This window comes from Pantherophis guttatus, chromosome 8, assembly GCF_059756535.1.
Source record: "Pantherophis guttatus breed Tessera chromosome 8, ASM5975653v1, whole genome shotgun sequence".
NCBI lineage: Eukaryota > Metazoa > Chordata > Lepidosauria > Squamata > Colubridae > Pantherophis > Pantherophis guttatus.
Window position 1 is genome coordinate 43,539,035 of NC_142070.1, and position 262,054 is coordinate 43,801,088.

At 38.9% G+C, this 262,054-nt stretch overlaps 2 protein-coding genes and 1 long non-coding RNA gene across 9 annotated transcripts; 2 read left to right on the top strand and 1 right to left on the bottom strand.

The window, feature by feature from the left end:
* Positions 1 to 36,331: 36,331 nt before the first annotated feature.
* FAT1 (FAT atypical cadherin 1) lies at positions 36,332 to 174,952 on the top strand. Of its 6 annotated transcripts, XR_015729110.1 has the most exons (30): positions 41,053 to 41,625; positions 49,375 to 52,667; positions 105,953 to 106,267; positions 116,787 to 116,848; positions 120,862 to 121,191; positions 121,758 to 121,968; positions 124,302 to 124,441; positions 128,275 to 128,550; positions 129,600 to 129,810; positions 131,730 to 135,803; positions 137,044 to 137,240; positions 138,172 to 138,325; positions 139,533 to 139,766; positions 140,782 to 141,171; positions 144,376 to 144,590; positions 145,158 to 145,295; positions 148,829 to 148,972; positions 151,442 to 151,639; positions 153,748 to 154,549; positions 155,345 to 155,476; positions 155,561 to 155,724; positions 158,264 to 158,726; positions 159,338 to 159,491; positions 160,333 to 160,443; positions 162,977 to 163,605; positions 164,789 to 164,926; positions 165,349 to 165,403; positions 167,488 to 167,547; positions 171,479 to 171,514; positions 173,297 to 174,952. XR_015729110.1 is itself a non-coding variant. In XM_087874681.1 (29 exons), the coding sequence occupies exons 2-29, from the start codon at positions 49,394 to 49,396 to the stop codon at positions 173,908 to 173,910; spliced, it is 13,866 nt and encodes a 4,621-aa protein (XP_087730807.1). In that variant the 5' UTR covers positions 41,053 to 41,625; positions 49,375 to 49,393; the 3' UTR covers positions 173,911 to 174,952. The 6 variants fall into 6 exon arrangements, 5 of the variants coding, with proteins under 5 accessions (XP_034257400.2, XP_034257403.2, XP_087730807.1 ...); XM_087874681.1 differs by lacking the exon at positions 165,349 to 165,403; XM_034401509.3 differs by lacking the exons at positions 41,053 to 41,625; positions 165,349 to 165,403; positions 167,488 to 167,547 and adding an exon at positions 36,332 to 37,501.
* Positions 174,953 to 181,547: 6,595 nt separating this feature from the next.
* MTNR1A (melatonin receptor 1A) lies at positions 181,548 to 211,962 on the top strand. Of its 2 annotated transcripts, none has more exons than XM_034442681.3 (2): positions 181,548 to 182,223; positions 205,965 to 211,962. In XM_034442681.3, the coding sequence occupies exons 1-2, from the start codon at positions 182,040 to 182,042 to the stop codon at positions 206,831 to 206,833; spliced, it is 1,053 nt and encodes a 350-aa protein (XP_034298572.2). In that variant the 5' UTR covers positions 181,548 to 182,039; the 3' UTR covers positions 206,834 to 211,962. The 2 variants fall into 2 exon arrangements, with proteins under 2 accessions (XP_034298572.2, XP_087730795.1); XM_087874669.1 differs by lacking the exon at positions 181,548 to 182,223 and adding an exon at positions 192,588 to 192,738.
* Positions 189,595 to 214,511, bottom strand: LOC117680135 (uncharacterized). Its single transcript, XR_004595538.1, has 3 exons — positions 214,492 to 214,511; positions 191,194 to 191,233; positions 189,595 to 189,635 (listed from the first exon to the last, which is right to left on the bottom strand). It is a non-coding gene; the product is annotated as an uncharacterized LOC117680135 (long non-coding RNA).
* Between the last annotated feature and the right edge of the window lie 47,543 nt (positions 214,512 to 262,054).

Here is a 262,054-nt window from a genome sequence, read left to right on the forward strand (position 1 = left end):
TATGTAGGACATAATTTCTATTGATGTTAATTGGTGAAACACAATGGATTTTGGTGTATTTTAGCAAATAAGCCAGTTTAGTATAGTGGTTAAAGCATTGGACTAGAAACCAGAAGACTGCATTGCTAGTCCTTCCTAGGCATAAAGTCATCTTGGACCAGTGATATTCTCTCAGCCCTATGAGCAGTGGTGGGATTCTGGGAGTTCTAGGGGGTTCGGCCGAACCCTTTGTTAATTGCTGGGTCACCCCGCCCCTTGCCCCGCCCCTCCGCACTACTATTTATTCCCAATAAATGGGGCGAGCGAGCCAGCAATTTAACAAACGGTTCGGTGTTTTTTTGTAATTTATTGGCCCCGCAGCACACCGAACCGTTTGTTAAATTGCTAGTTCGCCCGCCCCTCGCCTCCCACCCACGCGGCGCCAGCCTACCGTAGCCAGGGGTAGGCAATTGTGGCTCTTTTACAACCTGTGGACTTCAACTTCCAGAATTCCTGAGACAGCTTGGCTGTCTCAGGAATTCTGGGAGTTGAAGGCCACAGGTTGTAAAAGAGCCACAATTGCCCATCCCTTCCCTAGCCTGAGTTCCGCTGCCTGGGATCCACGTGGGCTGCCACGTGGTTCCCCACCAGCTCCGGACGCAAGAGAGCAGGATGGAGAAAGCAGCTTCCACGCCTTCACTCACCCTCACTCTCTGCTCTGTTGGATCGCCGGCTGTTCGCTTACTCCGCCCACTCCCAATCTATTGCTGCCTCCGGAGTCCCAGCTGATGGCTAGAGGAAGAAAAACTGTTCAAATTCTTACCACGGGGCTTCAAAGGGCTGCCCTATAGCCAGTGGTGCAGCCGAACCATTTGTTAAATTGCTGGCTTGCCCCGCCCCTCCGCACCACTATTTATTGCCACCACTATTTATTGTTTTTTTGTAATTTTATTGGCCCACGGAGCTTCAGCATAGGCTAATTAGCCCCTTGATTCTATCGGCCTCCTGACTCTCAGCTGATTTGTCTCAGCTGTTTTGCTCAGGGCTCTGCTGCTTCCTTGCAAAGAGTCCTGGAGCAATTTTTTTTTCCCCTAGCTATGCTGAAACACGAAAGTGAAACTGCTTTGCTGTTGCTGCAATGTTGGAAAATTAGGCAGGCAGAATTCTTTTCTTTTTCCTCACCAAAAAAGGTAAGTGCAAACAATGGGAAATTTAGGGAAAAAGAGGAGAGTTCAAGATTTTAAAACACAAAAGAAAAAAAGCTCTATTTAACTAGGGAATTGTAATAATTGAGATACTATTAATTGTATATTTCTGAAAGCAGAAATGGTTAAGTTGTGGTTTGGAGGAATATATGGGGGAAATTATTTGGTTTATTATTATTGGTAAATATAATTAATGGATTTGTAAGAAATTGGATTGCATGGAAATAATTGGAATATTCATGGTCATATTGATTAATATACAAAATAGGTAGTTATATAACTAATTGATTTATATTAAAATGTTGAATTTATATTAAACAACTAATATTACATAATTAACCAATGTGAGGATGGATATAAAAATAGATGACAATGGGAAGGGGTATAATATAGAATAGAAGGGGAAAATTGAATTTGATTTAGATTAGAGATGAGGATGAAGGGTAATATTGTTTTTTTACAAAAATAGATGAGGAATAAATATGGCAAAAAGGAAATATAGAAATTGTAAATTTAATTGAAATGACTAAACACTTTTAAATTTGTGAACTGGCCAAATACTCTGTTCAAAGAAAATACATTGTATGTTTGTATGTGTGTTTCTAATTATTGTTATTTATTCATATTTGTTCTCTTTTATTTTTTAAAGTTTAACAATTCATTCTTTATCTTAATATCTTTATATTTGTTTGGGGTTGGCTTTCTTCCCTTTCATCTTTTTTATTGTACAGCAATCTTTCTCGTCAAACCTACCACCTCTCTCTTTTCTTTCCTTCTTACTTCCTCTTCCTTCCCCTCTTCTTCTCCTCCCTACTTCCTCTTCCTTTCTCCTTCTCCTCCTCTCTTCCTCCCTCTCTTACCCTCCCTCCTACTCTAATTTCCCTTCCCTTCCTTCATCCCTCTCTATTGCTGTATCCTTTTATGCATATGGACTACTCAGAGGACTGAAAAAGTTATTTCTGACTGGTCCTCACACTTTTGACCAGTCCTCGAACTTATGACTGTCCTCACATTTTACGTTTTTGCCCTATCTTGTCACCATGGTGAAGAGAAGCAGTTGTGAAATGAGTGACATGGTTGTTAAGAAAGCTGCACGGGCATAAATGTGAGAATGGTTTCAGCCCTCTGAGTAGTCCCTATGCACATAGCCACGCCCACCCGGTCACATGACGAGCTAGCCATGCCTACACAGTCACGTGACCAGCTAGCCATGCCCACCCAGTCACATGATTGCCAAGCCACACCCCCAACTAAGCCACGCCCACAGAATCTGTTGTTAAAAAAATTGAATCCCACCACTGCCTATGAGGAGGTAATGGCAAAACACTTCTGAAAAAAAATGCCAACTAAATGGCAAAACTGAATGGACTTGTCCAGGAAGCCCCTGAGAATCTGACATGACTAAATGGAAGAGAAGAAAAGCAAATAAATTACCAAAAGCATTACAGAAACAAATGATAGCTCATTTCTAAGGATTCCATCTGGGAATGTGACAGACCACTGAAAGATATCAGATGGACATAAGTCAGTATGTTTGTTTCTTTCTTTGTTTGTTTGTTTATTCAATTCAAATCTTTATTGTCAGTGCACAACATATGTACAATGAAATTGGTTGAGCTCCCTCAGTGCACCCCCCAACACAATACAACTCACATTGAAGACAGAAAATCCCTAACCCAATAAATATATTAACAAAACACCCAGTCCTATTGCACCAGTGTGTGAACATGTTACACATTGCGCCGGCCCTGCAGTCCATCATACTACATAGTTATGATGTTATTTCTCATTCAGGAGTCTGTCAGCCCACGGATAAAAACTGTTCTTCAGCCTGTTTGTGCGGCTGGCTATACTTCTATATCTATTATTTAATATATGGCATGAAATACATGGATAGCAGCAGCAAAGATGTATGAAAAGAACACATATTGATAAAATACACATAAGACAAAGATGTGTGATCAGTTTTGTAAAATGTAAAGAAATTCAAGATATTATATACAGTATTAAGTTATAAGTTACATTTTAAAATATGTTTGTTCATAAATAATATCTATATTTAATCACTATATAATCAAAGTATAGACAAAAATACAAACACAATCATCTATAATGTCTATAGACCCTAACTTCAGTTAGCAGCTGCAGGCTCAGATATTACTACTAGCAATGTTTTATTTTTATGACTAATCTCCATTTTAGATATAATAATCATGCTTCAAGAATGAACAAAGAAAGGACACACCTGATTGATGGGAGGAGTCGATTTGATTACCAATGAAATTAAAGAATTTTTAAAATCAAAGCAGGATAACATTTCATAGGTATTTTCCAATAAATTCTTCTAATTTATGTAATTTCCTCTTGTGCTTTCTTGCTCATTACTATTTCATTCTCAAGATATGTATCTTGACGAATTGGTGATTAAAAGAGTCCACTGGTGAATAGAAGGAAAAGAGAAATTAAAGGACTGCAGGAAAATAATTTCTGCAAGTAGTGCTAGATTATCTTCATATACTATACTGTATATAAACTAAAAATTACAAAAAATGACATTATTTGATTCTTTGGTGGCTGTTCCACTCTCCAAAGCCTCAGTAAATTCAATTACTCATATAAGAGGGGGTATTTTTAAAAGACTCTACGGATTACTGTATATGCTATTGATTAGTAAAAATAATTGAAATTAAATATATAATAATGAAAACATGACCAAATATATGAGTTTTTACTGGTGATATATTAGAATAATTTAGTTAATAGAGCATGTTTAGTATGTTATTATTATTATTTGTATAGGATTTTGTATATTTGTTCTTTGTTTGAACTGCCCAGATGTGAAAGAAAGGAAGGAAGGAAGGAAGGAAGGAAGGAAGGAAGGAAGGAAGGAAGGAAGGAAGCTGAATAGTAGAGAGTGATATAAAGCTTATACTGTATATCCCTGTTACTTACCAAAAGCAACTTTCACATTTTAAAAAACTATATAATTCCCTATGTACTTGACACGTATATACACCATTGCAACATAATACACAAATCAGGTCTACGCATGGTATTCATATATTTGCCTTCAAGACGTAAAATTATTGTATCCATAATCTATATAAAAATCAGGGAATTGTTTAAAGTTAACTCACTCTATACAAATAGCAAATGTAAAAAATGGGCATGTATCTTTAAAACTTTAAACAATGGTGTCTTGATTCTGTATAATAAAAATTCCAGATGTGTTTTGACCTCTAGCCTGTCTCACTTATTTAATTTCAAGAGACTATCTGCCAAATCTGCAATGCACAGAAGTTTCCTTTCCAAGATAAGGCAGATATATTAGATTTAGACATTAATTGGTATGCCATATTTTCATAGATAAAACTTTTTTCAAGGCAACTCACAAAGTTCTTTAAATGCTTTACCCTAATGAACTTATAACCAGAGTAATCAGTTTCCTGGCTGGCCCAAGGCAAAAACCATAGTAGTAAAATGTTTACCTGAAACTGGAAAGGAACCCTTGGGTCTCTATGGTGTGTTGAAAAAGATGGAAATTGGAAACACCGTTGCCTGAGAATTATATATATGAGTTGGGCACAACCAGGTTTGTGTACTTTGATAGTAAATTCCATCACTGCTAACTGAAAGATGTAGCATGATTTACAGTATATTATAACTATGTGGAAGTTGGTTGTGTACTATATAAATTGATTAAGCAGTATAGAAACCTAGTAAATAACTTTTACAAAGGAGGAGAGATCTAAGGAACATAAAAATTTATCACTTAATATAAAAAGTGCTCATGTCATCTAAGAAGCACTTTTGGAGACCCTTTCAATAGTAAATTATGTTGAAGTGAATCAATTGTTTGAAAAACACAATTTCCAAACTTGTACCCTAATATTGTTCCTGATTAAGAACCATAAACACTTTGCACCTACAGAAAGGATCCATTAGTCTATTCTAGTTACATTCAGAAATTCTATTAAATATTATCTGTCCACTTCACATGAACCTCTTTGGGCTGAAGCATTTTATATTAATATCAATTAAAATATTAATAAATCCAGTTTAATATTTGAAAATATAAAGATATAAGGCCTTTTTTCTTTTCAATTAATATTTATCTCATGCCAAATGTTGGAAAAGGGTGAAATAAATCAGTGAAAGAATAACATGCAATAATTTTATGCGACTGATACATTGATATAGACATATTGATGCAAAAATCATGCATATTTGAATAGATTTTTATTTAGATCCTACTTGGATATATTCTTTTATTTTATACTCATTGACCTTCTATAAATGAGAGGTTTATATGTTAACGGAAAATTAAGTCATATTCTCTTAATGAAAATTTCTACAGAGTTGCCTATTTGTCTAATTTATGCTGTGGTGGGTTTATCTAGGCTGCTACAACATGCAAAGGATTGTGTAGAAAATAAACTTGCAAAATAAGACACCTAGAAGCATAAACCAATTCTGTTAGATTGAAAATCAAAATGCTTACTGAGATGCTAGAAAAGTTCAGGAGGAGAAATAACAATCTTTATAAATGCAGTCCCTAAGCACTTCCAAAATTTTGCTATGCTGTTTCCAAAAGTAACAGTTGTGTTTTCATTCATTTCTATAAATTGCTGCCTTAAAAACTAAAGGAAGATGCATATGAGCAAAATAAATTTCTGGAACATAAAATCAGAAGCCAGCATAAGGGAAATTTACATCTTTTCCATTATACTTTTTGTTTTTATTTTGTCATGGATATACTGTATGTTAACAGGACCTTCTGAATGCAGTAAAAATTCAGAATTAATTCCCTTAAAAGCCATTGTTTCATGCATTTTCCCCAACCATGTTTTTTAAAAAATGCAATGCTGCAATTGTTAAGCTGTGATGTAAAGTAAATTTCTCATTCTGTAAAACAAGGGATTGAATATGGATGATCAACAATAAGGATTTATTTAAGCATGAATTAGAAGAGTATGCGATGTAAGTATAGCATACTAAACAACTGACTTTGCTTTTCACAAGCTGGCTGGGAAAGTTGCAATTTGACCTTTCACATGAACACAGCACACCATCATAAATACATGCCGATTGCCAAGCACCTTGATTTTGAACACATGACCACGGGGGTTGCAATGGTTGTAAGTGCGAGGACCAATTGTAAGTCACTTTTTTCAGTACCATTGTAATTTTGAATAATTGCTAAATGAATGGCTCAGGATTACCTGGAAAAAAATAATAAGAAACCAGTTGTTCACATTGAAGCATGCACATTTTTAATACATTTTTTCTTCCATTTCAAGCATATTGAGAGAGATAAGGTGATTATCACCATTCAGTGATGCTGGCTGATCTAGTGCTCTAAAGTTCTAGTTCTAAAATATGGGGTATCCCCAAGCCAGGTGGAAATGCCTGGAAAGTGAAATCAGAAGCAGAATCTTTTACTTAAAAGATTACTTAAGTCGGGCTTGAAAACACATTGTGTGTGTTTTTGGGTGGGTGGTTTTGCGATAGACTTGTGTTTCTAATTTTCTGTCACTGTCTCTGCTAATGAGGATATCTAGGAAGGGTAGTGTGTTGATGTTTTCTTTTTCCCTAGTGAATTTTATCCCTTTGAACATTGGTGTTCAAAGGAACACCAGTGATGTTTTCATGTGTGTTTTGTCAGTTCTTTGGCATTTTTATTGCTTAGGGTCCCTGATAATTATACAATTGGACGGAGACCAGGGGTGGGCTGCTGGGGTTCGCAGGGGTTCGGGAGAACCTCTAGCTAAGATTCTGTGCAGTTTGGAGAACCCCCAAATCTCACTCCTGGCTGGCCCTGCCCCGCCCACCCCTCCCAGGAGTCCCCATATAGCCCATTTTGGATGCAGGTAAGTGCAGGGCACACGCGGAAGCTTGGGGAGGGCAAAAAATGGGCTAACGGAAGTTCAGGAAGGCCGGAAACAGGCCCATTTCCAGCCTCCAGAGATCCTCCGAAGCCTGGAAAGGCTGTTTTCACTCTCCCAGACACTCGAGGAAAGCCTCTGGAGCCCCGGGGATGGCAAAAATGCCCCCCCACCGTGGTGCAGGAGGCCGACTAGGCTATGCCCTCCATGGCCACGCTCACTCAGCAACTGGGAAGAGAACCCTTGCTAAAATTTTTGAAGCCCACCCCTGATGGAGAGGTATGTATGGCTTGGGTGTTTTAGAGTATCCATAGAAGCATGGGAGGACAGGGCCACTACCATCTACCACTGGTTTTCTTTGGTAATTTGGCCTTTCTTGGTGAAGTCGCTGATAGGGTTTTTTTTTTTTTTTTTTTTACCAGTTCCCTAGTTTTTGTCTGAGATTGGTGTTCACTGGAATGAAAATTTCTATGTCTCCTAATAATTCTTTCACTTTTTATATATATTCTGTTCCATTCATGATAACAGAGGTTCGGCCTTTGTCTGCATGTAGGATGATGGTAGTTCGGTCTTTCTTTAGATTTTTGAGGGCTGCTTTGTCCTCAGCTTTGAGTTTTGTTCTCATCTTGATTTGGTCTGTGGCATCATAGTTTGTCTGATGGGTCTCTGTGGGAAGTCCTATAGTTTAAAATAATCCTCCTAAGGCTGCAAAGAACTCTAATTGGTTAGCTTAGTGGCCAGCTGGCTATTTTGACCACCCAGTCAGGTTCTGGCGCCTCTTTGATTCTGGAGTTTAGCTTGTGTAGTTTGATTTGTAGCTTGTTTTTCCTTTTTCCAGCATATCTCTGGGCAGTTGTCTTGATGGTGGTTGTCAGCCTTTCCATGTGGTCTGGTGTGCTGGTCTGTTCTAATTGTTCCTTGAGGTTTTCCATCCTGATATTTGTTTTGTCTGAAATGTGTATCTGTGATCATGAGCTGTATCATTTTCCACCAACTTTCTTGAGTTATTTTCCATCCTGCTCTGCAGTTTATTGGAGATTTGTATCTGACACTAGTAGGCAGGGAATGCTGGCATAGGCATTCCACTAAGGAATGTTTGTTCCTTAGTGGAAGTATGCCTACATGCAAATTTTTCCCCTTTGGTTATTTTCTGAAGCAGTTGACACCCGTTTGTGATAGAATATTCCCTACTATCGGTACAATTGATGTCATTCAGTCTAGTTGCCCTTTTGTAGATGGCCATAGCTACCAGCTACAAATACTGTTGGCTACTTCAAATGAGCTTCCTTAGATTTCTCCTCACCATTGTCATTATCAAGCTTTATTCTTGAATATGTACAAGCTGGTGTTGAAAGTAATTCTTATAAATTCATTTTATGCTGTTAGAGAGAATTGTATTTACCTCCTCCCTCGCTTCCTGCCATAACAGATATGCTATCAGTCTATCAGTGAAATGACTGAGATAGGCCTCCCTAAATTTAAATATCTACCAATCACTGTCATGGTATTTACTGTAACAGACCTTTCTCTGTGGAAGTATTTTTATTATTATTATTTTCTCATAAATCACTTCCCTACTTTATCTGACAGAGTCGGGATACACTGAAAGTTTGTCTAGGCATTTACTTGAGATAGAATTGCATGAAAACTTATGTGCATAATAATGAAAGGGAAAACCATATCTGGTTGTGGATACTGTGGCTTTTTTTCCTTTTTCCTTATTTTTCTTTTCTTTTCAGAGTTACTGTAGCTGATTTTCAACAAGAATGAAAACAGGAAGCCTTGCTACCATATCTCAGGGGGAGAACATTTTCCTTAGTAGACTAATACGCTGTTACTTTTATTCATGATATAAGGAGTCTGCTTGACACAGGTTTTATGCTAGTCTTAAATCTGTGCAACGTGAACTTTGCAACTACAGGTAGTTCTCTACCTACAACAGTTTGTTTAGTGACCATTTGAACTTACAACAGCACTGAAAAAAGTTATTTATGACCATTTTTGTTGCAACATCCCCATGGTCATATTATCAAAATTCAGGTGCTTAGTAACTGATTCATATTTATGATGGTGGTTGTGTCCAGGAGTCCTATGATCACCTTTTGTGACCTTCTGACAAGCAAAGTCAATAGGAAAGCCAGATTCACTTAACAACCGTGCTACTAATTTAACCACTGCAGTGACTCGCTTAACAACTGTGGCAAGAAAGATCATAAAATGGGGCAAAAGTCACTCAACAACTGCCTCACTTATCAAAGGAAATAGGGGACTCAATTGTGGTCGTAAGTCAAGGACTACCTGTACAGGTTATGATTATAGGTAATGATGCTAAAACAAAATTATGTAGGATTAAGATGGCACAAATAATGCATCTGTGTGATGTAATGCAACTGATAATAGTGGCTGCTATGTTCTGTTCTGTTTTGTTTTATTATTTTATATACTTGTATGCAGTTTATTATGTGTAACATTGATTTCTTGCATATATTGTGTCTGGTTTTTCAGGCAGATCTTTTTTTCCAGAGCAGCAGTTCGTATTAGCTAAGAAAAGAGTGATGGACCTTGCCATTTGGCTCAGTATGTTTTTTAAAAAAAAATCAAACAAATATGGGGATGAAGGGAAAAGCAAGAAAATCTGTTTTTCAAGCAAAAAAGAATTAGTTGGCAATGGGTAGGCATTTATGTACCACTCAGCTGGACTTCTCTCTCCTTCTTGGCTTTCTTGCTCAAATAGCCAATTGTGGTTATTACTCCTTTGGCTGACAAAGGGTATGTTGAACATCAGTTCTTCAGTCTCCGGTCAATTGCCTTGTTCTGTTTGGCAGAAGGAACAAAGCAAACCTTCTGCAGATGCTTCTTCTCTGGCTGGTTTAAGCAACCAATATATTTTCCCTCTTGTCCTCTTCACGGAAGGCAGGAAGAACAGGCTTCCAACAGTCCTTAGGCCCCTCACCAAAGGATGCAGCCAGAGTGTGCTACTCTCTATATCTCTAATCCCAGAGCAACAATTAAAGTTCTTATTTTATTCTTACTCTTTAAAATATATATTCCCTTTTCTCCAATAAAATGGCACTTATTCCAAAGTAAATATACTTTTTGTCAGGGCTGCAGAAACAAACTCCTTTTATTCCCACAGGCATGATGGCAAGGACAAATAAGTCAATTTTAGTTTTCCCCATTTTCATTTTTCAAATTTATCAAGTTCAGGGTTCTTTGGTGTCCTAATTTTACAGGCCTGTCAGGTTTATTGCAGTTGAACTTTTTTTTTCGATAAATTTATACTAACATTTATATGCACTTTGGTGTCACTATCTCCTAAATGTTTATTTGTAATTGTTATTAATATATCCAATGTTCCTAGTTTCCCAAAAAGCATTGATACCTTAGGGGCAAAACATCAATCATGCACCTGCCATATTAATTGTTGTTGTTGTTTTACAATTTCTTTCACTGTGGACTCCTCCGGCTTTATTTTTGCCCATACTTTCCCAGAATACATTATTGCTAAACAGCTGAATTTCACAATGCTATTTTTTATCTGAAATTTAAACTAGATGAAATTATTTTCCTACTTAATAACGTATTATCATTTAAGTAAGTTGAACATGCCTCTCTGCATTACCCTCCATCCCCCCAAAAAACTACTACTTTTTGTCTAAAATCAGAAAAACAGTTCTAAAACTTCCAATTGGAGGAGAAACTTTCCAATCAACATCATAAACATGGTTCACTAAAGGAAACCTTCAATAAAGCCATTAAGTTCACAATATAAAATTATTTATTGCAGCTCTACCATTGAATGAGTCACTATTGGAGATTTGCTGCGTTGCAGTCAAGAAGTGCAGATAGATCAATGGTTCATGCAGAAACTTACAAGATGGAATCCTTCTGAGATATTTCATTATTACACCCACAGATGCACATGAAAATAAAAATTGCTTCCCCAAAAAATAAGATGCACCTGCTGTTTTAATGAGGAACAAAAATGTCTTCCAACACTGCAGCATTTATCATTTTCCCAATGCTGTTTATGATACATAAACAGGATTACTGCAATACCCTCTACATGGGGCTGCCCTTGGGGTGCACCCGGAGGCTCCAACTGGTCCAGAATGCAGCCGTGCGGGTTGTTACAGGAGCTTCCCGTTACTCCCGTGCAACACCTCTCCTGCGCGAGCTGCACTGGCTGCCGGTGGGCTTCCGGATCCACATCAAGGTGCTGGCACTTATCTATAAAGCCCTTCATGGCATGGGCCCGAGGTACTTGCAGGACCACCTCCTACCGGCCTCCCACCGCCCAGTGCGTTCTCATAGAGCTGACCTCCTCCGGGTGCTGTTGGCCAGACAATGTCGGCTGGCGACCCCCAGGATGAGGGCATTCTCTGTGGCCGCACCGACCCTCTGGAATGGGTTAGCCATCGAGCTCTGGATGGCTCCCGATCTCCGCACTTTCTGCACTGGCCTGAAGACATGGCTTTTTCAGCAAATTCCCTGACCGACTATGAGGCTTTTAACTTTAGGGATTTTAAATTTGGATTGGTTTTCAGTATTTTATTGTTGTGGTTTTTATTGTGTGAGCCACCCCGAGTCCTATGGGAGAAGGGCAGCATATAAATTTTAATAATAAATAAATAAATAATTAATTAATTAATAAATAAATAAATAAATAAATAAATAAATAAATAAATAAATAATACATAATCAGATTTGCAAATATCCGGAGAGGTGGCAGAAAGAAACACTTCTAATGTGTTCTGCTATGAGGATCTGACTTTATCCTCTATGGTATCTGTATCATGCAATATATTGAAATAGGCTGGCCTTGAGGAGTTTGTGTATTAAATCATGGATCATGTATTAAAGACCGCAGTATTTTGCAAGGGTCTGTATCAAAAAGCAAAGTTAGTTGGGATTCAAAGCCATACCTCTTTGATCATACATGTGACATTGACCCATGTACAAAAAGGAGCAAGGCCATCTTGATTTTGTTTGACCTCCTCATATCTGACATCTGCAGATGCCAGATATGAGAGAAAATTATAATAAATGGTTGAAATAAGTAAGGGAGCTTCTACTGCCTCCTTTGCTACCAGATCTCTGAGCTGAGTCAGCAGAACTATAATTTTGTGAATTCTACATAGCTGAAGGGTGTTGCTGTGCTTGTTGTTTTGGCTACTAGTTTAATGGTGCTAATAAAAATAAAGTATCGGATTTAGTTTGCCATTCCACTTTTATCCCATCATTGTGAAGATACTGATTTGCACTATAATATGGATGAAGAATCTGGGGACTTCCCTATGTTATTTAACTGTACCCCCATGACTATTTTCTTAACTTATGTGGTAATATTAAAGAAGGGAACACATAATTGGCACTGCTGGGGCAGAGAAAATGATGAAATGTTCATTGCAGTGTAAACATGAGACTTATGTATTTGCATCTGAGATCTTGTTGTAAGTATAAAAGTCTATTGTATGATATATTGCATGATGTTGCAATAGTATTTTGTCATTTTTTTCAGCATTATCGTTTGTAACAGACACTTCTGGAGCACAACCTTTTCAGCTTTGCCCCTACTGTTTATATTTTCCCAATATAATGTGTCATTTTGCTGGCTTTCAAAAGACACTGACACATAAGCTAAATTATCAGCAATAGTTTGGAAACAAGAAATGATAAATCATTGGGTACAATGTTTGGAGTATTTTTATCTATTTTATATTTCACTGAATCATACACCTTGTTGTTGCTGTTAGTTGTGAAGTCATGTCCAACCCATCACGACCCATGGACAACTTTCCTCCAGGTCTCCTCTACCATCCCCCTGAGACCATTTAAGCTCACACCGACTGCTTCAGTGACTCTATCCAGCCGCCTCATTCTCTGTCACTCCCTCCTTCTTTTGCCCTCAATCGTCCCCAGCATTAGGCACTTCTCCAGTCAGTCCTTCCTGTTCATTAAGTGGCCAAAGTATTTCAGTTTCATCTTCAGAATCTGGCTTTCTAAAGAGCAATCAGGGTTGATCTCCTCTAGGACTGACTGGTGTAATCGCCTTGGACTCGCAGGAGTCTTCTCCAGCACCATAGTTCAAAGGCCTTAATTCTTTGACACTCAGCCTTCCTTATGATATCATACACCTTAGATGTCACCTAATCCAATATCCTACTAACTGCAGGTTCCACAACAGCATCTTTGGGAGGTTGTTGTCCAGTCTCCAATGTAGAATAATATTCCTAGCTCAGAGTTAAAATTAGGAGTCCTTGGTACTGTCTGAGCATGGTTGTTTTCTTGCAGACTCTTCATTACTAAAACTAGGTTACATCATCAGTGCTAATAAATTTAAACTGAGAACAAACCCCACTCCTTACTAGCACCGATGATATTACCTAGTTTGGGTAATGAAATGTCTATAAGAAAACAACCAAACTCAGAGACCACCAAGCATCCCTCCTATCTAGCGTCCATTTGAAAGCTTTAATGAAGGAGAACTCACCACTTCACAGCCCTGTCTAGTTGACAATTCATATAGTCAGAAACTTTTTTCTGATATCTAGCCTGAACTTTCTTTTTTGTCATTTTTATTCACTGGTTTTGTTCTTGTTGTCTAAGGCAATAAAGACCCTCCTTCTTCTTTATGACAGCCTTTCAAACAATTGGATATGATATGATAGTTGCATTATATTTACATATCTCCTGGGACACTTAATATATGTATGTCCTTATTTAAATTAGTTGTTTTGAAATTACAAATTGAAAGAATAGGCAATGATTACAACAAATCTGAACATAATTTAGAATTGTTCCAGTAGTAGCTATCTATAGTGCTTCAAATTTGATTCTTAAATAGTTTTGGAGAGCATGCCAGGACATGAATATAGCACCTTTCTTCAACTTTTTTAAAATAGCTATATTCCTCCTAGAACATAGCATCTTTCTGGAATTGAAACTGAAGTTTTTAATAACCCCAAACTGTAGGAACACTTAAAAACAATTCAGAAGTGTTTTGGTCCACCCATTAGCCAGTCAGTAATTTTCTTCATTTTGATCAATGATCCGGTTATAAAGAAAATTAAACTTTAAACAATAAAGAGAAAGAACAGGAAATATATAGCAAAATTTTAAAAGAACATCATATATCAATAAACATATATCATTGGCTAGGTTTGTTCCCAGTTCATTATCATTTCTATATTTTAGTTTAAAAAGAGATGATTATAATTGCCAAATTTACCTTGCATGAACATTTTTCATTAACTTCTTAATTAACAACAACAATTTCATGTAAATGGAGGAGTGGACCAGACCCCACCAGAGACTAGATACAGAGTTGTTAATTTTAAAGGAGTAAAAGAATTGTAAAAAGTGTCACAATGGGAGAATTGTACATTTTTCTATTAAAAAGTATAAAACAGCCCACTGATCAAAAGCTCATCTCCCCTACTAACCCTTGGGCCTCATAAAGCATAACTTTAATGAACTCTGAAGTTGCCTCTTCATGTGCGTGAAACAAAAGCACTCAACTCTTCAGGTGTGGGATACAAAGCCTTTATTTAAAAAATTCAAAGCCCTAGTCTAAAATAGCTGTTTTAAAAAGCAGTTACATGTTTTCAAGCATTATAGCTCAGTCGAGTACAAAGGTTCCAGTTGAAAGGATTAAAAAAAAAAACTTACCTAACCATTAATAGTTAACTTCAGTGATTAGTTACTTATCGGTGAATCAAATGTTTTGACCTCTTTAATTAAGGTAATCATACACATATAATTGTTTGATCCAGTTATTAATCCAGGTTCAGTTTGACACCCAAGTCAAACCTGAACCTGATAAAGACCTTCATTTTTTATCCTGTTTTGACATTCCAAAGTAATGTTTCTCAGCTAGAGACAGAAAATAGATATAGAATAGTTTTGAGAAGGATCACTTTCACGCCAACGATAAGAGTTGCCTGATATATGAGTCTCTGAGATCAATAAAGGCAAGCAGGTACAGGTAGAGTGGATTAGAGGTGATAGATTTGGAGATCTTTCTCTTTTCCCAAGAGAAAAAGGATCTGGCAAGACAACCTGTTCTTCTGTGCATGCTTTTTCACTGCTGCATCGGATTCCTTATTGGAATGTTGCAATGAAAAATGACAGATGCAACAGTGTTGTGACCTTTGGTGATTGATTGGGGCAGAAGTAGAGCTACTTAGGGAAAAAAGGAATGATCCAGCAGGACATAAACATTTTTTTTTTGCATTAGGTTGATAGTAGGATTTTTATTCATTAGCGTCCACAGACATCATGTTCCTGGAATGTATGTTTATGTGTGTATGAATGTAGAAAGCTAAGTCAGAAAAAAATCAACATCTTTGTACACAGGCTCGGGGGAAGGGGCTGATTAATTTTATATTGAATCATCTCTCCCTGAATTCTCTTTTAAGGTGATAGTCTCAATAACATTTTTCTCTTTCCCCATATTAATCTGTATTGAAAGAGTGTTTTTAATTTTAAAAAATGTACACATTTCATCAGCCGCTACTGGAAATGCTTATTGTTTACTTTTTGTATGCTTTCTAATAAGTTATTCTCCTTCTTCCACTAGGATCTTAAAGTCAACAAATATCTAATAATGTTTCAAATAATGTTATTTAGAAATAAATAGTTTTGATGTGCTGCAGCACATCTCTGAGTTGAAACCCTCCAGATGTATTGAGACTGCTGGATGCCACCCTTCTACCAAGCCTCAAGTGCTTAGTTAGAAAACCAGCTGCTTGGTAATTCTATATACAGAGAGGAGAGCAATGGAGATTGAATGGGAAAACCCTCTTCCATTCGTAATTTATTCCTGTTGCAATATTTTCAGGATCAGACTCAATAAAGATAATAGAAGTTAAAGCTTTAAATATATTTCTTTTTAATTATGATAGGCATTCTATATTCACTGAATATTCAAGGTAGAAGCGACGAGAATGGTGAGGGTGGCTCCTTATATATACAAGGGGTGGAGCTAGGAATGGGAGTGGTAAGTTATGAATACATTAAAGTCCAAAGAATAAGTTAACCTCTGATGTTCCATATATACATTATTTACACATTGGAGAATAAGGCATTTACATCTGACAAATCCCCCTCTAAATGCCGGTTCGTTACACAACACCAATTACATTCTGATTCAGGACAATATAATACATATAATTTAGAAGTTAAATATTTGTGTTGTTTAGAAGGTAAGGGTTTTGTTAATATGTCAGCTAATTGTTCAGAAGTGTCGCAATGTATTGCTTTAATGAATCCGTCTTGAGACAGTTGTCTCACATGCTTAAACTTTATATCAATATGCCTGGACCTTTGTCCAATTGCATCGGATCTGGATATTTCAATGGCCGCTTTATTGTCTTCATGCATAATAAATGGTAAGGTGGGTTTCTTCCAAACATCAGTGATCAGATCATTGAACCATACAAGGTTATTTGCAGCTTTGGACAAACAAACATATTCCGCTTCTGTAGTAGAAGTGGCTACTAGTTCTTGTTTACCAGTATACCAGTAAACTGGACAATCATTCAATAGAAAAACATAACCAGAAGTACTCTTTCTGCATGATGTATCACCAGCCCAATCTGCATCAGCATAACAAGTAATTTTTGGTTCTCTGTCATTATTGGGTTCCAACATTAAACAAAAATCTAATGTACCCTTCAGATATCTTAGAATTCTTTTGACAGCTTCCCAATGATACAAGGTTGGTTTACTAACATATCTTGACAATAGATTGAGAGGTAATGCAATATCTGGCCTAGTCCAATTAGATATATAAAGGAGTGAACCTATAACTGATCTGTAAAATGTGTTGTCTTTAAACTCAGGGGAAGATTCATCAGTGTTTCTAAGAAAATCAGTTTGCATAGGGGTGTCACAGGTTTTAGCATTATTTAAGTTACATTTGTTTAGGAGTTCGATGATTTTATCTTTCTGTGTAAGTTTGAATCCCCTTTTAGTTTTGTTAATTTGCACACCAAGGTATTTATTCACTTTACCCAGAGATTTCAGTGAGAAGTGTTCATTTAACTTATTTACAAAGATTTCCCTGCTCTCTTTATGCTTTCCAATGTATAAAATATCGTCCACGTAAATTAATACAAATTCAATATGATCATTACTCTTTTTTACAAAGAAACAGTTATCAGCAGTGGTGGCGTTGAAATCCATGGTCTTAAGTACTTTTACCAAGCAATCGTACCATCTTTTGCCGGATTGCTTTAATCCGTACAGACTCTTATTTAATAACCAAATTTCGTTCTTATTAGTGTATTGACTGTGTGGTGCTCTTACATATATTTCCTTATCTAATTTTGCATGTAAGTATGCGGTCTGTATGTCATATTGGAATACGTCCAGATTGAGTGCAGATGCTACTACAAGGGCTGTTTTGACACTCTCTGTTCTCACTGTGGGTGAATATGTATCAGTATAGTCTTCTGGATATTTTTGTGCATAGCCTTGTGCAACTAGTCTAGCCTTGTATAAGGTATTGCCTCCTTCTAAGTTCTTAATTTTATAAATCCACCTGGTACCTATAATTGTTTTATCCTTAGGTGCGATCGCAGGTGTGAATACATTTAATCCTTGTAAACTTTCCATCTCTTTTTCCATAGCTAGTTCCCATTTTTCTCTTTCTTCATGTGGAAGTTTCAATACTTCTTCATATGTATTAGGTGTTATTTGTTCTCCATTCATATGCATTATGTAATCTTTGTATTTATTTGGTATTTGGTTTCTATTGTTTCTAATAGTTCTTTCAGGCTTGCTATGGTTATCATGCAAATATCTAGCTTCCTTTTTTGTTAATGTGTCTGTCTTTATTTTATGCTGACTATTAGTCCAAGTTTTGGTTTTGTTCTTACTTTTGTTAATATTTTGATTTTCTGTTGTTCCTTCCTCGCAAGATATCGTATCTTTACATTTATTAGGAAATATTTCATTAAGGTGCAATTTTGACCAATTGGCCTGTTCATGGAACACAGCTGTTCTGGATACTATAAATTTGTTATTACTATCAATAAATCTGTACCCTTTGGTTCCAGTTTCGTATCCCATGAATCTTAATCTCCTGGATACGTTTTCTCCCTTTCTCCTCAATTGTTTAGGTATGTGTACGTCTGCAGTGACTCCAAATATGTGCATGTGTGATAATTTGGGTTTTCTATTGTACATCACCTCATATGGTGTCTTATTCACAATACTGGACCAGGTTCTATTTTGAGTGTAATTCGAATAATGTAATGCCTCTGACCAAAATTGTTTGCCTAAACCAGCATCCTCTAATGTGCACCTAATCATGGTTTGTAGTGTGGAATTTTTCCTCTCTGCAACTCCATTTTGAAATGCAGAAAAAGGATTGGACGTGAAATGTAACATTCCTCTATCCTTTAACCATTGGGAGAATTCTTTAGACATGAACTCACATCCCCTATCTGTCATAATTTGCTTTATTCTGATATTATGTTGTGTTTCTATACGTTTGTAGAATTCCTTAAATTTCTGAAATGTTTCATCCTTGTGCTTTAATGTGTAAACAAAACCATATCGGCTGTAGTCATCCACTATTGTTAGGAAGTAACGTTTTCTATAGGTAATTGAGGGACTTAATGGACCAACTAAGTCCATATGTACCAAATCAAAAATATTGTTAGTTGATCTGTTAGATTTTTTTGGTCTGGGACTGGTTTTTAGTTTGGTGGACTTACATACTGAGCATTCCAAATAATTTTCACAATTTTTTATTTTGACACCTTCTGCGTGTTCAGTCATTTTTTGTACTACAGGAAAGCTTGCATGTCCTAACTTCCTGTGTAAGATGTGAGCACACTCATCATGAATTGGTTTACCTATTTTTGGTTTCTTTTCCTTGTATGTGTTTTTGTGATCATGAGTTATTCTACACTCATCATTGTCACTGTTACTGACATTTTCATCATCTGCTTCAATACAATCTTCCATATTTGAATCAATGTTATGTAAACATCTTTCTTTAGTTATCAGATAGGGTAGACCTCCTTTTATCATTACAGTACCTACATTTGTTTTGTTCTTTTCTATAGTTGCTTTCCCCTTTGAGAAAACTATATTGATATCAGATTCTCTGCTTAATTTTATGGCACTTAGTATGTTGTGAGGTATTTCTGGGATTAATAATACCCCCTCTATTTTCCCTAGACCAGGCAAGGTCACATTTCCTTTGCCTAGTACTTGAACCTTTTCTTGATTAGCTACCTTTATCACAAACTTATCTTCTATAAATGAAGATAATATACTTTTGTTGTTGGTGGTGTGATTTGTTGCACCAGAATCAATAAGCCAATTGTTATTCTCATCCTGCTGTGTTCTGGTGCTGTCTTGTTTATTTAGCCCATTCAGTGACCCAGATTTCCTCTCTTTTGAATTTTCTCTACCCCCTCTACCTTCTTTGTAATTTGGTGGGCTTCTATATTTGTGTCTATCTGTGGAAGATTGTCTGTAATTATATTTGCTCCTATATTCTGGTCTATGTCTCTCTCTTGAGACTTTGGGGCAGTCTCTTCTACTATGTTCCCTGGATCCACAATTGTAGCATCTAAAGGCCTCATTATGTTTATCTTGAAAGACTACTTTCCTAAAAGGTTTGTGGTCTGTTTGGTTACTGGATCGATTTTTTCTTGAATTGTCTTCTGCTATCAATTTGTTAGATAGACTTTCTATGGATAAATATCCCAAATTAATGGTATCTAAGTGTGACATAAAGCTATCCCATGATGGATCAAGTGAATTGATAATAACACTTTTCATTGTTTGATCTGAAATCACTTCCCCCCTCAATTGTAGCTCAGCTCTTATTTTGTTTAGATTTATCAAATGCTCACTTATAGAAACCCCTGGTTTTACTCTAGAGGAAAAGAAATCCTTAGACATTCTTGTGGTTGTAGCTACGCTATCGCTGTGAAATAGATTAAACATGCATTGAATTATTTCTGATACAGTTAGGTTTGGTTTGATGCTATGATACATTGCAGGAGACACGCTAGATATTATTATGAAAAATGCTCTATGATGTAAACAATCTATTTTTAAAGTCCAAGGTCTTCTTGGAGGGCTAGTTATAAAGAATAGTAAATTTTCTTTCATGAAAATAACCTGAAGCTGTTGATACCACTCTTGTAAATTAATGCCATCAATTCTAAGTTTTGGGAAGTCACTGGGTAAGTTACCTACATTATTCTGTCCATTACTTACAACCTGGGGCAGTCCGTGATCTCTCAAGTGCAGGAAATTACAGAACGGCATTGGGATGCTTGCAATGAGTCTGCGCGGTTCTCTGGCCAGTTCAAGTCCTTCTGGGTCGTCTACGTAGTTTCGCACATGCGCGTTGTTCATTTCTTCTTTGGTGGCGTCGTGGAAGGTTCTCTCCCTTTCAGCTCTCTCGATCCGCTCCTCCTCAGATGAGTCGGTCTCTGGCTCGGTTTTTGGGGTTCTGGTGGTGGTGACGGTTCTTTTCTTCTTTTTGTGTGCGTTGGTATTCGATTTTGTCTGTGGTGTAGGGCGAAATCGGCATGGCTCTCTGGGCTCGGGCGTCGTCGCTTTCGAAGTCAGGATGGGAGCGTGCAGGTCTTGAGTCGCCGGTTTGATTTCTTGCTTCTTCGTAGATGTCTTGGTAATTTTCAGTCTTGGCCCAAAAGCAGCAAAAAGCGTTTTCATTGCTGATTTTACTTGAGATTTTGTTAAATCGTCTTCACTTTCTGATTTTGGATCATCTGAAGAGTTTGAGACTTCTTTCTCACTTTCTTCGTCTGATAGTGTTTTTCGCGCCAGAAATTTTGAACTGAGCGTTTTGATTGGCTCTGCTCCATTCTCTTTTAAAGTTCGTTGAAACCAAGATGGCTGCCATTCAAAATTTCGCGCGGGATCACATCTTTTCTTTTTAACAACTATTTTCTCAGTAGTCATCTCACTTACGATTTTTTGATCTTTGGGTTTTTCTTTAATGACGTTTTTCTCTCTCGCTGCTCCGCTGTTCTTCAGCATCTCCTGGAGGTCCGCGATGAGACTTTCATCATTCTTTTGGCTTTTTAGTATCTTTAATATCTCTGGCCTGAGTTCGTTATTTTCTATTTCGATTTCTTTCTGGTCATTATTTTCACTCATTAGTTCTTCTTCTTCAGTGGTGTATTCTTCGGATTCTCTCGAAATCGCATTGGTGGATTCGTTGATCATCTCTTGATCAGTTTCTATTTCTTTGCTGTAGGCCCTGGTGTTGGGCCTATCTTTCTTGGACATTTTTAATTACTTATTGAGTCAATTAACCATCCTCTGCTACCAGCTTGTTGCAATATTTTCAGGATCAGACTCAATAAAGATAATAGAAGTTAAAGCTTTAAATATATTTCTTTTTAATTATGATAGGCATTCTATATTCACTGAATATTCAAGGTAGAAGCGACGAGAATGGTGAGGGTGGCTCCTTATATATACAAGGGGTGGAGCTAGGAATGGGAGTGGTAAGTTATGAATACATTAAAGTCCAAAGAATAAGTTAACCTCTGATGTTCCATATATACATTATTTACACATTGGAGAATAAGGCATTTACATCTGACAATTCCTTTGTACTGTGATATGTATCTGAAAGAAATGCAGCTGAAATGCATTGCCATATTGCTGTGAATATATAAATGCAAATGCAGTATATCAATAAAGACTCTGACTACCATTGGAAGGAATCAGGTTCAAGTCCACCTTCTTTTATGGAAGCTCACTGGCTTTGGGTTACTCTCTCCCAATCTAAACTTAATTAATTAATGCATAAAGACTGCCAGGTGTCAAAACACACTGTGACACTGACTTAGGCTATTTCTCCACTCCTTAGAAAATCTTCTAGAGTCACTCAGCCATTCCTGTGCCAATATAGTAGTAATGAGAGCAGCCTTTATATTACTGCATTAATGAATGGATGGCTCTAGAACCGTGATGGCAAACCTATGGCATGCGTGCCTGAAGTGGCACACAGAGCCATGTCGCCTGGCACGCGTGGTGTCACCCATTCCTCTTCCGAGTTTTTGGCGTGCATGCGCGTACGACGATCAGCTGGCCTTTTTGCATGCGGCAGTGCTGGAAACTAGAAGAGCTGGTCTTCCGTTTTCCAGCCAGCTGATCATCGCATGCACATGCATGCCAGAAACCCAGAAGAGTAGCTGGCTGAAACCGGAAGTTCAGTAGCTGAAACTGGAAGTTTATTTTTGGGCACGCACATGCGCCCTGGGCAGCTCTCTTCTGGGTTGCAGCCCAGACACTCACACACGCTCCCTTTTCGGTACTCAGTGCCGAAAAGATTCACCATCACTGCTCTAGAATATGTTCTAAAGCCCCTGCATGGAAAGAATGAAATAAGAAAGTTTACAGACTCTGAATTTTGTCCTTTTATCATAGCTTCAAGTAACAAACATTCAAACACACTGAAGTATGAAAACTAGGTGGCATGTAATATTAAAAGATTCATTTGTAGTTCAGAGGTTCTGGACATCTGATTAACTAAACTCTAATCACTTAGTCTCCAGCCAGGTACCCCTAGACATCAATTTCATTCTCTTGGTAACTGCCAGTCTATATTGACTCCTGAGTTTTAAAGTGTTCTTATTTATCAAGCAAACAAAATCCAGTTGTAATCCTAATTTTTTTTTCAAAAAAAATTTTTTTTGCTCCCCATCCCATATACCACTGAATCATTCTTTAAAAAATAAAAATTATAGGGGTGGGAGTACGGAAATATTTTTGCTTGCAAAATGTGACTATCTGTCTAAAAAAGGGAAATAGAATAGACAAATAAAAAATAGGGATTTTTTTTTCTTTCAAAATGTGACTGTCTCTCTAAAAGAGGCAAAAATATATGGAGTGACATCTATTCATTTGTTTGTATGATTGATCCTTCATCTTTCTCTGCTGGTGAGTTACTCGGGGAGTTGAGAAAATTAAAAACAAATTAAAAAAGACAAAAACATTAAAAGCTAAATTTAGAATTAACATCAACATGGGCATTCAAACCAATTAACAATTAAAAGCTTGGCAGAAGTGTGTCCTTATAGATTTTTTCTACAATGCAAAAAGTGTAGAGGCCAAATGCAACTCCCAAAACAATACCTTTATTTATTTATTTAGATTTAGAAGACCACCCAGCATTATACTGTTTCTGGGCAGCATATAAATTAAAAACAAGTTAAATGCCTACTATATAGATAAATAAATCAACAAATGTTTTTGAGACTCCCATTCCATGTCTCTCCCCTGGACCTTCTATATGGACCCCTAGGATATGGTTGCTCCCATCCTCTGTGGTCAAGATGTATTCCGCAGCGGAGCTTCTTGGTCTGCGAGACTCCCCCCTCTCGCAGGCTTGGCCCTCCACTCTATCGAGGGCCTACCTCGATGACGGGCTTTGGAACCCCGAGAGGTGGCATGCCGCAAAGAGGGGGTTGTGGGGTTTTTTAAAATTGTCTTTTTGTAATCTTTTAAGGGGCTTAGGGCGGGGGGTGGGGAGGGAGGGGCATAGGTCAGGCCCGTTACAGGGGCATGGAATGGAAGGCGGGGAGCGGGGTGTGGAGGAGCTCAGTGTGGATAGGGTGGAGGGCAGTTCTATCAGGACCGTGGTTGGGAGGGGCAGATATGGCGGGAGTAGGGGGCCACATCAGGTGGTGGGGGCACGCACCCGCTATCTCCAAGCGGTGGCATGCCTCGGCCCCCATGACTCTTCTCGTTTCCCCGGCTGTCCAGAGTCTCAGAGCCCAGGCCTTAGACTGATGTTGTGCAACGCCAGGTCCGTGGTTAATAAGGCCCCCCTCATTTGTGAGCTAATACAGGAGGGGGGTGCGGACCTGGCAGGTATTACGGAGACCTGGTTGGGCCAAGAGGGGGGGGTCCCCCTCATAGAGATGTGCCCACCAGGTTTCCGCGCATTCCATCAGCCAAGGGCCCAGGGCAGGGGTGGGGGGGTGGCGGTCGTTATAAAGGAAGGTCTTGATCCAAGGGAGGCCACTGTACCTCAGATAGCCGGATGTGAGTCTCTCCTGGTGAAGTGGGGCCATGGGATGCAGGTGGGCCTGCTGATCGCGTACCTGGCTCCCTGCCACGTGACAGCGGCCCTGCCCGAGCTTCTCAACGTTATTGCCGGGGTGGCGGTTGATACCCCAGGTCATGGGGGATTTCAACCTGCCATCTACCGGTGGGGCGTCTGGGATGGCTCGGGAGTTTATGGCTTCCATGACAGCCATGGACCTGACACAATTAATTCATGGCCCCACTCACGCGGGAGGACACACTCTGGACTTGGTTTTTATCTCTGGTCAGTGGCGGAGTGGTCTGGATATAGGGGATATAGTTATTGAACCCCTGTCATGGTCGGACCATTCTCTCCTGAGACTGGACCTTTCGACCGCTGCACCCCACTGCAGGGAGGCGGAACCGACCAGGTGGTTCCGCCCCAGGCGCCTGATGGATCCTGATAGGTTCCAGAGGGAGCTTGGGCCAGTTCCTGAAACTCTGGCACACGACTCGGCTGAAGATCTGGTGGCTGCCTGGGATAGGACAGCCGCCGGTGCTCTGGACCGAGTCGTGCCTTTGCGGCCTCTGACCCGACGCCGAACCTGCCCGGCCCCTTGGTTTTCCGAGGAGCTGAGGGAGATGAAGCGCCGGAAAAGATGCCTAGAGAGTGGTTGGAGGGCGAGTCGCTCCGAATCCGACCGAACACTAGTTAGGTCTCATATTAAGACCTATCTAGTGGCGATAAAAGCGGCAAAGCGTAACCACTTTTCCGCTCTTATTGCATCGGCAGATAACCGCCCAGCCGCCTTGTTTAGGGTGACCCGCTCCCTCCTACATCAGGGAGCACGGGAGGACCCCATGCAAGGGCAGGCTGAGGATTTTGCACAGTATCTGCACGATAAAATCGCTCAGATTCGGGAAGGCTTGGACTCTGACTGGGTAGATCCCGGCGGGGTGACTGAGGCTGGTCTTGAGAATGTTACCTGGGATGAGTTCGACCCTGTGACTCCTGAGGACGTGGACAGGACCCTGGGGAGATTAAACGCAACCACATGTTTATTGGACCCGTGCCCCTCCTGGCTGGTACTGGCCACCCGGGAGGTAACACGAGGCTGGCTCCAGAGGATCATAAATGCTTCTATGAGAGAGGGTTTCTTGCCTCCCGCCTTGAAAGAGGCGGTGGTGAGGCCCCTCCTCAAGAAGCCTTCTCTGGACCCGGCCGTTTTGGCAAACTATCGTCCGGTCTCCAACCTTCGCTTTGTTGCGAAGGTTGTGGAGAGTGTGGTTGCGCGCCAGCTCCCACAGTTCCTGGATGAAACCGTCTATCTAGATCCGTGCCAGTCCGGCTTCAGGCCTGGGTACAGCACGGAGACGGCATTGGTCGCATTGGTGGATGATCTCTGGAGGGCTCGGGACAGGGGTTGTTCCTCTGTTCTGGTCCTGTTAGACCTCTCAGCGGCTTTTGATACCATCGACCATGGTATCATGCTGCGCCGGCTGGAGGGACTGGGGGTGGGAGGCACCGTGTTGCGGTGGTTCTCCTCCTATCTCTCTGACCGGTCGCAGTCTGTGTTGGCAGGGGGGCAGAGGTCGACTTCGAGGCGCCTTGCTTGCGGGGTGCCGCAAGGGTCGGTCCTCTCGCCGCTCCTGTTCAACATTTATGTGAAGCCGCTGGGTGAGATCATCCGTGGTTTTGGGGTGCGATGCCATCTGTACGCTGATGACACTCAGCTGTACATTTCCACCCCAGACCACCCCAATGATGCCCTCGAAGTGATGTCCCAGTGTCTGGAGGCCGTGCGGGTCTGGATGGGGAGGAACAGGCTTCGGCTCAACCCTTCCAAGACCGAGTGGCTGTGGATGCCGGCGTCCCGGTATAGCCAGCTGGTGCCATCGCTGGCTATTGGGGGCGAGTCACTGACCCCCACAGAGGGGGCTCGCAACTTGGGCGTCCTCCTGGACACACGGCTGTCTTTAGAAGAGCATATGACGGCCGTGGCCAGGGGGGCTTTTTATCAGGTTCGCCTGATACACCAGTTGCGCCCCTTTCTGGATCGGGACTCCTTGTGCACAGTCACTCATGCCTTGGTTACGTCACGCCTGGACTACTGTAACGCTCTCTACATGGGGCTCCCCCTGAGGAGCACCCGGAGGCTCCAGCTGGTGCAGAATGCGGCTGCGCGGGTGATTATGGGAGCGACGTGGCGCTCCCACATAACACCTCTCCTGCGCGAGCTGCATTGGCTCCCGGTGGTCTTCCGGGTGCGCTTTAAGGTGTTGGTTCTCATCTTTAAAGCGCTCCATGGCTTAGGGCCAGGGTATTTGCGAGACCGCCTGCTGCTACCGATAACCTCCCACCGGCCAATACGCTCTCACAGAGAGGGCCTCCTCGGGGTGCCGTCGGTCAGGCAATGTCGGCTGGCGGCCCCCAGGGGGCGAGCCTTCTCTGTGGGGGCACCCGCCCTGTGGAATGAGCTGCCTCCTGGAATACGATTGATCCCGGACCTCCGGACCTTCCGTAAAGCCCTGAAGACGTTTTTATTTCATCAAGCCGGCCTAGCCTAAATGGTTTTTAATTGGGATTTTAAATTTTATGGATTTGGGGTTTTAAATTTGGGTAGCCAATGATTTAATTCTTTTAATTATCTTAACTTTTGCATTTGTATGTTTTTTAATTTTGGCTGTTCACCGCCCTGAGTCCCTTCTGGGAGAAGGGCGGTATACAAATTAAATTAATAAATAAATAAATAAATAAATAAATAAATCTCCCCAATCAAAAGAAATAATACACTCCAGATAAATACATCCAAATCTACTCTACAATTTGGAAGAACAAAAAAACAAGTTTTCAAGGATTGTTTAAAGGCCTCCAGTGCAATGCTTTCCCAAAAAGTAGGGACTGCAACAGAGGAGAATCTAGGGTTCTTTAGAAGATACTGCTCAATGGATAGACTACAAAGTCTACCTGCTCTATGGAATGAACACAAATGATGGAAGAGTCAGTTTATGAGACATTCTGTAGTCTGGGAATAACAGAAAAAATGCTGGAAGAAGCCCCCCAAATCCAAATGCTCAGAAACATTTGGAAGAAAAGGGTCTTTTTTCCTAGTCATAACTTAGCTTGCTGGGAGAATATGCACTTCTTCAAGGTTGTCTCTCCATCTTTGATTTACAGGTGGGAATCTGAGTGCCACTGAGCCGCTGTGGCGCAGTGGTTAGAATGCAGTATTGCAGGCTGATCACTGGCTGCCAGCAGTTTGGCAGTTTGATTCTCACCGGCTCAAGGTTGACTCAGCCTTCCATCCTTCCAAGGTTGGTAAATTGAGGAGCCAGATTGTTGGGAGCAATATGCTGACTCTGTAAAACCTCTTACAGCGAGGGCTGTAAAGCACTGTGAAGTGGTATATAAGCCTAAGTGCTATTGCTATTGCTATCATGCTAGCAGACTCTGAACTAGTAGCTGGCAAAATTGGCTCATATAATTGGGTTCATCTCCATGTTACATCCATTCCAGTGTACTAGGACAAGACTGCTAAATGTTTTAGTTGATGTTGTGTTGTCCTGAACTTACAGAAGTCAGAAGGTCAGAACAACAGTTTCCAGTCATTACAGATCTTGCTACTGAACGATACACTGTGATGTTAAGTTCTTTAGTCATACATTGATAACATAATAGGGACTTGAGGAGCTGTGTGCACTGCTGTGGAAGATTGAAGAAAAGAAACAGAATCAAATAAGATTTTGCATTCCCAAATAGTGTATATGTTTTATCAAGCCCTCAGATCTAATAACCACCATCATTTGTGGACTAGTTGCATTTAAATGGGTTTTGCCTTGTTCGGGACAATACAGAGAACCAAAAATTGTACATAAGATTAAATATTCTGTGCTGCTACAGTAAAATATGCCTTTGCAATACCATGTAACATTGAGATTCCTTAGTCTTACATATTTAATATCAAGAATCTATACATTTTCAGCAACATATATTAAGCAACTGATTTAGTTCCTAGGGCAGTGATGGCTAACCTTTTTGCCATCGCGTGCCAAAAGCAGGGGGAGCATGGGGGGGTCGTGTGCATGCGTGCCCACACTCATAATTCAATGTGCCTCGCCCCCACGCATGCGCGCACGACCCTCCCCATGTTCCCCATGCTTTTGGCACGCGATGGCACAGTGGGCCCAGTTGGCCCATTTTTCACCCTCCCCAGGCTCCAGAGGCTTTTTTGGAGCCTGGGAAGGGCAAAAACGGCCTTCCTCACCCCCCCGGAGGCCCTTTGGAGGCCGGAAACAGCCCGTTTGCTGACTTCCAGTGGGACCAGAAGGCCCGAAAATCAGCTGGCCAGTGCACATATGTGCACTGGAGCTGAGCTTGAGCAACGCTCGTGTGCCCACCAATATGGCTCCGCTTGCCACCTGTGGCACACGTGCCATAGGTTCGCCATCACGGTCCTAGGGATTAAGGCAACCATATTTTGGAGAAGGAATGTAATGGAAGACACTGCTAATTTCATTGCCTACTTTGCAGCCTATCTGAAAAATGGGCTCAAAGTAGAGATTATAGTTGCCTAACTACACTAACAATAATGGGTAGTAAAAAAAAAAATTTATTGGTATTCTAAATAATTTTTGTTTTCTATATGAAAGCACGGCATGCTTGTTGATAGTGAAGTGCTCCCATTTAATTTATATGAATATTGGATTCTCACAAGAGATTTTTGATATCTTTTTAATTTACAAAATATTTGTAGTTTATTTTTTATTAATTTTTCTTTTAATCTTGGATCAAAATATCCAGAAAACAATATCTCCTCCCCCCCTCCTTTTTTTTTACTCCAGTTTCTTTGTTCTCTGGTTAAGCTCCAGAGAGCAACAGTTCATTACATTACAGACAAACAGTGGATGAAAACTGAGTAAAGAACTTTTGACAACATGCAACTTTTAATCAAATACGTTTTTAAAAAGTTTGACGAGATGATAATGCTTGTGGAAAATAACAGAGGAATTTTGGAGGAATCTGACTCAGAGGTTGCAGATTCACAGAGATATTGACTGTACAGGAAGATATATGCCAATGTCTTTCTGACTGCTCTCAAAGGGGACTGGAATCTTCAAGAATCCCCTTCCCAAATGAGTCCATCGCATCCAAAAATCATTTTGTGTCAATCCGAAGCACCCCCATTCAAATCCAGGAGCAGCACTGCCAGAGAACCAGCCAGGCAGCAAAATCAGCAGATTGTTGGCTGAGAGAAAAATCATCTTATCCTTCAGCAGCAGCCATCTTGGGGAGCAAAACTAGAACATTCCTGAAGGAAAAGCAAGAGTTATTCAAAATAACTCTAGCCAAGAAGTACCTTAATGACAGATCTTGGGATCCCGAGAGGTGGCATAAGGGTCTTGGGGTTTTTAAAAGGAGTTCCTTACACTCTTTTTTAATTAGGTTTTTAAGGGGATTAGGGAGAGGGAAGGGATATGATACACGGCGGGTGGCTTGGGGGGCTCCCCCGGGTTGTTGTCAGTCCAGGTCAGGGGAGGGTCGTGGTGAGGTTGGAGCAGTGTTGGGGTCCCCGGGGACTCCGGGGGAAGGGGGAGAGGCATGGAGCCCTGTTGCGATGGGGAATGGCCCTCCCCGAATGGAGGGCCATATCGGAGATTGAGAGTGCCCCCCCGCTGTTGTCGAGCGGTGGCCGGCTCCGGCCCTCCTGGTTCTGTCTGCCTTCCTAGGGGTTCGAGAGATAGGGCCTCTGGGCTCAAGCTGGTTTACTTTAACGCCAAGTCTGTGGTTAACAACGCTCACTCATAAGTGAGCTGATCGAGGACGAAAATGCAGACCTGGCTTGCATTACAGAGACCTGACTGGGCTCGGAGGGAGATATCCCCGACTGAACTTTGCCTGCCAGGTTTTCGGGTGCTACACCAGCCGAGGACCCGGGGAGGAGTGGGGGGGTGGCGGTTGTTATTAGGGAGGCCCATAGTCTGCGGGACGTCACTGTCCCCAGATGTATGGGTGTGACTCATTACTCATGAGACGGGGTCCTCGAGGGCAGTGGGGCCTGTTGATTGCGTACCTATCTCCCAGCTGCATATCAACGGCCCTGCCCGGGCTGGACACCCTATTGGGGTTGGTGGTTGAGTTTCCCAGACTTATTGTTCTGGGGGACTTTAACCTGCCTTCCCTGAGTGGGGCGTCGGGGATGGCTGGGGAGTTCATGGCTTCCATGACAGCCATGGACCTGACTCAGGTAATTCAGGGCCCGACTCATGTGGGGGGATACATGCCTGATCTCGTTTTTATCTCGGAGCAGTGGCGTAGTGAGTTTTGTGGGGGTATACCAATTATGTACCCCCTGTCATGGACCGATCATTATCTCTTTCGGCTGGACTTCCATTATGCCACTCCCTGCTGCTGGGATGAGGGACCAACCACCTGGTTCTGCCCCAGGCACCTGATGGACCCTGAGCGGTTGCAGACGGAGCTTGGGACTATACCTATCTCTCTTTCCCATGCTCCAGTCGAGACTCTGGTGGATGCCTGAGAAAAGGCGGCTGCCGGGGCTCTCGACCGGGTCGTGCCTTTGTGGCCTCTGACCTGATGCAGATCCCGGTTGGCCCCTTGGTTTACTGAGGAGCTCCGGGAGATGAAGTGGCAGAGGACAGGCCTAGAGAGCTGTTGGAGATCCAGCCGTTCCGAGTCTGACTGAGCACAGTTAAGATCCTTTATGCGATCTTCTCTAGTGGAGATGGAGGCAGCAAAATGTCTTTACTTCTCTGTCCGCAGATAATCGCCTGGCCGCCCTGTTTAGGGTGTCCCGCTCCCTTTTGAATCAGGGAGCGGGGGATGACCCTATGTGGGGGAGGGCTGAGGAGTATAGCCAACATCTGCTGGACAAGATTGCTCAGATTCGGGATGGACTGGACTCTGACTGGGCAGGGTCAGTTGAGGGGGTGACAACGGGTCTGATTATCTGGGACGAGTTTGATCCTGTTACTCCCAAGGAAGTGGACAGGATCATGGGGAAGCTGAGTACCACCACGTGTTTGCTGGACCCGTGTCCCTCCTGGCTTGCTTATTCAGCTCGGGAGGTTACACGTGACTGGATCCAGGCAGTGATTACTGCTTCCTTGGATGAGGGGAGCTTCCCTGCCACCTTAAAGGAGGCGGTGGTGAGACCCATCCTCAAGAAACCTGCCTTGGATCCAGCTATCTTGAACAACTTTTGTCCTGTCTCCAACCTTCGCTTTATTGCGAAGGTTGTTGAGAGCGTGGTGGCACATCAGCTCCTGTTGGCCCTGGAGGAAGCAGTATACCTGGACCCGTACCAGTCAGGTTTCAGGCCCGGGTACAGCATGGAGATGGCATTGGTCACGTTGGTTGATGATCTTTGGAGGGCTCGGGACAGGGGACATTCCTCTGTCCTGGTCCTGTTAGAGCTCTTGGCTGCTTTTGATACCATCGACCATAGTATCCTACTGCGACGCATTGAGGGGTTAGGGGTGGGAGGCACTGTTTTATGGTGGTTCTCATCCTACCTCATGGGTTGTTCACAAGCAGTGTTGGCAGGGGGACAGAGGCCCCTTACTTGTGGGTGCCCCAGGGGTTGGTCCTCTCTCCCCTTTTGTTCAACATCTATATGAAGCCGCTGGGGGAGATTATCCGTGGTTTTGGGGTGGGGTATCATCAGTATGCTGATGATACCCAACTTTTTCTATCCACACAAATCAGCCCAGTGATGCCCTCGACGTGATGTCCTGGTGCCTGGAAGCGGTGCGCCTCTGGATGGGGAGGAACAGGCTTTGGCTCAACCCTGCCAAGACGGAGTGGCTGTGGGTACCGGCATCTCGGTTCCATGGAGATGCTCCACCGCTAGTTATAGGAGGTGAGGTGTTGCCCCGTTGACAGGGTGTGCAACTTAGGCGTCCTCCTGGATTCACGGTTGTCTCTGGAAGATCATGTTACGACCGTGACCAGGGGGGCATTTGCCCAGATTCATCTGGTGCGCCAGTTGCGCCCCTACCTGGACCGAGATTCCCTACGCACGGTCACTCATGCACTGGTCACCTCCCGGATTGACTACTGCAACGCTCTCTACATGGGGTTACCCCTGAAGACCACTCGGAGGCTTCAGCTGGTGCAGAATACGGCCGCGCGGGTAGTGATGGGAGTGTCCCAATGCTCTGTTACACCCCTCCTGCGTGACCTGCATTGGTTACCAGTTGCCCTCCATGTGAGATTCAAGGTGCTGGTGATTACCTATAAAGCCCTACATGGCTTAGGACCGGGGTATTTGGCGGACCTTCTGCGGCCAGCAACAGCTCCCCATCACCCGGTGCATTCCCACAGAGAGGGCCTACTTGGGGTGCCGTTGGCCAGACAGTGTTGGCTGGCGACTCCCTAGGGAGCGGGCCTTCTCTGTGGATGCACCTACCCTCTGGAATCAGCTCCCCCTGGAGCTCCGGATGGCCCCCGACCTTCGCTCTTTCTGCCGCGAACTAAAAACATGGCTATTTCGCCTGGCCGGCCTGGACTGATGGGGGTTTTTTAAATGGATTTTATTTGATTTTAGGGATTTTATGTGTAATTTTAACCTGGAGTTTTTGTTTTATTTTTCTGTTTTATTGTTGTGAGCCGCCCTGAGTCCTCTCGGAGAAAGGGCGGCATATAAATCTAAACAAACAAATAAATAAAATAACTAAATAGATGAAAACAAAGAGACAAAAAAAAAAAAAACCCAGGTAAAATCCAGCAGGGGGTTAAAATAAATCAGCATTCAAACAGTCAGTTAACTTTTAGAGACAAAAAGCAAAGTAAAATTAAAAATTCAAAAAGATGATTAAAACTCAGGCATGCTTAAGAGAATGATCTGCCAAGGGGAAAAGATGGATGCCCTTTTCTACTGCTCCCACTAGGAAGTGTAATTTTCAAGATTCCTTGTCCCAGATGGATCCAAGGTCACTCAAAACTCATCTTGGATCAGTCGTAAGTGCTCCCATTCAAATCCAGGAGCAGCGCTGCCAAAGAACCAGCTTTGGTAGCAAAATCAGATCAGCAGAAGAGAAAAAGGTCCCTACCATTCAGCAGTCATCTTGAGGGAGGACCCTATTCAAAGAATGTCAACAAAGAATCAAACTCCTGCGCTTCAGAATTATCAGGGCACTATCTATATACTTTCAAGATAATATATAGATATTTAGCACCCCATTAAAATCAGCACTGAATTTTGATTGGAACATGCTTTCATAATGTGCTTATGACAAAACATCCATCTAATTTTGCTCTACAGTTTTAGAAAAAGAAGAAAAAGAGTTCTACTCTTCTAAAGCAGTTCCACACCCCTGGGATCTCACAAGATTAGCGGAATCAAGAATGGATCTGATTTATTTCTGGTTCACCTGCTATTGATTTAAAACTGCAGTAAAAGTACTATTTTTTGTTGTTGTTGAAAATGTATGACTCTCTAGAGTTTCCAGACTCCCCATTAATTCCAGATTCCCTCTTGATTCATCCACCTCTGGGTTTCTGGGCCTCAATTCTTTCAATGAGCAAAGTGGCTTGATGCTTTTGTCAGCTCCCAGAACTGATGAATTTGAGGAGAATTTGCAAGACATTCATGTTACTTTCTTTTCTCAGAGAGACTTTTGCTATTTCAATTACAACAGTTCAGGAGATATCAATAATTTTTGCTTTCCCCCCCCCCAGCATTTTGAAAACAATCACAATGTGTTTTTAGTAATGGAGATTTTGTACCCATTCAGAAAGACTGGACCAATCTATTCATAAGCAAAGAAACTCCAAATAAGCAACATAGTAGGCAAGCCAAAGCTGACAAGATTAGCCCTAACAAACACCTATCATTTGCATTTCCTCTTTTGTCTGTACAGCCAGCCATGACCCCTACATGACCCCATAGGAATCTGGCAACAGCCATTAAAATATTGAAGGACATATTCTTGCACAGGAACATGCATCTCAATCACAAAGCCCAAAGAATGTATAAAGTCCACCTACTTTCAACCCATTTTGCCAGCCACCCCACATGCTATTGTGACTAGTTTCTGTCTACCAAACGGAGACTTTCTTTCTGGCAGCCTACCTCCATTTTATTTCCAGTGTCTTTCTCGCTACTTGGAACTGGACCACATTTTTCTCCCAATATTATGTGTTGCATAGAAAAAAAATAGGCAGTTCAGCATTACCATTGCAACCATAATCGATGTGACCTGATACTGGGTGAAGAGCATTTAGTTTCAATCCTATTTATGCTCTTATTTTTACATATGCTATATATCTGTGACCTATTTTATACCTATTTTATTTGCTGAGTGTTGAATGTTATATGACCATAATTAGTAATGCTTCTGACATGAATAAAGAAAGAACCATAATCCTGACTTTTCTGATCATACCTTGCCTTGAATGGAAATTTGTATATTACTTCATTAACTTGATTTCAGGAATAGTTCCCAACTCACATGCCTTCAACATGCATTATTAGAAAATGAAAACGGGATGGTTGCAGTGTTTTGTGCATGTGTTTTAAAGATGTTATAAATAAAAAGCAAAAAGGGGAGAGAAGAATCCACCCCCAGAATATAATCCTCTCGTTTAGTAATCAAAACTAATTTTACATCTCAATTCTTGCCATGCAATACAGTTAGTTTATTCTTATTTAAATAATTTTACATTACAATTTTAAAAAATGAGAAAGTAAACAGAAACAATGATATGTACATTTCCAAATGCTCTCCGTTCAAGGCTCCTGGCAATGAAGTGCTTGTTCAAGTAAGGAAAAAGAAATATGCCTTTTAGACCGTTATAATCCCAATATTCTTGTTTGGAAGAGAAGGGTATCCATATGCCCAGGAAAAAGAGAAACATAAACTGTGACAATAAGGTTCATCCAAGAAGAGTGATTTTCAATCAACAACATAACTAGGTCTGTACATATTTAAACAATGATTCATAAAGAGGCTTTTGGATGTTATCTAAGCACAACATTTCTCTGCTACTAATTAAAGGTGCCATTTCTTTTTTCAGACTTCTATGCAGGCCTTAAAACAATCAAAAGATACATCTGCTTTAAGGAATCAACTCATTAAAGCAGCCAAGCCATTAAAGTTTGGGCAGAAGCCTAAGAAAAGGTGGGTTGCTTTAACAAATAGCAGAGCTATTCATTTGAAATCCAAAGTTCTTATGAATAATTTTCAAAGCACGCACAGCTCTATCTGGAAATAATCTAGATGGGACATGGAACAAGTTAGTAAATATTTTAGTCTTACTGTAAATATAAATGTAATAAGAAAATATTTGTAAATATATAAATGTAAAACCTTGTGGTAAAGAGGTTTTCTGATACAGCGGACCTGTCAAAACTGGTGGCCTGCGGACCGAATACATCATGCACAGGCCACACCCATCCCAGCTAGGCAAAAGCGAAAAACATCACAATATGTCACGGTCTGGCCTGTGATGCAATTGTGTCTGACAGTCATGTGATAGAGTGATTAATGGGGCTTAAGATCAACATAGTTGAGAGCTGTTTGAGAATTCTAGAGAAGAAATAGCCATTCTAAGCTAGTCATGAAGGTTTGGAAGTAGCTGAGCCAAGTGGATTGGCTGCTAGTTTCCTTCGTTGCCACAATATTTTGTATGTCCTTCAATCTTCCCAGTCATGAAGGTTCAGAAGTAGCTTTTTCTTTTACTATATAGTTTTAGATGAACCATCAAGTCATATTTGCAAGGTGAAAGGTCCTATAAATCAATGAAAACAAATGAGTCTATGGTGGGTAAATGAATATTCTGTGGCTATAACCATCACTATTGCAATTACCAATAATAATAATAATATTGATTAATGCATTATTTATTAGATTTCTATTTAGACTTTCTACTCTTTCTACTGCAGCGTCCCTGGTGTGTCTCCCAAATTCCAATGCGTCCATCAGTCTGTGTGTATCTGATGATATTGTACATGATTTTAATTTCTGCAGAGCAGAAATGTCCCTGCATACCATTTGTGAATGTCAGTGTCAAAACCCTCTAGTACTGCTTGAATGGCCAGGGAAGGGGGTTTGTTGGAGTCTGCTGGAGATTATTTTTTCACTCATTTCTTTTGCATGACCCGTCTAAACAAAAACAGGATGTTTGGTGTCAGCTGCTGTATACCACAAACATCTCAAGAATCATGCTTGGCAATGGCTTGGCAAAGGAGGGGAGAAAATGTGCTCCCAAGACTATGGATTTCTGCTGACTGTTTTTGGCGATTCTTTTGAAAAGTGAAACCCATTATCTAAGATTGTGTAATTCTAATGTTTATCTTTTGAGAGGGTTGATTTTAAAAAAAAAACACAGAGAACAAAAGATCTTTTGTTTTGTTTTTTGCCCCCCAGCAACTTTCCTGCGGTGCTTGAAAGCTTATTGCAATTCCACTAAAACGGATCTGTCCTATGTCGAAATCATGCCCTAACATGATTAACGTGGGCAGATTAGCATCCGTACCACGGATCCAGGATTTCTGGGCAAATCGAAGTATGTGTATACGTAAGTGACTGCATCCAAACGCAAGAGCCGCGGGATGTGATGATGACACTGATGTGACAAACAGAATCCAACGATGTTTGGAGAAAGTCGGAGAGAACAGCCGTTGCTTCAGGATTTGGCAAAAGGATCTTTTTCGCCAGTGATGAGAAGCACTTGAGGCTTCTCCCTCTCTCTTCACCTGGCTCGCAGCCGCTCAAGCCCCGCGTCCTCTTCCCCCAGCGGCGAAGGCAAGGCTACCCACGCGGGCAGACAGGAGCGGGGAAGGAAAGTGGGGTGGCGTCCTTCGGCTCCCACCTCTCGCCGAGCAGCGGAGCCAAGGCGGAGTTCGCCCACCCGGGCCGCCGCCCTTTCCGCGGAGGGCGACAGAGGCCGGGCGAGAAAGCACCAAACTGCCGCCACCGGCGCCTGGCTGGAGAAGCCCCTCCAGAGCAGCCTCTGGAAGCGGGAGTAGGCGGCGCTCCAGCCGGCGAGTTCCAAGCAGGCGGGGAAGGGACCGGTTGCAGCCTGCGCTCTCCCCGGCGCTGAAACTCAGCAGCCGCGCGCTTTGCCTGGACATGCCTTGAAAAAACTTGGATCTTGTCCCGCCCCTCTCAACTTGCTGGGGCTTTTTTTTTTTTCCTTCCCCTTTCCCTCTCTCCTTTTGAACCGGATGGGTTCAATCCGGCAGGCAGCCACCTGGAGATGGCGAGAAGCGGGCGGTCTCTCGGGCGCTGGAAGAGACGGAGCCAAGTTGGCCTTTGATTTGGTTTATGCGAGTCCTTCGAACCCGGGGCTGTTGGAATGGACTGAAGCGAAAGGGATCTAGATGTAAAAGCAAGCAAAGCGAGGTGTGCACCCAGCTGGCCTGGTTGGTGAGTCCTTCCTTTCATCCACCCATCCCCCCCCCTTCCCAACCCTTCCAGTTGCGTTTCGGAAGCCCCGCGTCGCTTCACCTGAAAGGGGGGAATGTTCGGTAGACAAATGGACAGACACTTCGGTGGGGCGACCGGCCCTTTGCGTGCTCGCGCTCTCTTCGCCTCCTTTAGTTTCTATCTGTGTGACCCCTAGCAAAAAAAAAAAAAACAACCCTCCACCCATTCCATTCTACCCCCCTTTTTTTCTTACTGCACTTCACCAGTGATCCCAGTTGCAGCCTGCGTCTCTCAGATCCTTGTTTAAGGAACCTGGTTGTAAAGGGGCGCTCCTAGCTTTTTACGTATACGGTCGAGTGCAACTAGTTTTAGGAATTGTGCCTTTGGGAAGGAGAAACAAGTAGGCGATCCACGAGGAAGCATTATGGCGCAGCGCCCTCTAGCTACCAAAAAGGGACATGGTTGAGTTCCCGTCCTCTTTTCTGTGGCCCGAATCGCCCGCTTCCTGAGCCGGTAACCAGGCAGTCAAGTTCAGCATTGTCCGAAGCCACGAGGGGAGAGAGTTGAGCGCCTATCCCACCCCCCTCGCGTCCATTGCTGTCCCACCTTCTTTGGGGCCCCCTTCCGGTTTTCTCCAAAGGTGAGCCTCGAGGGCAAGCTTTGGCGTCTCGTTTCACGACCCCTTGTCAGTCACGGGGACGGGTGAATGAGAAGAAACGGGCTTCCTATAAGACGAAGCGTGGGGAGGGATGGATCACAGCGATTCGGTGCCCTTTAGCGCTAGTCGCGGGGTCCTTTTTTTAAAAACAAACAAACCCCCAAACCAAAGCAGGGCTGGTGAGCAAAGAGCGTGGCGCACCTTGAAGCTTTATTTTTAGCCCCTCCTTTTCGAGGGAGGTTTTAGTAAGGAAAAAGGCGATTCCTTCCTTCCAGGCAATTAAATTTCGGAGGGTGGGGAAGGTTGGAAACCGGAACTGACTAAACCACGCTGCGGCGGTCCCTTCGTCGGGGATGCCTCTTCTAAGTCGCGTCCCACAGCAATTTGTTTTACACGCTCCTAGTTGCAACCCGTTTCTGAAGCAGCCCGTGGGAGGAGAGATGCTCAGTTAAACGTGTCGCACTGTCGGTAATTCACACTCCGGGGGCTTTAAAAAGCGCTTCTTATCCCCAAAAAAGACCCGCCGTGGCGCAAAAATCGACGTGTGTATGTGTCACCTGCTGGTCCCAACACGAAGGTACAACCCAAGCTACTCCTATGATCCTAAGGCCACTTGAACCGGTACGCGCTGGGTTGTTCAAGTGATTTATAATCAGAGCGATAACTCCGTCCAACTCGGCGTCCCACCCGGAAGTAGGTCCATCCAGATCTACGGGGCATTATTCCCTGCAGACACCAGCAGGATCGTGACTCGACTGCCACCCTTCTGCAGGAGACTCTGCCCGGCCGTCGTTTACAAGGATGTAGCCCAAACGGGCGCGCCCCAACAATTTCTGCGCATCGAGATGAAATTCAATCTGACAAAAGTGGTTTTATCTAATGGAAACCAGAGCCAAGTATCAATTTTCTTACGAGTAGGATGGGTAGGATCGCGCAGCAAAGCCAACAGGAAGGTACTTCTAGGTAAGTACGTGTAGACTGTCGCTGCAAACCTAAGCATCCTACCCTAGGAGTAAGGCCCATGAACGACGAAAGGATTTACACCCGAGTAGAAGCCTGAAGTTGCCGCGGTGGACGTTCTGGAACTGCTGAGGCCTGGTTTTGCTTCTCTTCCATTCATTCGCCTACGCCTGTTTGCAGAAGGCGGGCGCGTTCTCCGCCTTCTGTACTCTGTAAACTGCTGATAGGCAGGTGAACTCCAGTTTTTATTGAGCTCTTCAAAGGATTTCAAACTACCCGTTCATGACATGGCAGTTTTTTAAAAATTCATTCATCAGAGGGAAGCCTCGCCTCTTTATCAATGGGGCAGGGGAGAAAAGTCGCCTGCCTTTCTATAAATTGTTCGGAGGGGTCCTGAAATTTAAGAGGTGGATTGCTGGTGTCGGGTTACATTTTAAATCAAAGCTCTGAAATGGAATCTGAAAACCCTCCCATTTTCCCTGAGTTTCCCCCTCCTCCAGGAGAAACTCCCCCCTCCCAGTTCCTATTGGAGAATCCCTTCCAGCGCCCAGTCTCTCAAAAATAATCCAGCAATGCATCTGCTGTGTGTGGAAATTCCTACTCCTTAAAGTAAGTAGCTCAGCTTTGAAATTCCCATAGTAAGGGCACCCCTTTTATTTCCTCTTCGAAGCGGGCGGAGGTGGTTACGGTACGGTAATTTTTTGTTGGGCAATAGAGGCTGCGGACACTCCTGAAAAGTTACCGACAGGGCGGTCCTTTGCCGAGTGGAGCTCCAGTAATCTTTACCGCTGCTGGGGAACGCGCTGTAATTAGATAATTCAAGTATTTAAGCGGTATTGCTTAACCGAGAGAGCATCCCACCGTCGATCAGAGCGATATTGAAGCCTCGGGCAATGTACTCGTGTTTAGAGTCGACCGTCAAATCGCGTGGAGGCGCCTGAATCCAAGGAGATAAAGTAGCTGATCTGATTCCAGGCAGCATCTGTTGTAGCTGGGAATAAGCCTGCTTACCCTCAGTGCTTTACTCATGAGTAAACATAGCTATTCCTAGGGGATTGCCTTTAGTAGGAAGGCAAGATGGCTTGTGGAGTGCTCTGACGGTTGTTGGGATCCAAACTGTTACGTGGGGGGGGGGGAGGCTTTCGCGTGTGCATTCCTTAGTTTAAATCGGGCAAGTTTGTCTTTAATTCAAATACGGGACTGTTTTTAGAACTGCTTGGGCCTCCCAAGTTGACGTAGCTGCCCTTTCCTGCCTGCCTTTAATTTCTGGTTGGGAATATGGTACTTTGCGGGATCCGCACGAAGGGCGTTGAGGTGCTTTGGGGTTCTGCAAGATTGAAAGGTTAGCGAATCCCCAGCTGTGAGCGCAACTGCAGGTTAATATGACGGTCGGTGTCGCTGAAGGTTTGGGGCGGTAGAGCCTTAAAAGTGCCAAAGGAGGCAAGTTTTTGGTTCGCGGAGTCTTCCTTTTAAGGGCTTGTAACAGAATGTGCACAGTATAAAGCAATTACAGGCTAGGAGACGGACTCGGAGCACAGCACGATCATGCTCGGCTGAAATCCGGGCGGGTGGAAAGTAGAAGCTCTCAGATCTGAGGCTTTAGTTCTTTTTTTTCTTTTTTTGGAAAGGAAAGGAAAGGACAAGATGCCTTGTTCACATTTCCTTGCTTTAGGACATTAACCCAATGATGGATTAAAGTCAAATCTTCGAGGGTTCAAAGAAGAGATTAACATACTGCTAGAGGCAAGCATTACTTTAAAAGTAGCTGCAAAGGAGCCTTAAATATATTTAAAGGTTCTTAAAAAGATTTAGCTGGATTTATCCTAAAGATCAACTGTGTGCATGTGCATTCAGGAAGGCTTACTCCCGGCCAGATTTTAAAAAAAAAATGTTTGCAATTTTTAAAGGAAGCTCCACCTAGCTTTACTTCCGAGTAAACAGATTTGTTCATGCTAAGACTGCTGCAGGCAGTCTTGTGAACCCGGTGAGATTTCCCCCTGAATAAACAGGGCTCTGACCCAACACACTTACCTCCTTAGCCTTAAGCCCTTTCTTCTCTCTCTCCCTCCCCCCCTCCCCTCCCCATTGTTCGTGTGATCACAACTGTTGCTCCCTTAAATGCGCTCTGCCCTTCAAGGGAAAAGGGGGTGAAGGAGGAGAACGATAGTGGCGCGTTTGATCTGCAGGGTTATTATCACTCCGGAGCCAGATGGTTGCGAGCCGTGCAGTCGCTGAAGAGTGGTTTAACTTTTCATGCCAGAGAAATTAGTTCCGGACGCGGTTTGTGGCGGCTGCCCCTGCTTTGGCGGAGGAATCCGGGGACCGGAGCGTGTCGCGACGAGCGGCCGCGGGAGCGAAGGAGGCGCCGCTGCAGGCAGCGAGGGGAGGAAGAAAGGCAGACTTGGGGACTCGGACCGGGCACCATGCGAGAGAACGGGGCTGGCGCTTCGCCTCTGTGGAAGCCGTCTCCCCCGACGCCTCCGCCTTTTCCGGGGAAACCTTAGAGGTGAGAAACGGAGCGGGATGGGAATCGCGGGGAGTTGGACTCGAGGAAAACGGAGTAGAAGAAAGTTCGGGATCGGAATGCCCCCGCGGTGCCTTCCCACGGGGGTTTTTCCCGCACGAAGGAGGGGGGGGCTTGTGTGGAGGATAAGAAGCAGCCAGCAAAGCGGCAGTGCAAAAAGTTGCTAACGGAGAAAGAGGGGCCGTGGCTACCGCACAAGGGGGAGGAGGTGGGAAAGTTAGTGCTGTATTGCGAAGTTAGGAGCTTTTCTGCCTGGCCGCCCTATTTGCATTTGGATGGGTGGCAGAGAATCTCTCTTCTACCCCCCCTCTTCGTTTCTGGGTGTCAGGACGTGAGGAGAATAGCAAGTGAGACACGAGGGGCTGCAGCCTGCCCGGGAGCTTTTGTCCTGCTGCTGCCATTAGCTGAGTAGGGCACGGCGAGCCACGTTGGGAATGAAAGAGAGGGGGGGAAGGGGGGAGAACCCCCTTTTCTTTCAAGAGTAATTGCTAAATCAAAATCTTCTATGGGAGGTACCTCTTAAAGTGAGATAAAGCCTCTAAAGACTTTTTTTTCTACTCTCTCTCCTCCCCAGCACAATTCCTGTTCTCGATTTCAGAGTGCTTAAAGTTTTATCTGCTGCTAAAATCCCTGCTAGTCTTTCATTATTTTTTCCCTTGGTCTGGGTTCATTATTTTTTATCAAGGTCGGCCTGTCTTTCCTAATTGGATCAGGATCCAGTTGTTGTGACCTAACTAAAGTGCTGGAGAAAAATTGAAGGAAGTAGGCAGTAATTATCTTTTCTTATTACTGGGCTTGGAAAGGAAGGAGCTGTTAACTATGGATTGAGGCTGTGATTTCTCTTGTTATGCTTGCCAGAGTTTGTTTTGAAGAGCAAAGGGTGATTAATATGTCTTAAAAGGGAAGGCATGCAGAATACTTGGCATCATATAGTCGAAGATTATAAACTTCATAATTTGAAGTAGTAAGCATTTAAAATGCCAAATAAATTGTTTATTGCAATTATGTTCCAATTTTTCTCTTTAAGGCTGGAGATGGCATACATAAGGATTTCTTATTTTGTCCCACCACATAAATCTATGAGATAAATTGGTTTGAGAGATGGTGGTAGACTCATGTGGAGTTGGTTAAACTTGGCTCGCCCTGGTCCAAGTGTAAGCCCTTCATTAAATATAGCCTTCTTTAAATCAAATTTGACTCTTGGTGACTTCATGGAGATATCCATATAGCTTTCTTGGCCGGAATCCAGAAGCAGCTTGTCCTTGCCATCTCCCTGTCTATCTTATAGGAATGCAATGTTTAGGACATAGTCTACAATTGAATATAATCCATTCATAGCAAAGTCCCACTTATTTCAAGCAACACTTAAGTTTGCTTGAATCCTATCCATATCTATTCAAAAGCAATTTCGGTTTAGTTAAATAGCAACAGGTTCTATATTACATCTGCCATATATGCAAACATGCCTATATAGATATACTAGGACATGCAGCAGTCTGAATTTTAAGAGGAGAAAGTGAGTAGGAGACTGATTGGACATGCATATTAAATTGATCTCCCTTAATCCAATATGTCTTAATGTATGGGTCTAGGAAGCAATGCAGTTCTTTGAGGAAGTTGCCCAATAGATGCAATGTGTGCAGCCACTAACTCCAAAATGCTTTTTCCCCTCTATATCCAGTTCACTGCACAGACTAATGTTTATTCACATATCACAATCTTATATTAATTTTAAAAAAGTTTTTAATGGAATAACATTGCCTTGGCAAATTCCTCTAGGATTTCAGATTTCACTTCAGAGTGCTTAACTTTGGGCAGACTTCATCCTTGATCTTTGTTTCTTTTCTGGCTTGTTGACAGACTCTACCACAGTTTGACCTTCACATTCTTTGGAAGGATAGAATTTAGAACATTCAGAGAGGAAGGTCTTAAAAATTAGGATTTTTTTCCCAATTTGTTGTTTTATATGATAACCTCAACAATCTGAGAAGCTTTCAACAAAAAACAAGTCATCTTCCCATTTTCAAAGTCAGTCCCATTTTAGTTTATTAGTTGTGGATCCTAAATGTGAGACCACTCATTGATTTTTCAATTCTGTTTTATATTTTAAGTGATGTGTGTATCATCTATATCAGCGGTGTCAAACGGTGTCACGGCATCACGTGACGTATACAGACTTTTTTGCCCTTTGCTAAATCAGGCATGGGCATGACCAGTGTATGATGCATATGGCCCGTGGGCCGGGAGTTTGACAGCCCTGATCTATATTGTATTTTTAGAATGATCTTTTCATATGTTAGACAGGAAAATTGTCAGCTAGTAAGACACTAAGATTAGCCTGCTTCAAAAAACAGTAACAAAGTATTGTATGTTAAAATAACTTATACTGGTTGTTAATAGGATGTGATCATAAATGTGTTTCCCTTAGGTACCAATCTTATTTCTTCTAATTGATTGTATTAGTAATCCTGTTATTGGCTGTTATGAATGAGGATGTTAGTGGTTGTAATCTACTACTTAGCAGCAGGTTGAAGAGAGCAAAACCAGAGAAAGGTCCATTGAACATGGCAACTGGATCCAAATTGTAGTTTAATTGTAGCTTATTGAATAAAACACAAGTGAATTGTCTGATACATTGTCTGACTCCAAGACAAAAGTCAGTGTTTCAATATGCATTAGTTGGAATTGCATAATATACTAAACAACCCATATTTAGTATGGGTTGTAGATTTGTTTTAGTATGTTGTGTTTGTTTAGTATGTTTAGTTTAGTATGATGTGTAGATTTGATAAGCAAATGGCTTATTTTCATATAGTCATGAATAATAATCTGGTAAATTAAAAGATAAAGGAACTGAGAGAAACTAAACTCTAGAATTGAGATATTATTCAATACGAGATACTCTTCAACAGTTACAATGATTTGGCTATTGGTAACTGAGGGCTAAATAAGCAGTTCTGCCTGTATGAAATATACAGAGTAATATTGTTTTAACAATTTTTTCCACAATGAAACTAAGAAAAGATTATTGTAGTGATTAAGGGGCAAGCATTACTGTATATGGCAAAAAGTTCATTTTAGAATGAATTTTGGATTAAGAATTTCTTTTTTAAAATGCTTCTTCAATCTGTATCTATTATCCACAATGACCAGCAATACTTTTATTGTATTATTTAAAATATATTATTATTGTATATTTTTCATAGAGTATTTTGTAGCATAAGACCAGATTATCTGAGGAACGGTCTTGTCTCACTTGATCTTGTCAAAGAGGTGCACTGTGGGTCCCATTGGTAAAGAGTTTTGGCTAGCAGGGTATAGAAGGAGAGCCTTTTCTGCTGTGGTCCCCACTCTTTGGAATATCTTGCTACCTGAGGTGAGGTCTGGCCCCACCCTTTTGGTTTTCCAAAATAGTACATTAAAACCTGGCTTTGCAGTTGGCCTGAGGAAGCTCTATGTTGGAGGTATAAGTGGACTTACAGAAGAGATGCAGCCACCTTACCAATCTTGCTTTTTGCTTCTTGTCTCTATATTTAATGTTTTGATATTTTTATGATTTTAATTGTGAGCTGCCCAAAGTCACTTTGCAGAGTGAGATGGGCAACATATAAATTTAATAAATATTTCCCCATTTTTAAGGGATAACCCTTATTGCAATGATCCTTTGCTTTTAAAGACAGAGAGAAAAGAAAGAAATTATTTTAAACTCAAGCTTTCATTTAAAAAAAAAAAGAGTACCTAGTTTAAAAAAACTATCGGTTGCCAGTTAACTACAAGCAACTTTTAATACTGTGTTTAGAACTTAATTAAAATATTTAATCTTGTAATATTTTTGAAATAAACATTTTAACAGGTTTAGTTAAATATTGACAGAATATATTCATTCAGCAAAAACTCAGGAAAAGTATATATATATATATATATTTTAAAATTTGATTTATATGCCGCCCTTCTCCGGAGACTCAGGGCGGCTTACAATGCGTTAAGCAATAGCCTTCATTCTTTTGTATGTTTTTATACAAAGTCAGCTTATTGCCCCCACAAACTGGGTCCTCATTTCACCTACCTTAGAAAGGATGGAAGGCTGAGTCAACCTTGAGCCTTGGAGAGATTCGAACCAGCAGAAATTGCAGGCAGCTGTGTTAATTACAGGGTGCACTAAACCCCTGTACTATCAAGGCATATGAATGTATTTTTGTTTTATTTCAATAACTAGAATTTGTTTAAAGCTGCAGTTTCTGAGTGTTGCCATCTAGTCAAATTTCATGTAAAATGAATGTCAATCCTGGGCTATGCATAAAAAAAAAGTGTGTCTTTGCTCAAGATCATCCAGTTTGTGCAAACCAGTTTTTTTGACTTGTTGCATATTTATATCACTCTACATGATATTGTCGGATGGGGGATAGAGTTAACCATCCATTATCTTAGAATTATTAGATTGCCACAAATGGTCCAAGTCCAACTTCTCTTGAATTCTGCTTGGTCTTGGATCATTTGTGGCAACATAACTATTCTAAACTGATGACATGCTTAACTCCTGCCCTCAGCTCTGCCTGTTGTTGTTGTTGTTGTTGTTGTTGTTGTTGTGTTCTTCTTCTTCTTCTTCTTCTTCTTCTTCTTCTCCTCCTCCTCCTCCTCCTCCTCCTCCTCCTCCTCCTCCTCTCTCTCTCTCTCTCCCTCCCTCCCTCCCTATATATATATATATATATATATATATATATATATATATATTTCATAAAATGCTCTTTTTATTCATTGCATACTTTACTGTTATATGGTATTGGGTTGTAGCTAATAATATTAGTATAGAAATCTATGTAGATAGCTGCTAAAATAAGTGAAAACTTAACATAGGCATTTAGCTATGTTCCACAATGAACAAATCATATTGACATCACTATTACTTATTCCCAAATGGAGAACACATCCATAGAGTAAAAGAATTCAGCCTTCACAATGTAGTGACACATTTTGGTAGTTTGGTAACTGGGCAGAAGTGAAAAACTATGGGAAAAACACTTTACAGTATACATGTAGTCCTCACTTACCTTATTCAGTAACCATTTGAAGTTATGACAGTTGGGGGGGAAAAACAGCTTTGTGACCAATCCTCTCATCTTGGACTACATCACCATTTGGGTGCTTCGCAATAGGCATGCATTTATGACCAGAACAGCATTCCTTGGCCATGTGATCACTATTTGTGAACTTCATAAACTTGCTTCTGACAAGCAGACTTAATGGAAAATGTGAAGTCAAAATTGCAAGTTACAGTTACCTGATGTCTCACTGAGCAGTGAGTTGCTGATCCCAGTTGTGGTTGATAAGCTTTGTTCCCCTACAGCTGATTAGCTCCTGATTCTTTTAATGATCAGTGGTGGTTGCAGTTGTTTTTACCTTTGTTATCTTTTAGCCATAGCTCTTTAAATAATTAGTATGTTAGATTATCTACAATTGAATTTTGCATATAAATGTTTACCTGTTGTTAAAAATAAGAACATTTTTGTATGAAGATTTCAGAGAAAGCAAACAAATTTATACATAACCCTAGGAGACATGAGATTGTTCAGCCTTTTTTCTGGTTCCAGACCAAGTATCATTTCACGTGATCACTGTAATGCTATTCAGCTCACCAAATGGATTTAGTGGCTAATCATTTGTTAACAAAAGGACAGTGTCAAATGTTGGTCTTTTATTGTGGCCTTTTCTTAGAAGTAAAACCTAAGCTTAAAGCTGATACTTCGTTTTGCAGCATGTTGGATTCCTCACCATTTGTTAATAAATAGAAATTTACAAAAGTGAATTAGCTGGGTTTTTAAAGTGCTAAGGGGATATGCTAAGAGATTCCAGATCATAAAATAATATCTATACTTGTGAAAAATCACAATTGCCTCTTGTGGGACAGAATGTCATATTGTGTAGTTAGAGATAATTGAAGGAATTGTTTATGGTTTAGAACTCTGCTCACAATTTTTGAGATTGCTCCACAAGGCTTTGGTTGCAAAACAGTGGTGCTTGAAATCAAATATTGGTTATCATATATTCTGTAGAGCAAAGGTGAGAGCTCATTATCTGTTATCTTTTTTCCAGGTGAGGCAAAGCAAATCTTAAGATCTGACAGTACTTGAGAGTATATGTCATTTCAGAAACACCAGGATCTTGTTGTGTCATGTATTAGCTGAGAGTATGCAATAAAAAGTAGTTCAGTGGAAAAAAGTAGTGTTTAAGGCAAACCACCTGCACTCTAAAACATGATTAAAAATATTTGAACTAAGTTGAATGGAGCAGAAATTGCATTTGTTAATAGAATAGTCACTGTGTAAACTACCTTACTAAGTAAAACTGTAATTGTTTTTACAGTGTTCTTAAAGGATAGAATTTCTTCTTGGGATGGTAGTCTCATTAAAAACTAATCTTCACTTAAAGCTGTTATGGCTAGGAATGCAGGGAAGATTATTTTTTTGTCCTTCTATTAATGTATATTTTATTCATGCCTGAAAGAATGAAAAGAAAGTTCTCTATCTGAGCTTCAGCAAATACGAAATGTTTGGCTTTGTTAACTGCAGTTTGGGGTAAAGTTCAACCCTTTATATATTAGTTAATACCAAGATTAGGGTCAAGAACAAGACTTTTATTTTAATATTTGTGTTTTGTCTCTTAAGTGAGATACTGCTTGGGTGCTTACAGATTGCATTGCTTAAGTGTAGAATCGTTCATCTTAATTCATTCTCGTCAATAAAATATGGAAAAGTATATATTAGGCATTTATGTTAGTATTAATGACACAAACAACATCATCACTTTATTACAGTGAAAAAACCATAGGCTTCCTCTTCTGAAGGAATCAATTTCACAGCTTCATTAGCCTCTTACGTATTAGAAGCTGAAGACCCTGTGCATTATCTCTATGAATTCCACTTTGAAAACTCACTTCCAAATTCCTGAAAGTTTTATTAATAAAAGAGGCATTTGTTGTTTCTGTCTTACTCTCAGAATGTTTTAGAATTTATTACTGGGCACTTTTACAGAATGCTAGTGTTGCTCTTCTCTCCCAGTTATATATTTGTCAAACTGCCTTTTCATTTCCTAACCATGAAAAAAGTCCCTGGGAACATTTCTTTTATATATTCCCTAGAGATTTAATGTCAGTTTGGAAAATGAGGAAATCTGAAGGCAAATAGGATAGTGAAGGAAAGGAATCTGGTGCATAACTGACTGCCCCTTAAAGTGCAAGAATTTGACATCCTACTCATGAGAATTTGGTCTTTCTTTCGGGGAAGAAATAAAGTTGATGGAAAATGGCTATGAAACATTGCAGAAGAAAAGATATATAATTATTGTTCAATAGCTTCTCAACTTCAAATAGACCCTTGAATTTATATGAAGAATCTTGAAATTCAACGATGTAAGATTGATACTTACGAATGTTATCCAGTATTCTGATTTATATCCATTTTTAAGCCTTGTAGAGGCTTGACACTTCAAAGCTAGCCAAAACCAAGGGACTCTTGGATATCACTAATATGGAAATTATTTTCCATTTCATTATTTTAATCCTTTGGTATGCTATGACCACTTAACTGAAAAAATATGTGTATAGGATAATGGAGCTATACATTATGTTTCCATGTACACTTTATAAGAGAACTCAAGTCATTTTATTCACAGAATAGTTATTTTAAAGGACCATGTTCAAAGACACTGATTCTCTTCTTGTCTTTTTTTCTCCAGATTTTTAGTGATTGCTTGCATGAAGAGCCATTTGATCATGATGCTGTTGCTGTCCCTACTGCTGCTTGTGCAGGATTTTGAACAATGTGAAGGAACCTTGAGACAATATCATGCACTGCCAATGCAATTCACACAAGTTCATTACAATGCCACAGTATATGAAAACTCTGCAGCTAAGACTTACGTTGGGCATCCAGTAAAAATGGGCATTTACATTACAAGCTCCCTGTGGGATATAAAATACAAAATTATTTCTGGGGATAGTGAGAACTTGTTTAAAGCCGAAGAATACGTTTTGGGGGATTTTTGCTTCTTACGAATTCGGACCAAGGGAGGGAACACCGCTATACTTAACAGAGAAGTAAAAGAGCACTATACATTGACTGTAAAAGCAATAGAGAAAAATACAAATGCAGAAGCTCTCACAAACGTCAGAGTGCAAGTATTGGATACAAATGACTTAAGGCCTTTGTTTTCTCCAACTTCTTACAGTGTTTCGTTGTCAGAAAATACAGCAATAAGGACCAGTATTGCCAAAGTTAGTGCAACTGATGCAGATATTGGAACCAATGGAGAATTTTATTACAGTTTTAAGGAGAGGACAGACATGTTTGCTATTCATCCTACAAGTGGGATGGTCATTCTGACTGGCAGACTTGACTATTCAGAAACAAAAGTTTATGAGTTGGAAGTCCTTGCTGTGGATCGTGGTATGAAATTATATGGCAGCAGTGGGATTAGTAGCATGGCAAGATTGACAATTCATATAGAACAAGCTAACGAACATGCTCCAGTCATCACAGCCCTTGCTTTCACTCCTTCAGAGTTGGACAAGGATCCAGCCTATGCAATTATAACTGTGGAAGACAAAGATCACGGTTTAAATGGAGAGGTAGCATCTCTAAGTATTGTAGCAGGTGACCCACTTCAGCAGTTCAAAGCTGTGAGAACCGTCCCAGGAGGAAAAGAGTATAAAATCAAAGCAGTTGGCACTGTTGAATGGGAGAGCCAACCTTTTGGCTTTAATCTTACATTGCAGGCTAAAGATAAAGGAAACCCTCCAAAGTTTTCATCTGTGAAAGCAATTTATCTGCCCTCCCCCCAGTTTAGGTCCGGAATAGTTCAGTTTGAAAGAGAAGTTTATAGAGCTGAAATAAGTGAATTTGCTCCACCGAACACACCTGTGGTTATGGTAAAAGCATTGCCTACTTATCCCTATATAAAGTATTTGTTTGTAAATGCACCAAGCAAAACTCAGTTCAGTTTGAATCCTGACACTGGCCTTATTACTACTCTAGATGCCATAAAAGCTCAAAGTGCGCCTCATTTTGAATTTGACATAATTACAAGCGATAGAAAAGCATCCACAAAAGTATTCATTAAGGTCATAGATGTGAATACTCATCCTCCAGAATTTACTCAGACATCTTATAAAGCTTCTTTTAATGAGAATGTCCCTATAGGGACAAGTGTTATGAGTGTGAGTGCAAAGGATCTTGATGAAGGTGAAAATGGCTATGTCACATATAGCATTGCAAATATAAACCCTGTTCCTTTTGAGATAAACCACTTCACTGGTGTGCTTACCACCTCTGAAACTATGGATTACGAATTGATGCCAAGAATTTATAAATTAAGAATTCGAGCATCTGATTGGGGCACCCCCTATCGCAGAGAGGTTGAAGTCCCTGTTACAATAGCTTTAAATAATTTGAATGATAACACTCCTCTCTTTGAGAAAATAAACTGCGAGGGAACAATTCCCAGGGAACTTGGTGTGGGAGAGCAAATAACTACAGTGTCTGCTATTGATGCTGATGAGCTCCAGTTAGTACAATATCAAATTGAATCTGGAAATGAATTAGATTTATTTAGTTTGAATCCAAACTCTGGGGTTCTTTTCCTGAAACAATCACTAGGAGATGGATTAAGTTCAAAAACATCTTTTCATAGTTTGAAAATAACCGCTACAGATGGAGAGAATTTTGCAGCTCCCATATTTATTAACATCACTGTAGTTGCCAGCCGCAAACCAGTGAGCTTACAATGTGAAGAGACTGGTGTGGCCAAAATGTTGGCAGAAAAACTCTTGCTAGCAAATAAGCTACATGGTCGTGTTGAAGTGGAGGATACTTTTTTGGATACACATACAATGAATCTGCATGCACCTCAGTTTGAAAGTAGTCTTCCCAGGACCATTGAAGTAAAAGAAGATCAGCCTGTAGATTCTACCATCATATTTTTGAACGCAACTGATCGTGACACTGGTTTCAATGGAAAGTTAATCTATTCTATTTCTGGAGGTAATAATGACAGCAGTTTTATCGTTGGAATGGAAACAGGAATGCTAAAAATCTTGTCTCCTCTTGACAGAGAAGTAAGAGATAAATATACTTTGAATGTTACTGTTTATGATCTTGGGATACCACAAAAGTCTAACTGGCGTCTTTTAAATATCAGAGTTCTTGATGCCAATGATAATCGTCCAGAATTTCTACAGGATAGTTATTTTGTTGATGTAAGTGAAAACAAAGAACTGAATACAGAAATAATACAGATAGAAGCCATAGATAAAGACTTAGGGACCAATGGTGAAGTAAGATACTCACTTCTTACAGATACAAATAAGTTTTCTATTGACAGTGTCACTGGAATTGTAAAAGTTTCAGGACTTTTAGATCGTGAAGTTCAAGCAGTGTATTTCTTAAAAATAGAAGCTAGGGACCAAGCTAAAGAGTCACCACAATTGACTTCAACAGTTCTACTAAAGATATCGTTAGAAGATGTTAATGATAATCCTCCAAAATTTGTTCCTGCAAATTATCGAGTGAAAATCCGAGAAGATCTTCCTGAAGGAACTATTGTCATGTGGCTAGAAACTTATGATCCTGACTTAGGCCAGGCAAGCCAAGTAAGATACAGCCTTTTGGATGGTGGAAATGGAAGTTTCGATGTAGATAAACTCAGTGGAGCGATCCGTATTGTCCAAGGACTGGATTTTGAGAGGAAACAAGTTTATAATCTAACAGTGCGGGCTAAGGATAAGGGAAAACCCATTTCATTGTCTTCTACCTGTTATGTTGAAATTGAAATAGTTGATGTAAATGAAAATCTGCAGCCACCACGTTTTCCTAATTTTGTGGATAAAAGTTTCGTAAGTGAAGATGTTCCCATTGGTACTTCAGTAATGACTGTGTCTGCTTATGATGAGGATACAGGAAGAGATGGTGAAATCAGATATTCAATAAGGGATGGATCTGGTATTGGAATCTTCAGAATAGATAAAGAAAAAGGTAAGAAATTGTCCTAAATGTTTTGAAAAAACTCATGAGTCATTTTTAAGTTTGTATTTATTGTTTCATTAAGAATTTGACTACTTTGCAAAAACTAAAGAATAAAGCCGAATTATCCATAGGAGATTTCAAGTATAGGAATAGTGAAATAGCACAAGTTATACTGAATATAGTTTCCGCTAAAAATGACTGGAATCGTTTAATAAAGGGATTGAAAAGTATAATCACTTCATCATTTCATCATGCTTACCATCTTTTTCTTCAATGTTTTATTCATATTTATTTTTATTTATATAAAAAAATATTATTGACAATTTATTCATTCTTTTTATTGATTGATTTTATTACAATTTCTTTGATTGTTTTGAGCTGCCCAAACTCATTGAGAGCAAAATTATTATGAATTTCTGCATTAATAAGAGTTCTAAGAAGTCTAATATGTTCATTATAATTTTAAAAAAGGGTGGGTATCTTTTTATTCTCATTAATGAAAAAGCATACAGACAATACTTCTTTGCCAGACCAGTTATGTGTATAGACAAAAACGGCAAGAGAGTTGTTTATCAAGTCTCCATAGAGATTTGAAGATGTAAAGATTAAATTATGGAGCGTCCTTATGAAATAATGAAGTACTCTTTATTCATTGTCAGGCCAGTATTATAACTCTGAATTGATTGCATAATACCTTTGCATGTGAGTAGTCTTAAATATAGTTTTTTTAGAATGTAACGGGGGGAAACCAGTTGTCATTAATTAATTTGCATCTCATTCAGGTATTTCCTAAGACATTTGTTGAAAATCTAATGCTATTATTAGAGCATTAAATAAAAATGTTTACACAGATAACAGGATAGAAATATATCCATGTTTGTATCTCTTGCTTTTCTTAAAAAGAACAAGAAGAGGCACATAAACTCATTACTGCATAATGAGCAGTAAGATTGAGAATATCTGGGGACCCAACATTTTTCTGCTGTATTTGTTACTTAGGCATATTTTAATATTCAACCCTTTCCTTGCAGTTTCTGTTTTCTCCCACTGTTAAAGATATAGGGATACTGTTTGCTTACCCTGCAAATATGATCTAATCTACTCTTGTTGTTACTGTTGTTTCTAATCTCTCATCTGTTCCTGATGCAAGGATTTTCCCCCCTTTCTTTTCCTCTTCTGAATGAGAACAGTGGAGAACTTTTCTACTTGACCTTTGTAACTATTGAACAAATGTCCTTGCTGGCTTGTGCTGGCTGACTGTCCTGCCCTCTTGTGAAGCAGTATGCATGCAAGGTTATCATGTTGCTTTCTTATGGAGACATTTGGCTTGCCTTCACTTGTCCTGTTCGACTAGTTTCTAATCTGAAATGAGAAACACATTTTACTCAGTAATACGCTAATATTCTGCTTGTTGCACATTAGAAATCTCTGGAATTCTTGCATGTCTTTGCACTCGAATCGTCAGCAAATTGGTTAAGGAGGAAATACCTATAGGAGATTCTCAAAGGGTATTAGGATTGGGTACTGAAAGATGCTCAAGGAAAGCAGCATGACATGTTGCTTCAGCGCATGCACCACAAAACTTCTTGTTAACAAGAAAAATTGAATTTTTGAAATACATTTTCTTAAAACTTAAAAGAGCACTTAAAAACCTGAACATAATCTGGTGATTATTATTGTTTCATACAGAATGCTTGGTAAGTGGATATACAAAAAAAATATCTTTTATACTAACTCCAGTATATTTTCAACATGTTCGAAGAGGACCTTGACATCTAACAGGTTTTGGACTGTCCGTGATGTGTCTGCAGGTGGCTGGTAAGGCCTATACGGGCACAAAATGTTCTGCCACATGTCGGGCAGACATGTGGGCACCATTGTTGCAGCATTTGCAGTTCTGGATTTGCGGAGTGCTCGCTTCTCTTGTGCTATACTGTAGTTCTTCTGTCCTCAGATGTCTGGCAGCCTTGGTGGAGCAGCATGTGCCATGTTGCTCGATCTTGTGCCAGGGTTTCCCAGGAAGTGGTGTCGATATCCAGGGACTTGAATGAGGCTTTCAACGTGTCTTTGTACCGCTTCCTTTGTCCCCCATGCGATCATTTTTCTTGAGACGGCTCACCATAGAGGAGCTGTTTAGGGATGCAATGGTCTGGTATCCTTTTGTAACATGGCCTGCCCAGCGTGTCTGGCCTTTCATCAGCAGGGTGTGAACCGATGGCAGGCCTGCTCTAGAGAGGATTTCTGTGTCTGGCACATTGTCCTGCCACCGGATCCTCAGAAGTCTGTGGAGGCAGGTCATGTGCAGTGGTTCAATTGCCTAGTGTGCCTCCTGTATACAGTCCAAGTCTCACTGGCATATAACAGAGTAGTTAGCACTACTGCTCAGTAGACTTTGAGCTTTGTAGCAAGGCTTATTCCGTGGCGGTCCCACACATTGGTCGGTAGTCTGCCAAATGCAAAGCTTGCCTTGGCGATTCTGCGGTTGACCTCAATGTCAATTGTCACTGCACAGTAGACGGTGCTGCCAAGGTATGCAAATTGGTCCACTGCTTGCAGCTTTTGTCCCTTCACTGTGATGGTGGGCTCTTGGTGTTGGGCTTTCGGAGCTGGCTGATGCATCACTTCGTCTTCTTTTATGTTGATGAGGAGGCCAAAGTTGTCGCATGCTGCTGCGAATTTGTCCACGCTGGCTTGCATTTCCTGCTCTGATCCAGCATTCAGGGCATAGTCATCAGCAAAGAGGAGGTCACATAGCACAGTCTCCTTTATCTTGGTGACAGCCTGGAGTCTTCGCAGGTTGAACAGTTTCCCATCGGTCCTGTATCTCAGACTAACTCCCAAGGAACTGTTCTGGCAGGTGTCTTACAGCATGGATGAAAACAACATGCTAAACAAGATTGGTACCAACACGCACCCTTGCTTGACACTGTTGTAACACAAAAAGGCTTCTGAAACTTCTCTGTCATCCAGAACACAAGCGGTCATACCATCATATAACACAAATATAGACTGGTTTTTTCTAGCGGTTAAGATACCAGATTAGAAAGCATGAGTTTTGTCTCACTTTAGGTATGAAACAGCTGGATGACTTTGGGCCAATCCTTCTCTTTTAGCCTAATTCACCCCATGGTTGCTGTTTGTGAAGAAAATGGGGGAGGGTGTCTATTACATGTGTTTGCTGCCTTGAGTTATTTATAAAAATAATAAATGTGAGATATAAATAAATAATAAACAATTTCCTGATAGAGAGATACACAACTTTTCTTAATGATATTTAGCACTATTTATGAAGTTGTGGGTCTGTGAAGTAAGCAATAGAGGTACTCGGTGCTGGAAGAGTTAATACTAGGAGTAAATTATAATGTCTATAAAATCTTTTGTATGCTATGTACTCTTGTAGTTCATGGTGATGACCAGAAGTAGGCTGGCATCATTTTGGTGGCTGGAAATTTAACTTAATGGAAGAGAGCAATGATGCAAAGTAGAGAGGGCAATATTACCCAAACGACTGTTTTATAGTGGTTTAGGCCTTACACTACACTTGTTTTATTTTTTCATTATAAAAATAGCAGAAATAATGTGGATTGCTCTCCACAGTATAAATGAAAATGGTTTTCAGTGGTCACAAGGGTGTGTTTGTGTGTGTGTGTGTGTGTGTGTGTGTGTGTCATGTTGTTCATTCCTGATCTGGAAAACTGTGATTTAAACATTTCTGTGCTGTAAACTGATTTCTTGAATGACAACCTTGTTCCTTTTCCAAAGTATGTGAACTTTTTCTCAACATAATTTTCTCATTTGTGCAGGTAAGTGGATGGGAGGTGAGGGGGGTCAAGACTAGAGAATTTAAAAGCTTGTAATATCTTTGTGTGCAGGGCACTTTAGAACAAAGAAACATAAATAACTCTGAGATGCACCTTATAAAGTGTAAAAAGGTTTATAATTTAAAAGGGTTTAGCTGTTTTTTAAAAAAATCTTTGAGAAAGAAAAAATTACTAGGTGTTTAAAATGTCTTTTTATTTTTTTAGGAAAGTATAACAAATCCTGTGCACATTTTCCTATATAAATTATGGGTAGGATTTGTTGTAATTAACCATGTTTGCTATATTTTTATATGGAACCTGAAACTACAGGTTGATAAATTTCAAATATTAGCATTCTGATACGACTGCAAAATGCAAGTTCTGTATTTGTGTGCTAGGTAAAAGCACCTGTTTGTAAAAAATAGCAGGTACTGTTTAAGCTTTTATTGAACCTATTTATGCTGACAAAGACACAACAATTGTAGTTACTAGCTTAGAATGTTATAGTGGATAGAAGGTATAATATTTAGCAGCTTTTTAGTATATCATCTGAAATTTTATTTAAAAGCATAAACAGAAATAGTTGATTTTCATGGAGAAAAATGGCCCATAATAATAAAACAGTTTTATTACTGTGGGGCTTTTTACATGTAACTTTACTGGTCTTTTGCTGTATTAGAGAATGTGCTGAGAAAGGAGAAAATGGTTTTTAAATAGCTAGTTAGATAAACTGTCCTGGAGCCTGGTTAATAAGGGCACTGACCATGAAAACACTGAGTTTTTCGGGGGGGGGGGTATTTCTCTGTTGAAAATAAGCATTGTTTAGCAGTGACCCCTATTGACCAGTTCATACCTTGGTCTGATGAAAACAGACTAGTTTTAGGAGAACTAATATAAGTGTGAAACACAGTCTCTGGAGTTTAAGATTGCCCTAGAAGTTCATTTGTTAAAGTACCCATGAAGGTGAATTGAATTTTCCATGTCTCAGAACTCTACAAGTAAAGGAACAGTGCAGGAAAACCATTTGTCAAAAACTTTTTAAAAAACATATAGTTATTTGGTTGCTGATACCACAATCATACTGGAAATTCTACTTAAAATTAAGATAAGAAAGAAAGGATAGAACTGGCAATATGTATACGTGTTTTTCTTTCATTTATTTAATCATAAATTATTTTGTATTCAGGAAAAGATTAATCCTACATAGTGAGTGGTAACCATTCTGCTTTTTACTGTATGATATGTATATATTCAGAATATGTTCATATTCTGGAATTTAATACTGCGCACGTTTCGTCGTGCTCTCAAAACTTTTTTATTTCAGCAGGCTGGCCTGACCTAACTCTCCTCTTTTAAATTTTTAATTCGTTTGATTTTATAAATTGGGTGTTTTAATCTGTGTTTCAGCCAAAATATTTAATAATTTTAAGGGATTTTTAATATTTGTATTATCTGTATTTTATCTTGGCTGTTCACCGCCCTAAGTCCTCCGGGAGTAGGGCGGTATAGAAATTTGATCGATCGATCGATCGATAAATAAATAAATAAATAAATAAATAAATACTTTATTGCTGAAAATTAAAGAAGGAACTCATTTCAGCAAGCACATATTTCTGAAGATGATCTAATATCTCTTTTTGTCAGGTGATATGTAATGGTATGTGGGAAAGACCTTGGGAGATGGGGCAGAGACATGTTGCCTAGGGAACAGTTAAATAAGAGATGGCATAGCCTGCACTGGAGAATGGGTGAAGCAAGAGGCTCGGGAGAGACCCTCCCTAGTTTCTTTGACAGTAAAAGAGATGGCAGGAGAGTTATACTTCAGACTTGCAAGATTCTGTTAATGTAACTTTACTATAAAGTTGAATTAGCTTATCTGGTTGTTTTTCTTACGCCGGTCTACCTGCTAAGACTGACAAGATACTTGTAAAGTCAAATTAAGAATCTTGTTCAAGGGAAGTATTTTTTTATTTGAATTTAAGACTAGCCTAGATGTACATTTTAAATTTCCTAGTACGCTTATCATTTGAAGGACAAAGTCTTGTGCTCATGCACTAACATACTGCAATGCTTATTTATTCTCATTAATTATTTTCATAATTCAAAGTTTCTTATATTTATCTTTCAAAATTAAGCTAAAGCTAATGGATTATTTTTAATACCATTTTAAATATAATCTTCAACTTCTTTTAAGAGTAAGTTGATAGAATAATAATGTTTGAGTTCATACACTGGGTGCCAAAACACAGAAGTCTCTGCTGGTGCTGCATAACCTTTTGTGATTGATGAGCAACTGATGATTTCAAGATATAGAAACACATCTGCAGACTGAAATTTTGGAATTTTTGCTTTCGGTATTAAGGGTATGTCACAACATTTACTATAAATGTAGAAAGAAACAGCAGTTAGTTATCCAATGAGATTTCTTTTATAAATCCAGTGATTGTCCAAGAGCCCTAATAGAAGGTGGCTGAATCATTTGTGTAAGTGTTAGCATTTCAGGTGCAAGTAATCAGTTGTCAGGCCTACAAAGTACACTGGATTAAGAAACTACCCTTAGAACGACGAGGATGGAATTAATTTTTTTTTGGCAATAGTCTACAACAGAGGTGCGCTACTGTGGCCCTTTTACAACCTGCGGACTTCAACTCCCAGAATTCTGGGAGTTGAACTCCACAGGTTGTAAAAGAGCCACAGTTGCCCACCCCTGGTTTACAATATCAGAATCTTGCGAGTCTGCTTGTGTTTTTAACTTTCATCCCTTCTATATCCTGTAGAATCAGAAAGAAGCCACCTTGAATCTCTTCTTAATACTATCTCTTTTCTTAGGATGTAAGAAATGGTTTTGCTTTTGTCATTTCCGTAACAACTGAATACTCCCTCCAAGCCCATCTCCGTGGCTTTCTACACCAGCATACAAAGAATCAGACAAGATGCATTTCACCTTACCAAATTAGAATTAATAGTGTAATATTTGGCATTTTTCACTTCAGGTGTAAATTTTTTCTGAGTAAACACAGATGTTTTCTGCACCAAATGTGTACTTTTAAATATTCTATTTATTCATCAATAGAATGGGTTCTGGATTGTGAAGGCGTACATTCACTGATATTACCCCCTAAACCTACTTATGTGGGAAAGGAGGCACTTCTCCATTGTACTTAATGCTTTCCTTGCATTAGCCAACTATTGTATAGGCTTCCACTGAGAGAGCATGAAAAGATAGGTGGTCAAATGGCAAATAAATTTATTTTAATATTATAATAAGTTAATTGTTGGGTCTTTCACCTAATTCTTTATGACTTACAATTATTTCATAAGACTTTTTTTTTCTCTGTTACAGCCTAGTCATTACATTGATTCACTTATCTTTCATTATGAATCACTGATTAAAGGATGGCAGTAAAGACTTTATCGTTCTGATATTGATATATATATAATAAAATATCCAATTTATGGGAATATATAGCTTTGTATGTGTTGGTCAAAGATCATTGAGAGTTCACTAAACGTTGCTTTAAATCATGAAGAAATTCTAGCTAAAAAAGATAGCCCAATGTACTGTAGTGTATTCTGTTGATTGCAATAGCAATTGCTCAGGTTTCTGGTGGATTGTGACCTTGAAGTCTGTTTATTATTAACATATTATGTATTTTCCTAGAATTTTCTATCTACTGTATTTTTCGGAATATAAAGCGCACCGGAGTATAAGACGCACCTACCTTTTTTGGTGAGGAAAAGAAGAAAAAGGAATATCCCTCTGTCTCTGCCTCTGAGCAATTTTGCCTCGTTGCAGCAAACAGCCTGCTTTACTTACATTTTCGATTTCAGCATAGCTTGATTAGCACAAGGAAAAAAGAAATCTACTCCAGCAATTTACCTCTTTGCAGCAAGCAGCAATGCCCTGTGCAAAACAGCTGAGAGCAAATCATCTGAGAGTCGGGAGGCCGATCTAATCAACTTGTGGTGAAGCTGAAAGGAACTGTTTTTTCTTGCTGTTTACTTGCAAGAAGGTAATTGCTGCGAGGCAGAGGCCAAAGGGTGGGGGCCAGTGGGTGGGTGGGGCTACATTCGGTATATAAGATGCACCTAAATTCTCACCCCCTTTTAGGGGGGAAAAGGTGCGTCTTAGACTCCGAAAAATATGGTAATTCTCACTGAACTATCTCTTAACATGAAGCCAATATAGAAGCATTCTCCTAACAAAGTAAATAATATTGTTTGATATTAAATCAAATAAGGAGAGCTTTATGTTTTTTTTTCCCAATTTTGCAAGATAAAATGTATTTTAAACATTTGCTATGTGCAGTATATAGTTTTTTTTAAATGTTAGTTAACATTAATACCTATGTGCTAATTCCAAAGTTAGGCTTAGAAAATACTACAGATAGCCAGCATATTTCATGAAACTGAAACATTGGACACTTTCTGCTGGGCTGAGACATTGGGCAAATTTTGACAAGCAGTTGAGGAAGAATAATTAGATCTAGATTACAGTTGTAGATTCACAAATAACAGTTAATAGTTTCTCCTCGGTGGGAACGGCAGTCAGGCATGGGATGACTCTATCTGTTAGCCAATCAGGACCGAGTCTGCAGATTTGCTAAGTCCCACCCTTCTTGCCATTCTCCAGTTTGTCGACTCGGTCTGCTTGGACTGTCATGTCTCTCTTTGCTAAATTCTCAACTGAATTTAATATTCAACTAAATCTAATACCACCTTGCTCCCTTCACTGATTGAGCTTTTCCAGCGTGAAGGATTTTGTCCAAACCCGCTGAAGACCATGTGGCGACTCCGGACTGCGGTCCAACGGGCAGCGCTCGTGAGTTTGTGGTGCTGACCCGTACTGGCTCTGCTTACTGTTTATCGGAGGGCACTCTCGCACCGTGAGCTACTGGGCTGCTTTTAGAGCCTTTGCTCAGCAGCGTTTTTGGCGCGAGGCTGTTATTCCGCCCCGGATTGATCACGGTTTTAGCCTCAGGGCTAGCGATCGAGACCCTTACCAGCAGTTTTTCCACCGCTTGTCTGATGGAACCAGAGGCATCAATAGCCACAGGTATCTGTGGCAGCGCAGTGAGTAGCGGTTTTCTTTGGGGAATTCCACCACTTAGGCCAGATTCTGGCACCTAAAACAATCCAAAATGACGGATGCTAATTTATCTAAATCAACCCGCATGGCTCCGGCCCGGGGGAGGAAGAGACACCATAATAGTGATCCAGGAGAAGGGACTTCTGGAACCCAGAACCAACCCAAACGAGCTAGGGGGAGGGCTCCTTCCCCTAAATAACATTCCAAGTGCCCCCAGGCTTATAAAGATGAACAAAGGCGGTACAGAGCCATTGAGTGTGCCATTCAGAAGGCACAACAGGATGTTCTAAAGGAGGCCAAGTCCCCTCCCTGATCGGAACCAGGCCCAGCACTGGCTACAGTATCCCGGGAGGCAGTTCGTCCTCTGGTTACTCAGCCTTCGCCTCTGGCTTCATTATCACCAGATGTCTCGCCTCATGGCACGCCCGCCTCATCAGCAACTGCGGCCATTTTGTTCGCAACCTTGCCAGTGGAGGTTTCTCCTCAGGCCGATTCTAGTCAAAGGGTCTTCCGACTTACTCCTCTGGCATCTGTAGTGGATCCTCCCCTATCTGGTCAATTGTCTAATCCACAGAATCCTGCCTTAGCCTCATTGATATCGGATGCAACCTTGGCAGTGGAGGTTTCTCCTCAGGCCGATTCTAGTCAAAGGGTCTCCTGCCTTACTCCTCCGGCATCTGTAGTGGATCCTCCCCTATCTGGTCAATTGTCTAATCCACAGAATCCTGCCTTAGCCTCATTGATATCGGATGCCATTAGACTTGGCATTGCTCAGGGTCTCCAACAAAGAGCCGCTTCTGAAATTTCTGACTATGTGAGCCAGGTCAACCAATCTCCCAGTTCCTGTCATCTGGAGGAATCGGGGTCGGAACAACATAGGCCTGATTCTCCTGGCTCTGCTAGTCAAGCCTCCTTATCGGGAGAAGAGATCAGGAATGGTCAGATGATGATGGCCTTGAGCCAGATTATCCTTCTTTCATTGGCGTATTCAGACCCCAGCTTTTTAGATTCCAGAGCCCACCAAGATATTAATAAGATCTTGGCTGCAATTGAATGCCACCCTCAATGCTGCCAGATTCGCAGCCAAATCGTGGAGGCTTCTTTGCCTCAGGCATTGGTAGGCCGACGCTAGAAATAAGTGGCGTTTGGCTTCTTCCACTTATTCTAGGGAAAAGCTCTTCGGCTCTTCCCTCAACTCATTCTGGTTGAGACCAGAGACCGGCACAAATTCTTGCCATCTGTCTCCCGGAGGACCAATTTTCGTCAACAAGGCTATTTATATTCACAGTCCTTTCGTGCTTCAGACAGTGGATTCTATCAACACTGCTCGCAAAGGGCCTTCCCAGCCAGAGGGGCTCAACATCAGGACAGCCAGGTTAGGAAACCTTCACAAATTTTCTCCAAAAGGTCCTTTCGGGAGGCAGGGGTAGACCCTTCCGTAGGTCCAGATTGATGTCCCCAGGATTCTCACATTGGAGGACATCTTTCCTTCTTCTCCAGTCGCTGGGAATCCACTACATCGGATTCTTGGGTGAGGGAAAATGTTCGGGCGGACCTTTCCCTTGAATTTTGCTCCACTCCCCCAAGGGTTTTTCTACCAAGCCCTTTGTCTAGTGATCCATCCAAATGCCAACATATGGCTGCGGCGATTATTCATCTTCTGGCTATCAAGGCCATCCAGGTGGTTCCGCAGATCCAGCACAGACAAGGGTTCTATTCTCCTTTATTTTTGGTACCCACATCCTCGGGGGGCTGGAGGGCTATTCTTGAACTTAAGTCCTTGAACCGGTACATTATTTACCGCCGGTTCAAAATGCACACCCTCCAGTCTATCCTAGAATCTATTCGGGTGGGGGATTTCCTTTTGTCAGTAGACCTGACAGAAACGTATCTTCACGTCCCCATCCTTCCTGCTCAACGTAAATTTCTCCATTTTTATTATGCTGGACACCATTATTAATATAGGGCTCTGCCCTTTGGCCTTTCCTCCGCTTCTCGGGTGTTCACTAAACTCATGGCTTCCCTCATTGCCCACATCCGTTCCCTCCCCATTCACATTCTTTTATTTAGATGATTTTCTCATCCTTTACACCTTAGAGTCCCTAGCTCAGCAGGACAGCTGCACCTCCCTCCAGGAGTTGCAAGCTCATGGGTTCTTAATCAATTGGTCCAAGAGCCATTTAGTCCCTTCTACCCATATCAAGCACCTAGGGGCCCTAATAGATACTATCAAATCTGAAGTTTCGCTATCACCAGACCGTCAGGCCAGTCTCTCTGAGATGGCTCTCCATTGCTATAGGGATCGTTTGGTCCCTCTCCTCGCTCATTCCCGTCTGTTGAGTAAAATGGTTTCCTCCTTCGGCATTGTTCCCTGGTCCCGTCTTCATAGCAGGGAATTGCAGAACTCCTTAATAAGAACTCCTCTTCCTCCCGTTGTCCTCAAATCTCTGACTTGGTGTAACTCTGCTGCAATTTGCAAGGGCAGTCAATTCCGGGAACCCCACTGCATAGTCCTTACAACAGACTCCAGCCTTTTCGGATGGAGAGCCCACCTGGGTCTCCACCTAGCACAAGGGCAGTGGTCTCAACAAGAGAGAAAATACAACATCAACTGGCTAGAACTCCAGGAACTCTGGCCCTTCGACATTTTCACCACCTGATCAGCGGTCAGCATGTCCTAGTGCTGACAGACAATGTCTTGGCCAAAGCACATGTAAACAGGCTGGGCGGCACCTGCTCAAAAGCCCTCATGCAGGAGGTGCTCCGCTTAGGCCTTTGGGCAGAGAGTCATCTAGCCCCTTGAAAGCGGCCCACATTTCAGGGTCAGCAAACGTTCGGGCCGACTCTCTCAGTCGCAACCCAATAGACCAGGCAGAATGGAGCCTCCATCCACTTCTAATCAAGGAACTGACCTCCCGATTTGGCCTCCCAGCGGTAGATCTCTTCGCCTCCTGAACCAGCCTTCAAGTTCCTCAGTTTCTTACCAGGTTCCCGACACCCGGAGCGGAGGCAGTGGATGCCTTACGCAGACCTTGGCCTCAAGGGCTGATTCTCTATGCATTCTCTCCTCTGCCTCTCATAGCCAGAGTAATCAGGAAACTCTTGGAGGAGCGTGCGGAGTTGATCCTTCTTGCCCTGCATTGGCCTCGCTGGCCTTGGTTTGCGGATTTAGTCTCCCTATTGGTGGCGCGCCCCTGGCGGATTCCCAACGACAAGATTGCCCTGCTTCAAGGAGCTCTGGTCCATCCAGAGCCCCAGTGGTTGCAGTTAACTGCCAGAGGGGCCTCTAATCTGCAACCTGCAGTTATTCACCAGTTCCCCACATGGGACCTGAACAAAGTGTCGACTGCCTTGACCAAAGCCCCCTTTGAACCCCTGTGTGAGGTGGCACTCGGGTTCTTTTCCTTCAAGGTGGCCTTTCTCGTCGCCATCACCTCTGACCGTCGCATCTCAAAACTAGCTGCCCTTTAGATATGTTGAGACCTCTGTGTAGTTCACCTAGACAGGGTCGTACTCCGTCTGGATCCCACCTTTGTACCAAAAGTCAATTCCATCTTTCATAGGGCTTAAGAACTGGTGTTGCCCAATTTTTGCCCGACTCCAGTACATTGTCTTGAGAGGGTATGGCATACCTTGGATGTTTGAAGGGCTTTGAAAATTTACATTCCACGCACGTCATTTCGCAGGATGGAAGCCTTATTTGTTTCGTTCCAGCCAGCTTCCATGGGCTCCAAAGTGTCTGCTCCGGCCTTGGACCACTGGATAAGGGCTACAATTTCCACTGCATATGAATCACAGTCCTTGCCGATTCCTTGTTGTATCACTGCCCACTCTACCAAGAGTGCGGCTACGATGGCAGCGTGGGCTACCTAGGCCTTTTTGGAGGAAGTCTGTAAAGCTGCAACTTGGGCTACCCCGACACCGTTCATCCGGCATTATCGCTTGGACTCCTATGCATCGGCTGACGCTGCCTTCGGCAGACAAATGTTGCAGAGAGTCCATTCAACCTAGGATGAGCAGAGCTGGCTTCATCTCCAACCCAGGACGACAACGAGCTTTGGTATGTCCCATGCCTGACTGCCGTTCCCACCGAGGAAGAGAATGGGCGTTGGGCTTACCTGTCACGCCCTTTCTCTCGTAGGGGGGGATGGCAGTCAGCCCCTCCCTGGTGATAGCCAGCTTGGCAAGGGGTGTCGGGATGGGCGGGCACCATTAATTATTTATCTTTACAGCTGGATACACGTCAGTCTGCATTGTGGTCCTCGCCGACAAACTGGAGAGCAGCAGGAAGGGCGGGACTTAGCAAATCTGCAGACTTGGTCCTGATTGGCTAACAGACAGAATCATCCCATGCCTGACTGCCATTCCTTCCTACAAGATAAAGGGTGTGACAGGTAAGCCCAACGCCCATTTTATTTTATTGAAAAGTTATTAGTTATTTTAAAAATTAACCTAGAATTCCAGGATTGTAATTGAACTGGCTCAACTAAAAATAGGTATTTCTGATTTCATTTGCATAGTTTAATACGCAGCAAAGTAAGATGCAGCCATTGCCAGTTACTCAAGATATTGTAATAAATTTTCATCATGTATTCCTCTTCGGTGTATTTACATGACATTCTTTTTGTCTGGGGTCTGCCATACATTTTATATTTCTCTCCTGTTTCTGCCTTTATGCTAGCTTTTGGGAATATCTTGGCAGTTCAGGATTGTATATTAATAAGCAGTCTAAGATCATTGACCCTAGAAAGAGTAGCGAGCTCAAGGGAGACCCTTTAATAGGATTGTTTCATTTTTAAGTAAAATACTGCAGCTTCTTAAAGAAGGCAGCAGTAGTTTTCTTCTTATTTGCGTTATATAATGTGCATTTTTGCTTGCCTTGTTCATGTCTGATTGGGGGTTTCTGTTTAATGCATATGTGTTGAGAAGACTTCTCACAATAAAAGGGGAAACCATTATGACAATTTTATATAGTTCTTATGTTTTTGCTATCCATGCAGGATAAAATATGCTTTTATTTCAGAATAAATTAAGAATTAAATTCAGTGAATTGCCTTTTTTTACACATTAATTTATTCAGAGGAATGAGTGAGCAGGAAGTTTTTATTTTTCCTCATGCTTACAAATCTCTAGGGATAAAAGAAATTGATATTGTGTTACTCCAGATTTCCGAGATAGAAATAGCAGCTCTCAATCCCTTATCTTTTTCCCAGAAGGCACCATACTTAGCTGCCATAGGGCATCATGCCTATGCGAGCAAAAAGTTCCATAGTAATAACCTCCAAGCTAAGACTGAAAAGAAAAGAACCTGTTAAGAAAGAGGTAAATTTGAACTACTGATTGAAAGTTACTGATTAACAGGATTCAAACATTCATCTTGACACTGTAGGTGGAAGACTTGTGTATGGTAGGAAAAAAATCAGGAGGATTTTGATAATAAAATGTGTTTGTCGGTGCCTGTTCTTTGAGTACTATTCAACCAGTGAGGTGGGGGAATAATGACAAATATACAAGTAGAGCAGAGGTGTCAAACTCAGTTTCATTGAGAGCTGCATCAGCATTATGCCCTCAAAGGGCCAGGTGGGTGTGGCCGGCTCGACATCCCTCATATCAAGGGGTGCCAGTGGAGGGCCAGGCAAGGCTGAGGTGGAGATACAGAGGTCTCCAGCAGAAGAAGGTGAGACTGGGGCGAGCGCCAAAGCCTCATCCACCAGAGGACCCTTGCTGGACGCAAGGCAGAAGTGGGGAGCCGGCCTGCCCATCAGGCGGCAGACCGAGAGACAGGAATGCGGAATGGCAAGAGCCAAGTATCAAGGCCCGACTCTGGGTGGTCCTTTCCACTACATAGCATGGCTGGAGAGGGTAACGCGGCACTCATGCCAGATGCAGAGCCGTGGCTTGAGATGGGTAGAATTCTAATAAATGAAAAATAATAAAAATAACATGTTACTACAATATTCTCAAACTGGCTTGCAATATAGTTTCTGATCCCAGTAAATTATCTAAATTTTTAGGTAAAAATTATGATTTATTACTAAGTTCTAAAGTCATAATAGTTCCCTTAATATCTATTCATTAGATGTGCAAAATATTTCAGAACTGAAATGTTCAAAATTCATAATGCTTACATTAAGTTTCAAGTTGGCTGCTCAGTAAGGCTGAAACTGGACACATCCTAGAATTGTTAAAAACAGTTGTTTCAAACTCAAAAACTGCTTCAAATTTAAGGGCAGAGATAGCAAATAAACATCAATCGTGGTGTCTGACCAACCTTACAATAAAAAAAGAGAAATGATTTAGTACAGAAATTTGTTCTGAAAAGAGATAAAAAAGACATACTACTTAAATTTTTTTTTGCAATTGTATGACTTTGATGAAGATACTTGGGCACCTGGTATGTGTTACATTTCAAACTCAGGCTATTTTAATTATATTTTGCACTATTGTTATTTGCATGGCTCATGTAATGTCATTTGTAACACTTTAAAGGTCTAAATTTATATTCATTTGAGCTATAGTAAGTTTTTTCTTCATCTAAAAATAATAGTATGGAAAGTGGCTGGACATTATTATGGAAGTGGTTGGACATTGTTTTCTTGGGAATTGTATTACACTTTGTGGCTAATTTCTTTCTATTAAACATTTTTAAAAGCCTTGTAATCTTATCCACCAGGCTAGATGTATGTAGCTCTCTTCAGAAGTTTGTTTCAGAGATGGAAATGTTACAGTTCACTCTGTTCCTTTTTCTGATGAGAACATGCTTTGCTAATAATAGGGAAAAATTAAGTCTAGAATGTCTGCTTCATCCAAATATGTGCCCTTAGAGTGCTCAGTGTGTTTTTCTAAAAAGGAAGAATGTATCAAAATGATGGTAGATAACAATGGAATGTCTTCACTGACTATACATTCTTGATTCAACAATGCCATTGCAGTTTCTTTTTCTTGCACACAAGATAAGTGCTCCTGCCTTGCTTTGAAGCACACTTTCACGATGACTCCTAGTTTGAAGAGTAATATTATGTGAACTGCAGGGCATATATAAAATTCTTTATTACTGCATTACAGCTGACAATCTATTGGGAAAGTTAAATCCATTGGCTGATTAAGTATGGGAGAAAATAAAAGGCAAATTATTGCTTTTAGATAACTTAAGGGAGGGTTGTGCTGCTTTTGTAATGACCTTGCAGTTAATGATCAACAAATGTTATGCCTGTTAGGTTCGGAATGTTGATTGCTTTGTGAAAGAAATGGGTAGAATTATAAACAAAAAATACAGTAGCACTGTGTGACATTAGATTTCATATTGCTAAAAGATTGACACCAAACATTTGTATTTATATTTCAGGCCAATTTAAAAATGTCTACAAAGGAATATGCATACAGGTTAATATTTAATTCTACTTTTAACAATTTACAGAGCAATAAATTTGTTTGCGTATTTTTATGCAAGGCAAGGAAGTTTCATTAGATTTTTAAAAACAGTAATGGCACTTATATACAACTTCACGGTGCTTTACAGCACTCTCTAAATGGTTACAGAGTCAGAATATTGCTTCCAACAATCTGGGTCCTCATTTTACCGAACTTGGAAGGATGGAAGGCTGAATCAACCTTGAGCTGGTAAGGATTGAACTCCTGGCAATGAGCTGAATTACCACAGCTCTTCTTCTTCTAAACATGTTTTTCATTATTTATTTAATCACTTCCAAAATTATATGACTTCTCAAAAAGACTTGATGTTTTTTATGCTAAAATAATCTCATTCTATGAATACAATACATGTATTAGCTTATATATCTTGAGGAGGAAAGCAGAACTATTTAAAATTTAGATGGAATGGCAGATTTAGACTTTCCATGCTAGTACAGGTGGTATTCACTTACTGTCTACTTGTTCAGTGACCATTCAGTTACTATTACAGTTACTTGAATAAGGAAACTTACGGCCAGTCTTCAAAGTTGCAGCCATCATAGCTTTTCTTTGGTCATGTGATTATACTCTTAAGAGCCTTTATTAGGACTTGTTTAGTGGCGATACGGGCGGCAAAATGTTCGCATTTTTCCGCACTTATTGCATCCACTGTTTTCCTGTGCGCTGCTCCCACTATCCATGCATGGGTTAATCCTTCAGTGCTTGGCAACAACTGAGTGAAAACAAAAGGCTTTTGTTCCCCCCTTTCCGGCTCCCAAGCCACGCCTCTGGTCCCATGATCCCCCAGTCTTCACTCAGTTGCTGGCAAACACTGTAGTGATTTTTGGAGCTCCACAGATTGCTAAGGTATTGTGAGTCTGTGGGGGTTTTCTTCTCTGTTTTTTCTCTTTAATTCTCTAAAGTATTGGCTTTCCCCTTTCCTTTGAGCCTTAGGTTTTTGTGTTATTTTTGAGTAGCTCCCCTTCACGTTTTTTCTTTCTTTTACTGCTGTGCAGGGCGATTTGAGCAGAGGAGGGGGAGTGGAGCAGAGCGCTCACACGCTCGCTCGCCAGCCTCTTCGCTCAGACCAGCGGGCTCGCTGCAAGCACTACCAGGCGATCCGCTCCCTCTTCAGCTAGCAAGGAGCTCATAGCTCATCGCCCCACGCCGGAGCCAGCAATTAGCAGCGGCGCGCTCCTCAGCTGGCCGGCGGAGCCGCAAGCGCTGACCGCCCACGCGGCGAAGTTCAAATGGCGGCGCGCTCATCAGCTGGCCGGCGGAGCCGGAAGCGCCGGCCGCCCACGCGGTGAAGATCCGAAGCTCGATTTTAAGGCTGAGTTTCGCAGGGCTGCTCTGGAGCGAGGGCGCGAGGCAGGACAAGCGCCGGAAGAAGGAGACAGCCCTCCCTGCACTACGGAATAACCCCTCGTTAAGGGGATTGCGCGGCGTCTGGTCGGACCCTCGGGCCGCCACTGTAAGTCCGCTGCCAGCTCTGCCCTCGTGGAGAAGAGCACCACGTGGCAGCGCCATATTGGCGGACCTTTGGGCCGCCATTTTGGGCAAGATCTTCAAGCTTGCGCCTCCCTTATCCATCAGGGAGCCAGCTGCAGACCTGCACCCCCCCCCACTGCTGGAAGGGGCATCAAACCACCCCCACCAACACCGTCTGAAGAGGTTTGGGGGAGGCCCCGGGGCGCTCACTTAACAGATCACCTGTGAGTCGCAGGGCAAGGTCCTAATTCAAGTTCCCAGCCACCTCAGCCATGTCTCATTCCCCCCCATCATCAGACATGGAGCTGGAACTAAGCCCCCCACGCATAAGCGAGAAAAGGGGGAAAAAGAAATAAAAAAAGAGGCACGTGAGCTCGGCCAGCAGGGCTGCCTCAGAAGGTTCCCTACCCTTCCAGGATAGGGACGCCCTGAGAAGGCACAACGCCCTAGAGCGACAGTGGGAGAGGGCGCACAAGGCGGTCTCAGGAATCCTGCCCAGGGATCCTGCACCTGGGGAGCCTACCCCCATCTCCCCAAGAGAGGCGGAAAGGGGACTTACATCTGTGGCTGACATCACAGTCACCCCCAGTACCCCTGAGGGGATTGGGCCCACTCACACAACACCTCGCATCGAGACAGCGTCAAGGCCCGGACTGGAAGCTCCAACTTCTCCTCCACCAAACCAGCATCGCCAGGCTAGGGAGGCAAGTGCCACACTCTCAAGGGTAGACCCACAGGGTCAGGGTGGACTGGGCTTGGCCCCCCCCAGTGGACTTCCAGGCCATGTTCTCCGCGGCCCTGTCATCTTTCTTCACGGCAACAATGCAGCAGGCGTCCCAGGCTCCCATACAAACCGCACCCGGCCAGGCGCGGCCGTTCCAACCCCAGCCCCACACCCTCCCAGAGCGAGGCCGGGATTCTTCATCAGACGAATCGGACCAAGCGGAGGACGCCCCAGAGGAGATGGAGCTATCGGAGGATGAAGGTCTAGCACCAGACACCCTGGCCTTTACAGGCCTCTTCCGCCCGGCCCTATTCAAGTCGCTCCTCCACAAGGCACGACTCACAACCAACCTTGGAGTGCCAGGAGATGTCGCAATGCCCTCCACGTCAACGGCGGGCCCTCACGACGCCCTTTTCAAGTTGTCAAAGCCGCAGAAGGACTACATCCCTTGCCTGCAGCTATTTACAGACGTGATTCAGAACCCCTGGGTGCAGCCGGCCTCCATGGCAACACCCAGCAACCTCGATAAGAAACTCTACTGCTCAGCCCCAGAGTTAGAGGACCTCCTGGTGCTCCCCTCAGTAGACCAGCCAGTGGCAACCTTATCTTCCAACTCCCTGATCTCTACTGACCCTCTAGACACGCTCAAGGCAGAAGAAAAGAGGATGGAATGGGCCTTCCGCAAAGTGCACCAGGCCGTGGGCTGGGCAATCAGATCCGCCACAACTTCGTCCTTCTTCAACAGAGCCTCGCTCATTTGGCTCCGTCACCTGCAGGACAGGCTCCCGCCTGAGGACACTAGACTGCATCAAGATCTAAATAAGATAATAGCTGCCACCGAATACACTGCCGACAGCTCCCTGAACTCAGCCAAGTTCGCCTCAAGGGCGCTGGCTTCTACTCTTACTGCTAGGAGGCTATTCTGGCTTCGGCCTTGGAAAGCCGACTTCAAGGCCAAATGGAAGTTGGCGGCTTCCCCATATAAAGCACCAGATCTGTTCGGCGCTTCGCTGGAACCCCTACTGATTGAAGGGAAGGACAAGAGGAAGATCCTCCCATCAACCTACAGGCGCCAGGAACGCAGGTACACGCCTTACCCGCTCCAGCAGCCCTTTCGTGCAGGCGCCGGACCCAGGGGGTCCTCCTCGCACCGCTCCCATTACCAGGGAGGAGACAGATTTAACGACAGACAACAGTTCCAAGACCGAGGAAGACACCAGCAGCCTAAACGCAATTTCCGAGGAGCTGGCCCTAAGCCCGCCAGAAGGGGGAAATGACTCCAGGCCCATAGGGCCCATAGGGGGACGCCTCATCCTCTTCCATCAACAATGGGCCAGATCGACCTCGGACTCCTGGGTAAGGCGTACGACCTCTTCCGGTCTGTCTATCAAATTCTCCGGCCAGCCGCCCCACCGGTTTGTCCGTTGTCCAACCCCTCGATCCTCGGAACTTCAGGACCTGATGTCGCAGGAGATTGCCCACCTCCTGGAGGTCGAGGCCATAGAGCCGGTCCCGCACAGCCAGCGGGGCTCAGGATTCTACTCGACCCTTTTCTTGGTTCCCAAGAATTCCGGGGGCTGGAGGGGCATACTGAATCTAAAGCGCCTGAACCTGTCGGTACAATACCGCAGGTTCAAGATGCACTCCCTCAAGTCCATCTTAGCGGGAGTGAGACAGGGCGACTTCCTTCAATCAGTCGACCTCCAGGAGGCTTATCTGCACGTGCCGATTCACCCGCATCACCGTCAGTACCTGAGGTTCGAATACGCGGGCCGTCACTACCAATATCGCGCGATGCCATTCGGACTTTCCTCGGCTCCCCGCACGTTTACCAAGCTGGTAGCGGTGGTGGCGGCCAGGCTCCGGGCCGTCCCGATCCGGGTGCTATGTTATCTGGACGACATTCTGGTCCTGTCGTCCACGCCCGACCAAGTTTACAGAGACATGAAGATGGTGATCAAGGTCTTCCAGGAGCACGGCTTCACCATAAACTTCGCAAAGAGTCAGCTCCTGCCCACCACCAGGCTTCTTCACCTGGGGGCACTGATAGATTCGGCCAGCGGCCAGGTATTTCTGTCTCCGGACAGAGTCCAAAGCATCCGAACTTCAACTCTGCAGACCTTGACGAGGAGGAGAGTCGCCCTGATCCACCTCTCAACCCTCCTCGGGAAGATGGTATCCTGCTTCGGCATCGTACCGTGGGCACGCAGACATTCGAGACCTCTGCAGTGGTTCCTCCTCCCCTTCCAGCGAACGGGAAGGGCCAACTCCAAGAATGAGGTACGCCTCACCTTGCAGGTCCGCAGGTCCCTCAGGTGGTGGACATCGCCGTCGCTCCTAAAGGGTTCCAGCTTTCTAGAGCCAGACCGCCTGATACCACCGACGCCAGTCTTCGGGGGTGGGGAGCCCATCTCCACAACCTAGTCACGCAGTGGTCGCAAGAAGAACAGCAATGCAGCATCAACCTCCTAGAGCTTCGGGCGATCAGACTGGCACTGCGCAATTTCCAGCTGACGGTGCAGGGGCATCATATCTTAATCCTGACCGACAACATCTCGGCCAAAGCGCATGTCAACAGGGAGGGGGGCACGAGGTCCCGTACACTGATGAAGGAGGCCGCGGAGCTATTCAGCTGGGCAGAGAGACACCTGCTCTCGATCAGAGCAGATCACATCTCCGGGGCAACCAATGTGAGGGCGGACTGGCTCAGCCGCGAAACGATAGATCAAGCGGAATGGCAGCTCCACCCACAGCTGTTTCAAGAACTCGCTTCACGCTTCGGAAACCCGGTCGTAGATCTCTTCGCAACCCCGACCAACGCTCAGCTTCCCCACTTCGTGTCCCGCTACCCGACACCACAAGCGGAGGACCACGATGCGCTGCGTTGCAGGTGGCCCGAAGGTCTCCTGTACGCATTCCCACCAGTCCTGCTGCTCCCGCGACTCATTCGGAAGCTACTGGCAGAAAAAGCCGACCTACTCCTGGTAGCCCCGAACTGGCCCCGGAGACCATGGTTCGCCGACCTAGTAGCGCTGTCTGTAGAACAGCCATGGGTGATCCCACCGCAGCAGCTCATCCTGTGCCAAGGAGCAGTCACGCACCCAGAGCCCCAGTGGCTGCAATTAGCCGTCTGGCACTTGAACGGGTCATCCTGAAGAAGGATAGCCTACCAGACGAGGTGGTTGCCACTATCCAGGCGGCCAGACGTCCGGCTACGACCCGCATCTACGAGTCATCATGGCAGGCATTCTGTCGCTGGAGCACCCACCAGCACATCGACCCCACGTCAGCCGCCATTTGGGACATTCTGCGGTTCCTACAAGCTGGCCTAGACAAGGGCCTGGCTCCCGCAACCCTAAGGAGACAGACAGCGGCGTTGTCAGCAGTCATCGCGTGCTCGCCGTACCAATCCCTCACGCATCACCCGTGCATCAAGGGGTTTCTCCATGGGGCCACCAACCTGCGACCCCCCACAGTTCACCGCTACCCCTCATGGGATCTACCCCTGGTGTTGCGGGCACTGACCGGACCCCCTTTCGAGCCCCTAGACTCGACATCTCTTAAGTACCTATCGTTTAAGGTGACCTTCCTGCTGGCAATCACCTCAGCAAGGAGGGTCTCAGAGCTAGCGGCTCTGTCAGTCCGCAAAGATTTGTGTATCTTCCACGACTCCACGGTGACCCTACGCCTGGATCCTGCCTTTATCCCGAAGGTCAACTCGTGGTTCCACCAAGCTCAGGAGCTCATCCTGCCGGACTTCTGCCCTTCACCTCGTGACCCCAGAGAAAAGAGGTGGCACACCCTAGACGTGCGACGCGCCATCCGCACTTACATCCGACGGACCGCTCCTTTCCGCCGTACAGAGGGACTCCTGGTTTCCTTCAACCCGAAGTCCATGGGTCAGAAGATATCAGCAGCCACAGTCAGCAGATGGATCAAGGCCTGCATCGCCCTGGCGTATGACCTGAATGCCACAGCGACCCCCGGCAAGATCCTACCGCACTCGACTCGCAGCGCGGCCACCACAGCGGCCTGGGCCACCCAAGCCTCGGTCATGGACATCTGCAGAGCTGCGACGTGGTCATCCCTCACTCTGTTCATCCGCCACTACAAGATCAATGCATACAACTCGGCGGAGGCATCCTTTGGCCGCAGAATTCTGCAAAAAGTACTGACGGAAGAGGACTCTGGAGGCAGTCAGCCCCCCTCCCAGGGAGTTTAAGCTTGGGTATATCCCATGCATGGATAGTGGGAGCAGCGCACAGGAAAATGGACGTTGTCTTACCTGAACGTCCCTTTTCTGGGCGCTGCGTACACTATCCATATCCCGCCCGTTAGGGCTGCCTGCCACTGTTATGGCTGAATTTACGTTAATTTCCTTACGTTGATTTGAGTTAATAAAGTTGAGTTTATAAGTTACCTATAGTGTGGATTCCTGTCTGCTGCGCCTTCGTTCAGACTGGGGGATCATGGGACCAGAGGCGTGGCTTGGGAGCCGGAAAGGGGGGAACAAAAGCCTTTTGTTTTCACTCAGTTGTTGCCAAGCACTGAAGGATTAACCCATGCATGGATAGTGTACGCAGCGCCCAGAAAATGGACGTTCAGGTAAGACAACGTCCAATTCATGCCCAGCCGCCCTATTTAGGGTGACTCGCTCCCTCCTTAATGCAGGGGGAGTGGAGGAGCCCTTGCAGGGTAGAGCTGAGGAGTTTGTGCAGTTTCTGTTGGATAAAGTCACTCAGATTCGGATGGACCTGGCCTCTGATTGGGCAATTACGACCGAGATGACGGGGGCAGGTCTTAGTCCTATTGTGTGGGATGAATTTGAGCCTGTGACTCCTGAGGAAGTGGACAAGGCTGTAGGAGCGATGAGTTCCTCCACTTGTTTGTTGGACCCGTGCCTCTCCTGGCTGGTTTTGGCCAGCAGGGAGGTGACCCGAGGCTGGCTCCAGGCTTTAGTTAACGCGTCCTTGAGAGAAGGGACCTTCCCTCAACCATTAAAGGAAGTGGTTGTAAGGCCCCTCCTCAAGAAGCCTTCCCTGAATCCAGCAGAATTAAAGAACTTTCGTCCAGTCTCCAACCTACCCTTTGTGGGAAAGGTTGTAGAGAAAGTGGTGGCACTTCAGCTCCTGCGGTCATTGGAGGAAACGGATTATCTAAACCCTTTTCAGTCTGGCTTCAGGCCTGGCTACAGCACGGAAATTGCCTTGGTCACGCTGATCGATGATCTCTGGTGAGCCCGAGATGGTGGTCATTCCTCCATCTTGGTGCTACTTGACCTCTCAGCGGCTTTCGATACCATTGACCATGGTATCCTTCTGGGACGACAGAGTTGGGAGTGGGAGGCACCGTGTTACAGTGGTTCTCCTATCTCTCTGGTCGGTCACAGTCGGTGTTGGTAGGAGGACAGAGGTCGACCCCTAGGCCCCTCGTTTGCGGGGTGCCTCAGGGTTTGGTCCTCTCTCCCCTCCTATTTAACATCTACATGAAACCACTGGGTGAAATCATCCGACGATACAGGGTGAGGTATCAGCAATACGCTGATGATACCCAACTGTATATCTCTACCCTGCGTCAATTTAGTGAGGCGGTGGATGTGATGTGGCGGTGCCTGGAGGCCGTGACGGTCTGGATGGGAGTCAACAGGCTCAGACTTAACCCAGGCAAGGCCGAGTGGCTGTGGGTATTGCCTCCTAAAGACCATGCTGATTGTCCATCCTTGGTTCTGGGGAGGGGGAATTGTCCCCCTCAGAACGGGCTAACAATTTGGGTGTCCTCCTAGACTCACAGCTAAGATTAGAGCAACATCTGTCAGCTGTGGCTAGGGGGACCTTTGCACAGGTTCGCCTGGTGCACCAATTGCGACCCTACTTGGATCAGGAGGCTCTCCTCACAGTCACTCATGCCCTTGTCACCTCACGGTTAGATTATTGCAATGCGCTCTACATGGGGCTAGCCTTTTTTTTTTTTTTAATTTGATTTATATGCCGCCCTTCTCCGGAGACTCAGGGCGGCTTCCAATGCGTTAAGCAATAGCCTTCATTCTTTTGTATATTTTATACAAAGTCAGCTTATTGCCCCCACAAACTGGGTCCTCATTTCACCTACCTTAGAAAGGATGGAAGGCTGAGTCAACCTTGAGCCTTGGAGAGATTCGAACCAGCAGAAATTGCAGGCAGCTGTGTTAATAACAGGGTGCACTAAACCACTGTACTATCAAGGCCCTTGAAAAGTGTTCGGAGATTACAGTTGGTCCAGAACGCAGCCGCGAGAGCTGTCGTGGGTGCACCTAGGTACACCCACATTACACTAATTCTCCGCAAGCTGCACTGTCTCCCTATTGGTCTCCGGTCACAATACAAGGTGTTGGTTATTATCTTTAAAGCCCTACATGGCTCAGGGCTAGGGTATCTTCGAGACCGCCTTCCACCGCATAGCTCCCAGCAACCGGAGACCACAGAGTTGGTCTCCTCAGGATCCCGTCAGCTAAACAATGCCGGCTGGCGGGCCCATGGGGGAGGGCCTTCTCTGTGGCTGCCCCAGCTCTCTGGAACCAGTTACCTCCTGAGGTCCGGACCATCCCCACCATATTGGCCTTATGAAAAGCAGTGAAGACCTGGCTCTTCCAGCAGGCCTGGGGCTGTTGATCTCGTTGTTGCGATTTGGCGAGATCCGGCCAGGAATGGTGTGAATGGGTTTTAATTGTTTTTAATGATTTAACTTTTAATGTTTTATATATGGTTTTTAAGCCACCTTGAGTCTTCGGAGAAAGGCAGCATACAAATTGAACAAATCAATCAGTCAATCAATATTTCAGACACTTGGCAGTTTGCACCATTTCTGATAATTGCATCATTCTGTTGTCACATGATCATTTTCAACCTTCACAACTGGCCTTCAACAAGCAAAGTCAATATGGAAACTGGCAGAAAGTTGCCAGTTGCAGTCATGTGACATTGCATTTAACATCCTGCAATGATTCACTGAATGACCACAGCTAAAATGAAAACATACATGTCCACAGTCATATGATGTTGTCTTTAACAACCATGCTGCTTACAGATGGAGTTCCTTGTATAGAAGAACCCAAGATACCTGTGGCTGTGATACTCATAGTCCACAGGAAGCTTTCCTTGTTGTAAGCAAGATACCTAGTTCATTTAAACATGCAAGATAGTTTTTAATTGTCTATGTAGTCTCAAGTGTTCACTGTCTCAGAATATCACTTATCCTAAAACTTGATTTAAATGCAGTATAATGACTCTAAACTAGAAACTGCAATAACAGTATTAGCTGTCTGTTTTGGCCCAAAATATTTCCTGAAATGCAATTAATAAATGAAATCTTAAGGCTCCATCGGGAACTATTAATTAAATCATTTTTAAAAACTTATTTTCAAGAACGCTTAGGCTTGTTTCTAATCTCCTTTTGCTTAGAGTACTGGATCTCAAAGTTCCACAGCCTTAACTTCAGGGAAATTTTACTAATATTTTACAGAAATACTCTTGCTTACCAATTTGGAAGGGTGACATTCATATCTATCCATGTTAAGAAAACAGTGTAGCAGAATTTAGGTAGGGAAATGGCCTTTTCACTAAATAGGCCTTGTTGAATTGTGTATTAATATATTTATATGATTTTTAAAAAAAAATTATTTATTTTTTGTAAAGCAGCTTAACACCCTAAAGAGTTTGGTTTTAGCAACATCTTGATTCAGGAATTAACTACAGGTAGTTTTCAATTTGCAATTGGTCACTTAGCGACCATTCAAAGTTGCAATACACAAAAAAGGTACTCATGATCTGGTTTCAAAGTTCTGCCCTCCCACCATAATCACATGACTGCATTTTGGGCATTCCATGGCGGGCCTGCCTTTATGGCTGTTTGCCATGTCCTGTGGTCACAATGTTTTAGGCAAAGCCATCCCATAGTAAACAATGGATTTCCTTAACCACTGAATTTGCTTAACAATCACAGCAAAAGGGTTGTAAAAATCAGATTGACCACATGATGTTCCACTGTATGATTTTCACAATTTATGGCCATAATTGGCAGCCTCAATCATGGCTGTAAATCAAGGGCTACCTATGTGAGATTTGGCATGAAAATTATCTTGCTATTTTTTTAAAGATAACAGCCACACTTCAGCAAAAGTTCAAAGAATCTCTCACTTGTACAAATAAGTCAATCTTGTATCAAGTAAAAGATGAATCTTACATCTTTTGGTTGTTTTTAGACCACTCTTATTCATGTATGCCCAGAACTTAACTTCGCACAAAAATAAAAATCCTATTGCTTGATTATTACCAGTGAATGTGCAACCTAACTTTATAGGAGTGTGTGTGTGTGTGTGTGTGTGAAATTAATCATATTAAGTGATTGTCATAGTTTATTTATATTAACAAATACTAAATATGTATGACAAATAAACATGAACATGTCAATCAATTTATAATTGTTGAATAGCTTGTCCCAAGTATTTCTTTAGTGTCTTCTCTGTCAGCTTGTTTTAGTAACCAACCAAAGTAATTAATTGATTTTTGACCATGCAAATTAAAGGATAAAATGGTATTATTTCTACTCAAATGGGATAGTTCATATTCTAGTAAAAGTAACTTTAGACATGACTGTCAGTGTAAGAACATTTGGTGTACATTTTTATTTGGTGTATTTAAGGATCCTGTTAAAATGGTCATGTAATTGTAGCATCTTTCAGATGAGAATGTGTTATGTTCATAACACACTTGTTCTTCGCTATTTAGTGGTAAATTAATCCACACTTAACTTATAATATTAATAACACAAAATATTTTTTTTGTCTTTCTGACCATATAATTCATGTAATTCCTTCCCTGCCTCTGAGTTGCATATATTCAAACAAAAATCTTAAAATCTGGGAAACTAAGCGTATCTTTTTGAATTATTAACTGGCTTAGAAACTTTACTTGAAGGTTATGAATAACAATCCATTAGTAATTAGTACATGGGTTTTTATAGTCCATAATATATCTTTTCCCATTAGATTTAAAATAGGCCATCGTTTTTCCCCTTGATAAACTCATTCAAGTCATATATTTGAACTTAAATTACCTCACCCATTTCCTCTTGCAAAGCCATAAAATAGCCAATTAATACTATGCATGTAAATCAACAGTACTTTGCTTCTAAGAAAATAAGATTTCCCTTTTATGTTCCCATCCAGAGTATATTACTACAAAGTAGGAATGAAGAGGCAAAATGTGTTTCTAATAGTTTGCTAAAAACTATTCTAATCAGTACTTACAGTAATTTATAATACTTTGAGAACAAAATCATATTTATGGGTTTTCTTTAACTGCAGTGCAAAAAATGACTAACGTTCTGTTCATATAACATTCAACCTGGAATTATACATAAGACTTCATAGTTCTTTAGCAGAAGATTGCTTCAGGGGGCATAGGCATGTATGACTTTTTGTGTTTTCAACTGACATTTTAAGTGCTCAATAGTTCCTTGTTTGTAACGGGATGTATGTTTTACAACTTAAAACACTAACTGGTTTTACCTAGTTGAAGTCACCAGTAAGGCCGGGTGGAGTTGTTTCCTTGGCTCTTTAATATAGACAGTCCTCTATCTCACTTGCTTTGTTGATAACACTGATACAAAGGACCTGGTTGTGTTTTGGGTTACTTAGACTAAGAAATATGAGAGGTCTAGTTGCTTTAAAAGAGAAATGAGGACTTTTGCAGGTTGAAATCTTCTGAGAGCTCTGTCTACTGAAAGTGGCTCTGTTGTGAGCTAAAGAGCCATGGTTGAAATTAGCTGTTGCCTAGAGTTGTTCACTTTCTGCAATTTATTGCTGACAAAGCTATGCATAAACTGAGCCAGCAGTCTGTCACACTCAGAGATTTTAGGATACAGTTTAGATCAGTGTTTTTGAAGATTTGAAATAGGCCTTTTTATTATTTCAAATTGGAAAACTACTTTAATTCTGCAATTTAGAAACAAAAAAATAGTCTATTTATAAAGCTCAAGGTATGTAACTTCTGATGACTCCATGGAGTTGGATGAACAGAGATGGTGATATGTGCACCATTTTTTAACCTAAGTCAAATGCATTACAACTGGAAATTCTCCTGGACACGCTTATGTGATTCATTGTACTTTGTCCATTCATAAGTTGCATCCGTTTTTCCCATATTAGACAAAAAAAGGAAAATTTAATTACTCTTGAAGTGACCCCTTAATAGATTAACTCATTTATAGAGCTCTGGATTTATCCTTAGAAGAGTGGATAGAGTGGCAAATGCCAATAAACTAAATTCTGAACTCCAATTCTGTACATATTATCTGGGTTACAAGTACCATGAAGTCAGTGTTGTCTAAGTAGACATAGATGGTGATACATAATTAATGAAATGGTATTGTCAAGAATTGGCAGCATGTTTTTTCCAGCCATGGGCGAATCTTGGTGAATCTTTCACAAAACAAATCCCAGGCTGAACTTCGTAGCCATACTATGTCATTTTTTGCACATAGAGATTACACAGATGTTTCTTGATTAAATTCTATTCACAGCAATAAGGGTTAATCTTCAATTATCTGATGATGAGGTGGTGGCTGAAAATGAAGGTTTCCTATTAGCTTGCAGAGCTTGGATTCATTGAATGAGTTTACCAAAAATATAAAAATTGCAGAATATACAGCCTCACTTAACTAAGTTCCATTTCATGCTGAATAAACTAAATTATTAATGTATCTTAAATAGCAAACTATATTTAGATAGATTTTTACTCCAAAAGCATTTTATTAAAATATTATTTTATTAAAATAAATTTGATAAAAATAATAAAAAGCCGATTTAAATAAAAAATCTGATTTTTTTTATTTTTTTTAAAAAATCAATTTTTATCCACCTTGGTTTCTATCTGTTCTAAAATACCTATTTTGAAATATTTTACAGACCTACTAGGAACAAAGATTTTTAGATCATAGTCTTGATCGCTATTTTCCCAGCCTTAAAAAACACATATTTCCATTAGATTTTTTTTTTTTATTAGTCAAGTGTGATTGGACACACAAGGAGTTTGTCTTGGTGCATATGCTCTCAGTGTACATAAAAAGAAAAGATACATTCATCAAGAATCATAAGGTACAATACTTAATGATAGTCATAGGGTACAAATAAGCAATCAGGAAACAATTTCAATATAAATTGTAAGGATACAAGCAACAAAATTACAGACAAACAGTCATAAGTGGAAGGAGATGGGAGGTGGGAACGATGAGAAGATTAATAGTAGTGCGGACTTAGTAAATAGTTTGACAGCGTTGAGGGAATTATTTGTTTAGCAGAGTGATGGCATTCAGGAAAAAACTGTTCTTGTGTCTAGTTGTTCTGGTGTGTAGTGCGTCATTTTGAGGGTAGAAGTTGAAACAGTTTATGTCCAGAATGCAAGGGGGGGTCTGTAAATATTTTCACAGCCCTCTTTTTGACTTGTGCAGTATACAGGTCCTCAATGGAAGGCAGGTTGGTAGCAATTGTTTTTTCTGCAGTTCTAATTATCCTCTGAAGTCTATGTCTGTCTTGTTGGGTTGCAGAGCCAAACCAGACAGAGAGCATTTCACCAAGGCAGCCTTCGGTGGCGCCATCTTGGATCAAGATTTTGAGGAGTCTTAAAAATTGCTCAGTATAAATTGGTTGGTCCCATAAATAACTGTGTGAGTTAAGGAGGTACAGACAGGCTGAAAGAAGTTGCTTCTTGTGTCAATACTTCCTTAATTGAAATGCAGATTGTTCTAGGGTTGTGCAGTTACTGTTTGAGTTCCTAGAAAAGACTCTTTAAGGAAGTGCCAGCAATGTGGAGTGCACACCCATGTCTGCTTCGAAGCATAGTTTTTCCTTTGAAGTACATTTTTGTTGCTCCAGATGCTGGGCATCTCTATTTGAAAAATACAGATTTGCTTCTTTAATCCTGAAATTAGAATATTTCATAGGCAGCAATGTCACATTACTTGCTTTCGCTAGGAAAATTTATAAAATTTCCTCATGGGAATCTTCACCTTATCTTAATGAAATTAAGATGGTATTTTAAAACAAACATTTCTGAAATTTACGTAAGTTTACGTCTCCTTAAATGGATACAATAGACTGGTTCAATCGTCATGTTCTAATTTTTCATGTTCTAATTTTTCATGGTTTTAGGTTTGGTAATATGTCAGATCCAAATCACATTTTATCTTTGTGTTTTGAAATGTGTTTTACATCACAGTATGAAAGTTGGGTCTAAACAAAGTTGCTTCGTTCCAGTATTACTATTGATTTGTTTAAAACATCATGTAGTGGTAAATGAAGAGCTCACAAAACCAATTTTGATGATCTTCTGAATGAATGGCTCCTAGGATCATAGTTATTGAGGCAGTATAATCAATTTGCTCTAAACTGAATACATTATTTCAATTTATACATAGTATAATCATATTGAATTATTACAATTACTTTGGATCTTCGAAATTAAAATGCAAATTCTGACAGTATTAGTTCCCCAATTCAATGGTAAAATAGAGTCCCAATAGATATACTGTATGTCTGCCTGAAGATACAGATTTGTGGGTAACTCAAGACATGAGATGACTTGTGCAGACTATTTTAAAATATAGCTTACATGTGTAATTTAAATATTGTCCTCTACCACACTATCTAGCAGCCTGTCAGTTGGAAGTATAGCTGAAGTTTGTATGCTGCTGTGTACTGGAATGAGGCAGCCCTGAAATCTATGTGGCTCTATCCTGTTGGTGTTCCACAAGGCCTTGAAGATTTGGTTGTTTTCTCAACCCTTGTATTAAGATGATTGGAGCTCCTTGTTGGATACATTTTTCTCTATGTTTTTGTACTGAGCAAACAAATTCCTTCTTATTTTTTATTCTATTATGTTTCTATTGTGCATTACATTGTGAGCCATCCAGAGTTATTTTGAAGCTAAATGGTGCCTAGATTTAAGTAATTAAAGAAGTGATAATGGGCATTATTATATGATTCATGTATTAGTCACATATGCCTATACAGTTTTACTCAGAGACAGAAAGCAATAAATATGATCAAATACATTGCCCACCTTTATTGATTATGGGTCTCTATTTTTGGAACCAGTTTTAGATAGATACAAAATTATTTGCAGACAGGGTGGATAAAAATCGATTTTATGAAATTTAAATTGGATTTTTTTTATTTTTATCAAATTTATTTTAATAAAATGCCTTTGGAGTAAAAATCTATCTAAATATAGTTTTCTATTTAAGATACATTAATAATTTAGTTTACTCAGCATGAAATGAAGCTTTGTTATGTAGCATGAGGCTGTATATTCTGCAATATTGGGATTGTCGGTGAGTCAACAGTGGGTCAGAAGAGAAGCCGCTGTGGAACAGAGATGACAATTGCTTTTTAAAAATCATGATTTAAATCGAGCTGATTTAAATCAAGCCTTTTTACTAATGATTTAAATCATTAGTAAATCAACTTGATCTAGATCAAATCCACCCTGTTTGCAGACAATCTGAAAAAAATTTAAAAAGTTATTTGGAGTACATATTTTATTAAAGTATTAATTCTGAAATACAATTTTAAATATTCTTAGTGTCATCCTTTTATAATAGGCTTATACTTCCATAGAACTGCAAAACAACTAAAATGTGACTTTTTAAAAATGTGCTTAGCTTATTAGAATTCAGATTAATTACAATTATAATCAACATTTCACATTCCAAAGACTGGAATATTTGTTTGCTTTGTTTCAGCCCTCCTAAGATATAGTCCATTAAACTTAATTTTCATGCATTGCTGAAAAATGATTGCAGATTTTGATTTCCATTACAGAATCATTAATAATAATAATAAGAATTCTCTTGAATAGCACACTTAAAAGAAGGTTATCCAAGGAATGATAGCTTTACAATTTGTTAATGGAATAAAATTGGCATTTGAAAGCTGTGTCATGCTTAGGCGCAAATTAACACATTTTTTTCAATAATGGCTTTGACTTGTACAGGCAGGAAAAATCAAGATTTACACACACACCCTTCCCAAGCAATCAAGTTTATTAGGGGGAGTAATGATTATTACAGGCACAGGCATAATTTGTTGTTCTTTGGTTTAACCTTTTCTTTCTGTAATTCTGCTATTTTTAAAAAATCCCTACTTTTTATGCCATGTGTACAACACACAAGCTACATTCTGATTCTGAATTGCAATTGTATATAAGAAGAAAATTCGAACCATAATGTTAGTTACTTAGAGGGGTACTTTCATCATCTTTAGATTGTTTACTCTTCATAGAGCAAGCACATTTAAGGCTGATTGAAACGCAGATTCAGCCTTTCAATCAGCCTTAAATGTGCTTGCTCTATGAAGAGTAAACTGTTTACAATACCTGCAAAAAAAGGCTGCAATAATATATTCCTTGATTCAGGGGCACTTTGATCTAGTCTTTGCTGAGACAACTGACCTTGTGTAATCATGATAAAACAACTTAGCAAGGTCAGATCAGTGGTGGGTTGCTACCGGTTTGCAAGAACTGGTAATGGTAATTTGGGCTTGGTCGCTGAACCGTTAGTGATCGCTGGCTGGCTACGCCCCCGAACCAGTCACTCATTTCTACTCCGTGGGTCCTCACTTGCAGCTTGCCTGCCTGAAGCACCATGCCCCAACTGAGCAGCCCTGATCTGCCTGCCAGGTAAGCCTGTGAGTCATGGCCTACCTACCTGCCCCTTCCCCCCATTCCAACCTGCCTCCCCTACTTTCTTTCCCACTGCCCGTAGCCCTGCCATGCTTCCCTGTCTTCCACACGGCCTTCCCAGTGGTCCCCGTGGCGAGCCCAGTTTACGAAGGCCTTCCCTACTTCCTTCCCCGCAGCCTGGGTGGCCCCACCAAGCTTGCCTGCCTTCCACATGGCCTTCCCGGTGTCCCCATGGCCAGCTTGCGAAGGCAGGCAAGCAGAAGGCCACATGGAAGGCAGGCAAGCATGGCAGGGCTGCGAGAAAGGGAGCTAGCAGCCTTCTCCCTTCCCTGCCATGCTTGCCTACCTTCCACTCTGCCTTCACAGTGTCCCCATGGCCAGCTTGCCACCCCCCCCACCCCGCTTCTCTTTTACCTTTTACCTTTACCCTTCCCTCCCCAAACTTCGTCGTGGCCTGTGGAGGAAGCATCCTCCGCGCCGCAAAGCCCTTGAAGCGGCTGCAGGAGGGGAAAAAGAAAAAAAAGGCTCTGGCTCTGAAGCCTCTCAAAGGAGACCTCCTTGTGTTTGTGTTTGGTGGCACATGGAAAGAAAGGGGCCAATCGCAGCCGGCATAGTCCCCGGCTCCCTTCGCCTGGCTTGCCTCATCCCGCCTTCTCCTTCCTACTTAGCTCCAGTTTGTTAACTCAGTTGGCCTAGAGAGACTTATTCTGATTATTGCTTGGACTTTTTTTACTACAACGCATAGGAGAAAATTATTTCAAAAAGCTTCGTTTCTGCTGGGAAGCGGCTTCTGGCACTGTGCCCAGCCAAGCACCGATCAGCTGAGCTGCAGGGCTCCGTGGCAACGTTTTTTCTTGCAGAAAGGCCTGTGCGGCATTTAGAGTCTCCAGCTTTTTCCTCGATTGCTCCGGAGCTGGTATTGTGAGTTTTGGTGGTAGATTGGCATGGGAAGAGCCATGGTGTCAGCTCTGTGCCTCTGTTTAACTGGGCAAGGATCCATGGTGTCAGATTCCAGTTCCCTGGGGCAGGCTGCATTACCATTCGCAATTAAAGCCTTGGTGTAGGCTCAGTGCCATTTTGGGTTCCCCCCCCCCCAATGCAGCCTTTATTCTACTCGCTTTCAAGCCACGGTGTCAGCTTGGCGAGTTTAAAGCCCGTAACTGCCCTCCATACTGGGGTTTGTGTATACCAGGGAGGTGATTGCAAAGAAATTGGCAATAATTAATTCGAATCTTGCAAAGAGGAACTTTATTTGGCTGATTCACTGTTTGAAAGCCTCATGGCTTTCAAAATGGCGTCTCGCAGTAAATCTTCTCATGCCCCTGCCTCTTCCTCCATTAGGCATCAAGCCTTGGGGGCTCCTGCTTCAAAAAAGGGAAAATCTAGATCCAAAGTACCAGTTACTAGATCCCAGTAGAGGTTCAAGCCTCTACTTCATTAGCATCTGAGAAAGATGCCATGAGGCGACATCGTGCCTTAGATAGGCAGTTTGATATGGCCAAGAAAAAAGCAAAAGCTAGCATGCGACATTATACTTCTGCTTGCAGTGGGGAAACTGCTGAGGCATTAAGCAAGGAACCTCTGACTCTGGAATCCCAACCAGGTCAGTTTGGTTGGTCTCCCTCTGCTTCTCCTAGCACACGGCCACTGCAGGCAGCAGATATGGAGGCTCCACAGGACACAGCCATTACTGAGCCTGGTTCCTCTCAGCAGCACAGGGGTCTTGTGCCTCCGCCACTTTTACGCCCGGGGTGGGGGCTCCACCTGGAGGAAGGCCAGGGCACTGCACTGTCAAAAGACTTGTGCGACATGATTGCCCAAACTATTATTGATGCTGCTCTTCTGCAATGGGGTTTTTCAGCCCCACTGTCAGCAACAGACCCGAATCCAAGACCCACTCCTCCAATGGGCCAGGTGGATAGGAGTACATTCTAGACTCTCATTCTCCTTCACCTTCACAACAAAGTGACATGTCCTTCCATGGAGACAAAGAGGAGATGCTAGATTACAATTTTTCTGAGGACAAGAGGGTCTTTCCTGATAAGCCTCCTGTTACGGGTCTGTTTCGTCATGACCTATTTAAGACACTATTGTACAAGGGTAAGACTACAGCCAATATGGGGGCACTTATTGGGCAACCTGGGGGATCATCGGACCCTCAAGATCCCATGGCTCTTCTTTTTACTGAGCCTGTGATTGAGCAAGAGCTGGTTCCATCCCCTAAGCTCTTTGTCGATGTCATACAACGGCAGTGGAATCAGCCAGGATTCATTTCTGCCCATAGTGGCATAGATTGTAAAATGTACATGGTGGAACAAGAACTTGAGGATCTCCTTAAAGTTCCAACCATTGATGTTCCGATGGCCAGCCTGGCATCATCTAACATCCTTCCTTGTGATTCAGCTGAGGGCCTGAAACCGGAAGATCGAAGGACGGAGCTTGCTGCTTGTAAGACCCACCAAGCAGTTGTTTGGGCCATTCGTTCTGCCACAGCGGCATCCTTCTTTTCTAGTAGTTCTCTAATTTGGCTACGTCAAATGCAATCCCGGGCGTCACCCGAGGACACCCGTTTGCATCAGGACTTGAATAAATTAAATGCTGCCTCAGAATATTCAGCAGATGCTACCCTCACCTCTGCTAAGTTTGCTTCTTGAGCCTTAGCATCCAGTGTCACCTCCAGATGCCTTTTATGGCTAAGGCACTGGCAGGCAGACATGAAAACTAAATGGCGTCTAGCAGCGGCCCCTTTCAAGGGTGGCTCCTTCTTTGGGGATGCCTTGGATCCCATCTTGGAGGAGGATAAAGAAAAAAGGAAGGTCCTCCCTCACATACCCCATCGAGCGGACAGATGATTGGGATATCCTTACCGCAGGCAGTCCTTTCATGCATCTGACACAGGCTTTCAAAGCCCGGCCTACCAAAGGACTTTCTTATCAACCACAGGACAAGCCTTCCTTTCAGGATCATTCCAGACAGTCACAGAATAGACTCCCCTTTTGAGGAGCTGGCTACTGACTGTACCATAGGTCCAAATAACTGTCCCGACAAAGGCCCTATAGGCGGTCACCTGAGCAGATTTGGAACTTGTTGGTGACACACAACCACCGACACCTGGCCATCACAGACCATAATACTAGGTCTCACCCTAGAGTTCAGTTCCATACCACCTCGATGGATCATCTAAATACTCCATCGGGACACCACCAAGAGATCTCTGATGGAAGCCGAAATCCAGCATCTGCTGGCCATTCAGACCATAGAATCTGTTCCTCTTCAACATTAGGGGTCCGACTTCTATTCAATACTCTTTCTGGTGCAAAAGAAATTGGGCAGCTGCAGGGCCATTTTAGACCCAAAGGAGCTGAATGTTCACATCAAATACAAATGCTTCAAAATACAATCCCTGCACACAATTCTGGGCTGCATAAGACAGGAAGATCTTTTGACATCTATAGATCTCTGATCTAAGCTTATTGGCACGTGCCCATAAGACTGTCCCACAGGAGATTTCTCAGGTTCTCCTACATGGGACTGCACTACCAATACAAAGCTCTGCCCTTCGGACTTTCGTCTGCTCCCAGAATATTCACAAAACGTCTGGACGTGGTGGCTGCTTACTTGTGGATGAAGCCCATACATTTGCTATGTTATCTGGATGACATTTTAGTTCTGTCTTCATCTCCTCAACAGGCGAATCTAGATCTCCAGACCACGGTTCAAACCGTCTAAGACCACAGGTTTACGGTGAATCGGGAGAAGAGTCACATGACCCCTTCCACCAACCTGGTCCATCTGGGAGCACGGGCCAGCCTCATCTTTCTCTCCCAGGAACGTCATTCCAGCATCCGCACCACCATAAGGCAAGTCAGAACCCTCAGACAGGTTCCCTTGATGCTTCTTTCCCAATTGTTAGGCAAAATGATATCCTGCCTACTGATTGTTCCTTGGGCGAGATTGCATTCTCTACCTCTTCAATGGTTATTACCAAGTCAACGGGCGGGCCTCAGTAACTCCCCCAAATGTATAAGAGTTCATTTCAAGGTACTCAGATCTTTGGAGTGGGAGACAGCAACAGCTCCAGAGCAGGGCTGTTCCTTCAAGGAGCATACCCACCTGACCCTTACCACAGATGCCAGTCTTTTAGGATTGGGCGCTCACCTACAATTCTGAGTGACCCAGTGTTGGTGGTTTCCACATGACCTCCTCATGGACATCAACTGGCTGGAACTGAGAGCCGCTCATCTGGCGCTTCGCCATTTCCAGCGTCATTTGTCAGGGCAACACGTGCTGTTACTGATGGACAATGTCACAGTCAAAGCACATGTGAACCATTGGGGGTACCCGTTCCAGGGCGCTGATGCGAGAGTCTGCGGCGATAAGTCTCTGGGAGAAGAGACACTTGTCCTCCCTGCGGGCGGAACACATCTATGGGTCCTCCAAAATCCAAGCGGATTGGTTGAGCAGAAAGACCATTGATCAGGCAGAATGGAAACTTCATCCAGAACTGTTCCATCAATTCTCAACCAGATTCGGCCCACCTCAGGTAGATCTTTTCACCAGCCCAGAGAATGCACAACTTCCTTGGTTCTACACCAGATTCTGATCACCAGGAGCTGAAGGGACAGACACCCTCCATTGTCCGTGGCCCCAATGCCTGTTGTACGCATTTCCCTCAATAACTCTAATACCGAGGGTCATCAGGAAGAACCTGGAGGAAGGCACAGAAGTTCTTCTCGTAGCTCCTCACTGGCCGAGATGGAACTGGTTTGTGGATCTATTGACCCTATCAATATCACCTCCCTGGAGGATTCCTCCAAACAGGATCTCCCTTAGCCAGGGGGCTATACTCCATCTGGCCCCTCAATGGCTGCAGCTGTGTATTTGTGTATTATACATCCTGACAGAGTCATCCTCCGTCTGGATCCGACATTCGTGCCAAAAGTCAACTACTGGTTCCACAGGGCCCAGGAGGTCATCTTAACGGATTTTTTTCCAAAGCCCAAACATCCTAGAGAAGGTCGATGGCACACCCTAGATGTACACAGACCTCTGAGCATATACATCGCCAGGGCGGCACCCTTCCGAAAAACAGAGGCATTGTTTGTCTCCTTTCATCCCAGAGCACGAAGGTGTTTCCATCCACCATATGTCGTTGGCTCAAGGCTTGTATTTCTCTGGCTTACGACCATCAGGCCTGTCCTATTCTAGCCCGCATCATGGCCCATTCTACTAGAAGTGCAGCTACAACAGTGGCTTGGGCCACTCAAGCTTCAATACTGGAGATTTGCAGGGCTGCCACCTGGGCGTCGCCTTCTCCCTTCATTCCCTTCATTCGAAACTATAAACTTGACATGTTTGCCTTGGCAGAGGTGGCCTTTGGGAGACGGGTCTTGCAGCAGGTTCTTCCAGTCAACAGGACCCTGGAAGGTTCTACTCCCCACCCTAGGGATACTTACCTTGGGTATATCCCATTCCTTTGGACTCTCACGCAGCACACATAGAAAGAACATTCAGGTAAGTACAATGTGTTCCTTTTGGATGTTAAGTAGTAGTAAATAAATAGTCAGGGAAATTGTATCTCATTGAGGCCTTTGAGGCAAGGACAGGACAGGCCAGGCCCCTAACCCTAACCCTCAACCTGAGTGACATCAAGTTGGCCTCGCCCACTCAGTCACATGATCACCCAGCTATGCCCACCCAGTCACATGAACACAAAGCCATGCCCACCCAGTCACATGACCATCATGACAACCCACAAAATAAGACACACCCACAGAACCGGTAGTAAAAAAAGTTGGAACCCACCACTGGGTCAGATGTGGTTAATACTTGCACGGGAGACTACTAGGCAAGACTAGAAGATAAGAAAAAAATCATTCTAGAAGACAACAATAGCAAACCCTATTATTGCCAATAAAACTGTACAGACATGGAGATGTCCTAACAATCACCTGAAATCAAACTCAGCTTAAAAAAAACCCCTTTTTAAAAAAAAATCTGTCTTCATGTGGAGGCAGACTGCAGATGGTCTGTTACTCTCCCCAGGCTCTGGCTTAGTTTTATAGGCTCTGGCCTTCATTTCTCAGTAGGAGAAACAAGTCTTAAATCATCGCAAAGTTTTTATATTTTAAAGGCTGAGGGTTTTTTTTTCAAAATTATGTTAATTTTTAGTTACCTGCTTTAATCTTATTTAAGTTGACTGAAAGACTAAGTATACTCAAAACCTCCAATTGTTCAAGAGGTTTTCCTGTCAAGCCTCAGTCATCTATATTTTTTCTCTTCTGGTTAGGTTTCAGTTTGTCAGTGTCCAGTTTGTCAGTGTCATTCTCTTGAACACTAAGATCACCAGAGAGGGAAAAGCAGTGGAAAACTAGAAAATATCCTGTTTTACTTCTTACCTTTTTTTAAGGATCAGATTTAAGAAAGCTAATCCTCTAATTTTCTCATCAGCTTTTTAAAAATGAACAAAAATCACTTGAGAAATTTTAGGGTTTTGTCCAACTGCATTTTTAAAGTTTTGATCAAGTTGGTTTTTCCAGGAGATACCTATCTTAGTAGTTAAGAATTTGCCAAGTTATAACTCTCTTCTGGACTGCCTGGCTTGGCAGACTACAGCACACTATCCAGTACTGTAATATATTGTTTCCCCTTCGTGGGTATGTGTATTTCCCAAATACACATGAAAGGACGCTTATGCTCAAATTTTGGATGTCAGTGTGAGTGTGCTCTTCCTTCATGTATTACACAACCCGTCCTCTCCTCTCCATTTCAGTAGTCAGTTTGTTTTACTATGCTTTTCAATCTTTGCATTCTTTTCACGAGTTTTATCCCACCAAATTTCATTAATGCTTATTAAATCATTCTTGGCTTGCATTAAAACATTTAGTTTTTCCTCTTTGTTTTCCATGCTGAGTAGATTTGTATGAAGACACTGGAATCATATAAATAGACCTGTTCCTACCTGCGTTATGTGCTCTTTATTATTGTGCCTTTTTCATCCTGCCTACTCTTTACTCCATCCCTGCAGTGCAGTGCATTTCATTTTATTTTATTTTATTGTTTTTAAAAATCGAAACCATTTCCTTTGGCACCATTGGTGGAGCCCATTGCTCACTAAAGATATTTTCCCTCTTCCTAAAGCATATCTTTTGATAATAAGTAGTGAATAAAACACTATGTATATCCCAGCCCCTTTAGTCTGCTCAGTATTTCTCAGGTTAATAGCTATGTACTTCTCAGAACACAAAAAAATGAATAAAAGTTTATAAAACCTTACTAAAGTTATATAAAACCTGTAAATTCCTCCATTATTAGTAAACTGGCTAGCCACCTCTGCTGTCCATCAGGTTCATTAAGAATTGTCCATCCTGATGGAATTAGAGATAAAATGGGAACAAGTGAAAATATCCAGTTGTTGAGATTTCTGTAACCTAACCCTTTTCCCTTTCAATAACCTAATTAGACATTTGTCAATAATCCTGTTTACTTTTGCCAAGAAGTTATTGTATTGGTTACTTATTGTAACAAATTATTGTGTTAGTTGTTTCTATGTGGATCGGTTGGAAGCAATATTTGTCAGTAGATTTAGAGAGTCCTGGGAGTCATACCCCATATTCTGTGTGTACAGGAGGGCAATTTCCACACACCCCATCAGTGGCCAATTGATTGTTGCATTATTCTCTTTCAAAAGGGAGTCTTTGTTCACTACCACCAACAGTTGTACAGGTAGTCCTCAACGTATGACTGCAGTTGAGCCAAAAATTTCTGTTGCTAAGTAAAACAGTTTTGCCCCATTTTACAACTTTTCTTGTCACAGTTGTTAAGTGAATCACTGCAGATAGTAAATTAGTAATATGGTTGTTAAGTGAAACTGGTTTCCTCATCGGCTTTGCTTGTCAGAAAGTCACAAAAGGTGATCACATGATCCTGGACACTGCAACCGTCATAAATATGAGTCAGCTGCCAAGCATATGAATTTTGATCATATAGGGATGCTGTAGTGGTGGTAAATATGAAAAATGCTCTTAAGTCAGTTTTCAGTGATGTAATTTTGTACGGTCACTAAATGAACTGTTGTACTTGAGGACTACTGTAGTGTTCTCCTCTTTGGAATTAGAAGCAAGAATTCTTCACTATAGACCGTGTAGTCATCTTCCTCAGTCTCTCAAGCATGTTACAGATCAACAATGAATCTTGAAATCTATTTTTATAATGCAGTCCATATTATAAGAACTTGTATTGAGAGGCTTGAATCTTTGTGTTATATTGCTGCATCTCACCATACCCTCATGCTGGGTTTCCTTTTCAAAGGCTTCTTGGTGAAATTCTGAGTGCTTCATTTGTCTGATTCAGGCATTCCCTATCTTACTTGATAACCTTACTTGATAAGGTTTAGAGAGTCTTGCCTCTAGGCCTTTTACCAGGGCCGGATTTAGATGAAAAGAGTCCCTAGGCTATTCCACTTATGAGGCCCTTTCACCTATAGTGAAAGTGTAATTTTAATTTTGCTAACAATTTGAATGTAGGCCCCTCTTGATCTTGAGGCCCAAGGCTGAAGCCTAGTTAGCCTATAGGAAAATCCGGCCCTGCCTTTTACCTTCTTCTTCAGGAATGTGATCATCTGGCAGTTGTAACATGTATAGTTCCTAATTTGGGGAATAAAACAAGCATGGCCCTCCAGGTTACAAAAAAACTTCCATGTACCTCCCTATTCTTCTGATGAACAGCATAAAATAAACTCCTCTGTCCAATCTATTCTATTTTCCTATTTCTTCGCTGATCAGATTCAATTTGGTCCTTGGTGGTGGGTTAACAGATCCTAATTGGTTATGTTAGCCAGTTGTTCACCATAATTCAAAGGTCTTCAAACTTGGCAGCTGTAAGACTTGTGGACTTCAACTGGGAGTTGAAGTCCACAAGTCTTAAAGCTGCCAAGTTTGAAGACTTCTGCCATAATTGGCGTTCTTGCTCTGGCAGGAAGAGAAAGGGATTCTGAAATGCCAAGCTTTAACACATAATCTAGTGCATTTGTTGGAGAATTCCTTCAGCTATTTGGCACAGCTAAGGACATAGGAAAGCATGCTAACGTTAAATAGTTTTTTAAGAAAACAAAGAAGTTTTCTTAACAAACAAACAAAAATGGTTCCTTCTATCATTTTTTCGAATGTCAGCATGTCATAAGGAAATGTCCTTTATAGTTCTCCATTAATGGAAGAAAAGGAAGAGCTCACTGTGGTTATGCATTCAATTCAGAACTGACTTTTCATACATTCCCCTTTGATAGGGGAATTAAAACTATTTTTCAGGGCACGGCTTTGCCCTCAAGGGAATGGCTTATTGCAGTGTCATAAAGCCAATGAATAGGCATAGCAATAGCACTTAGATTTATATACTGCTTCACGGTACTTTACAGCTTTCTCTAAGTGGTTTACAGTGACAGCATATTGCCCCCCAACAACCTGGGTCAATAGTGATGACTTCCTTTCTGCTTTCTTGGTCTTCTCCTGTGGTGAAAATGGGGTTGCTTGGTCTGCATTATGCATGACTGACTCGGAATACTATAAAGGTAATCTCTGATTTATAACCAATTATTTAAACTTTACCAATTATTTAAACTGTTCAAACTTATAATGGTACAGGTAGTCCTTGAGTTACAATCACAATCGAGCCCTAAATTTATGTTGCTATGTGAAACATTTGTTAAGTGAATTTTGCCCCATTTTACGACCACAGTTGTTAAGTGAATCACTGCAGTTGTTAAGTTAGTCACACTGTTATTCAGTGACTCTGGCTTCCCCATTGACTCTGCTTGTCAGAAGGTTGCAAAAGCGGATCGCATGACCCAAGAACATTGCATCGGTCATAAATATGAAACAGTTGCCAAGCATCTGAATTTTGATTATGTAACCATGGGGATGCTGCAACTGTCATAAATGTGAAAAATAGTCATGCCACTTTTTTCAGCACCTTTGTAACTTTGAACGGTCACTAAATGAACTGTTGAGGACTACCTGTACTGAAAAAAGTTGTACCCATCCTCCCACTCACAATGGTTGCAGCATCCCCATAGTCATGTGATTCGATTCAGGTGTTTGACATCTAGCATGTATTTACAATGGTAACCTTCCCAGCCAGCTTCCGACAAGCAAAGCTAGTGAGGGAAGATGATTTGCTTAACAATCATGGCAAAAGTCATAAAATTGGGCACAGTCATGGGATAACTCACTTAACCGCATCACCTGGTGATGGGAATTCCAGTCCCAATTGTGCTTGTTAAGTCAAGGACTATCTGTATAGGTAAGTTAGTAGGCTGGATCAGGAGACTGAGAACAGAAGTTTGACCTGCTAAGTCTACAGCAGAAGCAAAACTGAATCAGATCAAAGATTTCTGCCAGACCCTTTAATGAAAAAAGGCCTGTTCTGTCTTCCTCCGTAGCCTTGTTGAAGTAGTGTCAGTATTTGTTTTTCATGCTAGAGAGACAAAGGAGATTTTTGTAACCGGGTGTCTTCTTATCTGTTCTCATGTAGCGATTAAGCTGCGGTTCAAATAACTACTCAAATTTTGGAAAATAATTTTCAATGCCCTTCACATGGTAACTTATTTTAAAAGATCATTGTAAGCTTTAAACACTGGTTTTTCAAAAAATAAGTGAACCAGAGTAGATTTCATACTGCAGATCACACACAGTCCATCCAGTTCATCAATTTTCCATTCCCCAATGAGGTTTATTTTGGAAAAAATAATATGAAATAATCGAGATGTTTTTCCCCCAAGATTATTAGCAAGTCATAGAAACATCAAATATTCTTCTTATATACGTTGATTTTCTCTGAAAATATACTCCCGTGTTCCAGTGCAGTATGAGAGATCTGGATTTTAAAACATCCATGCCTGTGTTCTATCGTCTTCCTCCCTTCTCCCAAAACAGCTTGAACTGAGGACATGAAGTATGCATGTGTGTGGAGGGGAAGTAGGAGATTACAACTTTTCAGATTCATTTTTCCCTATGTCTTGATTGTCCCTTCTCTATGAGCACATTTTCTCTGAAATTATCTCCTCCCATTTCTGTATCTTAATATCCCTTCCATGCAATTATCCTGAAGCAGGTCTCAAAATAAAATTAAAATAAAACAGCATTGCTGAAATTACTACCAAAAAAAAAGAGGATGTGTGTTAAAAAGTGGCTTAAAAAGAAAGGATAAAGCAGGGGGAGAGAAATAATTTATGTTTGTTTATGATAAAAAGCCAAGGATGAGAAGATAAAAAGTTTCAGGGATATCAGAAATGGGAGCAGATAATTTCAGAGAAAATGTGCTCATAGAGAAGGGACCTAATGTAAATTTTAGCACTGCAGAAGGTCAGTCTTCAGAATAGCCTGATGATAATTGTTTAGGCCTTGGTATGCCAAAAATTGAAATGTGAACTTGATTTGTCACTCAGTTCAGCCTCTGTAATAAACAAAGTATAAAATGAATGGCCAGTATCCATGCTTGGGAATTTGTCCACTTATATTATGCACTGTCCAGGTTCTGGATCACATCAGGTGCATGATGCTAATCTAAATGAGTGATTACCAATACATAGATAACAGCAATTATCCATGACAGTAGTTGGAGGGCCAGTCTTTCTGAATCTGACCGGACACTGGTAAGTTCTCATATTAAGAATTACCTAGTGGCGATAAAAGCAGCAAAGTGTAATTATTTTGCTGCTCTTATTGCGTCATCAGAGAACCGCCCAGCCACCCTTTTTAGGGTGAGCCGCTCCCTGCTCCACCAGGGAGTGCGGAAGGACCCCTTGGAGGGTAGAGCCAAGGACTTTGTACAGTATCTGCATGACAAAATCACTCAGATTCGGAAAGGTCTGGATTCCGACTGGGTAGTTTCAGGAGGGATGACTGAGGCAGGTCTTGAGAATGTTATCTGGGATGACTTTGATCCTGTGACTCCTGATGACATGGACAGGATTCTGGGTAGACTGAACGCGACCACATGTTTGTTGGACCCGTGTCCCTCCTGGTTAGTGCTGGCTTCTTGGGAGGTGACACGAGGCTGGCTCCATTATAAATGCTTCATTGAGTGAGGCGCCTTGAAAGAGGCGGTGGTGAGGCCTCTCCTCAAGAAGCCTTCCCTGGACCTGGCAGTGTTGTCTAATTATCGTCCGGTTCCAGCTTTCGTTTTGTGGCGAAGGTTGTTGAGAGTGTGGTTGCGCAACATCTCCCCCAGCACCTGGATGAAATGGTGTATCTGGATCCGTTCCAGTCGGGCTTCAGGCCTGGGTACAGCACGGAAACGGCATTGGTTGCATTGGTTGATGATCTCTGGAGAGCTCGGGACAGAGGTTGCTCCTCTGTCCTGGTCCTATTAGATCTCTCATCAGCTTTTGATACCATTGACCATGGTATCATGCTGCACCGGTTGGAAGAGTTAGGGGTGGGGGGACACTGTGTTGCAGTGGTTCTCCTCTTTTCTCTCTGACCGGTTGCAGTCTGTGTTGGCAGGGGGGCAGAGGTCAATCCCGAGGAGCCTCATATGTGAGGTGCCACAAGGGTCGGTCCTCTCGCCCCTTCTGTTCAACATTTATGTAAAGCCGCTGGGCGAGATCATCCGCGGTTTCGGGGTGAAGTACCACCATAGGCTGACGATACTCAGCTGTTCATCTCCACCCCGGATCACCCCAACAATGCCCTTGAAGTGATGTCCTGGTGCCTGGGGGCCGTGCGGATCTGGATGGGGAAAAACAGGCTCAGACTCAACCCATCCAAGACCGAGTGGCTGTAGTTTTCGACGTCCCGATATAGTCAGTTGGTGCCATCACTGACTATTGGGGGCGAATCACTGGCCCCCACAGAGAGGGCTCGCAACTTGGGCGTCCTCCTGGATTCACGGCTATCTTTAGAAGAGCATTTGACGGCCGTGACCGGGAGGATTTTTCATCAGGTTCGCCTGATTCGCCAGTTGCGTCCCTTTCTGGATCGGGACTCTTTACGCACGGTCACTCATGCCCTCGTCACTTCCCGCCTGAACTACTGCAACACTCTCTACATGGGGCTCCCCTTGAGGAGCACCCGGAGGCTCCAACTGGCGCAGAGTGTGGCCGCGCGGGTGGTTATGGGAACGACATGAAGTTCCTATGTAACACCTCTCCTGCGCAAGCTGCACTGGCTCCCGGTGGTCTTCCGTGTGCGCTTCAAGGTCTTGGTTACCACCTTTAGAACGCTCCATGGCTTAGGACCTGGCTATCTACGGGACCGCCTGCTGCCACCAGTAGCCTCCCACCGGCCAGTACGCTCTCATAGAGAGGGGCTCCTCCGGGTGCCGTCAGCCAAACAATGTCGACTGGCGGCCCCCAGGGGTAGAGCCTTCTCTGTGGGGGCACCTACTATCTGGAATGAGCTTCTCCCGGAGATACGGAGGATCCCGGATCTACGCATCTTCCGCTGCGCTCTCAAGACCTTTTTATTCCATCAAGCTGGCCTGGCCTAATTTTTCCCTTTTTTCCCTTTTTAAAATGCAAATTTTAATTCGTTTTTAATTTATTGGGGTGTTTTAAATCTGTCTTCGGCCAAATTGTTTAATTCGGTTTTATTCTGTTTTAAAATTTTGCATTTATGTGTTTTTATCTTGTGGCTGTTCACCACCCTGAGTCCTTCGGGAGTAGGGTGGTATATAAATCAAATAAACTAAACTAAACTAAACTAATTAGGTTATTCTTATCCAAGGAAGAGGATAGTATATATAACTCTTGTAAGATGAGTATAAATGTTCCTTGGCCACACCCTTATACTTGAGAAAGGGCTTGGAGGAGGTGCCAGGAAAGGAAACATTTAGAACATAACACTGCCTGCTAAATTGAGACTGCAGTGGAGACTACAAAGTAATCTTTTTGAAGCCTTCATTGCTACACAATGCAATAAGCATAATTAAAAGTTGTGTCTCATAACAGGCTCTATTCATTCATTCATTCATTCATTCATTCATTCATTCATTCATTCTCTGCCCAGCTCCCAAATGAGAGGGACACTCACTTTTCTGGGACACACAGAAAAATCTAAATATATATATTAAATATATACAACAGAACAAAAAACCAAAACAAAATAAAATTAAGCGAAGAAACAAAAACAAGGCCTGGAAGAACAACAGATCTTCATTGATTTCCTGACTGAAATAATGGTAAAAGCCACAAAAATTTTGGTGGGGGAGCGGATCATTCCTGAAGGCAGGAATTGCAACAGACAGATTTTCAGCTGTCTGCTAACCTATTTCCTCACTTGTGGTTTTCCAGAATATCAAGCAGCTGTACAGAAATGAAAAGTATCTAAATATACTTCAATTAAATATTGTTTCCAGCTTTCTTCTAAGAGGATTTTTTTCTGACTTGGAGTTAAATTTATAAACAGCATCATGCACAGAAAAATTGTTTGTTTTGCATTTGTGGTTTTCTTTATCAAGAGAAAATGGCTAAATGATTCATTTAGCTAGTCAGCTCAGAGTTCCTTATGATAATAATTAATTCAACAGTCAAGATGGAGCAAGTGCAAGACACAGGAATACAGCTTTCTGAAAAGCTTCAGAGAAATATTAACCTAGGTTTTGTGTTTATTTTTAAGGAAACTCTACAAGAGGGAAAGAATGTATTACTTTCAAGAAAAATATGAAATATTTGTACAGAATGAGTATTTGTTATTGAGACATAATGCTGAAAAGAAATACAACTTTAAATGGAACATTATTATGATTTCATTGGGTCCATGGAGATTCCTTAATAAGGTACCAAAAGAATTCTGGAACAGTCTCTAGAGGGACAAGATACAATTTGACATTTTGATTCTGTATTGAATATTCTGCAACATAGATCTTTTCCGTAGGATGAGGACCCCTTTCCTGTCTAATAGCATAATAAGCTTCTTTGTCAATGTTATACATTTTCTCCATCTCTTACAGCCTAATAACCTGCTTATTACTTTTCAGATATACATTTCTATTGTTTTTACTAGTGTAATATTTTGGTTCTTTTTTTTAAAAAAAAGGGTAAGGTGATATTGTAGTAATCAGAAATTATGACCCATATAAAGTAGGCATTGAAATGTCTACTATCATGCTAAGCACAAAAAGGCATAGTGATTACATTTTTCTCCTCTATATTGTAGTTTTGAACATCTGTCCTTTGACTGTAATGGTGATGCAATCTTTAAAATGTAATAAGATTTAATTTCATAGAGTCTGCCTACCTAAACAAAATCATTTTCATATTAATTTGTCAATTTTGACAAAATCATCACTGTGACCTTGGATGTTTGATAGTATAACTCTGGAAGATTAAATATATATTTGCATTACTGTCCTAATGGAGCCATTTATCTGATTATTCTTTGCAGATTTGTCACTAAACTGTCACTACCCACTACCTGCTACTTTGAACAGCAGTTTTTGTACATTTCTTCAAATTTACACAATTTGGGCTGTGTTCTCTGTATTCCTATTAATCTGCTTGTTACTTCACACCCTCACATTTCTCCCCATTCATAATAATGGTTGCAATCAATACCCATCACAATCATTTAATTCCTCTGGAATTTAGCTAGGCCTTAGTGCAGATTTATCCAAGCAATCCTAGAATGTTCTTCATCTACTAGATATTGTAGGATCTACCAGTTTTGTAACATAATTGTCAGATATCAACTACTGTCTCAACCAACTAAAATACAGTAGTTATTGTATGCTAAGGATTTGTGTTTCTACTGTAGACTGGCTTCCTTTAGTTGTAGTTGTTGTAAAACAATGAAATATGTTGAACTTTAAGAACACTGGAATAACTCTGGCCCACGGATTAATATGATTTTGGATCCATGTTTTCACAGGGTCAGAACAGATTACAAAGAGTTGAAACAAGTGTGTAGTATGACAAAGGAGCCTGAGAAAGATAGAGTTAGAGACACTTACTAAGAATACAGTGAAGAATTAATAAATGATTCCTGGACCAAATAAAAACAGACTACTGCTTTGAAACAATGATCATTGTTATTTGGGCATTTGAAGTAAGTTTGGTTAAGGTTAGGACGGGTTGATGAAAGTAGATGGAATGGATGGAATTACTGGCATATCCTTGCAAGAGTTGCAAATTATTATTTTACTAGAGTCAATTCAGTAAAATTCTAATGAGCATTTGTCTATGCAGTCAGTAGGAGACAAAAGTTGACATAAAATAATTATTAACTTGGCATTTAATACTAAATTTCTTTCTGAAGTACCATGTTACAACAATCATATACCTCAGAAGCTAGGTGTCATTAAAAAGGAGTCACAGAATTCTTTGCTTCTGCCAGACATCCTGGGAATCTTCCATTTTAAGATACAATTATAGGATCAACAGCTTTTGGAGCCAGCTAAGCTGTAACTCTTTGATTTCTTCATTCTGTGTATTTTCTTGCATTCTACCCATCATTTCTTCCATCTTCTCCTTTAACTGACAAGGCCTTTATTTGCTTTCCCAATATATACTGTATATAAACCTTCAGATTAAACTTTCCTTCAGATTAAATAGAATGGAATAGAATAGAATTCTTTATTGGCCAAGTGTGATTGGACACACAAGAAATTTGTCTTGGTGCATATGCTCTCAGTGTACATAAAAGAAAAAGAAAAACCTTGCTCTAAACAGTAAGTTTATTTTGGAGTAAAAGAAAATATCATGAAATGCTATGAGTTAGTGCTGCCTATATAGTGAGATTCCAAGTCAGTATTAAGGGTTGAATTATATTCCTTAATAAATCAGTGAACAAGTATGTATTTGACTAATTCAATTGGATTCTTTTTATCAAGTTTTGAGAATTGTCTGGGGAACATCTGACATAGTAGGTCATATACATGCAGAAATATTGAAAAGGGTTCACAAACTTTTAAGCTCCACTATAAATTTGAGGTACCATTGCAACTTGCTATAAATATATAGGTTTGAATATTAGAAATGTTTGGATAAGGCTGATAGTATGGATCTTTCCAACTGAATATTTCCCACTCTTCTGCATAAAATAATATCATGGGTGTTGCTATTTGTCAGTACATAATTGGCAGGGTCTGTTGCTAAGGTGAGTCATCTTTAGTTTCTGTGCAAGATTCAACTGGGTTGGCTGGGTTACAACATGACTTGGCTTTCTCAGGATAAAGCCGGAATCACTGATAAGATCAAATTGTAAACACTAGACTAGAAGAACTGCGACAAAGAAAAAAAACCTGGAGGAGTCTGGTACCACCTTTTCCAACTAAGCTTATGTATGCTTATTCCTTTTAATAAAATTAGCTGGAAAATTAGTTGCTACCCTACTCTTTCTGATCAAAGTGAAGTTCAAGAGATGTTCTGGCATGCATATAGCACATTCTTCCTGTCAGTTAAGATCTCTTATGCCACATTACTTTCTCCATTATGCAGGGAGAAACTAATTACAAAAAAATTGCAAATCGACTGGACTGATTGTCTGGAAATATTTTGGATATCAAAGAGGTGATAATTTCTTCACTGGTCTGCTGATAGACATTGTAACACAGTTCCCTCAAGTTCATTCAGACAATACCTGCTAGCTTCAATTATCTCTGAAATGCTCTTCTTTTTTCTAAGTCTTCTTGTAGAATTTCTAAAGGAAAATAAAATCTGACAGTGTAATATTATATTAGTGATAATACATCTATATTGTATGTACGATGTAAAGGCTTTTCTGTTTTGCAGTCTACAGTAGATGGTGATTAAAATATGCAAGTATTAATTTGAATTGGCTGTGTTACATAAATGACAATTTGACCTGCATTAATAACTTGGCTTTGCATGATTCAAAGCAATTAGCAGTTTTTTCTCTAATAAAATTGGATCATTTTTGCATGAAGAACAAAAATGAAAATACGTTCAGGATACAAATTTCTGTTACTACCCGTCTTACTTGCTTTTCATATTGTTTCATCACTATTACTTTTATAAATGTTTTCTGCAGTGACATCTGGTGGTAATTCAGACATTTTTAAAATAACATTTGAAACTGAATTCAAATTAAACCTATTTATAACTAAGTATAATAATTGGTTATCTTTTTTTAAGTAAGTTTTTTTAAGTAAACGAGATAGGGTTAGAAACAATTTTTAAAAAGTTTTTGTGGTTGAATTGAACCAGGCATCCCTTCAGAGTTAATGTTGGCTTGTAGTGAGTTAATCCTGGTGCTTATTATCCTTGTCCTGTCTTTGTATTAGATAGCCTGTTGTTTTTTCTTTTTCAAATATGCTTTCATGGGAAAGAGATAGCATGGAATAAAAAAGAGAAAAAAGATTTGAAATCTTGGTGACCAAAAGTCCTGTCATAGTATAGCTCAATATAGTACATGATGGTCAGACTTTTTTGGAATTAGGAATACTTAAAATATATTAATCAATAAGATCATTAATTCTTTTTTGGTGTTGCTATGTTGGGATTGAAGCGCCGAAGAAGCATAGTGAAAACCAAATATGGAGAATGGTTAGTTGTTAATGTATGGGTGTTGTTAATGTATGGGTGTAGCCAGATCTTCTGAATGTGTGGTTTAATTTATTGACTTTTATTTAATTTGTACATTTGTAAACTACTGTAGTCAGTTTTATCTTTTATGGAAGCAGCCATCACATAGCCAATACAGTAGTAGTAATACTGCATAAAATAACAGAAATACTGTACATATATCAGGTTTCCAAGTGATGAAACACATTCAAAAAAGAAATATGCAAAGTCCATCTTCCAAAATAAATTTCTTTTATTTAGGTCAATTTATATTAAATTGGCAAAGTCTCTTGTAATTCCGGATCTGACACAAACCAGAATTACACCACATAATGTAATATTGTAAATTAGAAACATCCCACAAAAGTCACATTCCCCAATGAAAGCAAAATCAACCTTGTCCGGTGTCTTCAAATTCCACCTTCAGCTCTATATAATTTCCGCAAGAAGTCTGTAATCCCAGTTCTTGGAAGACTGCAGCACCGAAGGCCCAAACGCTGTCTAGAACAGGGGCCCCAACCTCTGGTCCATGGACCAGTACAGATCCATGGCATGCCAGAAACTGAGTCACACAAACAAGCAAAGCCCCATCCACTGGATGCATGCAGCATAGGAAAGCACACCCCCTCTGATCCGTGGGAAAAACCTCTCCATGGAACCAGTCTTTGGTGCCCAAAAGGTTGAGAGCCGTTGGTCTAGGACACAGTTTTTACAAGCTTCTGGACAGCCAAAAAGTGGCAGCTATCCTCATCTTGGGTCAAAGTGTCCTGAGAGGAGAGCACATTTCCCAGTGCCTAAACTTTAGGTTCTTTATCCGCTTTACCTGTCAATCAGTGCAGGGTTTCACTAAACAGTTCCTATGATTTTGGATTGAGTTCATGGAAATACAGTACTCAGTTCCAGCCTTATCATTAATGCATCTGAACAGGTATTGTTTAAATCTGATCAATAGGATAATAGTAAGGGGAAAGATTGAAGTTCATAGGTTCCTTTCTGTGAGAAGAAACACAGATGACATTCATGTTAACATAGTATGTTAATCGGTTTTTTGGCTATAATTGTTAGCCATGGCCGAGAAATGCAAGGGACTATTTCCTCACAAGCTTGTAATTCTCCTAAAGAACTGATGAGAATTAACCAGAGTATGCAACCTGTTTATAGTACTACTACACATTAAGGTACTTATTTCCTGCTTTTGCACATGAATATGGATCAACTGTGTTGATAGCTTAGGCAACATTGCCGCTCAGATATTATTTGGGATATATTTGATATAGACAATTATATGTACATTTAATTGTGCTGGTTTTTCTTTCTTATAATGCTGATTCATAATAACTAAACAAGATTTGAATTTTACTTCCCATCTGTAATTAACTGGCTTGAACATTATACTTTATATAAATATAGGAAGCTGTTTTTTTTTCTTTAGAGAGTAGCAAAAATAATTTTGACCTGTCCTATAGGGAAAAAGCATTTAAAAACTTACAAAGTTAGTTCTGATACTTCATACAAAAGTTTTCATCCTTTTTAATCTCTTTCTAAACAGGTACAATATTCACTGTTGATCTGCTTGATCGAGAGACTACTTCTCATTACTGGCTAACTGTTTATGCAACAGACCAAGGTGTTATTCCTCTGTCTTCATTCATTGAAATCTACATAGAAGTTGGGGATGTTAATGACAATGCTCCACAAACTACGCAGCCCGTTTATTACCCAGAAGTTATGGAAAATTCGCCCAAGGACATTTCAATCATCCAGATTGAAGCCTTTGATTCAGATTCAAGCTCTAATGAAAAGCTCACTTACAAGATTAGTAGTGGAAATCCACAAGGATTCTTTCACATAAATCCTAAAACTGGTAAGTAGTTGGCAGATATTATTTTGTGAACTTTACAGTAAATTGATTCTTTGGATTGTTAAATAGAATTTAAACTGCAGAAAATCATTTGAGACGGAGTCATTATATGTACCTGTATGAAAAATATGTGAATAATATTAGGACTGGTACGGCAAAACTAAAGGGATGCTCAGTGGCTAAGATGCTGAGCTTGTCGATCGAAAGATCGGCAGTTCAGCTGCTCGAATCCCTAGTGCCGCATAACGGAGTGAGGTCCCGTTACTTGTCCCAGCTTCTGCTAACCTAGCAGTTCATTGATGTGATGACAATATTTTAATAAAAATTATATATATCCACAACGTCATCAGCAGTTGAGCTTGATTTAATAGTGTTTTTATCTTTTAACACCTCTGTTATTCTTTTCTGAATGTACTTTGTCTTCTACTGGGGGTCAAATTCATTGAAGGAAGGTTTTGCACACATTACTTATTCCGCTTCCTTGAATTTTAAGAAATGAAATCAATTTATTTCATTATTATAATGAAAGTGCCACATGAAAAGTAAAAGACTTTGATTTAAGCTTCTCTAAAGAGAACAGCTCAGCCATATGAACCACTTGAATTCAAGTGAAGAAGAGGTTTGTTAATTACCTGGAGGCTGCAATCATTACATTGCAATATGCATCAAAAATCATTAATTCTCTATGGACTGGAGCCAAACTGCTCTAATTGTAGATGCATTTGCCTAGTACCAATAAATTTTGCTAGATTCCTATATAAAAAAGTATCTTGAGCTGAAATGTGTGCTGTTGTGCATTCTTGATTGTGAATGATAAAATTTATTTTTATTTGCCATATAATTGTCCTATAATAACTACTGTGTTCAGTTTAGTTTAGAGAGTGGTAGACTAGCAGTTAAGATACTGGGCTCGGGACCGAAAGGTTGGCAGTTTGAGATTCAAGCACCATGAGACAAGGTGAACTCCCATTCTTACCCCAGATCCTGCCAACCTAGCTGTTGTGGCCCGCCAGCAGCCAGCAGAGCTGGCAGCAGATTCGGACAGTGAGGAGGAACATGGGCCAGTCCTCTGTGTCACAGGCAGAGAGGGGGCCAGAGCTGTATGTCTTCAGAGTCAGACATCAATGAGGCAGATGAACAGCTGGAGCCTGTTCCCAATGTGCGCATGTGCAGAGTTGCCAGACGAAGGGAACAAATAAAGAACAGGGGTCAACTTGGGAGTAAGGCCAGATGTTGAATGGCCCCTCCCAGAGAAAATAAAAGAGGAACGAAAGGGGAGTGGAGTTTGCAGGAGACATTTGGTTCACTAATTGGTTTGTGCCAAGTTCTGCAGATATTGGCCTGTCAGCTCTCCAAGCCAGATAAGGTCTGTGACCGTAAATCCTCTCCTTAAAGACTTTGCCAGTTGTGAATGAGCAGAATTCACAGGACAATAATAAAACAGCACTTAATCCTTGGAAGTAAATCATGCTGCTTTCATAAATGGAATGGGAGCCATTGCATTGACACAGTACAGGTATAATGGGGATAAATATCAGCTTTAATTAATAAGATTACGGTTATCCTGGGATCAGCTGCCAATTCTGAACAGTTTTTAAAGGTTGCCTCTTATTACACAATGCAGTCAGAGGCTGCACTGTTTCTAATAAATAGACACTCAATTAAAGAGCAGAAAATCTAATTCAAGCATAGATTGGTTAAATGTGATTGAGAACATTATAGAATCCAGTGTAAGTTTCAAATCTTTCCAGTATGATAACAATGGAATTATCTCTATCATACTGATAACAATATCTTCATATTTTGTTAATTATTATTCCATTTACCAACGATGGGTAAAAGATCTTAAAAGGATATATGATTAGTGCATTTAACAGTTAGTCTCGCTTCAGCAACCTGTTCAGGATTAGAGTTATCATTTGGGGAGGGGAAAGCTCCCCCATATACATTTACTAAATAATGTATTTTATTATGTATTTTAACAATTATTACATGGCATTCTCCTCCTTTTATGAACAGACTAACCTAGTATATTTTTAGCAAAGATATGAAGCTGTTGGTAATCAGCTTCTCACAAGATTCTCATAAATTTAAAGGATTTATTACTATTTTGAATTAACTTTAGATTGCCAGCATCTAAAATGCAAAGTATAACAGCAGATAATTTATCATATTTCTGCTATCAACTCTCCTGGCCAACACTGTGGTGGGTCATCTGGAGACTGGGTAAAGAGACTTAGGAAAGTCTGCAAGCAAGTTCCAAAGATTTCAATTTCCAAAGACTTACTTGGTTTTGGAGGATCTGCTAACATCAGCTAGGTGGGCAGTTTAACCTAGAAAGGTATTTAGGACTTCCTGCCTTTGAGTTTTGCCCAAGGCAAATATTGTCTCTTCTCTTGCCCAGACTCAGGACGCATGTACTGTACAACCTACATCTTGTCTTCAAGGAAATCTACCTTTTAATTTGCATATTCTAATATTGCCTGAGTTTTTCATTAGACCAGAAGTCTTATATATTGTCTATTGTCTTACTAGATAATTTGGCAATACAGTTTACTAGTTTCAAATAATAAAAGTGGAGAAATAAAAATATTTCATCTAGATGAGCTTTATTTTACTAAGCCATATGGTGCATTTTGTTCAAGTATGTGCCTTTCTTGTTAAGAAACAAACAAACCTCAAAGTCAGATGATCTTGATTCTCAAACACAATGAAATAATCAAATAGATTAAAAATAGCCATCAACTACATTTGATTTTTATCTTTGAGCTTTCCTGTTTCCTAGTCCTTTTTAATTTAACCAAATGGAAATTAAGCAACAGAATAGTACATGAGTGGGGAGAAACTGAGACTAAAGAAATTTCACATAAAGTCTCATCAGAACTTCTGTATATAATTGTAGAACAGATGGGGAAATTGAAATACGGGTTGAATTGTACTTTTGGTTAAATAATATATAATTTGCTTTGGTAAGCAGTACAAGTGATCAATAGATTAGTTTTAGAATTAAATTTGCCAAAAGGTATAAATGGCTGCATTTTTCCTATCGCAGGAAACAAGGATTTGTTTTAACCACAACTTGTAGAACAAATTATGTAGAAGTCAATCATGCTGATCAGCAAAGCATTCATGGCTTGCCATCAATTCCTTCTTTTTAAATCATAGGACCTAAGCCTATATAATAAATAATGGTATCAAAGTGAGGTTTATTTTTCTAAAACAAGCTGGTTTTTTTCTTTGAAATGAAAAATCAGTTGAATATTGAAATATATTATTTTAGCTTTAAAGCATAACTATTGAAATAAAGTCAATTTAAGGGACTTAATTCATAAAACAAGTCCTCTAACACAACACTTGCTTAAAAGTTATGTGGGGGATTCATCCTAAAACAAAACTAATATGTTAGTAAAGTAATAAAACATTGAAATTTTGTCCAATCGGTCAAGCACTTTTCAAAACTATATAGGTATCATCTAGTTGAAGTCTTATCCTTCCAAAAATGTTGCCCTCAGCTGGCATTTTTATTTAAAAGTAAATATTTATTAAAAGTTGTTCAATTTATAATTTTATAAATGTCTGCTTTTTCCTTTCAAGAAAACAATATTTACAGTACTGTGAACAAGACATCTTTTATTTTTAAAATAACCAAATTAATTTAAATTCTATGCAATTAAATTCTTATTCGCTGTTTGAAAATTCATATAAAATATATAAAGTGCCCATAAACAGACTTTTGTAGTGAGTGGGTAAAGCTATGAGTGGCTAGTTCCTTTTGTTATACTCCAAATGTTAGTTTTATTATGTTTTGTTCTTGGGCAGCAAGCCAGTGTCTGGATCCTTCTTCTCATGTGGCATTATATGACTTAAAAGTCTAATTCTTGCAAAATCTGAAGATTCATTATCTTAACATCTTAATGCTGCTTAGAGACTGAGGAAGTAGTCTAGTACAGGCACATATGCACTCTAATGCCGGTACTTTGTAGTTTTGCTGAAACCAATTCTAGTGTTTCCTGACAGCTGATAACATAGTGACTGTTACAGCAAAATACCAAGTATGAGCTAAAATGGTAACCTTTGATCTAGCACATGAAGTCCTGGAGACTTCCTTGACAAACATACCAATCAAACAAGTTTGCCAGCATGTACTTTATTGACTTTGTGCTAAATAGGTGTGCCATCTGCTACCCATAGGGCACTGTTACTCACTTATTCATTCAAAAATTATACTTTAGGACAGCCCTTTGGATGTCAGTATGATTGAGGTTGTAACTCATTAAGCCTATTTATAATGCATATTCAGTTAAGGAAAACTTTTTAAAAAAAGATAAGGCAACAGATATACCGTTATAAAAATTTTATTATTATATTATTATTTATTAAATTTGTATACCGCCCTACTCCCGAAGGACTCAGGGCGGTGAACAGCCACAAGATAAAAACACATAAATACAAAATTTAAAAACCATTAAAATACAATTAAATAACTGTAATAATTGGCCCAGAAAACAAAATTTAAAGCAGCCCAAATTTATAAGACAAATTTAAAATTAAAAAAATTTAAAAACAGTTTAAAAAAGAGGTTAGGCCAGGCCAGCCTGCTGGAATAGGAATGTTTTGAGGGCATGGCGGAAAGTCCGCAGGTCTGAAATCCTCCGTATCTCTGGGGGGAGCTCGTTCCAGATGGCAGGTGCTTCCACAGAGAAGGCTCTTCCCCTGGGGGCCGCCAGTCAACACTGTTTGACCGACGGCACCCTAAGAAACCACAGCCACTCGGTCTTGGATGGGTTGGGTCTGAGTCTGTTTCTCCCCATCCAGATCCGTACAGCCTCCAGGCACCGGGATATCACTTCAAGGGCATCATTGGGGTGGTCCAGGGTGGAGATGTACAGCTGAGTGTCATCAGCATGCTGGTGGTACTTCACCCCGAAACCACGGATGATCTCACCCAGTGGCTTCACATAAATGTTGAACAGAAGGGGCGAGAGGACCGACACTTGTGGCACCCCACATACAAGGGGCCTTGGGGTCGACCTCAAGGGGGTCGACCCCCCCCCTGCCAACACAAACTGCGACCGGTCGGATAGAAAGGAGAACCACCGCAACACGGTGCCCCCCACCCCTAACTCTTCCAACCGGTGCAGCATGATACCATGGTCGATGGTATCAAAAGCCGCTGAGAGGTCTAATAGGACCAGGAAAGAGGAACAACCCCTGTCCTGAGCCCTCCAGAGATCATCCACCAATGTGACCAATGCCATTTCCGTGCTGTACCCAGGCCTGAAGCCCGACTGGAATGGATCCAGATAAGCCAATTCATCCAGGTACTGAGGGAGCTGTCGTGCTACCACACTCTCAACAACCTTCGCAACAAAGTGAAGGTTGGAGACTGGACGATAATTAGCCAACACTGCCGGGTCCGGGGAAGGCTTCTTGAGGAGAGGTCTCACCACCGCCTCTTTCAAGGCGGCGGGAAAGACACCCTCACTCAAAGAAGCATTTATAATCCCCTAGAGCCAGCCTCGTATAACCTCCCAAGAAGCCAGCACCAACCAGGAGGGTCCAATAAACATGTGGCCGCAGTCAGTCTACCCAGTTCCTGTCCACGTCTTCGGGAGTTACAGAATCAAACTCTTCCCAGATAATATTCTCAAGACCTGCCTCTATTATCCCCCCTGAATCTATCCAGTCAGAGTCCAGGTGTTCCCGAATCTGAGCGATTTTGTCATACAGATACTGTGCAAAGTCCTCGGTCTAGCCTCCAAGGGGTCCTCCTGCGCTTCCTGGTGGAGCAGGGAGCGGGTCACCCTAAACAGGGCGGCCGGACGATTATCTGATGATGCAATAAGAGTGGAAAAATAATTACATTTTGCCGCTTTTATTACCACCAGGTAGGTCTTAATATAAGACCTTACCAGTGTTCGGTCGGATTCAGAGCAACTGACCCTCCAACTGTTCTCCAGGTGTCTTTTCTGGCACTTCATCTCCCTCAGCTCCTCGGTGAACCAAGGAGCCAGGTGAGACTGGCGCCGGGTCAGAGGCTACAAAGGCACAACCCGGTCCAAAGCTCCAGTGGCTGCCCTATCCCAGGCGGCCACTAGGTCTTCAGTCGATCCATGAGCCAGAGCCTCAGGAAATGGCCCAAGCTCCGTCTGGAACCTATCCAGGTCCATCAGGCGCCTGGGGCAGAACCACCTCATCGGTGGTTGAAATGACATTATCTCAAGAATACTTGCATTTTTGCCCTATAATTGTTCTAATTTGTTTTAAGGCTGTAGAATGCAGTCTTGTCTAAATTTTCCAATAAGTGTTACAATAGAATTTACTTAAATTCCAGTTAAGCTGTATAACCTAATAGAACTATTCATGCTTAAAATGGAGAACATTCTAAAATGGGTTTCCAGGAATGTATCTCTGGCTTTTCAACTTTCCATTTAAAGGAAATTCTGTAACTGGCAATTCTAAAACTGTTTTAAGAAAACTGTAGTTCTATAACTCGATCAGCTTTATAATATACCATTATCTCTCTCTTTTGCTATGTGTTTGTGCATATAGAAGGGAACAACTATACTTGTAAGTAAAGTATACTACATTTAATGTTGACACGGCTATATATTCCATAGAATAGATTTTTGCATTATGTATTTTCACCATGTCTGTCTAGTTTGAACTAATTCCAAGAATGAGTATATAAAAATGCAGGAAAAGAGTAGATTTTGAAGAATGTTCTTAGACAGCCTTAAGATGAAGTGTTAACATAGATGGTGCCAGATGGTGGAATATGTTAATTGATGTCCAATCTGTTAGAAATCAAAAAATAGCCCTGCCAGAAGTATAGAGGTCAAAAAGACAGACAAAGTATATCCAAATGCTGTCTTATAATTATCTTTCAGGCTGTAAAATACAGCTGATGAGAGCCTATTCTTGTTATTTCTTTACTATTTTGTGAATGTTTCATACCAGTCTATTAAAAACACTTTTTAATTAGAGACTCAGCATAGTTAATAGTGCAAAAGGGCAATTTAATGATAAATGGGAAAGCTGTGTCCACATTTTAGCTGGAGGCATGAAGGAACTTTAGCCTGGACAAAGTCTGAAACCATGAGGCTAAAGGAAAACTACACACGTTTATTTCAACTCAGACATTTTTCCTTCGTGATTTAGAATTTTAAACAGTTTGCTTTCCTTACACTCTCCAGCTGAATGTATGGAAGTCAGAGGGGAAAAAAAGACAGGACCAATGTCATGTTCATTTCTCTGTCTTATTTGAAGCTATCCAAGTATTTAGCCAAACTGAAGATGACCACAGCCCTGGTCAAACTATATGTCATCATTAATTCTTTGTTTATATTTTGGTATTCAAAGAAAGAACCCTGAAAGAGAAAACAAATCTGCACCATTTGTGTTTCAAACTAGATATAATAGTCAAACTATTTTCTTTTATTTAAAAAAAGATGCATTTTTAAATCCCCATTAAACTTAATATGATCTCCATCTCACAAGGGACTGGGCAGCTTAGTGAAGTGATGGCTACCTTTTCTGGACTGAGTGCCCAAAGTTGCGTGCCCAAACCCCCAAAATGCAATGCACGTGTGGCCCCTGCGCATGCACCCCACCCCCATGCATGTGTGCATGCCCCCCACATGCCCCCTGCACGTGTACATGTGGCCCCCATGTGCACGCAGTGCCCCCCCACACGTGCCCTGCCCCCATACATGCCCAGCAGAACCCTGAAGACCAGCTGGCCGGCAAAAGGCACGCACACATGTGCAGCATAGCTAAACTGGGGTGATGGCTCACTTGCTCACAGAGAGGGCGCTGTGTGCCACTTCTTGCACGCATGCTATAGGTTCGCCATCACGGGTTTAATGGATGATTTCTCCCAGAAATATTTATTGCCCATCCCCATAATGCAATGCATACTTAAATTCACAACCGTTTTTTTTCATTTACTTTACAATTATATTCTGCTTCTTCTCTAAATGATCAAATTTGCTTAGATAGTGACTCTTAAAACAAATGTACTGTGTGAAGTAGGTTGGGCCAGTGGATCAGGTTACCTAATTTGCTGTATAGAAGATTTGGACTTTTATTTGGATCTCTCCACTCTCCTAAGCCCAAAGTTTCATGAATGTGTGTACACACTGTATTCCAGAGGGCTAAGAACTAATTGATTTTAAAATTTCTGTTTAAATGTTGCCATCTCTATTTTGGTATATGGTCGTACTTCTCTGCAGAATGCATTCTTATCTTGGATAAGGTTATCAACCAATTGCAGGTTAAAATGCTTCAAAGTTAATTAAATTGTACTACTCAGTAGCAACAATTATATTGTTCCTGTGGACAAATAACTAAGTAATCTATCCTGAATATCTTGGTGTTTTGGGTTAATTTGACTATCCTCAGTCAAAACCTTCATAAACTTTTCTACTTGTTTTGATAATTTGAAAAATCTATTTTTTAAAAAAAAAAATCTTATATTATTGTCATATTCCAGTTAATTTAAAAAATAATTCAAAGGTTCATAATTTGCCAGTATTTTGTCCAAAATGTTACGTTTCATTTCAGTTTAGTGGACATGGAGAAAGAAAATACAATTTATATTCAGTTAGAGCAGTTCATGATTCTAGGATTAGATGCAGTCCCGAAAGGCCCAAAATGTTTACTTTCGACAAATAGGAATCGTGATTTCACTATTTTTAGGAACCAAATGATATTGTCATATGTTTAAAGAATCCTAATTTTTCCATTTAGTCATGAAACTAAGGTGGAAATCCAGTGCCCTTGCTTTTATAGTATTATATTTGCCAATGCACTCTTGCCTACATTGAAAAATACTATTTAAAGTGTAACTGGGAGATTCGTCACTTGAGTCAAAGAACACAAAGGCAATTTTAAACTTGACATTGCAATTATTCCAGAAAACATTGGGAAAATATGGAGTTTATTGCATTTTAAAGTACAGAACAAATATAGACATTTAGTTAGTTAGTTAGTTAGTTAGTTTGTTTATTGAGTTTATTTATTGAGTGAGTTTATTGAGTTTGTTGCATTTTAAAGTACAGAACAAATATAGACATTTATTTATTTATTTATTTATTTATTTATTTATTTATTTATTTATTGTATGTATGTATGTATGTACCACCTATCTTGCTGTTTGGGAACTCTAGTTGGCTAACTGTAAATTATCAGAATAGATAAAAATGCATTTTTACATTTTCTATACTTGTTGCTACCCAGTTATTTATATTTAAAAAGACACTACAATTCTGGTATATAACTGACATTGGCCATTTCTTACCTACAAAAATAAAAGAAAATTGTATTATACTATGTAAGTTCCTTAAGTATCAATGACTCTTGTGTGAAAATACACACAGTTTGGTCCAGCAGGTTTACATGTTACAGCTCCCATAGCCAAGGAATGTTGGTTGGCAGGAAGTAGGAGACATTCCTTCTATGCTAGGATGACCTTGACTCTGATGGGCTTTTGTAAGGCCTTGAAGATATGGTTTTGTGCCCACGCTTCGGCCCCCAAGTTTGTGAAGGATTCTGCTGATTTTTTTTTTCTTAGCTGCCATATATTCCATTGTGTACTATATTGTTAAAAAAATTAATTGCTAAGAGCCATGGTGGCACAGTAGTCAGAATACAGTATTACAAGCTAATTCACTGCTGACTGCCAGGAGTTGGATTCTGACTGACTCAAGATTGACTCAGCCTTCCATCCTTCCGAGATCGATAAAATGAAGACCCAGATTGTTGGGGACAATATGCTGACTCTCTAAACTGCTTATAGAAGGCTATAAAGCACTATGATGCAATATAGAAGTCTAATTGCTATTGCTGTTCAGAGTCACTTATTGGAGATACGCGGCAATAGAAATTAAATAAGTGAATGAATTAACTATATTAGCTATATTAACCTTGCAAGGTGGACCAGACAGCAAACATAACCAGATGAGCTAAAGCTACTTTTTATAAAGTTACATTAACAGAAGTTTGCAAGTCTGAAAGAACTTCTTTCAACAGCAGTGTAAGAAATGATGCCCCTGGAGCAGGAGCTGGCTTGATAGGTTGAAGTAAAACAGCAATTTTCCAGGAAGAAGAGAGCACATTCCAGAAAGGGAAGGGAGACAAGAGGTAACACAGCCCTGAGCTGGATAGGAGACAGAGCATAAAAGTAAGGATAGCCGCTCCCTAGAATCTTTCAGATTATATCCATTAGGCTGGGTTTAGACTGGCAAGATTCTGTTTGCTATATGTAAGCAAATAAAGAACTGAACTCTGGCTGAATTCTTCAGTAGTGGTCTTCTCTTACTCTGCCATTAGCATTAAGACTTCCATCAAGTATGTCAGGAATGAATCAAATATTAAACAGGCTTAGAAAACACATATATACAAACTAATACAATACTTTTGTAACAAAATTAGATTATAAAATTGCAGTTGACAATATTCTCTTTTTCTTCTCATACCAAGTAATGGTTAATGAATTGATTTTTTTAATATATATTTACAGGTCTAATTACAACAACTTCAAGAAAACTTGACCGAGAACAGCAAGCAGAACATATATTAGAGGTAAATTATGCTGCTGTGTTCTTAGTACACTCCTACGAAAAATAATTCTGCTTATGGGGGGGGGGAGATGATATTTCTGCACAATACAGCCTCCTAAATATTTCTGCCCTTCTCCTGCTCTTTCCCCTGCAATGCAATGAGAGTGTACTAAATGGGAATCCATACAGTTCTAAGCCCTAGGTCTCCCTCTTCAGTCCTTGGGAGGAAAATTTGGGCTTAAATGTCCCTATGTGACTGCTGAGAGGAAGGGAGGTTTTGTTTTGTTTTTTACAAGACAGCTTTCCCTCCTCAAGCCTCCAATTACATGTATTGCAGTCTTAATTATCTGTTTGTCTGTTCATTCGTTTTGGCACACCAACATCCTTGTTCAAGGCGCTCACCCAGCTGGAGTCAGTTTTGTGGGGTTGAACTTTAGCAATGGAAATCAGCTTCCATTTCTTTCATGCAAACTGTCTGGGTATGATCTGAATATTTGCTTCCTATTATTATGCTTCACTGTGTCCATTTATACTTGGAACAGGAGCGCCTGCCATTGCAGTGATCCCAGTAAAACCTCCTGCAAATTCAATTACTCTTGTGAAACAGCAATCCAGCATTGAGCTTTTATTATATATTACATTAAAGTAATGCATTGTGTGCCATTCTTTAGTCAATTGTTCTAGAACCATGCCAATTCTGACAATTGGATGAAGTAAGCTGTTTGCAGGCCTGATCAGCAAGAGATTAATGTTGCAATTCATCAAATACATTTGGCTGCTTTCTTTTTCTTTTTCACAGTAGTTCTACTTATAGTAAAAGCTGTACTGCTCTAGGAGCCAGGAGAAAATGTGTGAGATTCACCAAAAACGTAACGGGGGGGTATCAAAGAAAAAAGTATAATAAAATAAATGAATCTGTTAAAGGGGTATATAATTTCACTTGGGAAGTTTAAAGACAAAATTGCACTTGCCATCCAGGGCCACTTTAAATTTTGTCAAAATACGTTAATTTAGAAATGTTACTTATGTAGCATTATCCAACCTGGAACTTTTTAGGTGTATTTATTTAGCTTTTATTGAATATCATCATAACATTTCTGGGCATTAAAGTTTTGACTAGAAAAACTAGCAAGTTTATTTTTCATTTACTATTAACATTTATCCTGTTCTTTACTTCTGTTTCCATTGAAACAAAGATGTCCTATTTATATTTTCTTAGGTTATAAACTAATCTTTATATAGCATCTTTTAAATCCAGTAAGTACATATCTGTTACAATTACATTCAATGTTTCTTGGAATACATGATTTCTCCCTACATAACATTTGGGAAAAAAAACAATTATTTTCTCTGTACCTAGTTATACCTCAGAAGTTATAGTAGTGTCCTAAACATTTTGTCTTAGAAACTATGGCAGCTGCATTCAATGGACATACTTTTAGTTAGAACAGCATTGGACTGCAATTGTAACTAAAACTATGAATAACTGTGCTTGATTCTTTAACAATATTTGTTGTTGTTGTACAAGCGTTTTCTGATATTCTGGCTGTTTGGTAGAACCTTAGCCAATTGCTTATTTTTTACAAAGTTTCTGTTTTAGTAATAATGTCTTCAAAGCCCTGCTCAGCCATAAAATCTATAGGTGGTCTTGGATGAGGAATGTTCATTCTGTTTATTGTTTCTCAAAGAAATATGTTTGGAGTGTGGATCAAATTCAGCCCTGGAGATATTTGGGAAAGGTGTGGTAGAAATACAGTAGAGTTGAATGTTCAAGTAGCAATATAGTAGGTGAATTTAGTAGAGGGTCTTTACTTCAACATATATTTCTCCATTGCTTTTTCACATTTGCTCACGAAGACACAGTATCTTTTTCCTTTCTCACAGAAGTAGCCCTAACAAAGAATTTTGTTCTTCGGCATCAGTTTGGTACATTTTGTCTTCCTTTTCAATTGCTTATAAGTACAGATATATTTTCTGTTGCAAATTGAGTCTGATATTTTCTACTGTTGGTTCTAAAATATATCAGAATCTTAAGTTATTTTATTCATGAGAATGAAATACCATTCTATCCTTCTCATTTGTTCCCTTTATTTATGTCAGATCCATTCTTGAGAATTAGGGATTTTATAGAGAAATTTAGAAAGTGGTGCAGAGGGCTGCAAAGGGTAGAGTATGGGAAAGATTTTACAAGCAGATTCCTTATCTTTTCACACTGCATCTTCTTAAGTCAAAAGGGTGTTAGTTGCTTTGTTAGAAGAGTGGGGTACCTGCCTTAGAAATATGCAGATAAAATGTTTCAATGTACATTATAAAGATAGCAAATCAAAAGCAATTTGATTTAGTGACCAGTAGAAAAATATTTTTAAAAAAGCAATAGGCACCTTAAAAATCTACTACAATGATATTTTTTGTTTTATACATCCAGCACCATTCTGTTCTGGATATATTTCTGGATATATAGTTCTGGATATATGGATATAAAGAATGCAGATATAGGCACAGAACAAATGAAAGAGTCTATGGCAGCAGTGCTACCGAACATAGCCAACCTAACCAAATACAGTAACATTGAAATAATCAGAACCATGAACCTCATCAATCTTTGTCGCACACTTATTTTCAATTTCATGGACAAATATATCAACAAAACACTCTCAGGACTCATAGCAGAGACTATAATGCAGAGTCTAGATACTATAGCTCTCCAACAGGTAACAACCAAAAGTATGGATCAGAAATGTAGACAACATCTTTATCTTAATAAAAAGGAAGAGCTTAATCACTAACAAAGGATAGTTTGGTATAGTGATGAAAATTCTGTACTCTGCCTGTTCTTGGCAGCTACTGCAAGGAACATATAAGTAAACACAAAACCTACATTCATATAAATAAGCATAAGCATGATGATATGGTTGATTCAACCTTATTCCATCCCATCATAGGAGTCACAACTTTAGTAGAGTTCTATTGAATGATATAGTCTATTTTCATATGAAATGAACAATTTGTCTATATGTCTGATGTTAAAAAAATTCAAGCAAACATGTTTATAAATTAGCATAAGGACTTAAAATGGGTAAGAGTCTTGCAAGTTTGATAATTACTGGAAGTTTTAAAGACTTCAGACTTAGGAGCAGAATGTAACATTCAGGTGCCATATTGGTTGTCTCTATAATACATTGCTGTATGCTTCACTGACTTCCATTTTCTTTTCAGGTGTAATGCATGATGTTGGTTATCATTGTTAAAGCTCTAGATGGCATAGGGCCAGGTTATTTGCAAAGCCACAGCTCCCTGGGGTGTCCTTTGGCTCCATCAGGTCAGATAGATGGTGCCTAGGCAGAGTATCTTCCAAGTAGCAGTTCTACTGCATGAAATACATTTCTCCATGAGATCTGTCAGGCCTCCATTCTTCTAGATGGCTTTCCCCCAAGCTTTGGGATAGAGTGAAACTTACTCCCAATAATTATGATTTTTAAAATCTATTCAGGTACTTGTTTTAGGAACTCAGGAATTATTTTTTGGAGGTTCATTTTTTTTTTATTCTTTTGTGTTCTTGTTCTTGAACTGCCTAGAGATGTGGCACATAAGATGGGTGGTTCTATAAATAAATGCATCATTTTAAAAGTGTCTTTCTTCCTCCCTGTTTCTAGCTCCAGCACTGTGGAATGTAGCTTCTAGTCCTGATTTGTTAAATAAGATATTTTGAACATTAGAATTATACTTAATATTAGCACCATTTAAGGACAGTATTTAATTATTTTCCAAGTGCTTGCAGTAAAGTGAGTCATGTTTTCCATTTTGATACATAGACAATTATGAATACTTAAGAGGTTGACTTAATCTAGGCTTATATTAGATACTGTTGGCAAAGATAATCACATTTTATCCACTTTTCAAAATATTTAGACGTTACAGCTGGAAACATATTGAAAGTTCTACAGTGGGGAAAAATAGAGGGGGAGTCACAGTCTGCTTTGATTTCTAACAAAGAAGAAACATTTATTTTTGTGAATTGTTTTATTGTCCAATTAGGTAACTGTGACAGATAATGGTACACCAGCAGAATCAACCCTTACCCGTGTCATTGTGAAAATTTTAGATGAAAATGATAATCGACCTCAATTCTTGCAAAAATTTTATCAAATCAAACTGCCCGAGCGTGAAAAACCAGAGAGAGAAAGAACAGCAAGAAAAGAACCAATCTACCGTGTGGTAGCTGCAGACAAAGACGAAGGTCCCAATGCAGAAATATCTTATAAAATTGAGGAGGGCAACGAGCATGGCAAATTTTTTATTGACCCAATAACTGGTGTTGTCTCATCTAAGAAATATTCTGGAGCTGGAGAATATGACATTCTTACAGTAAGTTTGGATTTCAGTTGCATGCTGTCAGTGCCTTTGCATTTTTATGTAGCACTGTTATTATAGCTTATTTGGAAAATATTATAAAATACTGGAAAATCTTTAAATTCATAGCAAACCAAACTTACTTTTTCAAAATGTGTTCTCTTTTTTATAAAAAAATAAATAAAAATTAAAATGTTTAAAATGCTCATGTAACATTTTAGTAACCAAATTGTTTTTTAAAAAACATTCTCTTAGTTAAGATTCAGGTGTTCATTGTGCAAGTAGTGCTAGCTTGCTTCTACATATATGCAGTCCCCATTTTATACATTATATATCTTTTATACAGGTAACATGATGCAGTTTATTCTAACGTAACTGAGAATAAACCCTCTTAAAGTCAATAAATGTTTGAATATGTCTTAATAGGATTATATTGAAAGTTCTCTTGGCAGTTACAAAACTTACTGGTTCTTGACCTTTCCTGATTGTGAGCTTGACCATTTTAGTCCAGTATTTTCTGTGTTGTATATAGTTTATTTTCTTTCAAACATTTAAAATTGCTAATACTCTTATATTCTTAGATCAAGGCTGTGGATAATGGCCGTCCACAAAAGTCATCAACAGCCCGTCTTCATATAGAATGGATCTCAAAACCCACTCCATCTTCTGAACCCATTTCTTTTGAAGAATCATTTTTTTCTTTTACGGTCATGGAAAGTGATCCAGTAGCTCACATGATTGGTGTAATAGGTGTCGAGCCACTGGGTACTTTACTCTGGTTTGATATTACAGGTAAGAGTATTTTAGAATTTTTCATTGTGACTTCTTGATTATTTAGATCAGGGGTGTCAAACTCACAGCCCGCAGGCCACATTCATCATGCGCTGGCCACGCCCACCCCTGGTTTAGCGAAGGGGGGGGAAGTTTCGATACATCAGGTGATGATGACGTGAAGATGTGAGTTTGGCACCCCTTATTTAAATGATAGTTAACATCTCTTCAGTAGCTACAAAATGAAAAGAAATCTGGGAGATTTAATTAAAATGATTTAATTAAATATATGCTGTTAATGAGTGAAGAGAATATGATTTTTTTTCAGTTTTTTCATAAATAAAATAATCCAACATTCTATGTTCCAGCATGAAAAATAATTGCAGTCTCTAATTTAATAGCTAGATTCAATTTAATAAAAAGGAATAATTAGGGGCAGTATTTTGAATGCATTACTAAACAATCAGGGCTGATTTAAGATTTTGGCTCCCTTCATCCCAATGAAGTTATTACCTCAGGTGTTCTGCTTAAATTTAATTTTTGAAGAGCTCTGTAAAAAAGCCATTGATGTCTATAAATCTGGAAAAAGATGCAAAACTATTTTCTAAAGCTCTGCACTCCAATAATCCATAGTCCAACACAATGGATCTTCAAATGGAGAACAGCAGATAGTCTCGTATGGCCCATTCTCTGAATATCACTCAAAGAAAGCTTCACACTTCCCATTTTCACCTTCCCATGAAAGTAACTATCACCAGAAGACTTTTTTCAATGCACTTTGTTGCAATTTCAATTCAGTTTCAGTTTATTAAGCGCACAACGTTTATTAAGAGTAGAACAAGCCAGAATGCTTGGGTTGCACTCTGTGAGATCTAGTTATTAGATAAGGGCTAGTTGGAGTAATTGATCTATGTCTGTCTGCTTGTTCCTAGCTGAATGGGAATTGTGAAAATTCCGTATTTGCATGAAATGCTGCCATTGTGTAGATAATAAAACATACTGATTGGGATCCTGCAGTTACTGCAAGTTTCTTGACTGTTCCTGCCAGCATGAATCAAATTGATTGACATTTTCTGCTTTTGCTTTATTTTATTTATTTTTTTTCCTTTCTTTTTGGCTGTATCAGATGACAAAGTTGCTAGTGAAGTTTTTTACATCTTTCCCATGGCTTGTATAACAGAAGGTATCTGCTTAGATCACATAATTGTGGGTCAGATTATGAGATCTACAGTAAAAAAACATTCTGATATAGAATATTTTATATCAGTTCACAGCTTTCTAGTTCACAATAATTGCCCATGGTTCTGTCTTGTTATTTTATCATCTCCAATGCAATGTGCCCCTAGGCAATTCAGATAAAGAGTATGATGTTTTGCTGTAGTCCTCTTTGTGTTTTGCAGCAGTTAGAAGCTTTATCCTGCTTTTAGAGTTGGCAATCTAGAAATTTAGTAGTATTTGTAATGAGGCAATATCCTGTCCATTATTATGAATGGTTGTAAACATACATGTGATTAGATGCCTTTAACATCTCTCAAGCTTCTTTACAGCTAAATATATGTTTGGAAGAAATGTACAATGTAATTGTGAAAGAAATACAGCTCAAGAATGAATGACAAAGTCTGTTTTAAAATTATTTTATTTTATTTTAAATAAAATAAATATGCACCATGGAAGTAAGATAATTTGAGGGGGTATCCCTAGTGACTTGGTAATAAATAACATGATTTCTTATTTAGAAATATTTTATCTAAAATTGAGAATCAATAAAATTGGGTGAGCAAAAAATATTTATTACAGCTAATTAAAGTTTGTTTTAATCATTCTCATAATGTTAAATACAGTACCACTTCAGTGTTGCTACAGAGTGGATTCCATTCATAATAAATCTATCATGATCAGAATTAATTTAAGAAAAAGAAAAGGGTGGCTGGAATCTTGTCTTTATCTTTGTTTTTACTCAGAAGCCTTTGAAGGAATTCTAGTAGTAAAAATATAGCATGGTGAATCAGTTCTGTTGGAGTTTTAACACTAAATGCATAGTTTTGAATGAAATAGAGATTTCAAATGGCTATTCCTCTTTTATTCCAGTAAGATTACCGGTTGGGTGCTTCAAAGTTGTTTTTTTGAATTTGATTAAAACATTGAAGAGGGGTGGGCAACTATGGCCCTTTAAGACCTGTGGACCTAAACTTCCAACTCCTGGAATTCCAGAGTCAGTTATGGAGTTGAAGTCCACAGGTTTTAAAGGGACCATAGTTGCCTATCCTATTCTTTACATTAGAGCAAAGAATATTCCCATGTTACAAGAAAACTGGATTTTATGAATTTACGTCTTGTGCAATTTCTTGGAGCAGGTGGCAACTCTGACAGCCGCTTTGATGTGGACAAGGGCACAGGAACAATAGTTGTCGCTAAACCTCTTGATGCAGAACAGAAATCAAATTACAATTTGACAGTAGAAGCAACAGATGGAACTAGGACTATTAGTACGCAGGTAACAGAATTTCTAATGAACTGTTTACAAAAATCAGTGTGTGTGTGTGTGTGTGTTCGTTCTTGGTGTTCCTGGGCAGAATTACATAAAGTAAAGTAATTTTATTTGAAAAAGAAAGAGTTTTCTATACAAATATAGTACAATAGCTCTACAGTTCCATAATTGTAAGGGAGAAGATTCTGTGTAAGTATATAAGTGTATTTTGTATCAGCTTTAAAATCAGACAGTGTTCTACTATTGGTACAATAAATGAAAACCAGAAACAACAAAACTACAATTTACATAGCAAAAGAAAGTATATACCAGTAATAAGAAAATACTACAATGTAGTGTCTAATACATAGACACAAATTCAGTGAAAATAATCATTTGTGTAGTGAAATAATCTTGTTTTGATGTCTGGGTTAATTCTGGTCTTAAAAGTAATAATAAGAGATTAGGTTTCTTGCTACTAGATGTTTCCCAACAAAAATTTCCATCTGTTTATATGTCTTAATTGTATACACTAGTATTATATTTATGTTTGCATATGGAGTTATTTAAATTAAAACCTGAAATAAAGCAACAATAGTTGTTTATGTATGAATTATCCCAATGATTAAAGACCTCCTGTTTATTTTGGTGTCAAGATAAAATGGCTGTGAATATAACTTCTCTGTTGAAACCACATGAAACAGCTTCCACATGACAACAATTCTCCATGCACCAGAATTTTGAGGAAGACTGTATGAAACAAAAGCAATTTGATAAATTTAACTGTGACATATGAAATGATTAAAGAACAAATTCAGTTTAAAGATCAGAAAGTAGAAAATAAAAGACAATTATTATCAGTCCTACTCGTACTTTGAAATAGCTGGACCAACTTCTTTCTTCTCACATTGAAAAGAGGAGAAAGAGAAGTTATGTGTGGTATGATAAACATAAATAAAGAGAAAGTTTTCCCCCTTTATCTAAAACATGGTTATCCAGTGTAATTAACTGGTTTTGGAGGATTGGAAGGGACTTTGACATAGCTTATTGTTAAACTGTGTAATACGCTGCCAGAAGATGTGCTGATGAACATCAACTGAAGTAGATCTGAAAGGTTTATTAGATACCAATTGTTTAGAAGTTAGACTATGACTTATTAACAGAATGAGATAAAGAATGCCATTATATACAAATCCTAGGGAACACAGAATCATTGTCATTGTGGCAGACATTGTTGAGATTTCGCTGTTTATTTAGTCAAAGAATAGATCTGGTTCTTTGTCAAAACAGCATCTTTGCCTCAGATTTTTGTCATGGTTAGAATCAAATGTTGATCATGTCCTCTAGAAAATAATAGTTTACTATTACGAAAAACTGTTTGGGTTGTCATAATGTATTTGCCAATTGTTTGTTTTGATAAAAAATACATAGATCATTTTTAAAAGTTTTTTTTTTATTTGTCAAGAAAGGAACAGATTACTTTTGTGATAAAAGCTTATCTGAATTTTCATATTCCTTTCTTAAAAGAATTAACTGAATTGTGGCTACAGGAATTTAACACTACTATGTCAAGGAAATAGAACTGTGCTTATTTAATAAGCAGCAAAGTTTCCAACTAGTCTAGACATGTTTATTGCCTAAGGCAATGTTCCCAACCTTCTCTTAATTGAAGAATTCAGTTTTAAAAATTTTTAAAGAAAGCTTTGAAGTGTTGTTTTATTATTGTAATATTGTATCATCATACCATTATCTATTATGTTATTTATTATATTATTTTATTGTTCATCCAAGGGTATCCTGAAGATTCCAGGTTTTATTCAAAATTATGAAAACAACATTGCATTGTGGGAGGGCACACTCACACCTATTTGTGCATGCATGTAACATCACATTGTGGTCACATGCAAAAGAAGAGAAACTTAAATCATGATGTTCCACTGCATCATTCCCCATTCTCTCACAGATTTACCTATTTATACAGGTAGTCCTCTACTTACAACCGTTTGTTTGATGACCATCCAAAGTTACAACAGCAACTGAAAAAAAAATGCTTATCACACTTAGGGCTGTTTCAGAATCGCCATTGTCACAGAACCAAAATTCAAATTTTTGGCAGTTGGAATGTATTTATGACAGTTGCAGTGTCCTGGGTATGTGATCACCTCTTGCAACTTGCTTACAAAGTCAATAGGGAAGCCAGATTCATTTAACAACCATGTTACTAGCTTAACTGCAGTGATTCACTTAACAACAATGGCAAGAAAAATGGTAAAATGGCACAAAATTCACTTAACAACTGTCTTGCTTAGCAAGGGAAACTCAATTGTGGTCATAAGTTGAGGACTACCTGGTTGTTGTTTTTTTTAAAGAATTTTAAGCAAATAATAACTTCCTGAAAGATCTTATGGGAAAAAAATAACCCTGAAATATAACTGAGGTGAGCATGTGTGGAATATTTGATGAAGTTATCTAAATATTGATGAGTGGAGTGTTGTTGCTGCTACAGTCTCAGATGATCCTTGTCACTTTTTGGTATCATAGAAACCATGGCCTCTGGTCCTCTTTCTTGTCAGTTCTTACATGCTTTGTTGATCATTGCTGTTATATAATTTTCTACTCAGATATCTGTCCCAATTACTAGTTGACAAACATACATATATTTTTTGTAAATTTTGGAAGATTTTGTTTCAGTGTATATATATGCTCACAGAAGTGTTAGTGATTGTAGTTTTACATGTTTGATTTTTTTTTTTTTTCTGTTACGTCCATAACTTCTATAAAGTAACTCATTCATTTATAGCAGTTAGAATTGCTGGATTAGACAGCAGTTAGATGCATTAGTTGTATCCTTGTTGATTTATTTCTAGTTGCTTAGTTTTATAGTTTCTATTGGCATTGCTTTTTATATCATAATATTTATACCACTCTATTGTATTCTGCACATTATACTTTACATAGTATCTATATCAATTATATTTTTGCATATAAATTTTAGTGATGTTAAGATTTTATTCTTTTGTTAATAATTCTACGTTGTAGTATTTTTTTCATCGACTGGCTGTTATTTAGATGGGTCTAAACTTGTCATTGTATAATGTAATTTTATACTAACTTAATGATTGAAATAGAGATTGATGTTGCATACTTGTAGAAAAGGAAATATTTCAGTAATATTTATAGTTTTAAAGTTAATAAATAAAAGATTGGAGGAAATGAGCACACATAGTATAAAGATTTGTTTTGATCTATCCTTATATGAAACCTGTTATCAATACTAAATGACTATCAGGCACGACCATTTCAATCAATATATATGTGAAGGAATATTTTACAAACCACATTGATATGTTGCTTTTCTTAGTCCTAAAATGTTGAACTCTGCTAAAATAATACAAATATTCTCACTTTTATATGAAAGTAAACTACTGTTCTAAATTATATAATCATATGAATTATATAATTCCACCTAGAATCATTGGATTGGGATAGTCTATAATTTCTGCTAATTTGGTAAATTCAGTAAATATAACATACTATAGTAGATATGACTGAAAAGGTCTGTCACATGTTAAGAATGTTATATTTTCTAAAAAGACCAGTCCATCCCAAAAATAATTGTGTTGTTTAGAGGACAAAATAAGAATTTCATACATCATGCTCAGAATCTTGAAAACGTCTAAAGTAGTGGATGGACAATTTTTTTTCCTCTACAGCAGATTGATTTGATCATCTTTAATATGTATTGTTTTATATTGTCCTCTGTAGCTTGTTTGTAGTATTATTTTCTGATTTCCTGTGGGGTTTCATATTTGTGTTATAATGTTGTTGCTGCCATGTTTTATTTTTGCATGTCATTTCAGGTGTACATTAACATAATAGATACAAATGATCACAGACCAGAATTTTCTCTGTTAGAATACCAAGTCGTTATAGCAGAAGACATATTGCCAGAGACAGAAATTTTGCAAGTCAGTGCCTCAGACAGAGATGAGAAGAACAAACTAATTTATACTATGCAAAGCAGCATGGATCCTACCAGCCTTAGGAAATTTCGCCTTGATCCTGTAACTGGCTCACTTTATACTGTTGAAAAGTTGGATCATGAAGTCATTCATCAACATGTTCTCACAGTCATGGTAAAGAACCATTATTGTGCTTGTTCTTCAGCCGAAGTGTTAAACTTTGCAAGCAGTATGTGGATACAAATCTGAAAAACAAATAATTAAATGTCTGGCTTTTCAGTAAAACAGAACCATTCATAAGCAGAAACTGAAATGATTGCAGGTCAGCTACCTCTTACACTTATACATAGCATATATTTTAACCATTTACTTTTTTTTTTGCTTAGGAAAGGTTTGTGGGATATGTAAATTGGGAAGAGTCAAGCCTTCTTTCCCTAATTTTTAGAATGCCTTCCCTTTCCAATGCACTCGTTAGCTCTCATCCAAACCACACTCCAATTTAACTCTGAGCTGTAAATTAAAAAGTCATTTGTTGAAATGTTAATTCTTCTGTGATACTACTTCCGATGGTCTTTGGCAACTTGTTATCTCTAAATCCACAAGATTCTGGCTTTAAAATGAAATATCCAAATTATAGGCATGCCAACTCACTACAGTAATTCTGGGCAACTAACGTAGATGGTAATACTGTAGAACTGACCTATTTTATAAGAGTTCTGTAAACTTATTTAGATGACATATTTGAAAGATCAAAAATTTTCAAAACACTATAAAATACTAATGCCAGCTAATGTCATGGTCTTTTTCCACATTCAAGCTGTTTAACATTTTGTTCCCTCGTTTCTGTTTGTTGTTTGGAAGGAATTTCACTTTGAATATTCTCAGAGAGGACAAATTAAAAAGAAGTGCTTAACTATTATTAGTCCTTTTTCCCATTTTAATTCCTATCTCTTCCTTTTCTAATCTAATTAAGGAGATTTATATAAAAAGCCATCTGTAACACTAATCATATGCTTGTGAATTGTACACAATATTAAAATATACTCACCCACCTCACAAAAGAAATAGGCGAAATAGTAATATTTATTCTCTTGCATTGTGTTTATTTGTATTGAGCAAAACCATTTCTGTAGGATGTAGGTTTGAGAATTTGTTTAGAATAAAATTGCATGTAAAATTGAATTTTTGCTAATTTGAATAAAATAATGTGCTAATTGTTTTAGGTACGAGATCAAGATGTTCCTGTCAAGCGCAACTTTGCTAAAATCATCATTAATGTTAGCGATACAAATGATCACGCTCCATATTTCACCAGTTCTTCTTATGAAGGCCAAGTATATGAGTCAGCAGCTGTTGGGTCCATGGTGGTTCAAGTTACAGCATTAGATAAGGATAAAGGGGAAAATGCAGAAATCATATACTCCATAGAATCAGGTAAATTCCAATATTTTCAATATGTTGTAAAGATTAAAATGTAGCAGTATAAAAATATCCACAGTTTCCGATATGCAAATTGTGAGCAGACGTACATTGTTCAAAACAGTGCAAAGCTTACTTTCAAAAGTATTTCATCTACACTGAATTTATTTCTTTGTTTGAATTATTTATATAGCATGAAGCAAAACATCATCCCCTCCCCAAGAAAAAAAATCCTCAGATTATTAACCATTAAAATTAAATAATGATTTGGCTAATTTTGTTTTCTCTCTGTTTTAAATGTAGCTGAGTAATGGTTCAGTTATTTTAGAAGTTTAAAAAATTTACAATCTGTATATTATTTGGAATATGCTACACTAAAAGCAGCAAGGAGATTAGAAATGTCTGTTTCTAGGATTCAAAACGATGATGAAATACAGCTGCTACTTTAAAAGGAAGTTCCATAAATCAAGAGCAATACACAAAGACCTGTGTATCAGAGTCATATAGTTTTCCATTTACAGAATGATGGCTTCTGATACAATAGATTTCCAACCAGACCCTCATAGCACAGAAGGTTATATGAAAGTTATATAAAGGGAATCTTCTACTTTTATTTAAATATAAAGGTTAGAACCCCACATTTGAGTTTAGGTTGTAATCTATCAATTAAAATGTATGAAACATAGCATCCCATGTTGTATGCAATTAGTCTAGAAGAAAGGACATTCTTTTGAAATGACAACTCTTATCTGGTCAAATGTCTGTTTTCCAGCTTGCTCCCTGTCATCCAATCTTTCTCGTCTTTCCTTAGAAATTCTTCCTTATTTATCCAGAGAACATTGTGGGAGGAAATGTTAAAACTTTCTCAACATTGTTTTTTCTGGTCTATTCAGCAACTCTACAGCTAAAGCATTAGGGCAAACATTTTAGGCATATGAAATGAACATTCCTTAAATGCTTGTAATGGCTTAAAGGATTAGAAATGGGATATTCTAAGAATGGCACTCTGTTTATGACTTTCAATATTAAAAAAGGATAATATCAACAGCCTACCCAAATACATAATTTAAACATATTAATAAAATAAGTCATTATGAAGTGGTTGATTTAATTTTTTCTTGCTCTGTTCTGTAATTAAAGTATTAGGAAAAATATTTGCTATCTTAATTTTTGGGAATTTCCTAGGCAGTGTGAAATGCCAGAGTATTTTCTGCCATTCAGAAAAGCCTATTTGTTCCTGTCTTTATTCAGCAGTCAGAATGAAACTGCCTTTTCTCAAAGTAAAAATTTTAATACAGAGCCTCAAGTCTATACATTTTAATTGGGAGTAATTTAGCTAAAAAATGTTTTAATTAAGCCACTGAAGTGTTTTTAGATTTAAAAATAATGACATAAAAGGGCTGCTAATGAACTACTAATTAAGCTTCTATTGAGACTTGATCAAAGGACATTTGACTACAATTTGCAGGCTGGATTTTTATGGAAAAATCCGTTTTGAAAATGTGACCATAAAAATTAACCTCTCCCCTTCCAAAATATTCTAGATTACTATGGATTTAAAAAAACAGGGTCAGAGAACTCCATCCATCAGCAGCCCACTAACATTCCTATTCTGCTCATGGGGGCACAGGCTTTTCCAATGCTTATAGCCCACTTGATTTCTCCTGACTGCATACAAATTCAGGCACTTGCAGAATTCGGTTCCTTTGCTGGCTACCAGCTGGGAGCTTATATGCAAGACTCATTCTAAGTTTTTTGTTTTACTTCAGCATAAAATGCCATGGCATTTAAAGGACATTGTGCTTTATATTATTTGAATCTAATAAATTGGTGTTCAGTAAGGAACAGTTGGCAACCTATAGATTTATCTAAATAAATTATTTTTTTTCAGATCATTAATTTCCTGTCCTTCTATTTTTCTTTCTCCCAAACAGGAAATATTAGAAATGCTTTCAATATCGACCCAGTCTTGGGTAGTATTACTACTGCAAAAGAATTGGATCTCAGGATTCAGGATCAGTACACTTTGATGGTGAAGGCAACAGATAAAGGGATCCCCCCAATGAATGAAGTCACAGCTGTGCACATTTCTGTCACAATCTCTGACAATTCATTGCCCAAGTTTTCCTCCCAAGAATACTCTGCAGAAATCAGTGAAAACAGCAGCATTGGCAGCTTCATCATCATGGTTGTTACACATAGCCAGTCATCTGTAGCCTATGAAATAAAAGAGGGCAACATAGGTGATGCCTTCACTATAAACTCACATTCCGGTGTTATCACTTCTCAGAAGATTCTTGATTTTGAAACCTTGCCTTTTTATAGTCTTATTATTCAGGGAACCAATATGGCTGGCCAGTCCACTAACACCACTGTACTGGTGCACCTTCGAGACGAGAATGATAATGCACCAACTTTTATGCAATCAGAATACACAGGACTCATCAGTGAATCTGCTTCGATTAACAGTGTGGTTCTAACAGAGAGGAATATGCCATTAGTGATTCGAGCTACAGATGCTGACAAAGAATCAAATGCTTTACTTGTCTATCAGATTGTTGAGCCATCTGCCCACAAATATTTTGCCATTGATTCTAGTACAGGAGCCATTCGTACAGTAATGACCTTGGATTATGAAGAAACCAATATTTTTCATTTCTCTGTGCAAGTATATGATATGGGAATACCACACTTGTCTGCAGAATATGCAGCTAATGTTACTATTTCTGTAATTGACATCAATGATTGTCCTCCAGTCTTCTCTAAAGACCTATATGAAGCAACTGTTCTGGTGCCAACATATAAAGGAGTAAAAGTTGTTACAGTAAATGCAAATGATCTAGATTCAGAAGCCTTTTCACAACTCATGTATTCTATCATTGAAGGCAATATTGGAGAAAAATTTTCAATCAATTCCAAGACTGGGTGGATAACAGTACAAAATACAACTCAACTAAGAAGTCGGTATGAACTGACAATCAGAGCATCGGATGGCAGGTTTTCAAGCACTACATCTGTCAAAATTAATGTAAAAGAGGCCAAGGCGAATCAGCTGAAATTCACACGTAGTTCTTATAATGCTGTGGTCCAGGAAAATTCCACAGAAGCGAGAACGGTAGCAATCATCACTGCTGTAGGAAATCAAATAAATGAACCTTTGTTCTATCAGATTCTAAATCCAGATAATCGATTTAAAATCAGTTATACTTCTGGAGTCCTTTCAACCACTGGAATACCATTTGACCGCGAGCAACAGGAATCATTTGATATTGTGGTAGAAGTGACTGCAGAACATAATCCAGGTGTACAATCCATCATTGTACACCTTGTGGTAAAGGTCACTATAGAAGACATAAATGATAATGCTCCTGTCTTTGTCAATCTTCCATATTATGCCACTGTTAAAATAGATACTGAAGTTGGTGAAGTGATTCACTATGTAACTGCTGTAGACAGTGATATAGGTAGAAATGGTGAAATACAGTATTCTTTCAAGGAACATAGTGACCAATTCCAAATAGGGGAAACTGGTGAAATCACACTCAAGAAACAATTTGACCCAGACACACTAAACAAAGAGTATCGTCTTACTGTGATAGCCCAGGATAAAGGAGAACCAAGTTTATCTGCTGAAGTTATTGTTCCAATCACTGTGGTAAATAAAGCCATGCCAATATTTGAAAAAACTTTCTACAGTGCAGAGATACCAGAAAATACCCCACTCCATAGTCCAGTGGTTCATGTGCAAGCATATAGCCCAGAAGGGCTGAAAGTCTTTTACAGTATCACAGATGGTGATCCTTTTGATCAATTCAATATCAACTTCAACACTGGAGTTCTCACTGTTATTGCCTCCTTAGATTTTGAGGCTCATCCTGCTTACAAATTGAGCATCCGGGCAACTGATTCATTGACGGGGGCCCATGCTGAAGTGTTTGTGGATATAATAATTGAAGACATCAATGATAATCCTCCTGTCTTTACAGAGCAAATACATGGTGCCACAATTTCTGAGGCATCTATAATTGGAACATCTGTTGTACATGTCAGGGCAACTGATGCTGATTCTGGATTAAACAAAAAGATTTCTTACCATTTGGTAGGCAACTTTAGCAAAAACAATGATTATTTTGTTATAGATAGTACGGGGCTCATTCTGACATCAAGGAGCTTGGATTTTGAAGAAGCTCAGCAACACATATTGTTGGTGAGAGCAATAGACAGTGGAATGCCTCCACTGAGCAGTGACATTGTGGTAACTGTTGATATAACAGACCTGAATGATAATCCACCAGTGTTTAACCAGCTGCTTTATAAATCTAATATCAGTGAATTGGCTCCCCATGGGCACTTTGTAACATGTGTAAAAGCCTCAGATCCAGACAGTTCAGATGCAGAAAAGCTTGAATATTCCATATTAACGGGGAATGATAACATGCATTTTGTTATCCATAGCAAGACTGGGGTCATCACTCTTTCAAACATACATAGACAGACTCTGAAACCAAACTATCATCTCAATATATCTGTCTCTGATGGAGTCTTCAGAAGTTCAGCTCAGGTTCACATAAATGTAATCGGAGCCAATTTGCATAGTCCTGTGTTCAGTCAGAATGAATATGAGGTGGAATTAGCTGAAAATGCTCCATTGCATACCCTGGTGACCGAAGTCAAAGCTATAGACAAAGATCCTGGCAGTTATGGATCTGTAACATACCATATTATGAATGATTTTGCAAAAGACAGGTTTTATACTAATGAGAGGGGGCAATTGTTTACCTTGGAAATACTTGATCGTGAAACTCAAGCTGAAAAAGTCATCTTTATTAGGTTCATGGCTAAGGATGCTGGGGGGAAAGTGGCATTCTGCAGCATCAATGTCATACTTACTGATGTTAATGATAATGTTCCTCTGTTCCGAGCAACTGAGTATGAAGTCAGTATTGGATCCGGTGTTCCAAGAGGTACATCTATCATCAAAGTCTTGGCTTCCGATGCTGATGAAGGTTCCAATGCAGATATCACATACACAATTGAAGCAGATTCTGAACATGTTGAGGAGAATTTAGAAATTGATCATTTGACTGGAGTAATAACTACAAAAGAAAGCTTAATTGGGCTAGAAAATCAGTTTCTTACGTTTTTTGTTAGAGCAATGGATGGTGGATCCCCACAAAAGGATTCTAGCGTCCCCCTATATGTTAGAATACTCTCTCCTGAAATACGTTTGCCAAAATTTTCAGAACCATTTTATTCTTACATTCTTTCTGAAGATACTCCTATTGGGACTGAAATTGATATTATACGAGCAGAGCACACCCATACCTTGTTATATAGTCTTGTTAAAGGATATACACCTGAAAGAAATAAAGATGATTATTTTGTGATAGACAAGCATAATGGAAGGCTAAAAGTTGAAAAAAGTCTGGATCATGAGGTAACTAAATGGTACCAGTTCTCAGTGCTTGGATATTTTATGAAGGAAAATTATAAAGTTGTCTCTTCTGTAGACATAAGTATTCAAATCAAAGATACAAATGATAATGCACCAATCTTTGAAGCCAATCCTTATGAAGCATACTTAGTAGAAAATATGCCAGCTGGATCAAAAGTCATACGGGTAAAAGCAATGGATCAGGATTCTGGGAACAATGGACAAATTACTTACAAGCTGGAGCCGAGCCAGGATACTGAAATCCTAGAGTCTTTTGGCATAAATTTGGAAACTGGCTGGATTACCACTCTAAGAGAGCTTGACCAGGAAAAGCAGGCCAAATACCAAATTATTGTGGTGGCATCTGACCGTGCTGAAAAAATGCAGTTGTCCTCCACCACTGTTGTAGAAGTTTATGTAGCTGATGTGAATGACAGCCCTCCTCAGTTTACTGCGGAGATTTATAAAGGAACAGTCAGTGAAGATGATCCAGTTGGAGGAGTAGTTGCTATAATAAGCACCACCGATGCTGATTCAGAATATTCTAATAGACAAGTCAACTATTTTATTACCGGTAAATATTTATTTAAATATTTAAAACTTCAGGTCTTCTGAATTCTTCCATTAACCTGAATCTCTCTGTTTGATAATAAACTAGCTATTGTCTATTCAACAAAGATAGATAGATAGATAGATAGATAGATAGATAGATAGATAGATAGATAGATGATAGATAGATAGATAGATAGATAGATAGATAGATACATACATACATACATACATACATACATACATACATACATACATTAGATAGATAGACACACACATGCATATATATATACACACTATAATTTTTATTATGGAACAATTATTTGTATTGATTGTAATAGTTTCATTACAAAAAAAAAAAATACCAGTATAGCTGTCAAGTAAGTATTTACAGTTTGGAATGTGTCTAGTATGCATTTAGCAATGCTGATACTTTTTCCCATCTAAAATTATTGCCAGTTCGGTACACTATAAAGAAGGGATTCAAAGCAGGCAATAGTTGAACCTTTAAAGTCTTTAACAATGTTTGAGTAGTAATAGGTTACAAGTCTGCATATTTTTTTGCTCTGCTTATTTAGCAATATGTAAATAACATTTGATTGAAAGTTCTGTTAGACAATGCAACATAAAACAATATTAAAAACAGTAACATAGAAAAGACTGGAATGTCTGGGAAAATAGAAGACACATATGTTATATCAAATAATGCATAACAATTATTTGAGGAAAACTTCCATACTCCTAATAGTCTAAAGTAGTGTTTGGCTGGGAATTCTAGGAGTTGAAGTCCACTTATATTAAAGTTTCCATTGAATACAGGTTTTTACAGAGGTAACAGTGTTTGCATGCAAAACATGCTGGACCAGAATATAATTCTTATTGAAATAGCATTACATGTTTTCTCAAATATGCTGTTACAGCTTTTATTTAAAATTGTACAGACGTATATTCTAAATGTAATAAGGTTTATAATATCTTGTATTAATTTGGGCTTGTTTTACTGTAATAATTTAAACTATTGATTTCCATGTATTGTACATATATCTGCATAGTGCCAGTTTATCGGCATAAAATGTTGCACTTTTTATTAGCACTAGATCCTTCCATGCTATGTGTAGTATGTTGGGGAGCAAGGGATGTCCAGCATTTTCAGCCTTGGGCGAGTACTTCAGCATCTTCCAATGTCATGTTTAGAATTTTTAAGTCTTGAATATATTCTTTTTTTTTCCATGGGATAAACATATATTCTCTTTTTAATTATTTAGGAGGTGATCCATTGGAACAATTTGCTGTAGAAAATATACAGAATGAATGGAAAGTTTATGTCAAAAAGCAATTGGACAGAGAAGTAAAAGATAATTACCTTCTAAATATCACAGCTACTGATGGGATGTTTTCTGCTAAAGCAGTGGTAGAAGTAAAAGTTCTTGATTCAAATGACAATAGTCCAGTTTGTGAAAAGGTATTGGTCTGGATTTTTGATAGATGTTTATTTCTAGCTTGAAAACATCCTGCCATCTAGAGAGCAAAAATGCTAATGTTCAAACTGAATAATTATTTTTGGGAGAGAAAATGATCAAGTCCCAGAAACATTTTTAGTCAGTATATATCCTAACCCTAATTTATATTAATGACATCCAGGAAGTTAATCTGATGATATTCAGGAAACTTAAAAGACCTGTTTATTATCACAGGTTTTAGGACAGAGTGATGGCTGAGCCCTGTTGAGTTAAAGTAGGGTAGGGCTTAGTTTTATCAATTTGGCATCAGGCTGTTTACAATTTTTTTTAAGCTTTTAATTGTAAACTATTCAGAATATTGCGACACATGCATAGTACCCAGAAAGGAGTAAGAATGTATTATTTTTTTTAAAAAAAACAGTTAATATCGTATTTTAAAATTACAAAGCTTGCTGTTGTTTTCTACAGCGATCATTCCAAGCTGGTGCTGGAAAAAGTGTTGAAACTTTTTATAATTCTTGACAGTCTTTCATATTATTTGAATCTTATAGGACTTATAGGAAAGGGCTAGATGAAGGAAAGCTGAAGAGTTTTAATATAGATATGGCATTTTTTTTTGATGTGGAAACCATTGGTTAGCGGTTGTCATCCAATCTCCAAGACAGGTAGTAACATAGGACTTGGGGCTGAAAGGGGCAGGGTTAGGATGTTTCCCTTGTTATGTTTTCAATTTTGTGGAGGCTGGTGAACCAGAAGAACAGTGTGGAACTTTAGAAAATAAAACATGTAAGAGTAACTTTTGAATATTTTTATACTTTGTCTCTCACATTTTCAAATCTTGTAATATCTGATCTTAATAATGCCATGTCTTTTAGTTCACATCTTAAATCCTTAATGTATTTTTACTCACGATTATCTTACAAATGCTTTTAGGCCTGGTATACAGACACTGTTCCAGAAGATTCCCCTCCGGGCAAATTCATCATGCAAGTCATGGCCACAGATGCAGATATTCGTTCCAATGCAGAAATAACTTATACATTATATGGTGCTGGAGCAGAAGAATTCAGACTCAATCCAGACACAGGTAGTATTTGGAGGTTATAAACTTTCATTGAAACCTTAGCTCTTCTTTACTGTTCATAGGTGTTTGCATAGTTGGTTTTCTGCTGATTTAGGCAAGAGAAGGCCGCCATGCACCAGCTCCTCATTAGTTGGGCAGAACAACAGTTACTGAGCACGATTCTTCTACCAATTTGTAGCCACCAAAGACTGTCTAAGGTTGACACTCTAGGAATAGAACAGTGAGTTTTGGAATCACTAATACTTACCTGTTCTCCCAAATAGCTTTAGTTTGAGTTTGTCAATTACATTTGTAAGACTATTATAGCTAAAATCATGAATATAAAATCTACCTAGCAGAAAAGCCAAATAAAGCAAACATATATTTGCTTCCCTTTGCCAACAATTAAGGTTGTTTAATTGTTGGCACCTTAAGCTTTAAGGTGTTGTTGAATGTTCACATTCCCATGCCCCACCTTTTAGAGATCTGAAATACTTGTAAGCTCAATACTAATGGGCTTACTCTGTAATTAGTGAGTTTAAGATTGTATTTTTATTAGTTTAACATCAACAGCTTATATCATTTTATATTTCAGAAATATAAATATAAATTCTCTTGGTGTTTTAAATTACTTTTATCCCAGATTTATGGTTGGATGGATTTGATTTGCAAACTGTAATGTATTCATTATTTATTATGCTGTTCAAAACATAAATTGGAGGGGGAAAATAACTATTTTAGCATAAAGGAAGAAGTGTTGCCATGTTGGAAAACCAATCTAGTTATCCAAAGGAAATCCTTTACCAAACTTTTAGTCTGTTTTTTAATTAGGCACGTGGATGGAGATGACACTGCACATTTTATATGCTTGCATTTTCAAAAAACCTTTTGACAAAGATCTTTATCAGGGCCTTAACCCTTAAGTAATTCTTAGCTGGTTAACAATTGAAAACAAAGAGCAGATAAATGGATAGGTTTCTCAATGGAGGGAAGTAAAAAGTAGAGTTCTGCAAAAAAATTGTTGGTCTTTCTGCTTCTTAAAAGTTGTAAATGTTTTGACAATTAGTAAGCAATGAGAACCAGTTTGTGAATGGTACTAAACTATTTGATATAGTAATAACTACATGTCATTTTGAAGAGATTCAAAAGATCTCTTTAATCTGGTATATCAAATTATAAATGCAGTTCTTAACATCATGTGGTTCCTTTATTTTCATTGCTTCTTTTGTAGGTGAACTGAAAACATTAGCAACACTTGATCGTGAGCAAAAATCTGTATATTCCCTTATGGTGAAGGCTTCAGATGCAGGAGGAAGATTTTGCCAGTCTAATATTATTCTGAATATAGAAGATACAAATGATAACCATCCAGAGTTTACAGCAGAAACCTACTCCATTACAGTGTTTGAAAATACTGAATTGAACACTTTGCTGACAAGAGTTCATGCTACTGATGCAGATGCAGGTATGAGTTATAGAATAATTATTTCTAAAACAAAAGTTCTACTATTTATGCATTTGCTTGTTAATTATATTTTATAAGTCTTACTTTTTATGATACAATCTATAACTTGTAGATATGGATGAGCATAATCTTGGCACAACTCACAGCTCCTGTGCATGGATTGCTACTAGCTACTGCTTCCAGCTGGCAGCCAATGCCTATGTAATTGTGAAGTTTTTCTTACTTTAGATCAGGAGTATCAGTCTCAAAGCCCAGGGGCCAAATCTGGTCCACAGGGTTCTTAGATCTGGCCCATGGGGCTGTCCTGGAAAAAGTGAAGGACCAGCCCATGGTGCTTCTGCCAGCAAAAACGGGCTCCCAAGTTCCATTTTTGGCTGCCATAGCCTCCTGCAACCCTCTGTCAGTGAAAGCGGGCTCCCGAGCTCCATTTTCACTGGCAGAGGGTTGCAGGAGGCTGTGTCAGCCGAAAACGGAGCTTGGGAGCCTGTTTCCACTGGCAGAGCACTCTGGCCACCACAGGTGCCCCGAACACGAGTGACGTTGAGCTGGCCATGCCCATCCTGGCCACACCCACCCCAGCCCCCAGAGGTTAAACACAACCCTCAATGAAATCGAGTTTGACACCCGTGGTTTAGATCAAGCTTTGTTACCCAGAATCTTCTGGGCTATGGAAAAACTGAGTGCTTAGAAGACAAAAGTTATAATCATTACAAGAATATAAATATAGGTTTTGTGTTATGGATGAATAGCATATAATTTAACTAGAGCCATGGGCAATCAATCCATTTAGACTAAATTCTGTGGATCAATGTGCATATATTGAACTTATGCATGCATTTTGAAAAAAATAGGGTAAGTTGTGTAAACATTTGTACTATTTGTCATTTGACACTAGCTGAAAGCTACATAGTAAAATTTGAAAGTGACAATTGTCGTTATTTTCTGCATTAATCAAAGAGATTCATTTGAAAATACTATTTAGAGCCTTAATTTGCTATTTCTTTTTTAATTGTAGGTTTAAATCAGAAGATTCATTATTCTCTGTTAACACATGCAGATGGGCAGTTTTCTATTGATGAATTCTCTGGGATTCTTAAGTTGGAAAAGCCCTTAGACCGTGAGTTACAAGCTGTATATCATTTAATATTGAAAGCTGAAGATGAAGGTTCACCAAGGAAGCTGTCTTCTACTGCTACTCTGGTGGTTTCTGTTCTGGATATAAATGACAATCCTCCTGTCTTTGAGTATAAAGAATACAGTGCAACCATCTCAGAAGATGCAATAGTTGGAATGGAAATTCTTCAGGTCTATGCTGCTAGTCGGGATATTGAAGCCAATGCTGAAATCACCTACTCCATAGTGAGTGGAAATGAACAGGGAAGATTCAGTATCGATTCAAAAACAGGTAATTGTTCATATAACTACTAATAAATAAGGACAAATTACTAGCATTAACATTGCATAGTGGGCTGCATATATGTGTGCATTTTAAACATCCTATAATGCATTGTGTTAACACAATATCCTATTTTATTTAACGAGATGGGAAAATTAAGGATAAAAGTCTTGGGCAAATTATCGTGCTTAAATTGTTTGCTTTTTTAAAAGCTTTTTTCTGGCATCCTCTAAAAATGATGGTTTAGTTTTAGGTAATGCAGTGCTGTCACATTCTCTTTGAAAATAATGCAGGTCCAGAATCATCTAATTTAGTGGGGGTGGGAATGATGCACACTCTCACTTTATTGGTCAGTTAGGTAATGTTATATTACTTCAGTGATTTTCAATCATACGCTGGTTATGTATGATTGAATGACTGGATGACTGAAAATTTCTACAGACTTTTAGCTATACAATTTGGGATGAACACCCATTGAATAGTGTGGGAGTAGGAATGGATTTCCAGAGAAAAAAATTGCAGACTACAAGATCCAGGAGCATTCAGTTGACCCTGAAGACACAGATAAACCTCCAAGTGCTTCAACAATCCTTTAAAAGGATGCAAATATCAGCTTCTCTGTAAGAAATATAAATCCTTCAATTCCCCACTATCTCGTCAGAACTGAAGAAGCTTCTTGGATGAGAAGCTAAATAGGTTCGCCTGTTTAGGTTCGCCTGGTGCACCAATTGCGACCATACTTGGATCAGGAGGCTCTGCTCACAATCACTCATGCCCTTGTCACCTCACGGTTAGATTTTTGCAACGCGCTCTACATGGGGCTACCCTTGAAAAGTGTTCGGAGACTACAGTTGGTCCAGAACGCAGCCGCGCGAGCTGTCATACACCCACATTACAACAATTCTCTGTGAGCTGCACTGGCTCCCTATTGGTCTCCGGTCACAATTCAAGGTGTTGGTTATTACTTTTAAAGCCCTACATGTCTCAGGGCCAGGTTATCTTTGAGACCGCCTTCTGCCGCATAGCTCCCAGCGACTGGTAAAATCCCACAGAGTTGGTCTCCTCCGGGTCCCGTCAGCTAAACAATGCCGGCTGGCGGGCCCGTGGCCTTCTCTGTGGCTGTCCCAGCTCTCTGGAACTAGTTAACTTCTGAGGTCCGGACCATCCCCACCCTATTGGCCTTCCGAAAAGCGGTGAAGACCTGGCTTTTCTGGAAGGCCTGGGGCCGTTGATCTCACTCTTGTGATCTGGTGAGATCTGGCCATGAATGGCGTGAATGAGTTTTTAATGTTTTTAATTTTTAAATGTTTTTTATAATGATTTTTTAAAATGTATTGTGAGCTGCCCTGAGTTTTCGGAGAGGGGCGGCATATAAATTGAATTAATTAAATTAAATTAAATTAAACTAAACTAAATGTCTTCAAAGAAAAAACAGGTCCAGTTGATTTCAGAAAAAGCACCTTTGGGACAATCGTGACCTGAAATCTCTACAGACTTTTACTGACTCTAATGATGATCATGAGAGATGCTGCAAAGATTGTCCTCCCTAATTTTTTAAAGTGAAGTGGTTGTGAGACAAAAAAAAACCTTTTACAAAATATTCTTCTAATTTTTCTAGAATGGCTTAGTTCTCTCCCCCCCCCCCCCCCGGCCAGGCCACCAAGCTGCAAAGGTTGAGGACCGCTGATGTAGGGAACAAAAAAGAAAAAAAATCATAAACTAAACAAGTGAATAAGACAAATTGCTGGGAAGATCCTTTTCTATCTATGCATAAATAAAATAAAATAAAATACATAAAAATTCAAATATAGGAACACACATAAATGCACACTTTTTAAAAAAACCAATCAGGCATTACTATATTATTCCAGTTTTATATGATTATTCTGTGGGCTACATCCAAAGGTTGGAAAATCTATTGAAGTACTTGATATGTTGATAAATTCTATTTATACCAACCAAATGGTTAGGAAACAGAAAAATTACCATTATAAAGTCATATTAATAGGCTGATGAATAACTTCAAAATATATTGAAGAAGCCACAACTTCCAAGTTATATTTCCAGCAATAAAAGAATTGTAACCAACTTCTTTGAAGTGTGAAATAAGGTTTTATGTTAGGTTAATTTCATTTTAAATTAACAAAAGATTACCTCAAAGCTTTCAAGCAACCTTTCATTTGTTTAAAAAGAGGAGCATGTACATAATCAACATCAATTTATATCCAGCTCAATAATGCCAGCATGACAACACATAGACAATACAATTACACAGATGTTGCCATTATATACTTACATTCTGATATCTTCAAATACATAAGTTGGAAACATTTTGTGATATCTCACAGTTGCTCCCTTGGACTTACTGTGTGGACACTTATGCACACCTTACATTTAGAGATTAACAATAGATTTGATTACAAGGAGCGAAAGATTCAAATCCTGTTACAAAAACAGTCTTTAAGAATTCAAAGAGGTAACAGATTTGAGGAATTGCAGATCAACATCTTCCAAAGGATTATTGTTGATTACCCACCGTTGCTTTGATTGCTTTTAACATTAATTACTGATTGATAGCTTTTTAGCAGAAATGCATCATAGAAATAATACTGTTGGACATATTATGAACATAATCAGCCATAAACGTGTGGATTATTTTCAAGAGAGTTATTTTCATCTCTTTTTTATGTTACAAACCAGAGACATTCAAACCAGTTGTGTTGTTTTTGTTCTTGTTAGTCTGACCCATTGCGACCCCATGGACAACGTTCCTCCAGGCCTTCCTGTCCTCTACCATCCTTTGGAGTCCATTTAAGTTCATGCCTACTACTTCAGTGACTCCATCCAGCCACCTCATTCTCTGTTGTCCCATTCTTCTTTTCCCCTCAGTCTTTCTCAGCATTAGGTTCTTCTCCAGTGAGTCCTTCCTTCTCATTAGGTGGGCAAAGTATTTGAGTTACATCTTCAGGATCTGGCCTTCTAAAGAGCAGTCAGGATTGATCTCCTCTAGGACTGACCGGTTTGTTCACCTTGCAGTTCAAGGGACTCGCAGGAGTCTTCTCCAGCACCATAGTTCAAAGGTCTCAATTCCTTGGCGCCTTCCTTATGGTCCAATTTATGGTTACTAAACGTGAAATAATTTATGAAGCAATTTGAAATTTATCGTTATCATTGTACTTGCTGTAACTATTAGTGTCACTTTCTTTTTTCTAGGTAGAATTTTTATTATTGGAAGGCTTGATTATGAAATTTCCTCTGAGCATTTTCTGATGGTAGAAGCCACTGATGGAGGAACACCTTCACTAAGTGATGTTGTAACAGTGAATATCAACATAACTGATACCAATGATAATACTCCAGTATTCAGTCAAGACACTTATACAGCAGTAATCAGTGAGGATGCTGAGGTTGAACAATTAATCATCACGGTATGTACTTTCATTTCTAGCTTCCCTGAGATAGTCCTGCATGACTCTTGCATTTTAGAATAACAAAAAATATGCTTAAACAGCACTGCATGAGAGAATAATATTGTCCTATATTTGCTGATTTTTCTGAAATATTATTTTAAGAGCCAGGGTGGCACAGTGGTTAGCATGCAGTATTGCAGGCTACTTCTGCTGATCACCAGCTGCCAACAGTTCAGCAGTTCGATTCTCACCAACTCAAGGTTGACTCAGCCTTCCATCTTTCCAAGGTTGATAAAATGAGGACCCAGATTGTTGGGGGCAATATGCTGACTCTGTAAACCGCTTAGAGAGGGCTATAAAGCACTGGGAAGCAGTATATAAGTCTAAATGCTATTGCTATTAAACTGAGGATACAGAATACTATAATGCCCTGAATATTGATTCTGCAATATGATTGAATTTATAATTAAGAATAGATTGGTTTAGATAAGAGTCTGGAAAATGTTTATTTGAAAAGTTAAACGATTTGAAAGAAAATCACTGTCTACTTGTTTTGGTTTTAATTGAGAAATGTGTCTCTTTTAGATTCTTGCAGCTGATGCTGATGGGCCTTTGAACAACCGCATTCGATACTCTATTATAGATGGCAACCAAGGAAATCCTTTCACAATTGATCCCACCTTGGGGGAAATTAAAGTGGCTAAACTTCTCGACAGAGAGAAAGTAGGGTCATACTTAAGATTATGTTTGTAATAATTTTAACAGTATTTCTAGATGTTACCTATCAGTTAAGTAGTTTACAAGTAATTTCACCTCTTCATTTTGTCCAAATATTTCTTACTCTTCAAATCCAAAATCCTCAATTCAGTTTTCTTCTTCTTTCAGCAAAAAGTCCATATAAAGATTCCATTCTGTAAAAAAAAATAGAAAAACTAAATTTCATAGTTCCTGTAATTTGACTACATTAAATAAAATGATTTTCTCTGAACCTAAGAAAGAGAGGTTGCAGGTAGGTAGTCGCCATGTGAACTACGTGTCCACACCTTCAAAGATTTCCTGAATGTTGAGAGAATGGGTATCAAACTCATTTTCTAAGAAGCAAATTTTAAAAAGGCTTTCTCTGGACTTCCAGAGCAGGAACGGCAAAGTCGGCTTTGGAAAAATGGAGTAAATAACCAGGACACAATCTAAGGAACTGGTCAATTTGGAACCTCTCCAGGAAATGAGAGAAAGGGAGAACACCCTCTTGTGATCCGGATGGCTGTGTCTCACCAGAAAACTGTAGAGCAGAGGTTTTCCTCTCATTTAAGTACTACAAAATGACAAGATTAACCATGTTGCTGGCAACAGTGGTTGAGACTTTTAAAGGAAACTAAATTCACAAATCTAACCTTCTTTTGAAAAAATGCTCATTAACTACTAAGCTATTAGAGATCTTCAGAACGTCTTTTCCTAAAGACAAGAAAATACTGAATATTGAAACTTTTACAATAAGCTTTTGGAATTATAACAAACAGCTTCTAGTGGAGAAATACATCCTGTTTTGATTTTTACAGGACATAACAAAGATAAGCAATTTTATGATTTTAGGTAGGCAAAAGATATACAGGTGTTTGGAATGATGCAAAATCTTATAATAAAATAGTGAAGGAAATTTTTTAAGAACAGAATCAGGAAATAGCCACAATATCAGTAATAATGTCTGCTTGTGTGTATAGACTATGTTCAAAAGATGTTATTGAAAAAATGACAAATGTAGAACAAATTTTATCTGACAAAATAGAAATGGTATCAAAAGTAGATTTATAACCGAGAGACCAAGAATAAGACTTAGAAAAGGATATTTCACTGGATTTAGAAAAATTGGCTGTTGGTTTAAAATTTAAAAAGGAAGTACCAATGACAAACGAAGACAAGGTCCTGGATATTTTTTTTCCTGTTGGATTTGCAAAACAGGCTTCTTAAAGAATCTTCACAATGGAAGAAAGAAGAAATGAAAAGAAATCAAATTCTATCACAATATGTGAATGTACTAAAATGTAGCAAGTTTTACCCAATTGGCAAAAGAAATCTCAGGACCGGTTGGAAACATGTCGAAGAGGCCTTCTTCCTGCAGTGGATGGACAATGGCTGAAATGATAATATAAAATGACAAGATATGTTGTTACTTTTGGGAATCTTATATGGATTTTCTGCTGGCACCAGGATTGAAAAGATTATTTTTATGGGTTTGATTTTTTTTAGAGATACGATATGGGATATGGAATGAAGAGATGAATGCTTCTAACCTTAGATGGGATTAAGGATCACTAAATTTGTTCATATATGTTGTGATAAAAGTTGGAAGTCACTTCTTTATATTATATTTATTTATTTTCTCTATTATATGCTTTTTCTTTTTCTTTTTTTCCTTGTCTTTTTATTCCTTTCTGTTTCCTTTACTTGCTTTAAGTCTTAAGTACTTGTATTACATTTTAATCAAAATAATAAAATAGGTTGAGGCAGTGGTAAAATTCAGATTTTTTTACTACCGGTTCTGTGGACTTGGTGGCGTGGTGTGGCTTGTGGCTTGGTGGGCATGGCAGGGGAAGGATACTGCAAAATCTCCATTTCCACCCACTCAGGGGAAGGATACTGCAAAAAGTCCATCCCCATCCCACTCCAGGGGAAGGATATTGCAAAATCTCCATTCCCACCCCACTCTGAGACCAGCTAGATATGGTATTTGCCAGTTCTCCAAACTACTCAAAATTTCCACTACCGATTATCCACAACCTGTCAGAACCTGCTGGATTTCATCCCTGGGTTGAGGGTAAAAGTCATTTTCCGAGCTTGTGGATTGGTTTCTGAACATTTCATTACCAGGCTAGGTAACATTTTCAGCAGAGTTTAGGGGATGTCAGTGTTCTTCTGTTTATAAGGGCTTCAGGTGTGGGTGGGTCAAGTGAAGGTCTTGTTATGGGTCAGGTGTGAGTCATTAGTGAATCTTGTGATGGGTCTTGTGATGAGGTTACATCAAGTCAGGGTTATTGGGAGGTGGGGGGTTTGCATGGGTTGGTTGAGGGTTGGTGCTGTCTCTGGTTGGCTGTCCAGTTGGTTTGGATTCTGAGGGGTTCATAGGCTGGTTGTAGGTCAATGTGTCTGTTGATGAAATTGCTTGTGAAGTGCCAGGCGTTGATGAACTCACAAGTGTGGCAGGTGGTAGTGTGGCCGATGATTTTGTGTTACATCAATCAAGCTATGATCTATTGCTATTCTTAGTATTCTGGCTGTCATTTCCGACACCCCTTTTGTGTATGGTAAGGTTAGTTTCTGCGAGGTGGTTGGCGTGTGATGTGTTGTGGTTTGGGTGCTGTGTGTGGGAATATGGATCCACCAACACTGGCTAGCAGTCAAATGGAACAATCCCAAATCCTTAATTTCCACCCATATCGACACCAAAATAACACCAGCAAACAGATATTTGTCACTGTTGTAGGTAGGTAGATAGGTGGAGAAAAAGAGAAAGAGAAAGAAATAGAGAGGGAAAGATGAAAAAAGAAAAGGGGACCTTTTCTTAGAAATAGAGGGACCTATTAGAGTCTTCCTCCTTTTTAAGATTTAGACCTTTTCTTAGAGATAGAGGGACCTATTAAATAGAGAAAATCTCCTAAAGGCTTTTCTTGCTAATTGTTAACAACTAAATTACTTTATAACAGTAGAGAGGGTCTTTCAGATAGTTGATCCTTAAGTAATTTAGAGATTTAACTGTTAATCCAAGAAGTTGAAATTGCGCCTGGTACATATGTACTGCCAATCAGTACATATACTTTAATACAAGCAACTGTAGCTTATACAAGTTATCATCACTGCTATATTTTGTGTTAATTGCACTGCAGTAGTCAAATAGATTGACGGTGTAGAGGTTTGTAGCATATTACTAAAACTGATTTATAGAGTACAGGCCAGTATATATGAATTGGCTCTATTGACAAAAATTGTTTCTTGGAAAGAGAGCAAAATTACATTTTAGTTATGTTGTTTGTTGTACATAACAAACAACAACAAATGTTGTTGATACTGTAATGGGCAGGTGCTTATATCCAAATCAGTGTGTAAAGCAACTAGCATTGTTTATGTCCAGATGCTGTGTTGTTCATTTATAAGAGCTCTGTACAAAAATTCTTAATGCAAAATGCAGAGAATATGTAGATTTTATAGTTCAAAAGAATAGAGCCTAATTGTGTTAATATTTCTCTATGTGTTTCACTCTGAAGATTTCAGGTTACACTTTGACAGTTCAAGCATCAGACAATGGATACCCGCCAAGAATCAACACAACTACAGTCAATATTGATGTATCTGATATAAATGATAATCCACCCTTATTTTCAAAGGAGAATTATAGCATTATTATTCAGGTAATTCAAACATATTATATTCTAACATTTGATGTATTATGTTTGTTTTCTATACTATTGGAAATCATCTACTTTTAATGTAATATAATTCAACCATTAGAGGATTGTAAAACATTTATATAAATTCTCAGTGAGACTTGATCAATTCCAGAGTCTGAGTTTAGATAATGATATTTTTTGAATGTGTATGGGTTTTGGTAGTTGATAAATAAAGTGTCCCTGATAATGCTAACAAATTAAAAATTCCTTTCCCTGATTCCATGACCTAAGAAAAGAAGTCAGTCCTTATCCTGAATTTTTTAAGGAGATCCATATTGACAACTTTGCTGCTTTTATTTCCTTCAAAAATTTATATAGGACAAAGGGGAGAATCCTTTGATTTTTATAGGTACTTCTAACTATGATACTAGGTTGAGGTTGATAATTTATGTAAGTTAACCTTGCAGATGGAAACTGTTATTTCTTATTCTTTGGGGAGAACAGAATCTCACAGATCTATTTTTGCCAACATGAGAAATGCTTTTGCTTTCTACCAAAAGAAACAAAGCATAGCATAATTGAAAGGGAAATGAACTATCAGAGCTCAATGAACTGATTTTTCTGATTCAGTAAGTCACTGAAATCAGTGATTAACAAAAAAAGTGATGCTAAATGTTAATTGATTTGCATGTTCATACTCAAAATGTATTTGTTAAACCTTTGTTGATATTCTTAAGTAGAGAGCAACTAGATACGAATTTTACAGCATCATCTGAAATTTGGTTTTAATGTTTGAATTTGCAATACTCAGAAAGTTAGCAAAGGGTAATATTACTATGTTTACTGATAGTAATAGATAAATTTCTTTTAGAAATACAAATCCAAAGCTTTCAACAAAACAAAAACCAGGGATACAACTAAGAATATTGTTCTGTTGAACAAGAATACAAGGTTTAACATGCTTAAATTAGCAATGTCAAATTTATCCTCTTACTAATATACAGTAAAGCTGAACATGGGGGCATTTAATTAAGGGGTGAAAAATATTCTAATTTCCCTTCATTTGTAGCTGAAATTCCTCATTCAGATGCTTGCTTGCTCTGTCATAATAGTGCATTTATTTGTATGGTCTCAAAAATAATGTTAGTAGATATTATAAATTAAATATGTCCTGCCTGAATCTTTAATTTCACTCTTACAGAATTTACTTGCTAAGCTTACTTACTTTTGGCATGTTGATTGTCAGACAAGAATTGATGGTTGGAGGCCTAGTTGGGTTGCATCGTAAAATACATGAACCAAACAAAGGATAGGAAACAGTAAGCTTAGCTCTCCTTTAACTGCATAGGAAGTAAAGTGACAGAGAGATTAAAGGATTTATTTCACAGAAGGTTATGACACAGACAGGAAGTAATCCTGGATGTTTTGTTGCTGAGACTTTTGTACTTTAGGATTGTCCTAATAGCTAAACACATTTCATCTAATACAGCATCCTACTTCAACAGTGGTCATTTCAGAAAAATAAAAAGAAAGAACTAGAAGTCTTTTAGAAGCAAAAGTAGTATTTTATGTTCTTCCAAGTTGAAGGTTAAGTTATATTCAGCAAATACATCAATTAGGTGATATTATATTAAGGGGAGGAAGGAGCTAGGAAACTTGAATTCTATTTGAAAAAGGCCCAATATATTACTAAGAAACTTACCTATTAGCAAATGTGATGTAATTTCTTTACAGCCAGAGCTATTCACTATAACATATATTCAGACATTATGCATGAAGCATTTTTATTTGTTTGGAAGGACTTTAACATGTTTTCAGAATACTCCAGAAATGTTATATTATAATTAGATGTAGTCCATTAATTGAAGCAATTGAATTGAAAATTATGGGACTACCTTACCTAACCATGATCTAGAAAGGACACGATAATATGTGTAAAAGTAGCATATTTGCAGCATCCTGCTTCAACAGTGGTCATTTCAGAAAAATAAAAACAAAGAACTAGAAGTCTTTTAGAAGCTAAAGCAGTATTTTCTGTTCTTCCAAGTTGAAGGTTTCATTCCTTTGAAATGGAACAACTGGTTGAGCTGGATCATTGTGCTCAGTGCTTTACATGTGGTGAAAAAACGAAGTCTTGCTGATCGTGTTTTCTTCCACTGTGCAAAGCAAAGAAGGAAGAGAAAGCATACCTGCTAAGTAATATGCAAAAAAAAAATATTTAAATTTGAAATCCACGTGACCCATGTTGAATTTGAAAGATTTATCCTAAATTTAAACTGTCTCATCTTATAAATAATTTTTAGCAGTTTGAGAAAGATTGAAATAGCCCATTCAATCTGAAGCAATTGTTTTGAACTCAAAAAAATGGAGCTTCTTGTTCCATTGTCATGTTACCTCTTTGTAGTTGAAAGCAGCTTTGCAACTATATTAACACATCCACATAAAGCATCTTTAAGGGCTTCTGTCAGAAAATGTTTCCCACTTTTATAGGAAAATAAGCCAATTGGATATAACGTTCAGCAGCTGGTGGTCACAGACAAAGATTCTTCCCACAATGGCCCACCATTTCTTTTCACAATTCTGAGTGGAAATGAAGATAATGCCTTTGAGATCAACCAACATGCAGTACTTACAACTGGTATTCAGCTACAGCGCAAAGTGAACGATCATTACGTGCTTCATATTAAGGTATGACATGCTATAATACGTTTTTGAAATACGTTGAAATAGCCTGGCTGTGAAAGGATTAGTACGTACTAATATGGTCAAATCATCAATTCAGTTTAGACTGAACGATTGATAAAATTTTTATGCCACCCGTCTCCCCTGTAAGGGGACTCTATTGCTCTTCGGGGGTAATTTGACAGGTTTCTGCAAATAAATCTTCCATAAAAAATTTCACAAGTATTCAGATGAACAAATAACAGAGTTGGAAGGGACCTTGCAGGTCATCTAGTCTAACCCTCTGCTCACCTATACTAGGGATCCGAACTGCTGACTTTTCAGTCAGCCACTGACCCACCTAGTCAGTTCTGGAAGAAAGAAAAATATAGTATTCTGCTGTGCTAGAGTGGTAATTCTTGTCTTTTCTGACTCCTCAGTTTTCATAATAGCATCTTAAATGTAGTTTCTATAAAGAACAGAAATGGACCATTAATCTATCTGTGGTTTTATATATATATATATATATATATATATAAAGGTAAAGGTTTCCCCTGTCCAGTCATGTCTGGCTCTAGGGGGAGATGCTCATCTCTGTTTCCTAGTCGAGAGAACCAGTGTGGCCTGAAGACACTCCCATAGTTATGCATCTGGCATGACTATACACTGAGGTACACTGGACACCGTTACCTTCCCAGTGAAGTGGTATCTATTTATTATCTGCATTTGCATGCTTTCGAACTGGACCAGGAATGGGAGCTCACCCAGACACAGGGTACTTGGGTCTCAAACTGTCAACCTTCTGGTCAACAAGCCTACTGTCTTAATTTTATTAGAATGGAATGACCATCACATTCCATTGTAATAAAAGAGTAGCAAAGATGTAGTAGTGATAATGATTTGGAAAACTTGTCGATCTAGGCATATTAATGAAGAAAACAATATTGCAACATTATCAAGAATGTGACTTTCCCAGATCATAAATAGCACCATAATATCTCATTCCCTTTCGAGCCTGGTTTTGGTATCAATTAATTAATGGTTTCTGATTCTGATGAAGCACATAATGGCTTATTTAAGGAATTATTTAAGGAATTGTAAAGGGATGCTTTGGAATTATATTAAGAAATGTCTAGAATAATTTAGGATCTGAACAAAAATTGGTCTGAATTCCGAAAGAACAAAAAAAAACAGTCCAACTGCCATCTGCTGTTTGTGATTATTATTGCATCCTTGATCATTTTAGTGCCTTAGAAAACATTCTGAATTTGTGATTCCAAAGTCTTTTTTATTATGTATAAAGCCTGCCTTTCCTATAAAGGTTTATAATTAGTGTTTTATACCATTTTACCCCACTGATTTCAAATTAGATTAATTAAGCTATATTAAAAATGGTTTTGAGGAGGCAATTAAACTTTCAATTGTATCAGAGAAGCTTTTATAAATAGATACTGCTGAAACCTTGTAATAGGAAGAAGTTGCACTTTATTGTCAGGTCTTCTATCCACACAAAGTGAACTCTGATGATGATGAAGCTCGCCTCAGATGCCCCAGGCTCAAGAATGAGCAATGACTTCAGATTTAAATGAATCACTTCGTTTTGCAGAATCTAAAAAGCCACTTACAGAACTCAAAAATAGTGTCCTGAATTATAGATCTAAAATAAGCTTCTCTTCAATGCATTATCAGCTTAGAAACTTCCTAGTAATGAACTTAATTTGAAACAGTAGCTCTTTTATTCTTACAGTTACTATTATTCTTTAAAAAGGGAGAATCAGAGAGCTCCTCCAGAGAGCTACCAGCTAATTATCATCTGTTGCTGCCTAGGCATTTCTTTCAAAATTTTGCCAGTAATGAATGTTTCCTGTGTACATTGAATGGTTTTTCACCACAGCTGAGATACAGAAAGCAAATTGAACTGAATAAGTGTGATAGATGTTTGCCACTCCTTGGTAATGCTTCTTTCCAGTTCAATTTTATATAATCTTCATTAGCCCTTTATTAAGGCTAATGAAGATTAGGGCTAATTTTTATATCATTTTTATAATGATATAAAAATTACCTATATCATGCATCTTACAGTGCTTTATGTTAAAGGTGAGTTAGACTGAATACAAATTCATTGTTTATTCTAGGTGGCTGACAGTGGAAGGCCTCAGTTGTCTTCTGTGACTAACATTGACATTAAAGTCATTGAGGAAAGTATCCACCCTCCTGCAATCCTGCCCTTAGAAATCTTCATCACAATCTTTGGAGAAGAATATGGTGGTGGTGTCATTGGAAAAGTGCATGCAACAGACCAAGATGTTTATGACACTCTAACGTACAAACTGGATCCCCAAATGGAATCTCTGTTCAGTGTTTCTACCACTGGGGGCAAACTGATTGCCCACAAAAGGTTAGATGTAGGACAATATCCCCTGAATGTTACTGTTACAGATGGAAAGTTTACCACTACAGCTATCATTGCAGTACATATCAAACAGGCGACACAAGAATTGCTGAATCACAGCATCACTTTTCAGTTTGCCAACCTTGCCCCAGAAGAATTCATTGGTGACTATTGGCGCAATTTTCAAAGAGCTTTAAGGACTTCCTTGGGAGTTAGAAGAAATGATATTCAGATAATCAGCTTACAACCTTCCAATCATCCATCAAATCTTGATGTACTGCTGTTTGTTGAAAAGGCTGCTAGTTCTCAGCATTCAACCAGAGCCTTGCTCCACAAAATAAATTCCTCTGTGCCTGATCTTGAAGAGATCTCAGGTGTCCAAATCCTTAAAGTTTTCCACAAACTCTGCTTGGGCTTGGATTGCCCTGGGAAATTTTGTGATGAAAAAGTGATGGTGGATGAGAAAAGCATGTCAACTCACAGCACGGCTAGACTGAGTTTTGTCACACCGCATCACCATAGAAGTGCAGTCTGCCTTTGTAAAGGTAAGGACTATTTATTATAAGGTACAAAATCAACTCTATGCTCTTAAGCAGAAAAACAATAAGTGAAGTATAGGGAATATCCTTCTCATAAAATACAAAATTGACACCATCCTATTTAACAGCCACAATTATAAGTATAATCTTATATTGAGCAAAATGTAAAACAGTGGTAGAGTGGAGAGACCATGCTTTTGACCTCACTATTGTAAATAGCTTTTTCCCCAAATCATGCTAGCTGTAACCTCTAGGAAAAGTTTGGAAGATCTGGAGGAAGCTGTTATAAGAAGTCTCTCAAACATTTAAGAGCTTCATTTTTCCTATCCTTATCTTGATAGCTTTCACAGCTAGCAGTTCTTTCCCTAAGGATATTCAGTGTGGGCCTTTAAGAAAACATATATTCATGGTGTGATTGGAGAATTGCAACTCCTAGAAAATTCTGCCTGCCGACTCCAAAGGATTTGAAAATGATAAACAGTGTATGGTTTACCTAGATAACATAATTTATGAATTCTGTAGAGGGATAGGGGGAAAAAAGAGTACAGTCTCGGGTGAGTAATTTTCCCAGCAGAATTTGATCTGATAGCAATTTACAACTGAATGATGGAATGATTGCTGGCTGGCTGGCTGTCATATTCTCCTTCATCCTGCTTTCTGACAGCTATCATTTTCATTACCTGTTGTGCCTGAGCAAAATTAGGATCAGAGGTTTAGCTGCTCCTGTTTGAAGAATTACCGAAAGATGGAGAGGAGAGGTAGGAATAAAACTAAAGTCGTGCTCTGTTATGTGTTCCCCAGATGGAAGATGCCCACTCCTGAACAGTATTTGTGAGAGAAACCCATGCCCTGAAGGTACTGAATGCTTAGCTGACCTTCAGGAAGAGAAATACACTTGTGTTTGTGATGGAAGTACTGCCACCCAGTGCCCTGGTAAGGTTTTATCACTTAATCCTCTTTGTCTAATTCAGATACGGTCTGCAGTTTTAAATCCTGGTTTGTGGTTTTTCTTTTAAGTATCAGCTGGACAAGCAGTGACTTTTACTGGAAACAGTTATGTGAAGTATCGCCTCATAGAAAATGAAAACAAAGAGGAAATGAAACTCAGTATGAGGCTCAGAACGTATTCTACTCATGCGGTTGTCATGTATGCACGAGGAACCGACTATAGTATTTTAGAGGTATGTAGCTCCAAATTCTGAAACCTTTTAATTAACAAAAACCTTCCGAATTTCATTCTGAATCTACTTTAGATCTAAATTGCTGCAGACTTAGAATAATTTACTGGATTCCTATAATTTAATCATCAGGTGAATATCCTACGTTAGGAACTGAAATGGTTTATATGGTTAGCTAAATATTTAATGCTTTTTAGAATATGTATTTTAATCTTCCAGGTTAATAACCTTTTTGAACAAAAGTACTCACAGTATTCTATAATACAGGTAAGAAGCATAGTGGAAAAATAAATACAATACATAAAGAGAAGGGGAAAACTGAAAGATTCAGAATTATTTTCAATTTACCAGCAATTACTAGGAATTTTAAATGGCATTAATAATTCCACTTAGATCTTTAAGCGTATATCTGTAAATATTCAGACTTCATTCTACTTAATTGTTCTCATTTTAATGTAGGAAGAAATAAAGCACTATAATTAACTTGTGAAGTTTATAAATCATTAAAAAAAATCATATTGCATGAAAAATGAGGCATGAATTACAATATTTTTTAGTTAACAGTAGTAATTGGGACTGTAATTTCCATCACTAAGTGATGCTGTCATAACCATGACATGATTACACACAGTCACTCAGGCACTCGTCACTTCCCGCCTGGACTACTGCAACGCTCTCTACATGGGGCTCCCCCTGGGGTGCACCCGGAGGCTCCAGCTGGTCCAGAACGCAGCCGTGCAGGGGATTATGGGGGCGACGAGGCGCTCCCATGTGACACCTCTCCTGCGCGAGCTGCACTGACTCCCGGTGGTCTTCCGGGTGCGCTTCAAGGTGTTGGTGACCACCTTTAAAGCGCTCCATGGCTTAGGGCTGGGGTACTTACGAGACTGCCTTCTGCCACCAATAGCCTCCCACCGGCCAGTACACTCGCACAGAATGGGCCTCCTCAGGGTGCCGTCCGCCAGACAATGTCGGCTGGCGACCCCCAGGGGGAGAGCCTTCTCTGTGGCGGCGCCCACCCTCTGGAACAACCTCCCCCCAGAGATACGTACAATAACAGACCTCTGGATTTTTCGTCGGGCCCTGAAAACCTATTTATTTCAACTAGCTGGGCTGGCTTGAGTTAAATTTTAAATTGATTTTAAATTGGGTTGTTTTAATTTACGGCCAAAATATTTAATTATTTTAAACTGTTTTTAAATTTTGTATGTTCTGTTTTTTTACTTTGGCTGTTCACCACCCTGAGTCCTATTTGGAGAAGGGCGGTATAGAAATGGAAACAAACAAATAAATAAATAAATAAATGATGATATCAGTTAGCAACAGCAATCTTGGTAGTCCCCATTGCTGTCATTAAGTGAGGTTTACGAGTCATTAACCTGCTTGCAACTTTCTGCCAGTTTCCAACAACCAAAATCAGTAGGGAAGCTGGCAGGAAGTTGCAACTCCCAAAGGGCTTTCAAACAGGCTAGCAGGCATGTAAGGGGCTGCTATTGGGAGGCGGGGCATGGTTTGATATGGTGCAAGTACAACAAGGCTTGAGATGGCTGCTCTCAGATGGGCAAGGGTCCAGCACAATTTAGCACACAGTAAGGCTTAGGGTGACTGCTGTGAGGCAAGTGAATCAGCTGCCCCCAGAGATAAGGAGAATCCAAGACCTCAGTGCCTTCCGCCGTGCCCTTAAAACCCACTTTTTCCAGCAAGCCGGGCTGGCTTAGGAAGAAATTTTTTAAAATTTTTAAATGTTTAATTGGTTTGTGGTTTTTTAAATTTTGGGCCAAATTTATATAGATTTTAATTGTTTTTAATATTTATATTTCATGTTTTTAATTCTGGCTGTGCACCGCCCTGAGTCCTCAGGGAGAAGGGCGGTATATAAATTGAAAATAAAAAAAATAAAAAAAAATAAAAAAGTGAAGGGCCATAAAGGTCTGGTATGGCACAAGAACAGTGAGGCTTGGGGTTATTTCTGTTAGAGACAGGAGGGTGTACAAATATTCAATGCAGCACAACAAGGCTTGGGGTACTGCTTTGGATTGTGAAATGGTACGTGAGGGTCAGCATGGCACAAGCAGAGAGAACCTTGGGATGGTTGCTACTGGGCGTGAGAGATTTACCCAAGCAACTTGTGACTTTCCTGGCTTCCTCGACTTTGCAAATGGCAAATATGTGACTGTGCAACTATTTTAAGTGAAAGCCGGTTGCAATCATGTTGCTGGACAACTGAAACTTTGAGTCGTAAGTACCACTCCTTCAGCACTGTTGAACTTTGAATAGTCAATGAATGAATGGTCATCAACCAAGAATGGGTGAATCTCAGTGGTGTTAGATGAAGCTATGATTATATAATCTGACCACAGTTTGATGCCCTCTGAGAGGATGGGATATCAAGTTTTAGAACTGAATTCAGGAATCTAGGAGTTGCAGTTCTTAAAGATTTCAAGCATTATATCAGAGCATGCTATTCACATTTGACATTCTTGTAAGCAGGAGCCAATGAGATGTCTTCAAAGTTAATTGTTACCTTTCTTCTTTCTTTTAGATCCACCATGGAAAACTTCAATACAAATTTGACTGTGGAAGCGGTCCTGGAATTGTGTCTGTGCAGAGTATTCAAATCAGCGATGGACAATGGCATTCAGTGTCTCTTGAAGTGGATGGAAACTATGCTAAACTGATTCTAGATAGGGTTCACACTGCCTCTGGTATTGCCCCTGGTACTCTCAGGACACTGAATTTAGATAACCATGTATTTTTCGGTGGTCACATTCGGCAGCAGGGTATGAGACATGGAAGGAGTCCACAGGTTAGCAATGGCTTCAGAGGCTGTATGGATTCCATTGTACTCAATGGTCAAGAATTGCCCCTAAATAACAAACCTCGGATTTATGCTCAAATGGAAGAATCTGTGGATGTATCTCCTGGATGTTTACTGACAGTCATGGAGGATTGTTCAAGCAGTCCATGCCAGAATGGAGGCATTTGTAATCCACTCTCCACTGGAGGTAAGGTTTGTTTGTTTATTATTGGTATTTAGCATGGCTTTATTTTGTATGATCATAAATATAAATGCTGTACAAGACCAGTTTATCTCACTGCAACTTTGTATTAGCTTTCCAAGTAATAATCTAAAACCAGACTTTCCCTAGAACAAGTGAAGACATTTAAAAGAAAAAAAAACTTACATATCCCAGGTGCCGATTCAGTTCAATTAACCTAAATGTTAAATGCCCTGTGGAGCAACACTGCTAGGTCTAGTTTTCAAAATGCTAGTAAAGTAAAGCTATTTGGACTCCATTTATTATATTTCAACATTTAAAGTTTTCATACACTGTCAACCTTTTAAAAGGAATGAGATGTATTATATTCTTTTGATTGTAATATTCATTTCTGAAATAGCTATCATAATTACAGTTACTTATTCTACGGTACGATATTATTAAGCTTTATTAACTGGTTCTTTCTAGGAATGGTGCTTCTCTGTAATGCTTTTGTTCTAATTTATCTAGATTTGGTTTTCAGAAAGGCTCCATTGATTGTTTTTTCTGTGCAGAAAAAAAAAACATTTAGTTTTGTGAGCGCAGTGACATGCTTTCATTCTTGGCTTTCGTTGCAGGTTATTATTGTAAGTGTGCAGCTGCATTTATGGGTACACACTGTGAAGTAAATATCAACCCATGTGCTTCCAATCCCTGCCTTTATGGTGGCACTTGTATTTCCATCAATGATGAATTCATCTGCCAGTGCAGAGGGCTATATACAGGCCAGAGGTAGGAGGCCTTTTTCTAACTGTTGAAATAAATTTCATCCTAGTATGTTTATCTTCACAGTATCGTCTCTATAATATTCTCTGCTGGCATGTGTACTTTGAGAAAACAGTCTGTGTGAGCATTGCATCCATTTACTTTACTTTACTTTACTTTACTTTACTTTACTTTACTTTACTTTACTTTACTTTACTTTACTTTACTTTACTTTACTTTACTTTACTTTACTTTACTTTACTTTACTTTACTTTAGAAGCAGAATAAAGTTTTCGTGTATGTTTGAAGAAGTGAGGTACATATGAGGACAAGCTTGTGTATATAAACATATGTCTTGTTCAGTCATTCTTGTGGAGAGTCAAAACTTTCTGTGGATTTTGTGGAATGCACATTTATTGAAAAATCAAGATTCACCCTACAAGAATTGTACAAAAAATGCAGTTGAAATCCATGATATTCAGATCTGTTTATGGTCTGGGCAAATACATAGGCAGGATAAATGTTAATAATCCTGGAATCCTATTGTGACCTATGCTATTTACTACACAAAATAACTTTCCACAGAGCCCTGGCTGAATATTATTTATTATTTATTTATTTATTGTCAACAAGCACAAGGAAACAAGTAACAGTATAGACATAGACATGGACACATGAAAAAAAAATAGCACAAATAAAAGGATATAAATAGGCAAAACATAGCCATAAACACATAGAATGATTACATATAAATGGGGACAGTAGGACTGGGACGGTAGGCACGCTGGTGCGCTTATGCTGACATTCATATCTCATCAAGTTTGAATGATCGATTTAGGAGGTAATTGACTATTATTTTTTCCCTTAGGTGTCAGATTGGTCCATATTGCAAAGACAACCCCTGTAAAAACAGTGGCAAATGTATTGATAGCTTAGATGGACCTGTTTGTGAATGTGAAGCCGGTTTTCATGGTGAGAGGTGGGTATCTTTTGTACAGTTAACAGTTTTCATTGCTCCAGTTTCCATAGCATTTGGAATAAAAATTCTTACAAGAGGGGTTAGTGGCCCATAATATTACATACCCATTTTTAAAGCTTAGTTCTATCATAAGAGGCTGAAACATAAATTTAACTATGAAGATGGTCCTGGAATGGTCTCTAAATACAGAACATTCTGATCAAAGATAACTTGTATTACTATGTTCATTTGACACATGATAACATGAGGACCTGACTAAATTTTAGTTTTATCAGTGAATAGGTATCCCCACTGGCTTTTTCTGTGCAGCCAGCAAACCATGGATAGCACAAGTATAATATTGTTGCTATGGTGTTGAGGCAGGTCTCTAGTTGATTTTGTTTAAAGACTTAACCTATAAAGTACAAATAGAACTGTTTACAGCACAAGCCAGCAAATTGCTTGAATTGCATAAAGCAAAAGTTGTTGGGATAATAAATTAGAATTTTTTTAAAGAAAATGAAGCTTGCTATATCATATGAATTGACTATGTGTTGTAAAATAGCCTAATACTATACTAATGTAAGATGGTTTTAAGCATGGTTTTAAAATTGGAAGAAGAAACACCAATAAAATATACTATGTTGATGACATAGATATAACAGCAAAGGATCTGCAACTTCTAGTAATGAAAGCCAAAGTACATATTGAAACAAATAAATATAAAGAAGATGAAACTAATGACAACAGATACAACATCAGCCTTAGGATTAATAATTAAGATATCAAAGTGATAGATAGCTTCTGCCTTTTGGGGTCAAGCAAGATGGATGGCTCAGTTATAGTGGTAATGGGCAAAATTACACGCAGTCAAGAAATATATCAGACTAGAACCTGATAGAGCATTCATGAAAAGATATTCAGGTGCCATGAGTATGTACAACCCTACAAAGATCAGAATAGTGCAAGCTATCAGATTCCTGTGACACTCTATGGAAGTGAAAGTTGGAAATTGAAGAAACAGGATAGGAAGGATATTGAAGCTTTTGAGCTTTAGTGTTGGAGAACACTTCCAAGAATACAATGGACAGCCAAGAAAATAAACATATCATTGAATAAATCAATAGAGTTTTTACTAGAGGTACAAATAATCAGGATTAAATTATCCTACTTCAGACAAATTATGTGAAGAGCTAGCTCTCTGGAGAAAACTTCAATGCTAGAAAAGATAGAAGGAAAGACAGAGAGTATGACAGAAGTATAATTAGTTTCTGAAGTTGCAATGCGGCATCCCCATGGTCCTGTTATAAAAAATCAGACGTTTGGCAGTCTGCCTGCAATTATGACTATCAGGGTGCTTCAGCTCCTTCCTCCTGCCTATTTTCCACTCTCTCAATATGTCCACCTTTTTGGCTGCTTTGTACTTTATGTCAAATTCTTGCTGCCCCGATTTAACTTTCGCCGTTGTCTTTTTCCTGCTGATGGCCTGGGATCCAGGCGTTGGGCAAGGGGGCATCCCTGGGATATGTGTGGTGAGTGCAGCAGCATAGCAAAACCTCATCTGCAAAAGGGAACTTGTCACAAGTATTGGCATTCAAGAAAAAATATTTACTTTCTGCTTATCACTGGATTATAGCAAATGTGCACCCTAAGACACCTGTTTGCAAAAATAGTAAGTGTTGAGAAACATAGGAAAGCAATGTGCCCCACCAAATTTTAGCATTAGTTTTAGAGTTTTAGAGTAATAATAGCTGTAAAAAAAGGTTTTGTAACTGTCGGCCTAGAAAAGTGTTGAGTAGGTTAGGGAATTCTTCATCTTCACCATCATGGCAACAAAGTGCTTAATTGTGCTCAGCTGTTTGACCATCGAATAGGGGTGTCTAATCATGGCACCTTTAAGACTTGTGGACTTCAACTTCCAGAATGAATGGCTGGTGAATTCTGGGAGTTGAAGTCCACAAGTCTTAATTTGTCAAAGTTGGACCTCCTTAGTATATAATTTTATGAGCAATGATTTTATCTGTAGAACAGTCACTTCGAAAAATCCCATTCTGCTGTAATCAGAACCAATTATTAACTAAAGGCAGTCTTTCCTCTTATCCATAGCGCTATCTTCCTTTCCACCTAACCATGCATTAACTTTTTTTCTTTTGCCAATGCAATGCTGTAGTCCTGAAATTATTTTTCGCAGCAGCTATTTGTGACATATTCTCATATTCCAAGCAACAGTCCCCAGATAGCAGAAACCAAAGTAGAAGAACCTTATCTCCCACTAACTTGTTGGGATGACCACCAACCAATTGGGAAAGTGGATCAGAATGGAAGAGTAACTTAAGCAAAATGGTTGGATGGCAATAGGATAACCAGGTTTTAGTTTGCTGTGATTGATTGGCTTAGAAAAGTGAACTTATTTTTTGTTCCCTGCAGGAGTTCAGATTACTTTACAGCCCACTACAATTTGTATTATAAGAATCTTGGTATCTCTAAACTTGTGATAACCTGGATATATGCTGTTAGTATTCACAGACCCTCAACATCTTTTAATGTTTTGCAGGTGTCTAACTGATGTCGATGAATGCATCGAAAACCCATGTCAGAATGGCGCTCTGTGTGAGAATACATATGGTGCTTATAACTGTAACTGTAGTCATGGATTTGGAGGAAAACATTGTGTTGAGGTCCTTAACAAATTTGTGTCAACTTCGTGGAACATTGGCTTAGCCGAAGTAATTGGAATAATCATTTTCATAGCAATAATCTTAATATTAGTGGGGGTTTTCGTTGTCTGTCGCCGAATGATCAGAAAAAAGAGGAAAAGCCAGCCACAATCAGAAGACAAACACCTAGGAACCACAACAGCTTTCTTGCAAAGACCATACTTTGATTCCAAACTGAATAAGAACATTTATTCTGACATTCCGCCTCAGGTGCCTGTACGCCCCATTTCATATACTCCGAGCATTCCAAGTGACTCTAGAAACAACTTGGACAGAAATTCTTTTGAAGGTTCCACTATTCCAGAACATCCAGAGTTTACTACTTTTAACCCTGACTCTGTACATGGTCATAGAAAAACAGTGGCTGTTTGCAGTGTAGCTCCTAATTTGCCACCGCCTCCTCCATCCAATTCTCCATCAGACAGTGACTCAATACAGAAACCCAGCTGGGACTTTGATTATGACAGTAAGTGCTGCTTTTCTTTCTATTAAAAATGGTTTGCTGATAGGATGTTGAGACGTGTCTTGCAATAACATTATCAATCATAAACTAGGAATAAAATGACGGGGGGCAATTTAGAGTGTAAGCTAAACATCAAGTAACAAGTCACTTTTTACCACTTATGTTATGTAGTAAATTATTCCCTCTGATAGTTAATTAGGATGGTTGAATGCAAGCAAAATGTGATCATACAAAAATAGAAAACTCTTTTCTGTACAGTCAGAAAGACTTGGAAACTCAAGCAGTAGATATGTATGCACTTCTGGAAAAAAAGTAATGTAGCATTTCCTCCTTTCTCCTCTTCCATGTAGACTTATGAGATTCTAGAGTTTGAGACCATAGAATTAAGAAAATTTTTAATTAGAGAGGAAACTTCTTGATTAAATAGAACACTAAGGACAGAAAATCCTGTTTTTACTTTTGTGGGGTTTTTTTTGTAGAGCTTTTTAGCTTTTGTAGAGCAGAAAGGAACATTCTACTTTCCTAGTTTCATATATGTTAAAATAAGAATTACTTTAGTATTGAAAACACCAAGAACTTACAAAAAGTTGGAGTGAGGAGAAATTAAAAATATTGACTGCTCAAGCCTCTTAATCATTTTATAATATGCATCTTGTAGGAGGGGACATAGGATTTAGGGGATGTATACCGTGAAATTGAAGGTCTCCTTTTCCCCAGTGTTACAGGATGTTTCAGATGGAAGAGAAAGAAAAAGAGAATCCTTTCTCTTTGTCTGGCACTTCTGCATAACCATAGTTTTGGCAGTAGTCATTATCCCTAAGTGCACAATCTGGGAAGAGGGCATAAGCAGTGGCCAGCAATGCTGATCTATATGTTGTATCTATGGACAATTACCCAATCACTGGCATCTCCTTGGAGGAGCTTGGCATCTTCTCCAAGCACAACTTGGAGAAGTAAGGATCCATTTACCCCTCTCTGTTGTGTTCTTTGTGGAAACATATTGTTTATAGCAGCTAATATCTGCTTTCAATCCCTTTCATTAAGCCTAGGTGAGATCTTCAGAAAGGCACACCTAATAAAAATTGTACATATCTTTCATGTTCTTTTTATAGTTTTTGGCTATTTTATGAGGTAGATGGTTTCATTCTGATGATTCTTATTTTGTGGGGGGGGGTTTCTTCCTTAGCTAAAGTTGTGGATCTTGACTCCTGCCTGCCAAAGAAGCCTCTGGAAGAAAAGGGGTCTCAGCCTTACAGTGCTCGGGAAAGTATGTCTGAGGTCCAGTCCCTCAGTTCATTCCAGTCAGAATCATGTGATGACAACGGTAGGTACACAATGGATCCTTATTGTTCATTGCTACATTTTAGTCTTCTTCAGCTTGGGGTTCTCCAGACATATAGAATTACAACTTTCCTTGTGGGATTTGTGCAGCACCATCAATCTCCTTAACTTTCATCACCAGATACCTGTTTTACACTATCATAACCAATATCATAATATTCTATAGGAATGTACATGTTTCACATAATATAAATTAGCTCAGTAAAGTTGTTAAATCGGTTAATATATCTTTGTTTGATAGGTAATTGATGATAGATACGACTAAATAATTCCTTTGTAAAATAATCCTTTGGAAGTATAAACATTAGCTGTTTGATGCTAATGTGAGGCTTTAAACGTCTAAAATTGGATTACAGCTTTATTTGTTTCCTTTTTTTCCCCTTGCTGCTGCTGCTGCTGCCTCAGCTCCCATATGGATCAGAGCAGTACTGAGCGAAAGCAGAGTATAAGGGATTTGCTTGTAAGTCTGATTACATAAGTAATGAAGGAAGTTGTCTGGTGGGGCTTTGTTATAAATGTCTTGCAATCTGCTTTATGCCACGATAGGGACTAAATATCCCTTTAGTCTTTATCATGGCATAATATGCACTTTGTGCATTAAAAATATTCCACTTAACAAAATCAGACTATAATCTTAACAGGAAAACATTCTGAAAGTTGCCTGATCCATCCAATATATCCAGAAAATCTGTTTTTATTTTTCAAATTTGACTTAACCTTAAGTATTTTCTCCTTTAAATTACCACTAAGCCTGCTGTTTTAAAAACATTTTTGTAAATTTTAATTAGTATATCAAAACATATTTTTCTGATAAAAATGTTACATCTTAAAACTTCCTTTTATTACTTTAAAAAAGTAAATTTTATTGATTTCTGGCTTTTTTAATCGGATGTGTGTGTATGTGTGTCTTAGTAGATAATGCTTTTTGTAAATTTGCAGAAGTTTCAAAATGTGCTCCTGTTTTTTCTCACTATAGAAATTGTTCTTTCTTTCTGTAAATCTGAATGCTGTTTCCAAATAAGTTAATATAATACAGCATGATAAGAAAAAAATAGCAATGACAAATATCATAATTGCAGACTGCAGCTGAAAGTATTTTGGAGCTCCAAGCATGATGCAGCCTGCTCAGATAATAATTAAGAAGAAACAGAGAAATAGAGCTAGCAATTTGGCTGCATATATCAAAGCGTCTTCCACCCTCCATAGTTTAACTTTCACACTGCTTTTCTTATGTCCTACTACTTCTAGTAACAGACTTCCTTTTTCAATATTGTCAACTTCATCTCATTTTGTATTCCACTTTACACTCAATTAAGGCTGCTTGGAGCAGCTAACAAAATAAAATGCAAACGCAAACTTAAAAGCACAATTCAAAAATGTAATTAAACCTCTCTGAAATACTGTTCCACTTTATGCTTCCTTGTTCCACCTCTATTTCCACTAACATTAATCCTAATTGTCTTCTGGCCATTGCTTCTGCTTATTCTGAACTAGTTTCTATAAAATTCCTGCCTTAACCTATTAAAAGCTACCTCAATTTTATTCTATGGGGAGAAAAACCCACAGACTCTGTCCCTGTGTTTTTCAAAAGATTTTGTAAAATATTCTTCCCCTCTCCTTTCTTTTCTATCCCTACCACTACCTTTTTACCTGTCAGTTTTCCAGGTGTCAATCTAACCTTCTCGTAATACTTGCTAGGACACCTGTTCCTCTACATCTTGCCTGCACAAAAGATGGATTATGTACTGGATTGTATTTATTTCCTTAATAAATGAGTGCTTGCAGATACGCAGGTGGCAAGCCACAGGGGATACACATAGTCCTAAAACAGAATCTATTTGGGGTTAATTGCTCTGACTGTCATTCCTCACACTTTTTAAAACTCAACTTTTTTGTATCAGTAAATCTGAAGGTGTTTCCTGCAACTTGATAGTGACCTAATTCAGACCTAATTCAAAACAAATAGAGCCCAGGTGCAGTGTAGGAATTTCTTGATGATGCATATCCTGGTAAATTGATGCTTTTCTCCAAAAAGATTAGTGCAATAGTGAAAGGCTTGAACCCACTTCTGTTTTCTGAAAAGTAACTATTCATGTGTGCGATTTATAATTGCTGTATTGCATTTGTGTTTGACAATCTATATACATGTTTGAAAAGAAGAGTGAATGAGTATAAATGATAGTGCATGTTTCTCTTCGCAATCCATTTTTAGTTTTGGTAACCTTTGTAAGCCATTCATGTGGATAGGATTGATCGTTGATATTTGCAGGTTGAAAATGTTTTCATTCTACTAGAAACTGTAATTCAATATTTCTATATAATCAAAATGAAGCAATGCTAGTGCTAATCTGTTTGTGTGGCGGGGGGATATATGTTTTGTGTGGGTGTACATAGAGAATTGTTTCAAGCTTTACATTGCATGTAATTTTTATAAAACATATAAGTCTTACATTAGTTCATGTTGACATAATGTTATGTGCTATTTGAAATGGTTGCTAATCATAGGTTTCTTTTTTAACTTACTCCTTCCATACTTTTTACAAGCTTCCCTAGTGACTGTAATACACCTTGTCAATGCTGTTGTTGACTCGGTGGGAAAAGAAGGTATATAGTTTTCATTTTTATTTATTGCATGCCCTGTATTTTAACACGGAAACATTGGAAGATAATGTACAAATTTGCTTTATTATTAGTAATGTGTCGATTTGACAATGTGTGCTGTATATATTGGTATATATATTTTTAAAAGATATCTTTATTGATTTATGTAGGATGAGATGTCTAATGTACCCCTGTATTATTCTGACTTGATATCCCAAAAGTTCACATCCACACAGAAGCTCTGTAATACTCAAATGGCACTAAATTCAAGAATATGAATGGTAACATTCCACAATCCTCAAGATGCATAAAATGAGCAATAGCTATTTGTGAAGTTCATGCAAATCAGGGATGTTTTGAAGTCAGATACTTATCTAAATGCAATAGTTATTGACTAGATGGCTTTGAGCAGCTCCTTGTATCTCTGCCTCAGTTTACCCCATATGAATTTACATAAATGTGTGAAAGTAAATGCATTCTTAAAGTAACCTTAATCATTTCAGCCATGTTTTCTTAAAATTGCTTCATCTATGAAAACTAGAGAGGATCCTGTCTGAGATTCTTCACAGTTCTGTCCTAGACTCAGTTTTCTTTTATCTGAGCAATGTCTCGATGGTGTGTTTCTTTATTACTTGAGCTTATTCCCATGCATATTGAGTTTATGGCCATCACATCTAGTTCTTAGATGGCACTGAAACCCAGAGAGTGCTGGCAGCCATTGTGGGAGAGTTTCTAAGCAAACTGAAACAATCTGATCTTGTGAATTTTAGCAAAATCCTAAAATGCTCCTGTCATTAATTCTAACTTTATTCCTCTGATGCAGCTCCCATATGCAAATTTCCATACTGAAAATTTTTCAGTATTGGGAGGTTGAAATAGTGTTAGTGATGGTTGTGATTGTAGAGAAAATTGAAAGCTTCACCCTCCTGAGAAAAGGGAGGGAAATGAGTGTGAATGGGATGAAGTTGGGGGCTTCATCAACCCAAAATCTATTCACCCATGATTTACATTCTAAAAGCCTTCTAAATACTATAGAACTGTAAAGAGTTCCCTTTTTCTGTCTTCATGTTTAGATAGCTAATGGGATTGTTTACAACAATGGAATTAAGGCATAAAGCATAACAGTTAAAAGTTTGTCTAATAATGCATCTTCATCCACCATAGTAAATCTCCAGATAAATTAGAACTTTGCAGGAATTTCTAGCTGAGATGTTCATAATGTCTAAATACATCTGGAGGGAATCAGATTGGAATACATTGGTGTCAATAGTAGAATGCAGATCAAGAGTTTATTGTACTGATAAAAAGTATAAATTATGAAACAGCAAGACACTGATTTATATTTCAGCTCAAGTATTCGGCAATGAAGGATTCCTCCGAATAAAGCAATCTCTTTGCCCACACCTCTATAATAATATTGGTGAGAATGTTATTAAATGGCTGCAATCAGTTTGAATAACAAATAGTAATATAGATATTCATTTCAGTTCATATAGAATTCAATTCAGTTCTTTGTCAGAATTTTTTCCATTTTGCATACATTCATTCTTTACTTACATGAAAGGCATAATCCAAATGGAATAATTCAAATTATTGGAGTTCAAATCTCACCAGGCTTAGGGTTGACTCAGCCTTCCATCCTTCCGAGGTAGGTAAAATGAGGACTCAGATTGTGGGGGCAATAAGCTGACTTTGTATAAAAAAGAACACCGCTTAGGGGAGGCCGAAAGCCCTGCTAATCAGCTATATACAAAAATATGAAGGCTATTGCTTAACGCATTGTAAGCCGCCCTGAGTCTCCGGAGAAGGGCAGCATATAAATCGAACCAATAAATAAATAAATAATGTTCAGATATTCACCATTCTGCATATAGATTTCATCCCATACTGAAAAAGTTATTTTAATTTATTTTTATGCATACAGATGTACCCTATTGGCTGGGAAGACAGAATAGTTTGCAGTGTAGGAGCTGTTTTAAATTAGTGTGTTAGAACAACTATTATTTCAGATCTTATTTTTCTTGGCATTCAGGTTAGTGTAAGGTGACTGTACAATAGGACTGAATTCTGCGAATCTATATTGGCTCTTTGAATGCAGCAAACTCCTGTAGTGTTCTCCAAATATATGTCACAATTCTCAGAATTATCAGAATTTTTCTACAAGATGACAGAACAAGAGATAAAGGAATCTATTCCAAACACAGCTGAAAGACATCATATTAGGGCAGAATGATAATTGACCACTAAAACAATTATTCCAGCAATAACAATATGAAACTAATTGTGTTAATTATATGTTCTGTATATAGAAATACATACATCTGCATATCTTCTATAACAACAATTACTACAAGTGGTATTTCTGAAATATTTCAGAAAGTGTTACTTATGTGGTTCCATTCATGTGTGTGATAACTAAGAGTAGGAAGAAGAGGACGAGTAATGGATGATCTTTGTTCCTGGAAGTTCCCGATGTAACCTAGGGGAGGCAACTAACATAAAATCACACATATTCTCTAAATGCTACAAAGCCACTGTCCACAAACATGCCCATCTTATAAATACTTCCATCTACAAGTAACATAGAATCAGAAGTCTGTGGAAAACCCATGTCTTACAATAATGTACACATAAACACTTTTTTTTAAAGAAAAAGCCTAAGGACTAAGTCAATACCCGGTGGCCCCTTAACATGGTTAGAATAGATCATGTAGCCACAATTAGCAGGGCCCTAGAAAAGTAAATAAAATGAAATGGATCCAGTCAGTTATACATACCACGTCTCCTCAAAAATAAGACCTCCCCAGATAATAAGCCTAATTGGGCTTTTGAGCGCATGCACTAAAATAACACACACATCCCCAAAATAAGCCCGCTCTGAAAATAAACCCTTCCCGAAAATATTCAAACGCATGCGCAGCATGTCCCTGCCATTTCCTCTGGCTAGGGTAAGGGAGACAGAGCTGGAAATCAGCTAAGATGGCAAGAAGAGCCCCATTTTGCTCCATGCGCCCCAAAATAAGACCTCCCCGAAAATAAGGCCAAGCGCTTATTTCGGGGTTCAAAAAAATATAAGAGAGGATCTTATTTTTGGGGAAACACGGTATTCATCAACCTTTAGACTTAAAATGTTTTTATTTTATAAAAAATAATCAGTAATCCTCATATTACTCATAGTAGTGTGCAAGATCAGTGTGGACATAAAAATAAACCAAACAAGATCAAGATTTATACTTCACAAAAATTGCGTAGGTCTCAGATATTTACTGTTGTTATTTAAATATTGGATTTGTATCACATCTTCCTATCTATTTGACCATTAAGCTTGCAACAGTAAAAGTACAAAATATAAGCTAAAACAAATTAAAAGCCCTATGAAATCAGTAATTAAATCAGGTAAGTTAAGCTTGGCCAAAAGTGCTTTTACCAATTTTCCAAATTTTGGGACAATGGGACCCAACTCTCCTACTTAAGGTATACATTCCAAAGTTTAGGAACCACATACAAAAGGGTGTTTACTGCATGCTTGATAGTTGAGTGTCTTCGTAACTAAGGGGAACCTAAGGATATCCCTGATGATTTGGAAGTTTGTCAGGTTCATAATAAGCATTTCCATTAGATTCAAGGAGGCACATAACTAATTTTGTGTACCTAAAAGTTGATTGAGATACAGGATCACCTTTTGAAACTGAGGTTACTTTCAGAAGCCCTTTTTATAAGGCTATTTGATGAATGTTATTATCATCTAGCTACTAATCTAACGTTCCTTCACAGATTTCAGCCTTTAGCTACATAATTCCATAACTATAATAGATAAAAATGAACATGAATTTGTGTGCCATTATCATGACATCATATAGGATTTGGGGCCATTAAGAGTTTTGGAACTAATCAACTGTGTATTTTCGTCCTCTTTTTCACTTGTCTTCTAAAGAGTCTTTTGCTGTTCCTGACCTGGGCAATTCAAGAGGTGATTTCTGCATGTAGATGTTCAGTGATACTCATTTAAATGTCCACAGCACTAACTTGATTTTAATTGGTTGCTTAGTGTGTGTTTGTGTTGTAATTCATACACTTTATTGCAATGTTTTAAACTACACCTTTTTAGAATTTATCATGAATTGGAGAAATGTTATTTTTTGTAACACCACAATGTTTTTATAATCAGTTCACCTTTATTTTCAGCATATTTTATTTTATATTTGTTCTACAACACAAAGCAGATTTCAAATTTTTGCATGGTTAGCTTAATATTTGTTTTGACATGTGAATGTCTGAATGCTGCTACTAATACTTTTTTAAAATCAGATATTCAATTATATTTTATACTTTCTGTTAAAGAGACGATTGGTCATTGATAATATTAGTGACAGTAATATTAAAAATTAAAAAATTTGATTTTTTTAAAAATCAGATCCTAAATTTATTGGTCCCAATCTAGACCAAAAATAAACTTGTTTCTATACCATTTGCATACTATGCTTATTCCTAAATCTGTTTATTCCATGTTTATTTTAGTGTATGCTTTTTTTGAAAAAATGCGTAATATTTAAGCAAACCTATTTCCTATATAGCAGGAGAACATATCCTAAAGTTACTGCAGTCTGTTCTGATCTGTTAAAAGATAAAAGAACAGGAAAAAAGTTCCTGAATACCCACTTTGCTTTACAATATGTACTCGTGTGTGTACATATATAGACAACACACATATATGCATACACACACACACACACACACAAACAGATATAAGATCTATGGTGGCGCAGTGGTTAGAATCCAGTACTGCAGGGTTAATTTACTACTCATTCCAAGAGTTCAATTCTGAGCAGCTCAAGGTTGACTCAGCCTTCCATCCTTTCAAGGTCAGTAAAATGACCCAGATTGTTGGAGACAATAGGCTGACTCTAAACCACTGAGAGAGGGCTGGGAAACGGTATATCAATCTAAGTGCTATTGCGATATATCAAAAATACATTATAAATGGGGAAATTCAGTTTGAACAATTACTGCATATTTTAGACTGGAAAAGCAATATTGGTCAGTTTGCCAAAAATGGATGAAAAAAGATTCTATTTCAGAATTATTGAAGTCAGGAATTGGTCAAAAAAAAGTTTTCTCATTTCCATTAACTGTAATAGACAAATCCTGCAATCCCATATACCTTCACTGAGAAGAAAATACTGTTAAACCCAGTGAGACTTATTTCTGTATAAAGCCGAATCAGAATAATGGAGTATAAGCATTACATGCAAAGAAAGTGCTTTGAGTAAGTGGCTGCCGTGCACCTGGTGATTGGTGATTGCATTCTTTTACCCAAAGAATGATACTGTCCTTACACAGTAAGGGATGTCCAACATTGGCAATTTAAAGATCTGTGGACTTCTACTTCCAAAATTCCACAGCTAGCTGAGTAATTCTGGGAGTTGAATTTCACAAGTCTTAAAGTTGCCAGGGTTGGACACCCTTTTGCTGTGCCCTGTATAGGAGGTCAGCTACATCTTTTCACAACTTTGTGTAATAAGATATGTTGAAATTAAGATAGCTCAGCCTTGGATAATAAACTATATACTGCATGGCACTTTATGAACTTGTGATTGTAACACTGAATGTCTTTGTTAACCATTACAGGCAAATTGCTCCAGTTATTCATTCTCTAATCCTGAGTTGCTCTTGATGCATTTGCTTTGGTTTTTCAGTATTAATGGTAAATCAGGAACAAGATACTCAATTTTTCTTTATTTCTGCTCTCCAGGCTATCATTGGGATACTTCTGACTGGATGCCAAACGTCCAACTGCCTGGCATACAAGAATATCCAAATTATGAAATTGTTGAAGAGGCGGCACCTCTGTACACAGATCCAAATTCAATTGATGCTGACTATTACACTGGAGGTTATGACATCGAAAGTGACTTCCCACCTCCACCAGATGATTTCCCTGTTCCTGATGACCTCCCACCCTTGCCACCGGAATACAATGATCAGTTTGACTCCGTACAGCAGTCCAGGGACGTATCTGCTGTAGGTAGTTTAGGGTCTTCGGTAGGGAGCAGGCAAAGATTCAATCTCAACCAGTATCTCCCCCATCACTATCCTTCAGATATTTCAGAACCTCAGAACACAATAAATGGAATCCCTACAAATTTCCCAGAAACTTTTGCTCCTTACACTGTAAGCTATAACAGAGACCCTGTAGACAACATGTCCATTTCTGCATACGCTTCCACAGCTTCATGCTCTGATATGTCAGCATGCTGCGAAATGGAGTCTGAGGTAATGATGAGTGACTATGAAAGTGGGGACGACAGCCATTTTGAAGATGTGATCATTCCTCCCCTTGATCCTCAGCAGCACACAGAAGTCTGATACTCTTCCTCCAAAAAAAAAAAAGTGCCTGGATGCTAATGAACTAAAAAGAAAAAGGATTGTAGAGAATCTTGGAGAGCTTTTCCCCCCCCTGGCAATGCTTGAGCACTATTATTTCAGTGAACTAAAACTGGCATGGCTGCAATGAAATATGCAGCTCGTATTAACCAATTTTTCCTCTCTTTTTTTCCCCCTACTGCAGTTTCATTAATCACAGATCTCCTGTGTGGTTTTTTTTTTTTTTTGTACTTACATTGTCTATGTTAGAAACAGGAAAAAGAACACATACCAGTTCCTCATTTTAGCATGATAAATGTATTTATATCATTCAGAAGCAAATCATTTTTCTTATATTTTTGTAAATTTTATGTACAGTTTTGATTTTAGTAATTTTAACTAGATTTTGTAGATAATTTTAAGATTTGATTTCCACTGATTTAGTGGTGTTCTGTGTGCCATTAAACTCTGGGCTACATTATATTCAGGAATCACTATACAGTAAACCCTTGATTGAACAGTTCTAGCTTACAATGCAGAGGATGTAATTGACCCATACACTGTATAACTTCTGTATACGTACATATAGAATCCTATACACCGTGCAGCTGTAAAAGCAGATTCAGATTTTACACAATACAAAGAGTGCTGTAGCAGATACACTTCCCCTTATTAGTTCATTAAATCAAAGGTTTACTGTATTTAAATGTGTTCTCACAGAAATTCAGTGTTATCGCTTATATATTTCAGTGTAATAACTCATGCATTTCCAACTGTACATAATTTCCAGGTTGTAAAACACATCTGATATTTTCTGGGCAAAAAAACATAGCAGTGTCTTACACAAGTTTTGTACTCTGGAACAGTATCCATTTTTTCTTTTCCTGAAAAGTGTGTTGGGGCCCACTGCATTCCTGTTTAGAACCAAAATCACAGCACAGTTTTTATAGTGTCTGTATATTTGTGATGCAGCAGTCTTGTAAAGGTTTTTACTGAAATCTACCATTAGCCAGTTTTTCTTACAGATAATAAATTATTAATAAAATACTCTAGTTCTGTTTACTCTATTTCATACCTTTTATACATAAATTTGTAAATCTATATCGGTAGTATAGATTTATAGATATAAAAAGTGTAAACTTGCTAGGTGCAGCCAAGCCTTAGTTGTATGCAATAAACCCACTAGGTGGCAGTAGGAGCTTATTCATTTAAAAATCAAATACATCCTTGATAGATGGATGACATACTTACGAATGACGTCTTTCATATATTGCCTGTTACACTACAATGTGTTATCGTAGTACAAATACACAATAGAATGGAAGACTTGCAAGTTAATTGGTAAATAGTTGTTATGTGATTACTCGTACTGTTGTTGCCAGAAATTACTAACAGCTTTTAAGTTTATTAGTGATGCTCTTAGTAAATGAAAACTTCCAGCTGTTCAAGTTTATCGAGTACATAATGTTTTGTATTAATATAAAATGGGATCATATTTTGCTATAAACTGTATCTTGAACTGGTTGTGCTATCTCTTGTGAGGAGATGAGGTCCAACATGAGGTCTTGTGACTTTATGCCGTCACAAGAGGTCTTTATAAAACCAGCATTTCAAATTGTATCCAGAAGCTGATACAGAGCCTATTAAACAGATACCATGTATACCCACCAACCCAACAATAGTGAGCACTTGGACCACTATATTTTGGGCCAACAGAAGGTCCTAGATTTGCTTTATCGAATGAAAGAAAGCCTAATGAAATTATCCCTCATATCTTTCAAATAATCAAGTTTGATAATCCGAAATGTAACTGTATTATATAGTGTGAGGAAGTTTAACTCAGCACTTTTCACAAACTTTGGATTTTCATATTGTTGATTTCCACCCTTGAACTGCCTACATACAGTGACTCTGGAAATCCTCTTTTACAAACTATCAAAATAAATTTATGTCGGTGCAACTTCTGAAACAGAATTTCCCAGTTGATTCTATTATTTATGTGCATCAAAGAACATAATTATACAGATAATCCTCTAGTTACGACAGTTTAATTAGTAACAGTTTGAAGTTACACGATTACCCACCCACCCACCCACCCAAGTTTTTACAACAAAGTCCTGAAATTACGAATGTTGCAGCACCATAGCAGTTGTTCACCCTTATGAATGTCCGGAGTGGCACTGCAACATTCATCCTATTTCCATCTCCTGCTCCCCAAAACTGCTTCCCGATCCCATCCTGCCATGCCAGACTCACCTTGCAAAGACCTGTCTCTTCTGCCATGGTTTCTTTGCCTTTGAAGGAGAGGAGAGCAGGACGATTTCCCTTCCAGCGTCCTGTCAGCTTGCAAATGCCTTTTGTGCCAAGAGTGAAATGTTCTGGGGGCCATGATCTCATGTGACTTTAGGCACCATTCTCTGCAAAAACAGGTGCCTGAAGTCACGTGAGATCACAGTCCTCAGAACCTTTCACTCTTAGCATGAAAAGCATTTGAAAGCCAACTGGATGCTGGAAAGGAAATCTTCCTGCTCTCCTCTTCCTCAAAGGGAAAGAAACCATGGCAGAGGAGACAGATCTTTGCAAGGTAAGTGAGTCCGGCACAGCAGGATGGGAGGGGGTATCTCTGGGTCAGGGAGGCCTTGGGTAGCCCCCCCCAATGGTCTTCCCCACCCTGAGATACCTCATGCACATAATGACTCACACATTTGATTAGCGAATGTGTAGGCGAAAGCAGGGAGTGATAATATTCAAGTTACGTGATTCATGCCTACGAATCCTTACGTTACGAATGTAATTAGCAGAGTCCATTACATTTGTAACTTGAGGATTACCTGTTTTTAGTTTTGACTATTAGATCTTAAGAGCATTTCAGGGATGGTAAGGGAATACAGGTAGTCCTCGACTTGCAACCATTCATTAAGGACCATTTAAAGTTATGACAGTGCTGGACAAAGTGACTTATGACTGGTCCTTACACTTTAACGATTGTTGCAGTGTTCTATAGTCACATGATCACCATTTGTGACCTTCCCAGGGAGCTTTTTGGGAAGCAAAGTCAATTGAGAAAGCCCAATTCACTTAACTGACTTCATGATTCAATTAATAATCACAGCAAAAGAGGTCATAGGTAATAAAATGTCTCAGTTAATGACCACAATTGCTTAATGATGGATGTTCTGGCCCCAATTGTGGTCATAGATCAAAGACTATCTGTATGTTAGAAAAAAACCAATATGAGAACATATTTTCAAAGAGATTTAGCATCACTGAGAAAATTTGATGATTAGCCTTGGAGAAATGCTGCTTTCTATTCAATTTTACTCTTCTGAGAGTGAGTAAATCTAGTAAATGGAATCTTATGAGGTCAGTGATTTTGGCAGGTGCTGGGAAATTTGCAAGGAAGAATTTGCAATAAGGCTTCCTATTGAAACATTAAATACATATAACAGAGATTTATAACATGAACATTTTCTTGATTTTATAGAGATTTGTAGTTACATCAAAAATGGCATCCACTAAAGTGGCATTTCAATAATAGGGCATAATACAATTTCAACTGCAAAGAACTGCTTTTTACAACTGGTGAAACACCATATGGAGAAAATTGCCCACTTGAACTCTCTACAACAGTGTTTTTCAACCTCATGGGACTCTCTTTCCCAGAATTCCTCAGCCAGCATTGAAAAGCAAAAGTGGTTAAATAAAGGAACAAAGGAAGAAAAGGAAAGCAGAAAGAATGGATTAATACTGCACCAAAATGTATTTTCCAGTTTTCCATTTTTTTTCTTCTGTGAAAAACTCCTATTTTTTCTCTAATTCTCAAAGAAATACTGTAGAACTTTTTGCCAATGTTTTAACTTAAGATAGTGTACTTAAGTATTTTATTATTTACCTGCAGTATATGTGGTTGCCCTTAATCCCTGATAAGAAATAGCTCCTAGAAGGAATTCATTCATAGCCTCTTTGCAATTTAATTGAACTGCAGAAAGCTAGAGGCTTCAAATTACAAATTCAACTCCTACAAAATTATTTGAAGTCAAAAACTTCCTAAGATTTTCCCTAAACTCAATTTCTTCTCCAAGCTGAAAAAGGATTTTCTTTCAAATACATATGCCATTTTTGGCTCATTGCTAATGAATACTACTTCTCCCTGGTCTAGATGTTTTGATTAAAGGAAAATCAAAGGGGAGAGGAAGGAATTTGGGATAATGTTACCCATCAGCAATGTTTATGTTGGTGACATTTAGTATATAAAAAATAGATACCTGTGTTTAAAAGGGAAGGTAATGAATCATGTCTTGATTACCTGAATGCTTATTCATTAAAGTGCATGCAAAACTGGTGTTCTGGAAAGTAAGCAGAGATCACATAAAAACAAAATACACAGAATTGATCCATCTTCCCAAATGAAATGAAAGAACTACATCTTTTAATGAACCACCTAATTACACCATTGTTGAAATACAGCATTAATGGGTATATACCAGCACAAAGAGACAGCATCAGGCACTGGACATATCTTTAAAATAAATTACTGTAGTTGAAATAATAAAGAATGGCCATCAAGATTTCAAGAAACTCAATTGACTGAGGATAGATAAAAAGGTACATTTTCCTGAATTGTATTGAGGTAAGCATAGCATTATATCCTTCAAAATAGTATATGAATATACTTACTTTAATTAAATAAGCTAAGTCTTACAAACTAGAAAGATGAAAAACTGTAGACTGAAAGGCATAAAGGAGAGAAAAAAGCAATTTAGTTGGAAAACATGAGGACAGGGCAGTGACTTCTGGGATCTACAACTACTTGGAGCCATCTTGTTCAGAACAATCTTCTGTTCTGCTTCTGGTTTTACCTCACTGAGTGCCTTTTCCACCCTATCTTTCAAAATTGGATCTACCTAAAATGGAGCGGCATTGTTCCAACTTCCAGAATGATTTCTGGACTAAGAAGTTTTTATGCTTCCTTAATTCTATATCAAATTCTTGACATTACTGAACGTTATTTACTTATTTCATTACATTAATTAGAGCTGTATCAAGCACTATGCTTGCCTGGAGGAAAATGGTGACATCCCACCCTGTCAAGGATTTTTTTTTCCTCCGCTTATGAAGTCTCTTCTAACAGCTTTTTATCCTCTAGAGAAGGATAATTTTGATAATGCCTAAGTGAGACTTCCTTCTCTTTTTTGTCCTCTGCTTAATTACACATTTCTGTATCATTTCCATCTAGTTTGTTCTTTCTTTCATTTCCACTCCCTTTCCTTCCCTTAGATATTATTTCTCGCCTGCCCTGTCTGTCTTTTTTGTTTTCCTTTTTCTACTGCAGCAAGTAAGATAGTGTGCATGCATGTGTCTGTGACTGATTTATGTATTATATGCCAGTAGGAAATTATATGTATTATATGCCAGCAGGAAATCAATTAACTTTATAAATAACCTACTTTATATTAAAAGTAATTTATTTTAAATTAGTAATTATTTCAATTAATATTTATATGTCACCTTTATATAGTTGCTCATCTCGTGATCGTGACTCTGGGCAATGTACAATAAAAGCAGTATAAATTTGGAAGGAAATAATTCTAGCCAAGCTGTCTTTTGATGTAGCTGTGGCAACTCAGCATACGCAGATACATAAACATATGTGCAAATATGTCACATGTATATATTTATGACAGAGGAAATTTTATCCCAAGTTTTCCAGGAATGGAGAGACAGCACTGAAGCTAGGACAGCAAAGATTAGAGTTGGAGAAGTTGGATATTGCACAAAATTATGATCCACATTTGAATGGTGGGGATTATTGTAAACAGAGCATCATCTTTCTTTCAGATATAATACCTGAACACCGGCCTGAATTACCATGGCATTAAAAGAGATCCTGGATACTGTTTGAATTTTTGAAAGATGTTAACAAGTCTGTTTTCTCGCAAGAATAGCTCGATTGACAAAAATTGGCTTAGTATAGTGATGCATCATCCTTCTTCCTCACTTTCTGATCCGCTGTTCCTCTGAATCTGTGATCAGTACAAATCAGAGAAATTTTCCTTGTAGCATAAGGCACGTGTAAGAGCACTGGATGCTATTTTTAGCACAGGTTTTTTTTCCCCCTCTTAGCAAATGGCATGCCACCATAGGAAATTGCTGCATCTTCTTAGAGATTTTTTTTTTTTTTACATGTCTATCACTTCCTACTTTTTCATTTGTTTGTTATTCAGCTTGTTAAGCTTTGGATTATGATCGCTTTTTTTTCCTTTTTATAGCCCAGCTCAGTATCTTTCATTATTTGGTGTCAAGGACTTCAAAATGACATAATCACCAAATGGTTAAGGATCGGTGCATTGTGGTTAGTAAATTCTAATTTTTTTTTCCTTTGAAAAAAGAAAGGGGGCAGGTCTCTAAATGTCAAAATAATTATATATTGAGCTTTGATAAGAGCATATAAGACATTGTTCTTTCTTTTCAGCTAGAAACCAAAATGAGAGGGCATTTAGCTCTATGGACTATTTGCTTAGTATTTTTAAGGCTGTTTGAATAATATAAACATGTTTTGCACACAAATTGAATTTAATGACACACACCTTTAAAAAATAAACACAATTAGCTTTCTCTCTGAGAGGGGAAAAGGAGTAATTTCCCTGCTATTTATTTATTTGTTTGTTTGTTTGTTTGTTTGTTTGTTTTGCACAGATTAGACTGTTTACTTTACAGCAATGTTTGTCAAAGTTAAAATTTCCAAAGATGAGAAATACTGGTTTATAGCACTGTCCGGGCATTGATTCATAATCTCTATAAGCATACTATTATTCTGCTGGCAATATCTCCACTGAAAAATCAAGCAGGCCCCTGAGAGATGGGATGGAAAGGATCCCAGTTTCAGATAGGACCATCCTGGTGAAAAAACTGAAAAATCTGCATTGCATCTCACAATCTGCATCTTTTGGTAGATTCATAAGCAATATTGCTAAATTCATACGCAATATTGCATAAACATTACAGGATCTAATTTTGATTTAGGTAAAGAATAAAAATAAGACATTTGGACTCTTCTTTGCTGTTTTCTTTTCCTCCCCTGAAGCAGAGGTCTATGTTGCCTTCTCTGCTCATTCCTCCTGCAAAGCAAATACTGTACTCAAAGGAAATTTGTGTAGCAGTCTATTCAGAATCAGTATTTTTTTTTCTTCCCTCCATTCCCAACCACTCCTCCCCTTCCTTACCTATTTAACTAAAAATCGATTTAGAAAGCGTACATAAAATTCACATTTATTATAAATAAATAACTCCTCATCCTCATCTTCCTCTTGCTCTTCCGTTCTCCCAAAAAGCCCTCCCGAAGGCTATCCAGCCGCTACTTCAAGTGGCAAAAGATAGAAAAATTGCTGGGTGATGCCTCTCCAGGACCTACCGACGACCAATCTCATGAATGAACCCCGGTAGAACTCATGAATGAGCGAACGAAGAGATGAATGGAGGGAAAGCCTGGGGGGGGGAATGAATGGGACCTTGCGCGCTCGCGCCCGCCCGCGCCCGCACAGACCCTCCCCGCTTACAATTTCCCCGTGAATGGAAGCCCTTATTCCCGCGCAGGCCGCAAGAGGGCGCTGTGCCCGCGCTGCCCACTCGGACGGCAGCTGGAATCCCCTCGCGCCGCACGTGTCTCGGGAAGGGGAGGCCAGACGCCAACGCGGAATGTCACCTGGAGACAACGGTGGCGGCTGTTGGGGCGTTTGTGTGTGTTTGGGGGAAAAGAGGCGCTGAGGTGTGGATGCCGGACGCAAGGGCAGCAGCCGAAGCGTCGGGGCGATGAAGGCGGAACGAGGAGTAGGAGGGGGTGGGGGTGGGGATGCTATAAAAATAACTCAACGAGGCACATGCATAACGTCCCAGTCTGAGTAAAGGGGCGAGGTGGGGCGCACGGCGGTGGGAAGCGTCCGGCGCTAGGGGCAGCGACGGCTCGGCTCTTTTGCAAAGGGACGGGGAGACGGAGTGATGCCGTTATCCTCCCACCCCGCCCCGCCTGGTCCACATCTAGCATCTCCCCTAAGGACGGGCGGAGGAAAGGGACGAAGTTCTGCTGCCCAACTTTGCACCGCTGGCATGGGCGTCCGGTGAGCGTGACTCTCAGCATGCCAGTCAATGGGAGCGGGCCCTTGAATGGCTCAGGGCCGAGGGACCAGCTCACCTTGGACAAGCCCCCTTGGGTGGCTTCCACCTTGGCCGTCATCCTTATCTTCACCATCGTGGTGGACCTGCTGGGCAACTTGCTGGTGATCCTGTCCGTGTATAGGAACAAGAAGCTGAGGAACGCTGGTGAGAAACGGGAAGCCGAAGGAGGGTGGCAAGAAAGTTGCAAAGCAACCCAGCCGCGCTCCGGACGGCACTCCGGGGAGAGGGGGGGGTTGAGGGGGCGGAGGGTAGCTCGGTCCCGGGACAATATTCCCCCGCAAGTCATAAAGGCGTTCCTTCTGGCTGTGAGGTGCCCAGTTAATTTTGTCCCCCTCCGCCAGAAAGCGATGGCTTGCCTCCCCTAGTGCCCTCCCTCTTTAATCTGGCAGGCACAGCTAGGATCGCATAGCCGGTGGCTTTTTATTCTCCGGCCTGTGCCTGTAGCTGCAAGGCAACTTGTGTATCTCAAGCTAGCCTTCCCCGGAAGTTTGGGGTGGCCTTTCTATGACCTGCCCATAGGATGAAGCCATCTCATGTATCCACTCTTTCCTTCTGTCCATCTTAAGTACAGTATTCAATAGTTTCTCAAGGTTTGCAGGTTGCCCTGGCTGAGCCCTGTACTAAGCCCTGCACCCAAAGTGGGTGACAAAAAACAAAAAAGGGAGGGGGAGACTGAAATGTATTTTTTCCCACTTCAGATGGGACGGTAAATAAGGAGTTTTTTAGCAGGAACCAGGTTTGAGGCTGTTTGTATAAAACTCCATGCTCAATGGCATTGGTAAAATCTAATCCCAGTTGGAGTCACACAGTCCAGAAAGAGAGAGGGGAGTAATACAATTCTCTCTTAGATGAATAAATGGAAAGAGATAGTCAATTAAGCCATACTCTATGTTATTAATCCAGGGTAAGAAGTAATGGTACAAAGTGAATATGTTGCTACCATGCCTGTTTGGGGTGCAGCCAGTTCAATGCTAACCAATTCTTTGGCCTTTCTCCTGTTTATTTAATTCATTGGAAAACTCTCAGGCAGTTAAACAGAGTTTTACTTCTTCCTATGTGCATGTATTTAAAGAGGAGAATCTCTTGAGCAAATTTGCTTTCTTTGATGCTTGTTCTAATAGAGGAAGGTCCTCTCCTTATTCGCTATATCAAGTTGGCTCAATTGGGTTACACATATTCTAAATCTAGTCACTCATACCTCTCTGGCCCTTTTAAACTTTCATTAAGAAAAAAAATCTTGCTTGCCGAAGGAACAGAAAACACGTGCAGGGAGCAGAAAACACGTGCAGAGAATTGCGTCAGCAAAGCAGACAAATGTTTTTTCCACACCCCCTTCTAGAATTCCAATCTTTAGTTGATGCTCTGAATGAACTGTCTTGCTGGCTTTTGAAGGGCGTCACATGGAATGTTAGTTGTTCTTACATGGTGTTTTGACAATCTGGGCAGATGAAATCTGAGCGATGACTCTGGGGAAGCACATCTTTTTCCTGTGGAAAAAGTCCATACTACAGTGTTTTCCAGAATTTGTGGGGAGTTTAGAATAAATCACCTCCTTACTGCTGCAAAGTATTTATTACATAACCAGCATGCAATCAAAGGATATAGTCTTCCTTTGAGGTATTTTCTGCTGGTGTTCTTTTCATCAGTCTGGGGAGTTCCGAAAACAAGATTACGTATGGGAGGCTATCTCACTGACTTTAAATTGTGGAACTCTACATTAAATAACACTTTAGGTTACAAAGTGAACTTTCACTTGCACTATAGAATTCTCCTTGTCTTTCTCTTGCAGTCCTTTCTGCTTCCCCCCTACACACACAAACAGACACACACACACTTCTGCGTGGGATGGAGATATGCATTCTATAGTACTGATAGAGGGACAGACCAAGTGGAAACAAAGTTTTACTTTGATATTGAAAATAGAAATCAATTATCCCAGGGCAAATGAATACAAGTGCATTCTATTCCATACACTATATGCAAACAAATTAGGTTTTTCAGGACAGATAGCCCTCAATTAACATTAGCCTGGTCCCATCTAGGATTTGCAACTTCTTCCTCACTTCTCCATTGACTTTGCTTCTTGGAAACTGGCAGGGAGTCACAAGGAGATGGTGACTTAATGATCCACAAATTTCACCTAACAATGGCAACAGGGACTGCCAGGATTGCCATCCCTAAACTATGCAGTCATGTGACACTGTGCTTTAAGACTACATTGTTTAGCGACCAAACTTCCAATCCCAATTACCATTGTTAAGCAAGGACTCCATGTATAACCATAACAACTTAACAACTTGAAGTAGTAGAATTATACTGTACAATTGCTTGAATGAGAGCTGTCTATTGTTTCATATGTGAAAATGTTTCCTACCCAAGGCAAGTTTATTTTATTTATTATTAATTTTATAATATGGCTTTCCTTCAGGAGTTCAAGGTAGTATCTGTTGTACTCAATATTTTCCCCACAAAATACTATTCCTAAGCGTCAGATTGGAATAGCATATTAAATATAGCTTAATAAATAGTATTGTGTACAGAATTCATAAATAATTTATTTTCTGTATTTACCTGCATTGCTGATCTCAAAAATAAATCACTAGCTTCTTTAAGTGCATCAATTGAGAGGCATTCTGAATCCATTAAATCCATCTTTTTCCACGTCAAGTATAAAAATGTTTGTTTTACAGGAAAATTATAGTTCCATGCTCGGTATTTTAAGCTTGAAGAGGATTGGAGAGTTGGAATATTTATAGCCAGAATCACACTAAATATTTTTGGACTGTGCGAATATTGTAATGACATGATGTTCCAAAGTATGTAGGACTAGACAACGCATAAGGATTCCATGTTTTTATAGGTTTTATTTATGGATAGGGCTAATATATTTCATTTTTTATGATAATACTCTATTAATGTAGCACACCCAATCATTTTCTTGTATTTTCTATCTAGAAATGGCATAAATTGCACCATGGATTTTTATCAACTACACTACTGAAATTTAACAGCATGGTCCAAGATAGCTGCAGAGCTTGGGACAATACAACAATGAATTAAACTATTCAAGATAACATAGTTAGAGAAAACTAGTGCTTATAAACTTAGAAAATGACTCTCAGTTGGAACAGGTAGACTAGATGAAGCAAATTCTAGTCAACCAAAGAGTAACTTCTTTGAAATAGAAGTGTTTTTTTCTACAGTCTTCCATAATAAGACTACTTATTAAGACTATCCTGTGCATTCTGCTTTTGCCACAATGATTTTCAGAGTTTATATGCCAAGGGTAGATCTCAGTAATTCAGAACTTTACTATTGCAAGCTTGTATATAGAAAAATACAATGCGTGACTTAATATGGCTAAAATAATAGAAAATGCTTTAGGGCAGTGGTTTTCAACTTGTGGTCTGTGGACCCTTGGGGGGACCACAATGTCATTCGGGGGGGAGGGAATACGAAGGTTTGAAGAAATGTTATGATTTAAACCTTGAGTTAAGTCTTGGTGGTCTGAGGCCATGGTCAGTGGTTACAAACGGGTGGTGAAGAAAAGGTTGAGAACCACTGTTTTAAAATATCATGAATGAAACCAGCTGAGATCTACAGAACGTGAGGAAAATTGTGGCTAGGGGAGAGGTGGCTAGGCTACAACTGGAATTTTGCTAGAAACAAGGTTGGTTCTACTTTAGTTTTCTGTGCTTCTGACCACGTTCCATAAGCACTGTCACACATATCTGCATATTTGTCTTCATCCCAAATATTGCTTTTCTAATTATCTTTTCATTATTGTGGTCAACAGAATAATTGTATTCAATTAAAATGTGGAATTCTTGGGTTTATAAAGAAATTATCATTGTAATGAGCAGCACAACTCTATGTCAATATGCTAAAAAATCCATTCTTTGCAACTTTTTTTAATATTCCTAAAAATATTTAGGTTGGGGATTTTCTACTTAAATTGCAATTTAGATTTTCCATCACCCTTTTTTGGCAAAACAACGCCAGACTCTTTTGTTAAAGCATTTGCAGCTGATGAGCTGTTGAAAGAAGAGATTTAAAATGCAAGCTTGATTCATTTTAAATAATTGTTATTAATTAAACTGTAACATTTAGCTATAACTGTTACAAACACTGAATTCAGGAGTATTTACATGTTCATTTACATATCTCGTGTAACTTTATAGTTGTGAGAAGACTATTAAAAGAGGCACATCAAAGCAACATGAATTCTCTGTTCTACTGATACGATATAAATGCAAATGATACATAGCATTATTTGTACTCTGTGTTTTGTGAAAAAGTATTTTAATTTAAGTTTCTGATTGCTATTTAAATCATTTAAGACAATAATACATATAGTACGTCTCCGTGTGTGTGTGTGCACACACTTTTTATTTGTAATGTATTACTTATGAAGAAGCTATAACAATGCAGAATAAGAACATGGAACCTGGGTAATTATCACAGTTCTTTGCTGACATTTTAACTATGAAAAGCTTCACCACATGATGGAAATCTGACATAGATTAGAAGATGGATGAAGATGCGTCTTGAAGAAAATGTAAAAGAGTGAAGATCACCCTTGTTTCTCTGCAAAGAAAACAAACAAGGCCAGTTGAAAGTGATAGCTTGGGGAAATCAATCTATATTTCTTCATTCTTTCCACCATGTTACCAAATGGCTGAAAAAAAACAACAATTCGGAAATCTGGATTTCTTTTATTGACTTGGGGAAGAAAGAAGGAGGGAGAGACAGAAATGGCTATGCATTGTGTAGAGAAGGCCACAATTCAGTTTCTCTTCACAGCAATCATAACATTTGCAACTAGAGTTGCAGAACTCAAATCAAAAGACTCTGATGTCTCTTAGAGGTCTCCCAAGAATGTGTTCATGAAAATAATATGTTGCAGATATCTTCATAATAGCACAAGCTTGGATTCAGAAGATGCTCCTTTAGAGTAAGAAGGTGATATGACTGGTAGGACTCTTGTTTTATTGAATATACAGGTAGTCTTTGACTTATGACGACAATTGAGCCCAAGTTCTGTTGTTAAGAACTGGTCACAATTGAACAACAGAAAAAAGTATCATTATAAAACAATATCCTTTTTTGTTAGAATGGTCTCTCTCTCACACACACTAAAAATTCGAACTACACTATGATCCTTGGAAGTATTCCTTATATTCTTTCTTACAATAGTTAACTCTGACTTTAGTATAAAGGATAACTTATGGATGACATTACAATAAGCCAGGGATGGCCAAGGAATGCAAGCTGAGACAGCAATTTCATGAAGTATTTTAATTGTCCAGCAAATTTTAGTCATTTTTTTTTAAAAAAAATCAATTTATTATATAGACTCCACAATTTGTTGCTGTGTCCCTGTTAGATTTTCATACATCTAAAACTAGAAGTATCCTGTTAGAAGGACATGATTTGAGATTTGGGTGGCACGGCTACCTATGCTATGACAAAGTTAAGGTAAATATGTATTTCCAAAATCATTTCATAATGAAGGATTGGAACAAGTATAAAACAAGATTGATTCCCAAATTTCTTCATGATTGTCACCCCAATAAGCTTTTTTTAGAAGCACTTACAAAATTGGTTGACCTACTCAAACCTAAAGGTAAAGGTTCCCCCGCACATGCGTGCTAGTCATTTTCCGGCTGTAGGGGCAGTGCCGAAGAGCCAGCGCTGTCCAAAGATATCTCCGTGGTCATGTGTCTGGTATGACTAAACACCGAAGGTGCATGGAGTGCTGTTACCTTCCCACCAAAGGTGGTCCCTATTTTTCTACTTGCATTTTTTATGTGGTTTCGAACTGCTAGGTTGGCAGAAGCTGGGACAAGTAATGGAAGCTCACTCCATTACACGGTGCTAGGGATTCGAACCGCTAAACTGCCAATCTTCTGATTGACAAGATCAGTGTCTTAGCCACTGAGCCACGGTGTCCCTTTTAGAAGTCACTCAGACCTACTGAATCTAAAAGGGAACCTAAACTGAAAATGGGAAAGGAATTTGAAATGGAGGGTCATAATTATCCGTAGTATGCTTATGAACATAATGCTTATGTTCAGTTATGTTAGGATATCCTTAACAAGTTAATAGAAAGATTGAAACTGGAGAAGAAGAATTTTAGTTTTACAAATCAGAAAACTGATTTTGAATTAGATTTATGTACTAATGACGAGCATGTTATTGCTAAGGTATACAAACTATTATTAAAAATGAATATGGAAGATTAATATGACAAAGATTTATCAAGATTAAATGGGCAAAAAAACTGAGTTTGATATAATGTTTGATCAATGGAAAAATATGTAGACTAAAGGATTGAAATTTACATTAAATTATAAATTGATAATTTGACATAAATTATAACTTGAAAGACAATTTTAATATGTGTGTTGTCGGAACTTAGCACCTAAAAATGTCAAAAATGTGTAAGAATGTGTCAAATATATGTTGGAAATGTAATCAATCTGAAGGTATTTTTATCATCATTGGGGATATGTAAGAAATCTAAGAAATAATAGGGTCAGATATGAACTTTAACTCAGAGAATTCTTGGAATAAATGTACAATTAAAACCAGAAATTTTTCTTTGAGAAAAATAGCTTTAAAATGGGGGTGGGGGGTTATATATGATAATAGCAGCAAGACTGTTGTAAGCACAGAGATGGAAGAAATTGCATGTCCCCACCATGGAAGAATGAATGATGAGATTAATAGACAGAAATGACAAAATTGACTGTTTTGATTAAAGAAAAGACTAGCTTTGTTTCTACCTGGAAACTACATCTGGATTTTTTGCTTAAAACTGAAAGAAATAAAATTTTAATTTTGGAATTACTATTAGAAATGTTTATGGTTATAGAAATACTGTGTATTATTGTTACTCTTAAAATAAAAAGTTACAGTACTCTGTATTTGGCTCAATAAGGAAGTTACTCCTCTCCTGTTTTTTTTCCTTTTCCTCTTTTGTGCTATCTTGTTTCTGTATGACTTTCTTTTTCTTTTTCCTATTCTGTTTTAATTTTTCTGTTTTCCTGAATTTGAGTCTTGATGGAATTTAATACAGTAGAACCTCTGGTCACAAAAGCTTCTGACCACGACCAAACCGGGTTCTGACCAAAAAAATCACATTTTTTTTTCGTGGCTAATTTCCTCTTCCCTGTCATTTTTTTTGTAAGCGCCAAATTTCTAAAATTAGGTTTGGGTCAGAACCAAATCAGGTTGTGACCAAAGTTATGGAAGAAATTATGGTCGTGACCAGAGGTTCTATTGTAAAGGTTTTTTTTTAAAAAAAAGGACTGGACATTTACTAACATATCTATGCCATAATTTTGAAGTTACAAGATGATGTCAACTTTTATTACACAGCTTTTTTCTTGATGAAAGGATTTGGTTAACCAGCCAAATATTTGGTTACAGACTATTACCCTGAGATCAGATTCAAACTGATTGAAACTGACCTTTCCTGGATAGCCAATCTTCATTTCTGCAATGACATGGACTTCCTTTCTCCCTCTTTACTTGCAAAGCGGACACAACGCCTTTGTGCAAGAAAATTACAGGCACTTCACTGCAAGACAACTTATGCCAAAAGTTACTATTGTGTACACATTATTTCTGCACATGACATATTATATGGTAATGTCTGGCAAATGTATTTATTTTTCTGAACAGGAAATTGTTGCCTATATAGGGAGATAGACAGTTGTATATTTATCAAAAGTCATGATAATAATGGGCTAATGGTGCATATAATGTGATCCACAAGTGTTTAAGTACTATTTATGATATGGGATGCCGTACAAGAAAGCTGTGAGCTGGTTGTCTGAGAAGGCAAAGAAGTAACTAACAATAACAGGGTCTTATATGGCTATCTGTGGTTTCTTCTATATAAGGGGATGCAGATGTGGTTATTTCAATTATTTTGCCATTCAGGAATGCCATACAGGATTCCACATGTGCTAATTATGTCCTTGCTGCACTTTATTGGGCATTTTCTAATTTATAGTCAGAGATAAAGCTAAGAGCTTGATAATTATGAAGATTTTGTTAGTTTCACAAAAATTAAATAGTAATTAGGCTAAGTCTATACTTATAGTGATTCAAGCTGAACAGTCTAGCAGTATGTTGTGACTGATTTAGGATTTAGATTTCCTTCCAGCACTGACCTCCTGAATTCGCAGAAATAAGAGTGGGATAGGGCCTATGCTTGGCATGATGCATTAGCCTTGCTGGATAACAAAGATGGTTTTGCATGTGTTAGCAGCATATCACAGCTATTTTTTGAAATTAAAGCTTGCTATCTAAATATGGAAAACAATTAGCATTTGAATATGCATATTCCCTTTCCAAAGCATTTAGGAGAGCACTAAGTTCCAGCTTTTCAGTTGGAATTCAATTTCCATAATTTTTAATTGATCTAGCTAATACAGAATTATAAGAATTGAACTACAACCAATGTGGAATGTAGCGTATTTAGTTACTTCTACAATTAGTAACATTCTTATGTCTTCTTTGTTATTTCTGAAAAGAAAGTAGTGCATAAAGCAATCCCATTTTATTTTTTTAGCAAATTAGTCATAGTTATATACAAAATCAATGACTTTTGATGCAACAGAATGTATTTAATGGTATTTGATGAGGTGAATGCTATTGCTGCTTTCCATTGCAATATCCATTCTTCTATTGTCACTTTTTGTGACACAGATTGACAGCAATCTGATTGCTTGATTCAACTGCCACAACATATTAAGACAAACATTATCATCTTCAATTGATGCAAGTTTGTAAACTGGGTTTTTTTTCTATCCAGATTTTTCTCCAATTATTATGCAACTTTTGATTTATTTTTGTTTTTTAACAAATAAACTGATATTCAGGAAAATAATAATAATTAGTTCTTAACCCAACTATAGAAACAGGGTAAAAAATTAAAAATCTTAAATATGGAAGTGTGATTAAATTATTATTCAGCGCAGTCTGTTCCACTCATTCTGCAAATATTTGCTTTAAATATAAAACAGCATTAATCCCTTCTCCAAATCTCAATTTTTAACTTTCATGGCACAATTCATCATTGAAATATAAATATTCACTTACCAATTATTGTTTTAATTTATTTTCTTATTGTAAGAACAACCTGGATAAGGCAGAATTCAAAGTTAGGAACTGGTATTCCCAGGATATCTGTGCTATATGGGAAATATTTCCGAAGTATTACAAAACCCAAACTGCTCTTAGCCAAACAAAAAGATAATCAAATTCAATAATATTGAAAATGAATGAGTGATGTACTGGTATATATATCTTTCTGATATATATAATATCATTGTTACGCAAATTTACCAAAGTAAATATAAACAATACCATGTGTTGTTTCATAATCTTCTTTCATCATCATATTTCATAATCAGAAAGTAGCCTGGGAAACATTCACTTCTGATCTTTTCTCTGTTTCCCCCTTGTGCAAATTTTCTCTTCTCACAGATACTCTTAGGGCATAGTTTAGTACTGGATTTGTATCAACCTAAATCCTGATTAACTTTAATGAGGACCGTATTTTTATTAGTTTCCAAAACTACTCCCAACTTCATTTGAAAATTTATATCAGAAATGATTTAACCATAGTTAAAGTTGAGGAGAAAGGGGAGGAGGAGAATAGGCCCAGGAGTGGTTAAGGCCAGTCCTTAGTTTGTGAATGATAACTGTCAAAGAATAAGTATAATATCTGTACCAAAGCTTCATAAATAATACAAATGAGATCATGAGTCAAAATAAAAAGTAGTGTACAAAGGATTCAAAGGAGGCGCCTCATGACACATGGGAGCATAACAAAGTGTTGCTCTTTGAATCATTAAAGCAGCCACATTTTTTCCAAGGCTCAGGTGGATACATTGAAAGCTATTCCCAGTTGTCTCTGGATGTCTTGTAAAATTTACCTTTTAACTGTTTTGTACAGCCCTCAAGTGAATCCTACAATTAGCAGGATAAATAGTCATTGATGGATGCCATTTTAGATTTTCAGTGTGTTGTCTCCTTTTTAAATGCTTTCATATCTGTGTGCTTCAAACATCTCTACACCATCTCTAGTGTAAATATGAGCTGCAACATATGATTCTGCTGATTGCAGCACTTGGCTTTAAATTAATTCTAATCAGTCATTTTAAGACCTAGTAAAGAAATTGAGGTCTATATTTGGAATGACAGACAGTTCCTGCTGACAGCAGTTTAATTAATTAATGAAGGACCCTTTTTTACAGAAATATTTGTTGAAAAACAAAAGGCCGGATGCTAGATTTTAATCTACTTCAGAAAATCAAATTGTCATTTTTACTTTCATTGTTTTCGGTGCCCTATTTTTGAACTGAAGTAGATTTTTAATTTTTTATTGCTTCCATGTCATAAAAAATACATTGATTGCTGCCTTGAATTTTGAAGTAAAAAAGTCCTTGTCATTATTGCAGATGTCTTTTGGAGCAAAAATGGAGGAGACATCTGAACCATCAGAAGGACATTTTCACTTTTAGAAGACCCGCTACTTATATGCAAACTCAGGATGTCTCCTCAGGATGCAAACTCAGGATGTCATGAGAAGAGAGTGAACATTTGTATTTCAGAATTGCCTTACATCAGGTAGCGTGAAGGGTAAGCAAATTGCATATATGGTGGGGGTGGGACTTAGCCACCTTAGACTGCAATTCCTACTTCTGTTTACAAGGAAGTAAGTTTCCTTGTACTTAGGTGGAGCTCACTTTTCTGTAGACGTCTATAGAATTGCATCTTAAATTTTTCTGCAGGCGGAGAATAAAAAACTTTCAAAAATGTTTTTGACGTTCCTTGTGAAATTTATGTCATGTTCGTTTATTTGATTTACTAATCAAATTTATATGGCTGACCATCTCGCTGAAAGTGACTCGGGGTGGTGTACAACAATTACAAAACCTACTAATACTATTTCCTGACATTTATATGAAAACAGGTTATGTTTTCTTATTTTTATCAAACCTTTTCAACCTACATGGCCTTCTGTATTTTTTGAGACGTTCATTTCCGGTGTTCCTGGTCACGTTGCCCTGATGACTGGGAATTTTGAAAGTGGTAGAGCTGCCATGTCTGAAAACTACTGAATTAGGAAAAGGTTTTCCATCAATTTCTGAATTTGAGATCTGAGAGCTGGATAAAATAGGAGCCTGGTGGCGCAGCAGACTAATAACCAGTTATTAACATTCAGCTGCCTGCAATTACTGCAAGTTCGAATCTCCTCAGGCTCAAGGTTGACTCAGCCTTCCATCCTTTCTAAGGTAGGTAAATTGAGGACCCAGTTTGTGGGGGCAATAAGCTGACTTTGTATAAATATACAAAAGTATGAAGGCTATTGCTTAACGCATTGTAAGCCGCCCTGAGTCTCCGGAGAAGGGCGGCATATAAATCAAATTAAAATAAAATAAATAATTTTTATTTCTATTATTGAACCCTTTCTTTCCGACTCTCTTCTCCAGGCACCCACAAATAGTAATGCAAGAATCTAAGAATGATCACAACTATTGAGCTAAATAATAATTGGAAAAAAGAATAATAATGAATTACGTATTTTTGAAATAACCTGTCAAACTAATACTTTAAATGTCTGTATATTTCTCTTAAAGTTTTTTAAGCCATTTCAACTTTAGGAAAAGGCAAATACTGATGCATGTGTATTTTGGTTTGAAGTACATATGTCTTCGCTATTCAAACATTTTTCATGCTACTTAGGCACTTTTTTTGAAGGGAAAGTTTGACAAAATTACATTGCTTTTTAAGAACTTTTTTTGTAAGCGGAAGAATTTTATTCTTCTGTTGTTATGTAATTTATGTTATCAATTTTTAGCAAATTTTTTCATAAATAATTTTTAAAAAAACACTAAATGAATCTGTTTCCTCTGATTTCCACTGTTGGTGGAAGAATGATGTTTGCCTTGACATTTTTATTATTATTATGTTTATTTAATAACTAGGAAATTTATATCCTTAAGAATGAGTCTTCATTTAATTTTTAGTCCATATTTTCTCTTTTTTTATTTGAGGGGAAGTTTATGTTCCGTGGCTATAGTATTTTGTAATGAGCTGTTGATATTTATTACTACATATACAGAAACTGGTGGTTCAGTTCTTCTTTATCACAAACTTCCAGCTTCCCATCTGTAAAATCTGTGATTCCACACTACGTCACTTAATGCACTGCAATCTCTATTTTTTTCTCCTGGTAAATCAGGAGAATAAATGGGATTTATTCAAAATGTACATGTACTTGGGATGATATTCTTACATTTATTAGTTATATATATATATATATATGTGAAATCAACAACGTATTCCTAGTTAACTTCATAAAAGCATAAAATGTGTAACAAGATAATACACAAAGAAATAAAGCATGAGCAATAATATACAGTAATCAACCAATAATAACCATAGGTGACCTCAAGCTGCAGCATTCTCCAAAGTTTTCATCTTTAATTAATTTTTAGAAAGCCATGGGGGGGGGGTCTAAACCTGGAAGAAGACTATTCCATAAAACAGAAGACCATTACAGAAAAACACTGTTCCAACTCCTTCATCTCCCCCAAATAGCAAGCCATTAATAACTTTTCACAGAAAGAAATCTCTTGGAAGCTATTGCATATCCTCTGATACAAGTCTTATGTGAGTATAGTGATTCTTACCAACCAATAAAAGTGTTGATATATTAGCAACCGCTGCAGTTTTGAAGTAATTTTCAAAGGCAGCCCATGTTTAGCACTTCACAGTCACGTTGTAAGCTTTGGCTACAGCTAGCACACCAGGCAAGCTATACAAAAACTTTTGCACATGGCCTCTATTTGCATATTCAGAAGTATCATGAGTTCGAATCATGAATCTTTTCCTTCAGGAGCAATGCCCTTCCTTCCAGAAATGAAAATGGAACTGATAGGACTGTTTCTGAACATTTCAGCTTGCTTTGTCACATCTGCAACTCAACTTCTGCCAGCAATCAAATCAAAATTTCCACATTGTCCATAGCTAGCTCAAAGATGGCTGTCAAATATGATATGCGAGGATCAACTACTAGCTGGTGACTGACAGTGCAATTGAAACTCTGCCTTATTTATGTCCCTATGACACAGATTAAAAACAGGCAGAACTTTCATTGCCCAATCATAAATGCCAGCTAGACTTTTTTTAAACTATACGCTATGGACACAATCTCTTACCTATTGGGTGTCCTGGTATTTTTCCAGCATCCCCCAATCTCTCACAACTGGAAAGAGAACAGTTTTCCCATTGATCCTACAAATTAGGAACAGGAAGCCAGAATTGCAGATGTCATTATGTTAGTCTTAAAGCTGTCAAAAAAGTTTGAGTTTAGGACATTACAGTTTAGTGGCAAAGCCACTAGTTTAGGGATGTAGGTTTGTTTTTTTTTAAAATAGCCTCTTTCAACCCCACAAAAATGGATGCTTACTGATTCATCAGCCATTTCATAGTCCCCATCCCAAATAAAACTTGAAAGTGTGGCCTTCCGATAAAAATAAGATTACCTGCCTTTATCTGTCCCACCTGAAACAGAGAAGAGGCCAAGCTTTATTTTTTTTGGTCATTTGGATGAGGAATAGAAAACTTTTCCGCCCCTTTAATTTTATTTTCATTCTGTCATGCCTTCACCTTAAAATTAAATGCATCAAAAGATAAAATTCTACTTTAATTTTGAATTGAATTATAGTACTTTTAGGTAGGGGTTTTTTGCCTTGTGAGAAATAAAATCCACATTATTGAATATCTGGCTTCTTATCAATTGTGATTAGTTGACAGTAAGTCAAATTGCCACACTCATTTCCATTTCTGCCCTCATAAGGCAATTACTTTTCAGTGTAAAGCAGCATGCTTCAAATACAAATATTGTAACATGTGAGTAGAAAGAAAGAAAAAAAGTTACAGAATTACTGCTTTAAGTTACTTGGATAATTTCCTCAAATGATTTCTCCATCAAGTGGCCTCGAAGTATGAGTCTTTATGAAATGTCAGTGGATTATTAGTTGTATGCCTCGGTCCTTTCCTTTTTAATAAGAATTATATTTAAAAGATAAGTACTAAAGGGGTTAGAAAAGGAAACATTCTTCTTATAAATTTGTTTTTTGTTTATCTTTGATATGTTGGAAATTCTTAAAGGGATTTAATAAAGAATGTTATATACTGCTTGGGCCTCATCCAGGTTACAGATTTTTGAAGATTATAGATTATTCCAGCAGGGAAAAGTATTCTTCAAAACTTAATTGTTTGGTTATCTAAAGGACTGCACTGCTAATATACTTTAAACATTCCATTGGTCTTGGAAATGATGAATCACAAAATTAATCAACTGAAATATCAAATAAATATTTATTAGCCTATTTTCTGAATCAAGTCAGTAAAAAAAAAAAAGTAATGTGTGGAGTTGTGATGAAGCAATTAAATGTTGGTATTAAATGACTGGTTTTGGAAAATTCTCTTGGTATATAGAAAACCAAAATTAAAGTATACAGTATCATCAATGCCATGCCTTTTACTATGCATTTTTATCATTATTTATATTACTTATAAACTGTCTTGAGTAGCTTTCTTCCTTCTTGGAAGTGAGGTATATGAATATCTTTAATAATTGCATCTTCATTTGTAAAAGGAGAAATGAAGAAAAAAAAACATTGTGGGATCATCATTCGATGTCACTTATCTAATTGTGGACACTTGCTACAAATGCAACAGAAAAATACTAGTTCCTATGAAGTAGTTTTGCATTTAAAGCATGGAATCTCAAAACACATGAAATACTGGTGGTTATACTGCAGACTACATTTTAACAGTGCAATTCTTTTAATATTGCACGGTTTATATATGTGGACATTGACAATCAAACTGCAAATGATGAGAGGCATTTAAAATCAGATTTAATTGCTTCTTTATCAATTTCTATTACATTTAGTGCATATGCCTTTCTGAGGATGGTTTACAGTGTTTACAGTTAATATGTTTCAAATATTTTATCTGTCTTTGCCTTATAAAAGACTAACAGGGTTGAAACTACAGGAAATTCCTGGGGGATGATGTTCCACAGGATAGATGATGCCAATGACAGTCAGGGCACAAAAGGACCATCCCTGGGCCCAGGTCCTGAGCATCTTTTCCTTCTATGCACACATGGGCAGACAGTTTCTGTTTGGAAGAGTCAAATCATATAAGATTTTGTTGGTCAAAACTATGTCATTCATTTGTTGTGCAAACCTATTGGTAACTAATGAAAGGGAATGAACACTGGTGTTCCATTCACATCCTGTCTGCCACATCTTATTTAACTGCAGTTTCCAAGGTATTTTGAAGTGCAGACCAACATATAGCATATCACAGTAGCAAACCACTCACAACTTCACTGCTTCACTGCACAACTTCACTGCTTTCCTGGCATTATTTGTTGATCCAAAAGAACTCCCAAGTTGCAAAGCTGCTCAGCTGGATGGGGGTGGAGAAGAACTCCTTCCATATCTAACACAGGAACTATGTCTAAATCAAGTAACATTTACCTGGGATTTCATCATTAATATCCACCCATCTATCCATTATTGCCTCCAGAACAGGATAAGGATTGTATCTTTGACTTGACAATATACAATTGGTTTTCACTGATAATAAATAAGGAATAACATTTTCCACTGGCCTCACATATGTTAAAGACTTCATATTTGATGTAATAGGCTTAATCTATTAGTCTGATTCATTCTTACCATATTGTATTTAAAGTGTACAAAGTTTCCTTTGGCTTCCTTACTTCTAATTGAGTAAATTGGAAATTCTTTGTTCTGTTTGCTTAATTAAGAAATTGTAGAAAACCTAAAAAAATATAAATTTATACAATATATACTTGATTTAAGAATTAATAATAGAAACAGGATTTCTTTATGACTTCTCTGTAGCTTGGCTAAAATGTTAGTGTTATTGACTTCAATGAGTATGTAATTTTTAAAAAAATTTCTGCTGTCTCAGAAAATGATGAGTAAATGAGTCATTTTCAGTATTCAGTATATAGCCAGATATTTTCAAGAAAGTTTTCAAGTTTTAGATTTCTTGTGGCAAATACATACTGGATTCAATGGACCTTTTAGTATGTGTAACTGGCCAGTTAAAATCAAAAGAAATTAAGAAGGATGTCAATCAGTGAAAGTTAAAACTAAATAATGTTGAACGTCATCATGTCCAGATTTAATTTCTGCCTTTTTAGTGCTGAAGCTTGGTATAGATTGCTTCATTTATTTCATTTTTATCAGATAATAAAATTATTATTTATGTATTAAAATAAATAAAAATATGTTACTATTGGAAAACTTTCCTTTTTTGTTTGAATGCCAAAGAATTAACTTCTCTCTAGATATTTTCTGCTAAAGGGATAGATTTTTGCATCCAAATCACTACATGCACAATTAATGTGCACATGGAAATTTAAAGATGGAAAAAGAAAGGTCAGTCAAATTAACTCTGGGGGAAAGACTAATGACTGAATCAGCATTTGAGTCACTGATTCCATGTCCATTCTTTCAGTTAAAAACAAGAATTCTCAGACCACAGTAAAAAAAAAAAGTTCAGTGATCTTTTTTTTTTGTCATGTGCATCTTCACTTCCTGATTAACTCTAAAGGGAATAAAAGTTCTACAATTCAAGATGAAATTACATTGACAACATCATGTATTTAGTATCTTACTCAGATTTCTATACCTTCTTTCTAGTAAGACTGTTTTTAAAGTTCTTCATATATCTTTATTGTAAATGTTTTTTGCTTATTCATTGTATCAGGATCAACAGACAATAATTCTTCTATATTTTGTAGAGCAGTGAATTATTTGTAAGTCCTTTAGCAAAATACCAAGATGTTAACAGAGAGTTGTAACTTTAAATGCCAGGAGCAAAATCTGTGACCCAGTTCTAAGGAGACTGAAAGCATACTATAATGTTTATTATTTTAATTTTCTGTTTCAATCTGAAAGTGTCTCAGTGAAATTGGTTAATACATATTCTCATAATAGTTTGTGATATTCTTCAGTTAGACGGTTCTTTTAAATGCCCAATGTTTTCTACTGTAGAAATACTGTAATTAATTCATCAAAGTTATTTTTGTTAAACAAAAATAAACTTTTATATTACATAATCTTTTTTTTCATAGTATTTTATTCATGTTTATTGCTCCCAGCCTGAATGTCTAAATCTGTAACTTTTAGCTAGGAAGCAGTATAACTATATGACTATATGATAGAAGGAAATATATTGGATACTAACACATGCAAAAGGTTCTAGATATCACAACATTGTGATGAAATTCAATCTTAATCATTAGGGTAATCATAGAGTCATGTCAAGTATTATTTCTATTCTATGTTCTATTATACACCTAGTATTTTTATCCAGTTTTGGGCATTTTACGAAAGACCTTGACCATCTGGAGCATTTTCAAAAGACAATATAAGTTGCTTGTGACTTATGTCATTGATTTAAAAATAACCAAATGACTTTCTCAAATAACAGCTCCTTCATATGACAAGGATTCTATGCTTCCATACCTAACAATCTTTATAGTGATTTTGATAAAACTGAACTCTGTAAGATGGAACAATGAAAAGAGAAGGTTATATAAATTATGATTCTAGGTAATCATTCACCACCCAGCTGAATTACTTCAAATATTAAATCTGAACTTCTTTCATATGATTTTGGTTTTATATGAGTGTTCTATTTTATGTGTTCATAAATATAAAATGTGTACAAATAAATAGTCCTTGGTATTCTCTGTGCTTGGCTGTTTTCTTGCAGATATTTCATTACCCAATGCTATTAAGGTGTGGAGTTTACTCTCAGTTTATATTCTAGGGCATGGATGTCAAACTCACGTTACCATCACGTGACGTATCACAATGTTTTTTCCCTTTACAGAGCAGGGGTGGGCATGGCCTGTGTATGACGTATCCAGCCTATGGGCCGCCAGTATGTAGATATTGTTTATGTCTATGTATCTACTGATGGCTAATTTGTCAAAGTGTCAGATTTCTAGAAATTCCCTAGCATTTTCAAACTTGCCTTGGTCTAGGATGGTCACAGTTTCCTGGAACTATGGTTAAGTCTGTCCATATGTTGTAAGTTTTCATCATGACTACTGACTTCTGGTTGGTGTTCTTGGATACATTCAGCCAGTTTTCTGCCTGTTTGACCTATGTATATTATAGATCAGTGATGGTGAACCTTTAAGAGACTGAGTGCCCAAACTGCAACCCAAAACCCACTTATTTATTGCAAAGTGCCAACATGGCAATTTAAGCTGAACAATGAGGTTTTACTACCTAAAATAATGATAAACAATGCAGAGTTCAGCTAATTGTTCTAAGAAAAATCTGATAAATGCACTTTTATGTTCCTTCATTTTTTTTCTGCTTTGAAATATTACATTTAGCAACAATAAAAAAGAAAAACTTTTGTAATATCATTTCTCTTTCCTCCCTCTCTCTCTTTCCCCCTCTCTTTCTCTCACTCTCCCTCCCTCTCTCTTTCCCTCCCCCTCTCTCTGCCTCTCTGTTTCTCTCTCTGTTTCTCTCCCTCCCTCTCTTTATCTCTCTCACTCTCTGTGTCTCATCAATCTATCTATCTATCCATCTCCCTCCATCCCCCCCTCTCTCTCTCTATCTATCATCTATCTATCTATCTATTTATCTATCTCTCCATCTATCTATCTGCCTGCCTGTCTCCCTGCGTATCTTTCTGTCTATCCATGCTCTCCTGTCTAGCTTCACGTGTCATGTGAATCCAACCACTTGAGCTGTGGAGAGGAAGTGGACGCTGGCAGGCAAACCCAAGCGTTAGAGATCCACACAAAATAAGGCAATTCCAACCTGGATCCTGTCAGGGCGACCCACCCTTCCACCCTCTCTCCCTCCATGGTGGGGGCCTGGGTAGCCTGAGTGCAGCTCCTTCCTTGGAGGCAACCAGCAAGCAAACAAACGTGGGGCTCTGGCTGGGAGGTGGTGGTGTGGAGTCCCACCTCTGGCCAGCAAGAGTGGGGCTCGCACCTTCCCTGCCACCACTGAGGTGCTGGTGCTGGCCGAGAAAGACACGCGAGCCAAAAGTTTGCAGCTGTGCTTAGCGGAGTTTGCAAGCGGGCTTGGCAGGGCCACTTAGCAGGTGACTCCGACCCCTGGTTTGCTTCAGTGCAGAGTGGGAATGCAGAAGGCAGAGGAAATCCGTGCCTCTCGACATTCAGCCCTCAAAGACTCCTTTGGGACAACTTTTTCTGCTTTTGAAACATTACACTTAGCAACAATAAAAAAAGAAAAATTCTTGTAATATCATTTCTCTTTCCCTCCCCCTCTTTCTCTCTTTCTCCCTCTCTTTCTCTCTCTTTCTCTCTGCCTCCCTCTGTTTCTTTCTCTCTCCCCCCCTCATGGATGGGGAGAAACTACTGAACTGATGCTAGGTGGTACAAATGACGAGCCCAGGAGCAGCACACTCATGCTCATCTGGCTGGCAGGGAGGCAGGACATCCCAACACAGGCAGCTCTGCAGTAAAAGAAACTGCTTTTTTTTGGCTGACCCAAGACGATGCAGGTTCACATTGTGGCTCCACATTGTAATGGGCTTCAGGAGGAAGACAGGACCCCATCTCCCCCATTGTGAAGCGTGTGAGTGAAAAAGTTCACTCGATCAATTCCAACTTCGTGAGATTTTTTTCTTTTGCAGGAAGTTGGAATTGAGTGAAACGCGATGGAGAAACACGATTGGAGCTGGACTGGGGCGATTGCATGCGTGCCCACAGAGAGGGCTCTGCACACGTGCCATAGGTTCGCCATCCCGGTTATAGATGTTTTCCTTCTTTGGCTGCTGGTCTTTTGATTTATTTAGGATGTTGTGGACAGCCTTAGTTGACTTATGTGCTACAGTGATTCCATGTGGTTGTAGTAATCTATTGGTGATTTGAATTGATGTGTGCAAATAATTGCATTCCGATCATATACTGTAAGTTTCATTTTAAAATGACAACTTTTTAGCATGTATATCTATTAGAAAATAAATGTTACTTAATCCAGTGATATTTGTTCCCAGGAAGTAAGTGGGTGTGTATATGTGTGTGTGTTTGTGTATTTGCAAATGAAATATTTAAGACATTTCTAAATTGATTTTAACTAATACATTCTACAGAGCCCATTAAGGTATCAAGCTAAAAATCAGGAATCTGCGAGTTCTAGTTCTGTCTTAGACATGAAGTCAGCTGGGCGTTCTTGGACCAGTCACTTTCGCTCAGCCCTTGGAAGGAGGCAATGGCAAGCCATTTCTGAAAATCTTGCCAAGAAAACTTGGCGACTAGTCTAGTTAATCACCAGAAGTCAACACTGACTTGAAGGTTCCATCTATCATCTATCAATCATCTTTCATCTAGCAGCTAGCTGATGACAAACCTGAAATCTATGTACCCACTGTTTTTTGAAATTAATAAAGGTATATTAGTATGCTTTAGATTTGACTTCATTTGAGAAACGACAACAAGTGTGCCTGGAATTAGTTCTTAGTCAAATGAGTATGCCTTAGCAAGTAGTAAATATTATATGTAATTTATTGCTTGGGAAAAAAAGCTGTAGAATCACTAGTAAAAAAATTTAATATATATATAAAGATAAAGCTCTTTAAGATTTTAAAAATATGTTACAAATTAAAATTTAATGAAGCAGTAAGAATACTTCTGAAGAAATAATTAAGTGAATTAATGTCAGAGAACGTACTAGAAATTTCAGAGGAAATTTTCAGAGCGATTGAAGATTAATTTCTCTAATAGAACAGAATTTGTATTGAACTATAGAAGTTTTAAAAGCATTTGTTTTAATATATGCAATAATGTACTAAACGCGTGCATCCATAGACATTATATCTATTAATATTACACAGTTTAAAATACAATTCAAACAGGGAGCCTTGATTCAACACTGGTACAGAGCCATTTAATTTGTGTACAATCTAAACAATCTAAAGTTACAATCTAAACAAATCTTTTGTACTTCTAGCATAAATGAGTTTTGAGTGCTATCATTAAAATAGATAAAATATACTTTTCCTGCATCTGAAATAACTTAGTAGTTACTGGTATTTACCTCATCTTTTTCAATATACTTCTTGCAGACTGATAAATGTAATGGGCACTTATAAAAGGAAACGTAAAACTATACCCCAATTCTGAGAATTACTACAAAGGCAGATTTTTTATATATACCGTATTTCCCTGAAAATAAGACTCTGTCTTATACTTTTCTGAACCCTGAAATAAGGCCAAGCGCTTATTTATTGCCGTATTGCTATACACTCAAAAGCCCAATTGGTCTTATTATCGGGGATGTCTTATTTTGGGGAAAACAGGGTATATAACAAGACTATCTACTCTTATTGTTGAAGGTTCTGTTTGCAATTGTAAAATGCTAAATGCTTGCTGAACATTGCAGAAGGTTATATTGTCTAATTATTCTGTTCCAGTTCCATTTCATCCTGCCATATTAAGATAAAAACTTGGATAGAACTATAAGATTCTTATCCCTTCAAGTATCCAAATTACTGTATAACACTGTAAAGTCTTGCAGTTCTTAGGAAAGGTAGTTTTGACAATGAATCCTTGTCCAACAGTTCACTGAAGGCAGATTGGCATCCACTTTGTTGAATTAACAAAGACAAGAATGAACTAAACTAAATTAAACTAAAATGTGGACTGTTTCAAAGAAATACCTTTGCAAAGAGGGTTCAGGAATTTATCAATATGACCTTAATTCAGAGTGAGCCCATTCATTTTGTACAAGATAGCCAAGATTTTGTGTAATATTTTGTGAAACTCATTTTCTTACATGCTGGACATATTTCTTCAAACTTTTGGAAAGCTGGAAAATTTCTGCTCCAAACTGCATTTGTGGTCTAAGGAAATAGTAACCATGAACATAATGGAAATATTATTTAAAACATTAAAAACCTTTAATGTGGTTTAATAGCCATTGCAACTTGATTATTGTTGTACACAGCTCTGTAATACTGTAGTTTAGTTTCTACAATCTGGTTTATTTGCAGTAACACAGATATCTTATTAATAGTTACTAGATTGTTCTGACTATAACGGAAATCACAAATCATGCAATCACTTCATAATCACAATCACTGACTCTAACACAATCACAAATCATAAACCCTTAGATTACATACAAAACCATCATTACATACAAACACCCAGTTTTATCAGGGTTTCAGCTAGATCCAAGCACTAAGCAGGACAGCAACCCTTTGGGAATGGGATTCTTTACAAAGCACATTTGTAGGGTTCCTGGTTCTTAAATGCCTCTCTGGATCAGTTGTTTAATTAACAGTTTGCTTGTATCTCCTAAATAGAGTCATTTGGCTAAGGCAGTTCACAAACGTGACAGCTGCTACCAGAATTCTCTTAGCTAAGATACTAAAATAGATCTATGTGAAAATTACTAATAATGTAAAATATATGGCCTATTTTTAGATGGACAGATATGTTGAAGTACACATGCTTTCGGCTGAAATGAACACTTTGAGTTTAAAGCCATTCACATCCTTTTATATAGCCACCTACACTACCAAAAGTAATTCCCATCGGCCTTTATGAATTACCATTTAATATGCACGAGAATTATTATACATATACTTAATGTAGGTTTATATATAGAATCTGGATTATAAAGGCAGGCATTTCACATTTGAGGCAAATGTAAGAATTGTGAAAAGAATGTAATATTCCTGAGAATATTTTTATTTTCCTTCAACCATTATGGGCCCTAAAGTCTGGAAGTCTGTTCATCCAAATTGAACTAGGTCTAGGATTATTAGAGCAGAATGAGACTATGATAATAGTTTTGTAATCCTGAATGTCTATCCATATTATTTTCTTTTCATATTAAGACAGATCAAATAGCTTTCAATACATGTGCCCAAGTAGTTAAAATAGTATAAATTTTATCCCATTTCCTGCCTGTTTTAGCAGGAGTGAATTTTATCCATTCAGTTAAAAATTTAATTTCATTTACAGTCTTCACTATATAAACATACTCAACTGTCTCTAATGTATACTAATTAACTTTAATTTTCAAAATAATTTATGCAATTTGCCTTTATGTTTATCTTCGTTTAGTGAATTTTCAAGAACTAGATTTTGTAATGTATCCCAATATAGTTTCCTTTTTAAAGAAACTAAAGACTTTTCTATACATTAAAAAAAAAAAGTTTTGTCTTGCATTTCTCACAAATACTTTCTGTGTAATTGTAGACATTTGAGTATCAAAATATTGCTATGCTGTTATCCAACTTGATGGTTTTTCATAAACTTAAAGTTTATTTATTTTGAAAAAGTTGAGTCATTTTTAGTGTATGCATATATATATATTGGCAGAGTTAGGAATATTTTTCTAAAACCTTCTACTGAATGAAACATAATGCATGTATCTACAGAAATCAATGTTTTTAAGTAATAATAACTATTACATAGTCTTTATAGTAGTCTCAAATAATTAACCAATTAATAATTAATTATAGTACCCTCAAATAATTAACCAATTAATAATTACTTTCATTAATCACCTAGAGTTTCTACCAGTTCTCTGTGTGTGTGTGTGTGTGTTTTCCTGTATGAAACATTTTATTATGATCAAAATTATGACTCTGATGGGTTGAATTCAGAATAAATTTCTCATGGAAGAAATGAATGCACATAAAATCACACTTTAATCTTCAATTCAGCTTGTATGTAACTTTGTGTTTAAAAAATGCTATAAGTTATTTACTAATATATTATGTTTATTTTTCAGGAAATGTTTTTGTAGTCAACTTAGCTATCGCCGATCTGATCGTAGCTATCTACCCATATCCTCTGATCTTGACATCTGTCTTTCATAATGGCTGGAACCTTGGATATATACACTGCCAGCTCAGTGGATTTCTTATGGGCCTGAGTGTGATTGGATCTATTTTCAACATTACAGGCATTGCTATTAATCGATATTGCTACATCTGCCACAGCCTCAAGTACAACAAGTTGTACAGTGAAAAGAATTCTGTCTGCTATGTTGTTCTAATCTGGACTTTGACTTTTGTTGCTATTGTGCCAAACTTTTTTGTTGGATCCCTTCAGTATGATGCTAGGATTTATTCATGTACTTTCTCTCAGTCAGTAAGTTCCACATACACCGTAGCAGTGGTCTTTTTTCATTTCATTCTTCCAATAACCATAGTAACATTTTGTTACCTGAGAATATGGATCCTCGTTATCCAGGTACGGAGAAGAGTTAAACCTGACTACAAACCTAAGTTAAAGCCACATGATTTCCGGAACTTTATCACCATGTTTGTAGTCTTTGTACTGTTTGCAGTCTGCTGGGCTCCATTGAATTTCATCGGCCTTGCAGTGGCTGTCAGTCCAGAAATGATAATTTCCAAGATTCCAGAGTGGCTGTTTGTTTCCAGCTACTACATGGCATACTTCAATAGTTGCCTTAATGCTATCATTTATGGACTTCTAAATCAGAACTTCCGTCGAGAATACAAACAAATACTTAGGACACTTTGTACAAGAAAAGTTTTCTTCCAGGACAGTTCTAATGATGCTCCAGAAAGGATAAAAAGCAAGCGCTCACCCCTGCTCACAGAAAACAATTTAGTGAGGGTTGGGTCAGTATGAGGGGAGAAATCTAGTTACTAACAATTACTAAATATTATGTTACATGACACCCAAGTATTAAATTCACGTACTAGCCTTGTTCTTCAACTTCTGTTACAATACATGGAAACTTACATGTATATATTGTATGCATTTAGATAAGATTATATGTATAACATTTTGGAACCAAGCTAATAATTACATATTCTATTATCACATTATGTATAATGTTACACACAGCAGGCATGATTTCAACAAAGATACTTGAAAACCATTGGCAATAGTTAAGAAAATATGTCAGTTACACTTGACATTGATTAGATAATTTCCAGTAATTCAGTGACATCACAAATGTACATTGCACTCCTACACAAGTCTTTTCTAATGTAAGATCACTGAATTCATAAAGGCTTGTAGTTGGGTACATGAAGGTATAGAATTGTAGTTTTGGGTTATTAACAGAATTATAAAATAATTCCCTGTAAATTACTTGTGTAATTTAGATTAGCCCAAAAAATGGATTAAAACTAATCAGCTCATTACTTTGATTTCCTATGCTTATCACAGCTTCTTCCAACATTCAGCAGCCTCTTCCATTGCTAGCTATCCTAGAAGAGATTCTGTCAGTACACACAGTTTTAAAAAATGAGATTGTGAGACTTAGTTGCTTCTTTGCCTCAACCAAAGGAACATTATAATTATATGGCTCCAAATCTATTTCTGTTGCCAATAATTTGGAAGCACATCTTAGAACCAGAAAAGCTTTTGATATGAAGCCTCCTTTGATCTGCCTAAGACAAACTACAAGATCATTTCCCTTTTTGCTTTTTTGGACATCAGACCTGGATGAGGTCTTGAAAGGCTGGAAAGGGAAAATTTGTTTTCTTTATGTTCAGAAGGGGCAGGGTATCTTTAACTTAAAGTTGCAATAATATGTCCATTTTATTCTGGATAATAAAATATTTTATTAAAATTGTGAAATAAAATATTGGCACATTAAAAAAACAAGCATTAGTCCTTAATTTATATTTTGAAAGAATTTTATTAAAATTAATAGCACATAATGATTTGGTGCTTTAAGGTTAATTCACTTGCATTAATTATAAAGTTACCTGATACATTTGCAGTATATTAGTGGTTAACAAACTTTAATTGTACTAGTAATTTTAATGACTCTTATACACTGATTTATATAATAAGATTTTTAGTTCTCTGATTTTTTTAGAAAAAACTTTAAATTTATGAATATAATTGATCAAATGGGATCTTCTAAAATGAGTTCATGATTAATTATAACTCTTGGTATTTTAAAAATAGAACATAATCATTTTTCAAGAAGAAATTCTGTTTTCATAGAATCAATTTTAGTTAAATTGTAATATCCATTACATCGTAAATTTATTAATTGTTCCCTTTAAAGTATAACAAAAAATATAAAATCCAAGAATCCAAGAATCCCTAATAAACATTAGGGTCCAAGGCTTTGTAGAAACAAAATGTATATCAATCAGAAATAATTTTTCTAATAAATAATTTTTAAAATAAGAACATGAACAAATTTGAATGGGCAGACATAATTTGCCTATAATATTCTTTAAAATAATCTTAGTAATACCTGATTTTTCACAATCATATGAACATTTGTTGGATTAGCAGTAGCCAAGAATCATTATACAAGTTTTTAGATATTAGAAACAGACATGATAAAACCAGTTGTTAACAAAATAATTTGTTTTCTCTAAATAACCCTTGAAATAAAAGTGGATTGAAATAATAGGTTATATATTATCCCATTAATAAAGTCTATATAAATCTGTCCATGAACACTTGATACTCCATGAATATTTCTTCATGAATACTTTACTTGAGGAACAAATGCAACCAGGTTGTTACAGTATATGAGCTTTTTATTAGCATCTGATTAACCTGCAGAAAATTGGAATAAATGAGCATGTTATCAGATTTAGCAAGTCTCTCTTTATATTCCTTGTTTCAATAATTCACAATTCTTACTTTATTCTATCCTGGTAAATTTTAAAATCTGACAGATCTAGCAGAATATTTCTGTTGTCAAAACCTACTGTCTCTTGTGTAGCAGTAACTACTACCATATAACATTCATGTGGAGCCAATCAACTTAATGAAGGAGAAATAAGGTTCACCATACAACTATTTAAGCAGAAGAGTTGTGTTGTTAGAAACTTCTGAAGTTAATCTGATGCTGCCATTGAGAGCATGCCACCAATTTAAAACGTGGGTATGCATTGATACCTGCTCAGATATTTTCATAGGCTACTCCCCAAAATAGTATATCGTTAGCTAAGGGATCTGTACTTTATTCCATGTAAAATTCTTCTATTTAAAATTACTTGTGTTGTGACATCTGCAAATTTGACTAAGTGACCAGAATTTCAGTACTGTTATGATGCAGATTGGCTAGTGGTAACAAATGATGACAAAGAAATTTAAAAATACAAGAAGTGTCATTGCTGTGTAGAATGAAAATGAAAAAGAATTATCATTAATTATACAAAATCAAAATAGGAAAGAGATGAGGTCAGAGAAAGGCGACTACAAAAGTACCTTTCCCAGGTTCTCTTTAGGCCTGGGACTAACTATACCGAGTTAGCACTCTGGTATATCCCTAAAGCTAATGTGAGATATCACTGAAGGAAATAATCCATCCCCTTTTCTCAGGATTTAGCTCACTCACAAGATGTGGTTTTTTTAAAAAAAAAATTGTTAGGGATTTTGACAGTTATTCTGACACTAAGGCTTGTTTTAGATGATCTTAGAGTTTTCATGTTTCTCACTTTCATGTGAGAAACTTCCATGGTGTAAAACTACAGTCGGCTTTCAGCAATCACTGTCAAAGCCTTGCAAAATAAAAATGACTTGGCATGTCTCCATCCATTGCTTGGTAGATGGTGAATTGTGTGGTGAAATGCACCATTATAACATAATAGATGAAATTGGCCTTGGTAGCTATGCTGGACAGGAGACGAGTAAAATATAAGGGGAATCAGGCGGTAGAGTAGTAGAATTTTGTAACAAGAGCTGGTTAGCCCCTCTCAAAATCAGCTATGGATGTTGTTTTAAGTCAAGTATGCTGGATATCAAAGAAATAAATCTTCCTCTGCTTGTATATAATTAGAGACAAAAAAAAAGAATCATGCTATGCATTAAGCCCAAAGTATGTAATTCCAGGAGAAGCAGATTCCAGATGAAAAGAGGAAAAAAGGGGAGATTCATAATAATTTGACCCTAAGATGTAATTTTTATTTCAGAATTTTATAAGTTTCGTAGTCTGGAAGAAATTTTTTTTAAACCACTTGTGGGACAGAATTAATTAGTCATCTGAAGAAGTAAGTTTGAAACAGATCATTAGCTTATTGTGAGAGGCTACAATTTAGCAGATCCTGTGAAACTAGGAATTCAGTAACAAGATAAATACTGGCAAGTCAGAAAGAACAATAATCTTTAAAACAGCAGTCACAATCACAGACTGCAGCTGTGTGAACAAATCAGAGAGTGACTTGTTAGACAAATGATCATCTTCTGCATGAATTATACTGAGACCATAAATGTGAAACAAAATATTTCCATAAAAATAAATCACATCACTTATCTAAAAGACATCATTTATCTAAAACAAATCACTTACCTACAAAACTTTCTGATGGCATAAATTTATTTTAAGTTAAAAATAATTCAGAAATAAAGTGTTAACAATTGGCAAAAAAAACTTATAACCACAACTCAACCCAAAATTTATGTTGTTCAGTGAGAAATTTGTTAAGTGAGTTTTGCTCCATTTTATGACTTTTCTTGTTATGTTTGTTAAGTGATCACTGCAGTTGTTAAATTAGCCACACGGCTGTTAAGTGAATCTGGCTTCCCTATTGACTTTGCTTGTCAGAAGGTTGTAAAAGGGGATCACATGACCCGGGAACACTGCAACTGTCATAAATGTGAGTTAGTTGCCAAGCATTCAAATGTAAATTGTAATCATGGGGATGCTGCAGTGATCTTAAGTGTAAAAAACTGTCATAAGTCATTTTTTTCAGTTTAAAGTTGTAACTTCGAACAGTCACTAAATGAACTGTTGTAAGTGAAGACTGTCTGTGTATTTTGAATGCTATGTAGATCAGGGGTGGGCAACTGTGGCCCTTTTACAACCTGTGGACTTAAATTCCCAGAATTCCTGAGATAGCCAAGCTGATGTAGATGAATGAATAGCACAAAACTGCCCTATCTGAAAGTATCTAAAATAGGAATTAAAATAAGGTGTAAAGATGCTATCAAATTGCAGCTCAGAAAAGAGTTATTGCTTTTCTAATTCAGATTTAAATTCAATTTCCAGAAACCAATGGGAATTGTAGCTGGGTAAAAAGGGAGTACCACGGATCTTGAACAAAGAATTGTCCATAAGCCATGAAAATATAAATTTTTACCTTAGTTGTAATACATATATACCCATAAGTTTCTACTATTTTGAACATCTCAATAATGCTGAAAGCAATGTAGTAACAAACACATTCATATTCATGAATAAGTAAAAATTTACTGGGATTGTAAATATTTATTTGCCTGCAGTGAATCTCTCATCATTAAACAGTAACAGAATAAATATCTACCATATCTCTATCTACTTATTTGTCTACCTTTGCATCTGTCTGGGAATATCAGCAGCAACTTCCAAGTATTAGACAATGTGATTAAATTGCTTCTATTTTTATTCAAATGAACAAATTGATCCAAATTCCCAAAAGCTTTATGATAAAGTCCACATTTAGAATTAGATATAGGAGGGGGGGGATCATCCTACATAATTTTTGTATACAAATTGACCAAATTCATATCCTTCATAGTTAAAAAGATGATTCTGAATATGTATATGATGAAAGGCTGCACGTTTAAAAAATATCAAGACAATTTGTAATTTTCTTCCCTGCATGCAAAACCCCCCCGTTATGCTAAGGAACAATCTACACAAAAATATGAATATAAAAACCAAATACATATTGGAAAAAGAGCACATAAATGTATATTTGTGGCAAAAAGTACATGAAGGTGTATTTTCATGTCAACTTTTCTTTTGTAAACCGCTGTGAAGATGGGCTCAGATTAAAGCTGCAACTGAGAGAAAATTTAAAATGGATTTATTGTACTTCTGTATATGAATTTATTTATTATTTATTATTTAAATTTCTATACCGCCCTTCTCCAAAATAGGACTCAGGGCGGTGAACAGCCAGAATAAAAAACAATACATACAAAATTTAAAAACAATTTAAAATAATTAAATATTTTTGGCCGTAAATTAAAATAACCCAATTTAAAATCAATTTAAAATTAACTCAAGCCAGCCCCGCTAATTGAAATAAATGGGTTTTCAGGGCCCGACGAAAAATCCGGAGGTCTGTTATTGTACGTATCTCTGGGGGGAGGTTGTTCCAGAGGGTGGGCGCCGCCACAGAGAAGGCTCTCCCCCTGGGGGTCGTCAGCCGACATTGTCTGGCGGACGGCACCCTGAGGAGGCCCGCTCTGTGCGAGCGTACTGGCCGGTGGGAGGCTATTGGTGGCAGAAGGCGGTCTCGTAAGTACCCCGGCCCTAAGCCATGGAGCGCTTTAAAGGTGGTCACCAACACCTTGAAGCGCACCCGGAAGACCACCGGGAGCCAGTGCAGCTCGCGCAGGAGAGGTGTTACGTGGGAGCGCCTCGTCGCCCCCATAATCCCCCGCGCGGCCACATTCTGGACCAGCTGGAGTCTCCGGGTGCACCCCAGGGGGAGCCCCATCTAGAGAGCGTTGCAGTAGTCCAGGCGGGAAGTGATGAGTGCCTGAGTGACCGTGCGTAGGAGTCCCGATCTAGAAAGGGGCGCAACTGGCGTATCAGGCGGACCTGATAAAAAGCCCCCCTGGCCACGGCCGTCAAATGATCTTCCAAAGACAGCCGTGCATCCAGGAGGACGCCCAAGTTACGAGCCCTCTCCGCGGGGGTGAGTGATTCGCCCCCAATAGCCAGCGATGGCGTCAGCTGGCTATATCGGGACGCCGGAAGCCACAGCCACTCGGTCTTGGAGGGGTTTAGTCGGAGCCTGTTTCTCCCCATCCAGGCCCGCACGGCCTCCAGGCACTGGGACATCACTTCAAGGGCATCGTTGGGGTGGCCTGGGGTGGAGATGTACAGCTGGGTGTCATCAGCGTACTGATGGAACTCCACCCCGAAGCCACGGATGATCTCACCCAGCGGCTTTACATAAATGTTGAACAGAAGGGGCGAGAGGACCGACCCTTGTGGCACCCCACAAGCAAGGTGCCTCGGGGTCGACCGCTGCCCCCCTGTCAACACAGATTGCGACCGGTCAGAGAGGTAGGAGGAGAACCACCGCAGAACAGTGCCCCCCACCCCCAACCCCGCCAACCGGTGCAACATGATACCATGGTCGATGGTATCAAAAGCCGCTGAGAGGTCTAACAGGACCAGGATAGAGGAGCAACCCCTATCCCGAGCCCTCCAGAGATCATCCACCAACGCGACCAATGCCGTTTCCGTGCTGTGCCCAGGCCGGAAGCCGGACTGGAGCGGGTCTAGATAGACAGCTTCATCCAGGTACCGGGGAAGCTGTTGCGCCACCACACTCTCAACAACCTTCGCAACAAAGCGAAGGTTGGAGACTGGACGATAGTTAGCCAAAACAGCCGGATCCAGAGAGGGCTTCTTGAGGAGGGGCCTCACAACCGCTTCTTTCAAAGCGGCCGGCAGGACCCCCTCACTCAAAGAAGCGTTAACAATCTTCTGGAGCCAGCCTCGTGTCACCTCCCAGGAAGCCAGTACCAACCAGGAGGGGCACGGGTCCAATAAACATGTGGTTGCGTTCAGCCGTCCCAGGACCCTGTCCATGTCCTCGGGAGCCACAGGATCGAACTCCCCCCAGATAACACTCTCAAGACCTGCTTCAGTCATCCCGTCCGGACATACCCAGTCAGAGGCCAGCCCTTCCCGAATCTGAGCGATTTTGTCATACAGATACTGCACAAAGTCCTCAGCTCGGCCCTGCAAGGGGTCATCCCGCACTTCCAGATGGAGGAGGGAGCGGGTCACCCTAAATAGGGTGGCCGGGCGATTATCTGATGACGCGATAAGAGCAGCAAAATAGCTAGATTTCGCCGCTTTTATCGCCACTAGGTAGGTCTTAATATGAGACCTCACCAGTGTTCGGTCGGATTCGGAGCGGCTGGTCCTCCAACTACTCTCCAGGCGTCTTTTCCGGCGCTTCATCTCCCTAAGCTCCTCGGAGAACCAAGGAGCTAGGTGAGTTCGGTGCCGGGTCAGAGGCCGCAAAGGCACGACACGGTCCAAGGCCCCGGCAGCCGCACTATTCCAGGCGGCCACCAGGTCTTCAGCCGAGTCATGAGCCAGAGTCTCAGGAAATGGCCCAAGCTCCATCTGGAACCTATCAGGGTCCATCAGGCGCCTGGGGCGGAACCATCTGGTCGGTTCCGCCTCCCTGCGGCGGGGTGCAGCAGTTAGAAAGTCCAGTCGAAGGAGCGAGTGGTCAGACCATGACTTGCAATAATGCAAGACATTATTGCAGAACGTCTAATAACAGTTGAGATGAGGCAAGGAAGAATATCTTTTTCATCTATGGACTGCAAATTCTTTTGCCAATTACCTGGAGTTTTGTAGCTTTCTTCATAAAACACACACACACTTAAGTCTTCCTTTTTAAAAAAAATTAGGTATTGCTTCACCCTGAGATAAAAAGAAACTTCTTTTGAGATATATTAAACAAATCAATTTTATATTAATGATTTGGATAAATCCAGAATCCTGTACTCAACTGAATCATTTAGAATGATTTAGCCCTCTTTCCAGAATGTCACATGTTTCCTAAGAGATCCTCTTAAGTGAAATTATTCCAATGAATCAATATGATTTACCAAGTTGGAAGTGAGTCAAGTATTATCCCTCATGTGCTACCTACATCTCTTGCATACAGATAAGTTGTATGGGTTTTATATAATATTTTTTGTAAATCTCCTTTGCAAATAGGACATTTGTGTCCTACATTTTCTAGAATATTCTGCTCAATGCTGTATATTCAACTCACATATTTGCTAAGTTAATGCCCCAAACCTGCTTTACACTGTACTTAAAACTGAAATCTACTATTAGTAATGAACTTATGAAATCAAAAATTGTTCATCAAAAATAGGAACTTTTCTGATTCATCACACATATCTCACAATTCTGGACTCTTAAACTGGACAACAAGAATCAGAGGAACAAGAGACAAAGTCCTTCTCATAATTGTAAAAATTGCCCGCCTTTATACAACTGTCTCAAGTACCTCAAATCAAAGCAGATTTCATTTCATTTCATATTTATAAGTGTGTGCATAGGTTATCAGCAGACAGATATATGAAAGGCAAAAGTAAACTTGATATCAAAAGTCTAAAGATAAGGGGGGGCATTCAAGGACATATCAAGAATATAAAAATATAAACAGAATTAAGAAAGAAAATAAAGGGAAAGAAAATTTCATACAGGGTAATTTTTAATTATATATTGTTAAAGAGGTAGAAGTAATGATGTGGAACAATAAGAAAAAGTTATGATTGGCTATCTGGCATTGAATAACAACATTCTAGACCACAATATTTATTTCATATTCCATTAAATTTTTCTATCTGATTTAACAAGCAATCCAAATGAAAAATATTAATACAAGCAGCTCAGTTTAGTAATCACAATGACAAATCTTACTTAACTATATAATATAAATTGCTAGTATGTCCCTTAAAAGTATCAATTACATCAAAAGATAAATCTCTGAATCAAAATATATTATATAGTAAATATATGAGTTATTCATCTGGGAGAATTCTCTATGTACCTTTTTGTATAACTTTGTGTCATTAGAGAACTGTTGTGTAATTGGACTAGAATTTCCATTGCTAAGCAATATGGTCATAAAACACAACATCACATGACAATGCCATGGCAATTCTGGTAGTCTCCAGTTACCATTGTTAAGCAAATCACCATGGATCACTAAGCAAAGATTTCCCATGAATACAACTTCTAATTTCCTCCTGGTTTCTCCATTGACTTTGGTTATGAGAAGCTGGCAGGAAATCAAGAACTCTGAGAACTGGTTAGAAATATCACTCATTCCCTGCCATCACAGGTTGAAACAATCACTGAATAAGTGACCATCAACCAAGGGCCAACCTGTAATGTTGTTGCTAGTAATGCTAGTCCTTTCAGGCTCTAGGGGGGTTGCTCATCGCTGTTTCTAAACCGAAAAGCCAGGGCTGTCTGAAGACATCTCCATGGCCATGTAGCCGGCATGACTAAATGCTGAAGGCTCACAAAGCGCTGTTACCTTCCCACCAAAGTGGTCCCTATTTTTCTTCTTGCATTTTTTTATGTGCTTTCAAACTGTTAGGTTGTCCTTACCAAAATCAAAGTAGACTCTCAAGATATTGAGATAATAGAGATAAGAGCCTTGGTAGTACAGGGGTTTAAGGCACCCTGTTATTAAGCTGGTTATTAAGACCAGCTGCCTGCAATTACTGCAGGGTTCGAATCTCGCCAAGGCTCAAGGTTGACTCAGCCTTCCATCCTTTCTAAGGTAGGTGAAATGAGGACCCAGTTTGTGGGGGCAATAAGCTGACTTTGTATAAATATACAAAAGGATGAAGGCTATTGCTGAGCACATTGTAAGCCACCCTGAGTCTTCGGAGAAGGGCGGTATATAAATCAAATTTAAAAAAAATATATTCATGTTTTAGTGTCCTTACATCTTCTAGGTTATGCTGTGACCATTTAGTCTTCTTTGCTTAAACAGAGGGCCATTTGTCCAACATAAAGTGTTGATGGACATTTGATAAATTAAAGTCAGCCTCGTGATGAACTTATTATAATGGCTTTAGATATGGTGGATAGCAAATCTAGACCCACACTTATTGTGTTTGTGTTTTATGTGTATGTATATATATACTGAGCTGATATATCTGGATTTTCTTCTATTTAAATATCCTTTTTTACTGGTAGCTGTTTATATGTGCAACATTTGCCACATTCAAGACTACTTTTCTGGAAATGAACTCAATGGAATAAGATCAATGTCTCGGTGGTGTCTTCCTGAATTTAAATTAAAAAGGGAAATTACTTGGCTAATCACTAATTTCTAGACCTGATTTGATGTTTTATTTTTATTCACATAGCAAGAAAAAAAATACAATACCTTTTTTTCTACATGCTGTAACATGCATTAAACAATATCCATTAACTTTTCCAATGTGCTCCTTTGTCATTTATATAAAATGTTTAATGCTTGATTTAGGTTTCTTTTTTCATTATTTTGCTCAATTTTTCATTAAAGTTCAACTTTTGCATCTCAGTAAATTCAGAACTGAAAATCATAAGCTGCTGAATTCATGCTTACTTTTGCATCAGTAATTCCATTTAAATGACCTTGCAAAGCAATTGCTTTCTTCTCTTCACCCATTCCCTTGTTCCTCATAACTTTCTACATTCTAAAGCACTTATAAACTATTTCCTTTCATTTCCTTAATCTTAGAAATGTATTAGCACAAAGTAGAAGTGTTTCATCTTTATCTAAAATCTCTTTCAATTAAAGCTTAACTCCTAATGACTTACATAGATATATTAGTGCAATTTTCTGGCCCAATATGGAAGTAATTTCATTTTGTGTTCTTCCAGGTTGCCCATTTGACTTCTTTATCTAGTCCGGAGTTATACTGAGTCATATTTGGGATGTGTATTTCAGCTGAGGATATAAAATGGGTGAAAGTGAATACAGAAAGAATAGATTCACACATTTAAAAACATTCATGATGTTGAAATTTTCAAATTGTGTTCCCCAGCTTTCTTGCTAAATTGAAAGAAATCTAGCTTAAATCTGGAGAACGTCAGCCAATTAATGTCAGAGATGCCAGATTAAACTGCCCAATGATATAATTTAACAGATGAAAACTTCCTCTGTTCCAAAGTCAACATTACCTGCAGAAGAAGAAAAGTAGCCAGAAAACAGCCTTCCTTCCTTCCTTCCTTCCTTCCTTCCTTCCTTCCTTCCTTCCTTCCTTCCTTCCTTCCTCCTTCCTTCCTTCCTTCTCTCCTTCCTCCCTCCCTCCCACCCTTCCTTCCTCCCTCCCTCCCTCCCTCCTTCCCTCCCTCCCTCCCTCCCTCCTTCCCTCCCTCCCTCCTTCCTTCCCTCCTCCTTCCTTCCTTCCCTTCTCCCTCCCTCCCTTCTTCCTTCCTTCCTTCTCTCCTCCCTTCCTCCCACCCTTCCTTCCTCCCTCCCTCCCTCCCTTCTTGAATTTATATATTTATCCATTCATTTATTCATTCTACTGCAGCAGAAATTCTCATAATTATTTTTCTTCCATTCAATCGTGTCCAATTCTTGGTGACTGCCTGGATAAATCCCTGCAGTTTTCTTGGCACATTTTTCAGAAATGGTTCACCATTGCCTCCTTCTTTGGCCTGAAATAAAATGATTGGCCAAGATCACCAAACTGGCTGTGTGCCCAAGGCAGGGCTAGAACTTATAGACTCTGGGTTCTACCTTGTGGCATTAATCACTTCAGCAAACTGTCTTCCTTTTATAACATTAATCATAGTATAATATGGTTCCATCGCTGACTATTGGGGGCGAGATCTTGGCCCCCTCAGAGAGGGCTCGCAACTTGGGTGTTCTCCTGGATACATGGCTATCTTTCGAAGAGCATATGATGATTGTGGCCGGGGGAGCTTTTTATCAGGTTCGCCTGATACGCCAGTTGCGTCCCTTTCTGGACTGGGATGCCCTGCGCACAGTCACTCATGCCTTCGTCATGGTCCGTCTACATGGACTCCCCTTGAAGAGCACTCGGAGGCTCTAACTGGTCCAGAATGTGGCCACGCGGGTGATTATGGAGGTGACATGGCGCACCTATGTAACACCTCTCCTGCGCGAACTGCACTGGCTCCCGGTGGTTTTCCGGGTGTGATTCAAGGTGTTGGTTACCACCTTTAAAGCGCTCCATGGTTTAGGATCGGAGTATATACGAGATCACCTTCTGCCACCAATAGCCTCCCACCGGCCAATACACTCCCACAGGGGAGGCTCCTCAGGGTGCCATCGGCCAAACAATGTTGACTGGCGATATCCAGGGTGAGAGCCTTCTCTGTGGGGGCACCAGCCTGCTGGAATGATCTGCCCTTAGAGGTCCGTATGATTCCCGACCTATGTACCTTTTGCCGCGGCCTGGAGACTCTTTTATTCCAACAAGCCGGGCTGGCCTAATAGGGATTTTTAAATTGGATGTTTGTTAGTTTTTAAATTTTGTGGGACAAATTTTATATATTTGTTTTTAAATTGTTCTTAAATTTTTTGGTTTATATGTGTTTTAATATGGCTGTACACTGCCCTGAGTCCTTTGGGAGAAGGGCGGTATAGAAGTTCAATAAATAATAATAATAATAATTAATATGGTAAGAGACATATTGGTTGTTCTAAATTTTTGTGAGTTCAAAAATGAAAGTAGTCCTAGTCAATGGTGCATTAACCATTAAGCAGACTAAGCACATAGGGCACCAGGCCCAAAGGGGGCACCACAAAGTTGAGAAAGGAAAAAAAAATGAAGTTTTGTCTTTCAAGTCAAGACAATTGGAACTTCGATACATTAAACTTGTGAAATATTAAAATGGATGTTGTATTGCATTTTTGTAGAACTTTTATATAGCTTAAGCTTGGTTTCTTTTGTACAGTATGTACAAACGAGTGGGCACCAAGATTTGTGGGCACCAAGAGCCTTAATCCGCCACTGTTCCTAGCAGTACCTTTTTTATGCAGGGATTCTCCTCTCATTAGTATATGTGCTACAATAAGGGGGGAGGGAATATAATAAAGATAAGAGAACTCTGTTCTTTATTATCAATCAATTAATTAATTAATTAAACATTAATGAGGTTGAAATTCAATATATTTGGAAAGCATCAGATTAGAGAATCCTATTCATATAACAATGAAAGATATATTGCTTTAGCACCAGAATTCTGTCAGGGTAAAGACAGACAGATAATATGCAGCGATACATACATACATACATACATACATACATACATACATACATACATGCTATTTGCCTTGAACATGCTATTTGCCTTTCATGACAAAAGAAGACAATATATTATTTATTATCTTGGGTTTTGATACCCACAATCTATTTTGACATTTACATTTTAGCTAGAATTACCATTATCCTTTTTCTGGCTGCATTCTCTGAGGATATAGCAGTTGCTGAATTTTTTTTTCTCCTGTCAGACTGCAGACTACATTAAACTATAAAGAAAACTATGAGCTGGACATACAAAACCTGCATTTCAAACACAATTCTCTGTTTTAATGTAGCCCTGGGGTTTCACCTGAACTGCTGAAAGCTGATGCATGAATGCAAATAATATAAAATCCCTATGTTATGGCCATTTATAATTCCAACTCAGAAAAACCATGAAAAGGCAAAGAATATTTGTTTTATTTTAGTTTCATAGCGAAATAGAATAAGGTTTTTTTAAAAAAAGCAAAGTTCAGCAAAAAGTCTGATTAAAATGAATTTCTAAGTTTAAAACTGTACTTCATAATACATTCCTTTATGTACCCTGGGAGAGAGTGCAATTGCTTTCCAAGATAATATAGAGTGAGAACTACATTATTTTTTAAAAAAAATAATAATAATTCACTGGTGTATAGCTATGATCAAATAAGTACTTTATGCATTTCTTAAGAATCATTGGATATGTCTTAATATAACTGTGTAGCTAGTGACTATTTAAATTTCTTTTATTAACTCATGAAATACCCTCTTTTTCTTCAAAGAAACTTCTTTGAAAATCTGTGTTGAATGATGTCTCTGTCTGGAATCCTACTTAGTGGTTTCAGTGGCAAATGCCAGCACAAAAGGAAAGTAACATTAAAGTACAAGGCACAAGTAGCGGCATGTTGTAAAGGAAGTGTAGTGGGATGCAGGATATTTGTGCCACTGCCCACTCATCCGTCTTTGATGAGATCCTGCAGGAATTATTTACTTATTTATTTGTTAGATTTCTATCCCATTGGGGACAGTTAACATCAAAACCATCTTTTATTTTACCACCACAGTGGAGCATTGAATCCAAGTGCAGATTTTTTTTCAGGTTTTTTTTTACTTATACAAATAATGTAATGGTGCAGAAAATTCCTTAACTACTAAAACGAGGAAGTAATATGATATATTACTAGTCTACAGAAAAGCTATCAGCATTTCCTAGTAAATGCATTTCCTACTAAAATATAATCCATCTTGTCAAAAGAGGTATCAATGCCTTCTCTATTCAAACCTATTTTATCAATATCTGGCAGAAAAGAAAAAAGAAAGAAAAACTTTCACGCTATTACTAAAAATCAACTTCCATGAACTGCCTTTGAAAATTTTGTCTTGACAAGAAGTTTCTATTTCTATTCTGTTTCAATTTTCATTTTTGGCAAAATGTAATGGCAATTTTTTTATCTGCCAGCTTGAGACAATTATCTATAATTTAAATAAATTGTCAAAGGGGATTTTGCAATTAATTAATGGAATGGAATTAATGGAATTATAGCCCAATTCTAGAAACAAATCTAATTCTGAAGTAAAAGGCTTAAATGAACAGATGGACATATTTTTTTTTTAAAAAAAAAGATATCCTGAAGTAAATGAACGAATAGGTAAAATGAGTGTCTTTGTGTGGGCTTATTCTTTGAAGAGAGGAACAAAGATTTATTGGATTTCTGGTCATTTCTTGTGATTTGGAATAATTTCCAAATGTAATTGTGCTGAAATAACAATAATGCAGACATGATTTATATCACTTCAATGATAGCTGTGAGGATGGTATATGGAAAGGCTACTGACTCATGCTAATATATGTACATCAAATTATATGTGCATTGATTATGAACATTGATTTTACCATTTATGAGATCAGATAAATTGACAATTTATGTCCCAAAAGACCCATTTTGTCAGTCCTCAAAGAAAACCAATCATTATTTACTTAATGAATCTCATGCAGGAATATATTTTCATGCAATTTATATAAGTATTTTCTATTAGAAGTTGAATTTATTGCAAAGTTTCAACATATTTTGATCCATTTAGAGCAGAGTTCCCCAAAGTTTTCAGCTTTGCAGACTGGCAGGTGGGGAGGGGATGGGTTGTGCAAGCTGCAAATGTAGTGTGTGCACATGTGCTCGCTCGCTAATCACACAAGTGATGATACGCATGCGCACACATGCACTCGCCAGCTGTTGTGGCTCACCAGCAGCCTGCGCAGATTGTGGCTGATCTTGACAACAAGGAGGTAGGTGTGTTGTCGCGCCATCAGCCTGTACAGCCGGGGCTCGAGTTGGACAGCAAGGAGGCTGAAGAAGATGTGGTGCCAGAGGCAGGGATTCAGCCAGGGCTTTCAGATCCTCCAGAGGCTCCTTCAAGTGAAGAGAGTGAAGTGGAGGAGCCTCTTCTCAATGCATGGGCACGCAGAGCTGCCAAAAGGCAGGAGTGGTTACTCAGGAGGAGGTCTCCTCGAGAGTAAGGCTTGGGGCTAATTGGCCACTCCCTTAGCCTATTTAAGTTTGCACACAGCTGGCAAATGTTGCAGGAAACAACGTGTGCTCGTCCTGTCGTTTGTTGAGCATTTGAGAGTGAATTTTCCTTGCAAACCTGGTTTCTGGGCTAATTGCGAACTATTGTAAGCCTTTATCTAATTTTGGAATTTCTGGCAGGCTGCTAAGAACATTTTTAGTAATAGCCTGCATTTGAAAAAGACTGTGTTTGTAGTAAACGGAGTTGTTTGGAGTTTTGTGTGTGCTACATTTCTTGGGTTCTATAGCTGGGGCAGAACACCAGCCATTACCACAGCTCAGTTGCAAATCCCTCACAACCCCCTAGTGGGCCATGGCCCACAGATTTGGGATCCCTGATTTAGAGGTACCATAACCTAATCATCCTTGTGAAGTTAAGCCTTCTATATACTCTGATATACTCCTACAATTTCTAACATTTTGTCTTTGTTTTTCATAATATATGAAAAGAACTATACTGATGCCACCTGTAGTTTTCTCATCTGCCACAGTATCCTTGTGCCAGTGGTAGCAATATTTCAGAGGTCATGGCATAACATTGCGTTAAAAAACCGAGTCACATCCAATTAAAAAACAGTTATGTGAGAACAAGTAAAAACATATCCTACATGCATAAAACGGAAGCAGTGACAAACTAATTTTTAATTACAGAAGGTAGCTGGCTTTCATTCTAATGATTTCAGACATGCACCTGTAATTTGTTAGTGGACCAAAAGGACATATCTCTGGCAGGAACATCGTAGTTTACCTCACATGCTCAGATTACTTTGATATCACATGCTGGCAGAATTAAAACAGGAGAAATGCTTGGGAAAATGTTCTTATTTATTTATCTATCATATATTTATAACAGCCCAGTTGGTCATCAGACATAGTGACTCTGTAAAGTCCATAAGAAAAGGGAACGCATTTATATGAGTTCTTGAGGTGGTTTAAAAATTTTCACCTGTTTGAACATTTTCAATAATAATTTATTTAAAATTAAAATTGCAAAGATAAAAACTAGTACATACTAAAAAATAAGATTAAGAACAAATAGAAAGTGCAGAAAAGAAAAACACAGATAAATTGAAAAAAAGAAAAAGAAAAACTTGGTAAAAAAATGACTTCCCCACCACAAAAGTAATAAACAATTTAATAATTTATCACCTTCTTTTAAAATACAACAAATGCCCTGTTTTTCCCATATCTCACTCTTAACTATATGAAAATCCAAAAGCCTTTTCATTCATTCCTTATCAGCAAAAGTCTAATGCCTCTTTTAATATTGAGCAAATAAATCAACTTTATATTCTTTCCATTTACTTTTAACAAATTTGATATATAATCTATTTAAATAATGCCCTAGACTTGATATATTTTAATTTTTTCCCTTTGTCTCTTCTCACAAAATTGTTCAAAGTTTAACAACCCACTTTTGTAAATCCTTGAAAGTTATACTGATCATTCACTTTGTATATCCCTTTTAATTATTACAATGTCAGCAGGTTTATTTTGCATTTCTAGTATAGAACCTTTTTCCATATCATTCTGAAGCATGTAATTTTTCAAGCCACTTTCACATCAATCTCAATATTGTCAAGTAAAATGTATTCTTTTTCATAACATCTTTTAAACACAGTGTATTAACAGAGATAGACACTCCTAAAATTAACTTCTGGGTCTATTGTTTAAAGTATCCTTCAATATCTCCAATATTAAAATATTTTGCTTCATTCTGTATTAGCAAGTCAAATATAAGTATTCTTGTCCTTTAATTGTAATCTTTAGTTCCTTGTAGTTCCCTTTGCTGTCCAACCTTCAAAGTTTCATCTGATCATTTTTTTAAGAATTCAAAACAAAAGCATTTTCTCACAGGAAGTATTCTAATAATTAATAATTAATTCTAATAATTAATTCCAAAATTTTACTCTCTACTATTCAGACTATTTGTAACTTTACAAATTCTTTAAAATGTTCTAATCACTTTTTACCATTTATTCAAAAAAAAAAAGTCCTTCAACTTCTATTTAAAATTTCTTATACAAAAAATTGAAGGAAGATCACTTGGTATTTTCAGACTTGTCAATCCAAAGGTTTGGATCCAATAATTAAAAAGAAGTTAGCAAGCAATTTATGAAAATGATGAGAAAAGGAAGTATGCAAACTCTTTTTAAAAGTGCTGGCCTTGGTTTGAGCAAGAGGGCTATCCCGTCGTCTCCTAAATGCTAAACCCACCAGAGGTCACTGTCTTGCAGTCTCTTCATCTTTCTTCCAGAGCGCTTGTGGATGTTCTCCCATCCTCTCTATGTCTGAAGAGGAATTACAAAGAGTCGGTCTAATTAGCACCTCTTCATTCCACTGCAGTTGGCAGCTGCTCCACTTTTAGCAAAGCTGTTTTCAGTTCACCATTTCTTCAGCTGGTTTAAACATTTAAAATGTTTGAGGGAAAGATGACTGCTGAGAATCCCTTAGATCCTTTCTGCCTCTCATTCTTTCCTTTTTTACTCCCACTGAGCCATGCAATCCTGGGAGATTTTGTGTGAGAGAGAAATATATATTGAAGAATCTGCCCCCCACAGAGAGGGCTCGCAATCTGGGTGTCCTCCTGGACTCACGGCTGTCTTTAGAAGAGCATATGACGGCCGTAGCCAGGGGGGCCTTTTATCAGGTTTGCCTGATTCGCCAGTTGCGTCCCTTTCTGGACCGGGACGCCTTGCGCACGGTCACTCACGCCCTCGTCACCTCCCGTCTGGACTATTGTAATGCTCTCTACATGGGGCTCCCCTTGAAGAGCACTCGGAGGCTCCAACTGGTCCAGAATGTGGCCACGCGGGTGGTTATGGGCGCACCTCGTTATGCCCATGTAACACCTCTCCTGTGCAAGCTGCACTGGGTCCCAGTGGTCTTCCGAGTGCAATTCAAGGTGTTGGTCACCACCTTTAAAGCGCTCCATGTCATAGGACCAGGATATCTACGGGACCGCCTTCTGCCACCAACAGCCTCCCACCAACCAGTTCGCTCCCACAGAGAGGGATTCCTCAGGGTGCCATCAGCCAAGTTATGTCGGCTGGCGACACCCAGGAGCAGAGCCTTCTCTATGGGAGCTCCTGCCCTCTGGAATGAATTGCCCCCGGATATTTGTAACATTTCTGATCTCCGGGTTTTTTGCTGCGCCCTCAAGACCCTACTGTTCCGACAGGCGGGGCTATCAAATTGATTGGTTTTAAATTGGGTTTTAATTTTGGGTTTTAAAATTCGGCCAAAACTATTTTTTTTTAATTTGATTTATATGCCGCCCTTCTCTGGAGACTCAGGGCGGCTTACAATGCATTAAGCAATAGCCTTCATACTTTTGTATATTTATACAAAGTCAGCTTATTGCCCCCACAAACTGGGTCCTCATTTCACCTACCTTAGAAAGGATGAAAGGCTGAGTCAACCTTGAGCCTTGGAGAGATTCGAACCAGCAGTAAATTGCAGGCAGCTGTGTTAATAACAAGGTGCTTAGACCACTGTACTATCAAGGCTCTTATTTAATGATTTTAATTAATTTTAACTAGATATTGTATATTTGTATATTTGTATTTTACTTTTGGCTGTACACCGCCCTGAGTCCTTCGGGAGAATGGGCGGTATATAAATAAAATTATTATTATTATTATTATTATTATTATTATTATTATTATTATTATTCTCATAGAAAGTGCAGGCATTTGTTATAATGTGTAAATGAAACTTCATATTTCTTTCTCTAACTAGTTCTTTCTTCTAAAAGTGACTATGCAGCTTGGATATTTTCATCTTTGCTTTTTTGTTGGTCTAACGCAGATGGAAGGTTGAAATCCCCCATGACAATAAGTCTGGGGGTATCAACCGCCACCCCGGCAATGACATCGAGTAGCTCAGGCAGGGTCGCTGCCACGTGGCAGGGAGCCAGGTACGTAGTCAGCAAACCCATCTGCACCCCACGGCTCCACTTCACAAAAAGGGACTCACATCCAGCTATCTGAGGAACAGTGGTCTCCCTCAGACAAAGACTTTCCCTAATAAGCACCGCCATACCCCCACCCCTCCCCTTGGCCCTTGGCTGATGAAATGCACGGAAACCTGGTGGGCACATTTCTACGAGGTGGATCCCCCCTCTTGGCCCAGCCAGGTCTTCGTAATACCTGCCAGGTCCGCACCCCCTCCAAAATAAGATCATAGATGAGGGGGGCTTTATTAACAACCGACCTGGCATTACACAACATCAGCCGCAGACCCTGGGCCTGAGACTCTGCACAACCCAGGCCACGAGTCACACATTGGGGGCCGGAGTGCGCAATTGCTCGTAAATAGCATATGCGCACCCCCAACACATAATATGGCCCCCTGCACCCGTCCCTCCCACTCATTATTTCAATTTCATTGCCCTTCCTTTCGCCCCCCTGCTCCCCGGATAAATTTCCTTTCCCGACCCCTCTGCTGCAGTCAATCAACCTATCACCCCGCTCAGTAGCTATCTGGACCCCCCCAGGTCCACTTTTACAACCCCCTCCCTTCCTCCCGGGTCCCCTTAAAATTTTCTTTAAAAATTTAAATAAAAAACCCCTCAACCTCCTCTTCGGTGCATGCCATCTCTCAGGATTCCAAAATCCATCATCAAGATAGGCCCTCGATAACATGGAGGGCCAGGCCTGCGAGAGGGGGGAGTCTCGCAGCGCGAAGGGCTCAGCTGGTGAATACATCCTATAGTCTGTCTGGGGAAGATGAACGAGTCCAAGGATTCAATGGTGCTGATTAAAAGGTCCAGGAGAGAAAGTTCATCATTCCAGCACGGGTCAACCGGACTCCACTGTCCTCTCACGACAGTGGAGAGGAGTCTCAGGCCGCTGCCCCGGGAAAGCAGTGACCAAGCCACCCTCTCACGGCAGCTGGTAACAGCAGATCTTCTTCGGTGACAGCTGCAACAAAAGTGACTCCCTCAGTGCCCATGCCCAGGTTTAAACATCTCACAGCAACCCCTCCAGTCTCCACAGATCTTCTAATCCCCCCCCAAGTCCCAAGGTCTTCAGGAGGGTCACCAATCAGGCAGCTCCAAGTCAGTCCGCCAGGACTCCCCCTTCCACAGCTGACAATAGACCAGTTGGAAAAGGTCTAAGTTCGAGAAGTTCCACCAGGGTCATGCCACTCTCCTCGGCATCGCCCCAGCAGCCGCCATTTTACTTCCACTGCCCCAGCCGCCACACCCAACGTTGCCGTCGCTGCTAGCAGCCCCAAGCTTTTTTGGGGAGGGGGGGAATAAATGTAATCCTAAAATGTTACAATAAAATAGGTTTATTTGGGACTAATTGTGTCTTGTAATGACTCAGTAAGCCTAGGTCACAACAGAAGTTATTAATCCCTTTGACTGATTAATTGAACAGAAAGTGAACAACCCTCTTCCTCATAGAAACCATGCCTATAGAATTGTCTCTAGATGAGATGGGAAGCACATAAATCTAATAAATAAAATAAATAGAAATAAAAAATTGCCTTTTAATGATACCTAAGTCATATATTCATTTCCAGGTTGCATATACATTTCCAGCACAAAAAGGTGTAGGTTTTTTTTTTCATATTCAGAAGAGAAACTTGGGACGGGGAGAGAGAAAAGTGCAATAAATTTGCCAGCTGTGGACCAGCATGTTCCACAATGAGAAATTAATTATATTAATTAAATACAAATGAAATACTAAAGTTGCTGCCTTCCAATTTATGAAAATGCTTCCAAGTGCCAGCTTCCGTATTGAAGATTCCAAGGAAATCATCAGAATGCTAATTGAAATATGAACTTATTTACTTCCACTTTTACATCTCCCTTAAAAAAAATAGGTGCTATAGCTCAAGGCACCCTCTCCTCCACTCTGACTCCTCCACTCTGACTCCTCCACTCTGACTCCATTCTGATTCATTATTTCTAAGTAATGGGATCAGGCTACAACTGCTCAAAATTGAGAAAAATGCACTCTGCCATATTGCTTTTCAATTCACAATGTTGGGGTTGGAATTTTTATTATCTATAAAAGCAGAGTAATAATATTTAATAAATTTCAGATCTAACTGCATCTTACAGTGCAAGCCTTTGTCATTCTTAAGTGGTATTGTATTAAATAGTACTCACTCTCAGCAAAACAATCACTGTAACCCAATCAAATTCACCTTCAATAAACAATCATACTAATAATATCATGCAATAATTGAAACAACTCAATATATATTCATCTTCCTTTTGAAAGGAAAGTCCAGTTTCATGAGATATAGTCTTTTTTTTTCAATTTTTATTTTCCATTTTTCCAATTTACATAACAATAAGCATTTTTTAACAGTACTGTGTCATGTATCTTACAGTTATCTACATTTATTTCTATACATTTTTGATTCTCTGTTCTAACCACTTATACCGCTTATCCCAAACCTCGTAAAATTCTGTTTCTTCCTTGCCTTTTATTTCTAATGTAAGCTTATTCATCTCAGCAAATTCTAATATTTTATGAATAATCCTCTCGTTGGCTGGTATATTTTCAAGTTTCCAACATTGGGCATAAACAATTAGTGCTGCTGTTACTATATGTAAAATGATATGTTGGAGTTGCTTCTTTATCTTTTGATTAATTATTCCCAATAAAAATAATTCATCAGATATATTCTTACTGGTGAAGATCTACAATCTTTATCAATAACTTGAAATTATTTATCATCCATTGTGACAGGTGTGGGTTCTACTTACCTTTACTACCAGTTCGCAATGGGGCCGCGCATACACTCGCTTCACTCGTGCGCGCGCTCTTCTGTGAATGCACAGAGGCGTTCTGATGATGTCAGGGTCGGTGGGCAGAGCCTCCTGCCAGTTTTACTACCGGCTCTATAGAACCGGTGCGAACTGGGGGCAACCCACCACTGCATTTTGACCTGTGTACTTTTTTATGTACTTTTTTTAATCAAGAAAAAATGTATGCCACTTCCTCAAAATCAATAAGACGGGTATATTTGGGGTTTTTATTGCAAATCCTATTGCATTGAAACGTCTAATTTGATCATCCACTAGATTAAGAAAATATATTCTCCTTAAATACAAGGGTGCTAATTTGTATTCATATTTGGAATCTTGATGTATCAAATGCTAGAAACATATAGAAAATAAAAGGTTTTTTCTAGTATCATGGCACAGGAGGTGTTGGAAATACATGTTTATTGTTAAAAAAACCTCTGAACATACATATGTTGTCTTTCAATTATTATAGCAATACTCAGAGAAACTCACAATGATATACAGTAAAATCTATCAGCAGTAGAACTGTACAATGTCTTAAAACAGAAGGAATATGGAATGGAGTTCTAGGACAAAATAGTCTTCAGTCAAGAGATCTTCCAGTTGGTTAGTGATTTTGAATAAATTGAATGACCTGCAGAAAGAACTGTAACTAGGCTATCAGAAAGGGGCAAAATAATTTTCTAGAGAAAATGCTATTAAGTTTGGTGGGACCAAGAGAAGAACCCCACCTCAATTCTTTGGAGTTTGGGCACTGTAACCTATGAGAGAATCAGGAACATGAGGAACAATGCTAGAGATGTACAATAGTTATCACAAATAATAAAACATGTTTTAGATTTAAAATTCAGTTTACTTTCCAGGCAATTGCAACACAAACCACTCCGAAATAGCACTAGAAATGTGTTCTTTATGGCCTGGGACAATAATTATGCCTGGGAAAAAGCTTGGCACAGAAATGAAAGTTTCTGTTTAGATTAAGATAGAAGATCTGCTCTTCTTTTGAAGATGAGGGAACAAAAGCCCACCTGCTCTTAAAGCAAATTAGGCAAAGCAGAGTGGATCAAAAGTCAATTTCCAGGTAATTTGTGATTAGTCAGGGCAGATTCTTCTTTCCCTTGTGGTAAAGAGGGTGGATGTAAACCACTGCATTCAGAACCCTCTACAAATGTTCAGACCATATTTATCATTCTGAAGCTATGTGCCTACAGTCAGTGCTACAGCAGCTGGATCAATAAATAACTTCTGTGTCTGTATGTATATGTATGTGGGAGAGAGAGAAAGCGAAATAGAGATAGACAGAGTGTGCCATTAAAGCCTTGGTAAAGAAGAGAAATTGTTCTTAATTTCTCTCTCAAATTTAAAGTCAGTTTGACCTTTCCGCTCCGTGATTGCTTTTTCAGGTCAATCTCAGCAGGATAATATTGCTTTTATTAACTAAGCCGAGCTAGCTAATCCAATGGAAGTGTCTTTTGAGGGCTGAATGATTCTTCTAAATAAGCTAAAGTCCTTTTTATAACTTTTACTAATTAGCTGTTGAGAGAGACTGAGAGAGAGGGAGAAGCTATATTTAGAATTAGTCCCTGTTGCTAATTTTTTGACTTGCAAGCTTGTTTTTTCATAGATTTCATAGATATCGGTACATGCTAAGCTCACCATTTCAGTTCTTTGTTACCTAATTAGAAACATCTGGTTCTAACATTATAAGGTGGGCCCTTCCTCAGCTTGACCAGCCAACTAAATGTTGAACTTGGATCTTGCCTAGCAAGGAATTAGTTTAGCCTCATTCTTCCCAACTCCAACCATATTAGACATATTTTTAAAATCCATAGGATAAAAAAGGTTTAAAATGGATAACAATGGATTGTGTAAATTCTGTGGAAATGCCTGGGAGCAGACTTATCCCGTTATCTGGGTACAGTTTGATTCTCTTGGACCTAAAGAAGTGGAGAGGATCCTACAGAATGCAAACACCACCACCTGTGCATTAGATCCATGCCCCTTCTGGCTGATTAACAGCAATAGCAATAGCACTTAGTCTTATATACCGCTTCACAGTGCTTTATAGCCTTCTCTAAACAGTTTACAAAGTCAGCATATTGCCCCCAACAATCTGGGTCCTCATTTTACCTCGGAAGGATGGAAACCTGAGTCAACCTTGAGCCAGTGAGACTCGAATTGCCAACCTGCAGGCAGCTGGCAGTCAGCAGAAGTAGCCTGCAGTACTGCATTCTAACCAATTCATCACCATGGCTCTTAAGGCTGTCTGGCAGGTGTCATGTGGATGAATCCAAGCGATGGTGAATATATCCTTGTTGGAATGGTGCTTCCAGTTCCTTTTAATAGGCATTGGTGTACTGCTACTCAAAAAGCTATTGTTGGACCCTACCATTCTGGACAACTTTCATCCAATGTCCAACCTCCCCTTTTGGAGAAAGATGGTTGAGGTTTTCCATTCAGTCACCCATGCCCATTTAGACTATTGCAACATGCTTTACCTGGGATTACCCTTGAAAAGTATCTGGAAGCTTCATCTGGTGCAGAATGCAGCCACATAAGCTACATAGGGTGAGCAAAGAAGGTCACATGTAATACCTCTGCTCCATTGGATAATAGTTGGATCTGTATTGGATAATAGTTTGCTTCTGTGTTTAATTCAAGGTGTTAGTTGTGAACCAGACTATCTATGGAATGATCCCCATCCCATTTCATCAGTCCATTCCACCCAGTCAAGTATGGAAGGTATGCTGTGGTTAAAGAATTCTAACTGGTGGGGGCTAGACAGAGAGACTTCTCTGCCATTGCCCCTACCCTGTGGAATATTCTCCCCAATGAAGTGAGAGAGGCCCCCAATCTCCTGGCCCTCTGAAAAGGATTTAAAACATGGCTCTGGGTGTGGAGCCCAAAGGAGCATGCAGGCATGGAGCTGGTTGGTGCCCTAAGGAGCACCACCCTTCACATTTTCAATTGATTTTAACAGGGTTTAATTATTCTTGCCTTTTTCTAAAAACTTCTAATTTTCAAATTTTAATTCTAACATTTTAATTTTAATTTTATACACTGTTTTTATAATCTGACATTTTATTGTACAGAGTCCCTGCCCACAGGGAGATGGCTGATTCAGAAATCTTAATTAATTAATTAACAAGCAAGCGTATACACGTGATAGGACAGTTCTGTTGTCATTCTGAATACCGGTATTTAAATTTGGGAAAGGCAAAGGAAACCTCTATCTGATGCTAACCTATTTATTATATAGCATTCTGATATTTATATAGCAAATAAATGATTGATCGTCTATTTATATACTGCCAAAAGATAAGAAACATTGAATGGTAAGTGTTAAGAGTCTATTCAATCTTCTTGTTTTGAAGAATATTGCGCAATGTACTAATCTAATGAGATATTAAAATATCTAATGAGATATTAAAAAGTCACTAGAAACAGAGTCTGAGCTACAAAAAAAAACATTGTCCAAAAGTTTGGCATCAGTTCAGGTGACTAAGTGATCTTTGCTTAGCTCATTCTTTAACAATAAATCCCTGACAAGAAGGAAGACTGAAACTAAGTTTGGATTATAAGTCTTGGAGATCTGATTATAGTGTAGTCAGAATAGTAGAATGACAGATTTGGAAGGGACCTTGGAGATCCTCTAGTCCAACCCCCTGCCTATACCATTTCAGACAAATGGTAGTCCAGGTAGTTCAAGTCCAAGAGGACCTCAAGTTATGCACAAAATCTGTCTGGGGTAATGCAACCAGTGGTGGGTTTCAAAAAATTTTACTACCGGTTCTGTGGGTGTGGCTTGGTGGGCGTGGCAGGGAAGGGGAAGGTTACTGCAAAATCCCCATTTACTCCCAATCAGCTGGGAATTGGGAGGCAGAGAATAGATGGGGGTGGAGCCAGTCAGAATTTTTACTACCGGTTCTCCGAACTACTCAAAATTTCCGCTATCGGTTCTCAAGAACTAGTCAGAACCTGCTGAAACCCACCTCTCAATGCAACCCTATATAAGACCAAATAAATAAACAGTGTGAGAGGAGATATGTTTTCCAATTTCTATCTTTCTGTGAGTTGGTGACTAGAAAAAAGACTTCATGTTAAGACTTCTAAATAATTTTATGTGAGCCTACTAGAGTCCAGCCATTACATTTTATTTTTATCCTGTGTCAGTCTTCCAACTTTTACTTCTGAAATACTTAGATCAATAAAGTATCCAATAGTAAAGTGGACACATTTTCAAAACAGGGAATTTTTCAGTATGTGAATTTAAAATTTGCTTTTCTTTTCCATAGATTATTTATTTAATGGGGAATTGAATGGTGTCACAGTAGAGACTACTATTTATTTTTAATCATCTTCTTATGTCAGTGAAGTTCACTAAAGCACTTTTCTTCAGTATGATTACCTCCAGATGTTTTGGATTTCAATTCTCAAGAACCCCAATCAAATTAGAGCAAATTGAACAATAACAGCAGATACAAAAATCATAGTTTTTCTTTAGGAGGAACATTCAAAATTTTTGCGGAAGGCATCATTATAATAAAATATGATGGAAGAAGGAAGTAGAAAGCAGGGAAAAAAGAATCAAGCAGCTTCGCAAAGTCAGAGTAAATTGAATTTAACGATCCAATAACCCAGTCAATATTTTCTTTGTGATTTAATACTAATTGACTTTCTGAAAATGTATCCATCCCTCTCTTAATGAAAAAGCTTCTCACATTAAGGAACTTCTTGTGGAACAATAGATTTTTATTCAATATGTTTTAGCACTTGACTTCAGAAACATAAGCTTTTATCTGTAGAGACTAATAAATATTTTATTGTAGAATAAAGCTGTAGATGTCTGCAGTTTTGATTCACAACAGCTAGTCAAGGAAGTAGTATATACAGTGCATTCACAATAGCTTTTTGACCCAAATATACTCAAAACTTAAATGAATATAAATAGTTGCAGGTTCCTTATTCAGACAAATTTGGAGTCTTCTTGATCTGAAAGGATCCTGAATTAAATCTCCTTTGGTAGCTGCTTTCCAAATTACTAGCAGAGTAATGTTAAGAAGCTAGAAGCTTCTATTCAAACCTCTTTATAATTCTCCAGAATTGCCCTCTAACCACCTGTTTTTCTACAAAACCAAACCTTCAAAATTATTTTTAAACATTTTTCTGCCTATTTTTATGTTTGAGAGAGACTTTTGGTGGGGAATTGTTTTCTCTCCCAGAATAATTCAATATTTCAGAGAATGATTTTTTGTTACAACTTTATTAAGGAAAGTGAATTTGAAGTTTAAACAAAAATACATAAAAAGAAATCTGACCTTCGAATCTGTGTTGCTAAGACTGGTAAATTGTGCTATTGGACAAAGCAGCTTCTGAAGGATTGCAAGTATGTAGCCTGCTCAAATAATGACATGAGGCCACCTTGATAAGGAGCCCTGGCACAGACAGCCAGGAACAAATAGGAGCAACCTTAAAGAACCTTTAAAGAACAACCTTAAAGGTTCTATGGGGCTATCAACAATAGTAGAAAAATGGCTGAAGATGAGTGTCATGTGGCAGATCCTGGGGAGCACTGGATGGTGGGGGCAATTGTGGCTGGGAAGAATGGTGCTGGCATGGCTCGCTGTGGTATGAGGAGTTTCTGAATGCCAACACTGATGCTAGGAATAAAGTTGAGGGGTGGAAGTGGTAGCAGCTGGTTGAGACTACTAAAGAACCTGGGCCTCTATTTCAGCCCCAGGCCAGGCATTCCTGCTACCTCTGTGTGCTGCTTTACAAGGTGGCCAAAAAAAGCATAGATATAAGGAAGTTGGTTGGTGGTCGCAGTCTCCCTGTGGTCACACATGTGGGCAGGTTGCTAAGATTGCTTTTCATCATCATAATCACTGAATAAATGCTCGTAAATCAAGGACTAATGGTATTCTTTCTTGTCTTTTTTTCTTCTTTCTTTCTTTTCCCTTTTTCCAGCACTTTTTATTTTTCTTTCCATTCTTTTTCTCTAAGTTTAGTTTGTATTAGTTTTTGTATTATTGCAACTAAACATTTTTGTAAAGATTATATTTTAAAAATCTTATTTCACAAAAGGGAGAAAAGAACTAAATAAGCTTAGAATCAGTCAAAGGATATTTTGTTTAAGTATTCTGAAGGCTTATAGTAGATTATTATTCTTATATTATATCACATTATTCTACTAGCAGAGAACAATTGGCATGCTTCAAAAAACATTGAGGTTTATAAAATAGAGAAGTAAAATCTACAGCTTTCCTTTCCACAATTTAAATGTCAAAATAAGCATTCTTTCTAACCCATGGCCTTTTAAAATGTTGAAAAGCCAGAGAGCAGAATCTGTGGTTGAATATTTCTCCTCATGCAAAATATTGTTTATATTTTCTTCATTATTTTTGCCTATTGAATGAGGGGGAAACTAATTCATTGAAATAACTGTTGCTATTATATTTCGATTGATTAGCTTTCCTGCCATAAATTTAAAAAATGACCCATCCACAAATTGAAAATTCAGTGAATCATTCGGGGGGGGGGGGCAATTGTCTGAGTTTTCACAAATTATGCCATTCATCACAATTTATGTAATTTGAATTCCCAAATTACACAAGCTATATCATTTTCATAAACTTGTAAACTTTCATTATTATGCAAATAATGTTGTTATGCATATAAGTTGCCCTAAATGACCTAAAACCAATGGAAATTTAACTGCTATCATGGAATGAACTTGTCATTTCATTGGGATTTCAGGGTAGAAATATTGTCAGTTGCATTTGAAGTCTGTTAAAGGTGAGTCTGTTTTATTGTGCTACATTTTTCTGTGGATAGAGCAATTCCATGTTTTAAGTTGTGGCCAATTTTACCCTTTGCCCTATCTTTTAAAAAGCTTTACAAGAGTCATAGAAGTTGCAATGAATCTTTAATGGTGGGTAATAACACCATCTCACTTTATTGTTATGAACCACCCGAAGTTGTTTTAAGATGGGCAGCCATACACATCTTTTAAAATAAAATAAAAGTATATATATTATGCATATTATTATGTGCTAGTAATTCATATACACACCATATGTTGCTGGATAATTCCCATATAATTTCCCTGCATGAATTCACATATTTTGTTATTTAGAACAGTGGTGAAATGTAAAATTTGTTACTACCGGTTCTGTGGGCATGGCTTGGTAGAGGGGGTTAATGTGACTGGGTGGGCCTGGCCAACTTTTTTTTTTTACTTTTTTTACTTTTAAAAGCATTTTTTTCTACAACAATAAGAGGTTGCAGAAAAAAATGCTTTTAAAAGCCTCTGACAATCAGGCAACTCAGCTGGGATCGCCAGAGGCTTTTAAAGGCATTTTTTCTCTTTGGCCAAAGTGGTTGTAGAAAAAAGGCTTTAGTCCCAAAACCAGTTTTATTTTAACAGCTGTGAATTCTGTTTATTTACAGATGAGTCCCAAATAGTTGTAAAGAGTCCTTCGGGATAAGGCTCATAATCACCCACCTTTATCTCCCTTGACATGCTGCCAAAGACCTAATTGGAAAGCCACACAGAGTCCAGAATCAAACAGAGCTTCAGACTTTAAACTGCACAGAATTAACAATGTTGCTTCCTGCAAAGGCCCCCGTGCCTTTGCTCCTCTTTTAAGTCTTATGGGAGGGGCCAATCATCTCCAAGCCCTACTTCCGAGTCGTCCCTTTTGTTTTAACTGTTCTTGCTTTCTGGCAGCTCTTCGCATGCATGCACTGGGAATAGGCTACCCCTGTTTCTCTACGTTGCTGAGCTCCGACTCTGGAGGCTCTGGAGGCACCACATACCTCCCAGATGGTCCTTTCTCTGCCTCCAACACAGAGCCTTCGGCCGAGCCTTCTCCAGACTCCAGGACTGGGCCATGTTCCTCCCTAGCCTCCTCACTGTCCGACTCTGCTGCCAGCTCTGCAGGCTGCTGGCGGACCACAACAGTTACCTAGTTTGGCTAATGAAACATCTACAAGAAAATAAGCAAACTCAGACCCCACGTTTCAATCATGTGCTACAAATATTCTCCTTTATTGATAATCTGTATTCCTGGCCATAGAACCCTGAATTATCTCCGAAGGTTTTGAACCTTGTTTCATCTCAGTCCACTGAAACATGCTTAGACTGCTGACTTTCCAATTCTTCCTTCACTTCACTTCCGTCTCCATGGCTTTGTTGTTACCTTTGAAGTTATTTTTATCTCAAAGGCTTCCAGCTCTTGCTCCTGTTACTTTATCTTTCACTCCAATGCATATACATCTAAAAAAAGCTTTCATATCCTCAGTTCAACTAATGCTATTCCATCTGCTGGGCGTGTAATTGGAGAAAATCAGAGCTGTACTAAAAGTTTTGTCTTTCTGAGCCTATATACTGTATAAAAGAGGAGGGATCTGTGGCTCATAAACCACACACATTCCCTTTGCTACTTCTCCCCCTCCCCTCAGCTTTGTGTTGCTGAAATTGTGCAGTAAACATTATCATTCTTACCACTGACCAAAAGCTGATTTTAAAAATCTGGCTTTTCCAGACAAGGACAAACTGTGGACCCATTGATGTCTATATTTGTACTAGCTTTAATGATTAATCTAACTGTTATTTTTATTATGTATTTTTTATTTCATCTGCCTAGGGTTGTGGAAGTAGATCAAATTGCAAGTGTAAACACATAAAATTACAACAATATTTTATTCTAAAATATAAAGCTTCCACCAGGCTTTCTGTATTTATTTATGACCCTAGTGGTTTTTTTAAAAAACTTTATAAAATACTAGCTTTTTGCAGGGGTGGGATTCCAGTGTATGGTAAGAAATGTTGACAGGGCAGCCACAATATTGCAAACAAAACTTTGTCCATTTTATATTTGAACTGATGGCCTAAAAAATAGGCCAGAGGATTGATTTTATTGTGGGTGCCTCTGATTCCAGCTTTTCCTCCTTCAGTGATGTTATCTCACCAGCACCATATTTCCAGGAGCTACAACAAAATCAGGTTTGTTTTCTACCCTTATGTACAGATATGAGGGGGCGCAATAGCTCAGCTGTTAAAGATGCTGAGCTTGTTAGTTGACAGCCTGGCTTCAAAATCTTAGTGCCATGTGATGGGTTATCCCTCATTACTTGTCTCAGCATCTGCCAACTTAGCAGTTCAAAAGCTTGCAAATGCGAGTAGATAAATAGATGACCACTTCAGTGAGAAGGTAACAGCATTACCTCAGCATATAGTCATGCCAGCCACATGACTATACCGGTAGAGGTTTCTTCAGACAATGCTGGCTCCCTCAGATAAAAGATGAGCAATAGCACTTAGACTTTATACTGTTCCACTCTCTGAGCAGTTTACAATCTGGGCCCTCATTTTACTGACTTTGGAAAGATGGAAGGCTAAGTCAACTTTGAGCTAGTCAGGATCGAACTCCTGGAATGGGCAGAGTTACTGCATTTTAACCACTGCACCACCATGGCGCCTAAAGTCAGACATGATTGGAGAAGAAATCTTTTACCTTTACCTTTTATTTTTATGTACAGATTTAAATGGAATTAATTAGTTAGTTAGTTTACTTTATTGTCATTGCATTTCTGGTTTAAAAAAGAACATTGCAATTCGTCTTTGTTATGGAAAATTCTGAGTTTTACACATAACAGCCTTGGGATTTTGCGGAGGAGGTTTTTCTTCTTGTCTGCAGGCAGTTTGATTTTGGTGAAAAGAAAAGGAAATTACAATGGAACTCCTATAATTGGAATAATAATAATTTAAAAACTGATGCAGGAATAAAAGAAGGATCTAGCGCAGGCTCAAGAGAAGGGAACTTGATGCATTATATCCAGAATAAAAATAAGAAAAAGATTTAATAAGACATATGGCAGCGACCCTGCCTGAGCTACTCGACGTCATTGCTAGGGTGGCGGTTGATACCCCCAGACTTATTGTCATGGGGGATTTCAACCTTCCATTTGCAGGTGAGGCATCTGAGGTGGCTCGGGAGTTCATGGCTTCCATGATGGCCATGGACCTGACCCAGTTAGTTCAAGGCCCCACTCACATAGGGGGACACACTCTGGACTTGATTTTTGTCTCTGGTCAGTGGTTGAATGATCTTGGTAGAGGGGACCTAGATATCAAACCCTTGTCATGGACAGATCATTCGCTCCTCCACTTGGACTTTCCTACCGCTTTCCCCCGCTGCAGGGAGACGGAACCGACCAGATGGTTCCACCCCAGACGCCTGATGGACCCCAAAGGTTTCCTGACAGAGCTTGGGCCATTTCCTGAGACTCTGGCACATGTCTCGACTGAAGAGCTGGTGGCCACCCAGGAGAGTGCGGCCGCCAGAGCTTTGGACCGCGTCGTGCCGTTGCAGCCTCTGACCCGATGCTGATCTCAATTGGCTCCTTGTTTCTCTGGGGAGCTGAGAGAGATGAAGCGTCGGGAAAGATGCCTAGAGAGCATTTGGAGGACTAGTCAATCTGATTCCGACCGGACATAGGTGAGGTCTTATATCAAGACCTACCTAGTGTTGATAAAAGGGGCAAAATCTAACCATTTTTCCGCTCTTATCGCATCTGCAGAGAACCGCCCAGCCACCCTGTTCAGGGTGACCCACTCCCTTCTTCAGGAGGGAGTGCAGGAAGATCCCTTGCAGGGTCGTACTGAGGATTTTGTTCAATTCCTGCATGATAAAGTCGCTCGGATTCAGGATGGCTTGGACTCGGATTGGATGAGTCCAGGGGAGGAGACGAGGGTAGGTCTTGAGAATGTTATCTGGGAGGAGTTTGATTCTGTGGCTCCCGAGGATGTGGACAGGGTACTGGGTAAGATTAGTGCCCCCATGTGTTTATTGGACCCGTGTCCCTCCTGGTTGGTACTGGCCTCCCGGGAGGTTACAAGAGGCTGGCTCCAGGGAATTATAAGTACTTCTTTGAGTGAGGGTGTCTTTCCTGCTGCCTTGAAAGAGGCGGTAGTGAGGCCCCTCCTCAAGAAGCCCTCCCTGGACCCGGCTGAATTAGCCAATTACCGTCCGGTCTCCAACCTTCATTTTGTGGCAAAGGTTGTTGAGAGCGTGGTGGCACAACAGCTTCCCCGGCACCTGGATGAAGCTATCTATCTGGACCCGTACCAATTGGGCTTCAGGCAGGGGTACAGCACAGAAACGGCATTGGTCATGTTGGTGGATGATCTCTGGAGGGCTCGGGACAGGGGTTGCTCCTCTGTCCTAGTCCTATTAGATCTCTCAGCGGCTTTTGATACCATTGACCATGGTATCATGCTGCAGCAGTTGAGGGGGTTAGGAATAGGGGGGCACCATTCTGCAGTGGTTCTCCTCCTTCCTCTCTGACCGCTCGCAGTTTGTGTTGGCGGGGGGCAGAGGCGCCTCGCATGGGGAGTGCTGCAACGGTCAGTCCTCTCGCCCCTTCTGTTCAACATTTATGTGAAGCTGCTGGGTGAGATCATCCGTGGTTTTGGGGTGAAGTGTCATCTGTACGCTGATGATACTCAGCTGTACATCTCCACCCCAGACCACCCCAACGATGCCCTTGATGTGATGTCTCACTGCCTGGAGGCCGTGCGGGTCTGGATGGGGAGGAACAGGCTCAGACTCAACCCTTCCAAGACTGAGTGGCTGTGGCTTCCGGCATCCCGATATAGTCAGCAGGTGCCATCGCTGACTATTGGGGGTGAATCTTTGCCCCCCACAGAGAGGGCTCACAATCTGGGTGTTCTCCTGGACGCACGGATGTCTTTTGAAGAGCATATGATAGCCGTGGTCAGGGGTGCCTTTTATCAGGTTTGCCTGATTCGCCAGTTGCAGCCCTTTCTGAACCGGGATGCCTTGTGCATGGTCATTCACGCCCTTGTCACCTCCTGGCTGGACTATTGTAATGCTCTTTACATGGGGCTCCCCTTGAAGAGCACTTGGAGGCTCCAACTGGTCCAGAATGCGGCCACGCGGGTGGTTATGGGCGCAACTCGTTGTGCCCACGTGACACCCCTCCTGCGCGAGCTGCACTGGCTCCCAGTGGTCTTCTGAGTGCGATTCAAGGTGTTGGTCACCATCTTTAAAGCACTCCATGGCATAGGACCGGGTACCTTCGAGACCAACTTCTGCCACCAATACCCTCCCACCGGCCAGTTCGCTCCCATAGAGAGGGTCTCCTCAGGGTGCCATCGGCCAAGTTATGTCAGCTGGCGACACCCAGGGGGAGGCCTTCTCTGTGGGAGCCCCAGCCCTGTGGAATGAACTGCCCCCAGAAGTGCGTAAGATCTCCGACCTCCGGGCATTTCGCTGTGCACTCAAGACCCTGTTGTTCCGCCAGGCCAGGCTATCAACATAATAATTTTAAATTGGGTGTTTTAAATTTCTGGAGTTTTAAATTGAGCCGAATTATTTAATAATTTTAAATTATTTTAATTGATGTTTGTCTTGTGCTTTTAATAGGCTGTACACCACCCTGAGTCCTTCGGGAGAAGGGCGATATAGATATAAAATTATTCTTATTCTTATATGGAGGACAAAATTTGAAGACTTTGAAAATGGAAGGAAATATATGCTAGCAGGCAAGAAAATGAAGAAATACACGGCTGGAAGATTAAAACAATGTGTTTAAAAATGAAACAATGTATAGGTGGATAGTAATAATAAAAAGGAGGTTTTTATAGACAAATATGGATGAATAAGAATATGAGAAGAATATGACATAGATATATAAAATTGAAATATTGATGGAAATTAGAATATAAGAGAAATTAAGCATCTTAAAAGAGATTTATATATATATACAAAGGTATGTTTTAAGTAAGAACCATGTCTCAATGTTAAACAGTCAAAAAAAAGGGTAATGATAATATGATTAACTGAACTAAACAATGTATAGATGGATGGAAACAATCAAAAGAGGACCATGCTGGGATTAATAGTAAAACTAACTATGATTATGCTGTGTTTAACAGCCAAAAAATAAAAATGATTATGCTGTGTTTAACAGCCAAAAAACAAAAATGATTATGCTGTGTTTAACAGCCAAAAAACAAAAGTAAGTATGCTGTGTTTAACAGCCAAAAAACAAAAATGACTATGCCGTGTTTAACAGCTAAACAAAACAAAAATTATTATGCTGGGTAGGACAGCAAAACCAAGAGGATTTTGCTGGGAGTAACAGTAAAAATGAAATGATTATGATGGGTTTAATAACAAAGACAAAGATAATGATGCTGGGTTTAACAGTAAAAATAAAATGACTATGCTGGGATTAACAGCCAAAAAATAAAAATCATTATGCTGGGTAGGAGAGCCAAAATAAGGAAGAGTATGTTCAGATTAACAGTAAAAATGAAATGAATAAATTGGGTTTAATAACAGAAATTAAGATGATAATGTTGAGTTCAACAGTAAAAATAAAATGATTACGCTGGAATTAACAACCAAAAAACAAAAATGTTTATGTTGGGAAAATGAAATGATTGTGTTAGGATTAATAGTAAAGTAATGAAGATGATTACATTGGGAGCAATAGTTAAAATATTTTTTAAATGCTTACAATACATGTAATGATTTATATTGTTAAAATATATCCACCTAAGCAAAAAGAAAGAGAAAAATGGAATGATATTTGGTTAGGATTTAAGATTTAAGTAACGGGTTTTTTGGACAATGGCATAGTTAAATTGATAGAATTTAGGAAAATACTGTAACTGAGTAAAATATTAAGTTGTGTTAATTGAAAAATAAGATTTGTTAATGATTTGTATTAATTTGTGACCAGATCAATGCTCCATTTTGGAAAAGATGTGTTTTATGTTTATGTTTTAAAAAAAAAAACTTTTTTCAAAAAAAAAAGAACAAATGTATACAACACCAGAATTTAGAAGATAGCAACAGAGAGCAAGTGCCACCTTTGCAAAAAAGCTGAAGAAACAGTGCCCCCACCCCTCCCAATTTGCTGCTGCAAGGAGATCTCACAGACTGACTGCAAATAATGCCATGGCAAAATTGCAAGAATGGTGCATTGAAGATCTTCAAGAAATACCATTTGCCTGCAAGCAAAAACTGTGGGACCATAAATTAGAAGAAGCTAAAATGCTCTGGAACTTTAGAATTCAGACAGATGGGCACTTGTTACATAACAACCCAGACTTAACAATTGTCAATAAAAAAGATTAAAAAAGGCGGGATAGTCAATATGGCAGTACCTGGAGGCAGCTGAATAGAAGAAAATAGAGAAGATAACAAAATACAAAGACCAGCAAATAGAAATAGAATGACTGTGGCAAAGGAAAGCAGAGATAGTACCAACCATAATAATGCTTAATTAATACTTAATTTAGGTCTACAATTCTGGGAAAATATTTCCTTCCCTTCCCTTCCCTTCCCTTCCCTTCCCTTCCCTTCCCTTCCCTTCCCTTCCTGGCAAAGTTACCTGAATGAAAGAAAAAGATTATGTCACATCTGGTCCATACACAATATTTAATATTTCAATAAACAATGGAATAGTCTAACCAGCATTTGGAACAAAGAGTCCAGTTTCAGAACTGCACAGCCCAACTTTCTGCTCTAATACCTATTGCCATTTCCCATTTTCACCCCACTTTGCTTAGCGGTACAAAGCCAGATGCTTTGTGGTTTTTTTTTCACTAGCTATTCTCAATGAAACAAATTCATATTTTCAAATCTTGTTTTTTTTTTCAATCTAGGCATCCCAAGTTCCCTGACTCATTCAAAATGCTTTAGTAAAACAATATGGTTGATCACATCAACCTCTCAGGGAGATCTTGTAGGATCAAAAGAGAAAAGTAGAAAGCTATTACTCAGAGTGATCAGAAGTGACAGCAGAGCTTGAGCTTTTCAGATCATTTTGCTGGGCTGAAAACAGTGAATAGCCTTTAAAAACCAACAAATATATAAATGAGATTGTTCTTTCTCAATTTGTCATCTTCTTCTCTAAGGAATCAGCTAGCTCTCTCAGAAACACATGTAATGGCTAAAAGTAGCACCTTGAAAAGTCTGGTTCTTTAATGTGAATTAGATGGTTAGATCAGAAAGGACCACAACACAGGTGGACCAGAAGTAAAAATTCATGAAAATTTACTATGTAAAACCAGCCTTACCAAATGGAACAAATGTTATATACCATCAATCAGGGGAATGAAAGAACTTGGCATATCATAAATCTTAAAGAGGAAATAGAGAGGGAACAACCTGTTCAAATAAAATTATTTTGGGGAGAAATATCAAGAACTGAGTATTTGTTAACAAAAATAGGGCAGTTTTTGTGTAAAAATTATAAAGTGTAAAATAAACTTCTATTTAAATTCTATTTCAAAACAAACTTTTCTATATAACTTTTAGAAGTTATGAAAAATGTAGGAAAAAAATTAGATATCTTATAATAACAAAGATAGTCAAACAGGAAGAAAAATTATACACATCAGCGTTTTTAATTTGTTTTTCTATACTTCTTGAGATATTCATTGAGTCATTAATCCTACTTTCAGTGGTATTTAATTGAAAGAATTTTTGCCTATAGAAAACTGGCAAGTATCCTCATGTCACCCTGTTCATCATGAAATTCTCATTTGCTTTGACTCATTCGTGCAACTTACTCTGAAAAGACAAATATACATAAGCTGAAGGAAGGCCACCAGTAGAAACAGGGAGTCACTGTGGTAGGCTGATTTAAAAAGTGAATAGAGCCAGGTATAATATATATCCACCTCTCTCCCTAACTTCTGAAAAAAATATATACTTTTTTCACTCTGACAATAGATAATGGTGAATACTCCAAGCCAGCATAAATATTATAGACATCTCTTTGCCTGTTTAATCTTTCTATGCATTTGTTACCAAAGGTCACCTGTGGTAATCTTTACTACCGGTTCGCAATGGGGCCACGTGTGCGAGCTTTGCTCGCATGCGTGCTCTTCTGCGCATGTGCAGAAGCATTCTGATGACATTGGGATTGGTGGGCGGAGCCTCCTGCTGGTTTTACTACCGGTTCTATAGAACCGGTGTGAACTGGGGGCAACCCACCACTGCCAAAGATGTAATATTATAATGCACTTGAAAACTTCTTATTATCTTTGCATCACATTACTGTTAGAACCAGCCATTTTCACCACCTAGTAGATGTACATTATAGGACCTATTAAGCAAGGAGTTATTCATTGTATTTTTCATTTGGCATATATTGGAAAAGAATCTCAAAACTATTAGTTGTAACGGTAGAGCTAATCTTTGGGTGAGATACTTAAGATTGATCTACTGGGTTTTTAAGCGTTTTTTCCCTCTCTCTCTTTTTATTTTACTCTCTGAGCCATTGGGCTAATATATGCACTGACATGTCTTAATCAATCTTTTGTGGCAGGCACTGATGTTCTCTTAATGCAAGAACTAGCACTGCCCTTGGGTGTCCTCACATAGAGTTGACTTTAATAAACCCTGCCCCTCTACCCCTCTTGTTTTGTCAGAGCATCAGATCTCACTTGATAATCAAATTAGTGGCTATATTTGCAATAGATATTGCAGTAGCTCAGAATACTGATTACTCCTACTGACCTTTTCAGCTTTAAGTTATTTGAATACCAAAAAAGCTAAAAGGCAGAACAGCTGCGATGTAAATATGAGTGGGTAGTTTTAATAATGCTGTGCTCAAGATTTCTTTCTAAAGGGAAAATAAATTCCTGAAGAGGAGAATAAGGGGATGGTTTTCATAAAACTTGGTTTTTCCCTTAAACATTAAGACCACATTACGACTGGTCCATGATATGCATAGTTGTTCTCTGTGAAGTGTCATCATTCTTTTTTTAAAGAATTATTATGACTGTTTTAATTGTATTTTATAATACTTTTCAAATTGGGTTTTTTATTGTTGTTAGCCACCTAGGGATACTCATTTAAGGTGGGTAGACACCAGTGGTGGGATTCAAGTAATTTACCAACCGGTTCTCTGCACTAATGATTTCTTCCAACAACCAGTTTGCCAAACTATTCAGAAAGTTAACAATGGGAGTGATGCGAACTGGCTGAATCCCACCACTGGTAGAAAAAAATATTTTCTAAATAAATATGCAAGAAAATTTTTAGGAAGAACATTTCAATGATGAATGACTGGAGGAAAAATCTGATACTAAATTCTTTAAAGCTGTGCTATTTATAGCACAATTCTACACATTCTATTCAGAAATTCATCCCATTGAATTTACTAGATCTCATGTTCAAGAAAATATCCCATCCCGATACTGCCCTCCCTCCCATCATCCCCAAAATATATCTGAAGCAAAATAAGAAATTCAATTGTGCATTTTTAGTGATCACTCCATAAGTCTAAATAAGACCCAACTGAAATTTTTGGACTCCCAGAAACATGTGAACAATTGAACAAAGGAATCCAATTTAAAATTACAGTTTCTGTAATCCCAGTTATCCTTCTTGTGAGTTGGAATCACTGTTCTCAAGAACAGGGAGTTTATTAGCAGATTGTTTCCAAGTTGTTAACATAGTCTTTCCCAAAGCTGCATTCTAAGGATCTAAGTCTACACTGCCCACTTCTCATGCTCCAGCCCTCTGGAGGTCACATAAACCTATTTATAAATTGTTTCTGACAGCTTCATACAACTCAATGGAGAAGCCAACAGGAATTCTGGACTGTTCTGAGGTAACAAGGGCAACGTACAACATTGTGGTTAAAAAAAAAAGAATAAATTAAATTAAATTAGATTAAAATATTGCCAAAGTAATTATGCTATATGGAAAAACCAGGTTTGGGGGGGGGACACCATGGTCAAGAGATGACACCAAATGTTGGGATATGGCAAGGAAGAGGAGAGATAAAGAAACAGAGAATAAAAGGGCTGTGAATCTCCAGAATCACAAGTAAAGAACAGAACGAGGAGACAAGAAAAGCTGCAGAAGGAAAGGAAAATATGTGAGAATATGTGACAAACACTAATTGTTGAGAAAGTTTCTCAACATGACAATACCTGCTTTCAGCAAAAAAAACTTCACAGAGAAATACTGAAGCAAAATCCATAACTTTCACAATGTAATATTTCTGCTAATGTTGGTGCCATGGCCAGTCTAGCTCACTGTCATGCATTCCTATTTGCTGGAGAAACTTCATACAATTTGTGCTGTTGCAAGTTGCAACCTTTAACTAATGTACTCCTCAATTTCTATAGCAATGATAAATCTACTGCAAATGACTTCAGGAAGAACATCAGAGAATACACTGCATCTTCCAAATGATAACCTTTGGTGTCAAAGAAATCCTTCCAACAAGAAACGGATGTAATCCTTCTATAATTATTCAAACATAAATTCATCATTATGTTGGACATAACCAGCAAGTCAAATTTATTCAAATTTACTTCATAGCTCCTCAAGGCAGGATTGAGTGTAGACTTGAAAATGGGTATACTCCACAATGATGGAATTCAATGTGAGACTGTTCAATTACTGGAAATATTGTTATGACAAAAAAATTTCTACATTGCAGCACTTCAACTTGCAAAAGAACAAATTCAGGATAGGCCAAAAGCTTTCATTGTCATTTGGTCCTGACCAGAGAGCAGCATTTGAACATGAGATAAGATTTAGTGCATAAATGTCAATGATGTTGCCATGATTACACCAAACAACACCAAAATTGAACCAACATCTTGGCACATTAGGTTGTAAGAACAAGGTGGTGGTTTGCAAATTATTTCAGAGATCCATCGTTTCTATCAAAGATTTCAATAAATGTAATCCTTGACTTACAACCATTTGTTTAGTGACTGTTGAAGTTACAACAGCACTGGAAAAAGTTACCTATGACTGTTTTTCATATTTACAACCATTGCAGCATACCCGGGGTCACATGATCAAAATTCGGATGCTTGGCAACTGGTTCATATTTATGATGGTTGCAGTGTTCTGGGATCATTCATCTTTTGCAACCTTCTGACCTGCAAAGTCAATCAGAAAAACTTTACACCTGTATTACTAACATAACAACTGCAGTGTTTCACTTAATAACTATGGCAAGAAAGGTCAAAAAAGTGGGCAAAAGTCATTTAACAACTGTCTGGTTAGCAACAGATTTTTTGAGCTGAATTGTGGTCATAAGTCGAAGAATGTCTGCACATATTTTTCTTTCCTATTGGAGGGGATGATTGGCATCATCAACTCAAAATGACAAACAAGAAACTAATGGCAATGCATTACTATGCATATTGAATAATGAACCATGAGACTTTAATAACCTTATAAGAGGAACAATATGTAGTTGACACGACTGCAAAGATTGAAGTCAAGAAGCTATGTTGCACCCAAATGAATCAAGCAATCTTCAGGAGAACAGCATACAGACTCCACACATGAATGTACTATTGCAGATGAGCTGTCCATTGGTATGTAGACAATTTCTCTCTTGCTACATAGCAAAAAGTAGTCTGAAAATTGACAATTGGTTGAGGAGACAGATGAAAAAAATTCATACCTTTGTGATTTACTTGATCAAATCTGGAAGGTAAATCACACAAAGATAAAGAAAAAGTTTGGTTCCTTTGAGCACTTTTCATGAGTCTATCTATGCATAGACTGTTACAAAATTGTAGATTTAGAGCTCTCCGACAGATCATAATTTCTGAATGTGTCATCATGCAATTTCCCCAATGATAAGTCTTACAGGGATGACAGCATGCATCAATGGCATAAAAATAGCTCGCTGGGAGGCAGAATCATTGAATATCTATCACACAGAAAGAGACTGCAAATAATTCTAGAAAGAAGCTGCTTAGCAATGAATAGGCCAGGTGTCTGTAACAAAGACAAAACATTACAGAAGTAAATTAAACACCCACCAAAGACTTCAAGCTGGAAGTAATAAGATTCCAATAGTAAAATCATTTTAGTTTAGATGTACATACTGATACCAAAATGCACTGATTGAAACCATTTTTAAAATAAAATATATTTTCAAACAATGTTGTTAGAATCAGCTGTAAATAATTAAATATATGCTGTGCAAAATGGATCTGAGATAAGTGCAAAGCTTGGCGTATGGAATAGGATGCTGTAACCCAGTTCACATGACACTGTGTCAAGAAAAAATAGTGACTTATGCAGAATAACATTTTATTTCAAAAGAGTGGGGGAAAGAGAATGTAAACATTACAATTTAACTAGACACATGCAGAATGTCCAGAGGCAAAGGAGATTAAGATATAAAACTGTTCAGAATTATTTATAGGATTGCTAAAGATAGAATTGATATAAAACTGCAGCAACTTAAAAGAAATTCCTATAGAAAAATACAAAACACAATATAAGACTCCGATGACCATATTGACCTGGTACTGATGTAGAAGCAACTGATGTAAAAGTTGCCATTTTCCCTCTACCATACAAAACCCAAGTTTGTATAAACCTACATAGAATAGGGTCAGGCTACCTACAGAACTACATTGGCCCATCCTACCCAGTCAGGCAGGGAAGGTATGTTGCAAACCAAATCAGTTAAAGAATTCTGATTGGCGAGGTCTAGAAAGAGAGCCTTCTCTGTCATGGCCTCCACCCTGTTGAAATAATGTCCTACCAGAAGTGAGGTAGGACCCCAGTCTCCTGGCTTTCTGAAAAAGAGTTGAAACATGGGTCTGAGTCTCTGAGACCTCACATGAGAAACCACACAAGCATACAGCCGCAGGGCTCATTGGTGCCCTGAGAACCCTACCTTTGCTTTTTTAATTAATTTTTAATGGGGCTTCATTATTCTTTCCCTCCTTTTAAAAAAATTAATTTCAAAATTTTAATTCTAACCTCTTAATTTTTATGTACTGTTTTTATATTTTGATGTTTGATAGTACACAACCCAGAGTCCCTCTTTGAGGGAGATGAACTGTTCAGAAATGTGAAAAATAAATAAATAAATAAATGCAGTTACCATCAGAGACAATAAATTGGACTGAAAAAGATAAAAGTAATCTAATGCATTATTTCTAGTTCAGTGCTTTTCAAATGCTTATAAACCAGGCTGTCATTCATGAAACAGATTTCCCTCTGTTTAAATTCCTTCTTCCCTCCAGATCCCTGGAGTTCATCCTGAGCTTCTGGAGAGATGGAAGATGTCCTATTTCTTTTCTTAGTCTGGCTTCCGACTTGTCCCTTTGGTTTGAAAGACGTTGGTTTTACTTTCACAGTAGGGCAATATGGATAGTTTGATTTTGTAAGTGACACAAGGCCTGTAACATCCTACATTTGTGGGCTCTCGATAGGAGTTGAGTAAATATACAGTGAAACCTGGACATTTCTGCTGTAGCTGTGAATGAATGCTCATTGACTATAAGTGGGAACAGGGAATTATATCCTCCTGAACAGTGGCACAGGAGATCAACAGAAGGCAGTTAAAAGGCAAAACCCCACTGACAAAAACATTGCAGCTTCCCTTCATCTCTCTTTTATTGTGTTTTCCTTTTTATTCAATGAAATGTGAATCTCACCTTATCAACTCAGTAGGAATTTCAGACAGACGACAGAAGCTTAGATTGTTTTTGCCTGAACCCTAAATGCACAAGCACTTCAGAAATACCCCCTTTTTTTACCTCAAGGCTGCCTGCTAATTCTACAGACAGAGGGATTAATGAAAATAATTATAGACTTCATTCTTTCTGTAACTTCAATACATGCTATCCTTCTTTCTAGGATTCTAAATTTGGTTGAAAGCTGGTAGAAATTAATAATGATCTCATTTACATTTCAATAGGTTTTTTATCATTTCAGTTTATGCTAGTTTGTAGTTCACAGCCAAAAATAATAATAATAAATCCCTTTCCTCCTTCTTGCCTTCCTACTCCCTAAGAGTCATTATCACACTCTGTTATTTGTTCATTTACTTTTGCTGCCTTGTTAAATTTGCATGAAGAATATCCCATTTATTTGTGCTAGCTATGTAATAAAAATAAAGTTACATTGTTATCAATCTGGGCTCAACATTCGTTTGCCTTAACTCTTCATGGTAGAAGGTTACTTAACTCTACATGATAGAAGGTTACTACATATAATTACTGTATAATCTAACATTATTGTCATACTTTTTATTTTAATTTTCCACACATTTTTCCTCCTTGTCCCAATCTTATAGAAATTTAGGACAACCAGTACATATTGCAGAGTCCCTCTGTGGCTATTTTTGTTGTAACTGCCGGAAAGAATTTTCATTGCTTAGTTGTTGTTTTTTTGCAGTTTACTTGAGAGAAGAAAAAACTATACAGCTCCTTTACCTTCTGTGCACTCCCCCTTACCTCCATGTTTCCCGCACAGGAGCGTCCAATCCGGTGGTGGGATTCAGCCGGTTTGGGCCGATTTGGGTGAACCGGTAGTTAAATTGCTGGCTGGACCCACCTCTCCCCGCTCCGCTCCTTCCAGGAGTCCCCATGTGCCCCACTTTGGCTCCCAGGTAAATTTAGGGAGGTCTCTAGGCCCAAAATGGGGCATGGGAGGGTGCAATACTCCCAGGAGGCTGCAGGGAGGCCTACTAGGCCCAAAATGGGGTGCGGGGATGCGGTGCGCCCCCCCATGGTCCGTTTTCATTCCCAGCAGGCTGCAAGGAGGTCTACTAGGCCCAAAATGGGGTGTGGGGGGTGGCACATCACACACACACCCCGTGGCCCATTTTTGCTCCCGGGGGTGTGCAGGCCAAATGCTGCCTGTCACACCCACCATGGCCATGCCCACCCACCCAGTCATTCAGGCAGAGAACCAGTTATTAAATTATTTGAATCCCACCACTGGTCCAACCACAGACCCAGTTTCATGAGAGGAAAGCAATTTTGCTGGCATGAAGGGAGATATGGCAGGATGCTGACTAAACAGACCTAAGTGAATAAATAGCGCTGAGAGGCGATTGCTCTCAGTGTTGACTTTGACCCGATTACTCACCTTTTCCTGCCTCTTGGTTGTGTTCGGCAATTAAAGCTTTGCAACTCTCACCATCTGCTGGTCTTTCTGAATCGCTGGAAGTACTGCGTCCACTCCCCTTTTATCTGGTTGTTCGCAGGCGGCTGTGGGCCAAGTGTCAACCGTAGTTTCCGGAATTCCCCTTCCCACCATATCATGGGCTACCATTTGTCGAGCCATGCTAACCCCAATATAATCAGATCAATCATCCTTTACACTATAATGAATTGGATGCTTTCCTGATGGTTCCCTATCTCTAATTGGACTTGTTCGGTTACATGGGTGGCTGGCGCCCCCCACTCCCCGCCCCCAGTAATGAGCCATCCATCTGTTCGAACTTGATAGGGGTTTTCATCCTGACAGTTCTGACCCCCAGTTCGGTTACCACAGCACAGCAGATCAGGCAACGCGTGCACCTTAATCTACCAGGGCCCTGTATTCGATCCCTTGAGAAGAGTGAAGATTCCGGATGACAATAGGAATTACAAAGGGCCAAATGGGATCGCTCACCATCGAATCTTCTGGGTCCTCATCATCACTATCCCCAGACACCACCGGGAACCGCCCTGGGCTTGGTGTAACCACAACTTCCCTGGTTATTGTCTCAGCATACCGCCGGCAGGGTCTGCATCACTTGGGACTGCTCTGGTGTCGCTTGAGGTCGTCCTCTCGCCTTGTCCCTGCTGGAAGGTGATTTTGGAGTTGGTGTTCATGGCACTGGCATGGGACACTCCGTCACCCGATGTCCCATCTGGTTGCACCTAAAACAACGGAATGTTGGCCTCTGGGCCCTGTCATTAGAATCGGGAACAATGTCTTTATCTCCCTTGAGGGCAGAGGCCATTATATCTGCCTTTTTTGTTGTCCCATGCTCCCTTCTCCCCGTACTCTAAAGTCTCGCAGCCCCACGTCTAGATCTATTGCCGCTCGAAACCAGTTGGTCAGTCGAGGAGGCAAACCTCGATATACACAGGCTTGCCAGAGGTCCCAGTCCAAGCCTATGAGAAAGTGGTGAACCAGAAGTCGCTCCGGCCATGCTCGCTACTGGCCGGCAGTCTTCCTGAATTCTTGGATGTACTGGTTTGCGGGTCAACCTTTCTGCCTGGGTGCTATGAGATCCTCCTCCACTACCTGTGTACATGTCTCATCCTCAAACCTGGAGCAGAGAGCCTCCAGGAACAGGCCCATGTCCACTAGTTCTCGTGCATGGTCACTGTGCAGGCTAATCCGCTGCCTCCCCCATCAGTACTGTTGTAATAGCCACCACCATTGCCCACTGGGATGGGTAGTACTGTCCGTATAAGTCCATGTGGAACAAGAAAGTGATGTGCCTTCTTTCCGTCTGGCTTGGAACATGTGGAAAAGTTCATTCAAACTAACTTATTTCAGTCCAAAAACTGATAAGAATTTTCAATGGTTATAAGAAAAAAATAATAATCAAAGCCTATTTTTTTTTATTTAAAAAATAGGCTTTTAATAGTGAATTAAAAGAAATTCACCATTATTTTTGAGGCTAGATAAGTCACTTTTATTATTCAGCAATGAATGAAGTCTTCTCTGGTAAAACAAAATACATATGGAAAAAGCATTTCTGACATTCTGATGAAAAAAAAAATCCTTCTGTTTGTTCATTTTATGCATTTGGCTGTTTATAACTTGCTGGCTGGGGAATGACTAGGGAATTCTGGGAGTTGAAGTCTACATGTCTTAAAGTTGCCAAGATTGAAAAACATTATAATATGCACAGCAAGAATTTCCTTTTGGGCTTGCTGCCTGCCTTATTAGATACAAGTAGCATGTTTTATATAACCTCAATCCTTTGTATGTGTGAGTGCCTCCAAGTCCATAGTAACAGGTTTTTGTAGTTTTCCTGGCAAGATTTCGGAAGTTGTTTGCCATTGTCTCCTTCCCATGCATGAAGCAATAGTAACTGATCCAAGCCCATCCATCTGGCTTTGGGGTTTTTTTTCCTTTGAATTTTTTTTTTATTTTTTTAAAACAAAACATAAAACAAATCCATCAACCATTACAAATACAAACAGTGTGTCAGTCGGTTACAAATCTTTTGTGCTTCATCCCCCTATTCAAAATTTACTAATTATCATCTGGCTTTGTTTTGAAAGTGGGAGTAGAACTCATACTTCCAGTTTCTAGTCAGGTACTAACCACTAGACTAGACCAAATACCGTAGGTTGTCACACGTCAATGCACAAGAAGCCTGATATGGAAACAATATTTTTAGTTATCTGACAAGTCCATATCAGTTCATTGGAGGTCATCCTAGTTGCTACTAGTAGTAATTGTAACCAAGCTCCTTTGTTCAGTTTAAATATGTTACCATAACTGAAGGAAGGATGTTCATTTTCACAGATTAGTTGGACCTCAACTGATAAAGCTGGATCTAAATAGCAACCAGTCTATAAATATCTTCTATGGATAGTATTTATATCTAAACTCATATCTAAAAAAGATTTTATAGTTAAAAATAACTATATTTTTATATTATAGATTTTATATTATTGATCATTCAGTAATGGTACCACCATTTCTACTGCCTTCTTAAATATATGATAAGAAAAACTTCTTCTTTATTCACAACAATAGGGTGTGCTTCAAATGTAGTAGTTGAGGTGGGAGAAGAAGTGTTCATTTATTTATTATGTGCATTTATTTCACAATTACTCTTTCTGTCCCAGTGGATTTGTTCCTTTCAGACTGTACAGGTTGGAGTGATGCGGCAATTCAGTCACTAAACTAACATTTGATCCACAACCTTCTAGTTCCCTTCACCAACAAAGTTAGATGATCAGGTAGAAAAGACACCAAAAAAGGACTTTCTGCTGAGAAATACAAGGACATCACAGGCCCAGTATCTTACGGCTTGCCCTGCAAAAATCTGGACAAACACTCAATGACAGCAAAAAGAAGAGAGAAAACTTAACTTTTGCTGGCATTAATGGTTGTCTGGATTTTACCAGACCAAATATCTTGAGAAGTCTAGGCCAGGGGTCAAACTCGATTTCATTGAGGGCCACATCAGGGTTGTGTTTGACCTTGGGGGACCGGGGTGGTTGTGGACAGGATGGGCATGGATAGCTCCTGCAACCCTTGAATGAGGATTAGGATTGTGAAAAGGATTAGGAATCAGTCTTCTGCAGGCCCACAAGGAGAAAGGGAAATAATTTCTATCTATTGTACCATTCAGCAATGCCACTTTCCAGGGTTCCTTGAGCCACAGGCAACAGCATTCAATAGCCTGCTTGAGGCACTTCATTTTCCCTTCCTTCTACAAATATAGCAGACAATGGCTAGATTCCCATTGCCATTTAGCACATTTAATATTATCAATTTTTTTTAAAAAATGAGGAGGCCATTTCAGGATCCTGTGGCTCTGCAAAGATTTGTTTTCAATCTATCTCTTTCAAAAACATAAATATAAATTTCTCTGTGGGTATGGAATCCAAGTAGCCAGTTAACAAGAATAATATTTTTATTATGTAGGTTCCTTTCATTGAGGATTTCCTGATGGATTTCTCCCAAGCCTTGAAATAATGCTAGATGATCTCTGTCCAAAGGAATACAAGGAGGACTATGAGCAGTGAATCAGCTTCCTTCATATATTTCCATACTGTGGTTTCCAGCAGTAATGCTTTATTCAAATTATTTTGTTTGTTGTTAATAAGATGATAGGTTTTGATGTTACAGTATTTCATTCTAGAAAGCATTCACTCAGTATGGTTGTCTGGCTCCCTCTAGTGTTAATAAATCTATATAAGCCTTAGGAAACTACTATCAAAAGTGCATGAATAAATCAACCCTTAAAATTAAAGGTTGTTTGCTTAGTTCCTAGGAATATGCCTTATTGCTTTGCAAAATTTGCTTTGGTGAACTCTGGTGTTATGTAAGAGGTTCTCAGAGGTTTATCAGTTAGGAGGTTGGTAATAAATTTGGTAATGCTTTTTTGCAAATTTACATTACCAATCTCCTTTGCTTTATACAGAAGCAAAACTTATTCCTTTTTTTGATCACAAACTTTATACTGGAAAAACCACATTAATTTTTCTCCCAGCTAAAGTATTGGGGATAAGTAGCCAAAATCAATTTGTATAATATACTAGGGCAGTGGTGGGATTCAAATAATTTCACAACCGGTTCTCTGCCCTAATGATTTCTTCCAACAACCAGTTCACCAAACTGCTCAGAAAGTTAACAACCGGTTTTCCCGAACTGGTGCAAACTGGCTGAATCCCACTACTGTAATAGGGGTACAAAAAGTCAGAACAATCATCTCACATTTTTTCCTCCGAGTAAATGGGATTTAGGAAACATCTTCTCACTGAAAGAATGCAGTGTTGAAGCCAGACCCTTCCCAGTCTCCTGTCATCAAGACATTTAAAAAAAAAAAAAAAAGTTGATGGAATGTGCATAAACACACAGTGTAGCACCGATTTAAAGCAGGAGAAAATTATGGAAAATCTGGAGGGTATGGTTAGAGAGGGGGTTATTTGTTTGGGTTTTCATTTTCTACTTTGTTTTAATACTATTTTTTCTCCCTTTAAATGTGTTCCTGTATAACTTTTAGAAGGTGCACTATTTGAATTGATCATATTAAAAAAAAAATTTTTTTTAAATTGCATATAAAATAATGTAGTGATGAAAGTGAAATTGAGAACGCTACACCATCATTTATTTACTGTCCTATGTGTTATTACTGCCAAGGAGCACAATCAAAAAAACTCAATAAGGCACAAAAAAGCCAATTGGCCGGTGATTTTTTTTAAACCAATTGTGGTATTGTTTTTTTAACATGGCCACAACTTTGTGGTTAGTCAATTGCATTGATTGGATAGAATCATTAAAATGAGAAAAAGGCACTTGTTTCCTTTCAGCAGATTCTCCTGGTAATTTTGAAATTCAGAGCACCAAAAAAATGAAATTGAATGTTTGTACAGATATTGTCCCACTTTATCTATATAGAAACAGCAGAATTAATTTCGTGTTTGACTCACTTTGTCCCCTTCTGCAACTCTCACTTGCCAACTGAAAAAATCACTTGACTTTTGTATTTCATTATCCCTGATCATCTTCGACGTTTCGACGAAGTCTCATTCGTCATCTTCAGGCTGGTGTTCTCGGCTTCGTGCTTCCAGGAGCAATGTGAGATCGCAGCTGTCTCTTCCTTTTAACTGCTAGTGGAGGTGTGAGCTGATTGGGTGGGAACTTGGCTGTGTTCTGATTGGGTGGAGGTGTGTTCTGATTGGTTAGGGGCTTGGCTGTGCTCTGATTGGCTGGGGTTGTGTTCTGTTTGGGTGGGGGCTTGGTTGTGCTCAGCTTAGTCTGAGTTGCAGGGGGATTTGAGCTGGTGAGCTGCGTTGTTGTTGTTTGGCTTCGTGTTTGTGGCCGTGCGAGCTCTTCATGGTGGGTGTCAGTCTGCTTCATGTATGGATTGGAGGGGTTTAAAGTGGCTAATGATGCAGCTGCGGTCTGGCTTCTGGTCCTTGGTCGTGGCTCATTATCAGTGTGGGTTTGAGTCTGCTTTCTGCGTGGATGTGTGGTGGTGACATCAGGTGTGGCACTCATGAGTGTGGGTCTGGTGTCATTCGTCGTGTTAGGGACTCGTTTGTCAATAAGGGCGGGTTTCCAAATGGCTGGTAGGCGGGAGGTATCGTCTCGTTTGTTCATGCTGTGTGGGCATTTTTCTATCTCAATGGCTTCTCTGATTATTCTGTTGTTAAAGTGTTCAGTTTTGGCGATAGTTCTGGTCTTTTTAAAGTCAATATCATGTCCTGTGGCTTTAAGGTGTTGGACCAGGGAAGAAGTTGGTTCCTCTTTTCTGACTGAGTTCTTGTGTTCTTCTATGCGTGCACTTATTCGTCTGTTGGTTTGTCCGATGTATGTGGTGGGGCAGGCGGTGCATGGGATTTCATATACTCCTTGATTTTCTAACTCAATTTTGTCTTTGGGGTTCCTTAGGATGGTGGATATTTTTCGGTTTGTGCAGAATGCTGTCTTGATGTTATGTTTGTGGAGGATTTTGCTTATTCTGTCTGTGGTGCCTTTTATGTATGGGAGGAGGGCCTTGCCGTTTTCTTGTTCTCTGTCTTGGATTTTAGTGGGGGTTTCTTTTTGGATTAGGTTGGTGATCTTATTTCTTTGGAATCCATTGGATGTGAGTACGTTAGTGAGGGTGTGTAGTTCGGTTTTTAGGTGTTGTTCGTCAGCTAAGCGTTTTGTTCTGGAAATGAGTGTCTTGGCTACAGAGTTGATCTGGGCAGGGTGGTGGTGTGAGAGTGCGTGCAGATAGCGGTTTGTGTGTGTTTTCTTCTGGTATATAGTGTGTCCTAGGGAGCCATTGGATTTTCTGTAGACTAAGACATCCAGGAAGGGAAGTTGGTTGTTCACTTCTGTTTCCATGGTGAACTGTATTTTGGGGTGTAGGCTGTTGAGGTGTGTGAGGAAGTTGTCCAGTTTTTCTTTCCCATGTGGCCAGATTATGAAGGTGTCGTCCACATATCTGAGCCAGAGTTTGGGTTTGTGATCGGATTTTTCTAGGGCTTGGGTTTCAAAGTATTCCATATAGAGGTTGGCAATGACAGGTGAGAGGGGTGATCCCATGGGTGCTCCTTCTGTTTGTTTGTATTTCTGTCCATTATAGATGAAGTATGTGTTGGATAGGCAGTGGTTGGTCAGATCTAAGATGTGCTTGGGGGGGTTATATTTGTTTTGGATAACTGTCAAGGCTTCTTTGATTGGTACTTGGGTGAAGAGGGATATGACATCAAAGCTCACGAGTAGGTCACTGGGCTGTAAGTTTTGTTGCTTTATAATGTCTATGAACTGGAATGAGTTTTTTACGTATGAGGTGATGGATTCTGCATAGGGCTGTAGTTGTTTGGCGAGAAATTTGGCTAGGTTTTGTAGAGGTGAGCCTATGGAGCTGACTATGGGTCTAAGTGGGGTTCCTTCTTTGTGTATCTTGGGGAGACCATAAAGCTTAGGGCATCTGGATGATTTCTCTCTGGGTATGATTCTTTGCTGAATCTCTTCGCTGATGGGGGAGGCTTTTATTTTGGATCTGGTGGTTTTTTCCAGGTAGGTGGTGGGGTCTGTGTTTAGGGGTTTGTATATGGAGTCTTGGAGTAGGTTGGTTAATTTGGTTTGGTAGTCAGATGTGTTCATAACCACCGTGGCATTGCCCTTGTCTGCTGGTAGGATTATTATGCTGGTGTCTTCTTTCAGGTTCTTTCAGGTTAAGTAGTGCTGTCTGTTCCTCTTTGGGTAAGTTACTTTTAGGTGGCTTGCTGGTGCAGAGGATATTGGTGATTTCGAGTCTGATTCTGTTTGCATCGTCGGGGTTGATTTTGGTCAGGCTGGTTTCAACTCCGCATATAATGGTTTCAGTGGGGATGCTTTTGGGAGCGACTGCAAAGTTGAATCCTTTGGAAAGGACATTGGTTTCGGCTTTGGTGAGGATCCTATCTGAGATGTTATGCACTGTTTGTTTCATGTGTGGCTGTGAGGGTGGAGGGGATTGTTTCTGGCGTTCTTGTAGTCTTCGGAGTTTGTTGGTGTGTGTGTCTGTCTTGAGGGTGATCTGTGTTTCGGCTCTCCAGATGGCAAGTTGTTTGGATTTGTCCCAAAGTCTTGCTTCTGTCAATATATATAGTAATAAAGTTCCAATTTTTTTTCTCCAGGTCTTTTTCCATTAGGCTCAAAAGGATAATTTATGGTTTCGTCTTTATCTTCATTTTGAAAATTTTCTGTATTAAAGTATGAATCATACTCCAATTTTTTTTGTTGCTTTATCACATGTCCACCATAGATGATAAAAAGTCCCTTCTTTACTTTTACACTTCCAACATTCATGTGACATACCTCTATACATCTTATATAGCTTATCTGGTGTTAAATGCCAGCAATACATCATCTTATAAAATTTTTCTTTTAGATTACAATTTAATGTAAATTTTAAACCTTTCATCCATATATTTTCCCATTGCTCAAGCATCACATTATATCCAAAATTCCTTGCCCACTGAATCATACAATGTTTTACAAAACATATTCTTAGAAAAGAGATACAGGAAGGCAACTGCAATTAAACTAGCACATTACATGTACAAAATGTATTGGTAAATGAAAATAATATGATATAACAAATAATATGATTTGTTAGAATTGAAACAACTTGGTGGCTAATGCCACCAAGAATACTGAACTTCATAATTTTCCTTCTCTGTTTGAATTATTCATAGTTCTTTCCATTCAGTTCATGAACAAAATGGAGATTTATGTGACTTTTAAGCCTAAAATAAAAATTATTTTCCTTTCTGATCTAGAAATGATAGAGGAGATATATATTCATATATGGACTGTGATCAGCATGTTCTGTACATCACTACATCAAGTATAAAGTGTGTTGAAGTTCTGATCCACACACAGAAACCTGGTCTAATATATTCATTGTATTCACTGCTGGATCCATTTGAGGTCCAGTGGATATTTTTAAGCATTGCTGAGAATTATTTGAAGGATTTTCATTCCAGTAACCTCATTCATAACAGCCTTAGATGGCACATCAATAATTCCTATGTCAAAATCCTAATTCTATTTCATCTGACTTGGTTTTTAGAAGCTTAATTAATGGAAATCCCAAGAGTTGCTATCTGTGCACTGAAGAACTGTTTTTCCAACATTCACTCATCTATCTGCTGTTTATAAAAGGTTTGACATCTGCTATTATACTGAAATTACATACTTCATTTGGGAGTCAGTGAACTGTTTTTCTCTTTTCATTGCCTGCTATAGTTCTGATTCATTGCCTTGTTTGCTTCCGCAGGCACAGAGCAAGAGGGAGATTTTTGCTAATCAAGAAGAAAGCACCTGATGAAACAAGGCAGATGAGTGGCAATTCTTGAGGTGACATGTATAATTCATATAATTTCATCTTAGGTCCTTGAGTGCCAGCAACATTGGACTAAATTGAAGTTTTCAGATGAGGTGCATACACACATTCTGTACCACAGAGACAGTTGAAATTAAGCATTTTGAAAGACGCAAGATATCTGTGGCATCTTTGACAAATTTACAATTTCCACTTACACTATGAATTTTAGTTATTGGAGCATTGTATTTTTGTCTCTAAATTTATTTGGTACCATTTATTTCTGTAAATGGATAAATGGATAGATATAAAAATGGCAAATAGGAGATCAATTCAACCCTGCCAAAAAAGCAGAGATGTTTTCTGGAGGGTTCCAGCTTAGTATAAAATTAACCATAACAAAGATTTCTAAGAAGAATGGTCTCAAAACAGGAAATAGTTTTCACAACAAAAGACGGTCTCAAACAAACTGCCTGGGCAAAAATAAGCTTGTCAAGATGGGACAAGCAACTTGGTGTCCCTGTTGTTTGGATCTTGAGTTTCCACAATGTGCTATTTTTCATGGCAGGTGGGCCTGGTGAGATTAAAACTACAAAATCTGAAGAAGGTTAGATTTCTAAAGACAGGGTGGCCAGTAGGAGGAATGAAACTAATTGTTGAGCTATAATTCCCAGCAACCCTAGCCAGCAATAAGGATTGCTGGTAAATATAGTTCAATAATATCTAAGTCTCCACAATTCGCGACCTAGAAGATGGTGCTTTCCCAGTGCAGATTGTTGAATGTCTCAGCATTCATTTCTTTTGCATATAATAAACAAATGTGAATATTCTTGGCTTTGAACCAGAAAATTTGAGGCTAGATAGTTCCATTGCTTAGTAAATCAAACTATTGCCAGAATGTCATTTTCTGAATGACCATTTCCCCAGGTTTTTTTCAACAAAGAGGACACTTTAAAATGGGTTTTC

What these genes read in the sequence shown, in the direction of transcription:
- FAT1 (XM_087874681.1), top strand. Translation starts at nt 49,394, where the DNA reads ATGAAGAGCCATTTGATCATGATGCTGTTGCTGTCCCTACTGCTGCTT. An exon ending in CTAGGACTATTAGTACGCAG is followed by an intron (nt 124,442 to 128,274) that starts GTAACAGAATTT and finishes ATGTCATTTCAG; the next exon opens with GTGTACATTAACATAATAGA. An exon ending in GCCGGTTTTCATGGTGAGAG is followed by an intron (nt 160,444 to 162,976) that starts GTGGGTATCTTT and finishes AATGTTTTGCAG; the next exon opens with GTGTCTAACTGATGTCGATG.
- MTNR1A (XM_034442681.3), top strand. Translation starts at nt 182,040, where the DNA reads ATGCCAGTCAATGGGAGCGGGCCCTTGAATGGCTCAGGGCCGAGGGAC. An exon ending in CAAGAAGCTGAGGAACGCTG is followed by an intron (nt 182,224 to 205,964) that starts GTGAGAAACGGG and finishes TTTATTTTTCAG; the next exon opens with GAAATGTTTTTGTAGTCAAC.